At 46.2% G+C, this 288,358-nt stretch overlaps 1 protein-coding gene across 3 annotated transcripts; it reads right to left on the bottom strand.

Annotated features, from left to right (window-relative positions):
* Positions 1 to 86,617: 86,617 nt before the first annotated feature.
* Positions 86,618 to 96,355, bottom strand: LOC123144474 (serine/threonine protein phosphatase 2A 55 kDa regulatory subunit B beta isoform). Of its 3 annotated transcripts, none has more exons than XM_044563629.1 (14): positions 96,007 to 96,355; positions 93,991 to 94,094; positions 93,817 to 93,912; positions 93,208 to 93,327; positions 92,054 to 92,257; positions 91,788 to 91,879; positions 90,018 to 90,136; positions 89,146 to 89,269; positions 88,865 to 88,988; positions 88,270 to 88,338; positions 88,093 to 88,184; positions 87,920 to 87,997; positions 87,469 to 87,536; positions 86,618 to 87,379 (listed from the first exon to the last, which is right to left on the bottom strand). In XM_044563629.1, exons 1-14 carry the CDS (start codon positions 96,353 to 96,355, stop codon positions 87,243 to 87,245), a joined length of 1,776 nt encoding a protein of 591 aa, XP_044419564.1. In that variant the 3' UTR covers positions 86,618 to 87,242. The 3 variants fall into 3 exon arrangements, with proteins under 3 accessions (XP_044419564.1, XP_044419567.1, XP_044419566.1); XM_044563632.1 differs by having other exon boundaries at positions 86,618 to 87,364; XM_044563631.1 differs by having other exon boundaries at positions 92,057 to 92,257.
* Positions 96,356 to 288,358: the final 192,003 nt, after the last annotated feature.

Here is a 288,358-nt window from a genome sequence, read left to right as displayed (position 1 = left end):
TATGAATATGAATTTGCTTTGGTGTTATTTTAGTACGAGCTCTAGGATAGATCGAATGGAAAGAATAGCTTTGTGTTATTTTAGTACGTACTCTTGAATAGATCATATGGAAAGAATAGCTTTGAGGTGGTTTCGTACCCTACAAACAATTTATTCTTATGTTCTCTGCAAGATAGGAACTTTGGAGTGATTCTTCATCGCACTTTCAGGGGTGGTTATATGATCCAATTATATTAGCATTGTTGAGAGGTTGCACTAGTGAAAGTACGAACCCTAGGCCTCACTCTCAAGCATTGCAATACCGTTTTTGTGCCCGTTTACTATTTGCTACCTTGCTGTTTTCATTTATTCATATTATAAAAATATATTTCTACCATTAATATTACACTTTTGTCATTTTATCTTCGCCGAACTAGGGCACCTATACAATTTGCCATTGTATTGGGTGTTGGGGACACAAGAGATTTCTTGTATTTGGTTGCAGGGTTGTTTGAGAGAGACCATCTTCATCCTACACCTCCCACGGATTGATAAAACTTAGGTCATCCACTTGAGGGAAAATTGCTACTGTCCTACAAAACTCTGCGCTTGGAGGCCCAACACGAGTCTACAAGAATAAGTTGCGTAGTAGACATCAAGCTCTTTTCTGGCGCCGTTGCCGGGGAGGTGAGTGCATGAAGGTATATCTTTAGATCTTGCAGTTGAATCTTTTAGTTTTTTGTTTTATCACTAGTTTGGTTTATAAAAGAAAACTACATAAAATGGAATTGAGGTTGCATCATATTATTGATCGTCTTTATAATATCTTTCATGAAAATGATGGATCGGAAAATTATGCTCAATTGTTAGAAGAAGAAGTCAATAAATTTTTTGGCATAAAATATTTGAATTATGAGCATGATTACAATGTTGTTATTTTGAATTCTTTGAATATCCATGATGCTAATGATATGCAAAGCCATAAGCTTGGGGATGCTATATTTGATGAAGATGATATTTTTAGTCCCCCAAGTTTTGATGAGAAAATTTATTATGATGAAAGCATGCCTCCTATTTATGATGATTACATTTATGAAAGTGGATTTGGAGAGGTCATGACTTTATTTAATGATGATTCCACTATGTTGGAAGAAGTCACAATTGATTATGACAACAAAGTTCCTATCTATGATGATTATGGTGATGACATGTATGCTATAAATAATAATGATAACCATGAAACTTGTCATCATGATTTTAATTTTCAATCCAATGATAGTTATTTTGTTGAGTTTGCTCCCACTACTATTCGTGAGAATAAATTTGCTTATGTGGAGAGTAATAAAATTTCTATGCTTATGCATCATGAAAAGAGTGCCTTATGTGATGATTATATTGTTGAATTTCTTCATGATTCTAATGAAAATTATTATGAGGGAGGAACTTTTGATTGTAGGAATTGCAATAAGATCAAGTTTCCTCTCTATGTGTTGAAAATCTTGAAGTTATGTTTGTTTTGCCTCCCCATGATAGATTATTCTTGTTCCCATAAATTGTATGATCACAAAATCCCTATGCATAGGAAGTGGGTTAGGCTTAAATGTGCTAGTCATATGCTTCATGATGCTCCCGTTATGTTTCAATTCTTACCTTTTATGCGAGCATCATTGAAATCATCATGCCTAGCTAAATGGCATTAAAGAAAAGCGCTTGTTGGTAGACAACCCAACAATTTTACCTACTGTTTTTGTGTGTTCACATGATTATGCTACTTTATTGGTCATGTTTTATTGCTTTTGTTTCAATAAAGTGCCAAGTAAACCCTTTGGGATCATGTTGGCTGATAGTTGATCTGATCTTGCTGAAAAACAGAAACTTTTGCGCTCACGAAAATAATTCTCATTTTTAACATAAGAGTGATTTTGAGTTGATTATTCTTGCCGAAGTTTAATATACAAATTTCTCACGTGGTCCTAATTTTTTCATAATTTTTGGAGTTGCAGAAGTATGGTAGTTATCCAGATCATTACAGACTGTTCTGTTTTTGACAGATTCTGTTTTCAACACATAGTTTGCTTTTTTTCTAGTTTCTATGGCTTATATTGCTCAATATAAATTGTGGAAATGATATTCTACAGTAGGCATTGTGTGCGAAAAATTATGAATGTTGTCTTTGACAGTACCAAAGTGAAATGGTTTGCTCTTTATCATACTAACCTATCTCACGAAGTTCCGTTAAGTTTTGTGTGATTGAAATTTTCAAGTTTTGGGTGAGATGTCAATATGAGGAGAATAAGGAGTGAAAAGACCATAATCTTGGGGATTGCCAAGGCACCCCAAGGTGATATTCAAGGAAGATCCAGCAACTAAGCTTGGGGATGCCCCGGAAGGCATCCCCTCTTTCGTCTCCAACATTATCGGTAACCTCACTTGGATCTATGTTTTCATTCGTCACATGATATGCGTTTTGCTTGGAGCATCATTTTATTTTGTTAGGATTTTATTTCTGTTATTTAGAATAATTTTTTGCATCTTTTATTTCAATAAAAGTGGCATTGATAGCCTTTACTATGCTTATTTTACAAGTTTACATGTTGCTGTTTCAAAACAAAAAGTTTACCGCCGTTGCAAACATTCCCTAGAGAAGTCAGAATGTGATAAAATGTTGAAACGTTTTGAAAAATAATCTCTGATAAATTTTCTGCAGTGGGGTAAAATTTTCATAATTTTTGGAGTTAGGGAAGTATGATGAATATTGCATTCTTTACAGACTGTACTGTTTTGGCAGATTGGTGTTATGTTTGCATTGTTTGCATATGTTTGCTTGTTTAATGATCCTATTTGAGGATAGGAGTATTAAATATGCAGAGGCATTTAGTATGCAATGTTGAGTAATAATTTTAGTGGTTTTCTACAGTAGAGAATGATAAGGTTTTTGCATTGGTTTATACTAACTTATCTCACGAGTTCTTGTTGAGTTTTGTGTGGATGAAACTTTTGAGATTTAGGAAAACCGTGATATAAAAATAATTAAGGAGACACAAAAACTCAAGCTTGGGGATGCCCAAGGCATCCCAAGATAATATTTCAAGAAGTCTCAAGCATCTAAGCTTGGGGATGCCCCGGTAGGCATCCCACCTTTCTTCTTCAACAATTATCGGTTAGTATCAGTTGAGCCTAAGTTTTTGCTTCTTCACATGATGTGTGCTATTCTTGGAATGTTATTTTATTTTGTTTTGCTTTCTGTTTTAATAAAGTACTTAGATCTGAAAGTTTTTAATAAAATAGAGTCCTCGAATACTTGCCAGGGAGGCTAGGTAAGCGGCACTCACATCCCGTCAACGAAGCTCCTTTCTATGGAATTGCTCTAGTGCTTCACTTATATCTTTTTGAGCACAGTGTGCTTTAGTATTTTTGAAGAAATTCTCTCTTGCTTCACTTAAATTAATTTAAGAGAAATAAATATTATGCTCATGATCTTCACTTATATTTGTTTGAGCTTATCACATGAAAATTAGTCCCAAAGTGATGGATATTCAAGAAGGATATAATAAAAACTTTCATGAAGATCATTGGACAAAATAAACTTGATTCCTTGTAATAGTTTTGAGATATGATGATGTGATATGTGAGTCATGTTGATGAGTAATTATTCTTTAGTAAGAATATTGGTGTTAAGGTTTGTGATTCCCTATGCAAGCGCGAAAGTCAATAGTTGTGCAATGAAATTACATCCTACTTGTGGTGCATTATTCAGTGTTAATTATGCTCAATGCTCGCTTATGACATTATTCGTTTCTTGGTTGGTCGTTTCTCAATCTTTTGCTAGCCTTCATTTTGCACTAAGTATGATCACTACTTGTGCATCCAAAATCCTCTAAACCAGTTTTGCCACATGAGTCCACTATACCTACCTATATGCGGTATTCTTTTGCCGGTCTAAGCAAATTTGTATGTGCCATCTCTAATTTTCAAAATAAATTTCTCTTTTGTGTGCTCGTACCGCTCGCGAGGCGGTAAGGGGTGTCCAATATTTTCCATGCTAGATGTGTTATTCTCACAATGAGTGTTTATTCACTTGTCATTGCACAAGAGTAAGGCAAAGGTATTAAGGATGCCCGGTACCAAAATGAAAAATGAATTTACTTTATGTTGTCAAATAATAAATTCCTTGGAAAGTGTTGGTATGGAGGGCACCCGTGGATACGGTTAGCCGTGGAAAGTGAAAGTATGGTGGAAAAAGGAATAAACTTTATTTTCTATTTGGGAACCGCCTATGATATATCTAGCATGGAAAGTGTTGGGAGCTCAAAGTCGTTTTCCTTGGTGGGAAAAGTGTGCCTCTCAAAATGTTTTTATCTCTCAATTTTTGCTTTGAGCTCCGGCACCTCTACAAATCCCTACTTCCCTCTGCGAAGGGCCTTTCTTTAACTTTATGCAATTTTTATTTTAAATTTGAGTCTCCATCTTCTCTTATAAAGCACGAACTAGGAGGCACTATGATCGTACTTGAGCATTGGGTGTAGCTAATATGCGAGTGTGTTTCATGAATGGATCAATGATTGAGCATGATGGGCCAGGGATAACTTATTTTCGCATTGATATTTTGAAAGACATGGTTGCTTGTTGGTATGCTTGAGTATTAAAGTCCTCATGTCAAAACTAGACTATTGCTTTGAACCATATAAAAGTCCAAATGTCCATGCTACAAAATAAAAGAATTTATGATGAATATGATAGGTAGCGTTCCACAAAAAAATACATTTTCAATTGCTACTTTATCATGATACGGTTTATGAGAAAGAGTTGTTGTTATGATACTAGGAAAAGTGATTGAAATTATCATTGATCAAACTAATGCACTTTGCTAGCATTCACTCTTCATAAATTATTTCTTTTATCATTTACCTACTCGGAGAGGAGTAGGAATTAAGCTTCGGGATGCCGATACGTCTCCAACGTATTTATAATTTATGAAGTATTCATGTCATGTTTACAACAATTTTATATGGTTTTGGTATGATTTGCATGGAACTAACCCAGGTTGATGTTGTTTTCAGCAGAACTACCGTGGTGTTGTTTTTTGTGCTGAAATGAAAGTTCTCCAAATGAGCTCAAACTTTTTGATGATTTTTTTTGGAACAAAAGAGACCCCCGAAGCTTCGTGGGAGAGCCAGAAGAGCCACGAGGAGGGCACAACCCACCAGGGCGCGCCTGGTGGGCCTGGCTTGCCCCGGTGGGTTGTGCTCACCTCGAGGCCCATCTTAGCATAAAACCAACGCCAAAAAATCCTATAAATAGAGAAACCACCAGGGGTTAACCTAGATCAGAAGTTTCGCCACTGCAAGCCTCTGTAGCCATTGAAAACCAATCTAGACCCCGTTCCGGCACCCTGCCGGAGGGGGGAATCATCTCCGGTGGCCATCTTCATCATCCCGGCGGCCACCACGATGAGGAGGGAGTAGTCCACCCTCGGGGCTGAGGGTTTGTACCAGTAGCTATGTGTTTAATCTCTCGCTCTCGTGTTCTTGAGATGTCACGATCTTGATGTATCGCGGGCTTTGTTAATATAGTCGGATCATATGGTGTTTTCCCCTCTCTATCTTGTTGTGTGAATTGAGTTTTTCCCTTTGAGATTTCATTGTTATCGGATTGAATACTTTTATGGATTTGAGAACACTTGATATATGTCTTGCAATTGAATACTCGTGGTGACAATGGGGTATCGTATTGATTCACATGATATATGTTTTGGCACTCAACTCGCGGATTCCCGAGGTGTCATTGGGGTAATCTATGCATAGCGGTATATGCACGTTCTTGTCTTTGTTTGTCCGGGCACTCTTTGAAGTTCTTCGTGTTGGATTGAGTATTATGAATATGAATTTGCTTTGGTGTTATTTTAGTACGAACTCTAGGATAGATCGAACGAAAAGAATAGCTTTGTGTTATTTTAGTACGAACTCTTGAATAGATCAAACGGAAAGAATAGCTTTGAGGTGGTTTCGTACCCTACAAACAATTTATTCTTATGTTCTCCGCTAGGTAGGAACTTTGGAGTGATTCTTTATCGCACTTTCAGGGGTGGTTATATGATCCAATTATATTAGCATTGTTGAGAGGTTGCACTAGTGAAAGTACAGACCCTAGGCCTCATTCTCCAGCATTGCAATACCATTTTTGTGCCCGTTTACTATTTGCTACCTTGCTGTTTTCATTTATTCATATTATAAAAATATATTTCTACCATTAATATTACACTTTTATCATTTTATCTTCGCCGAACTAGGGCACCTATACAATTTGCCATTGTATTGGGTGTCTTGGGGACACAAGAGATTTCTTGTATTTGGTTGCAGGGTTGTTTGAGAGAGACCATCTTCATCCTACACCTCCCACGGATTGCTAAACCTTAGGTAATCCACTTAAGGGAAAATTGCTAATGTCCTACAAAACTCTGCGCTTGGAGGCCCAACATGAGTCTACAAGAATAAAGTTGCATAGTAGACATCACACACGGCTAAGAGATTGTCGTGGTACTGGGTGGCGCCCCTCCCTCATATACATAGGAGGGGGAGTGGAGAGGCAGCCAGGGGGCACCCCCAAGTAGGCTGAATCCTCCTTGGGCTCCTGCGCTAGCCGCCCCCCCCCCTTTCTTTATTTGTGCACGAGAGGAAGGCAGGGGGAGGTGTCCCCCCCCTTTCCTTTCTCTCATGAGGAGGGAAAGGCAGGAGGGGCCAACCCTCCCCCTTTCCTTCCCCTAGGGTCGGCGGCTAGGGAGAGGGGCGCACCAACCCCTTGTGGGCTAGTGTGTTCCTCCTTCAGCCCATTAAGCCCATATAGCCTCTCGGGGCTTCTCGGAACCCCTTCCGGTGATCCGATCACTACCCGGTACCTCCAGAAACTCTTCCAGTGTCCAAATAGCATCGTCCTATATATCATTCTTTACCTCCGGACCATTTTGGAGCTCCTAGTCATGTCTGTGATCTCATCCGGTACTCCGAACAACATTCGGTCAACAAATCACATAAATGATATAATATTATATCGTCAATGAACGTTAAGCGTGCAGACCCTACGGGTTCGAGGACTATGTAGACATGACCGAGACACCTCTCCGGTCAATAACCGATAACGGAACTTCGATGCCCATATTGGTTCCTACATTTCTATGAAGATCTGTATCGCTCGAACCTTACGACAACATACGTAATTCCCTTTTTCTATCGGTATGTTACTTGCCCGAGATTCGATCGTCGTATCTTCATACCTAGTTCAATCTCATTACTGGAAAGTCTCTTTACTTGTTCCGTAATACATCATCTCATAACTAACTCCTTAGTCAATTTGCTTGCAAGCTTCTTGTGATGTGTATTACTGAGATGGCCCAGAGATACCTCTGCGATACACGGAGTGACAAATCCTAATCTCGATCCATGCCAACTCAACAGACACGTTCGGAGATACCTGTAGAGCACTTTTATGATCACCCAGTTATGTTGTGACATTTGATAGCACACAAGGTATTCCTCCGGTATCCGGGAGTTGCATGATCTCATAGTCAAAGGAATACGTATTTGACATTAAGAAAGCAATAGCAATAAACTGAATGATCATATGCTAAGCTAATGGATGGGTCTTGTCCATCACATCATTCTCCTAATGATGTGATCCTGTTATCAAGTGAAAACACATGTCTATGGTTTGGAAACCTTAACCATCTCTTGATAAACGAGCTAGTCTAGTAGAGGCTTACTAGGGACACGGTATTTTTTATGTATCCACACATGTATTTAAGTTTTCGGTCAATACAATTCTAGCATGAATAATAAACCTTTATCATGATTAAGGAAATATAATTATAACCATTTTGTTATTGCCTCTAGGGCATATTTCCCTCAGTCTCCCACTTGCACTAGAATCAATAATCTAGTTCATATCGCCATGTGACTAACATCCAAAGAGTTTACTAGAGTCAATAATCTAGTTCACGTTGACATGTGATTAACACCCATAATTCACATCACCAGGTGATTGATATGTCTCCAACGTATCTATAATATAGGAAGTATTCATGCCATTATATTATCATTCTTGGATGTTTTACAATCATTTTATAGCAACTTTATATCATTTTTTGGGACTAACCTATTGACCCAGTGCCAGTTGTTGTTTTTGCTTGTTTTTTACATCGCAGGAAACCAATATCAAACAGAGTCCAAACACCTCGAAATTTTTTGGATATTATTTATGGACCAGAATAGTTCCAATGGGCCAGAGCTGCACCTGGGGGTGCCCCGAGGGGGGAACAACCCACCAGGGCGCGCCTGGGGGCCCAGTCACGCCGAGGTGGGTCGTGCCCACCTCGGTGGCCTCCCGCACCCCCTCTTTACCCTATAAATTCTCAAAAATTCCATAAACCCTCGGGGTTAATGTAGATCAGAAGTTCTGCCGCCGCAGGCCTCTATAGCCACCGAAAATCAATCTAGACCCTTTCCGGCACCCTGTCGGAGGGGGGAATCATCTCCGGTGGCCATCTTCATCATCCCGGCGGCGACCATGATGAGGAGGGAGTAGTCCACCCTCGGGGCTGAGGGTTTGTACCAGTAGCTATGTGTTTAATCTCTCTCTCTCTCGTGTTCTTGAGATGTCACGATCTTGATGTATCGCAGGCTTTGTTAATATAGTTGGATCATATGGTGTTTTCCCCTCTCTATCTTGTTGTGATGAATTGAGTTTTTCCCTTTGTTAATATAGTTGGATCATATGGTGTTTTCCCCTCTCTATCTTGTTGTGATGAATTGAGTTTTTCCCTTTGAGATTTCGTTGTTATCGGATTGAATACTTTTATGGATTTGAGAACACTTGATATATGGCTTGCAATTGAATATTCGTGGTGACAATGGGGTATCGTATTGATTCACTTGATATATGTTTTGGCACTCAACTCATGGATTCCCAAGGTGACATTGGGGTAATCTATGCATAGGGGTTGATGCACGTTCTTGTCTTTGTTTCTCCGGTAGAAATCTTGAGGCACTCTTTGAAGTTCTTTGTGTTGTATTGAGTATTATGAATATGAATTTTCTTTGGTGTTATTTTAGTATGAACTCTAGGATAGATCAAACGGAAAGAATAGCTTTGTGTTATTTTAGTACGGACTCTTGAATAGATCAAACGGAAAGAATAGCTTTGAGGTGGTTTTGTACCCTACAAACAATTTATTCTTATGTTCTCCGCTAGATTGGAACTTTGGAGTGATTCTTCATCGCACTTTGAGGGATGGTTATATGATCCAATTATATTAGCATTGTTGAGAGATTGCACTAGCGAAAGTACTGACCCTAGGCCTCATTTTCGAACATTGCAATACCGTTATTGTGCCCATTCACTATTTTCTACCTTGTTGTTTTTACTTATTCAGATTATAAAAATATATTTCCACCATCCATATTACACTTTTATCACCATCTCTTCGCCGAACAAGTGCACCTATACAATTTGCCATTGTATTGGGTTTGTTGGGGACACAAGAGACTTCTTGTTTTTGGTTGCAGGGTCGTTTGAGAGAGACCATCTTCATCCTACACCTCTCATGGATTGATAAACCTTAGGTCATCCACTTGAGGGAAAATTGCTACTGTCCTACAAAACTCTGCGCTTGGACGCCCAACACGTGTCTACAAGAATAAAAGTTGTGTAGTAGACATAAAGATCTTTTCTGGCGCCGTTGCCGGGGAGGTGAGTGCATGAAGGTATATCTTTAGATCTTGCAATTGAATCTTTTAGTTTCTTGGTTTATCACTAGTTTGGTTTATAAAAGAAAACTACATAAAAATGGAATTGAGGTTGCATCATATTATTGATCACCTTTATAATATCTTTCTTGAAAATGATGGTTCGGAAAATTGTGCTCAATTGTTAGAACAAGAAATCAAAAAAATGTTTGGCACAAAATATTTAAATGATGAGCATGATTGCAATGTTGTTAGTATGAATTCTTTGAATATCCATGATGCTAATGATATGCAAAGCTACAAGCTTGGGGATGCTATATTTGATGAAGATGATATTTTTCTCCCCCAAGTTTTGATGAGAAAATTTATTATGATGAAAGCATGCCTCCTATTTATGATGATTATATTTATCAAAGTGGATTTGGAGAGTTCGTGACTTTATTTAATGATGAATCCACTATTTCGGAGGAGGTTGCAATTGATTATGACGACAAAGTTCCTATATATGATGATTATGGTGATGACATGTATGCTATATTTGATAATGATAACCATGAAACTTGTCATCATGATTTTAATTTTCAATCTCATGATAGTTATTTTGTTGAGTTTGCTCCCACTACTATTGATGAGAATAAATTTGCTTATGTGGAGAGTGACAAAATTTTTATGATTATGCATCTTGAAAAGAGTGCCTCATGTGATGGTTCTATTGTGGAATTTCTTCATGATGCTACTGAAAATTATTATGAGGGAGGAACTTATGATTGTAGGAATTGCAATAATATCAACTTTCCTCTCTATGTGTTGAAAGTTTTGAAGTTATGCTTGTTTTGCCTTCCTATGCTAGTTGATTCTTGTTCCCATAAGTTGTTTGCTCACAAAATCCCTATGCATAGGAAGTGGGTTAGGCTTAAATGTGCTAGTCATATGCTTCATGATGCTCTCTTTGTGTTTCAATTCTTATCTTTTATGCGAGCATCATTGAAATCACCATGCCTAGCTAAAAGGCATTAAAGAAAAGCGCTTGTTGGGAGACAACCCAACATTTGTACCTTCTGTTTTTTTTGTTTGTTCACATGATTATGCTACTTTATTTATCATGTTTTATTGCGTTTGTTTCAATAAATTTCCAAGTAAGCCTTTGGGATCATGTTGGGTGATAGTTGATTTGATCTTGCTAAAAAACAAAAACTTTTGCTCTCACGAAAATAATTCTCATTTTTAACAGAAGAGTTATTTTGAGTTGATTCATTTTGCAGAAGTTCAATATACAAATTTATCAGGTGTTCCTAATTTTTTTAAGAATTGTTGGAGTAGCATAAGTATGGTTTGAGTACAGATTACTACAGACTGTTCTGTTTTCGACAGATTCTGTTTTCAATGCATAGTTTGCTTGCTTTCTAGTTTCTATGGCTTATATTGCTCAATATAAATTGTAGAAATGATATGCTACAGTAGGCATTGTGTGAGAACAATTATGAATCTTGTCTTTGGCAGTACCAATAGTGGAATGGTTTGCTCTTTATCATACTAACCTATCTCACAAAGTTCCGTTAAGTATTGTGTGATTGAAGTTTTCAAGTTTTGGGTGAGATATCGATATGAGGAGAATAAGGAGTGACAAGAACCTAAGCTTGGAAATTCCCAAGGAACCCCCAAGCAAATATTCAAGGAAGATCAAGCAACTAAGCTTGGGGATGCCCCGGAAGGCATCCCCTCTTTCGTCTCCAACAATATAGGTAACTTTACTTAGAGCTATATTTTCATTTGTCACATGATATGAGTTTTGCTTGGAGCGTCATTTTATTTTGTTAGGATTTTCTTGATGTTATTTAGAATAATGTTTTGCATCTTTTACTTCAATAAAAATGTCAAGTATAGCTTTTGCCATGCTTATTTTGCAAGTCTATATGTTGCTATTTCAAAACAGAAAGTTTACCGTTGTTGCAAAAAATTCCTAGAAAAGTCAGAATGTGATAAAATGTTGAAACTTTTTGCAAAATGAGCTCTGATAAATTTTCTACAGTGTGGTATATTTTCATAACTTTTGGAGTTAGGGAACTATTGATACTCTTGCATTCTTTAGAAACTGTACTGTTTTGGCAGATTGCTGTTATGTTTGCATTGTTTGCATATTTTTGCTTGTTTAATGATCCTATTTGAGGATAGGAGTATTAAATATGCAGGGGCATTTAGTATGCAATGTTGAATAATAATTTTAGTGATTTTCTACAGTACAGAATGATAAAGTTTTTGCATTGGTTTATACCGACTTATCTCACGAGTTCTTGTTGAGTTTTGTGTGGATGAAGTTTTTAAGATTTAGGGAAACAGTGATATGATAGGAATTAAGGAGACAAAAAAGCTCAAGCTTGGGGATTCCCAAGGCACCCCAAAATAATATTTCAAGAATTCTAAAGCATCTAAGCTTGGGGATGCCTCGGTAGGCATCAAACCTTTCTTCTTCAACAATTATCGGTTAGTATCGGTTGAGCCTAAGTTTTTGCTTCTTCACATGATGTGTGCTATCCTTGGAATGTCATTTTATTTTGTTTGCTTACTATTTTAATAAATTACTTAGATCTGAAAGTTTTTAAATAAAATAGAGTCCTCAAATAGTTTCCAGGGAGGCTAAGTAAGCGGCACTCACATCCCGTCAACGAAGCTCTTTTCTATGAAATTGCTCTAGTGCTTCACTTATATCTTTTTGAGCACGGTGTGCTTTAATATTTTTGAAGAAATTATCTTTTGCTTCACTTAAATTAATTTTAGAGAAAGAAATATTATGCTCATGGTCTCACTTATATCTTTTTGGAGTAGCTTGTCATTTAATCTTGTGCTTCACTTATATCCTATGAGTAAATTGTTGAATAAATTGAATGTCATGAAGTTGAAATTATATCATTCCTAGTGGTAGCTTCACATTGGGTTTAGAAAGTGAAATCTTTTGAAGCTTGACAATCACAATATTGGTCATACAAGCAATTCATGAATGATTAGTAGAAGGAAGAGAACTTTTACATGCAAATACACTATCTTGGAAATCTTTTGTGATTGTGAGCCCCCGTCAAAATATATTGATGTTGGACAAGGAAGACAATGTAATGGTTTATGTTTGTTCATATTCACATAGAAGTTATATTGTCATAGATCCTTCAACACGTGGTGCTTGCCCCCCATCTTTGCTTGCCAAAAATTCCGCACCAAGTAGAGATACTACTTGTGCATCCAAAAACCCTTAAACCCAAATCTTATTTTCAAGAGTCCACCATACCTACCTAGGGACTGAATAAGATCCTTCAATTAAGTTGTCATCGGTGCAATAAGGCAATAAAAATTGCTTCTAAAAGTGTTAGATCATTTAGTGTAAGAGAAAATTGAGCGTTGTACGAACTTGTGATGGCAAAGAATAAAAGCGACTGACTGCATAATAAAGGTTGCTATCATAAGGGGCAATATAACATGACATTCTTTTGCACTAAGGGGTTGAGCATACAAAAAAATAAGCGCATGGCAACCTCTGCTTCCCTCAGCGAAGGGCCTATCTTTTACTTTTATGCATTTACTTTCATGCAAGAGCCAAAGTTTTTCCCTCTATTCCTTTTTATTTTCTCTTTTGGAAAGCATCATGTGGTGAGGAAAGATCTAGGCACTTATATCCAGTTGGATATGGGAAGCATGAGTTATTATTGTTGACATCACCCTTGGGGTGAATACGTTGGGAAGCAAAATTATAAGCCCCTATCTTTCTATGTGTCCGGTTGAAACGTTTTGCTCATTTGCATGCGGTGAGTGTTAGCAATCATAGAAGACTATATGATGGTTGAGTATGTGGAGCTCTTACTTAAACTATGTTGAATAAGTTGAATTACAATTGCTTGGTGACTGAGAACATAGGTTGTTGAGTTTCAAGGGAATTCATTGTTTGAACCTTAACATGTGAATTGGTTGCTACTATAACATGAGAAGTTTTATAAGAAATAATTGTTGTTATGATGCTAGGAAAAGTGATTGAAATTATCATTGATCAAACTTATGCACTTTGCTAGCATTCACACTTCATAAATTATTTCTTTTATCATTTACCTACTCGAGGACGAGTAGGAATTAAGCTTGGGGATGCTGAAACATCTCCAACGTATCTATAATTTATGAAGTACTCATGCGATTATATTATCATTCTTGGATGTTTTACAATCATTTTATAGCAACTTTATATCATTTTTTGGGACTAACCTATTGACCCAGTTCCCAGTGCTAGTTGCTGTTTTTGCTTGTTTTTTACATCGCAGGAAATCAATAACAAACGGAGTCCCAACACCGCGAAACTTTTTGGAGATTTTTTATGGACCAGAACACTTCCAATGGGCCAGAGCTGCACCTGGGGGTGCCCGAAGGGGGGCACAACCCACCGGGGCGCACCTGGGGGCCCAGGCGCACCCAGGTGGGTTGTGCCCACCTCGGTGGCCTCCCGCACCCCCTCTTCACCCTATAAATTCCCAAAAATTCCAGAAACTCTCGGGGTTAACAAAGATTAGAAGTTCCACCGCCGCATGCCTCTGTAGCCATCGAAAACCAATCTAGATCCTTTCTGGCACCCTGCCGGAGGGGGAATCATCTTCGGCGGCCACCATGATGAGGGACTAGTCCACCCTCGGGGCTGAGGGTTTGTACCAGTAGCTATGTGTTTAATCTCTCTCTCTCTTGTGTTCTTGAGATGTCACGATCTTGATATATCGTGGGCTTTGTTAATATAGTCGGATCATATGGTGTTTTCCCCTCTCTATCTTGTTGTGATGAATTGAGTTTTTCCCTTTGAGATTTCGTTGTTATCGGATTGAATACTTTTATGGATTTGAGAACACTTGATATATGTCTTGCAATTGAATACTCGTGGTGACAATGGGTATCGTATTGATTCACTTGATATATGTTTTGGCACTCAACTCACGGATTCCCAAGGTAACATTGGGGTAATCTATGCATAGAGGTTGATGCACATTCTTGTCTTTGTTTCTCCGGTAGAAATCTTGAGGAACTCTTTGAAGTTCTTTTTGTTGTATTGAGTATTATGAATATGAATTTGCTTTGGTGTTATTTTAGTACGAACTCTAGGATAGATCAAACGGAAAGAATAGCTTTGTGTTATTTTAGTACGGACTCTTGAATAGATCGAACGGGAAGAATAGCTTTGAGGTGGTTTCGTACCCTACAAGCAATTTATTCTTATGTTCTCTGCTAGATAGGAACATTGGAGTGATTCTTCATCGCACTTTGAGGGATGGTTATATGATCCAATTATATTAGCATTACTGAGAGATTGCACTAGAGAAAGTACTGACCCTAGGCCTCATTTTCAAGCATTGCAATACCGTTATTGTGCCCATTCACTATTTTCTACCTTGTTGTTTTTACTTATTCAGATTATAAAAATATATTTCCACCATCCATATTACACTTTTATTACCATCTCTTCGCCGAACAAGTGCACCTATACAATTTGCCATTGTATTGGGTTTGTTGGGGACACAAGAGACTTCTTGTTTTTGGTTGCAGGGTCATTTGAGAGAGACCATCTTCGTCCTACACCTCTCACGGATTGATAAACATTAGGTCATCCACTTGAGGGAAATTTGCTACTGTCCTACAAAACTCTGCGCTTGGAGGCCCAACACGTGTCTACAAGAACAAAATTTTGTAGTAGACATCAAGCTCTTTTCTGGCGCCATTGCCAGGGAGGTGAGTGCATGAAGGTATATCTTTAGATCTTGCAATTGAATCTTTTAGTTTCTTGGTTTATCACTAGTTTGGTTTATAAAAGAAAACTACATAAAAACGGAATTAAGGTTGCATCATATTATTGATCATCTTTATAATATCGTTCTTGAAAATGATGGTTCGGAAAATTGTGCTCGATTGTTAGAAGAAGAAGTCAACAAAATGTTTGGCACAAAATTGCTCTCAATTGTGCACAATGCTCTACATGGATCTACTCTAGCTAATTGCTCTCATGTTCAATATGTATCCAGATTGAGACTCAAAGTCATCTGGATCGGTGTCAAAGCTTGCATCAACGTAACCCTTTTACGACAAACTCTTTATCACCTTCATAACCGAGAAACATTTCCTTGGTCCTTTTAAAGGCACCTAAGGATATTTTTGACCTCTGTCCAGAGATCACTGTTGTATCCCCTTGCCAAACACATGGCAAGGCACACAACAGGTCCGCTACACAACATAGCATACTTTATAGAACCTATGGCTAAGGCATAGGGAATGACTTTCATTCTCTTTCTATCTTCTGTCGTGGTCGGGCTTTGAGTCTTACTCAACTTCACACCTTGCAACACAGGCAAGAACCCTTTCTTTGACTGGTCCATTTTGAACGTCTTAAAAACTTTGTCAAGGTATGTGCTTTGTGAAAGTACTATTAAGCGTCTCGATCTATCCCTATAGATCTTGATGCCCAATATGTAAGTAGCTTCACCGAGGTATTTCATTAAAAATTCTTATTTAAGTATCCTTTTATGCTAACTAGAAATTCTATATCATTTCCAATCAACAATATGTCATCCGCATATAATATCAGAAATGCTAGAGAGCTCCCATTAACTTTCTTGTAAATACAGGCTTCACCATAAGTGTGTATAAAACCATAGGCTTTGATCACCTCATCAAAGCATATATTCCAACTCCGAGATGCTTGCACCAGTCCATAGATGGATCACTGGAGCTTGCACACTTTGTTAACACCTTTAGGATCGACAAAACCTTCTGGTTGCATCATATACAACATTTCTTTAAGAAATACATTAAGGAATGCAGTTTTGACGTCCATTTGCCAGATTTCATAATTATAAAATGCGGCAATTGCTAACATGATTCGGACAGACTTAAGCATCACTACGGGTGAGAAAGTCTCATCATAGTCAACCCTTGAACTTGTCGAAAACCTTTCGCGACAAGTCGAGCTTTGTAGATAGTGATATTACCATCAGCGTCTGTCTTCCTCTTGAAGATCTGTTTATTTTCAATGGCTTGCCGATCATCGGGCAATTCCATCGAAGTCCATACTATGTTCTCATACATGGATCATAACTCAGATTTCATGGCCTTAAGCCATTTATCGGAATCTAGGCTCATCATAGTTTTCATAGTTCAAAGGTTTTCCATGGTCTAATAACATGACATCCAGGACAGGATTACCGTACCACTCTGGTGCGGAACATGCTCTGGTCGACCTACGAGGTCACGTAGTAACATGATCCGAAGTTTCATGATCATCATCATTAGCTTCCTCTCTAGTTGGTGTATGCATCAGGGAATGATTTTCTCTGATGTGCTACTTTCCAATTCAAGAGAGGGTACAATTACCTCATCAAGTTCCACTTTCCTCCCACTCACTTCTTTCTAGAGAAACTCTAGAAAGGACCCGTTCTTGGCAACAAAGATCTTGCCTTCGGATCTATGGTAGAAGGTGTACCCAATAGTTTCTTTAGGGTATCCTATGAAGACGCACTTCTGTGATTTCGGTTCGAGCTTATCAGGCTGAAGGCTTTTGACGTAAGTGTCACATCCCCAAACTTTAAGAGTCGACAGCTTAGGTTTCTTGCCAAACCATAGTTCATACGGTGTCGTCTCAACGGATTTAGATGGTGCCCTATTTAACGTGAATACAGTTGTCTCTAATGCATAACCCCGAAACGATAGTGGTAAATCAGTAAGAGACATCATAGAATGCACCATATCTAATAAAGTGCGGTTACGACGTTCGGACACACCATTTCGATGTGGTGTTTCAGGTGGCGTGAGTTGTGAAACAATTCCACATTGTTATAAATGAAGGCCAAACTCGTAACTCAAATATTCACCTCCACGATCAGATCATAGAAACTTTATTTTCTTGTTACGATGATTCTCTACTTCACTCTGATATTCTTTGAACTTTTCAAAGGTTTCAGACTTGTGTTTCATTAAGTAGATATACCCATACCTACACAAATCATCTGTAAAGGTTAGAAAATAACGATACCTGCCACGTGGCTCAACACTCATCGGGCCGCATACATCGGTATGTATTATTTCCAATAGGTCATTAGCTCGCTCCATTGTTCCGGAGAATGGAGTTTTTAGTCATCTTGCCCATGAGGCATGGTTCGCAAGTATCAAATGATTCATAATCAAGTGATTCCAAAACTCCATCTGCATGGACTTTCTTCATGCACTTTATACCAATATGACCTAAATGGCAGTGCCACAATTATGTTGCACTATCATTATCAACTTTGCATCTTTTGGCTTCAATATTATGAATATGTGTATCACTACGATCAAGATTCAATAAACCATTCTCATTGGGTGTATGACCACAGTACGTTTTATTCATGTAAACAGAGCAACAATTATTCTCTAACTTAAATGAATAATCGTATTGCAATAAACATGATCTAATCATATTCATGCTCAACGCAAACACCAAATAACATTGATTTAGGTTCAACACTAATCCCAAAGGTAGAGGGAGTGTTCGATGGTGATCGTATCAACCTTGGAATTACTTCCAACACACATCGTCACCTCGCCCTTAATAAGTCTCTGTTCATTCAGCAACTCCTGTTTTGAGTTACTAATCTTAGCAACTGAACCTGTATCAAATACCCAGGGGCTACTACGAACACTAGTAAGGTACACATCAATAACATGTATATTAAATATACCTTTGTTCACTTTGCCATCCTTCTTATCCGGCAAGTATTTGGGGCAGTTCCGCTTCCAGTGACCATTTCCTTTGTAGTAGAAGCACTCTGTTTTAGGCTTGGGTCCAACTTTGGGCTTCTTCATGGGAGTGGCAACTTGCTTGCCATTCTTCTTGAATTTCCCTTTCTTTCCCTTGCCCATTTTCTTGAAACTAGTGGTCTTATTAACCATCAGCACTTGATGCTCTTTCTTGATTTCTACCTCCTCCAATTTTAGCATCTCAAAGAGATCAAAAATCGTTTTAGTCATTCCTGGCATATTATAGTTCATCATGAAGCTCTAGTAGCTTGGTGATAGTGACTGGAGAAATCTGTCAATCACTATCTTATCTGCAAGATTAACTCCCACTTGATTCAAGCGATTGTAGTACCCAGACATTCTGAGCACATGCTCACTGGCTGAGCTATTCTCCTCCATCTTGTAGGCAAAGTACTTGTCAGAGGTTTCATACCTCTCAACATGGGCATGAGCCTGAAATACCAATTTCATCTGTTGGAACATCTCATATGTTCCATGGCATTCAAAACGTCATTGGAGCCACGATTCTAAGCCGTAAAGCATGGAGCACTAAACTATCTAGTAGTCATCAGGTCGAGCTTGTCAAATGTTCATAGCATCTGCATCAGCTCCTACAACATGTCTGTCACGTAGCAGTGCATCAAGGACATAATTCTTCTATGCAGCAATAAGGATAATCCTCAGATCACGGACTCAGTCCACATTATTGCTACCATCATCTTTCAACTTAGTTTTCTCTAGGAACGTATAAAATTAGGGAAGCTACATCGCAAGCTATCGATCTACAACATAGATATGCAAAACTATCACGACTAAGTTCATGATAAATTAAGTTCAATTAATCAAATTACTAATGAAATCCCACTTAAATAAACATCCCTTAAGTTATCTAAGTGATACGTGATCCAAATCAACTAACCCATGTCTGATAATCACGTGAGATGGGGTAGTCATCAATGGTGAACATCTCTATGTTGATCATATCTACTATATGACTCGTGTTCGACCTTTCGGTCTTTAGTGTTCTGAGACCATGTCTGTACATGCTAGGCTCATCAAGTTTAACCCAAGTATTCTACATGTGCAAAACTTTCTTACGCCCGTTGTATGTGAACGTAGAGTCTATCACACCCGATCATCACGAGGTGCTTCAAAACGACGAACTTTGGTAACGGTGCATACTCGGGGAGAACACTTTTACCTTGAAATTTAGTGAAGGGATCATCTTACAATGCTACCGCCGTTCTAAACAAAATAAGATGCATAAAGGATAAACATCACATGCAATCAAAATATGTGACATGATATGGCCATCATCATCTTCTACTTTTGATCTCCATCTTCAAAGCATCGTCATGATCTCCATCGTCACCGTCTTGACACCTTGATCTCCATCGTTGCATCGGGTCGTCTCACCAACTATTGCTTCTACAACTATTGGTAACGCATAGCGATAAAGTAAACCAATTAAATGGCGTTTGCATTTCATACAATAATTAAGAGACAACCCTAAGGCTCCTGACGGTTGTCAATATTACAAAACATGATCATCTCATACAACAATGTATAGCACATCACGTTTTGACCATATCACATCACAACATGCCCTGCAAAAACAAGTTAGACGTCCTCTACTTTGTTGTTGCAAGTTTTACGTGGCTGCTACGGGCTTCTAGCAAGGACCATTCTTAACTACGCAAAAACCACAATGGTGATTATCAAGTTTGTTGTTTTAACCTTCTTCAAGGACTGGCCGTAGTCAAATTCAATTCAACTAAAGTAGGAGAAACAAACACCCACCAGCCACCTTTATGCAAAACAAGTTACATGTCAGTCAGTGGAACCGGTCTCATGTGCGTGGACATGTAAGGTTGGTCCGGGCCGAATCAAAAAGACATTGGTGGTAAGCAGTATGACTATCACTACCCACAACTCCTTTGTGTTCTACTCGTGCATATCATCTACGCATAGACCTGGCTCAGATGCCACTGTTGGAGAACGTTGCATGGAAAACCAAAAAAATCTACGCACACACAAGATCTACCCATGGAGATGTATAGCAACGAGAGGCCAGCGTATGTCTATGTACCCTCGTAGACCGTAAGCCGAAGCATTTATTAACCCGGTTGATGTAGTAGAACTTCTTCGCGATCCAACCGATCAAGTACTGAACGTACGGCACCTCCACGTTCGGCACATGTTCAGCTCAGTGACGTCCTCGCCTTCTTGATCTAGTAAGACAGGCGAAGTAGTAGATGAGTTCTGGTAGCACGACTACGTGGTGATGGTGGTGGTGATGCTATCTCCGCAGGGCTTCGCCTAAGCACTTCGAAAATATGACTGAGGGACGAAACTGTGCAGAGGGGCGCCGCACACAGCTAACACTACAAAAAAAAGACACATCCGTGACATTTTGGGCCGGACGAATTTTTTCTCCGTCATGCTTATGACACTTCTATGATGATAATTCTGAAAAAACGTGGTATCATCATAGATGTGGTGGGATCCTACTTCTATGACAAAAAATCATGACAGAAAATGTGCTTTTCATCCTGGGCGGGCCGGAGACGCACCTGCATGACATTCTTTGGGCCGTCCATGACGGAAAAAATCGTGGTAGAAGCGAGGGCAAGGAAAATATCGGGGAGTTCCCAGTTACGGTGGGTGGTCGGGGCCGAGCGATGCATGGAGTTTTGCGCATTTCTCTCGTACACGTACGCGCATGTGAACCCCGATCGATCCCTTGCTATTAACTGAACCTAAGTGATTCCTTCGCTACTGTTGCTAACTGAAGCATATCGAAGCTGCCTCTTGATGAACAGTTCTCGGTGGGGTTTCGATGAACAGGACCTCGATCGAGGAGGCGTGGGGGTGGATGAACAGTAGCCAGTGGAGGGACCCCGTACGTGGAGGGCTGGTTGAATAGGACCCCGTGGAGGGGCTGGTCGAACAGGACCCCATGGAGGGCTGGTTGGACAGTAGCCGGTGGAGGCTGGATGAACAGGACCCTGTAGATGAACAGTAGCTGGTGGAGGCTGGAGGAAGTCGACAATGGACGAACAGTAGCAGGTGGAGGCTGGAGGAAGTCGACGGTAGATGAACAATAGCCCGTGGAGTCCCGTTTTGTACTATGCCACACCCCTCCCGACCAACAGGACCCTATTTCAACCGTAGTCGCTCCAACACTAGTCCGTTTCCTGCGTTTTGCGGTACGCCACACCGCTCCCGATCAACAGGACCCCGTTTCGACCGTACGCCATCGAACACAAGTCCGTTTCCTCCGTTTTGCGGTACGCCAGACCCTTCCCGATGAACAGGACCCCCGTTTTGACCGTACGCGGTCGAACAGAAGGCCCATTTCCTCCGTTCTGTGGTACGCCAGACCTCGTTTCGGCTGTTCCGTCCAAGCCGGTTGGCTCCCGATGAACACGACGTATTTCGTTGCCTCCCGATGAACATGACGCATTCCGTTGCCTCCCCATGAACACGACGCAGTTTCTCCGTTCCGACCCAACCGGTTGGCTTCCGATGAACAGGATTAGTCGTTGTACGCGTTAGAGACTTCGCCTATATGTACGTACGTAGCCGTATTTACTATCTTCCAGCATGGCCGTACGTACATGTACACGATATAGACGGGACTGCGTGACATGCTACGTCGGCGCCTCTACTTCAACACGTGCCGCTCCTTACTCGGCCACGGTACATCGCTACGGAGACACCGATCGACCGCTATGTACGTACACGTTCGCGGTCGGACAGATAACGCTACCTTCGCTTCAACCTGGTGGGTCCCAGCTGTCAGGGGGTAAGAAGGCAGCTCCTTCCGTGCGAAGATAAAGCCGGTGGGTCCGAGCTGTCACGGGGGGACGTTTTTTTCGTGAAATACAGAGGCCCTTCCGGTAGGTCCGAGGTGTTAGGTGGAGGAATCATTATTTTGCGCGTAATAAGGAGGCACTTCCTTGCGTGCGTCCATGGACCCATCTCCACTTACAGTCCTCTTCAGATGGCTATCGTTCGTTGACCGCGTTGACGATGCCGTACCGCCCGAGGGCACCAAGGTGGTGGACGACGGCGCGACCTAGGAAGGGAATGACCCAGAGCTGGGGAATACGTAGCATTGGATGCCCACGTGGACAGGAGTACGAGGGTTGACTGCTTCGGCTGCGGTTTGAGGTTGCCGTCTCCGGAGAATAACAGGGGGTGTGGGTGAGTAGAGGGAAGGCCTGGCCAGTAGTAGTATGGTCGGGCGGTGAGGCCTGTGCGGCAGCACAACCGGCCACGGGAGGCTGGAGCAGGCGGTACGGCGGGCATAGGTTTGGGTGGCTGGAGCAACAAGACCAGAGGTTGATGACGCAGCTTAGCCGTTGGATTAACATCGAACGGTCAGTGCAGCTAGAATCATTTATTGACTAAGTTGACAAAGCCCTGCGTACGCGTTAACTTAGTAGGCCCACAAGTTAGCCTCCCAATCTGGTGGGTCCCAGCTAGTAGTGGGAATCAAAAAAAAATCGCGTAATAAGGTGGCACTTCCTTGCGTGCGAAGATATTTTCTGGTTTTTTATTTCTTCTTTTTCGAGTTAGAATAAAAAGAAAACAATTTAGCATCTTCGGTACAATCTATATTCTCACGAAAAGGATCATAATAAAGTTGGTGGGTCCCAGCTGTCAGGGAGAGGAAACTTTTTATTTCCGCGTAATAATGGAAGCATTTCCTTGCATGCGAAGATGTAGCTGGTAGGTCAAACCTGTCAAGGGGAGAAATTATTTGTTTTCGCATAATACGGGGGCACTTGCTACGTGCAGCCATGGGCCATGTGGGTCCCTACTGTCAGCCAATCCACGTACCTGCCTCATCCGATGGATGTCGTTTGTTGACAAAATTGACCATGCTGCGCCGAGAGAACTAACCCAGTGAACGATGGCGAGTATTACGAAGGGAACGACCCGGAGCCGGCGAAGACACAGTGGATGCCCACACGGAGGGGAGTACGAGGGTTCACTGGTTCGGCTGCGGTGTGGCGCTGCTGTCGCCGGTGAAGAATAGGAGGTGTTGGTGAGTAGAGGAATGGTCTGGACAACGTTTGGGAGTAGAGTGGGCTGGTGAAGCCTGCGCGGTAGCAGAACCGGCCATGGGAGGCGGTAGCCGGCGGTACCGCCGGCGGTGGTTTGGGCGGCTGAAGGAAGAATATCCGAGATTGAAGAGGCACTACAGCCGTTGGATGGACATCCAACGGCCATAGCTGCTAGAATCGTGTCTTGACTATAAGTTTACAAAGCCTTCCGTACGCCTTAGTAGGCCCACAAGCCTTCCGTACGCGTCACTGACTATAATTCTCAAAAAAATAGTAGGCCCACAAGTGAGCATCACATCTGTGGCAGAGAACATATAGCCCATTTGTGATTTGTAATAGTGTATAGCCCATTTTTGAATTCTAATGGAATTTACTACAACCCATTTACAGTCTGTTAAAATTATAGCCCATTTTCTAGCCAGGACAACGATTAATAATTTCAACCAACCTCTCAAAACAGAATTCAACCAAAAATCCCACATTTTGATGGGATCCGGAAAAAAATTATCCCAAAATTTCGAGTGAGATTAAATATAATTTCAAAATGAATTTGTATTAGGTAAAAATCTAAAGAAATAATGCGCGCGCAATAAGTAATGAACTTAAAATTTCCAAATTCAAACAATAATAATTTTGAAACTAATTACCTGTTTGGTGCGTTTTTGTATATTTACCAGCCCAATTTTTTATAATTACATCCCATTTATTACTTCTTAAAGCCCATTTTCTTGTTAGGCCTAATGCATCCCTCATAGGAAAGATTTACAGCCCAACAGGCCGGAGAATAACAAGTTGACCTGGGTAGGGTATTTCGCAAAAAAAAGTATAGCTGGGCTAGCCATTTTCACCTTGAAAAATAATATCTGGGCTGGATATTTGGTCGACATAAAATAATAGCCTGGGCTAGATGGGCCACAGCCCGCCCAGTTGATACCCTGCTCCTCTGAACAGCAACAAAAACATCGCTCAAGAAAAACTCCGCTTACACCTAAAAAACAAATACTGCTCGAGTTGCTGGGTCCCAACTGTCGGCCGCTTCTTGTGCAATTCTCTCGTCCCAACTGCTGGGTCCCAACGATGGTGTGGGACCGTGGTGTCAGGAAACCAGGAGGAAGCAAAAAAAATATAGTTGTATATAATAAGGAGGAACTTGCGTATGTACGACCACTGTCATCCTGTCCAAATAAAGTCATCTCCTGATTCCTCATGTTTGTTGACCATGTTGACAATGCTCGGCGCCACGGCGAGCGCAACAACTTGAAGGACGACGGAGAGGGCCTCGCGGGCCCTACGAAAGGTCTGATACAGCGCCCGCTGCTCATTCATGAAGCCAGGATCATCGTACACCTATGAGCACCTTCGAGAGACTGAGACGACATGAAACGGTAAGGCTGCGCTTGGGAGCTCTGGATTGTTTCACACCTACATTAAGATACAAGTGTAATTTACTCATCATCGGAAACAATGCGTAAAATATAGACGTAATGAAACCGAGGGCCCGAGGTCTGTAACGAAAACTGGCGAGTTACACGTGTAATTTGAGAGACCAGTGTATATTTTACTAGTCGAAATCGACCAACCAAGCGCTTCGCCCAAGACCATCTGCTTTTATTTACAAGCGTCAGTTTTACAAGCGGTTTTGGTTGGAAAAGTATGATCCAATCACAACCTAAGATGATGAGTTGGTCGGAAAATCATATGGTTTCACCTCTAACCTACCCGAGTTGTCGTATAGGCTATGAATGAAACATAAGACAATGAACTTCTTAAGCACAGAAACAACAGAAGAGGATGATCTTCTTAACATGCAAATCACAGGCATTACATCAACATGCAAAACAATATGAAGCATTATTCTCAGGAGGCACGGTGAACAGCTCGGGATGCCGCATGCCACAGCATTCCAAGCTCAACTTTGCAATCAAACTCGCAAGGCCTGGCATTACATAGACAACATTCAGAACAAACTCTAAAAATACCTTACATAAGTCAACATTCATGTGACTATGCCTCTCAGCAGAGTAAATATTTACTTCTGAAATGAAGACAGGAATAGGAAAAAAAGGATCGACGTTGCTCACAGCAAAGGGCGTCCCACTCAAAAATATCAAATGCATGTCTTCACATCAATGAGCAAAATTTTACTACGTTTTCCAATTCCAATATATTAAACTAATGTCTTCTTGCTAACATCAATGATTAAACTTTGACAAGCTTTTCCCATTCAAAATATGTAATGCCTATGATTATGGAACGGGCAGGGTTTGTCATCTGATAATCCGGTGGCTCAAGGTGACGACAAATGATTAGACAACCATTCAATGTATTGTGCATGATGAAGTATTATGGAGGACACGAACCATCTGAACATTTTGTGCAGTTCCACTAAAATCAAGCTGATCATCCCTATGGATTTTGTATTTATATGCTGCAAGAAAACAAAGACACATCAGCACACACATGAATATTGGCCCAAGTGTCAACCCACCAATCGGTGGACTGACAAACTAAAAGTACGGTAAACAGATTACCATACCCAGATGCCCCATCATTGTTACTTAGAGTGACATTGACAGACTTGGAGTCCTGTCCTGGCTTCTTGTACTTGTTTGGGCACTTGTTTGCCCAGAGTTCCTCCGAACCACAAGTAAAGCAGCCATCTCTCTTTTTGTCTTTCTTCTTACCCTTCTTAAAGGTAGTATTCTGCCTTGAAGACGTTGGTAGCTCCATTCAGACGGGCATGGTTTGTCACTAGTTTGCACATTGAAATGGCACATGGAGCCGGATTAACCAGTGTATATTTTTGTGCAGATTCCACTGAAATCAAACAATGTCTTGAGTAGCATGGTGGATTTTGTATTTATATGTTGCAAGGCATTGAACACGTTGGCAGCTCCATTCAAACAGATAGTCCGGTGGCTCAAGGTGACGACGAATGATTAGAGAACCATTCGATGTATTGTGCATGATGAAGTATTATGGAGGACATGAACCATCTGAACATTTTGTGCAGTTCCACTAAAATCAAGCTGAGCATCCCTGTATGCATAAATACAGAAAAAGCGTGATGAATATAATAGTGGTACTAGTTGATTAAACATACGCTTACAACTATAATCATCTTCATTATCTTAACACGAAAAGATAGCAATACAATAGCTTTAATTAAACATTTATTCAAAACAATATAAGTAGCACAACATAACAAAGCACAATCATGTGGATGAAGGCCGATACTGACCTTGTTTGTTACAGATGCGTCGGCAACTGACTTGGTCATACCTTCCCTTGTGGAGTGAATTTTGCACTCCATGTGTTGTTGAGTTTCCCATGCTCTCTGCAGACTAGTCATGTCACCAGCGTCTACTAATACTCTGTAAAGCTTCTCGATTGTTCCTTGTGTAATGTAGCGCAAACAGTGACTGCTTCTTTCTGCAATGTGGTAAGACCAACTGGACCCACTAATGCAGCAGTTTGCCTTAGACACATTGGCTCCTTTTGTGCCGCTCAACTAAAATTAAAGTTGAAATAAAACCGAGCAGAAATTTTGATATCCCTGTATGCAACAATAGGTATAAGGGAAACTCTGTTAGCTTAGCATTATGATCGTTTAGTTTTATTGCTATTGCTTTCTTCATGACTTATACATGTTCCTCTGACTATGAGATTGTGCAACTCCCGAATATCGGAGGAACACCTTGTGTGCTATCAAACATCACAACGTAACTGGGTGATTATAAAGATGCTCTACAGGTGTCTCCGATGGTATTTGTTGAGTTGGCATAGATCGAGATTAGGATTTGTCACTCCATGTATCGGAGAGGTATCTCTAGGCCCTCTCGGTAATGCACATCACTATGAGCCTTGCAAGCAATGTGACTAATGAGTTAGTCACGGGATGATGCATTACGGAACGAGTAAAGAGACTTGCCGGTAACGAGATTGAACTAGGTATGATGATACCGACGATCGAATCTCGGGCAAGTAACATACCGATGACAAAGGGAACAACGTATGATGTTATGCGGTTTGACTGATAAAGATCTTCGTAGAATATGCAGGAGCCAATATGAGCATCTAGGTTCCGCTATTGGTTATTGACCGGAGATGTGTCTCGGTCATGTCTACATAGTTCTCGAACCCGTAGGGTCCGCACGCTTAACGTTCGATGATGATTTATATTATGAGTTATGTGATTTGATGACCGAAGTTTGTTCGGAGTCCCGGATGAGATCACGGACATGACGAGGAGTCTTGAAATGGTCGACAGGTAAAGATTCATATATTGGAAGGTTACATTCGGACACCGGAATGGTTCGGGTTGTTTCGGATGAGTTTTGAAGTGCCGGGGGTTACCGGAACTTAAAGAACTAGGATTGGGAATCCTAGTTGGACTCCCCTATGGCGCGCGCCCCCCTATGGCCGGCCTCTTCTCCTCCCCCCCCCCCTTATATACGTGGGAGGGGGGCACCCCAAAGACACACCAAGTCTTCTCTTAGCCGTGTGCGGTGCCCCCTCCACAGTTACACACCTCGGTCATATCATTGTACTGCTTAGGCGAAGCCCTCCGCCGGTAACATCATCATCATGGTCGCCACACTGTCATGCTGACGGAACTCTCCCTCGTCCTCAACTGGATCAAGAGCTCGAGGGACGTCATCATGCTGAACGTGTGCTGAACACGGAGGTGCCGTATGTTCGGTACTTGGATCGGTTGGATTGCGAAGACGTTCGACAACATCAACCGCGTTACTAAACGCTTCCACTTTCGGTCTACGAGGGTACGTGGACACACTCTCCCCGCTTGTTGCTATGCATCTTCTAGATAGATCTTGCGTGATCGTAGGTAAATTTTTTCAAATACTACGTTCCTCAACATAGACATGCATATCCGTGTTTACGTAAAATTCCATCTCCATCTCCAATCATCTTTGTCCAACTGGCACATTATTTACATTGTTAATTATATACGCAGCAATATTAACGTACAACATCTCTTGTTTGCGGGCGTCAGGACCGCTGCCACTCCCGCTCCTGACCAACCCGAACCCTCTTCATCACCCGCGCGTGCTTCCCGGCCGAAACGGCCAGTGCCGCATTCATGCCCGGCTAGAGCAGGCGCAACCTCTCACTGGCGCTGGCATTGAAGTGGCGCACCGGCCGAGAGAGCGTCGCCTGTGCCACTTCCCGGTGCACGTGACTGCTCCAGGTTCAAAGGTCGCAATAGCCGGCCACAACATGCATGTAAAAAGTTCTTGGGAGTCTGTTCTACAGCTAGTTGTCCTCCCCCTCCTCGTCAATCTCTTCCAGTAGTGCTAGTACTCCATGGCGCGGTCCATCGACAAGCAGGCGAGAAAGTTATTGTATACTCGGTTTGCGGTGTGTGGCATGCCGAGCGACCGTGTGGGGTGGAGCCTTGGAGGAGGGTGAGACACGAACGCGACAGATGTGATTTAAACGTTGGTTTTGCTCAATGGCTCGATCCAACGAAACGAAACGTTGGTTTCTCTCTGTTTCCATTTTTTCTCCGGAAAAACAGAAACTTTCCACTCCTTTTTCATTCCTACAAAGGAAAACTTTCCACTCAATGATTCAGAGGTCATACCAATATTTACTTCACAAGTAAAGACAAAAGTTGTGAGAGTGTGTATAAAAGAAAAACTACCGATGGGGTCACTACGACTTAAACCCTAAACCCTAAACAGGATTTAATTTCCTGGCTAGGTAGAACCTGTCGAAGGAAAGACGGAGTGTCGTGGAAGTGTCACGGCAGATGTCCTCATGGAAGGACTTAGTTGTGGAGCCATTGCGACGAGGTTAGCTTAAAGGGGTTAAACGGGAAAAAGGACATGAGGAGTTTATAATGCTTTGGCCCCTTGTGGTGAAGGTAAAGGCCTAGTCCAGTTTGAGGTGGTATTTCTAGGGTTTCGATTACAAGGCAGCAAATACGCTTTGCCTGGCTCTCGATCTGTTGTTTTCTTACCCTAAGCCGCTGCCGGGTCGTCCCCTTATATACATGGGTTGACGCCCTGCGGCCTACAGAGTCCCGGCCGGCTCATAAAATGTGTCTAGCTCGGTGACTTATCTTAGATGCCTTATAATACAAGTTACATATACATGGCGGTTTATACTCATGGGCCTTAAGCTGTCTCTCGGTTTGGGCCCTTTAACAGGCCTCCTTCACGAACCGCCATCTTCAACATACTCATGGGCTTTGTCTTAAATGAACCGCCATCTGGATAACCCGGCCCCTCCTGGGCGGGTCATATCCAATAGTCATATCACCAACATTAGGCCCCAGGTTGATTTGAACTTGTTCATGTCAAACTTCAACACTTAGAAAGATCCTTCTTCATCTTCTGGTGAAATATTGTAACCTGCCATGACGTCATCTCCGGAAATTGCAGTAACCCGTCGTGTCGTCACCTGTGATTAATGCCACACATGGCCAAATCTTTAATAAATCTTTTCTTTTACTGACCCTCCAAAAATCGAGGCACCCGCGCCGTCACATATCCATTTTCCTGTCTCCTCGATTCCCGCGCATGCCACTTATCCTTCCAGCCTTATAAATAGGGCCACGGGTTCACTTCTCATTCTCCCCCTTTGCCTTCTCTCCTTCTTCTTCTTCCTCGCGATGCTCCAGTGCGCCCGAGCTCCGCCGCTGTCGACCTTCATCCTCTTCATCAACTCCGGTCGCTGCATCACCCTGAACTGACCAGAAACGCCGCAGCGCTCCTCCGCTGTCAATCAGCATCGGTAAGTCTTCCCCTTTCCCCTTCCCAGATCTGCGTTAGGGTTTCTCTGTTCGTCGGTGTTCATCACCATTCTTCCCTCTCTCCGTCCCAGATCGCATAGTTTTGATTTGAAAGTAGTATAAATCTCGCGCGGTAACAGTTTTAGCACTTATTTTTTATATCACACCATATATTTCTTGCAATAGATCTCATCTGAACACCCCCGCTCTTCTGCTGCCGCCACCTTAGGTTTAGATTTTATTCCATTTTTCTGAATAGCTGTAGATCCAATCTTATAGCTTCAATCTGGGAAACATGTTTGTCCCAACACTTAGTAAAATTTTGCTCTTGTCAGATATTGAATACCAGTACGTGTCATGGCGGCTTACATGTCCAGCTTACAATTAATCATATACCATTAGTCCTCACTTAAGCCGCCATTCTGAATGTATACTGCAACTGTTAACTTGTGATTTCACCAACCGACTTGAACCGGCAAATTATTCCTTTCCTTTAGGTTTTCTCTCTTTCACAATGCCGCCAAAGACAGTCTATACATGCAATTGGGTCCCCTCCGTCGTCACTGAGGGCTCTTTCAGAGACTTCGTCAAAGTCGGGTACTTGCCCACAAAGAGTGTTATGCATTACCGTGCTCCTGAACCGGGCAAAGAAAAACCTCAGTCAAAGGATGGCAAAGTCATTGTATTCACTGATCACAGAACTGGGGCTTCCCACCACCCGGCTCTAAGTTTTTCCGGGATGTTCTGCACTTCTTCCAGCTCCATCCTAAAGACATTGGACCCAACTCCGTGTCAAATATCTGCAATTTTCAAGTCTTCTATGAAGTATACCTTCAGGAGGAGCCCAGCGTCGATCTCCTCAGAGAATATTTTTATTTGAACCGCTAGACTGAGTTCACGAACGGGCCCAGCCTGGAACTTGGCGGAATATTCATTCAACGCAGAAGAGACGCCATCTTCCCTTATGCCTGCCTACCGAGTCACCCCAAAGATTGGAACCAGGCGTGGTTTTACTGCAAAGATATTTCTCCGGCTGACGAGGATCCACTGCCGGGTTACCTTGTTGAGCGCCTAGATCCAAAGCACAACCTTCCTGAAAAACTTACCACTGCCAAACGAGCAAAAATTGCTCCTACCATTGCAAAGGTTAAAGCTCTGCTGGGAAACGGGTTAACCGGCGTTGATTTAGTTAGGTGTTGGGTTTCTTGGCGGATCATACCCTTGAGCCGCCACACCGGCTTAATGTGCACTTACACTGGTGGTGTAAAAGATCCACTGTGCCACAGCTCTGCACCATTAATTGACAAAGCAGTGAACGAAATGGTTAAGTCCCTTCTGAATGAAGATCTGGAAGATTGCGTTAAAGTGGGCCTGGCCCCTTTCTGCAAGCTTAACCCGCCACCGGATGTGAGTCTCTGAACTTATTTACCTTTCTTTCATTACTCAAATACCTTATTAACTCAACCTTCAATGACCTTTATAGGCTAAGTCTAACTTTTGGAAAAAGAAGTATGATCATGAAGCTGCTAAGAAGGCCAGGGCCGCCAAGAAAGACGCCAAGAAGACCACCAAGAGAAAGAAGAAACCAAGCGCCTCTAACATGCTTAATCTGGATGACACCTCTGAGTCGGAGGTAGCCCTTGACTCTCTTGGCTCATTTTTCAATCATCTTATTGACACTGACTATTATCAGGCTGACACGGGAGCCAGCCAAGCAGCTGAAGAAGAGGTAACTATTATTTCCTCCGGCTCAGAACCTTTGCCAACACAGAAACTTTGACAAGTAACCCGGAAAGTAAGGTTTTCACACCCCTTGGCTCATTTAGATCCTCACTTTATTTTGAAGCAACAGCAACACGAGAATCGACGTCAGGCCTGGACCAGTGGAGGTGAAGAGTTGTCCTCTAGCTTACCGAACACTCCCGCTCCTCGAAAACGTCAAAACGAGGTTCTTTTTAACTTAAACTCTTTTAACCTACTGGCGGGTCTCACTTGCCTACCACTTTAACTCTATTGATTCAATTGACCAGGAGGTTGCCCGTTCTTCCTCTGGCGACTCATCGCAAACCGAGTTGCCGGCTTTTAAAACTGCCCCTAGGTAATGGCAATTACTTTTTACTCTGTACCTCTTTATATTCTTACTCTTATGCTGACTTATCATAATCCATGCAGTGGACAAGCAAAGCCTAATAAGAAGGCAAAGGTGACCAAGCCAACCGAGGCACCTAAAGTTGGTGAGCCGGAGCAGCAAGTCTCTGTACCTGAAGCTTCTGACAAACAGCCAGAAGAACCTGCCTCTGACACTCCACCTGAAATTCCTGACCTCTCCCGTGATCACACGGATGTCAATCCTGTGCTCACCGAGTCATCCAACCCACTTAAACCGCTAGAAGAACATGGTGAAGATGTTATGATTACTGGCACCAGCTTCAGAGAACCGGGACGTCCAACCGTCTTGGCCAAACACTCCGCGAAAGACGAGTTCATCGAGAGGCGGAAAATGAAATTTGATATTACTCTCAACTGAACGTCAATGAAGTATTCTCTGGTTATCTCAACCAAATTCATTCCAGTCGCGACCTTGAGATTGATATGGTGAAACAGATGCACTAGAAATATGAGGTATGACTTCCGGCTTTGAGTAAGTTATGTATATCCTGTCAGCCCCCAAGTCTACTGGTTATGATAAGATTGAATAGGTTGTAGACTTCAAATAATCCATAAGCTTCTCTAGTAGAATCCCTCCAAGGCCGGTTGTCATAGCTAAACTTAAACCGGATGTTTAAACAATTTAGCCTTGCATCTGTATTCCCCAAGGGCCGGTTTAATCAGCATGAATGAGCCCGTCCTATTTACCATTGTTTAAGAAAGGAGAGCTTATCTGTGTAGCCCCCATGAGTCGACTGGGACTGTTTATAGCATAACCGGCACATCAGTAAGAAGATACAAGCGATATACATTAGCCCACAAGTGCCAAGTAGTCTTGCTTGCAAAGTGCTTGGGACTTTATTAAGAAGAGCCGTTTTACTTAAAGAACTTCTTTGACAGACATTAGCCCCCAAGTGTTGAGTGTTGTTGCTTGCAAAAGACTTGGGACTTATACTCTTGTAACCCGGATATAAATGTATTTGTGATTCTGCTTCATACAGGCTGCTACTGCTGAACTTGAGTCACAGTTAAATGATGCAAAGACCCAGCTGGCGACTCAGGAATCCGAGACCAAGAAACTGAGTCAAAATTCTAGTTTAGCATAGCTGAATCGAAAAAATTGAAGACCAGTTTTGAGGCTGAGAGAAACACTTGGGCTGAGGAAAAGACTGCTTTAACACAACGAGCTGAAAAAACAGAGGCAGCTCTTCAAGAGGACACCACTGAGCTCACCGGTTTAAAACACCGTGTATCTCAGATGGTTCCTGCTATCTTTGGTGAGTCGCTGTGCTTATTCATCAAAAGTGAATACTTGTCGTGATAATATGAACCGCCATTAACCAATCTGTGAGTTATTCAGGTCCTAGGAGCAGCAACGTGAACCAAGACATGCTTGTAAAGCTGAAGGCGGTCTATACCCTTGTCGAGCAGCTGTATACTGGAGCTCAGCGTACATTGGCTACCATCTCTCCGACTAATCAAACACCAACATTGTCGTGGTTTTGTCACGGCAGATGTCCTAGAGAAAGGACTTAGTCATGGAGCCATCGCGACGGGTTAGCTTAAAGGGGTTAAAGCGGACAAGGGACGCAGAGAGTTTATACTGGTTCGGCCCCTTGCGGTGAAGGTAAAAGCCTACGATCCAGTTGTTGTGGGATTGCTAGGGTTTCGGTGACCAGGGAGCGAATACGCTTTGCCTGGGTCTCAAGTTGTTGTCTGTTATCCTTAAACCGCCGCCGGGTCGTCCCCTTATATACATGGGTTGATGCCCGTCGGTTTACAGGGTCCCGAGGCCGGCTCATAAACGTGTCCGGCTCGGTCTCTGCTCTTTCTATCTTACAACACGAGTTATATATCAATGTCGGTTTACCACTACAGGCCTTAATCCGCCTTTGGGCCCTGGGCCTTCACAAAGCACCATCATCTTTGTCTTCATGGGCTTCAAGTATAATAATTCATTATGGGGATAACCCGGCCTCTCCGGCGCCGATTTACGCCCAGTAGTAATATCCCAACATTAGGCCCTAGATTTATTTGAACTGGTTCATGTCAATCCTCAATACTTAAGAGAATTTCTTCCTCAGCACCTTCGAATAACTTTGTAAACTGCCATGACGTCACCTTCCAGGACCATGATAAATCGCCATGACGCCATCTGTTATTAAAAATTGCACATAACCCACCTTCATTAATGGGCTCCGACAATCGAAACGACAAAGCTGTCACTGAAGGAAATATGCCCTAGAGGCAATAATAAAATTATTATTTATTTCCTTATTTCATGATAAATTTTTATTATTCATGCTAGAATTGTATTAACCGGAAACTTGATACATGTGTGAATACATAGACAAACAGAGTGTCACTAGTATGCCTCTACTAGACTAGCTCGTTGATCAAAGATGGTTATGTTTCCTAGCCATAGACATGAGTTGTCATTTGATTAACGAGATCACATCATTAGGAGAATGATGTGATTGACTTGACCCATTCCGTTAGCTTAGCACTTGATCGTTTAGTATTCTGCTATTGCTTTCTTCATGACTTATACATGTTCCTATGACTATGAGATTATGCAACTCCCGTTTACCGGAGGAACACTTTGTGTGCTACCAAACATCACAATGTAACTGGGTGATTATAAAGGTGCTCTACAGGTGTCTCTGAAGGTACTTGTTGAGTTGGCGTATTTCGAGATTAGGATTTGTCACTCCGATTGTCGGAGAGGTATCTCTGGGCCCACTTGGTAATACACATCACTATAAGCCTTGCAAGCATTGTAACTAATGAGTTAGTTGTGGGATGATGTATTACAGAACGAGTAAAGAGACTTGACGGTAACGATATTCAACTAGGTATTGAGATACCGACGATCGAATCTCGGGCAAGTAACATACCGATGACAAAGGGAACAACGTATGTTGTTATGCAGTCTGATCGATAAAGATCTTCATAGAATATGTAGGAGCCAATATGGGCATCCAGGTTCCGCTATTGTTTATTGACCAGAGAGGTGTCTCGGTCATGTCTACATAGTTCTCGAACCCGTAGGGTCCGCACGCTTAACGTTCGTTGATGATATTGTACTATGAGTTATGTATGTTGGTGACCGAATGTTGTTCGGAGTTTCGGATGAGATCACGGATATGACGAGGAACTCCGGAATGGTCCGGAAGTAAAGATTGATATGTGGATAGTAGTGTTTGATCTCTGGAAGGGTTCCGGAATCCATCGTAAGGGGTTCCAGATGTTTCCCGAAATGTTTGGGCACGAGAACACTTTATCTGGGCCAAAGGGGAAAGCCCACGAGTTTTTCGGAAAGCGCAAAAGGAAGTTTTGCGGAGTCCACGGGCCAGACGCCAGGGTCCCTGGCGTCTGGGTCCAGACGCCGGGAACCCTGGCGTCTGGCCCTGGAGTCCGAGGACTCTTGCCTTTCGGGTGAAACCTACTTTGTGGAGGCTTTTACTCCAAGTTTCGACCCCAAGGCTCAACATATAAATAGAGGGGTAGGGCTAGCACCCAAGACACATCAAGAAACACCAAGCCGTGTGCCGGTAACCCCGTCCCCTCTAGTTTATCCTCCGTCATAGTTTTCGTAGTGCTTAGGCGAAGCCCTGCGGAGATTGTTCTTCACCAACACCATCACCACACCGTCGTGCTGCCGGAACTCATCTACTACTTCGCTCGTCTTGCTGGATCAAGAAGGCGAGGACGTCATCGAGCTGAACATGTGCAGAACTCAGAGGTGTTGTGCGTTCGGTACTTGGATTGGTCGGATCGTGAAGACGTATGACTACATCAACCGCGTTGATAAATGCTTCCGCTTACGGTCTACGAGGTACGTAGACTACACTCTCCCCTCTCGTTGCTATGCATCACCATGATCCTGTGTGTGCGTAGGAAATTTTTTGAAATTACTACGTTCCCCAACAGTGGCATCAGAGCCTGGTTTTATGCGTAGATGTTATATGCACGAGTAGAACACAAGTGAGTTGTGGGCGATACAAGTCATACTGCTTACCAGCATGTCACACTTTGGTTCAGCGATATTGTTGGATGAAGCGGCCTGGACCGACATTACGCGTACGCTTACGCGAGACTGGTTTTACCGCCGTGCTATGCACACAGGTGACTAGCAGGTGTCAGTTTCTCCAACTTTAGTTGAACCGAGTGTGGCTACGCCCGGTCCTTGAGAAGGTTAAAACAGCACTAACTTGACGAAATATCGTTGTGGTTTTGATGCGTAGGTAAGAACGGTTCTTGCTCAGCCCGTAGCAGCCACGTAAAACTTGCAACAACAAAGTAGAGGACGTATAACTTGTTTTTGCAGGGCATGTTGTGATGTGATATGGTCAAGACGTGATGAGATATAAGTTGTTGTATGAGATGATCATGTTTTGTTGAAGTTATTGGCAACTGGCAAAAGCCTTATGGTTGTCTCTCTATTGCATAAGATGCAAGCACCAAATAATTGCTTTACTTTATCGCTATGCGATAGCAATAGTTGCAAGAGCAATAGTTGGCGAGACGACCATGTGACGACACATTGATATAGATCAAGATGATGGAGATCATGGTGTCATGCCGGTGACGATGGAGATCATGACGATGCTTTGGAGATGGAGATCAAAGGCACAAGATGATGATGGCCATATCATGTCACATATTATGATTGCATGTGATGTTTATCTTTTATACATCTTATTTTGCTTAGTTCGGCGGTAGCTTTATAAGATGATCTCTCACTAAATTATCAAGGTATAAGTGTTCTCCCTGAGTATGCACCATTGCGAAAGTTCTTCGTGCTGAGACACCACGTGATGATCGGGTGTGATAGGCTCTATGTTCAAATACAATGGGTGCAAAACAGTTGCACACGCGGAATACTCAGGTTAAACTTGATGAGCCTAGCATATGACAGATATGGCCTCGGAACACTGAGACCGAAAGGTCGAGCGGGAATCATATAGTAGATATGATCAACATAGTGATGTTCACCATTGAAACTACTCCATCTCACGTGATGATCGGACATGGTTTAGTTGATATGGATCACGTGATCACTTAGAGGATTAGAGGGATGTCTATCTAAGTGGGAGTTCTTAAGTAATTTGATTAATTGAACTTTAATTTATCATGAACTTAGTCCTGGTAGTATTAGCATATCTATGTTGTAGATCAATAGCTCGCGTTTTGCTCCCCTGTTTTATTTTTGATATGTTCCTAGAGAAAACTAAGTTGAAAGATGATAGTAGCAATGATGTGGACTGGGTCCGTGAACTGAGGTTTATCCTCATTGCTGCACAGAAGAATTATGTCCTTGATGCATCGCTAGGTGACAGACCTATTGCAGGAGCAGATGCAGACGTTATGAACGTTTGGCTAGCTCAATATGATGACTACTTGATAGTTTAGTGCACCATGCTTAACGGCTTAGAATCGGGACTTCAAAGACGTTTTGAACGTCATGGACCATATGAGATGTTCCAGGAGTTGAAGTTAATATTTCAAGATAATACCCGAGTTGAGAGATATGAAGTCTCGAACAAGTTCTAAAGCTAAAAGATGGAGGAGAATAGCTCAAGCAGTGAGCATGTGCTCAGATTGTCTGGGTATTACAATCGCTTGAATCAAGTGGGAGTTAATCTTCCAGATAAGATAGTGATTGACAGAATTCTCTAGTCACCATCACCAAGTTAGTAGAACTTCATGATGAACTATAATATGCAAGGGATGACGAAAACAATTTCCAAGCTCTTCGCGATGCTAAAATTGGCGAAGGTAGAAATCAAGGAAAACATCAAGTGTTGATGGTTGACAAGACCACTAGTTTCAAGAAAAAAGCTAAAGGGAAGAAGGGGAACTTCAAGAAGAACGGCAAGCAAGTTGCTGCTCAAGTGAAGAAGCCCAAGTCTGGACCTAAGCCTGAGACTAAGTGCTTCTACTGCAAAGGGACTGGTCACTAGAAGCGGAACTACCCCAAGTATTTGGCGGATAAGAAGGATGGCAAAGTGAACAAGCTATATTTGATATACATGTTATTTATGTGTACTTTACTAGTGTTTATAGCAACCCCTCGGTATTTGATACTGGTTCAGTTGCTAAGAAAAGTAACTCGAAATGGGAGTTGCAGAATGAACAGAGACTAGTTAAGGGTGAAGTGGCGATGTCTGTTGGAAGTGGTTCCAAGATTGATATGATCATCATCGCACACTACCTATACTTTCGGGATTAGTGTTGAACCTAAATAAATGTTATTTGGTGTTTGCGTTAAGCATGAATATGATTTGATCATGTTCATTGCAATACGTTTATTTATTTAAAATCAGAGAATAATTGTTATTCTGTTTACATGAATAAAACCTTCGATGGTCATACACCCAATGAAAATAGTTTGTTGGATCTCGATTGTAGTGATACACATATTCATAATATTGAAACCAAAAGATGCAAAGTTAATAATGATAGTGCAACTTATTTGTGGCACTGCCGTTTAGGTCATATTGGTGTAAAGTGCATGAAGAAACTCCATGCTGATGGTCTTTTGGAATCACTTGATTATGAATCACTTGATGCTTCCGAACCATGCCTCATGGGCAAGATGACTAAGACTCCATTCTCCGGAACAATGGAGCAAGCAACAAACTTGTTGGAAATAATACATACTGATGTATACGGTCCGATGAGTGTTGAGGCTCACGGCGGGTATCGTTATTTTCTGACCTTCACAGATGATTGGAGCAGATATGGGTATATCTGCTTGATGAAACATAAGTCTGAAAAATTTGAAAAGTTCAAAGAATTTCAGAGTGAAGTGGAAAATTATCGTGACAAGAAAATAAAGTTTCTACGATCTGATCGCGGAGACGAATATTTGAGTTACGAGTTTGGTCTTCAATTAAAACAATATGGAATAGTTTCACAAATTCGTGCCACCTGGAACACCACAGCATAATGGTGTGTCCGAATGTCATAACCGTACTTTATTGGATATAGTGCAATCTATGATGTTTCTTATCGATTTACCACTATCGTTTTGGGGTTATGCATTAGAGACAACTGCATTCACGTTAAAAAGGGCACCATCTAAATCCGTTGAGACGACACCATATGAAGTGTGGTTTAGCAAGAAACCTAAGCTGTCGTTTCTTAAAGTTTGGGGTTGCGATGCTTATGTGAAAAAGTTTTCATCCTGATAAGCTCAAACCCAAATCGGAGAATTGTGTCTTCATAGGATACCCAAAGGAGATAGTTGGGTACACCTTCTATCACAGATCCGAAGGCAAGACATTTGTTGCCAAGAATGGATCCTTTCTAGAGAAGGAGTTTCTCTTGAAAGAAGTGAGTGGGAGGAAAGTAGAACTTGATGAGGTAACTGTACCTACTCCCTTATTGGAAAGTAGATCATCACAAAAATCTGTTCCTGTGACTCCTACACCAATTAGTGAGGAAGCTAATGATGATGATCATGTATCTTTAGATCAAGATACTACCAAACCTCGTAGGTCAACCAGAGTAAGATCCGCACCAGAGTGGTACGGTAATCCTGTTCTGGAGGTCATGTTACTTGACCATGATGAACCTACGAACTATGAGGAAGCGATGATGAGCCCAGATTCCGCAAAATGGTTTAAGGCCATGAAATCTGAGATGGGATCCATGTATGAGAACAAAGTATGGACTTTGGTTGACTTGCCCGATGATCGGCAAGCCATAGAAAATAAATGGATCTTCAACAGGAAGACGGACGCTGATAGTAGTGTTACTATCTACAAAGCTAGACTTGTCGAAAAAGGTTTTGACAAAGTTCAAGGTGTTGACTATGATGAGATTTTCTCACTCGTAGCGATGCTTAAGTCTGTCCGAATAATGTTAGCAATTGCCGCATTTTATGAAATTTGGCAAATGGATGCCAAAACTGCATTCCTTAATGGATTTCTTAAAGAAGAGTTGTATATGATGCAACCAGAAGGTTTTGTCAATCCAAAAGATGCTAACAAAGTGTGTAAGAACCAGTGATCCATTTATGGACTGGTGCAAGCATCTCGGAGTTGGAATGTACATTTTGATAGTGTGATCAAAGCATATAGTTTTATACAGACTTGCGGTGAAGCCTGTATTTACAAGAAAGTGAGTGGGAGCACTACAGCCTTTTTGATAAGTATATGTGAATGACATGTTGTTGATCGGAAATGATGTAGAATTTTCTGGCAAGCATAAAGGAGTATTTGAAAGGAGTTTTTTCAAAGAAAGACCTCGGTGAAGTTGCTTACATATTGAGCATCAAGATCTATAGAGATAGATCAAGACGCTTGATAAGATTTTTCAGCAAGTAAAAACCTTGACAAGATTTTGAAGTAGTTCAAAATGGAACAATCAAAGAAGGAGTTCTTGCCTGTGTTACAAGGTGTGAAGTTGAGTGAAGACTCAAAACCTGACCACGGCAGAAAATAGAAAGAGAATGAAAAGTCATTCCCTATGCCTCAGTCATAGGTTCTATAAAGTATGCTATGCTGTGTACCAGACCTATTGTGTACCTCACCATAAATTTGGCAAGAGGGTACAATAGTGATCTAGGAGTAGATCACTGGACAGCGGTCAAAATTATCCTTAGTGGAATAAGGATATATTTCTTGGTTATGGAGGTGATAAAGAGTTCGTCGTAAAGAGTTACGTCGATGCAAGCTTTTTACACCGATCCAGATGACTCCATGTCTCAATCTGGATACATATTGAAAGTGGGAGCAATTAGCTAGAGTAGCTCCGTGCAGAGTATTGTAGACATAGAAATTTGCGAAATACTTACGGATCTAAATGTGGCAGACCCGTAGACTAAACTTCTCTCACAAGCAAAACATGATCACACCTTAGTACTCTTTGGGTGTTAATCACGTAGCGATGTGAACTTGATTATTGACTCTAGTAAACCCTTTGGGTGTTGATCACATATCGATGTGAACTATGGTGGTTAACCACATACATATGTGAACAATTGATGTTAAATCACATGGCGATGTGAACTAGATTATTGACTCTAGTGCAAGTGGGAGACTGAAGGAAATATGCCCTAGAGGCAATAATAAAGTTATTATTTATTTCCTTATTTCATGATAAATGTTTATTATTCATGCTAGAATTGTATTAACCGGAAACTTGATACATGTGTGAATACATAGACAAACAAAGTGTCACTAGTATGCCTCTACTAGACTAGCTCGTTGATCAAAGATGGTTATGTTTCCTAGCCATAGACATGAGTTTTCATTTGATTAACGAGATCACATCATTAGGAGAATGATGTGATTGACTTGACCCATTTCGTTATCTTAGCACTTGATCGTTTAGTATTCTTCTATTGCTTTCTTCATGACTTATACATGTTCCTACGACTATGAGATTATGCAACTCCCGTTTACCGGAGGAACACTTTTTGTGCTACCAAACGTCACAACGTAACTGGGTGATTATAAAGGTGCTCTATAGGTGTCTCTGAAGGTACTTGTTGAGTTGGCGTATTTCGAGATTAGGATTTGTAACTCCGATTGTCGGAGAGGTATCTCTGGGCCCACTCGGTAATACACATCACTATAAGCCTTGCAAGCATTGTAACTAATGAGTTAGTTGTGGGATGATGTATTACGGAACGAGTAAAGAGACTTGACGGTAACGAGATTGAACTAGGTATTGAGATACCGACGATCGAATCTCGGGCAAGTAACATACCGATGACAATAGGGAACAACGTATGTTGTTATGCGGTCTGACCGATAAAGATCTTCGTAGAATATGTAGGAGCCAATATGGGCATCCAGGTTCCGCTATTGGTTATTGACCAGAGAGGTGTCTCGGTCATGTCTACATAGTTCTCGAACCCATAGGGTCCGCACGCTTAACGTTCGTTGACGATATAGTACTATGAGTTATGTATGTTGGTGACCGAATGTTGTTCGGAGTTTCGGATGAGATCACGGATATGACGAGGAACTCCGGAATTGTCCGGAAGTAAAGATTGATATGTGGATAGTAGTGTTTGATCTCCAGAAGGGTTCCGGAATCCATCGGAAGGGGTTCCAGATGTTTCCCGAAATGTTTGGGCACGAGAACACTTTATCTGGGCCAAAGGGGAAAGCCCACGAGGTTTTTGGAAAGCGCAAAAGGAAGTTTTGCGGAGTCCAGGGGCCAGACGCCAGGGTCCCTGGCGTCTGGCCCTAGAGTCCGAGAAGGACTCTTGCCTTTTGGGGGAAACCGACTTTGTGGAGGCTTTTACTCCAAGTTTCGACCCCAAGGCTCAACATATAAATGGAGGGGTAGGGCTAGCACCCAAGACACATCAAGAAACACCAAGGCGTGTGCCGACAACCCCGTCCCCTCTAGTTTATCCTCCGTCATAGTTTTCATAGTGCTTAGGCGAAGCCCTGCGGAGATTGTTCTTCACCAACACCATCACCACGCTGTCGTGCTGCCGAAACACATCTACTACTTTGCCCGTCTTGCTGGATCAAGAAGGCGAGGACGTCATCGAGCTGAACATGTGCAGAACTCGGAGGTGCCGTGCGTTCGGTACTTGGATCGGTCGGATCGTGAAGACATACGACTACATCAACCGCGTTGATAAACGCTTCCGCTTACGGTCTACGAGGGTACGTAGACTACACTCTCCCCTCTCGTTGCTATGCATCACCATGATCCTGTGTGTGCGTAGGAAAGTTTTTAAAATTACTACGTTCCCCAACTGTCACATATCCCATTTTTCGAGCTCCTCGATTCTCGCGCCTGCCACTTATCCATTCTCCTTATAAATAAGGCTGAGGGGTCTTTTTCACTTCCCCCCTCCCCCCCTGTGCCTCCTCGCATCGTCTTCTTCCTCGCGCCGACCAAGCCTTCGAGCCCTGCCGCCGCCGTCGATCTTCGCATCTGCCTCCACAACGGCCGCTGCATCAACCTGATCGCACCAGAGAAAGGCGGCGCTCCTCCACTGCTTCCTCAGCATCGGTAAGTTCCTCTTCTCCTTGCTGTAGATCCACCATTTGGGTTCAGTGTTCATCAGAGTTTACTGAAGCTCTGACGCCGTTCTTTCCTGTTCTTAATAACACAAATGGCTGAATCTGATACATCTTGTGCGGCCGTAGCCATAATCCCCTTTTTCCTTATTGGAGCATCTCCCTTATATACAAACTCATCTGAACTTGATAATCTGTTTAAGCACTTGAAATTAGGTCTGGATATTTTCTAGTTTTCTGTCATACCGCAGATCTAAAATTTATCACCTCAATCTGTGAAACTTGTTTTTCCTTCACTTAAGTACTTTAGATCTGTACCTTTCATACCAATTTAGGCGGTTTAACTTTGAAAAAATGATAATCCGGTAGGTACCATTAGTCCCCTCGTGAACCGCCGATTCATTTATCTTTGCACCTTCTCCATCGTAAGATTCTGGCTTAGAAATATCAGACTCCGGTTTAGTAATGTCATATTCCGGTTTAACAATATGCGCACACCTCTGTATAAATCTTAAACCGGCAATAACTATGTTTCAGTTTACCTTGAGATGGCCAAACAAGTCTATGAATGCAACTGGGTTCCTTCTCGGGTCACTGAAGATCAGTTAAACAGATGTGTCGCAACTGGTGCTTTAGCCAAGAAGGAGGTCATCCACTGGAGGGCCCCTGGTCCGGAAAATCCTCCTAAACCCAAGGACGGAGAGGTAGTTGTTTTTGTTGACCATCTGGGTCGAGGCTTTAGCCCTCCCGGTTCAAAATTCTTCCGAGACATGCTTGCCAGTTTTCAACTTCACCCTCAGGACATTGGTCCAAACTCTATGTCCAACATCTGCCATTTCCAAGTCTTTTGTGAGGCTTATCTTCAAGAGGAACCCACAGTTGAACTATTTAGGGATTTCTTCCACTTAAACCGTCATACAGAGTTCACAGATGGACCCAATACTGAACTTGGCGGAATGGCGGTTCAGAAAAGGAAGGAAGTCAGCTTCCCTCACGCCAAGCTTCACAGTCACCCCAAAGAGTGGAACCAGACTTGGTTTTATTGCAAAGACACATCTCCAACTGATGAAAACACTTTGCCGGGTTACCGCCCTCACCGTCTTAGCAATACACATCCCTTTCCTCAGAGGTTAACTACAAAGGAAAGGGCCAACTATGCCCCACAATTGTCAAAGCTTAGAGCCTTTATGGCGAACGGTTTAATAGGTGCCGACTTTGCTCGCTGTTGGATAAGCTGGAGCATTCTGCCCTTAAGCCGGCGCCCCGGTTTGATGTGTGAATACACCGGGAGCTTGAAAGACCCTCAACGACACATTGATATTCAGCTTACAGATGCTGAAGTTACCGAGGCTATGAAAAAGATGCTGAATGAACCGGAGGCTGCCTGTAGCCAGACCGGATTAAGTCCTTTCTACACCTCCAACAAACCGCCAGCTGTAAGAATCATATGACTTCTTTCTTTTCAGCTTAATCCCTTAAAATATTCTCTCAAAATTTTGTTCATCTTTGCCAGGGTGATGATCCGTTCTGGAAGAAAAAACCACAGGATAAACCGGCAAAACCACAAGACAAACCGGCAAAGCCACTTCGCCCAAAGACCAAGGTTGTTAAAAAACCTGCCAAGAAAAGGACCACTGCGTCTTCCGAGCCAAATGCTGATGCCGATGTAGCTAATCCGGACTCAGAGGTAGAACTTGACTCTCTTGGTTCATTTTTCATACACCTCATTGACAATGACTATTATCAGGATGACGCTGAAGGCAGTCAAGCTGATGACATAGAGGTAATCATTTTTTTCCTCCGATTTAGATCCTCTGCCAACATCAAAAATCCGTCGAGCAAACCGGAAAGTAAATTTTTCTCACCCCCTTGCTTACTTGGACCCAAACTTTCTTTTGAAGACGCAGCAACACCAAGCTCGCCGCACAACCCGACACAGCGGCCAGGTAGTTACCTCCGCCGGTTTACCGAACACTCCGGTTCGGAAACGCCGATCAGAGGTCTCTTATACCCTTTACACTTCTTGCCCCAAGGCAGGTTGTTACCGACAGCCTCTTAATCCGTCTGATTCGAATTATCAGGGAACACCTCACTCGTCTTCTGGCGAGTCAACAGCTACACAACTTCCTGCCCTCAAGACAGTTCCTGGGTGAGTTATGCCTTAAACTGACTCTTAATACCTTATATTCACCTGATGTATTGACCTTTTATATTTGTTCTTTTCAGTGCCAAGCCTTGACCCAGCAAGAAGGCTCGGCTAAATAAACCGGTTGATGATAATATGGATATTGAACCGGAGAAAACTCCAGATCTGGAGGAAATCAATGCTGATGTTATTCATGATGATCCGCCACCTCAAGATTACGATTTCATTGTTGAACAAGTAGAAGTAGACACCAGAGGCCACACTGAGAAACCAACTAGCCCGGGCCGAACTGATGATAAACCGGCAAGTCCAGTGAGAATTGCTGATAAACCGTCGTCTCTAGTGAAGGCTGTTGGTGATAAAGAAGATGACATCATGATTACTGGCGTTGGCCACACCACTCCTGGCAATCCGGTTGCTTTATCTAAACATAGCGCCAAGGACGAGCTTTCTGCTATCGGCAAAGGCAAATGGAACGCCGACTTGTCAAGCTATGCCCATCTCAATGCTCAAGACATTCACTCTGGCTTCTTGAACCGTCTGTACACCAGCCGCGACTATGAAGCCGGTTTGGTAAACTTGATTAAAGAGCGATACGAGGTAACTAATGCTCAACTCTGCATAAATGTTTCTCTTTTAAACTCCAAATATCCACTCCAGTAGCCCCCAAGTGACGGTTTATGATATCAATCCAAATCGGGACTTAGTAATAACTTTATATTTGCAATACTATATCTTTCACTGGTGTAGCCCCCAAGGGCCGGTTTAACTTGATAAAGATGAACCGGGGCTTTTAAAAGAATTTCCATGTCAGTATTTTGAGCAAACATACATTAGCCCCCAAGTGCCAAGAGTAATACTTGTATTGTACTTGGGACTTGTAGAAATTTTTGAGAACAAGCAAATATGCATTAGCCCCCAAGTATCAGGTGCATAACTTGTTATGTGCTTGGTACTTCAAATATATACCGTCAACTCATAATATGTCTGTTTCTTATAGGCTGAGCTGAGCAAAAAGGAATCTCAAACCGCCGATCTGCAAGAAAATATCAAGTCCCAGCAAGCCGAAACTTCCAAGGCAAAAGATGAGCTGACTAGCGCTTTAGCCGCTATGGAAAAGCTAAAGGAGAGTTTCAACAAGGAGCGGGCGGATTGGAACACAGAAAAATCCGCTTTGCAGAAAAGAGCCGAGGACGCAGAAGTAGCTCTTAAACCGGTGGTAGACGAGCTGACTAGTGTAAAGCGGCAAGTACATGCTATGACTACTGCTGTGTTCGGTAAGCCTCCCATCTTTAACTCCTCATCATATCATTCATTGCCGATTTACTGATGTTTGGAACGATACAGGAACTCGCATAACCATCTGAGCTCTGATGTATAGAAGAAGCTGAAGGCTGCCTATACTCTTATAGAGCAGTTATATACCGGCGCGCAACAGATTATCTGCACCGCTTCTCACAACAAACCGCCCCCAACTTTAATCAATAAGACCTTAGAAAGGCTGTCAATGCTGCCTGCCCGAGTAGAAGAATTAAAGAGATCTGCTGCAAGAGCTGGTGCTCTGACCGCGCTAACCCGGGCAAAAGCATGGGTGCCCGATCTTGATCCGGAAGATGTCAGCAAAGGCTATCCGAGCTTGAAAGAAGACGGATCAGAATTTGGCAATGAGGACCTCCGAGCCATAAACCGGGAAGTACGTCCGCTGGCTTGCCAATTAGCTGAAGAAGCTGATCTTTCACATTATCAGGCAAGTTATGACATTAACAACAAACGGGTTGCCGTACCAACTCCTGAGGTTCAAAATCTCATCCCACCAATTCGTAAGCACACTTATGCCCCTGACATTGAACCGTCCACCCTTATAAGCGACGAAGCTATGTTCCAAGCCCTAACTGGGATCGATTGGACAACTATTGACTTCCAGCCGCTAGGTAGAGACGAAGAGGATGAACCGGTGCAAGATGATCCGCGGCCGTCAGGTCAAGCTGGAGACGAATCATGATCCGAAGGCCGGTTTAGTCTTCCACATGCTGCAATGCTTATTGAGAAACAATTATCCTTTTGGGCACTGAAACGTCGTGTAATAGGCTAGTTAAAACACTTGGTCTGTTATGCCTTCGTGCATATTTATTCGTGCCTGACACTTGTTAATCCGCCATGCTTAAGACATATTATGTTCATAATCCGTAGCGATCTATTCCTGTGACCTTGAATCACAACGTTGGCTGACCAACGTTGGTAGTGAGGGTGATAACCCCAATCTTGAGTAATGATAACTCCTTTCATACCATGCCAGTTTATGATAAAACCGTGCTAGGTTATGATAAACACCAGTTTATTCACTGCTGGCAACTTAGAGTTGAAACCAGACCGGGTTAAGAAACTCCGGGTTATAAGTGATTACATACTGACAACTTGTAGTTGACAGCCTAGCCGGGTTGATGAACACCGGTTTATCAAAAAACATCATAAGTCTTATCAAAAGAGAGAAAAACTTGGCAAAAAGCAAATGAAAACTTGTAGTCGAGGCTTTTCACGGTCTGCCAGGCTCCAAATTCGAGGCTTTTCACGGGCTGCCAGGCCACTGAGTTAAACCATTTCACAAAGCCTTTTAAGATGGTCCTCAATCCTTAACCAATCGTCATTTTAACTTTGACAAGTTCAGGGTCTCATATAGATTGACTTGTCATAGTTCGACGGGTCATACCAGGTTTACCTGGACGGAGTGACTTACTTAAAAAAGGCAGGCTAACCCGGGGTTTTAGGTGTATACACCAGGCTTCCAAGCCGTGGCTTAATAGCCTATTACAAGTGTAGATTCTTTGTTCATTTTCGATAGCAAAGAATCCCCAAGCAATATTTTGAGTTGTGCTCAGTGGGTGCCTATGTTTGAGTTGTTCTTTTGCAACACTCTCTTTGGCCCCGGAGTAATTTGGCTTTGAGCTGATCAAGAGGTGTGACTATGGTTCGAATACGACCAAGCCCCCAAGTGATTTTTCTAGTGGCATTACGCCGATCAAGAGGTGTAGCTATGGTTTAAGTACAACCAAGCCCCCAAGTGATTTGTCTATAAAGCTTTATAAGCTGAATCAAGGTGTAAACCGGACGCCGCTTTATGAACAGAAGCCCCCATGTAACCACACATGATATAAGAAAACAACAGATACCCCGCTTTAGCTGAGGCTCCGGTTTATTATATTGATCATAATGTATACATGGTCATAACTATGTACATAAGAAGAGCCTATAGCTCAGGTATAGTAGGGCCGAAGATGAGCGATATTCCACGGCCGGTGAGTCTCCTCCTCCGATTTACGTGAGTCTTTGTGCTCTCGAACATCAATAAGGTAGTATGACCCGTTATGCAGATTCTTGCTGACCACAAAAGGTCCTTCCCAAGGTGGGGATAACTTGTGCATATCTGTCTGATCCTGGATGAGTCGGAGCACCAGATCGCCTTCTTGAAAAGTTCTGGTTCTAACCCGGCGGCTGTGATAACGCCGCAGATCTTGCTGAGAAATCGCCGAACGGGCTGCTGCAATGTCTCTTTCCTCATCTAACAGGTCAAGTGCTTCTTATCGTGCCTTCTCATTGTCAGCTTCGACGTACGCCGCCTCACGGGGCGAATCATGACGGATGTCACTAGGGAGAACCGCCTCCGCTCCGTAAACCATGAAAAAGGGCGTGTAACCCGTGGATCTATTAGGCGTGGTATTGATACTCCACAACATAGAAGGTAAATCCTCCACCCAACAACCCGGCGTCCGCTTCAAAGGAACCATAAGCCGGGGCTTGATGCCTATCAAGATCTCTTGATTGGCCCTCTCCGCTTGAGCATTAGACTGGGATGAGCCACTAATGATACGTCAAGCCGGATGTGCTCATGTTGACAGAACTCCTTCATAGCACCTTTGGACAGATTGGTGCCATTATCTGTTATAATGCTGTGTGGAAAGCCAAACCAGAAAATCACCTTCTTGATGAATTGAACCGCCGTAGCTGCATCACACTTACTGACTGGCTCTGCCTCCACCCATTTAGTGAACTTGTCAACTGCCACCAATAGGTGGGTCTTCTTATCCTTCGATCTTTTAAAGGGCCCGACCATATCTAGCCCCAAGTTGCAAACGGCCAAGTGATTGGAATCATCCTCAACTCTTGAGCCGGCACATGAGCGCGTCGTGAGAATTTTTGACATCCATCACATCTTTTGACCAAGTCCTCAGCATCAGCATGAGCCGTCAGCCAATAGAAACCGTGACGAAACGCCTTGGCTACCAGTGATTTTGAACCGGCTTGATGACCACAATATCCTTCGTGGATCTCTTGCAAAATTTTGCGGCCTTCTTCAGGAGATACACAACGCTGAAACGCCCCTGTCACACTGCAATGATGTAACTCTCCATTGATAATAGTCATGGACTTCGACCGCCGGATTATCTGCCTGGCCGAAGTTTCATCCTCTGGTAACTCGCCCCGGTTCATATACGCCAAATATGGAACCGTCCAATCCGGGATAACATGAAGAGCCGCCACCAACTGAGCCTCCGGATCAGGAACAGCCAAATCCTCTTCACCAGGGAGCTTGACAGACGGATTATGCAGCACATCCAGGAACACATTGGGTGGAACCGGTTTACGTTGGGAACCCAAACGGCTCAAAGCGTCCGCCGCTTCGTTCTTCCGCCAGTCCACATGATCGACCTGATAACCTTTGAAGTGACCTGCAACAATATCCACCTCTCGACGATATGCTGCCATGAGTGGGTCCTTGGAATGCCAAGTACCAGACACTTGTTGAGCCACCAGGTCCGGATCACCGAAGTACTTAACCCGGCTTAAATTCATCTCATTAGCCATCCGAAGACCGTGGAGTAAGGCCTCATATTCTGCTGCATTGTTAGTACAAGGGAACATTAAACAGAGAACATAACAGAACTTATCACCTCGTGGGGAAGTTAATACGACTCCAGCCCCCGAGCCCTCTGATTGCCTGGACCCATCAAAATGAATAGTCCAATAAGTATGATCCGGCTTCTCTTCTGGTGCCTGTAACTCTGTCCAGTCATTGATGAAGTCCACAAATGCCTGAGATTTGATCGTCATCCGAGGCACATATTTTAGCCCATGAGGCCCAAGCTCAATAGCCCACTTGGCAATCTGGCCAGTTGCCTCCCTGTTCTGGATTATATCCCCCAAAGGAGCAGACTGACCACAGTGATGGGATGACCCTGAAAATATTGCTTAAGCTTCCGGCTTGCCATGAAAACCCCGTACACCAGCTTCTGCCAATGCGGGTACCGCTGCTTGGACTCAATAAGTACTTCACTGATGTAATAAACCGGCCGTTGGACCGGATATTCCTTCCCAGCCTCCTTGCGTTCCACCACAATAGCCACGCTGACAGCCCGGGCATTAGCAGCCACATATAACAACAAAGGCTGCTTATCAACAGGAGCAGCAAGGATAGGCGGTTCAGCTAGCTGCCGCTTTAAGTCCTCAAACGCTTCATTGGCGGCGTCACTCCAAATGAAGTTATCTGTCTTTTTCAGCATCTGGTATAAAGGGATGGCCTTCTCACCGAGGCGACTGATAAACCGGCTCAAGGCGGCAATCCGGCCTGCCAGTCGTTGGACGTCATTGATGCACTTCGGTTTAGCCAAAGAAGTTATAGCCTTGATCTTCTCCGGATTAGCTTCAATGCCCCTGTTAGACACCAGAAAGCCCAAGAGCTTGCCTGCCGGTACACCAAAGACACACTTGGCCGGATTAAGCATCATTTTATAAACCCGGAGGTTGTCAAAGGTCTCCTTCAAGTCCTCAATCAATGTCTCCTCTTTTCTGGATTTTACCACAATATCATCCACATAGGCATGAACATTGCGGCCGATCTGATCATGAAGACAATTTTGCACATAGCGCTGATAAGTCGCCTGGGCACTTTTGAGCCCAAAAGGCATAGGTACATAGCAGAAGGCTCCAAGGGGAGTTATGAAAGATGTCTTCTCCTGGTCCTTAACTGCCATTTTGATCTGATGGTAACCAGAATAAGCATCCAGAAAACTCAAACACTCGCAACCCGCCGTAGCATCAATGATTTGATCGATACGAGGGAGGGCAAAAGGATCTGCTGGACAAGCCTTGTTCAAATATGTGTAATCCACACACATATGCCAAGTGTCGTTCTTCTTAAGTACCAGCACCGGATTAGCCAACCACTCAGGATGAAATACTTCAACAATAAACCCAGCCGCCAAAAGCCTGGCCACCTATTCACCAATTGCCTTGCACCTTTCTTCATTGAACAGGCGAAGAAACTGTTTGACCGGTTTATACTTGGGATCAACATTAAGAGCGTGCTCAGCGAGTTCCCTCGGTACACCTGGCATGTCAGAAGGCTTCCACGCGAAGATGTCCCGGTTCTCACGGATGAACTCGATAAGCGTGCTTTCCTATTTCAGATCCAAGTTAACGTTGATGTTCAACTGCTTGGATGAATCGCCTGGAACAAAATCAACCAGCTTAGTCTCATCAGCCGATTTAAACTTCAATGCCGGATCATGCTCTGTAGTTGGCTTTTTCAAAGAATTCATATCCGCCGGATCAACATTGTCCTTATAGAACTTCAACTCCTCTGTTGCACAAACCGACTCAGCATATGCCGCATCACCTTCTTCACATTCCAAGGCGATCTTACGGCTTCCATGAACCGTGATGGTACCCTTATGACCTGGCATTTTGAGCTGCAAATAGACATAGCAGGGCCTTGCCATGAACTTAGCATAAGCCGGCCGTCCAAACAAGGCATGATACGGGCTCTTAATTTTCACCACTTCAAAGGTCAGTGTCTCTGATCTCGAGTCATGCTCATCTCCAAAAGCCACCTCCAGAGCTATCTTACCAACAGGATATGCCGATTTACCAGGCACTACACCATGGAAGACCGTATTGGACGGCTTAAGATTTTTATCTGTTAACCCCATGCGACGGAAGGTTTCATAATAAAGGATATTGATACTACTCCCCCCATCCATGAGTACCTTAGTGAACTTATAACCTCCAACCTGAGGCGCCACCACCAATGCCAGATGACCCGGATTATCAACCCGGGGTGGATGATCCTCTCTACTCCACACGATCGGCTGCTCAGACCAGCGCAAGTAACGGGGCACCGCCGGTTCAACGGAATTCACTGCCCTTTTATGAAGCTTCTGATCGCGCTTGCATAGACTAGTGGTGAAGATATGGTATTGCCCACTATTCAATTGCTTCGGGTTGCTTTGGTAACCCGACTGCTGCTGTTGCTGCTGATTGCCCTGATGATTATAACTACCTTGGTTGCCCTTATTGCCTTGATTACCATGCCCGCTTTGATTGTCGTGAAAACCTGAACCGGAACTGCCTCCACCGTAACCCGGCCCATGAGATCCAGGGCCTGAACCGCCGCCCGGTCCGTGATCATACCGAAAAAAGTCAGAATTTTTGAACTCCTGCATGATATAACAATCTTTCCAGAGGTGCGTGGACGGTTGGTCCTTCGTCCCATGCTTTGGGCAAGGTTGGTTTAACAGATAAGACAGGCGCTCCGGATTAGTACTTGGCCCTCCACCACGCTGGGGCGGTTTACCCTTACGCCGCTGGCCTTTGTCCTGCGTGTTGGTGTTAGCCACAAAATCTAGGCTGTTATCCGCTTTACGCTTACCGCCGTTTCCATGACCCGCCGGGTTATGCTGCTGCCCCTTGGTGTTGCCGCTCTTCTTTCCCTTCCCTGTCTTGTCATCATCAGACTCGGGGTCCTTGGTACTATCAGAGTCGGCGTACTTTACCAGAGCTGCCATGAGTGTTCCCATGTCATTACAATGACGTTTGAGCCGTCCCAACTTCAACTTCAGAGGTGCAAACCGGAAATTGCCTTCCAATATCAAGACTGATGTATCAGTGTTGATGCGGTCCGATGAATGCAAAATCTCTGAGACCCGGCGCACCCAACGGGTTGTTGATTCTCCTTCCTCTTGGACACAGGTAGCTAAGTCTACGATCGACATGGGCTGCTTGCATGTTTCCTTGAAATTCTGGATAAATCGGGCCCTTAATTCGGCCCATGATCCAATAGAGTTAGCCGGTAAGTTCTTCAACCAAGTGCGGGTTGTCCCCTCCAGCATCATGGTGAAGTATTTAGCACACGCCGCATCGTCCACATCCAGCATCTCCATTGCCATCTCATAGCTTTCAACCCATGACTCGGGGGATAAATCGGCGGTGTGATTTGGCACCTTACGTGGGCCCTTGAAATCCTTGGGCAGACGCACGTTGCGCAGCGCTGGGACGAGACACGGTACTCCCAAAGAGCTGGAAGTAACCCCTGGTTCCACCGATGTGGTTGGACGAACCGGAGTAAGTTGGCGAGCTTCATGCTGCGCCGCTAACTCGGCCTCTCAACGTGCCCTAGCACGATCCACCACATCCTGAGCATCACCACCGCCACCCGCGGGGTTATGGCCACGAGGCGGATTACGGTTTCGCGCGCTGCTCGATACGGCCGGTTCATCGATATGCCTGCTGTAACTCCGGCTTGGGCGAGGAGTAGAATGGATCCTTTCGCGACTATATGAATAAGCCTGCTGCTGAGTCAAAGCTGTCTGAAGGAGCTCCCTATCCCGCCGCGTCTCAACCGCTACTGGGGACTCGCCTTCGATCGGGAGGGCTGCCAGTCGCGAAGCAGCAGCGACAATGTTATCCATCGGGTTAGAGTAATGACCCGGTGGTGTTGGGACGTGCTGTGACAAAACGTTGTTCTGACGAGGCGGATCAGTCGGACGTGGCTGAACCGGAGCACCCGTTCCAGGTGCCTCCGCCCGGTTTACCGCTGGCGGGTTACTGGTCCCCGCTCCTGGGGTATTAAAGAGGTTCTTGGCCTCATAAACCGGCGGTAGGTGAGATCGGTACCTTCTCCTCATGACATCGTTTGACGCGCTCTGATCCAGCATAAGCCGGTAAGCCTGTGCATCCAATGCGGCCCGTTCCGCAGCCATCCTGGTATCCTCAGCTGCCAGGTCGGCCTTGGCCTGGGTTATCTGATCTTTCACCTTCGCAATTTCCGCATTATGCTCATCTTGATTCGACGGATTAACCTCCGCCATCAGTGCTGCCAAGGCATCAAATAAATCAGATAAAACCTGAGCCGGCGGTCGCACAGGGCCTCCTGCCCCGGCCGCTGTCGCTCCTACTGATCCGGAAATCATCGCCACCGCGGTCGAAGAGTGGAGCGCTGGCTGTGTCCCGGCCATGAAGATCGCAACCCGGTTTGGCAGATCAAAGGGGTCCGGAATACTGTCACCGTCGGAACAACCCCCAATCCGGCCATCTTGCAGTTGGTACAATGACTCGGTCTCTCCGGTCGATGACTCGTCGCCGGAATAAACGACGGTTTCACCACCCGATTCCGATCTATCATCAGATTACACTCCGTGGATGACTCCCACGAAGGCACGCTTCATGACAGGCTTAACCCGGGCAGATCTCGCACGCTGAGCCGTCTCGATGATGTCGGTGCAGATGTCCGGCTCAGGGCCCGGTTCGCCGATCTTGCCAATGAAAACATGGATGCCGCCGAAGGGGACCCGGTACCCGTACTCGATTGAGCCGACCTCGGGGCCCCAGCCTGCGTCGTCGATGTATAGTTTGCCGCGACGACTCTTGGTCATCCGGCCCACAACGTAACCCTTGAGACCTTCAAAGATGCCCTCTAAGAACTCAAAACCATCGTGCGATAGCCCCACGGTGGGCGCCAACTGTCGTGGTTTTGTCACGGCAGATGTCCTAGAGAAAGGACTTAGTCGTGGAGCCATCGCGATGGGTTAGCTTAAAGGGGTTAAAGTGGACAAGGGACGCAGAGAGTTTATACTGGTTCGGCCCCTTGTGGTGAAGGTAAAAGCCTATGATCCAGTTGTTGTGGGATTGCTAGGGTTTCGATGACCAGGGAGCGAATACGCTTTGCCTGGGTCTCGAGTTGTTGTCTGTTATCCTTAAACCGCCACCGGGTCGTCCCCTTATATACATGGGTTGACGCTCGTCGGTTTACAGGGTCCTGAGGCCGGCTCATAAACGTGTCCGGCTCGGTCTCTACTCTTTCTATCTTACAACACAAGTTATATATCAATGTCGGTTTACCACTACAGGCCTTAATCCGCCTTTGGGCCCTGGGCCTTCACAAAGCGCCATCATCTTCATCTTCATGGGCTTCAAGTATAATAATTCATTATGGGGATAACCTGGCCTCTCCGGCGCCGGTTTACACCCAGTAGTAATATCCCCAACAAACATTGTTGATAGATGTCTTGAAAAGGCTCTCCGTGCTACCAGCCAGGATTGATGAAATGAAGCATTCTTCTGCAAGAGCCGGTGTTGTGACAGCTTTGAGCCGGGCCAAGGCATGGGTACCAGAGCTTGACCCGTCTGAGGTAGCCACTGGTTATCCAAGCTTGAAAGAAGATGGCATGCCATTTGATCAGAAGGACTTCTCTGCTTGCGCGTAAGAGATACGTCCCATGGAGACTATGATTGCCAATGACTCAGACCTTTCAAAGTACCATCCGGCTTATAACAAGGAGAACCAGAACATGCCGACCCCAGCGTATAGAGTGATGGACTTAATCCCCCCAATCCGTAAGCACACTTTTGCCCCTGAAGTTGAGCCGTCTGATCTTACAGATGACGAGGCTGAATTTCAAGCTTTGTCTGGCATCGATTGGTCATCACCAAATTTTCAGACGGCGGAGGAGGACGAAGAACTGGAAAGGGATGACCCAGAGGCCTCCAGCCAGCAAGGCCAAGAAGATTGAACCGCCGGGTGGTTTATATACTTGATCCTTGAAGAAATACTTGATCTCATTCGGCTCATGGAGCCATGTAATAGGGTAGTAAAAACTTGAATCTGTTGTGCCATCGTGCACGTTTCTGCTTTTTGCGCAAAACTGCTGATCTCCATTGTGAGAAAATATCACCTTATGCTTATGACAACAGTTAACTTATGCCAATCCGATTGATGATTGTCCTGCAAACAAAGAAAATACAAATGCCTTGGCGGCTGTAGTATATGCTTAAATTGTCGGCTTACCAGCTTCGTGCAATCAGAGGTGTTAGAGCTATAACTCTTAACATAAGATTCATTATACTCTGGCGACTTAGAGTTCTGCCCTCCTAACGGGTTGTAGAAACCCAAAATATGCTTCAAATATGAGCCGTAAATAGGATAGCTGGGCCCGACTTGTAAAAACCAGAAGGCAAAGAAAAAACCATATAAAGAATATCAAGAAGAAATCAAAAGAAATGTGAGGCTTTGTAGGCTGCCAAGCCAAAGTGTCTTCTTCGATGAAACTAGCCTGAGCCACTGGAAGGTCCATGCTTTCCGTGAGCCTGACCCACAGTACCCAATCGACATTTGAACCCAGATAAAGTCAGGTCTTGCTCAAAGACTTATCAGGAGTACGCGGGGTCAGAGTAACAGCATACATCACGGGCCGACTTATCCAAGTTTCAAGGAAGGCGGCTTATGAAGCCTGGATCTATCCTGACTATCTGTAAACGATGCTCTCGCATGACAAGCCACCGTTTGAACCTTAACAAGCTCAGATCTTGGTCGAATATGCCGTAAAGATTGATCGTTAAGAGTTCGACGAGTCAATCGGGATTACCCGATGGAGTTGAAGCAGCTGGTATACAGGTAGGATGACCCGGAAAGGTTATGTCCTCTTTGGTCGAATACGCCTATGTTTGGACATATAACCTGGTCAAGAGGGTAGTAACGCTATGTTCTCTTTGGTCGAATACGCCTATGTTTGAATAGGAAGCCCCCAAGTGACATACTGACAAGTCGTGCTCATCAGGGACCTATGTTTGAGCCGTGTTGTGCATCCAACTCTCTTTGATCCCTGAAGTTTGGGCGTCGAGCCTCTTAAATGAATATGATGATAAAGACTCGGCTTCGAGGAAGTGAAATGACAGAGGCCCTGAATTATCAGGGATGCCGGCTTTATTATACTGCTTATAATATATACATCGAGTAACTATGTACATCATGAGAGCCGGTGGCTCAAGTATAGTAGGGCCGAAGATGAGCTATATTCCACGGCCAACGGGTCTCCTCCTCCGACTTGCATGAGTCCTTGTGGTCTCGAACGTCAATAAGATAGTATGACCCATTATGTAGATTCTTGCTGACCACAAAAGGTCCTTCCCAAGGCGGCGATAATTTATGCATATCCTTTTGGTCCTGGATGAGCCGGAGCACTAAGTCGCCTTCTTGAAAGGTTCTGGTTTTGACTCGGCGGCTGTGATAACGACGTAGGTCTTGCTGATAAATCATCGAACGAGCTGCCACGAGATCATGCTCCTCATCCAATAGGTCAAGTGCATCTTGACGTGCCTTTTCATTGTCAGCCTCAACGTAAGCCGCCACCCGGGTTGAATCGTGACGGATGTCACTAGGGAGAACCGCCTCTGCTCCATAAACCATGAAGAAAGGTGTGTAACCCATTGATCTATTGGGGTTTGTATTGATACTCCATAACACTGAGGGTAACTCCTCTACCCAACAACCCAGCGTTCTCTGCAAAGGAACCATAAGTCGGGGCTTGATACCTCGTAGAATTTCTTGATTTGCTCATTCTGCTTGACCATTGGACTAAGGATGAGCCACAGAGGAAACATCAAGCCGGATATGCTCCCGTTGACAAAATGCTTTCATGACGCCTTTAGAGAGATTAGTACCATTATCTATTATAATGTTGTGTGGAAAGCCAAAACGGAAGATCACCTTCTTCATGAATTGAACCATTGTTGCTGCATCACACTTACTAACCGGCTCTGCTTCAACCCACTTAGTAAACTTATCGACCGCCACCAAAAGGTGGGTCTTCTTATCCTTGGACCTCTTAAAAGCCCAACCATATCAAGCCCCCAAGTTGCAAACGGCCAAGTAATTGGAATCATCCTCAATTCTTGAGCCGGCACATGAGCTCGTCGTGAAAATTTCTGACAACCATCACACTTGCTTACCAAATCCTCAGCATCAGCATGAGCCGTCAACCAATACAACCCATGATGAAAAGCTTTGGCTACAAGAGATTTAGAAGCGGCATGATGACCACAATCTCCTTCGTGAATCTCCCGTAGAATCTCACAACCTTCTTCAGGAGAGAAGCAACGCTGAAACGCACATGTGACACTGCGATGGTGCAACTCCTCATTGACAACTGACATTGACTTAGAACACCGGGTTATCTGTCTGGCCAAGATCTCATCCTCTAGCAACTCACCCCGGGTCATGTAAGCCAAATACGGAACCGTCCAATCAGGAATAGCATGAAGAGCCGCCGCCAATTGTGCTTTCGGGTCAGGGACAGCAAGATCCTCCTCTGTAGGCAATTTGACAGAAGGGTTAAGCAAAATATCCAGGAACGTGTTAGGTGGCACCGGCTTACGCTGAGACCCTAACCGGCTTAAAGTATCAGCCGCCTCATTCTTCCTGTGATCAATATGCTCAACTTGATAACCCTTGAAATGACCCGCAATAGCATCAACCTCTCGGCGATAAGCCTCCATGAGTGGATCCTTAGAGTCCCAGGTGCCAGAGACTTGTTGGGCTACCCGATCTGAATCGCCAAAACACCTCACCCGGCTTAAATTCATCTCTTTAGCCATACGAAGACCATGGAGCAGGGCCTCATATTCAGCTGCATTGTTAGTACAAGGGAACATTAGCCGGAGAACATAAGAAAATTTATCACCTCGTGGGGAAGTCAAGACAACTCCAGCCCCCGAGCCCTCCAACTGCCTGGATCCATCAAAGTGAATAGTCCAATATGTGTTATCTGGCTTTTCCTCAGGTGTCTGCAACTCTGTCCAATCATTGATGAAATCCACAAGTGCTTGGGACTTGATGGTCGTACGAGGCACATACTTTAAACCATGAGGTCCAAGCTTAATGGCCCATTTAGCAACCCGGCCTGTGGCTTCCCTGTTTTGGATGATGTCTCCTAAAGGAGCATAGCTAACCACAGTAATGGGATGACCCTGAAAATATTGCTTGAGCTTCCGGCTTGCCATGAAAACCCCATACGCAAGCTTCTGCCAGTGTGGATATCTCTGCTTGGACTCAATAAGCACCTCACTGATAATAGTAAACCGGCCGTTGAACCGGGTATTCCTTGCTTGCCTCTTTCCTTTCCACCACAATAGCTACACTGACAGCCCGGCTATTAGCAGCCACATATAACAACAGAGGCTCCTTATCAATAGGGGCAGCAAGAACGGGCGGCTCAGCCAACTGTTTCTTCAGATCCTCAAACGCTTGATTAGCAGCATCACTCCAAACAAAATGATCTGTTTTCTTCATCATCTGATAAAGAGGAATAGCCTTCTCACCTAATCGGCTTATAAACCGGCTTAGAGCATCAATACGACCCGCCAGACGCTCAACATCATTAACACACGCCAGCTTAGCCAACGAAGTAATGGCTTTGATCTTCTCCGAGTTAGCTTCAATGCCTCTGTTAGAAACCAGAAAGCCCAAGAGCTTGCCTGCTGGTACATCAAAAACACACTTGGCCGGGTTAAGCATCATCTTGTAGACCCGGAGATTGTCAAATGTTTCCTTCAAATCATCAATCAGGGTTTCCTTCTTCCTGGATTTCACCACAATGTCATCTACATAAGCATGAACATTTCGCCCAATCTGATTATGAAGGCAATTCTGCACACACCGCTGATAAGTTGCCTGGGCACTCTTGAGCCCAAAAGGCATAGACACATAGAAGAAGGCTCCAAATGGAGTAATGAAAGCTGTCTTCTCCTGGTCCTTAACTGCCATCTTGATCTGATGATAACCAGAATAAGCATCCAAAAAACTCAAACGCTCACAACCCGCCATAGCATCAATGATTTGATCAGTACAAGGGAGAGCAAACGGATCAGCCGGACAAGCCTTGTTTAAGTCCGTGTAATCCACACACATTCGCCAAGTGCCATTCTTCTTAAGCACCAACACCGGGTTAGCCAACCACTCAGGATGAAAAACTTAAACGATAAACCCGACCGCTAAGAGCTAGGCCACCTCTTCACCAATGGCCTTCCGCCTCCCCTCATTAAATCGATGAAGAAATTGCTTGACCAGCTTAAACTTTGGATCAATATTAAGAGTGTGCTCAGCGAGTTCCCTTGGTACACCCGGCATGTCTGAAGGCTTCCATGCAAAGATGTCCCGGTTCTCACGGATGAACTCGATGAGCACGCTTTCCTATTTCGGATCCAGATTGGCACTGATGCTGAACTGTTTAGATGAGTCGCCAGGAACGAAGTCAACCAATTTAGTGTCGTCTGCCGACTTAAACTTTAACGAAGGATCGTGCTCTGTGGTTGGTTTTTTCAAGGACGTCATGTCTGCTGGGTCAACATTATCCTTGTAAAATTTCAGCTCCTCCGTTGCACAAACTGATTTAGCATAAGCGGAATCACCTTCTTCACACTCCAAAGCCACCTTTCGACTCCCGTGCACGGTGATGGTGCCCTTGTAACCCGGCATCTTAAGCTGTAAATAAACATAACAAGACTTCGCCATGAACTTAGCATAAGCCGGCCGCCCAAACAGAGCATGATAAGGGCTCTTGATCTTGACCACTTCGAAGGTTAAAGTCTCAGACCTGGAATCATGCTCATCTCCAAAGGCAACTTCCAAAGATATCTTACCCACTGGGTAGGCTGACTTACCTGGCACCACACCATGAAAAACAGTGTTTGACGGCTTAAGATTCTTGTCCGTCAGTCCCATGCGGCGAAAGGTCTCATAATAAAGTATGTTAATGCTGCTACCGCCATCCATGAGTACCTTAGTAAATTTATAGCCCCCAACCTGAGGCGGCACCACCAGAGCCAGGTGACCCGGATTATCAACCCGGGGCGGATGATCCTCACGACTCCACACAATAGGTTGTTCTGACCACCGTAAATAACATGGCACCGCCGGCTCAACAGCATTCACTGCCCTCTTGTGAAGCTTCTGATCGCGCTTACACAGAGTGGTGGTGAAGACGTGATACTACCCACTATTCAATTGCTTCGGGTTGCTCTGATAACCAGACTGTTGTTGTTGCTGATTCCCCTGATTATTCTGCTGGTTGTAATTACCTTGGTTGTTGTGGCCTTGAAATCCGGAATTTGAACCACCGCCTCCACGACCCGGACCATGAGAGCTGGACCCTGAACCGCCGTTCGGGCCATGGTTGTGTTGGATGGACTCCCTAAAGCTTCTCATTATGCTGCAATCTTTCCACAAATGAGTAGCCGGCTTCTCATCCGTTCCGTGTTTTGGACATGGCTGATTTAATACTGCATCAAGGTCAAACCTTGTCCCTTGAGCCGGCGGTCCCTTACGATGCTGGTTATAACTACGCGCACCGGTGTTAGCCACAAAATCATCAGCCTTGCGCTTACCATTGCCGCCCTGATTGGTAGAGTTGTACTGCTGCCCCTTCATGCCGCTACTCTTCTTTCCCTTTACCAATCTTTCATCCTCAGAGTCGAGGTCCTTGGTACCATCAGAGTTGGCATACTTAACAAGAGCCACCATAATCTCCCCCATATCATTGCAATGACCCTTAAGCCGCCCAAGCTTCTGCTTGAGTGGAATAAAACGACAATTTTTCTCCAACATTAGAACCGCTGAGCCGACATTGATGTTATCTGAAGAATGTATGATAGTCGAGACCCGGCGCATCCAGCTGGTCGTTGACTCGCCCTCAGCCTGAACACAAGAAACCAAATCCACGATCGACATGGGCTGCTTGCAGGTATCTTTGAAATTCTGGATAAACCGGGCTTTCAGCTCTGCCCATGACCCGATGGAGTTAGCCGGCAACCCCTTCAACCAGGTACGAGCCGTCCCTTCCAGCATCATGGTGAAATACTTAGCGTATGCAGCCTCGCTAACATCCAGCATCTCCATGGCCATCTCATAACTCTCCACCCAAGCCTCAGGGGGCTGATCTGCTGTGTAATTGGGCACCTTGCGAGGGCCTTTGAAGTCCTTGGGCAAACGCTCGTTCCGTAGAGCCGCCGTTAGACGCGGCACACCGAAAGCTCTAGAAGTTAGACCCGCCTCAACTGAAGCCGTCGGGTAAACCGGCGCGTGCTGATGAGCCGCCAGCTAAGCCGCCAGCTCGGCCTCCCAGTGCGCTCTGCCCTGATCCACCAAATCCTGTGCATTAGCACCATTGCACGCCAGGTCAAGTCCATGAGGTTGGTTACGACGCTGCTTAGTACTCGAGATTGCTGGCGAGTCAATATGCCTGATGTAGCTCCGGCTTGGACAAGGGGTCGAATGAATCCGGTCACAACTATAGGAATAAGCCTGCTGTTGTACCAAAGCCGTTTGAAGAAGCTCCCTGGCCCTTCTGGTTTCAACCACCGCTGGAGTCTCGCCCTCGACTGGCAGAGCCGCCAATCGCGTAGCTGCAGCAATCATGTTATCTAGAGGGGTGGAGTAATGACCCGGCGGTGTCACCACATGCTGAGGTGAGGTGTTATTCATATGCGGAGAGCCTGCCACGCGCGTCTGACCCGGCGTTCCACCCCCTCGTGCTTCAGCCGTCTGATTCACCATCGGCGGGTTACTGGACCCCGCCCCGGGTGTGTTAAAGAGGTCCCTCGACTCATAAACCGAGGGCAGGCGACTCCGGTGCTTTCTCCTCAAGACTTCGTTTGAAGCGTTCTGATCCACCATAAGTCGGTACGAATCTGCTTGAATCCGCTGCGCTTGGGCGTTCAAAACGGCACGTTCTACAGCCATCCTGGCGTTTTCCGCTGCCAAGTCCGCCTTAGCTTGCGCAATCTCATCATGCAATTTAGCCACTTCTGCCTTATGCTATTCCTGGTTGTCTAGGGTTACATCAACCTCCATCAGAGTCGCCAGAGCGTCTAATAGTTCTGTTAAAACTTGAGCTGGCGGGCGTGCTGAACCGCCAGCACCCACCACTGTCACCGCCGCTGCACTGGAAGTCATGGCCGCAGTGGCTGTCGAACGAACAACCGGCTGAGTGCCAGCCATGAAGATCGCCACCCTGTTCGGCGGCTCATCGGGGTCCGGAATACTATCACCATCGGAACAGCCCCCAAGCCGTCCGTCTTGTAGTTGATACATCGAGTTGGTCTCGCACGTGGAAGACTCATCACCAGAGTAGATGGCCGTCTCACCGCCAGACACAGAGCCTTCCAATTTAGCCCCATGGATACATCCAACAAAGGCACGCTTTATGGCGGGATTAACTCGGGCGGGTCGTGCACACTGAGCCGCCTCGACAATGTCGGTGTAGATGTCCGGCTCAGGGCCCGGTTCGCCGATCTTGCCGATAAAGACGTGGATTCCGCCGAAGGGGACCCGGTAGCCGTACTCAATTGAGCCGGCCCCGGGACCCCAGCCTGCGTCGTTGATGTAGAGCTTGCCGCGATGACTCTTGGTCATCCGGCCCGCAGCGTATCCCTTGATCCCTTCGAAGCTGCCCTTGAAAAACTCAAAACCACCGTGCGCTGGCCCCATGGTGGGCGCCAACTGTCGTGAAAGTGTCACGGCAGACGTCCTCATGGAAGGACTTAGTTGTGGAGCCATTACGACGAGGTTAGCTTAAAGGGGTTAAACGGGACAAAGGACACGAGGAGTTTATACTGGTTCGGCCCCTTGCGGTGAAGGTAAAGGCCTAGTCCCGTTTGAGGTGGTATTGCTAGGGTTTCGATTACCAGGGAGCAAATACGCTTTGCCTGGCTCTCGATCTGTTGTTTTCTTACCCTAAGCCGCTGCCGGGTCGTCCCCTTATATACATGGGTTGACGCCCTGCGGCCTACAGAGTCCCGGTCGGCTCATAAAACATGTCCGGCTCGGTGACTTATCTTACATGCCTTATAATACAAGTTACATATACATGGCGGTTTATACTCATGGGCCTTAAGCCGTCTCTCAGTTTGGGCCCTTTAACAGGCCTCCTTCACGAACCGCCATATTCAACATACTCATGGGCTTTGTCTTAAATGGACCGCCATCTGGATAACCCGTCCCCTCCTGGGCGGGTCATATCCAATAGTCATATCCCCAACAGCTGGCACCCTCGGATCATACGATGCTTTTGTGCAGTTCCACTAAAATCGAGCTGAGCATCCCTGTTGGCAAAGATATTGAAGAAGTGTGATTAGAATAATAGTACTGGCACTAGTTCATGAGACATAAACTCATCACAACTAGAAGCCGGTAGAAGTAGAGAAAGATCCACATGGAGATGGAGTTACATGGGGAGCTGCGGCAGTGGAGCAAGCCGGCTCCAAAAGGAAGTTGTACCTGGGACGTCGGGCTGTAGCTAGAAGGGCGGTTGGGAGGCGGCATCAGCCCATACCGCGGGGACCCCCGATTGGGACTCACCGACAGTGGGTTTTCTCCCTCGCCAATGTCGACCGCGTCTACGCAGAACATCGTCCCCTTCCCCCAGCGGCGGGATTAGGCCGGATCTGTGACCAGCGGTGTGGCCACCGTCGTTCTATGCTTGTGAAGAGAGCAACCCAAGCAAGCAGGCTTGTAGCTTAGGCTCCTGCTAGTGTATATATAGTGGAGCGGTTTTCTTTTCTCTCCATATCAACCATTTTATATTGTGTACGTGTCATTCAAGAGTGAAATGATGGTTGCTTCTTCCGACTAGCTTCCTGTATGTTTGACTGCTCCCGAGTGGCCCCTACACGTACTCCCCCTACATGTATGACCGTTCCTGAGTCTCACTTGTACTTATCTCTATTGTCTTGCATGACACGTAGACAGGATGCGCATAGAGGAATTTTGTTACTGCACTTTGTTACGTAGTACTACTAGTACCTACTCCCTCCTTCCGGTTCACTACTAGTACCCCCTCCGTCCTGGCTTATTAGTCCCCTTTGTACTCAATTCATGGGATCGTTTTTCTCAAGAAATTGTCTTTACCAATGTATTAATATCGGGAATGCATGCATGAACAATGAATGATTAAACCTTGCATGCAACATTTTGACAAAGCATTGACTTATGAAAATGTGAATGTGAGGGACTACAACCTCGTCCATGCATGCAACAGTCACACGTACACATGGACGCAAAAACGCGCACGACGCCCTAATGCATGCATGTCCAAGCACACGACGGAACACACACGGTCACGCTCAAGTGCTCAACCTACACGTGCATGCACACACATACTCAACCAGGGTGACCTAGTGACCGTATAAACACCGGAAAATGTATATATTGACCGCAATGAGCGTATTATGAAGTCCACTGACCGTATTTTTACAAATATATAGTGACAGACGGTGTATTTATCTCGTTTGAAATTAAGCCATATTAAGCGGAAAGGAGGCAGTATGGACTAGCATTACTTTGTTGTGTCCCGTCAACTTGCCGAATGAGGAGAAGCTTGCAGGACGGGAGAAGCTTGTGCGCGGTGGCTCGCGGGACAAGGAGAAACTTTTGACTAATGCAAGCTCTCCCTCGCTCAGGCGGTGGACGCGCAACAATTAATTCGGTGACAGATTGCCAGAAGCATACACTGTACTGGTACCATTATTGTTCGACTTCCCGAAGAGGCGAACAGCCAAGCGTAAAGTTTACTAGTACTAGTACGACTACTATAGAGGTATGTACTACTACTAGGAACTGGATGGAGGAGCGTCTGCACTCTTATTTTATTTTAAAATGTGATAAAGCAATCTTCAACACATTTGGTTCTCTTCGAGGGTTCTCGCATGTGATAATGGAAGTTGATTGCATGGAACACTCGCCACAATTCTCGCTTAATTCTGGCTCATATCCTGTTACAAATAGGAGCGCTCGGTAATATTTTCTCTTTTTTGTTATTCAGCATGTAAACAGGTCAGCACACCTTGCGGCGCATCTTTGTGCGAACCGTGCTTGCTGCACTTTGAATGTGACCGAGAGCTGGCTTGATGAAACACCTCGCTTCCTTCTTCTTTTTTGCGGGGTACCTCGCTTCCTAGTGACCAGTCTCTTGGCTGATTGTCCTAAGAATGCTTATACATGAATAAAGCTCTCTCATTTACCCGCAAAAAAGATTAAGCGATATTAACCGGAAAGGAGGGAGTATGGACTAGCACTACTTTTTGGTGTGTCCCGTCAACTCGCAGAACAAGGAGAAGCTTGCAGGACAAGGTGAAGCTCGCTTATGCCCATTCCATCTACCTCAAGCCTGGTGGCTCGTAGGACGTGGAGAAGCTTTTGACTAATGCAACCTACCCTCGCCCAGGCGGTGGACATGCAGCAGTTCATTCGGTGTCAGATTGCTAGAGGCATACACTGTAGTACCATCATTGTTCGACTTCACGAAGAGGCGAAGAGCCAAGCGCAAGGTTTAGTAGTACGAGTAGTACTACTACTAGAACCGCATGGTGGAGTGTCTGTACTCTTATTTTATTTTAATCTATGATAAAGTACACATTAATTCAGGAGAAGTGCGAAAAACGGCAGCCCAATAGTAGTATTAAAAAACATCGAACATGTAATGATGATATCGATCAACCATGCTCGAATATATCTTGGCCTCCGTGCGAGCACGTCTGTGTGTTCTTGCTCCTCGTCTCTCTCAAGGAACGGCGGGTTGGCCATTTTGCCGTCAATTGAGATTGGTTTGCTCACACTCCGGCCCCACATGTCAGTGATATGCCAAGAGGAAGTGCGCTGACCGACTGGCCATACGCGTACTTGGTTTTGCACCTTCATACTACTCCTCCCTCCATCACAATTTATAGGGCGCGCTTCATTCTCATGCATTTCCATCACCAGAGAGACTTTAGACGCGTTTGGTTTAATGCTCAACTAATTAGGGCGTGGTAACTACAATGAAGTCCACAGTTTTCTCTCGACAGCACAGGTATGACTATCTTGATTCTATCATAAAATCATCATGGATGTACATGCATGACAGAAAACGTGACCTACTGTGACAAACACGTATCAACACGGAAGTGTATTGTAGTGTAAGAGATTGCCGTAGTATTGTGTGGCGCCCATATATATAGGTCGGGGAGAGGGGAGGCAGCCAGGAGGCACCCCCAAGGAGGCCGAATCCTCCTTGGGCTCCTGCCCTAGCCGCCCCCCCCCCCCTCCCTTTCCTTATTTGTGCGCAGGAGGAAGGCAGGGGGAGGTGCCCCCCCCCCTTTCCTTTCTCTCATGAGGAGGGAAAGGCAGGAGGGGCCAACCCTCCCCCTTTCCTTACCCTAGGGCTGGCGGCCAGGGAGAGGGGCGCACCAACCCCTTGTGGGCTGGTGTCTTCCTCCTTTGGCCCATTAAGCCCACATAGCCTCCCAGGGCTTCCCGGAACCCGTTCTGGTGATCCGATGACTACCCGATATATTACGAAATCTTTCTGGTAACCAAATAGCATCGTCCTATATATCAATCTTTACCTCCGGACCATTCCGGAGCTCCTCATCATGTCTGTGATCTCATCCGGGACTCCGAACAACATTCGGTCATCAACTCACATAACTCATATAATACTATATCGTCAATGAACTTTAAGCGTTCGGACCCTACTGGTTTGAGAACTATGTAGACATGACCGAGAGACCTCTCCGGTCAATAACCAATAGCGGAACCTGGATGCCCATATTGGTTCCTACATATTCTATGAAGATCTTTATCGGTCGAACCTTATGACGACATATGTAATTCCCTTTGTCTGTCGATATGTTACTTGCCTGAGATTCGATTGTCGGTATCTTCTTACGTAGTTCAATCTCGTTACTAACAAGTCTCTTTACTCGTTCCATAATACATCATCTCGTAACTAACTCCTTGGTCAATTTGTTGCAAGCTTCTTGTGATGTGTATTACCAAGAGGGCCTAGAGATACCTCTTTGATACACGGAGTGACAAATCCTAATCTCGATCCATGCCAGCTCAACAGACACCTTCAGAGATACCTGTGGAGCATCTTTGTGATCACCCAGTTACGTTGTGATGTTTGATAGCACACAAGGTATTCCTCCGGTATCTAGGAGTTGCATGATCTCATGGTCAAAGGAATATGTATCTGACATTAAGGAAGCAATAGCAATAAACTGAACGATCATATGCTAAGCTAATGGATGGGTCTTGTCCATCACATCATTCTCCTAATGATGTGATCCTGTTATCAAGTGAAAACACATGTCTATGGTTAGGAAACCTTAACCATCTCTTGATCAACGAGCTAGTCTAGTACAGGCTTACTAGGGACACGGTATTTGTTTATGTATCCACACATGTATTTAAGTTTTCGGTCAATACAATTCTAGCATGAATAATAAACCTTTATCATGACTAAGGAAATATAATAATAACCATTTTATTATTGCCTCTAGGGCATATTTCCATCACAAGATACCTGTAGAGCATCTTTATGATCACCCAGTTATGTTGTGACGTTTTATAGCACACAAGGCATTCCTCCGGTATCCGGGAGTTGCATGATCTCATGGTCGAAGGAATATGTATTTGACATTAAGAAAGCAGTAGCAATAAACTGAACAATCATATGTTAAGCTAATGGATGGGTCTTGTCCATCACATCATTCTCCTAATGATGTGATCTCGTTATCAAGTGACAACACATGTCCATGGTTAGGAAACCTTAACCATCTTTAATCAATGATCTAGTCTAGTAGAGGCTCACTAGGGACACGGTATTTGTTTATGTATCCACACATGTATTTAAGTTTCCGATCAATACAATTCTAGCATGAATAATAAAACTTTATCATGAATAAGGAAATATAATAATAACAACTTTATTATTGCCTCTAGGGCATATTTCCATCAAGGACATCGTTGAGCTACTTCGTTTGGCTTGCGTTTTTAGAGCGGAGATGAATTTTAGCGAGCGGAGATAGCAGCTCCTTAGAGGATTAGAATTCTTTGGATTTTTTTCCTATATCAGTCGTTTGATTCTTACGATTGAACCTTGTGAGATTTTATTTTATTTTTCTTCTAAGAATCCATATATACTACATTCTATAGAGATTATAACATCCACTCAAACCATTCTTTATTTTTCATGTGATACAATCAAACAAATCAAAACTATGTAAGATGTTGATGGGCTATTCCTAGGTTCTCAAATCGTGTGATTTGAATGACTTCCTTCATGCGCTTTCATCCTCGCTCTCTGCCCATTACCCACTCCTTCTCGCTAGTGACAAGGGGCCGACGAGACCCAAAACATTCAGATTTGAAAAAATTTGGACCAAAATGCCGAACTTCAAGAAGACAATGTAATATGCTTGGGATGAAAGAGTGAACCATTCCGAGCCCTATCATGGGTTGTTCCACAAACTTAAAAAACAAGTCAGCGCCTTTTGACATGGAGCTGAAGTATCTTCTCTAATCACAAAGTTCAACTCCATATGGACCTTGAGATCATCCTTCGGCTGGACATGGCACAAGAGGAGAGGCCCCTTAGCTCTGGTGAGCGTGACCTCACAAGAGAGCTTAAAAGAAAGGTCGTGGCCTTGGCTGTTCTGGAAAGGGCCCAAAAGAGACAGTCCTCGCGAATCACCTTGCTCAAAGAGGGAGATGCTAACACTTGCTTCTTCCACCTCCAGATCAACCATCGAAGAAGAAAGAATTTTATCCACTGCCTCAAGCATAACAGTGGATGGGTCACAAATCACGATGACAAGAAAGATATTGTGCATCTCACTTTGCTAGAGCCATTGGTAAAGGCCCCCCACGCTTCAAGGACTTCAATTGGTCTTGCATCCCCCCTTCAACTTGTGACCTCTCGGATTTAGATGCCCCGTTCATGGAGGAGGAAGTTTTGGTGCAATCTATGATCTCCCTAGCGACAAGGCCCCGGGTCCGGATGGCTTCACTGCTACTTTCTTCAAGGAATGTTGTGATATTGTAAAACCTAAATTTATGCAAGTGATCAACAACTTTTTGCCCTCCGCGTCTCCAACCTTCATTGGCTCAAACTCTGCCAACATTTCTCTCATTCCCAAAGAAGATGGGGAGAAGGACATCTCTGACTTTAGGCCCATAAGTCTTATTCATATTGTTGCAAAGGTCATGGCTAAGATGATGGCCACTTGCCTTGCTCTTCACATGCCCAACCTCGTTTCCAATACTCAAAGTGTTTTCATCAAGAAAAGTAGTATCCATGGTAACTTTATGTACGTCCGCAACTTGGCTCGTTGGCTGCACCGCAATAAAGCTCCATCCTTGCTACTCAAGCTTGACATCAAAAAAGCCTTTGACTATGTTAGATGGTATTATTTGATGAATTTACTTCGTCACCACCAGTTTCGAGACTGGGTCTCCACCCTCCTATCTACGGCCTCATCTAGAGTTTTGCTAAACGGTGTTACTGGTGATCCAATTAAGCATCGGTGTGGTCTTCGGCAGGGGGATCCCCTCTCCCCTCTGCTTTTTGTCCTTGCTATTGACCCCCTCCATCACATCCTCGCCAAGGCTACCGATCAAGGCCTGCAGCATCCTCTTCGTGGTTGGCCCATCCGTGCATCCTTGTATGTAGATGATGCTGCTATCTTTTTCGTGCCCATCAAGGAAAATATTCAGTTCTTGGCTTTGACTCTGAGCTCCTTTGGGGAGGTTACCGGCTTGGTCACCAACTGTGCCAAAAGCCTTGTGGCGCCCATTCGTTGCGGCAACATCGACCTTGATGACATTTTGCAGGCCTTCCTAGCGGTCCAGACTACCTTCCCCATGCGATATCTTGGTCTTCCGTTGTCGGTCACAAGACTAAAGCGTATCCACTTTCAGTATTTGGAGGACAAGGTGGCGGGAAAGCTTCCACCTTGGTCGACTATGCATGTGGCTACGCCGGGGCGCATTGTTTTGGTCAAGGCTATGCTCACTGCCATTGCCATTTACCACCTCACGCCTCTTGACCTTATGGTTGAACTGATGAAGAATATTGATAGCCTGCGGCGTGCCTACCTTTGGGCGAGTTGTGATAAGGTGACCGGCGAAAAGTGCAAGGTTAATTCCGACCCCATCTGCAAGCCCAAGATTGATGGTGGACTAGGAGTGCTCAACCTCCGGAAATTTGCGACCGCCCTACGCTTGCATTGGCTCTGCTACAAATGGGATGATCCACCTAAGATTTGGTCTGGCTCAAGAATGCGTTGTACTAGCAACAACAAATATCTCTTCGCCGTTGCCACACGGGTGTGCATCGGAGATGGAAACAAAGCTAAGTTCTGGGAATCTCCATGGTTGGACGGCCTCCGGCCTAAAGACATTGCGCCAAAGATTTTTGTGTTGTCAAAAAAGAAATCATGCCTGGTCAGGAAAGCTCTTGACAACAACCTTTGGATCCGCCAGATTGACACTCAGCAGGGGCTAACCTTGGCCCATATTCAGGAATTTGCAACCCTGTGGGAGATGCTTGCTGATGTAACCCTCAACTAGGGAAGCCAAGACACCATAACTTGGAAGTTCACAAACAGTGGCGAGTACTCCGCCTCCTCAACTTACATGGTGCAATTTGACAGTCTCTCCTTTTGTCCAATGAATGCTACAATCTGGAAGATGTGGGCTCCACCAAAATGAAAACTTTTTGCTTGGTTGATCTTCCAAAATTGTGTTTGCGCAGCCGATCGTTTACTGCAGCGAGGCTGACCAAGCTGCAATTTCTGCCCTCTCTGCAAGCAAGTGCAAGAATCTACTGCTCACCTCCTATTCCAATGTAGGCTCACTGTCTGGATTTGGACCGAGAGTTGCACTTGTCTTGGCATCCTTGACTCCTCGCCAATTATTTGGCGTCTTGAAGACTCAGCTAGAGATTGGTGGCTCAAGGCGGTTAATGGTAGAGGTGGCTGCAGGAAGGCCATCGCCTCCTTGATGATGCTTGTCTCGTGGGAAATTTGGAAGGAGCGCAATGCAAGAATTTTTTTAACATGTCTCCGCCCCGACCTCCATAGTTATCGCAAAAATCAAAGAGGAGGCCCATCTTTGGTCTTTGGCGGGAGCCAAGCAGCTTAGTACTGTTGTGTCACGAGAGTAGACCTTTTTCTTTTTGCCGCCTCGCGGCTTATGTCTAAACCTTCTTCTTAATCAATGAAAATGGCAAGTCTTTTGCCTTGTTTCAAAAAAAAGAATGAGGTAGTTTCCCCTTCCTAAACCATTTCTCCCATTTTAGTAATGCTGAACTATGAGCTTCTTAACTCTATGCCATTGTTGATTATCTGTTGCTGGCTGGCTCTTGGAGTGGCGTCTTCGACCTCTTCTTTTGATTTTGTATTCCAATTTGTTATGTTGCATACCTTGGATTCTCCACCTATCTGGGTGGTGCTGAAGGATTGCAAGCATGTGTTACGTGGGATGATCCCCTATTGATGTTTCTTTAGCGGTTACTAGATTGAATGATAAATTTTGGTCTTTGAAACCTGGTATGACAATGGTGTTTGCATGTGTCCCTTTCCCTTACAACCGGTTCAATACAACTTTCGATCTCGGGCGGACACCGTGCAATTAGAGGAAGAAAATGGTCAATATGCTTTTCGATGTAACTTTATTGTTTGCTTTGTGTCTTATTCTCTTCTAAATGTAGTGATTACTGATTTCCTCAATAATCATAGGATGTAAGATGCCCTTGTTTGGGTGTCTTTTCTCCAAAGAAACAAAAACTGGCCATGGTTTGTGGGTCTATGGCGAAATGGGGAGGGGAGGGGTGGACGGCATGGCAATGTCAATCGTAAAGTCACATGCAGAACCAAAGAGCATCTACAATTGGGCCTCTGATACGTCTCCAACATATCTATAATTTTTTATTGTTCCGTGCTATTATATTATCCATCTTGGATGTTTTATATGCATTTATATGCTATTTTATATGATTTTTGGGACTAACCTATTAACCTAGAGCCCAGTGCCAGTTTCTGTTTTTTCCTTGTTTTCGAGTTTTACAGAAAAGGAATACCAAACGGAGTCCAATTGACGTGCCAATTTTCGATGATTTTTTATGGACCAAAAGAAGCCCCCGGAGTAAAATAGTTGGGCCAGAAGAGTCCCGAGCCGTCCACGAGGGTGGAGGGTGCGCCCTACCCCCCGGGCTCGCCCCCTGCCTCGTGGATGACTCGGAGACCCCCCTGACATGAGACCAACGCCAAAAATTCCTATAAATACATAAACCTCCAGAAAATAACCTAGATCGGGAGTTCCGCCGCCGCAAGCCTCTGTAGCCACCAAAAACCAATCGGGACCCTGTTCCGGCACCCTGCCGGAGGGGGGATCCATCACCGGTGGCCGTCTTCATCATCCCGGCGCTCTCCATGACGAGGAGGGAGTAGTTCACCCTCGGGGCTGAGGGTATGTACCAGTAGCTATGTGTTTGATCTCTCTCTCTCGTGTTCTTGATGTGGCACGATCTTGATGTATCGTGAGCTTTGCTATTATAGTTGGATCTTATGATGTTTCTCCCCCTCTATCTCTTGTAATGGATTGAGTTTTCCCTTTGAAGTTATCTTATCGGATTGAGTCTTTAAGGATTTGAGAACACTAGATGTATGTCTTGCATGTGCTTATCTGTGGTGACAATGGGATATTCACGTGATCCACTTGATGTATGTTTTGGCGATCAACTTGCGAGTTTTGTGACCTTGTGAACTTATGCATAGGGGTTGGCACACGTTTTTGTCTTGACTCTCTGGTAGAAACTTCGGGGCACTCTTTGAAGTTCTGTGTGTTGGTTGAATAGATGAATCTGAGATTGTGTGATGCATATCGTATAATCATACCTGCGGATACTTGTGGTGACATTGGAGTATCTAGGTGACATTAGGGTTTTGGTTGATTTGTGTCTTAAGGTGTTATTCTAGTACGAACTCTAGGATAGATCGAACGGAAAGAATAGCTTCGTGTTATTTTACTAGTACTCTTGAATAGATCGATCAGAAAGGATAACTTTGAGGTGGTTTCGTACCCTACAATAATCTCTTCGTTTGTTCTCTGCTATTAGTGACTTTGGAGTGACTCTTTGTTGCATGTTGAGGGATAGTTATATGATCTAACTATGTTATTATTGTTGAGAGAACTTGCACTAGTGAAAGTATGAACCCTAGGCCTTGTTTCAAAGCATTGCAATACCATTTGTGCTCACTTTTATCATTAGTTACCTTGCTGTTTTTATATTTTCAGATTACAAAAACCTATATCTACCATCCATATTGCACTTGTATCACCATCTCTTCGCCGAACTAGTGCACCTATACAATTTATCGTTGTATTGGGTGTGTTGGGGACACAAGAGACTCTTTGTTATTTGGTTGCAGGGTTGTTTGAGAGAGACCATATTCATCCTACGCCGCCTACGGATTGATAAACCTTAGGTAATCCACTTGAGGGAAATTTGCTACTGTCCTACAAACCTCTGCACTTGGAGGCCCAACAACGTCTACAATAAGAAGGTTGTGTAGTAGACATCAAGCTCTTTTCTGGCACCGTTGCTGGGGAGTGAGTGCTTGAAGGTATATCTTTAGATCTTGCAATCGAATCTTTTTGTTTCTTGTTTTATCACTAGTTTAGTCTATAAAAGAAAACTACAAAAAAATGGAATTGAGGTTGCCTCATATGCTTCATCTTTTTAATATCTTTCATGAAAATGATGGAAAGGAAAATTGTGCTCAAGTGTTAGAAGAAGAATGCATTAAATGTTTGGCACTAAATATTTGAATGATGAGCATGATTGCAATGTTGTTAGTATGAATTCTTTGAATATCCATGATGCTAATGATATGCAAAGCCACAAGCTTGGGGATGCTATGTTTGATGAAGATGATTTTTTTGTCCCCCAAGTTTTGATGAGCAAATTTACTATGATGAAAGCATGCCTCCTATCTATGATGATTATTGTGATGACATGTATGATATAAATAATAATGATAACCATGATACTTGTCATCTTGATTTTAATTTTCAATCACATGATAGTTATTTTGTTGAGTTTGCTCCCACTTCTATTCATGAGAAGAAATTTTCTTATGTGGAGAGTAATAAAATTTCTATGCTTGTGCATCATGAGAATAATGCTTTATGTGATGGTATTATTGTTGAATTCATTCATGATGCTACTGAAAATTATTATGAGGGAGGAATATATGCTTGTAGGAATTGCAATAATATCAAGTTTCCTCTCTATGTGCTTAAAATTTTGAAGTTATGCTTGTTTTGCTTTCCTATGCTAGTTGATTCTTGTTCCCATAAATTGTTTGCTTACAAAATCGCTATGCATAGTAAGTGGGTTAGACTTAAATGTGCTATTCATATTCTTCATGATGCTCTCTTTATGTTTCAATTCTTATCTTTTATGTGAGCATCATTGGAATCATCATGCCTAGCTAGGGGCGTTAAACGTTAGCGCTTGTTGGGAGGCAACCCAATTTTTATTTTTGTTCTTTGCTTTTTGCTCCTGTTTAGTAATAAATAATCTATCTAGCCTCTGGTTAGATGTGGTTTTATATTTTAATTAGTGTTTGTGCCAAGTAGAACCAATAGGATCTTCTTGGATAATAGTTGTTTGATCTTGCTGAAAAAGACAGAAACTTTGTGCTCACGAAAATAATTGTTAAAATTCACCAGAATGCGATAAAATGCTAATTATTTTTGCAGAAGATCAATACACAAATAACCCAGGTTTTCCTAGTTTTTCCGAATTTTTGGAGTTCCAGAAGTATTCGAACAAATCAGATTGCTACAGACTGTTCTGTTTTTGACAGATTCTGTTTCCTATGTGTTGTTTGCTTATTTTGATGAATCTATGAGTAGTATCGGAGGGTATGAACCATAGAGAAGTTGGAATACAGTATATATTACACCAATATGAATTTAGAATGAGTTCACAACAGTACCTAAGTGGTGGTTTTATTTTATTATACTAACGGAGCTTACGAGTTTTCTGTTGAGTTTTGTGTTGTGAAGTTTTCAAGTTTTGGGTAAAGATTCGATGGACTATGGAATAAGGAGTGGAAAGAGCCTAAGATTGAGGATGCCCAAGGCTCCCCAAGGTAATATTCAAGGACAACCAAGAGCCTAAGCTTGGAGATGCCCCGGAAGGCATCCCCTCTTTCGTCTTCATTCATCGGTAACCTTACTTGGAGCTATATTTTTATTCACCACATGATATATGTTTTGCTTGGAGCATCATTTTATTTTATTTTGTTTTTATTGTTGTTTAAATAATATCCCAAGATCTGAAATTCTTAAATGTTAGAGAGTCTTCACATAGTTACATAATTATTCAACTACTCATTGATCTTCACTTATATCTTTTGGAGTAGTTTGTCATTTGCTCTAGTGCTTCACTTATATCTTTTTAGAGCACGACGGTAGTTTTATTTTGAAGAAATTGATGAACTCTCATGCTTCACTTATATTATTTTGAGAGTCTTTAGAATAGCATGGTAATTTGCTTTGGTTATGAATTTAGTCCTAATATGATGGGCATCCAAGAGGGATATAATAAAAACTTTCACATAAAGTGCATCGAATACTATGTGAGGTTTGATTCCTTATGATTGTTTTGAGATATGAAGATGGTGATATTAGAGTCATGCTAGTGAGTAGTTGTGAATTTGAGAAATACTTGTGTTAAGGTTTGTGAGTCCCGTAGCATGTACGTATGGTGAACCGTTATGTAACGAAGTTGGAGCATGATTTATTTATTGATTGTCTTCCTTATGAGTGGCGGTCAGGGACGAGCAATGGTCTTTTTCTACCAATCTATCCCGCTAGGAGCATGCGCGTAGTACTTCGTTTCGATAACAAATAGATTTTGCAATAAGTATGTGAGGTCTTTATGACTAATGTTGAGTCCATGGATTATGCGCACTCTCACACTTCCACCATTGCTAGCCTCTCTTGTGCCGCACAACTTTCGCCGGTACCATACACCCACCATATACCTTTCCTCAAAACAGCCACCATAACTACCTATTATGGCATTTCCATAGCCATTCCGAGATATATTGCCATACAACTTTCCACCGTTCCGTTTATTATGACACGCTTCATCATTGTCATATTGCTTTGCATGATCATGTAGTTGACATCATATTTGTGGAAAAGCCACCTTCATAATTCTTTCATACATGTCACTCTTAATTCATTGCACATCCCGGTACACCGCCGGAGGCACTCATATAGAGTCATATTTTGTTCTAAGTATCGAGTTGTAATCCTTGAGTAGTAAGTAAATAAAAGTGTGATAATCATCATTATTAGAGCATTGTCCCAGTGAGGAAAGGATGATGGAGACTATGATTCCACCACAAGTAGGGATGAGACTCCGGACTAAAAATAAAAAAAGGAGGAAAAAAGAGGCCATAAAAAAGAGAAAAGGCCCAAATAAAAATAAAAAATAAAAAAATTGAGAGAAAAAGAGAGAAGGGGCAATGTTACTATCCTTTTTCCACACTTATGCTTCAAAGTAGCACCATGATCTTCATGATAGAGAGTCTCCTCTTTTGTCACTTTCATATAGTAGTGGGAATTTTCATTATAGAACTTGGATTGTATATTGCAATGATGGGCTTCCTCAAAATGCCCTAGGTCTTCGTGAGCAAGCAAGTTGGATGCACACCCACTTAGTTTCTTTTGTTGAACTTTTATACACTTATAACTCTAGTGCATCCGTTGCATGGCAATCCCTACTCACTCACATTGATATCTATCGATGGGCATCTCCATAGCCCGTTGATACGCCAAGTTGATGTGAGACTATCTTCTCCTTTTTGTCTTCTCCACAACCATCATTCTATTCAACCTATAGTGCTATATCCATGGCTCACGCTCATGTATTGCGTGAAGATTGAAAAAGTTTGAGAACATCAAAAGTATGAAACAATTGCTTGGCTTGTCATCGGGGTTGTGCATGATTTAAATATTTTGTGTGATGAAGATGGAGCATAGCCAGACTATATGATTTTGTAGGGATGAACTTTCTTTGGCCATGTTATTTTGAGAAGACATGATTACTTTGTTAGTATGCTTGAAGTATTATTATTTTTATGTCAATATTAAACTTTTGTCTTGAATCTTTCGGATCTCAATATTCTTGCCACAATAAAGAAGATTACATTGATAAATATGTTAGGTAGCATTCCACATCAAAAATTCTCTTTTTATCATTTACCTACTTGAGGACGAGCAGGAATTAAGCTTGGGGATGCTTGATACGTCTCCAACGTATCTATAATTTTTTATTGTTCCATGTTATTATATTATCCATCTTGGATGTTTTATATGCATTTATATGCTATTTTATATGATTTTTGGGACTAGCCTATTAACCTAGAGCCCAGTGCCAGTTTCTGTTTTTTCCTTGTTTTTGAGTTTTACAGAAAAGGAATACCAAACGAAGTCCAATTGACGTGCCAATTTTTAATGATTTTTATGGACCAAAAGAAGCCCCCGGAGTAAAATAGTTGGGCCAGAAGAGTCCCGAGCCGTCCACGAGGGTGGAGGGCGCGCCCTACCCCCCTGGGCTCGCCCCCTGCCTCGTGGATGACTCGGAGACCCCCCCTAATGTGAGACCAACGCCAAAAATTCATATAAATACAGAAACCTCCAGAAAATAACCTAGATCGGGAGTTCCGCCGCCGCAAGCCTCTGTAGCCACCAAAAACCAATCGGGACCCTGTTCCGGCACCTTGCCGGAGGGGGGATCCATCACCAGTGGCCATCTTCATCATCCCAGTGCTCTCCATGACGAGGAGGGAGTAGTTCGCCCTCAGGGCTGAGGGTATGTACCAGTAGCTATGTGTTTGATCTCTCTCTCTCTCGTGTTCTTGATGTGGCACGATCTTGATGTATCGCGAGCTTTGCTATTATAGTTGGATCTTATGATGTTTCTCCCCCTCTATCTCTTGTAATGGATTGAGTTTTCTCTTTGAAGTTATCTTATCGAATTTAGTCTTTAAGGATTTGAGAACACTAGATGTATGTCTTGCATGTGCTTATCTGTGGTGACAATGGGATATTCACGTGATCCACTTGATGTATGTTTTGGTGATCAACTTTGCGAGTTCTGTGACCTTGTGAACTTATGCATAGGGGTTGGCACACGTTTTCATCTTGACTCTCCGGTAGAAACTTCGGGGCACTCTTTGAAGTTCTTTGTGTTGGTTGAATAGATGAATCTGAGATTGGGTGATGCATATCATATAATCATACCCGCGGATACTTGTGGTGACATTGGAGTATCTAGGTGACATTGGGGTTTTGCTTGATTTGTGTCTTAAGGTGTTATTCTAGTACGAATTCTAGGATAGATCGCGGAAAGAATAGCTTCGTGTTATTTTACTACGGACTCTTGAATAGATCGATCAGAAAGGATAACTTTGAGGTGGTTTCGTACCCGATAGTAATCTCTTCGTTTGTTCTCCGCTATTAGTGACTTTGGAGTGACTCTTTGTTGCATGTTGAGGGATAGTTATATGATCTAATTATGTTATTATTGTTGAGAGAACTTGCACTAGTGAAAGTAAGGCCTTATTTCGAAGCATTGCAATACCATTTGTGCTCACTTTTATCATTAGTTACCTTGTTGTTTTTATATTTTCAGATTACAAAAACCTATATCTAGCATCCATATTGCACTTGTATCACCATCTCTTCGCCGAACTAGTGCACCTATATAATTTACCATTGTATTTGGTATGTTGGGGACACAAGAGACTCTTTGTTATTTGGTCGCAGGGTTGTTTGAGAGAGACCATCTTCATCCTATGCCTCCTACGGATTGATAAACCTTAGGTCATCCACTTGAGGGAAATTTGCTACTGTCCTACAAACCTCTGCACTTGGAGGCCCAACAACGTCTACAAAAAGAAGGTTGTGTAGTAGACATCAGCCTCTCATACCCGTCTCAAATGCCTGGGCAAGCCGTCCAGTCAGTGATCGGTCACAAAAAAATCGACCCAATTCGACCTCTCAAACTGCGGACAAACGATCTGACCGGCACCCCTCATACCCAGCCCAAATATAGGGGGGTATGGGACGGCCCGGGAACTCCTGGGCGCGTCTGCCTAATAAGCACGGCCCACCACGGACCCCACAAAAAACCCCAATCTGGGCGGCGAGCTCAAATCCTAGCTCGCTTTGTCCCTTTCTCTCGCTTCGTCCACTCCTCTCCCTCACCCTTTCCGATCCCATCCACAACGATGAGCAGCTCCGGATGCGACTCCGGCTCGGAGGTCGACTACGAGGAGGAGATGGCCCTCTACATTGCGCTTGAGCGGTCCAAGGTGGACACCGGCGGCAGCTCCTGATCTGGAGCGTGACCACACCTCCCGCGCCGGCGCAGCGCGGACGCCGGAGCTGGACCCTCCCAGCCCGCCCGCAGCGGCACCCGGCCAGCACAGTCCGCATCAGTCCCGCGTCGACTCCTTCCCCCGCCGGCCACTGTTGCACGCGGCTAGCGCTGGGTGCTCCCGCAGGCGCACTCCGGAGTCTGAGGAAGGCAGCATGCACGGAAGAGGAAGGCGGCGGAGCAGTCCGCGCGCCGCCACTGCCGCGGGACGGAGCCGGACACCGACAAGAACGTGCGTCTCCTCGCCTGGGTGTACAGCTGCGCCCTCACGCTGCGAAGACGGACGCTCGCCGCCTCCGACGAAAGAACGCCAAGGCGCTCCGGCTAGCTATTGAGCAGTCGGAGCGCGAGGCGAAGGAGGCAGCAGCTGAGAAGGCTCGGGTGGCAAGGCTGAAGCGGGGAGCTGGACAGGACGGTCCGTCAGATGAAGGGGCTCATCGTCTTCTCTTACTCCGACTCCGACGGCGGCGACAACTGCACCTCGTCGTCCGACGACAAAGACCCTCCACCAGCCGCAGGCGCCTACAGTTGCGCTGTCGACCGGAAGGGCAAAGGCCCAGCGAGGAAGTGGTGGTTCCCCTCCCCCCCCCTCTCCCCTCAATGTTTATATCATTTTTAGTCGTAGAAGATTATGAACTTGTCCGTGGACGAACTATGATTTTTTGGATGTGGTGAAGTATGTTCTGTCCGTTTGCAGCCGATCTTGTATTCCTTTGCAGTTCAATTTGATTGTCCGTCGTTTGATCATGTAAGATAGATCAACTTGTACATGGGTAGTATGAATATAAAGCGCCGGATATGAGATACATGGTTGCAAAATGGCAAATATGCGGGGTACCCGGTTATGCCCGCGGGCGTTTATGGGCCGGATTTATCAAGTCTGGCCGTAGATGCTCAAGTTGTCGAGGATTCATGGTCAATATTACAGGCATCATGGATTCATGGTCAATATTGGTTACTGGGCCATCAGATTCTGAAGAAATTACCGAACGCCCAGCTCGCCTGCCGTACCGTGTGTAGACGTGCCTCGACTTGTACTCGTGCACTCTAGCACCGAACCCGTACGCAGATAGCTTTCTTTCTTTTTTTGCGGGTGTCCGTACGCAGATACTAGCTGAATACGAATGCTTCCGTCCAAGCCTCAAGAGTCATCAACTACACGCGTGGTAGACCTGCTAATAGCCACCTTCCTTGTCATTTTCCTAAGGTGAGCCACCTTCCTCGTTTGCTCGCCTAAAGTTTATGATGGACTCGGGATCCACAACCTCATGTTACTGAATCAGGCCCTGCTTCTCAAATGGCGCTGGTTCGAGAAGGTTGCTGACGAGAAGCCGTCGCAAGGTCTTGGCATTAAACTGCCTGCTGAGGTTGCCAGCGTTTTCAGTGCTGGATTACATTGCTTGTTTGGGAATGGCAACAACATCAGATTTTGGACAGACCCGTGGATTAACGGTGCTAGTCTTCAGCGGCTCGCCCCGTCCCTGCTGAAGTTTGTTCGGCCTGTCGCCCTGCAGAGATTTGTTGCAGACTGTCTGCCAAATGGGGCGTGGATCAATGACCTGCGCTGGAACCTCGACATTCATGCCATTGCGGACGTCCTAAAAATCTGGCCTCTTATCACCGGACAGAGCTTGTCGGAGCAGCCAGACTCATTCAGATGGAGGCAAACGACAGATGGATTATATTCAGCAAGTAGTGCTTATCACCTCTTCTTCTTAGGCCGTGAGTTTCTTCCTGGTGCTGCGGAGCTGTGGACATCATGGGCATCTTTAGAAACAAAGATCTTTGTCTGGCTGGCCCTCCATGATCGGCTTTGGACTACAGATCGCCTTGCAAGGCGGCAGCTTGAGCACCCGGACTACTGCATGCTTTGTTCACAAGAGGATGAGAACCTGAATCACATGCTGCTCGGTTGCTCCTTTGCCAGGGAAGTTTGGTATAACATTCTACTCCCATGGCGCTTGCATAGAAGAACACCAACCCCAACCGACACTATCAAGGAGTGGTGGCCAGCGCTAAGCAATGCGGTTTCCAGTAGAAGTTGTCGCAAAGTTAACATCATGGTCTGTCTTGTGCTCCGATTCATCTGGCTTGAGCGTAACAGGAGGTTTTTTGAGAAAAGTGCTCTCATGCCGCATGTGGTAGTTAGCAATATCCAAAGCGAGTTTCAAATGTGGATTAGAGCCAAACTAGGTGGGCTGGCGCGAGATGTAACATAGCTTGTAACAGCCTTGATGTGTGGACTGCATTCCCAGGCGCATGTAATTACTCTGTAAATGACCTCTCTTCTTCCTTAAATGAAAAAGCGCGCAATGCTCTTGCGTGTGCTTGAAAAAAAACTACTAAACTACTAGTAGTTATCTCAATGCTTTTATATTTCTTCACATAGAGAGTATTATAATACGGAGGGAGAGTAATAAAATTCTGAAGGCTTCTTGGATTCTTTGATTCATCGGATTCTAGGATTCCCAAAAAAGAAAAGAAAAATAAGAAAAATGCAAAATTAGAGTGTCATTCTATTGAATCATATTACCTCTATTCGTGTCAATTTAAGATAAGTAATTCGGGATGAAGAAAGTACATGATTGTAAACCTACAGGAAATTGCATCACATCGGGAGTATTTATACATAGAAAAACATAGGAATTATACCAGAGGTTCGGGTGTGACGGTGGGATCCCCGGGAGTAGGGCCATCTGTCGAATTTGAGCATCTCCAACAGCCGCGCTATATAAGCGCCACGCTGGAAATTTTAGGCTTTTTACGCGCGCACAACTGCTCCGGGAGCTCCAGCGGAGGCGCAAAAACCGCGCGCGTGGCATAAACAGTTCAGCGCGCGGTCCGAAACCCCATCACGCGTCGTTTATTTGCTGCGCCCTCTCCAGCGCGCTGCACACTGGAGCGCCCGCTCGCAACTTCCACGTACCCCGACCCAGCGCTGGCGCCGCCGCTCGCACCACCCCATTTCTTCCGGCGACCATTCCGGCTATGCCCGCGCCGCCGCTGCTTCCTTCGTCTCCCTCCAGTCGCCGCCGCCCCTCGCGCGCGCCATTCCTCCGACGAAGAGCGCCCGGCCGCCCACTGCCGCTCGGCGCCCACAAGGTGTTCGACAAAACACTTGCAAGGTATGTATTGCTTCAACTTCACATTTTTTACATGGATTTGGTGCATGTTGTTTGTAGTTTTTATAGCCTAGTTTAAATTGAACATTGTAGATGAGTTCGTCATATGATTCTTCCGAAGAAGAATTTGATATTGAAGAGGACGGGGATCTTGCAATGATCCTAGCTATGCACATCAACAAAAAACCGAAGCACGGTGGTTCAGTTATGGGTCGGCAGAAAATTTGGAGAGAGCCGACAAGAGATTGATGAGGCACTATTTTGTGGATAATTCCGTGTATCCCAAGTCGTACTTCCGGCGCCGGTTTAGGATGAGCACCGAGTTGTTCAGGCGCATTGCAGAGAAACTGGCGAGCCATGATCGGTTTTTTCAGCAAAGGAGGAATGCCGCCGGAGAGCTCGGGCATAGCACCTTTCAAAAGGTAGTGACAGCCGCTTTGCGTATGTTGGCATACGGTATTCCGGCTGATCTAGTTGGTGACCACTTGGCCATGGGTGAGAGTCAAGCCATCATGTGTGTCAAGCGCTTCGCAATCAAAATTGTGCAAGTGTTTGGCCAGGGGTATTTGAAATCTCCCAATGCTGAAGACGGCGCAAGGCTTTTGGAGATGAACAAAGCTCTCTGGTTCCCAGGTATGCTTGGCTCAATAGATTGCATGTATTGGAGTTGGAAGAACTGTCCTAAGGCATGGCATGGCCAATTCCACGGCCAAAAAAAGGGTTTCACTATAATCCTTGAAGCGGTGCCGATCAAGAGACTTGGATTTGGCATGCTTTTTTTGAAATGCCTGGATCTTTGAATGATATCAACGTTGTTAACCGGTCACCACTCATGAACAAGATTGCTAATGATGAACTGCCACCGGTGCAGTTTGTAGCAAATGGCCATACATACAACTATGGCTACTATCTTGCGGATGGCATCTACCCAAAGTGGCAAACATTGTGAAGCCGTTGAAAAAACCGAAAGGTAAGAAAAATCTTGATTTCCACAATGCTCAGGCGACGGCTAGGAAAGATGTGGAGAGAGCTTTTGGGATTTTGCAAGCCCAGTTTGCCATTGTGAGAGGACTGGCTAGATTTTAGGATCAAAAGATGTTTTGGTACAATATGCACGCTTGTGTGATCATGCACAACATGATCATCGAGAATGAGAGTGGCCAAGATTTATACTACTCTCAGTATGAGCTCTTGGGACATCCCATGCGTGTGCGGCGGAGGGTTGCGGGGGTGGCCCGATTTGCTGCCTCCTATCATGTCATTCAACGTGCCGAAACGCATGATGATCTTTAGAAGGATCTCATCGAGAAATGGTGGGCATAGAATGACCGACAAAGAGCATCATGATTTGTATGTTTGATGTTGTATTGTTGAACTATTTGTTGTATTGCTAGATAAACTATTTGTTTGAGTTGTAATAATAAAATTATTTATTGTTGATTTATTTTGTTTGTGTTGGTTGTGTTTGAAGTGCATATGTTGTTTGTGCTAGAGCGCGCTCGCAGTTTTTTTGCAGCGGCTGCTGGAGCTGCTCGCGTGCGCTATACTTTGTAATGGCTGCTGAAGCAAGTGCTCTTCGCCGTGCAAAAACTCACGACTACAATGTTGTAAACAATTTTTTAGCGCACGGCTGTTGAAGATGCTCTTAGACGCAACAAGTTGAAGCAACAAGTTGAAGGGCAACAAGGTCTGACGACCCGAGTCCTCTCTCCAAAGGATCACTCGGCTGGGCCAGCAGTGATACGCCCATTTGGCTGAACATCGCCAAGCCCATCCGGTTGAATACCGGAAACATGCCTCCACCAAAATCCCCAAATTATGCATATTGCCGAGACTTCCACTTGTGCCTCCCTCCACCAAAATCTCTAAATTATGCATATATATTGTGGAACAAATCTCAGTGGATGGCAATTTACTCCAAAACACAGTGTGTCACTATCCTCAGGAAAAACATCCTAAAGATTCCAATCCTATAAATAAACAAGGGTTTGCCCTAGTTATTGCACATCTAAACGACCAAATCACACTACAAAGAAAAAGAAAAAAGGCAAAAGAAAATGTCTACACGAATCTTCATGTAAAATTAATGGTATATGACTTAGATGTGCAACACTTAGGACACATCTAGATGTGTTTTAGCAAAACTGAATAAACAACATACATAAAGAGAAAAAACATGGTGAAAAAAAATTACTCCCTCTGTAAGCTTATATTTCCTCCGTTCCAAAATAGATGACTCAACTTTGTACTAACTTTAGTATGAAGTTAATACAAAGTTGGGTCCGGAGGGAGTATATAAGAACGTTTAGGTCAGTACTATATAAGAATTCCAATACTACGAATCAAGCGAAGTGTGTACCTAGAGAAAAAAATCAAATATTCTTCTGGCAAGGAGCTAATCAGAGTGTCCTGGCATTACACTGTAATAAAATTGATGCATAATCTAAAGAGGATTGCAAAAATGCATATATATTGCACAAGCCAGACATGAATACTCAAGAATTCATATCATTAGTTGTGAGTTTTGCATGGCAAAATGTAGCATATACAACTTAGGTCACAGCCGATCACATGCAGCAGGAGTTGAGTCACACCTGCAAACTTATTGTAAGTTTGGACCACCAACAAATAGAACAAGGGGGGAGAACTACAAGTCATAATTTATGTCCACAGATGTTTCACCGTTGGTGACAGCAGATGGTTAACCCTGGCTAGGCGACATTACATTACATTTGAAGAGAAGCAAATTTCTTACATCCACCGTAAGCAGATATTTCCTGTGACCAAGTGAAATTAGAATCAGCCTTGCTATCTTCTGCTCTGTCCTCCAACTGCTGGTGTTTTGGCTACACATGCAGCTACAATCATATCTTGGGACCCAAAAACTTTGGTGCGATTAGAATTTGTGTTTCACATTTACTAAAGAATCAGAAGGAAATAGTCTGCTATGCTTGGAGTTGAAGGATATCCATCCCGTGGGTGCCAACCGCCTCTTTCGACCCCAATCACGGAATTGACGACAATGTCCTGCACCATTTCCCTGGTTGCATGTGCAAGGCCCAAGCTTTCACATTGAACAAACCAAAAACAGTGAATCTTCTCTAGCACATTCCCTATGCATAATACATGTACAAGCTATTCCCAGCAGCACACGCAATGGAATTCTCAGTTGGGTGCCACGCAAGATGGAGTAACTTTGTTGAGAAGTCATTAGAATTCCCATTGCCATCGGCTCCTGCATTTTCACCCCCTGTGCAACATTTGCACAAGGAGAAGTAGGTCAATCTACTCTACCTATGTGACAGAAATAATCAAATCTATGATACAAGAGACACTTACCTCTCCTCACAGCACGGGTCAAAGAGGTCAGCGTTCTTGTAGGCCTTGTTGGATTAGCAACCTGACGCCTATACGGTTTTCAATCCCAACAAACGAAGAAATAATTAGCCAGGTTTAGAAAACATAATTTATGTTAGGAGTGTGGGTCGGTGAACATTGTTGTGTTTATACCTACTACTAATTGGTCACTGTTCACCTATGTCGAGTATTTGGTAATCCCACCAACTTGGCATGCGGATCATAAATGAAACATATAGAAGAAATCTAGGTAGCTCCAGAATAGCAGGAGAATAGGCAGTGGCATATTGAACTAAGTGAAGCATAGAATTATGTCGGATGCAAGGTGCTTATGAATTATGCACAAATTGGACTAGCCCATGTCCAAGTACAGTCTAACCGTTCATAACAATATAAACATAAATAAATAAATAAATCAGAAGATATGGCATACCTCATAGGGTTTCTGCTTGCTTCTAAAGTGGTTGCCTCGGTATTTCCAGAAGTACAACCAAAAACACGGAATAAATTACTACAGTATAGCACAACAAGAAGAGTACAAGTTAGCATACATGAGTTACAAATTCAACAATGGCTACCACCTTTTATAGCTCATAATGATAATACCTGTAAGAGCCAGTAGCAAGACGATGACCATCCCCACTCAAACAACATTCAAATTTGTCAAAGATTGAATCGTTTTCATATAGATCGCAAAGCTACAACAGATGAGATCAACACATCATTAGAACATAAAAGGTCTTGACGTTGCTACTTTGCTATCATTCGGATGAAAAAATTCACCTTAGGCCTTAAATGTTCATGAACTTGGAAAGTTGCTACTGGGCCTGAATCCATGTTGAGATCCCATAACTGAAGGGAAAAAAAGGATATTGAACTAAAGATACAAGCAGCAAATCACTTTTTATCTAAGAAAGCAAACTGAAAACAAAAGGATCCACAACCCAGAAATTCCAATATTCATTTACTTCAATATATCATGCAGAAATGTTGGAATCAACAGCATGACATACAAAATTTACCAAGAAGATTTCAGATTTCCATGTTACTAGCCAGTCAGAGTGAAAATCGGAACTTTACAATAAGCTATTGTTTACTTATACAAAGTCCAAAGAAAATGTTCTAACCCTGTATTTTAAAGTTACTTAGAAACGGAATAATAGTTGATGCAGACAACCATCAATTTAATGCAGCTTATCCATAACATAAAGAATGAAAGCAGTATGCCTCAAAGACCAGTGCAAGATGAACACGTCAACAAGATATTAATATCAAATCAATAGTTTGATTTCTTCAGACAACTTTTGCATTCAATTTACACGAGAGCAAAAGGCCAGAAAGACTCAATGAGTAGATCGTAGATAGATCAGTTACAAACCTTGAGAGTCATATAATCACGACTAAGAATATGCCGTCCATCCCTTGCAAACTTTATATCTGAAACGGATGCAATTATCTCCGTAAAAAAGGATTTTGATCCAGGTGCTTCATGCTCCTCAAATCTGTACAAGATGGTACCAATGAATTAGAAAATAGTTTGTGCAAAGTTTAATTGAATAATTCAACTCGAAATGTTTGTAATCCTTCAAACTCTATTGAGAATTGCCCTCTAAACAAGGATAACTGTTACATCAGGAAGTGCAAGGGGTGATTACTAACAGTTTAGAATGGTTGTCACACAGTGCTGATTGCCGCAGGTCAATAAGCCTGATAGCGCCCTTTGAGCTACTATAGGCTAGTGTATTACAGTGAGTTGGATGGAACTCCGCACATGTAATCACCTCTGAAATTTCACAGAAATATAACAAGTGATGCATATTACCACAGGGAAAAGGAAGAGGAATAAATAACTGACGTGACAGGAATCATATCAGACATTAAAAAATAATCACATACGGATATTTAAAATTAACAACAAAGACCAAAGGTATTGCACTATGAACCAAGAGAAAATATTGGGAAATCACAAATTCAAGATAAGATAGCTTTGTATCTGAGCAGCAACAGCTGATGCAGACCACTTTGTTTTTTATTTACTTGTGGTTTCCTATACAGCAAAAACTACTGTGATCTGTATTTCTAGAAATCACATGAAAGCTGCAGACTATTAATCACAAGGAATTGCTAGCTAGGATGCCAACATATAGCTACAGAGTGACAAATCATCAAGAATTTGGTAGGTGAAAGCATAGGAATTGCCTTTCATCCCATCTTCCTTATCCACAATGCATGCTTGTTGATCCAAGTTCCAACAATAGGCCATACAGATGATTTATTTTATTTTTTGGAAAGGAAAAGGGACTATGAAGAAAACTTGGAGGCCCTGCATAGAAGGTAACTCCTGCAGCGCGGCAACGCTTGCAAGGTAAAAAGGTCTGTGATTTAAACAAAAGGTAAAATTACCTGATCATGTTTATATTTACGCATCTTACCCCGCTAATAGAGAATTATATTTCGTCCACCAGTTAGATAACACTGCATGCTTAACATATAAATTAACCAAATAGTTCTTATTGGACTGGCAAGCTTACCAGTTAGATCCTCCATGTTTGCAGGCTTCACATCAACAATGTTAAAGCTCTGACTGTTGATTTCCAAATTCCACAGATTAATTCGCAGATCATCTGCTGATATGAATGTCTCGCCATCACTTGAAGCAAAACAACATGAGAACAAGATATCAGCATAATGCACGTGCATTGTGTCATTCATAAATCAACCAAGGCATATAAATATATTAGTTGCAGAAAGCCAATCATATCAAGTCATCCAAAGGGCAAACGGAATTTAAATATAGTGGCCCCCTGTTAACCATAACATATTTTACCATATGAACATCCTTTGATTGTGTCTGTAGACACCAATACATAGAGTACATGCACATGGCACATCTGAAGGAAACCCTTCACAATAAGGGGTAATACAAACAGGTATAAACAGCTTATATATCATGTATCTAGCAGTATCAACTTCTCAGACTTCTGGATTACATGCCAGATAGTACGCATTACCCAAAGTGATGGCCAGTGTTGCCACAGGACAAGTTTATATGCTATAAAAATGGCATGTTTCTTAGGGTTAAATCATGATAACCTTTTACTACCTCCGTCCTGGTTTATCGGTCCCCATTGAATTTCATGTCAAATTTTGACCATAGATTCAACTAACAAAATGTTCATGCATGTCACCAAAAATTATATCACTGAAAACTATGTTCAAATACGAATCCAAGGATATAATTTTTGTTGGCATGCATTAACATTTTGTCAGTTATATCTTTGGTCAAAATTTGACACAAATTACAAAGGGGGCCAATAAACCAGGATGGAGCTAGTAGGCCATATCACAATTTCTCAAGAAATGCACGAAACAGAAAGGTAGTGATCTCTTAGGCAAAACATAACTTATATCTTACTTCTGCTGCTCTGTTAAACTAATATTTGACAACAAGACAGAGTGTGCATTTGTTATGTACGTCGTACATGGCCTGCCGAGCACCAAGTTAGGGAAAGGGTCCCCATGATCTCTCAGTTCGGAAATTTATCTTTAAATTAGGGATATGTCTTTTAGCTTGAGCCATAAGCCAATTAGAGATAATGTCCATGATTTGTTACTTAGATTAGATTGTTAGGCCTCTACAAAAAGAGGAACCCCTACAAGGAATAAAGCGAGCAAGAATTAGAAGAATAGTTCTATCTTGCCTCACAGGGGCGACAGCCTCTCCCTAGGCCTAGTATGCGACAACATTACCTACATAATGTAAAAATAACAAGCGACCCAGGCATCAATAATCATGCCCTAATGGCCAAGTATGGATTACTCTGTAAGATGACAGAACAACTTGTAGAGGACATGGAGATGAAGGAAAAACATGACACAATATACTAGCCAGAACTTCAGAAGGAAAACTAAAGCACAACATGGTGAACATCTATGAAATGAAACTGTGCAACAATACTAAGAGGCCGGTGGTCAACTCATAAGAAAACAATGATAAATAAAGGTTAAAGCACCATGAAAGAGTATAATTTGTGTGTACACAATAGTCATGAGAACAATAAACTCTCGCTCGATAACATAGAGAAAGCTTAGGCAGCTTTCTAAATTGGGAAAGAATATGAGAAATACGGTGGGAGTAGTTTCCACATTAAACAGAGAAAAGAGACAGAAAATAGAAAGGGTAACAAAATAATAAGACCAAGTGAAGGGGATATGTAAGCAATGTAAAGTCAAGAGCAAGTAAAACAAGTTACAAAATCTTACAATTTGACCAGACATCTATAACTCAACAGGAAGCTAACCTATTATTTGAAATGGAATTGATATGGTAATCATGGGCGTGTGCATATACACGCCGGCATCTAGCAACAGGGTTTAACTCTTGGCCTGTAACCTGCAAACGAAGTAAATGAAACTTACAGATTTGTTAATTGCAACTTACATACAATTTGCCAGAAAGCTTACAGGTGTCTTATCATGAAAAAAGATACTGTACTTATTTTAAATGCATGCATTACTGCTGAATGTACATAACTACAGATGTTGGATAAAGTGGGTTAAGTACAACTACCACAGGCAAACGCAATGAAGCATATCCCCCAGGAGGGAATGGCAGATCGTTGTTTGCACAATTGTATGACTTTTCTGAGGATCCTCCATTAGGAAGACCTCTAGAGCTACTGGTACTCGAACTAGAAGTTGTCCCATTGTCTGCACTCTGGGAAGTATCCAAATTCATTACTGAAATTCGTTTCACTTTTTTGTCTTGCACCTGCAGATATATGACAAAGCAGTAAGGCACCAATATCACACCGACTGCCCTTGTATTTGGCAAGTGCGAATGAACTTTTTATATAAAAAGGCAAGCAATGGTATTGAGAATTATTAACAATGTAAAGAAGAAATTGAATACTTCATTTGTATTCAGTTTCTTGTCGTGCGGCTGCAGATATAACAAAGCAGTAATACATGTCGAATTGATTGCCCAGACATCTATACCAATATAAAGGGAGCGAGTTGCGGAGATCCAACATATCTCACACGGTCAACCACGTCTATCCAATGGTCTACGTTGACCCGGTGTTTAGCACTAAATGTGTTTAGCACCCTCCCCTGATTAATAGTATACCTAATATCAACATCAGCGTCAACTAATTGATTATATACTACCTAATATCAACGTACAATTAAGATCTTGCCAATATTAGTGTCTGAGGCAATTAATATATTGCCTAATATTCACTCAGAAAAAACATTGCCTAATATTAACATGCATTGCATGTACACGGTTACTGGTTTGACAAGTACCAATGAACTCTATACAAAAAGGCAAGCGATGGGATTGAGAATTATTAACAGTGTAAAGAAGAAATTGAATACCTCATTTGTATTTGTAAACAATCATAAGTATAAAACAATATTTATCTTGATCAAACAAGCCAGCATAAATGGAAAAAATAGGCTTACTGTAAATCCACCCTAAGGTGCCCAACAGTATTTGGTACTCCCTCCGTCCCATAATATAAGACATTATTACATCCAATATACTCACATATCCGATGTAATAACATCTTATATTATGGGACGGAGGGAGTACATTAAGCAATGGATACATCTTCCAAGCATGACATGGCTAGAGAAACACTAGTGAAGGAAAAATCTCATGACCAGAAGAAATAAATCGAGCAAGCTTCTGATGATCAGTACTTGATTTATACATACCTTCCAGTACTTGATTGTTTTGTCATTTGTAGACAAGATAAAGAGAGCATTGTTGGCTGTTTGGCCCCACTTGATCTTGTTGATTTTTTCCTCTATTTCCAAACTCTTTAGGTAATCGAACTACATAAATTACATATAAGATCAGGAAAAATCACATTTCAAGGATATTACTAAGCAATAGTTTCATTTAGAAGATAACATGCAATAGCAGTATAAATGATTTATGTTGCTTTTCTGCTGGCAAGCTTATTCTGCAACTAAAACTAAGAAATACTTTACAAAATGTGTACTACAAAATGTGTACTGGACATCAAAACATAAAAGGACTGCACACATTCTAAATGTGTATGATGACAATTTCCTATGTCTACCGTACAAAGTGGGGGAAACACATTATGCAGACATGGTATGATTTCATCCAAGTTCTGTCACAAACTTTTAACTCCAGTCTCTCTGGGGCACAAGATCTCCAGAGATATAACACAAAATGAAAACATGCAGTCAGATTGGATATTTCCTTGTAAAAAAAACTCCAAACTGCATGGGACCTAAGATGCTGGAGACATATAGAACATGGTAATTTACGGCCAAGGACCCAAAGTAGCATACCTCAGGTTCATGACTCTGAAATTCAGTTTTATAGCGGAACTCAGGATGCCTGGGCACCGAATAATCTTGTCTCTCAAGCTCTGTCCGACTGGCATTCTGCATATATAGCTTTAGTTTATGGGCACAATAGATTTAAGCAAGAAAGCAACAATACTTGGATGGTGCGGTACTTACACCCCTGGCATCAGTTCTTTCAAACAAAACTACGCGTCCACCCCTATCTCCAGTGGCAAGATGATCACCAGATTTGTCAAACTCAATTGCAGAAATGATGTCAACTGAAACAACAAATTTAGTAAAAATATAAATATGACTTGGCAGACTACAGTAAACCAAGAAAATCATATTAAAGTCAATTGACACAACCGTCTAGTAAAATGAACGGAACCACATGTATCAGACAATTCAGATTGAAGAGATGAATTACCATATGTTAACTCTATACACAGATGGTAAATCTAGGACTAAGCATCCAAACAAGTTTATGTGTTTTGAACATTCCTATAAAGGAACCAAACATCATGGATGCTGCTGGGAAAAAATTATGCTTGGTTATCTTTTGGCAAGTGATCAATTTCTCCATCACTGCAAAGAATTGGAGTGTATTCTACAAAAAGAGCTCCTTAATAGCAGGTATTGGAAACATGTTAAACATGTACCGGGTAACTGGGTTAGATCAACAGGGCTGGATTTTGTAGGACTTCTAGTTTTGTGGTAGCAATTCGTTGAAAAGTGGAGCGAGAGCTTGTTTTGGTAACAATTAACCAGAATATCAGAACTGCGTCATATTACGTACAAACGGGTTGTCTACAGATCCTTAGGCCACGCTTGGTTCATCGTTTCATGGATGATTACGGGTGTAAAACATCCAGGCGGAAAATGAATACGTGCTTCTCGGAAACACCCGCTTGGTTGGTTGTTTAGATCCAGAAAAAAGGGCCATTTTGTGCCTCCACCTGGAAAAATAATACACACACCTCCCACGCTCCGTTTTCTTTCCGTCCAGTTTTTATGGGTACCCAGTTTAATACGGATGGAAGTGGTTACAGGTGTAAAATGAATTCGGTGGAGAAACGACAAACCAAGCGCGGCCTTAGGTCGTGATAGTGATGTAAGGCTGCTCATGGAAAACTATGGCTAAAATTAGAGCAAGATGTACCAAACTGAACTGAACGACTGCAACATTGACCTCAAAGGAATGCATGTCAAAGACTGAAATTGTGTGTCGTGTCTATATCTTGAAAATATAGGTACAATTTGGGATACCAGTATGGTCAATTTTTAACAACCCTACAAATGGCAACATAGGGCCTATGTATGATCTGTTACAAAAGGCATAAAAAGATATACCTCGCTGTTCCGCAAAAGGCATAAAAAGGTAGAAGCTGTAACATTCTTTATGCTGTACAAACTAGACCTGCTTATGAACCCTGCGTACCCCGATGCCAAAGGCTGAAGATATTATGGTATGGCTTAGTCACAAAAGGACACCACACTCACTCACGGCTCAGAAGCATCCAGTACACATCGTTTGCGCCCAGTTCATCTGCCAAAGCTCGTAAATTTATTGTGCAGACATCCCAGGGCCTAGAAAACAATAGCGCACCCACGATCCCCACATGTCATCAGTTCATCACACAAAAAGTTTTGGACTTTGAACACGCCACCCACATGCCATGCTGTAAAGCGCCAATAAATACCCTAAGCAAATCCACCAAGCATTCCTAGTTTCCTACCGTCAACTCGACTCACCGGCATGGAGGCAACGATGCCTAACAACATTACCAGCTACCACGTCCAAAGCCTCCCTGCAACAAGAATCAATCCTACGAGAGGCACATCCAAGCAGCAAGGCCTACTGCATGATGTGACTGATTCCCGCACGCGACGAGGTTTAGCTAAACACCCGACCGCCCGTAATAAATTGTTGGACATTTAGCCACGAACCGTACTAGATCGCCGAGAAACACGATGCAAGAAGTACAACGCTTGGAACCCAAATCACGGCGAAGCCTCAGCCTCGATTGGCAAAGGGCGCCACCGCCCGAATCTAGGAGATCCCCGCATCCCTTGAGTGAAATGCGCGGCCTTCAGGGGTCGCGGCGGCGTCAAACCCCCACCAGCGAAACTGGGTAGATCTCGCGAGGCGCCACACGAGTAGGGAAAGCACGGGAGCTGCGGCCGCCTTACCTTCCTGCACGTCCTCGCCGGCACCGCGCTCGCCGAAGACCTGCGCGAACCGCCACTCTAGCGGCTGTGGCGCCGCCGCCTCCGGGCGGTCGTCGGGGGACTTGGGGTCCATGAGCGCCGCCGCCGTCACGACACCATGGAACGAGGATCTCGGCGGCGTCGGCGGGGTAGATCGGGAGGTGAGGATGGTCGGTCCTGGGAGAATGGGGGAAGACGGCGACGGAGATCGAGGGGTAGAGACGAGGTGAGGTGCTGCAGCCAAATGATGTGGAGAGCGAGTTCCAGGCGGCCCCTGCGCCCCTGTATTGCTCGCGCTTTTCTGCCTTTCCTGTCTGCGGGGAGGAGGCATTTCGCGTTTGGTCCCCCAAAAAGTACTAATTTGCCGTGCAGTTTTCCTTGTTACATGAAAACATTTACTACCTCCGTCTTGGTGAATAAGTCGTTCGCGTAGTTCTAGGTTGACGATTTAACTATCTAAATATGTATTATATGTAACAAAATATATATATTTAAAAACTACATCCGTGTACAAATCTAGTGATATACTTTTCATGATATATAACACATATTTAATTCATCAAATCGATGACCTAAAACTACGCGAATGACTTATTCACCTAGACGAAGGTAGTATCTCTCCTTATAATTCTAGCTTCACCACCTCCGTTCATTGAGCGAAGCGTGGCGCCTGAGGCCGCCGGTGGGCCCATGTATTGATCGTTCCAAATGGTTGCTAGATAGTCCCACACTGTAGGGACTGTCAGGCTGCCCCCGACGGTCGAGGCGTAGTGGTGGCTTCAAGCGCTCTCATGTGGCTTGGTGCGCAAGCATGGCGGCTGCGACAAAGGTGGTTTTTTTGACGGTGCTAGCGCAAGTTTATCCATTTTGCGCTAGTCGATGGGTCGCGCTTGTTTCATATGTAAGGCGTTAAGTGGTCGAATACAAGTCAAAGGGCGCTGTTAAATAGGTGTCACGACCCTGCCTGCTATTTATATTGGCATAAGTAAAACGTGCTTCTAGAGCCCCCTATCATTTTTGGTGGCTAGCACCAAAACAATTAAGGGCACTAAAATTTATGTGGAGTTTATTTTAAATCCAACGCTACTAGGTGAAAACAAAGGATGGTGACCCCTCAAAATGAGAAAAATCAAAGGTCACATTGAATTTTTGAACTATTAGCATGTTTCTCAAGTTGGCGGACATGATCTTGGATCGAGCGTGGATGAGGATCAAGGCGTAGTTGGAATCTGCGAGAAACTTTTCTTCATGGGTTGACGATAATGCCAACTCCCACGATGAACTTTCCCGTGTGCCTTGGGCTTCTCCTATTGTGAATCCTCCAACGGTTCATGGATAGTGCAGCGGCGAAAGCCACAACTTGCCATAATGGTTGGAGTGTTCTCGACAAAGTGGAGGTGATCACCGGTGCTAATAAGTTTTACCGGTTCGATGGGCATCGCTTTCAGTGTCTTGTTCGCCTCTTCTTCCTCCTCCTCTTCATCTTCGAAGGTCACCTCATCTGGTTCCTCCTCTGATGGAGAATCGTCGCCCTCAATATGACATGCCCTCTCCCTCTTCGAACCACGAGGTGAATCGTGGCCTTCAAGTCCACGGTCCTCCTCCTAGGAAGAGGCTTGCCTCTCATCCCACAAATGGGTCATGTCTTCTCTGCACACTAACTTAAAGAGGTCTAATGAGATTGGTTTTGTTGTTTGTAAGAAGGAGGGAGGCCATGGAGCAGTATATAAGAGGGTTAGTGAAAGTGCAATCATAGAGAGGCGTCGATAAAAACAAAATACGGACATAAAAGCATCATGTGAATTATTATAACAACAACAAGCTTTAACATAAAACTTTTATCATAGACTTCTCATGAATAAGTAACAATTCATCACACTATCAAAGTATAAAGCATAAACTCTATTAGAAACCAACAAACTATGTTCTCAGTCAACTTTGCAACTATAATTCATCATCTTTTTAGGAAGGGTCGCGTATCGGAGCCTTTAGGCAAGTCCACATACTCAACCATCATATAGTCTTCTATGATTGCTAACACTCACCACATACACATGAGCAGAACGTTTCAACCGGACACATAGAAAGATAGGGGCTTATAGTTTCGCCTCCCAACGTATTCACCTCAAGGGTGATGTCAACAATAATAACTCATGCTAGCCATATTCAACTGGACATATGTGCCTAGATCTTTCCTCACCACATGATGCTTGCCAAAGGACAAAAATAAAAAGGAATAAAGAGAAAAACTTTGACTCTTGCATAAAAGTAAAGACATAAAAGTAAAAGATAGGCTCTTCGCAAAGGGAATAAGAGGTTGTCATGCGCTTATTTGTTTGTATGCTCAGCCCCTTAATGCAAAAGAATGTCACGTTGTATTGCCTCTTGTGATGGCAACCTTTATTATGCAGTCTGTCGCTTTTATTCTTCACCATCACAAGTTCGTACAACGCTCAATTTTATCTTACACTAAATGATCTCACACTTTTAGAAGCAATTTTTATTGCCTTATTGCACCGATGACAACTTACTTAAGGGATCTTACTCAATCCTTAGGTAGGTATGGTGGACCCTTGAAAATAAGATTTGGGTTTAAGGGTTTTGGATGCACAAGTAGTATCTCTACTTAGTGCGGAGTTTTTGGCTAGCAAAGACAGGGGGCAAGCACCACATGTTGAAGGATCTATGACAATATAATTTCTATGTGAATACAAACAAACATAAATCATTACGGTGCCTTCCTTGTCCAACGTCAACATTTTTGGCATATAATATTTTGATGGAGGTACACAATCACAAAAGATTTCCAGGATAGTGTATTTATATGTGAATCTTCTCTTCCCTTATTAATTCTTTCATGATTTGCATCATTGACCAATGCTATGTTTGTCAATCTCCAATAAAATTTTCTACTTATACTTTTCCTCATGTGGTCATCACCTATCATAAGATTAGCATATGATCTTTTTATTTATTTCCTTTCTTTTTATTGGAACATGAAAGTAAATAAAGCAAAACTCAAACTAAATTTTATTATATAACTCGCACACAATTACAAGGATAGATCACTAAGCAAACTCTCGAAAAGAAATGATCGAACTAAACTTTTATTTATCTAAAGCAAAAGATAACTATGGATCGAACTAAGATAAGTAAAGGCAAAAGTTAGTGGTATGATACGATACTGAGGCACCTCCCCCAAGCTTGGCGAAAGCCAAGGGGAGTGCCCATACCCGATACTCAGTTTTCTTTTGGTGATGAAGAAGGCGGTGGTGATGGAGTAGAGGCAATCATGTCCTTCACGGTCAAGAGATTCTCCAATCTACGGATGACGCTCCGGAGGAAGATGATGTGCTCTTGATGCAGAATATTTTCACGAGTGAGATATTTATTTTGCACACGAACTGTTTCGATGATTCAAAAGGCTTCAATCTCAGTCGAGTTAAGATGAGCATAGTAAGGTTTAAGGACTTCTTCTTCTTCTTCTCAGCAGGCCAGGCTTGCTCAACCACCGGTGCTTGATCTCCGGTAGCCTCCTTGCTCTTGTTCCCTTTGACGGCTTCTATGGGCTCTTCTCTCTTCAGTTGGATCTTCATCAACCAAGCATCCTCTTCCACATTGTTGGAGGAAGAAGAAGACATGATGCCTGGCTCAACAGACCTGCCCGAAAACAGCGAGAAAAGAGAACAGAAGATTTCTCCGCGATACGGTGGTTAATAGGTTCGGGGGGTATATAAAGATTTTTTATCTTGGGAAACAAGCAAGCTATAGAAAAACGGAGTCCGGAAGGTACCCGAGGTGGGCACAACCCACTTGGGCGCGCCTGGCCAGGCGCACCCTGGTGTCTTGTGCCCACCAGGGTGTGCTTCCCGGTAGTTTCTTATTTCCTATTTTTTTCCAAAACTGACAAAAAATATTTTTGCGGATTTTTCGGATTCCGTTTACTTACCGTATCACGTACCTCCTCTTTTTCACGATTCTGGAGTGTTCCGGAAGGATTCTTTTATGTGTTCTTAAGGTGTCATAGTTTGGATAATATTACTTTCAACATTAATGGGCGTACCTGAGATATAATGTTTTATTCGTTGCCCATTAACAACCTTCGGGTTAGTACCGTCAGCACTATTTATTTTGATAGCTCCAGGCCGATAAACCTCCTCAATAACATAGGGTCCTTCCCATTTGGAGAGGAGTTTTCCTGCAAAGAATCTGAAACGAGAGTTGTACAAAATAACATATTCTCCAACTTTGAACTCACACTTTTGGATTCTTTTATCATGCCATCTTTTAACTTTTTTTTAAATAACTTGGCATTTTCATAAGCTTGGGTTCTCCATTCATCTAATGAGCTAATATCAAATAACCTCTTTTCACCGGCAAGTTTAAAATCATAGTTGAGTTCTTTGATTGCCCAATATGCTTTATGTTCTAACTCAAGAGGCAAATGACAGGCTTTTCCATAAACCATTTTATAAGGAGACATACCCATAGGATTTTTATATGTTGTTCTATAAGCCCAAAGTGCATCATCTAATTTTTTAGACCAATTCTTTCGGGACCTATTGACAGTCTTTTGCAAAATAAATTTTATTTCTCTATTGCTAAGTTCAACTTGACCACTAGACTGAGGATGATAGGGTGATGCAATTCTATGGTTAACATCATACTTGGCAAGCATTTTACGGAAAGCACCATGAATAAAGTGCGAACCACCATCAGTCATTAAATATCTAGGGACTCCAAACCTTGGGAAAATAACTTCCTTAAGCATTTTAATAGAGGTGTTGTGATCAGCACTACTAGTTGGAATAGCTTCTACCCACTTAGTAACATAATCAACAACAACCAAAATATGTGTATACCCATTAGAGGAAGGAAAAGGTCCAGTGTAATCAAAACCCCAAACATCAAATGGTTCAACAACAAATCAATAATTCATAGGCATTTCTTGATGCTTACTGATGTTACCTATTCTTTGACATTCATCACAACATAAGACGAACTTACGAGCATCCTTGAAAAGAGTAGGCGAATAAAATCCAGACTGTAATACCTTGTGAGCAGTTCTGTCTCCCGCATGATGCCCTCCATAAGACTCGGAGTGACATTTCCACTGGATTTGTCCCTGTTCATGCTCAGGTACACAACGCCTAATAATACCATCTACTCCTTCTTTATAAATATGTGGGTTATCCCAAAAGTAATGTCTTAAATCATAGAAGATTTTTTTTTCTTTTGTTGGTATGTACAACTAGGTGGTAAATATTTAGCAACAATGTAATTAGCATAGTCAGCATACCAATGAGTGTTATGAGAAACATTTATTGCAGCTAATTGCTCATCAGGAAAACTATCATCAATAGGTAGTGGGTCATCAAGCACATTTTCAAGCCTAGACAAATTATCAGCCACGGGGTTCTCTGCTCCTTTTCTATCAGTGATATGTAGGTCAAATTCTTGTAGCAAGAGAACCCATCAAATAAGTCTAGGTTTAGCATCTTTCTTTTCCATAAGATATTTAATAGCAGCATGGTCGGTGTGAACAATTACTTTTGAATCAACAATGTAAGATCTAAATTTATCACAAGCAAACACCACTACTAGAAATTCTTTTTCAGTAGTAGCATAATTTCTTTGAGCGCTGTCTAGAGTTTTACTAGCATAATGAATAACATTTAGTTTCTTATCAACTCTTTGTCCTAGAACAACACTAACAACATAATCACTAGCATCACACATAATTTCAAAAGGCAGGTTTGTCGTGGAATTGTCACGGCAGGTGTACTCGTGCAAGGACTTAGTCGTGGAGCCATCGCAGCTAGGAAGCTTAAAGGGGTTAAGCGGGACAAAGGACACGAGGATTATACTGGTTCGGCCCCTTACAGTGAAGGTAAAAGCCTACGTCCAGTTGAGGTTGTATTGATTAGGGTTTCGACGACCAGGAGCTAAACCGCCCTGCCTGGTTATCGATTTGATCTTACTTGTCCCTGAACCGTCGCCGGGTCGTCCCTTTATATAGAGAGGTTGACGCCCAGTGGCTCTCCGAGTCCCGGCCGGCTTATAACAGTGTCCGGCTCGGACTCTTAACTATTCTTGCCTTACACTACAAGTTTCACCATAACGGCGGTTTATCACTACGGGCCTTAAGCCATCTCCGGGTCTTAAGCCCATTACTGTCCCGCCGTCCTCAAGCTTGGTACTGGGCTTCACGGGATGATCATTATAACGTAACCCGGCCCCTCCTGGGCGGGTGACTCTAATGGTTATATCCTCAACATTAGGCCCCAGATTGATTTGAACCGGTTCATGTCAATCTTCAATCCCTTTGAGAGAAAATCGTCCGGCTTCTGCTTGTGCGAAGGTTATAACCCGCCATGACGTCATCTTCTGGATTCCTGGTAACCCGCCATGACGTCATCTTCCATTAAACTCATTTTTTATTCTGTCATATCCCAACGGATCTTATCTTAATAACCATTCCGAGAATCGAGGCGTTTCTGCGACAAGATAATCATGTCTCCAGCCTCCTCATTTCTCGCGCCCATTTATGAGCCGTCCCTTATAAATAGGCCCGGCCCATAGGCCTTCGTCACTTCTCGATCCCTCGTCTTCCTCCTCTGACGCCCCAGAGCTCGAGCTCCGCCGCCGCCGCCGCGCCCCTTGTCTTCCTCAACCTCGGCCGCTGCATCACCCTGAACTGGTCCAGAGAAACGGCAGCAACCTCCGCAGCTCATCAGCGCCAGTAAGTTCTTGCCACTCCATACAGTAGATTCGCATTAGGGTTCTGTCGTTCTCCCCTGTTCTTCGTAGTTCATCTCGAGTTCTTCACAGTTCTTCCACCGCGGCCTCTTTTGATCCGGAAAGTAGGATAGAACTCCTGCGGTAGTGGTTTCGCACCCATTTCCCATACTAGCAGATCCCTCTTGCTTGCAAAAAGACCTCATTAGAACTTATGAACTTCTCTGTGCCAGTTTTTAGGTCTAGAAATTTTCCTTTCTAAACGACCGTTTGATCCCAAATAATCCCTGCAATCTGTGAAACTTGTTTGTGCAACACTTAGACAAAAACTGCCCCTGTGAGCCATGGCGGTTCATATCGCCGGCTTAAAAGAGGCCATGCTCTGTGAAATTTCCAGCTTACTCATAATAGAGTTGAATAACTTAAATTGCTTATAATACCCATGGCGGCTTAAATAACCTGACACAATTAGTCATATATCATTAGGCCCCTTCATGAACCGCCGTCCTGAATACTGAACTGAAATTTTTCTCCGGCTTAAATTTGAACCGGAAATTTTTCTTTGTCATAGGCTTCCATTTTCCACAATGCCGCCCAAGGCTCCCAAGGCACCCATTACGTGCAACTGGGTGAGGTCCAACGTTACTGAAAGCACCTTAGATGACTTCGTAAAAACGGGTTACCTGCCCAAAAAGGAGGTCATGTCCTACGGTGCGCCTGACCCGTCCGAAGAGAGACCTCAACCAAAAGATGGAGAGGTTGTTGTATTTGCTGACCACATGAGCCGAGGCTTTGCTCCTCCTGGCTCAAAATTCTTCAGAGATGTTCTGAACTTTTTCGATCTGCGACCTCAAGACATTGGACCCAATTCCGTGTCGAACATTTGTAACTTTCAAGTGTTCTGTGAGGTATATCTTGGAGAGGAACCCAGCCTGCTACTCTTTAGGGAGTTATTTTACCTGAACCGCCAGAATGAATGCGCCAACGGGCCTAGCTTGGAACTTGGTGGAATATCAATTCAACGACGGAGGGATTGTCTCTTTCCTTATGCTGAGCCGCCAAGCCACCCAAAGGACTAGAATCAGACATGGTTCTACTGCCAGGATACTTCTCCGGCTGATGAGAACCCTCTGCCCGGCTTTCGCGCCCTGCATCTGGAGTCAAACCACCCCCTGCCAGACAAATTGTCTCAAGCTGAGCGTCAACCACTTATCCCCACCATCAACAAAATCAAAGCTCTTCTGGGAAACGGCCTTTGCTTGCAAAGTGCTTGGGACTTTAAATATTGCATGATTAATCACTCAAACTGTAACCCGGAACTTGTACAGGCTGCCTGCAAAAAACTTGAGTCGGAAATCTCTGATCTGAAGACCCGCCTGAAGACTCAGGAAAAGGAGACCCAGAAGGCCAATGCCAAGTTTGAGTTCAGTGTCTCTGCCCAAGAAAAACTGAAGAAAAAATTTGAAACAGAAAGAAAAGCCTGGGCCGATGAGAAGACTGCCCTGCTCAGCCGGGCTGAACAAGCGGAGGCTGCTCTTACTGAAAGAACCGCCGAACTCTCCGGCTTAAAACGCCATGTATCGCAGATGGTCGCCGCAATCTTCGGTAAGTTACTCTGTAAGCTTTTAACAAGTTTACATCATTTACGTCTAATAAGTCCCACCATTGCCATCAGCTCACCTGACTTTGTAATGCAGGTCCCAGGAGTTCCAACCTCAACCAGAACGTGCTGACCAAGCTGAAGGCGGTTTACACTTTGATGGAGCAACTTTACACCGGGTCACAACGTGCTTTAGCCGTTGTGGCTCTGTCCAATGAATTTCCCACTCACCTCGCAGATGTACTCAGGCGGCTTGCCGTACTTCCTCAACGCTTCCAAGAGCTGAGACGGGCTTCTGCAAGAGCCGGAGCCATAGCTGCTCTGAGCCGGGCCAAGGCGTTTCTACCGGAGCTAGACCCGGCCGACATCGCTCTTGGATATCCCAGCCTGAAGGAAGACGGCACCCCCTTTGACCAGAAAGACTTTGCCGCCTGTGTGAAGAGCGTTCGCCCGGTGGCCACCTTGATTGGGAATGACACAGACCTTACCAAGTATCAGCCGGGCTATGACACGGAGAATCAGAGGATCCCAACTCCACGCTATGAAGCAGTCAGCCCGATCCCTCCGACTCGTAAGCATACCTTCGCCCAGAAGTTGACCCGGCCGGGTTAATTGATGATGAGGCTCAATTTGAAGCTTTGAGCGGCATTGACTGGAAATCATCAACCTTCCAGGTCATGGAAACAGCCGGAGGAGCGGAGAGGGATGAGCCGGAAGCTTCAACCCAACAAGCACCTTGACTACTTAGGCAGCTCATGGTTACGCCTTATAAACAATGCCTCACCTTTTGGACTCGGGGAGTCCTGTAATAGAGTAGGAAAAATAGTTAATTTTGTCGTGCCATCGTGCACGTGTGCAGCGCTTAACTCCGTTGAAGCTGCTCTTTCATGTTCCTCCGGATTATGTTTGATCATTTACTTTCCTTAAGCTTGAAGAACTGTCTTTAATTATTCTGTATAGAAAAATAAATCACAAGTCTCTAGACGGCTTACCGCATGGAGAGTCATATATCTTACATATAACCCAGAATATAAACCAAGGTCATAAAAGACCGGCTCTCAATCATATCTTCGGGATAACCACAATAGCATACCTGCAAGCCTTGCAAGTACACCTTCGGCTTATGTAACCCAAATAATGAGGTTGAGAACGCAACTCCGGTTCATCAGCACCTATAATGCCTATTGTGTGCTATCAACATTATTAATCAAAGTTAAGCCGACAGAGTAAGAACCGCCCTTGCACACTGTTGATATGATCAAGAGAACTTGTTGCAAACCAAAAGATCAAAACTTAGGGGCTTCTGGTTCGAATACGACCAGAGAACCGTCCCAAAGGGGTTAAGCTTAAGATTCGAATGCGATCATATAGCCCCCAGTGGCTTTGGCGTTGCCTATCAAGAGGGTACCGACAGCTATGTTCTCTTGGTTTCGGATACGACCCATGTTTGAACAGGAAGCCCCCAAATGACCTTAAGAGTTGTTTAACGATGCTGATTCGAATACGATCCACGTCGGTTCCCAAAGGGGGTTGAGCCATGATTCAAATATGATCAAGAAAAACTCCCCAATGAGCTCGGCAATTTGCCAATCAAGTGGGTATCGACAGCTATGTTCTCTTTGGTTCGAATACGACCTATGTTTGAACAGGAAGCCCCCAGGTGATCATATTGTTAACGGCTAGATTCGAATACGATCGTAAGCCGGATCCACCTCCAAGTGACCATGTAATGTTGTAATGGAAATAACACATTTACCTTTGGAGGAGAAAAGGACAGAGGTCCTGCTTTATTATTTATCATAATATATACATGGCTATAGAAATATGTACATTATGAGAGCCGGTGGCTCAAGTGTAATAAGGCCGAAGCTGGGCTATGTTCCACGGCCGACGGGTCTCTTCCTCCGACTTACGTGAATCTTTGTGCTCCCGAACATCGATAAGGTAGTATGACCCGTTGTACAAGTTCTTGCTGACCAAAAAGGGCCCTTCCCAAGGCGGGGATAACTTGTGTGCATCTGTTTGATCTTGGATGAGCCGGAGCACCAGATCACCTTCCTGGAAGACCTTGGACTTAACCCGGCGGCTGTGATAGCGGCGCAGGTCTTGTTGGTAAATCGCCGAGCGAGCTGCTGCCACATCACGCTGTTCGTCCAACAAGTCAAGAGCATCTTGGCGCGCCCGCTCATTATCCGCCTCAACATAAGCCGCCACTCGAGGCGAGTCATGACGGATGTCGCTAGGGAGGACCGCCTCCGCTCCATAAACCATGAAGAAAGGCGTGTAACCCGTAGACCTGTTAGGAGTAGTATTGATGCTCCATAACACGAAGGGTAACTCCTCCACCCAACAACCCGGCGTCCGTTGCAAAGGGACCAAAAGCCGGGGCTTGATGCCCTTCAAGATTTCCTGATTGGCTCTCTCAGCTTGACCATTGGATTGAGGGTGAGCCACTGATGAAACATCAAGCCGAATATGCTCTTGTTGACAAAACTCCTCCATGGCGCCTTTAGACAGATTGGTACCATTGTCAGTTATAATGCTGTGTGGAAAACCAAAGCGAAATATCACCTTCTTCATGAACTGAACCGCTGTGGCTGCGTCACACTTACTAACTGGCTCTGCTTCAACCCACTTTGTGAACTTGTCGACCGCCACCAAGAGGTGGGTCTTCTTATCCTTGGATCTTTTAAAAGGCCCAACCATATCAAGCCCCCAGACCGCAAATGGCCAAGTAATTGGAATCATCCTCAATTCTTGAGCCGGCACATGAGCCCGTCGCGAGAACCTCTGGCAACCGTCACATTTACTGACCAAATCCTCTGCATCAGCATGTGCCGTCAGCCAATAAAAACCATGACGAAAAGCCTTGGCCACAAGGGATTTTGAGCCGGCATGATGGCCACAATCCCCCTCATGAATTTCACGTAAAATTTCTTGACCTTCCTCAGGGGAAACACAACGCTGGAAAGTTCCAGTGACACTGCGACGATGCAGCTCGCCATTGATAATTATCATTGACTTAGACCGCCGGGTTATTTGTCTGGCCAAAGTTTCATCCTCAGGCAATTCTCCCCGGGTCATGTAAGCCAAGTATGGTATTGTCCAGTCTGGGGTAATGTGGAGAGCCGCCACCAACTGTGCCTCCGGGTCAGGAACAGCCAAGTCTTCCTCTGTAGGCAACTTAACAGAAGGGTTATGCAAAATGTCCAAGAAAGTATTAGGCGGCACCGGCTTTCGCTGAGAGCCCAGCCGGCTTAACGCATCAGCCGCCTCGTTCTTCCTGCGATCGATGTGCTCTACTTGGTAACCCTGAAAATGTCCGGCAATGGCATCAACTTCGCGGCGATAAGCCGCCATGAGAGGGTCCTTGGAATCCCACTTGCCTGACACTTGTTGGGCCACTAAATCTGAGTCGCCAAAGCACCTTACCCGGCTCAAGCTCATCTCCTTAGCCATCCGAAGACCATGGAGCAAGGCCTCGTACTCAGCCGCATTGTTAGTACAGGGAAACATCAACCGTAGCACATAGCAAAACTTGTCACCTCGAGGGGAAGTTAATACAACTCCAGCCCCCGAGCCTTCCAATTGCCTAGACCCGTCGAAGTGAATAGTCCAGTATGTATTATCCGGCTTCTCTTCAGGCACCTGCAGCTCTGTCCAATCGTTGATGAAATCCACCAATGCTTGAGATTTGATAGCAGTGCGTGGCACGTATTTCAGACCATGAGGCCCAAGTTCTATAGCCCACTTAGCCACTCTTCCTGTGGCTTCTCTGTTTTGGATGATATCTCCCAGGGGAGCAGAACTAACCACAGTGATAGGGTGACCCTGGAAATAATGCTTAAGCTTCCAGCTTGCCATGAATACCCCATAAACAAGCTTCTGCCAATGTGGATACCGTTGCTTGGACTCAATGAGTACTTCGCTGACGTAGTAAACCGGCCGCTGAACCGGATACTCCTTACCTGCTTCCTTACGCTCCACCACCACAGCCACACTGACAGCTCGTGTGTTAGCGGCTACATACAGCAATAAGGGATCCTTGTCAACAAGAGCAGCAAGGACTGGGGGCTCAGCCAGCTGTCTCTTCAAATCCTCAAAAGCAGCATTAGCAGCATCATTCCAGATAAAGTCATCTGTTTTCTTCATCAACTGGTACAGTGGCATGGCCTTTTCACCCAAACGGCTTATAAACCGGCTCAAGGCAGCGATGCGGACCGCCAGACGCTGGACGTCGTTTATGCACGCCGGCTTAGCCAGAGAGGTGATTGCTTTGATCTTTTCCGGGTTAGCTTCAATGCCTCTGTGAGAAACCAGAAAACCCAAGAGCTTGCCTGCGGGAACACCAAAAACACACTTGGCCGGGTTAAGCATCATCTTGTAAACCCGGAGATTGTCAAAGGTTTCTTTAAGATCATCTACCAAGGTCTCCTTCTCCCTGGACTTAACCACAATATCATCCACATAGGCATGAACGTTGCGCCCAATCTGGTTATGAAGACAATTCTGCACACAACGCTGGTAAGTCGCCTGTGCACTCTTGAGTCCAAAAGGCATAGACACATAACAGAAGGCTCCAAAGGGAGTGATGAATGCCATCTTCTCCTGGTCCTTAACTGCCATTTTAATCTGATGGTATCCAGAATAAGCATCCAAAAAACTTAAGCGCTCACAACCCGCCGTAGCATCAATAATCTGATCAATACGGGGGAGAGCAAAAGGATCAGCCGGACAAGCCTTGTTTAAATCCGTGTAGTCCACACACATCCGCCAGGTGCCGTTCTTCTTGAGCACGAGCACCGGGTTAGCTAACCATTCTAGATGAAAATCTTCAACAATAAACCCGGCCGCCAAGAGCCGGGCTACTTCCTCACCGATGGCTTTCCGCCTCTCCTCATTAAACCGCCGGAGGAATTGCCTGACCGGCTTAAATCTCGGATCAATGTTGAGAGTGTGCTCAGTGAGTTCTCTAGGTACACCTGGCATGTCAGAAGGTTTCCACGCAAAGATGTCCCTGTTCTCACGGATGAACTCGATGAGCGCGCCTTCCTATTTCGGATCCAGATTGGCACTGATGCCGAACTGCTGAGATGAGTCACCTGGAACAAAGTCAACAAGTTTAGTCTCATCAGCTGATTTAAATTTCATTACCGGCTCATGCTCCGTGGTTGGCTTTTTCAAAGACGTCATATCTGCCGGGTCAACATTGTCCTTGTAAAACTTCAACTCCTCTGTGGCACAAACAGATTCCGCGTAAGCCGCGTCACCTTCCTCACACTCCAAGGCTATCTTTCGGCTGCCATGAACCGTAATGGTCCCATTGTGACCCGGCATCTTGAGCTGCAAATACACGTAACACGGCCGTGCCATGAACTTGGCGTAAGCCGGCCGCCCAAATAAAGCATGATACAGACTTCTTATCTTAACCACCTCAAAGGTTAATTTTTCCGCCCTGTAGTTGTACTCATCTCCAAAAGCCACTTCCAGCTCGATCTTACCAACTGGATATGCCGACTTACCAGGCACCACACCATGGAAAACAGTATTGGACTGGATGAGGTTCTTATCAATCAACCCCATACGACGGAAGGTCTCATAATAGAGGATGTTGATGCTGCTGCCTCCGTCCATGAGCACTTTAGTGAATTTATATCCCCCCACCTGAGGAGCCACCACCAGGGCCAGGTGACCCGGATTATCAACCTGGGGAGGGTGATCTTCCCTACTCCACACAATAGGCTGCTCAGACCATCTTAAATAGCGTGGAACCGCCGGCTCAACAGCATTCACAGCCCTTTTATGAAGCTTCTGATCTCGCTTGCACAGACTGGTGGTAAACACATGATACTGTCCACCATTGAGCTGCTTTGGATTGGTTTGGTATCCCCCCTGCTGCTGCTGATGACCCTGGCCGGGCTGTTGATTAAAGCCCCCTTGAACATTCTGAGAATTGGAATTTGAACCGCTGCCCGGGCCATGAAAGCCGCCACCACCTGAGCCGCCGCCCGGGCCACTGTTTCCATTGAAAGCATTGGAATTTTTAAAGGCCTTCATGATTGCGCAGTCCTTCCATAAATGAGTGGCCGGCTTTTCCCTAGAGCCATGCCTTGGGAAAGGCTCATTCAACAACTGTTCAAGCGTCGGGCCTGACCCGCCGGCTCGGGGAGGTGGTCTCCCCTTACGCCGGTGGTTGTTACCCTGTGAATTGGCGTTGGCCATAAACTCCATACTGCCATCAGCCTTACGCTTGTTACCTCCCTGGTTCGCCGGGTTATGCTGGGGGCCCTTGCCATTGCCATTCTGTTTTCCCTTCCCTGTCCTTTCATCATCCGACGCGGGATCCTTGGTACTATCAGAATCGGCGTACTTGACCAGAGCCGCCATCAGCGTACCCATATCATTGCAGTCGCGCTTGAGCCGCCCGAGCTTCATCTTCAGGGGCGCAAAACGACAATTCTGCTCCAACATTAAGACTGCAGAGCCGGCATCCATCTTATCAGATGAATGTATTATCTCCTTGACCCGGTGAACCCAATGGGTTGTAGACTCACCCTCTTGCTGCTTGCAGTTAGTCAAATCCACAATTGACATAGATTGCCTACATGTATCTTTAAAGTTTTGGATGAACCTGGATTTTAGCTCAGCCCAAGACCTGATAGAGTTAGGCGGCAGTCCTTTCAACCAAGTGCGGGCAGTCCCATCTAACATCATGGTGAAGTACTTGGCCATTGCCGCTTCACTGACCTCCAGCAACTCCATGGCCATCTCATAACTCTCGATCCATGCTCCGGGTTGTAAATCAGCCGTGTAATTAGGCACCTTCCAAGGCCCTTTGAAATCCTTGGGCAGACGTTCATTGCGGAGAGCCGCCACCAGACAAGGGACACCTCCAGTCCTCGTAGGTATACCCGCATCGACAGAAGCCGTCGGATAAGCCGGGGGTGGCTGGTAAGCCGTCAACTGAGGCGCCTGCTCCACCTCTTGCCGTGCTCTATCTTGGTCTACCGCGTGAAAGGCTCCGTTATGAGCCGGGCCGTGGCCAGGAGGCAAGTCATGGCGTCGGACATTGCTTGAGCCGGTCGCTGAGACCATGTGTATGCTATAACTCGGGCTCCGGCCTGGACGAGGGGTTGAATGAATCCTGTCCCGGCTATAAGAAAATGCCTCCTGCTGCGCCAGAGCCGTCTGAAGGAGTTCTCTGACCCGGCGGGTTTCAACCGCCGTTGGAGAGTCGCCAGTCGCGCCGCCGCGGCGACCATGTTTTCCAACGGGTTGGCATAATGACCCGGTGGTATTGGTACGTACTGAGGCGGGGCAGCGTTCACCCGGGGAGGCCCCATCACTTGGGGCTGAATTGACGTTCCAGCCCCGAGCGTCGTGATCTCTGGCGGGTTACTGGGCCCTGCACCAGGCGTGTTGAAGAGGTTTTGAGGATCGTAAACCGGAGGGAGTCGAGATTGGGCCTTTTGATGCCTCCTTCTCATGACCTCATTGGACGCGTTCTGATCCATCGTGAGCCAGAAAGACTGTGCCTGAATCAGCTGAGTCTGGGCGTCGAGAGCCGCCCTCTCCGCAGCCATCCTGATCCCTTCCGCCGCCAGATCCTCCTTGGCTTTTGCTAGATCCAACTTTAACTGTGCCACCTCCGCGTCATGCTGAGCTTGATCCGTTGGGGCGACCATAGCGGTTAACAGGGCCGTCATCTTGTCTGTGAGATCCATCAGCACCTGAGCCGGCGAGGGCACAGGGCTTCCTGCCCCGGCGGCGGGGCTTTGAACAGGTTGTGCGCCAGCCATGAAGATTCCAACCCGGCTCGGCGGCTCGAAGGGGTCCGGAATACTGTCGCCATCGGAACAACCCCTGAGCCTGCCATCTTGAAGTTGGTATAACGAGTCGGTCTCCTCTGTGGATGACTCGCCGTCAGAGCGAGCGGCCGTCTCCTCGCCAGATCCAGATCTTTCAGAGAGTCCTCCATGGACGCATCCCACGAAAGCATGCTTCAAGGCAGGCAGAGTTCGGGCGGGTCGTGCACGCTGAGCCGTCTCAATGAGATCGGCGCAGAGGTCCGGCTCAAGGCCCGGCTCACCAATCATGCCAATAAAGACATGGATTCCGCCGAAGGGGACCCGGTACCCGTACTCGATTGAGCCGGCGTCGGGGCCCCATTTTGCATCGTCAATGTAGAGCTTGCCGCGACGACTCTTGGTCATCCGGCCCACAGCGTATCCCTTGAGCCCTTCGAAGCTGCCCTTCAAGAACTCAAATCCACTGTGCACCAGCCCCACGGTGGGCGCCAACTGTCGTGGAATTGTCACGGCAGATGTCCTCGTGTAAGGACTTAGTCGTGGAGCCATCGCAGCTAGGAAGCTTAAAGGGGTTAAGCGGGACAAAGGACACGAGGATTATACTGGTTCGGCCCCTTACAGTGAAGGTAAAAGCCTACGTCCAGTTGAGGTTGTATTGATTAGGGTTTCGACGACCAGGAGCTAAACCGCCCTGCCTGGTTATCGATTTGATCTTACTTGTCCCTGAACCGCCGCCGGGTCGTCCCTTTATATAGAGAGGTTGACGCCCAGCGGCTCTTAGAGTCCCGGCCGGCTTATAACAGTGTCCGGCTCGGACTCTTAACTATTCTTGCCTTACACTACAAGTTTCACCATAACGGCGGTTTATCACTACGGGCCTTAAGCCATCTCCGGGTCTTAAGCCCATTACTGTCCCGCCGTCCTCAAGCTTGGTACTGGGCTTCACGGGATGATCATTATAACGTAACCCGGCCCCTCCTGGGCAGTTGACTCTAATGGTTATATCCTCAACAAGGTTCCAATCAGGTGGTTGAACAATAGGTGTAGAAACTAAGGCTTTCTTGAGTGTTTCGAAGGCTTCTAAACAATCATCATCAAAAACAAAAGCAACATCCTTTTGCAAAAGATTTGTAAGAGGCCTAGAAATTTTAGAGAAGTCTTTGATAAATCTCCTATAGAAACCAGCATGACCTAAGAAACTACGAATCCCTTTGATATCTTTAGGACATGGCATTTTCTCAATTGCATCAACCTTAGCTTTGTCCACTTCAATACCTCTTTCAGAAATTTTATAACCCAAGACAATACCTTCATTAACCATGAAGTGGCACTTCTCCCAATTCAAGACAAGATTTGTTTGTTCACATCTCTGCAAAACTCGATCAAGATTGCTTAAACAATCATCAAAAGACTTCCCATAAACAGAGAAGTCATCCATGAAAACCTCAGCAATCTTTTCACAAAAGTCAGAGAATATAGCAGTCATACATCTTTGAAAGGTAGCAGGTGCATTGCATAAACCAAAAGGCATGCGTCTGTAAGCATAAGTTCCAAAGGGACAAGTGAAAGTGGTCTTTTCTTGATCAGGTTGAGAAACAGGTATTTGTGAAAAACCAGAGTATCCATCAAGGAAGCAAAAATGTGTGTGCTTAGATAATCTTTCTAGCATTTGATCGATAAAAGGCAAAGGTTAATGATCTTTTCTAGTTGCTTTGTTTAATTAACTAAAATCAATTACCATTCTATAGCATGTAACAATTCTTTGTGGAATAAGTTCATTCTTATCATTAGGAACAACAGTAATACCTCCTTTCTTAGGGGCACAATGAACAGGACTTACCCATCTACTATCAGCTATAGGATAGATTATACCTCTTCCAGAAGTTTTAATATTTCCGTTCTTACCACTTCTTTCATCTTCGGATTTAACCGACGTCGGTGGTCAACGACGAGTTTAGCATCAGGTTCCATATTGATCTTGTGCTGACATAGAGTGGGACTAATTCCCTTTAAATCATCAAGAGTATATCCAATAGTAGCTCGGTGCTTCCTTAGAACTTTCAATAATCTTTCTTCTTCATGTTCTGAAAGGTTAGCACTAATAATAACGGGATATATCTTCTTCTCACCAAGATAAGCATATTTCAAAGTATTCGGCAATTGTTTAATTCAAACACAGGATCACCTTTAGGTGGAGGAGGACCTCCTAGAGTTTCAATAGGCAAATTGTGTTTAAGCAGAGGACGTTGTTCAAAGAAAATCTTATCTATTTCATTTCTTTCATGCATATGTAAATCATTTCCATGGTCTAGCAAATATTATTCTAAAGGATCAGTAGGAGGCACAACAATAGAAGCAAGACCAATTATTTCATCCTTATTAGGCAATTCTTTTTCATGAAGCTTTCTACTAAACTTGGAAAAATTAAACTCATGAGACTCATCACCAAAGCTAACGCCGACAGTTTGTTTCTCACAATCTATTTTAGCATTAACGTTGTTCAAGAAAGGTCCACCAAAGATAATGGGACAAAAATCATCTTGTGGGGAACCAAGAACAAGAAAATCAGTGGGGTATTTTATTTTCCCACACAAGACTTCAACATCTCTAACAATCCCAAGTGGTGTGATGGTGTCTCTATTAGCAAGTTTAATATTAGCATCTATTTCTTCTATTTCGGCGGGTGCTATGTCATTCATAATTTCTTGATATAAGGTAAAGGGGATAGCACTCACGCTAGAACCTATGTCACATAAACCATGATAACAATGTTCTCCTATTTTAACTGAGACAACGGGCATGCCAACAATGGGTCTATGTTTTTCCTCTTTACCAGGTTTGGCAATTCTAGTGGCTTCATTACAGAAGTAAATAACATGCCCATCTATATCTTCTTCCAGGAGATCCTTAACCATAGCAACACTAGGTTCTACTTTGATTTGTTCATCAGGTTTAGGTGTTCTAATATAACTTTTGTTAACCACAATTGGAACTTTAGCATGTTTCTTTATCCTAACAGGGAAAGGTGGTTTCTCAATATAAGCAGTAGGAACAACTGGGTCAACATTATAAATTATGGTTTCCTCTTTAGCTAGTACCGGTTCTTTAATTTCTTCTTTAATAGGTGGGTATATTTAAACCACTTCTCCTTAGGGAGATCAACATGAGTAGCAAATGATTCACAAAAGGAGGCTACTATCTCAAAATCAAATCCATATTTAGTGCTAAACTTTAGAAGAGCACCGGTATTCATAAAAGATTTGACACAATCAAACTTAAGCTTAATACCTGACTCTTTACCTTCGTCGAGTTCCCAATCTTCGGAGTTGCGTTTAATTCTTTCCAAAAGATCCCACCAGAATTCAATAGTCTTCTTCATAAAAGAACAAGTACAAGAAGTATCGAGCATGGATTGATCATCATGAGAAAGCCGAGCATAAAAATTATGAATAATAATTTCTCTTGAGAGCTCATGATTGGGGCATGAATATAACATTGACTTAAGCCTCCCCCAAGCTAGAGCGATACTTTCTCCTTCACGAGGCCAAAAATTATATATATAATTCCGATCACGATGAACTAGATGCACAGGATAACTTTTTTTGGTGAAACTCCAATTTCAATCGATTCCAATTCCAAGATCCAATATCATCGCATAGCCCATACCATGCCAATGCTTTTCCCTTCAAAGATAAAGGGAAAACCTTCTTCTTAACTTCATCTCCGGGTAAACCTGCAAGCTTAAACAATCCACAAATTTCTTCCACATATATCAAGTGCATACCAGGATGTTTGGTTCCATCTCCTGCATAAGGATTAGCCAGCAGTTGTTCTATCATACCCGAAGGAATTTCATATTCAATATTTTCAGTAGGTGTAGTAGGTTGAGGGGTAGCTAATTGTGGTTCCAGTCGAGGTGAAGATACCCCGAACAAACTCCTCAAAGGATTGTTCTCCATAGTAACGAGTGACAATAAATTTCAGCACGTAGTAATAATTTTTCCTTACCAATTTCCACTTACCAAGAGCGCTTCACTCCCCGGAAACGGCGCCAGAAAATGGCCTTGATGACCCACAAGTATAGGGGATCAATTTTAGCCTTTTCGATAAGTAAGAGTGTCGAACCCAACGAGGAGCAGAAGGAAATGACAAGTGGTTTTCAGCAAGGTAATGTCTGCAAGTGCTGAAATTATAAGTAACAGAGTAGTTTGATAGCAAGATAATTTGTGACGAGCAATTAACGATAATAGTAGCAAAAGTGCAGCAAGGTAGCCCAATCCTTTTGAGGCAAAGGACAGGCCAAAACGGTCTCTTATAATAAGCAAAGCGTTCTTGAGGGTACACGGGAATTTCATCTAGTCACTTTCATCATGTTGGTTCAATTCGTGTTCGCTACTTTGATAATTTGATATGTGGGTGGACCGGTGCTTAGGTGTTGTTCTTACTTGAAAAAGCCTCCTACTTATGATTAACCCCCTGATGCGGCTTGAAGCTACGCCGGTATTTCCCCAAAGAGGAAGGGATGATGCAGCACAGCGATGGTAGGTATTTCCCTCAGTGATGAGACCAAGGTTATCGAACCAGTAGGATAACCAAGCAACAATACGTAAACGTCACCTGCACACAAATAACAAATACTCACGACCCGACGTATTAAAGGGGTTGTCAATCCCTTTCGGGTAACGGCGCCGGGAATTGGCAAACGGACATGAATAAATTGCAGTAGATTGATAGATCGAACGCCAAATAAAATAAATAAGAATAAATTGCAGCAAGGTATTTTTGTATTTTTGGTTTAATAGATCTGAAAATAAAAGCAAAGGAAAATAGACCGCAAAGGCAAATAATATGAGAAAGAGACCCGGGGGCCATAGGTTTCACTAGTGGCTTCTCTCGAGAAAAATAGCAAACGGTGGGTAAACAAATTACTGTTGGGCAATTGATAGAACTTCAAATAATCATGACGATATCTAGGCAATGATCATTATATAGGCATCACGTCCAATATTAGTAGACCGACTCCTGCCTACATCTACTACTATTACTCCACACATCGACCACTATCCAGCATGCATCTAGTGTATTAAGTTCGTGGAGAAACGGAGTAATGCAATAAGAACGATGACATGATGTAGACAAGATCTATTTATGTAGAAGTAGACCCCATCGTTTTATCCTTAGTAGCAACGATACATACGTGTCGGTTCCCCTTCTGTCACTGGGATCAAGCACCGTAAGATCGAACCCACTACAAAGCACCTCTTCCCATTGCACGATAAATAGATCAAGTTGGCCAAATTAACCCAAATATCGGAGAAGAAATATGAGGCTATAAGCAATCATGCATATAAGAGATCAAAGAAGATTCAAATAACTTTCATGGATAAAAAGATAGATCTGATCATAAACTCAAAGTTCATCCGATCCCAACAAACACACCGCAAAAAGAGTTACATCATATGGATCTCCAAGAGACCATTGTATTGAGAATCAAATGAGAGAGAGGAAGCCAGCTAGCTACTAACTACGGACCCGAAGGTCTACAAAGAACTACTCACGCATCATCGGAGAGGCACCAATGGAAGTGGTGAACCCCTCCGTGATGGTGTTTAGATTGGATCTGGTGGTTCTAGACTTTGGCTGGAATTGATTTTCGTAGACTCCCCTAGGGTTTCTGGAATATTGGGGAATTTATAGAGTAAAGAGGCGGTCCAGGGGGCACCCGAGGTGGGCACAACCCACCAGGGCACGCCTGGGCCTCCTGGCGCGCCCTGGTAGGTTGTGCTCCCCTCAGAGCACCCCCAGGTGCTTCTTCGGCCCATTGGTTATCTTCTGGTCCAAAAAAATCCACAAAAAGTTTCACTGCATTTGGACTCCGTTTGGTATTGATTTCCTGCGATGTAAAAACAGCAACTGGCACTATGTAACACCCCGGATGTAACTTTCCATATTTGTAACTCCAACTCTTGCCATTTTCGGCTATGTGTTATGATATTCCCTTCATGGTCGGGTTTTGTCTTTCGTTTTACATTTTGTTCATGTCATGCATCTCATATCATGTCATCATGTGCATTGCATTTGCATACGTGTTCGTCTCATGTATCCGAGCATTTTCCCCATTGTCCGTTTTGCAATCCGGCACTCCCACCTCCTCCGGCGCACCCCTCTTGTTTCTTTTCATGAGCGGGTGTTGAACATTCTCGGAATGGACCGAGGCTTGTCAAGTGGCCTTGGTATACCACCGGGAGACCACTGGTCAAGTTTCGTTCCATTTGGAGGTCGTTTGGTACTCCAACGGTTAACCGGGTAACCGCAAAGTCCATTTGTGTGTGCAGCAAAACCCCCCCTCTTAGCGGCCCAAAACCCATCTAAGTCACTTCCATGCTCTAGGTCGTTCGTTCACGATCGTGTGGGCGAAAACCGCACTCCGTTTGGAGTCTCCTAGCTCCCTCTACCTATATATACACCTCCCCTCCCGAAATACATTCGCAGTCCAAAACCCTAACCCGCTCCTCCGCGCCGCCGGACACGTCCGCCGCCGGCCGGACGTTTCTCCACCGACGCCCGCAGCCAACGGGACGCCGCCACGTGGCGCCCCGCGCCCACATCGCCGCCAGCCCGCAGGAGCCCGTGCGAGGCCCCCCGAGCCCGCTCCTCCAGCCCCGTCGCCCGCGCCCGAGCCCTCCGCGGCCGCCGCTCCCGCCGCCGCCGCCTCGCCGTCGCCGGACCCCGCCGCCTCCAGCGCCGCGCCGCCGCCGCCTCCTGCTCCGGTCGCCGCCCGGCCGTCCTCCTCTTCTTCCCTACCGGTCGCCGTCGCCCTCCCTCCGGCGAGCACTCCGACGGCCCGAGCTCGAGCAACCACCGCCCGATCTGGATCCAGAGAGCCTCGGGTTCACTTTTTCTCCTCTCCCCGAAAATCCTGTCCTTATATTTTTACAGTATATTGCTATGTTCATCGCATCATAACTCTCTGCATATAGCTCCGTTTCGTGCGTGTAATATATCGAAATGTTCGTCTCGTTATGCTCTTCATTTTGTTCCATTGCACCATGTTCATTTGAGTCCATATTGATGCCCAAATCTCTGGTGCAAGAGTGCTAGTTGCTGTTATCTGCTGTTACTTATCAGAACTTATGGATTTGTTATTTTTGTCGCATTTAATCTGTGCATCTTATTGGCATGAGCTCTACATGTGTTTTGTTGTATGCCATGCCATCTTTACAGAGGTGTATGCCATGTATTTTTGTGATCTTGGTGGTGACTAGCACAAGCATGCAAACTAGGCTCCGTAATGTTTCTGATTTCAGAGACTTGGTAGTTTTTCTGTCTGTGACTGCTGTTATTTTGTTGCTATGTATCCATGTGGCTACAGAGAGATCCATGCTTATTTTGGAGATGTTCAGTAAGGATGTTTTGTAGCTATTGTTGTAATTGATCCATTAATGCCCTTGTTTGCAATTGTGGAGTGCCGTAGCATGACTCAATCTTGCTCTACTTTTGCTATAAAATATTTCTGGCAGATTGTTTACGTGTTATTTAATTTTGCCAAGGTTGTTGTAGTTGTTTCATACATGCTATGTAATTGCTCTTGCCATGGATAGCTTTATAAACATGCCATCTTGCTGTAGGTATGCTTGTTTTGTCATGCATTGCTTTGTGGTGAGTGCTTCAAGCTCACCAAGATGCCTTCATATTACTGTTTCTGCCATGCTCTATTTTATGCTAAGTCTGAAACCTGTTAACGAAACTTGCTATGTTTACATGGTTGCCATCATATCTTCTGTTCCTTTTTGGCTTATGGACAGTAAGAGACTTTTGTCTTATGCATTTAGTAGAATACTGCCACGCCTTGTTTTCCTATGTTAAGTTTCTGTAGCATGTTGTTTTCTTGATCTGAACATTGCTAGCTGATGCTGTTTCAGGCATGTCCAGTAATTTCACTAAGTCTGTGAACCTGTTATCTTTTGCACTTTTGCCATGCCTGTTTGGACCTGCTGTGGTGTGAACTAGCCGTAGCTCAGTGTTCATCTTTTGTCAAGCATCTCCTGTAGATTACTGCCATATGCTTTGTTGCTACGTTGTTGTGCTGTAGCATTGTTACTTGTTGCATTCTAAGTGCTATCATGCTGTTAATCGCAGATTCGTGTCATTCTTCTTTTGCTTGCCATTTGCAAACCGTGCATCCGTTTCCGGTGATCTTTATATCGATTTCGACCGAAATCATCTCATCTTTCCAGTGGCATGCTTGGTTTGCCAAGTTAATGCCTTGTTCATCATTTTCCTTCCGGAGCACGCATATGCATCGCATATCATATCTTGCATATCATTCATGTATTGCATCATGTTGCTTGTGCATTTCCCGTGATTGATTGTGGTTCCGTTGCTTGTGTTCTTGTTGTGGGTAGAGCCGGGAGACGAGTTCGTGAACGAGGAACCTGTTGAGTACGCTTACGAGGATCAAGTTTTCGACAACTCTGAGAACCTTGCAGGCAAGATGACCATACCCTCGAAATCACTTCTATCTTTGCTTTGCTAGTTGTTCGTTCTATTGCCATGCTGCGCTACCTACCACTTGCTATATCATGCCTCCCATATTGCCATGTCAGCCTCTAACCATCCTTTCCTAGCAAACCGTTGTTTGGCTAAGTTACCGCTTTTGCTCAGCCCTTCTTATAGCGTTGCTAGTTGCAGGTGAAGTTGAAGTTTGTTCCATGTTGGAACATGGATATGTTGGGATATCACAATATCTCTTATTTAATTAATGCATCTATATATTGGGTAAAGGGTGGAAGGCTCGGCCTTATGCCTGGTGTTTTGTTCCACTCTTGCCGCCCTAGTTTCTGTCATACCGGTATTATATTCCTTGAGTTTGCGTTCCTTACGCGGTTGGGTGATTTATGGGACCCCCTTGACAGTTCGCCTTGAATAAAACTCCTGCAGCAAGGCCCAACCTTGGTTTTACCATTTGCCACCTAAGCCTTTTTCCCCCGGGTTTTCGCGAGCCCGAGGGTCATCTTTATTTAAACCCCCGGACCAGTGCTCCTTCGAGTGCTGGCCCAAACCGAGCGATGTCCGGCGCCCCCTGGGCAACCAGGGTCTATGCCAACCCAACGTCTGGCTCATCCGTTGTGCCCTGAGAACGAGATATGTGCAGCTCCTATCGGGATTTGTCGGCACATCGGGCGGCTTTGCTGGTCTTGTTTTACCATTGTCGAAATGTCTTGTAAACCGGGATTCCGAGATTGATCGGGTCTTTCCGGGAGAAGGTTTATCCTTCGTTGACCGTGAGAGCTTATGATGGGCTAAGTTGGGACACCCCTGCAGGGTATTATCTTTTGAAAGCCGTGCCCGCGGTTATGAGGCAGATGGGAATTTGTTAATGACCGGTTGTAGAGAACTTGTCACTTGACTTAATTAAAATACATCACCCGTGTGTGTAGCCGTGATGGTCTCTTCTCGGCGGAGTCCGGGAAGTGAACACGGTTTGAGTTATGCATGAACGTAAGTAGGAGTTCAGGATCACTTCTTGGTCATTACTAGATGACGACCATTCCGTTGTTCCTCTTCTCGCTCTCATTTGCGTATGTTAGCCACCATATGTGCTTAGTGCCTGCTGCAGCTCCACCTCATTTCACCTTCATTTCCTACAACCTTAAATAGTCTTGATCTCGCGGGTGTGAGATTGCTGAGTCCTCGTGACTCACAGATTCTACCAAAACAGTTGCAGGTGCAGTTGATGAGATCGACATCAAGTGGGAGTTCGATGAGGAACGTGGTCGTTACTATGTGTCTTTTCCTGATGATCAGTAGTGGAGCCCAGTTGGGACGATCGGGGATCTGGCATTTGGGGTTATCTTATTTTCATATGGATCTTGACCGTAGTCGGTCTATGTGTGTATTTTGGATGATGTATGAATTATAATTATGTATTGTGTGAAGTGGCGATTGTAATCCAACTCTCGTTATCCCATTCTTGTTCATTACATGGGATTGTGTGAAGATGACCCTTCTTGCGACCAAACCACAATGCAGTTATGCCTCTAAGTCGTGCCTCGACACATGGGAGATATAGCCGCATCGTGGGCGTTACACACTATGTCAATAGGTTAGTACCAAAATATGATATAAAATTACTACAAAATGATTATAAATCATCCAAGAATGATAATATAACAGCATGGAACAATAAAAAATTATAGATACGTTGGAGACGTATCAGCATCCCCAAGCTTAATTCCTACTCGTCCTTGAGTAGGTAAATGATAAAATGGAATTTTTGATGTGGAATGCTGCCTAACATGTCATCTCATATTCTTTTCTTTATGGCATGGACATTTGGACTTTTATATAGTTCAAAGCAATAGTCTAGTTTTGACATGATAACTTAAATACTCAAGCATATCGACAAGCAACCATGTCTTTCAAAATATCCACGCTAAAATAAGCTATCCCTAGCCCATCATGCTCAATCATTGATCCATTCATGAAACACACTCACATATTAACTACACCCAATGCTCAAGTACGATCATAGTGCCCCCTAGTTTGTGCTTTATAAGAGAACATGGAGACTCAAATTCAAAAATAAAAATTGCATGAAGTAAAAGAAAGGCCCTTCGTGGAGGAAAGTAGGGATTTGAAGAGGTGCCAGAGCTCAAAGCGAAAACTGAGAGATAACAACATTTTGAGAGGCATACTTTTCCCACCAACAAAAACGACTTAGAGTTCCCAACACTTTCCATGCTAGATATATCATAGGCGGTTCCCAAACAGAAATTAAAGTTTATTCCTTTTTCCACCATACTTTCACTTTCCATGGTTAACCGTATCCACGGGTGCCTTCCGTACCAACACTTTCCAAGGAATTCATTATTTGACAACATAAAGTAAATTCATTTTTCATTTTGGGACTGGGCATCCGTAATACCTTTGCCTTACTCTCGTGCAGTGACAAGTGAATAAACACTCATCATGAGAATAACACATCTAGCATGGAAAATATTAGCCACCCCTCACCGCCTCGCGAGCGGTTCGAGCATACAAAAGAGAAATTTATTTTGAATATTAGAGATGGCACATACAAATTTTCTTAGAGCGGCAAAAGAATACCGCATATTGGTAGGTATAGCGGACTCATGTGGCAAAACTGGTTTAAAGGATTTTGGATGCACAAGTAGTGATCATACTTGGTGCAAAATGAAGGCTAGCAAAAGATTGAGAAGCGACCAACCAAGAAATGAATAATCTCATAAGCGAGCATTATGCATAATTAACACCGAATAATGCACCACAAGTAGGATATAATTTCATTGCATAATTATTGACTTTCATGCTTGCATAGGGAATCACAAACCTTAACACCAATATTCTTACTAAAGCATAATTACTCATCAAGATGACTCACATATTACATCATCATATCTCAGAACTATTACTAAGAATCAAGTTTATTTTGTCCAATGATCTTCATGAAAGTTTTTATTATATCCTTCTTGGATATCTATCACTTTGGAACTAATTTTCATATGTTGCTTTTGGAAAGCTCAAACAAATATAAATGAAGATCATGAGCATAATATTTCTTTCTCTCAAATTAATTTAAGTGAAGCAAGAGAGAATCTCTTGAAAATTTTACTAAGTCTCAAATAAATCTAAGTGAAGCAAGAGAGCATTTCTTCAAAAATACTAAAGCATACCGTGCTCAAAAGGATATAAGTGAAGCACTAGAGCAAGTCCATAGCTCATAAAAATTAAAGTGAAGCATAGAGAGCAATTCTAACAAGTCATGAAATAATTTTGGCTCTCTCAAATAGGTGTGTCTAGCAAGGAATCAAGACTTAAGACACAAAATAAAACAAGCAAAGACTCATATCATACAAGACACTCCAAGCAAAACACATAGTATGTGACGAATAAAAATATAGCTTCGAGTAAAATACCGATGGTCGTTAGAAGAAAGAAGGGATGCCACTCGGGGCATCCCCAAGCTTAGTTGCTTGCTCTCTTTGGGTAATAGCTTGGGATGCTAGGGCATCCCCAAGTAGGATCTTCTTACTCCTCATTCCTTCATCCATCGTAAGATAACCCAAAACTTGAAAACTTCAATCACACAAAACTCAACAAAACCTTCGTGAGATCCGTTAGTATAAGAAATCAAATCACTACTATAAGTACTGTAGCAAGCCAATTCATATTTTATTCTTGCATTATATCTACTGTATTCCAACTTTTCTATGGCAAACATTCATCAAAGAAAACCATAGAATCATCAAAACAAGCACACAACGCAAAGAAAACAGAATCTGCCAAAAACAGAACAGTCTGTAGTAATCTGGAAATTTCGCGTACTTCTGAAACTCCAAAAATTCTGAAAAAATTAGGACCACGTGATCAATTTGTATATTAATCTTCTGCAAAAAATAATTGGCGTTTTATCACGCTGTAGTTAAAAATGAGAATTGTTTTTGTGAGCGCGAACGTTTCTGTTTTTCAGCAAGATCAAACAACTATCACCCAAGATGATCCTAATGGCTCTACTTGGCACAAACACTAACTAAAACACAAAAAACACAATCATAATAGTAGCATAATTGTGCTAACACTCAAGAACAGAAAGCAAAAAGAAAAATAAATTTTATTTCATTGGGTTGCCTCCCAACAAGCGCTATTGTTTCACACCCTTAGCTAGGCATAAGATTTCAATGATGCTCACACGAAAAATAAGAATTGAAACACAAAGAGAGCATCATGAAATATATGACAAACATATTTAAGTCTAACATACTTCTTATGCATCGGAATTTTATAAGCAAACAAATCATCAAGGCAAGAAATATCTAGCATATGCAAGGAAGAAGAAAGAAACAATAGCAATCTCAACATAACGAGAGGTAGTAACATGAAAATTTCTACAACCATATTTCCCTCTGTGAAAATAATTACATGTAGGATCATAATCAAATTCAACAATATAGCTATCATATAAAATATTCTCTTCATGATCCACATGCATAAAAGTTTTATAATCTTCCAAGATAGTGGGATTAACATCAACTAAAGTCATGACCTCTCCGAACCCACTTTTATCAAAAATTTCATAAGATTGAACACTCTCCAAATATGTGGGATTATTTTAACCTAGAGTTGACACTCTTCCGAACCCACTTTCAATATTATTGCAAACATATTCACCATAAGGCTTAAATAAACTATCAAGATCATAAGAATCATCATCACCCCAATCATGATCATTGCAATAAGTAGTGGACATGACAAAACAAGCATCCCCAAGCTTGGGGTTTTGCACATCATTGACATTAACAGAGCTTATAATAATATTATTGCAATCATGCTTTTGATTCAAGGAGCTATCATGAACCACTTTATAAATTTCTTCTTTTAACACTTCGTCACAATTTTCAGATTCACAAATCTCAAGCAAAACTTCATAAAGATAATCTAGCGAACTCAATTCACTAGCAATTGGTTCATGATAATTGGATCTTTTAAAAAGATTAGCAAGTGGATGAGGATCCATATCAATAGTTTTTTAGCAAGCGAAGATGCAAGCAAATAGAAGGCACATGGCAACACAAGCAAACAAGAGATCTGACGAGAAAAAGGCGAACAAAAAAGAAGGCAAATAAAACGGCAAATTTTGTGAAGTGGGGGAGAGGAAAAGAAGAGGCAAATGACAAATAATGTAAATTGCGAGGAGATGAGATTGTGATTAGGAACCTGGTATATGTTGAAGATCCTCCCCGGCAACGGCGCCAGAAATTCCTTTTGATGCGGCTTGAAGCTACGTCGGTATTTCCCCAAATAGGAAGGGATGATGCAGCACAACGACGGTAGGTATTTCCCTCAGTGATGAGACCAAGGTTATCGAACCAGTAGGAGAACCAAGGAACAATACGTAAATGGCACCTGCACACAAATAACAAATACTCGCAACCCAACGTATTAAAGGGGTTGTCAATCCCTTTCGGGTAACGGTGCCAGAAATTGGCAAACGGGCGTGAATAAATTGTAGTAAATTGATAGATCGGATGCCAAATAAAATAAATAAGAATAAATTGCAGCAAGGTATTTTTGTATTTTTGTTTTAATAGATCTGAAAATAAAAGCAAAGGAAAATAGACCGCAAAGGCAAATAATATGAGAAAGAGACCCCGGGGCCGTAGGTTTTACTAGTGGCTTCTCTCGAGAAAAATAGCAAATGGTGGGTAAACAAATCACTATTGGGCAATTGATAGAACTTCAAATAATCATGACGATATCTAGGCAATGTGTTGGGGAACGTAGCATGCAATTTCAAAAAAATTCCTACGATCACGCAAGATCTATCTAGGAGATGCATAGCAACGAGACGGGGAGAGTGTGTCCAGTACCCTCGTAGACGAAAGAGGAAGCGTTAGATTAACGTGGTTGATGTAGTCGAACGTCTTCACGATTCAACCGATCCAAGTACTGAATGTACGACACCTCCGTGTTCAGTACACGTTCAGCTCAATGACGTCCCTCGAACTCTTGATCCAGTAGAGGGTCGAGGGAGTGTTCCGTCAGCATGACATCGTAGCGACGGTGATGGTGAGGGATCATCTTATAATGCTACTGCCGTACTAAGCAAAATAAGATGCATAAAGGATAAACATCACATGCAATCAAAATATGTGACATGATATGGCCATCATCATCTCGTGCCTTTGATCTCCATCTCCAAAGCACCGTCATGATATCCATTGTCACCGGCTTGACACCTTGATCTCCATCGTAGCGTCGTTGTCGTCTCGCCAACTATTTCTTCTACGACTATCGCTACCGCTTAGTGATAAAGTAAAGCAATTACATGGCAATTGCATTTCATACAATAAAGTGACAACCATAAGGCTCCTGCCAGTTGCCGATAACTTCTACAAAACATGACCATCTCATAAAACAATTTATATCTGATCATGTCTTGACCATATCACATCACAACATGCCCTGCAAAAACAAGTTAGACGTCCTCTACTTTGTTGTTGCAAGTTTTACGTGGCTGCTACGGGCTTCTAGCAAGAACCGTTCTTACCTACGCATCAAAACCACAACAATTTTTCGTCAAGTGTGCTGTTTTAACCTTCAACAAGGACCGGCCGTAGTCAAACTCGATTCAACTAAAGTTGGAGAAACAGACACCCGCAAGCCACCTGTGTGCGAAGCACGTCGGTAGAACCAGTCTCATGAACACGGTCATGTAATGTCGGTCCGGGACGCTTCATCCAACAATACTGCCGAATCAAAGTAAGACGTTGGTGGTAAGCAGTATGAATATTATTGCCCACAACTCTTTGTGTTCTACTCGTGCATATCATCTACGCATTGACCTGGCTCTGATGCCACTGTTGGGGAACGTAACATGCAATTTAAAAAAAATTCCTACGATCACGCAAGATCTATCTAGGAGATGCATAGCAACGAGACAGGGAGAGTGTGTCCACGTACCCTCGTAGACCGAAAGCGGAAGCATTAGATTAATGCGGTTGATGTAGTCGAATGTCTTCATGATTCAACCGATCCAAGTACCGAACGTACGGCACCTCCGTGTTCAGCACACGTTCAGCTCGATGACGTCCCTCGAACTCTTGATCTAGTAGAGGGTCGAGGGAGAGTTCCGTTAGCACGACGGTGTTGCGATGGTGATGGTGATGTGATCCGCGCAGGGCTTCGCCTAAGCACTACGACGCTATGACCGGAGGAGTAAACTGTGGAGGGGGGCATCGCACACGGCTAAGAGAACTCTTGGTGTGCTTTTGGGGTGCCCCCCGCCCCCGTATATAAAGGGGGGGAGGAGGATGCTGGCGGCCTAGGAAGGGCGCGCCAAGGGGGGGTCCTACTTGGACTCCTAGCCCAAGTAGGATTCGGCACCCCCCATCTTCTCCTTCAAACGGAGGGGGAAAGAGGGAAGGAGAGGAGAGGAAGACGGAAAGGGGGGCCGCGCTCCTCCCCTTCCTATTCGGACTCCCCTTGGGGGGGGGGGCTCCCCCTTGTGGGCCGTCACCTCTTCTCTGCCATGGCCCATAAGGCAAATGATTCCCCCCCCGGGGGGGGGGGTCTGGTAACCCCTCGGGACTCCGATAAAATACCGAATCACTCGGAACCATTCCGATGTCCGAATATAACCTTCCAATATTTGAATCTTTACCTCTCGACCATTTCGAGACTCCTCCTCATGTCCGTGATCTCATCCGGGACTCCGAACAAACTTCGGTCATCAAAACACACAACTCATAATACAAATCGTCATTGAACGTTAAGCGTGCGGACCCTACGGGTTCGAGAACTATGTAGACATGACCGAGACACATCTCCGGTCAATAACCAATAGCGGAACCTGAATGCTCATATTGGCTCCTACATATTCTACAAAGATCTTTATCGGTCAAACCGCATAACAACATACGTCATTCCCTTTGTCATCAGTATGTTACTTGCCCAATATTCGATCATCGGTATCATCATACCTAGTTCAATCTCGTTACCGACAAGTCTCTTTACTCGTTCCGTAATGCATCATACCGCAAATAACTCATTAATCACATTGCTTGCAAGGCTTATAGTGATGTGCATTACTGAGAGGGCCCAGAGATACCTCTCCGATATACGGAGTGACAAATCCTAATCTTGATCTATGCCAACTCAAAAAACATCTTTATAATCACCCAGTTATGTTGTGACGTTTGATAGCACACAAAGTGTTCCTCCGGTATTCGGGAGTTGCATAATCGCATAATCAGAGGAATATGTATAAGTCATGAAGAAAGCAATAGCAATACAACTAAACGATCATAATGCTAAGCTAACGGATGGGTCTTGTCCATCACATCATTCTCTAATGATGTGACCCCGTTTATCAAATGACAACACATGTCTATGGTTAGGAAACTTAACCATCTTTGATTAATGAGCTAGTCAAGTAGAGGCATATTAGGGACAATCTGTTTTGTCTATGTGTTCACACATGTACTAAGTTTCTGGTTAATACAATTCTAGCATGAATAATAAACATTTATCATGATATAAGGAAATATAAATAACAACTTTATTATTGCCTCTAGGGCATATTTCCTTCAGTCTCCCACTTGCACTAGAGTCAATAATCTAGATTACATAGCAATGATTCTAACACCCATGGAGTCTTAGTGCTGATCATGTTTTGCTCGTGGAAGAGGCTTAGTCAACGGGTCTGCAACATTCAGATCCGTATGTATTTTGCAAATCTCTATGTCTCCCTCCTTGACTTGATCGCGGATGGAATTGAAGCGTCTCTTGATGTGTTTGGTTCTCTTGTGAAATCTGGATTCCTTCGCCAAGGCAATTGCTCCAGTATTGTGAAAAAAGATTTTCATTGGACTCGATGCACTAGGTATAACACCTAGATCGGATATGAACTCCTTCATCCAGTCTCCTTCATTTGCTGCTTCCGAAGCAGCTATGTACTCCGCTTCACACGTAGATCCCGCCACGACGCTCTGCTTGGAACTGCACCAACTTATAGCTCCACCATTCAATATAAATACGTATCCGGTTTGTGACTTAGAGTCATTCGGATCAGTGTAAAAACTTGCATCGACGTAACCATTTACGACAAGCTCTTTGCCACCTCCATAAACGAGAAACATATCCTTAGTCCTTTTCAGGTATTTCAGGATGTTCTTGACCGCTGTCCAGTGATCCACTCCTGGATTACTTTGGTACCTCCCTGCTAAACTTATAGCAAGGCACACATCAGGTCTGGTACACAGTAGTGCATACATGATAGAACCTATGGCTGAGGCATAGGGAATGACCTTCATTTTCTCTCTATCTTCTGTAGTGGTCGGGCATTGAGTCTGACTCAACTTCCCACCTTGTAACACAGGCAAGAACCCTTTCTTTGACTGATCCATTTTGAACTTCTTCAAAACTTTATCAAGGTATGTGCTTTGTGAAAGTGCAATTAAGCATCTTGATCTATCTCTATAGATCTTGATGCCCAATATATAAGCAGCTTCACCGAGGTCTTTCATTGAAAAATTCTTATTCAAGTATCCTTTTATGCTATCCAGAAATTCTGTATTATTTCCAATCAATAATATTTCATCCACATATAATATTAGAGATGCTATAGAGCTCCCACTCACTTTCTTGTAAATACAGGCTTCTTCAAAAGTCCGTATAAAACCATATGCTTTGATCGCACTATCAAAGTGTATATTCCAACTCCAAGAGGCTTGCACAATTCCATAAATGGATTGTTGGAGCTTGCACACTTTGTTAGCACCTTTAGGATCGATAAAACCCTCTGGTTGCATCATATACAACTCTTCTTTAAGATATCCATTAAGGAATGCAGTTTTGACATCTATTTGCTAAATTTCATAATCATAAAATGCAACAATTGCTAACATGATTCGGACAGACTTAAGCATCGCTACGGGTGAGAAAGTCTCATCGTAGTCAACTCCTTGAACTTGTCAAAAACCTTTCGCAACAAGTCGAGCTTTGTAAACAGTAACATTACCGTAAGCGTCAGTCTTCTTCTTGAAGATCCATTTATTCTCTATGGCTTGCCAATTATCGGGCAAGTCAACCAAAGTCCACACTTTATTCTCGTACATGGATCCCATCTCAGATTTCATGGCCTCAAGCCATTTCGCAGAATCTGGGCTCATCATCGCTTCCTCATAGTTCGTAGGTTCGTCATGCTCAAGTAACATGACCTCCAGAACAGGATTACCATACCACTCTGGTGCGGACCGTACTCTAGTTGACCTACGAGGTTCGGTAGTAACTTGATCTGAAGTTTCATGATCATCTTCATTAGCTTCCTCACTAATTGGTGTAGGAATCACTTGAACTGATTTCTGTGATGAACTACTTTCCAATTCGGGAGAAGGTACAATTACCTCATCATGTTCTACTTTCCTCCCACTCACTTCTTTCGAGAGAAACTCCCTTCTCTAGAAAGGATCCATTCTTAGCAACGAATATCTTGCCTTCGGATCTGTGATAGAAGTGTTGGAGATCGTTGCAGAAATTAAAAAATTTCTACGCATCACCAAGAACAATCTATGGAGTCTTCTAGCAACGAGAGGGAAAAGAGTGCATCTACATACCCTTGTAGATCGCGAGCGGAAGCGTTCAAGTGAACGGGGTTGATGGAGTCGTACTCGTCGTGATCCAAATCACCGATGACCGAGCGTCGAACGGACGGCACCTCCGCGTTCAACACACGTACGGTTGGGGAAGACGTCTCCTCCTTCTTGATCCAGCAAGGGGAAGGGAGAGGTTGATGGAGATCCAGCAGCACGACGGCGTGGTGGTGGAAGCAGCGGGGATCTCGGCAGGGCTTCGCCAAGCTCAGCGAGAGGGAGAGGTGTCACGGGAGGGAGAGGGAGGCGCCAGGGGCTTGGGTGCGGCTGCCCTCCCTCCCCCCTCTTTATATAGGGCCCCTGGGGGGGGCGCCGGCCCTAGGAGATCCAATCTCCAAGGGGGGGCGGCGGCCAAGGGGGTGGCTTGCCCCCCAAGCCAAGTGGGGCGCCCCCACCCCTAGGGTTTCCAACCCTAGGCGCAGGGGGAGGCCCAAGGGGGGCGCACCAGCCCAACAAGGGGCTGGTTCCCCTCCCACTTCAGCCCATGGGGCCCTCCGGGATAGGTGGCCCCACCCGGTGGACCCCCGGGACCCTTCCGGTGGTCCCGGTACAATACCGGTGACCCCCGAAACTTTCCCGGTGGCCGAAACTGGACTTCCTATATACAATTCTTCACCTCCGGACCATTCCGGAACTCCTCGTGACGTCCGGGATCTCATCCGGGACTCCGAACAACTTTCGGATTTCCGCATACTAATATCTCTACAACCCTAGCGTCACCGAACCTTAAGTGTGTAGACCCTACGGGTTCGGGAGACATGCAGACATGACCGAGACGACTCTCCGGTCAATAACCAACAGCGGGATCTGGATACCCATGTTGGCTCCCACATGTTCCACGATGATCTCATCGGATGAACCACGATGTCGAGGATTCAATCAATCCCGTATACAATTCCCTTTGTCAATCGGTACGTTACTTGCCCGAGATTCGATCGTCGGTATCCCAATACCTTGTTCAATCTCGTTACCGGCAAGTCACTTTACTCGTACCGTAATGCATGATCCCGTGACCAAACACTTGGTCACATTGAGCTCATTATGATGATGCATTACCGAGTGGGCCCAGAGATACCTCTCCGTCATACGGAGTGACAAATCCCAGTCTCGATTCGTGCCAACCCAACAGACACTTTCGGAGATACCCGTAGTGCACCTTTATAGCCACCCAGTTACGTTGTGACGTTTGGCACACCCAAAGCACTCCTATGGTATCCGGGAGTTGCACAATCTCATGGTCTAAGGAAATGATACTTGACATTTGGAAAAGCTCTAGCAAACGAACTACACGATCTTGTGCTATGCTTAGGATTGGGTCTTGTCCATCACATCATTCTCCTAATGATGTGATCCCGTTATCAATGACATCCAATGTCCATAGTCAGGAAACCATGACTATCTGTTGATCAACGAGCTAGTCAACTAGAGGCTCACTAGGGACATGTTGTGGTCTATGTATTCACACATGTATTACGATTTCCGGATAACACAATTATAGCATGAACAATAGACAATTATCATGAACAAGGAAATATAATAATAACCATTTTATTATTGCCTCTAGGGCATATTTCCAACAGTCTCCCACTTGCACTAGAGTCAATAATCTAGTTACATTGTGATGAATCGAACACCCATAGAGTTCTGGTGTTGATCATGTTTTGCTCTAGGGAGAGGTTTAGTCAACGGATCTGCTACATTCAGGTCCGTATGTACTTTACAAATATCTATGTCTCCATTTTGAACATTTTCACGAATGGAGTTGAAGCGACGCTTGATATGCCTGGTCTTCCTGTGAAACCTGGGCTCCTTGGCAAGGGCAATAGCTCCAGTGTTGTCACAGAAGAGAGTCATCGGGCCCGACGCATTGGGAATAACTCCTAGGTCGGTAATGAACTCCTTCACCCAGATTGCTTCTTGTGCTGCCTCTGAGGCCGCCATGTATTCCGCTTCACATGTAGATCCCGCCACAACGCTTTGCTTGCAACTGCACCAGCTTACTGCCCCACCATTCAAAATATACACGTATCCGGTTTGTGACTTAGAGTCATCCAGATCTGTGTCGAAGCTAGCATCGACGTAACCCTTTACGACGAGCTCTTCGTCACCTCCATAAACGAGAAACATATCCTTAGTCCTCTTCAGGTACTTCAGGATATTCTTGACCGCTGTCCAGTGTTCCATGCCGGGATTACTTTGGTACCTTCCTACCAAACTTACGGCAAGGTTTACATCAGGTCTGGTACACAGCATGGCATACATAATAGACCCTATGGCCGAGGCATAGGGGACGACACTCATCTTTTCTCTATCTTCTGCCGTGGTCGGGCATTGAGCCGTGCTCAATTGCACACCTTGCAATACAGGCAAGAACCCCTTCTTGGACTGATCCATATTGAACTTCTTCAATATCTTGTCAAGGTACGTACTTTGTGAAAGACCAATGAGGCGTCTTGATCTATCTCTATAGATCTTGATGCCTAATATATAAGCAGCTTCTCCAAGGTCCTTCATTGAAAAACACTTGTTCAAGTAGGCCTTTATGCTTCCCAAGAATTCTATATCATTTCCCATCAACAGTATGTCATCCACATATAATATGAGAAATGCTACAGAGCTCCCACTCACTTTCTTGTAAACACAGGCTTCTCCATAAGTCTGTGTAAACCCAAACGCTTTGATCATCTCATCAAATCGAATGTTCCAACTCCGAGATGCTTGCACCAGCCCATAGATGGAGCGCTGGAGCTTGCATACCTTGTTAGCATTCTTAGGATCGACAAAACCTTCCGGCTGCATCATATACAATTCTTCCTTAAGAAAGCCGTTAAGGAATGCCGTTTTGACGTCCATTTGCCATATCTCATAATCATAGAATGCGGCAATTGCTAACATGATTCGGACGGACTTCAGCTTCGCTACGGGTGAGAAAGTCTCATCGTAGTCAACCCCTTGAACTTGTCGATAACCCTTAGCGACAAGTCGAGCCTTATAGATGGTCACATTACCATCCGCGTCTGTCTTCTTCTTAAAGATCCATTTATTTTCTATGGCTCGCCGATCATCGGGCAAGTCAGTCAAAGTCCATACTTCGTTTTCATACATGGATCCTATCTCGGATTTCATGGCTTCTAGCCATTTGTCGGAATCTGGGCCCGCCATTGCTTCTTCATAGTTCGAAGGTTCACCGTTGTCTAACAACATGATTTCCAAGACAGGGTTGCCGTACCACTCTGGCGCGGAACGTGTCCTTGTGGACCTACGAAGTTCAGTAGGAGCTTGATCCGAAGTACCTTGATCATCATCATCATTAACTTCCTCTCTAGTCGGTGCATGCACCACAGGAACATTTTCCTGAGCTGCGCTACTTTCCGCTTCAAGAGGCAGTACTTCATCAAGCTCTACCTTCCTCCCACTTACTTCTTTCGAGAGAAACTCTTTCTCCAGAAAGGATCCGTTCTTAGCAACAAAGATCTTGCCTTCGGATCTGAGGTAGAAGGTATACCCAATGGTTTCCTTAGGGTATCCTATGAAGACGCATTTCTCCGACTTGGGTTCGAGCTTTTCAGGTTGAAGTTTCTTGACATAAGCATCGCATCCCCAAACTTTTAGAAACGACAGCTTAGGTTTCTTCCCAAACCATAATTCATACGGTGTCGTCTCAACGGATTTCGACGGAGCCCTATTTAAAGTGAATGCGGCAGTCTCTAAAGCATAGCCCCAAAATGAGAGCGGTAGATCGGTAAGAGACATCATAGATCGCACCATATCCAATAGAGTGCGATTACGACGTTCGGACACACCATTTCGCTGAGGTGTTCCAGGCGGCGTGAGTTGTGAAACTATTCCACATTTCCTTAAGTGTGTGCCAAATTCGTGACTCAAATATTCCCCTCCACGATCTGATCGTAAGAACTTTATTTTCCTGTCACGTTGATTCTCAACCTCACTCTGAAATTCCTTGAACTTTTCAAAGGTCTCAGACTTGTGTTTCATTAGGTAGACATACCCATATCTACTCAAGTCATCAGTGAGAGTGAGAACATAACGATAGCCACCGCGAGCCTCAACACTCATTGGACCGCACACATCAGTATGTATGATTTCCAATAAGTTGGTTGCTCGCTCCATTGTTCCGAAGAACGGAGTCTTGGTCATCTTACCCATGAGGCATGGTTCGCACGTGTCAAATGATTCGTAATCAAGAGACTCCAAAAGTCCATCTGCATGGAGCTTCTTCATGCGTTTGACACCAATGTGACCAAGACGGCAGTGCCACAAGTATGTGGGACTATCATTATCAACCTTACATCTTTTGGTATTCACACTATGAATATGTGTAACACTACGTTCGAGATTCATTAAGAATAAACCATTAACCAGCGGGGCATGACCATAAAACATATCTCTCATATAAATAGAACAACCATTATTCTCGGATTTAAATGAGTAGCCATCTCGAATTAAACGAGATCCTGATACAATGTTCATGCTCAAAGCTGGCACTAAATAACAATTATTGAGGTTTAAAACTAATCCCGTAGGTAAATGTAGAGGTAGCGTGCCGACGGCGATCACATCGACCTTGGAACCATTCCCGACGCGCATCGTCACCTCGTCCTTTGCCAGTCTCCGTTTATTCCGCAGCTCCTGCTTTGAGTTACAAATATGAGCAACCGCACCGGTATCAAATACCCAGGAGCTACTACGAGTGCTGGTAAGGTACACATCAATAACATGTATATCACATATACCTTTGGTGTTGCCGGCCTTCTTGTCCGCCAAGTACTTGGGGCAGTTCCGCTTCCAGTGACCACTTCCCTTGCAATAAAAGCACTCAGTCTCAGGCTTGGGTCCATTCTTTGGCTTCTTCCCGGCAACTGGCTTACCGGGCGCGGCAACTCCCTTGCCGTCCTTCTTGAAGTTCTTCTTACCCTTGCCTTTCTTGAACTTAGTGGTTTTATTCACCATCAACACTTGATGTTCCTTTTTGATCTCCACCTCCGCTGATTTCAGCATTGAATATACCTCAGGAATGGTCTTTTCCATCCCCTGCATATTGAAGTTCATCACAAAGCTCTTGTAGCTCGGTGGAAGCGACTGAAGGATTCTGTCAATGACCGCGTCATCCGGGAGATTAACTCCCAGCTGAGTCAAGCGGTTGTGTAACCCAGACATTTTGAGTATGTGCTCACTGACAGAACTATTTTCCTCCATCTTACAACTGAAGAACTTGTCGGAGACTTCATATCTCTCGACCCGGGCATGAGCTTGGAAAACCATTTTCAGCTCTTCGAACATCTCATATGCTCCGTGTTGCTCAAAACGCTTTTGGAGCCCCGGTTCTAAGCTGTAAAGCATGCCGCACTGAACGAGGGAGTAATCATCAGCACGCTGCTGCCAAGCGTTCATAACGTCTTGGTTCTCTGGGATGGGTGCGTCACCTAGCGGTGCTTCTAGGACATAATCTTTCTTGGCAGCTATGAGGATGATCCTCAGGTTCCGGACCCAGTCCGTATAGTTGCTGCCATCATCTTTCAGTTTGGTTTTCTCTAGGAACGCGTTGAAGTTGAGGGCAACATTAGCGTGGGCCATTTGATCTACAAGACATATTGTAAAGATTTTAGACTAAGTTCATGATAATTAAGTTCATCTAATCAAATTATTCAATGAACTCCCACTCAGATAGACATCCCTCTAGTCATCTAAGTGAAACATGATCCGAGTCAACTAGGCCGTGTCCGATCATCACATGAGACGGACTAGTCAACATCGGTGAACATCTTCATGTTGATCGTATCTTCTATACGACTCATGCTCGACCTTTCGGTCTTCCGTGTTCCGAGGCCATGTCTGTACATGCTAGGCTCGTCAAGTCAACCTAAGTGTATTGCGTGTGTAAATCTGGCTTACACCCGTTGTATTCGAACGTTAGAATCTATCACACCCGATCATCACGTGGTGCTTCGAAACAACGAACCTTCGCAACGGTGCACAGTTAGGGGGAACACTTTCTTGAAATTATTGCGAGGGATCATCTTATTTAAGCTACCGTCGTTCTAAGCAAATAAGATGTAAAACATGATAAACATCACATGCAATCAAATAGTGACATGATATGGCCAATATCATTTTGCTCCTTTTGATCTCCATCTTCGGGGCGCCATGATCATCGTCGTCACCGGCATGACACCACGATCTCCATCATCATGATCTCCATCATCGTGTCTTCATGAAGTTGTCTCGTCATTTATTACTTCTACTACTATGGCTAACGGTTTAGCAATAAAGTAAAGTAATTACATGACGTTATATGTTGACACGCAGGTCATAAATAAATTAAGACAACTCCTATGGCTCCTGCCGGTTGTCATACTCATCGACATGCAAGTCGTGATTCCTATTACAAGAACATGATCAATCTCATACATCACATATATCATTCATCACATCCTTTTGGCCATATCACATCACACGGCATATGCTGCAAAAACAAGTTAGACGTCCTCTAATTGTTGTTGCAAATTTTTTACGTGGCTGCTATAGGTTTCTTAGCAAGAACGTTTCTTACCTACGCCAAAACCACAACGTGATATGCCAATTTCTATTTACCCTTCATAAGGACCCTTTTCATCGAATCCGATCCGACTAAAGTGGGAGAGACAGACACCCGCTAGCCACCTTATGCAACTAGTGCATGTCAGTCGGTGGAACCTGTCTCACGTAAGCGTACGTGTAAGGTCGGTCCGGGCCGCTTCATCCCATGATGCCGCCGAATCAAGATAAGACTAGTAACGGCAAGTAAATTGACAATATCGACGCCCACAACTGCTTTGTGTTCTACTCGCGCATAGAAACTACGCATAGACCTGGCTCATGATGCCACTGTTGGAGATCGTTGCAGAAATTAAAAAAATTCTACGCATCACCAAGAACAATCTATGGAGTCTTCTAGCAACGAGAGGGAAAAGAGTGCATCTACATACCCTTGAAGATCGCGAGCGGAAGCGTTCAAGTGAACGGGGTTGATGGAGTCATACTCGTCGTGATCCAAATCACCGATGACCGAGCACCGAACGGACGGCACCTCCGCGTTCAACACACGTACGGTTGGGGAAGACGTCTCCTCCCTCTTGATCTAGCAAGGGGAAGGGAGAGGTTGATGGAGATCCAGCAGCACGACGGCGTGGTGGTGGAAGCAGCGGGGATCTCGGCAGGGCTTCGCCAAGCTCAGCGAGAGGGAGAGGTGTCACGGGAGGGAGAGGGAGGCGCCAGGGGCTTGGGTGCGGCTGCCCTCCCTCCCCCCTCTTTATATAGGGCCCATGGGGGGGCGCCGGCCCTAGGAGATCCAATCTCCAAGGGGGGCGGCGGCCAAGGGGGTGGCTTGCCCCCCAAGCCAAGTGGGGCGCCCCCACCCCTAGGGTTTCCAACCCTAGGCGCAGGGGGAGGCCCAAGGGAGGGCGCACCAGCCCACCACGGGCTAGTTCCCCTCCCACTTCAGCCCATGGGGCCCTCCGGGATAGGTGGCCCCACCCGGTGGACCCCCGGGACCCTTCCGGTGGTCCCAGTACAATACCGGTGACTCCCGAAACTTTCACCTCCGGACCATTCCGGAACTCCTCGTGACGTCCGGGATCTCATCCGGGACTCCGAACAACTTTCGGATTTCCGCATACTAATATCTCTACAACCCTAGCGTCACCGAACCTTAAGTGTGTAGACCCTACGGGTTCAGGAGACATGCAGACATGACCGAGACGACTCTCCGGTCAATAACCAACAGCGGGATCTGGATACCCATGTTGGCTCCCACATGTTCCACGATGATCTCATCGGATGAACCACGATGTCGAGGATTCAATCAATCCCGTATACAATTCCCTTTGTCAATCGGTATGTTACTTGCCCGAGATTCGATCGTCGGTATCCCAATACCTTGTTCAATCTCGTTACCGGCAAGTCACTTTACTCGTACCGTAATGCATGATCCCGTGACCAAACACTTGGTCACATTGAGCTCATTATGATGATGCATTACCGAGTGGGCCCAGAGATACCTCTCCGTCATACGGAGTGACAAATCCCAGTCTCGATTCGTGCCAACCCAACAGACACTTTCGGAGATACCCGTAGTGCACCTTTATAGCCACCCAGTTACGTTGTGACGTTTGGCACACCCAAAGCACTCCTATGGTATCCGGGAGTTGCACAATCTCATGGTCTAAGGAAATGATACTTGACATTTGGAAAAGCTCTAGCAAACGAACTACACGATCTTGTGCTATGCTTAGGATTGGGTCTTGTCCATCACATTATTCTCCTAATGATGTGATCCCGTTATCAATGACATCCAATGTCCATAGTCAGGAAACCATGACTATCTGTTGATCAACGAACTAGTCAACTAGAGGCTCACTAGGGACATGTTGTGGTCTATGTATTCACACATGTATTATGATTTCCGGATAACACAATTATAGCATGAACAATAGACAATTATCATGAATAAGGAAATATACTAATAACCATTTTATTATTGCCTCTAGGGCATATTTCCAACAAGAAGGTGTACCAACAGTCTCATTTGGGTATCCTATGAAGACACATTTCTCCGATTTGGGTTCGAGCTTATCAGGTTGAAGCTTTTTCACATAAGCATCGCAACCCCAAACTTTAAGAAATGACAGCTTAGGTTTCTTGCTAAACCATAGTTCATATGGTGTCGTCTCAACGGATTTAGATGGTGCCCTATTTAACGTGAATGCAGCCGTCTCTAAAGCATAACCCCAAAACGATAGTGGTAAATCGGTAAGAGACATCATATATCACACCATATCTAATAAAGTACAGTTACGACGTTCGGACACACCATTACGCTGTGGTGTTCCAGGTGGCGTGAGTTGCGAAACTATTCCACATTGTTTAGAATGAAGACCAAACTCATAACTCAAATATTCACCTCCACGATCAGATCGTAGAAACTTTATTTTCTTGTTAAGATGATTTTCCACTTCACTCTGAAATTCCTTGAACTTTTCAAATGTTTCAGACTTATGTTTCATTAAGTAGATATACCCATATCTGCTCAAATCATTTGTGAAGGTCAGAAAATAACGATACCCGCCGCAAGCCTCAACACTCATCGGACCGCATACATCAGTATGTATTATTTCCAATAAGTCAGTTGCTCGCTCCATTGTTCCGGAGAACGGAGTCTTAGTCATCTTGCCCATGAGGCATGGTTCGCAAGCATTAAGTGATTCATAATCAAGTGATTCCAAAAGCCCATCAGCATGGAGTTTTTTCATGCGTTTTACACCAATATGACCTAAACAACGGTGTCACAAATAAGTTGCACTATCATTATTAACTTTGCACCTTTTGGCTTTAATATTATGAATATGTGTATCACTACAATCGAGATTCAACAAAAATAGACCACTCATCAAGGGTGCATGACCATAAAAGATATTATTCATATAAATAGAACAACCATTATTCTCTGATTTAAATGAATAACCGTCTCGCATCAAACAAGATCCAGATATAATGTTCATGCTCAACGCTGGCACCAAATAACAATTATTCAGGTCTAAAACTAATCCTGAAGGTAGATGTAGAGGTAGCGTGCCGACGGCGATCACATCGACTTTAGAACCATTTCCCACGCGCATCGTCACCTCGTCCTTAGCCAATCTTCGTTTAATCCGTAGCCCTTGTTTCAAGTTGCAAATATGAGCAACAGAACCAATATCAAATACCCATGCGCTACTACGAGCATTAGTAAGATACACATCAATAACATGTATATCAAATATACCTTTCACTTTGCCATCCTTCTTATCCGCCAAATACTTGGGGTAGTTCCGCTTCCAGTGACCAGTCCCTTTGCAGTAGAAGCACTCAGTCTCAGGCTTAGGTCCAGACTTGGGCTTCTTCATTTGAGCAGCAACTTTCTTGCCATTCTTCTTGAAGTTCCCCTTCTTCCCTTTGCTCTTCTTCTTGAAACTAGTGGTCTTGTTAACCATCAACACTTGATGCTCCTTCTTGATTTCTACCTCCGCGGCCTTTAGCATTGTGAAGAGCTCGAGAATTGTCTTATCCATCCCTTGCATATTATAGTTCATCATGAAGCTTTTGTAGCTTGGTGGCAGTGATTGAAGAACTCTGTCAATGACACTATCATCAGGAAGATTAACTCCTAGTTGAGTCAAGTGGTTGTGGTACCCAGACATTCTGAGTAGATGTTCACTGACAGAACTATTCTCCTCCATTTTGGAGCTATAGAACTTATTGGAGACTTCATATCTCTCAATTCGGGCATTTGATTGAAATATTAACTTCAACTCCTGGAACATCTCATATGCTCCATGACATTCAAAACGTCGTTGAAGTCCCGATTCTAAGCCGTAAAGCATGGAAAACTGAACTATCGAGTAGTCATCAGCTTTGCTCTGCCAAACGTTCATAACGTCCGGAGTTGCTCCTGCAGCGGGTCTTGCACCTAGCTGTGCTTCCGGGACATAATTCTTCTATGCAGCAATGAGGATAATCCTCAAGTTACGGACCCAGTCCGTATAGTTACTACCATCATCTTTCAACTTAGCTTTCTCTAGGAATGCATTAAAATTCGAGGGAACGGTAGCACGGGCCATTGATCTACAACAACATAGATATGCAAAAACTATCAGGTACTAGGTTCATGATAAATGAAAGTTCAATTAATCATATTACTTAAGAACTCCCACTTAGATAGACATCCCTCTAGTCATCTAAATGATCACGTGATCCATATCAACTAAACCATGTCCGATCATCACGTTAGATGGAGTAGTTTTCAATGGTGAACATCTCTATGTTGATCATATCTACTATATGATTCACGTTCAACCTTTCGGTCTTAGTGTTCCGAGGCCATATCTGCATATGCTAGGCTCGTCAAGTTTAACCCAAGTATTCTGCATGTGCAAAACTGACTTGCACCCGTTATATGTGAACGTAGAGCTTATCACACCCGATCATCACGTGGTGTATCGGCACGAGGAACTGTTGCAACAGTGCATACTCAGGGAGAACACTCGTTCCTTGAAATTTAGTGAGGGATCATCTTATAATGCTACTGCCGTACTAAGCAAAATAAGATACATAAAGGATAAACATCACATGCAATCAAAATATGTGACATGATATGGCCATCATCATCTTGTGCCTTTGATCTCCATCTCCAAAGCACCGTCATGATCTCCATTTTCACCGGCTTGACACCTTGATCTACATCATAGCGTCGTCGTCGTCTCGCCAACTATTTCTTCTACGACTATCGCTACCGCTTAGTGATAAAGTAAAGCAATTACATGGCGATTGCATTTCATACAATAAAGCGACAACCATAAGGCTCCTGCCAGTTGCCGATAACTTTTACAAAACATGATCATCTCATACAACAATTTATATCTCATCACGTCTTGACCATATCACATCACAACATGCCCTGCAAAAACAAGTTAGACGTCCTCTACTTTGTTGTTGCAAGTTTTACGTGGCTGCTACGGGCTTCTAGCAAGAACCGTTCTTACTTACGCATCAAAACCACAACGATTTTTCATCAAGTGTGCTGTTTTAACCTTAAACAAGGACCAGCCATAGTCAAACTCGATTCAACTAAAGTTGGAGAAACAGACACCCGCAAGCCACCTGTGTGCGAAGCACATCGGTAGAACTAGTCTCATGAACGCGGTCATGTAATGTCGGTCCAGGCTGCTTCATCCAACAATACCGCCGAATCAAAGCAAGACGTTGGTGGTAAGCAGTATGACTATTATCGCCCACAACTCTTTGTGTTCTACTCATGCATATCATCTACGCATAGACCTGGCTCTGATGCCACTGTTAGGGAACGTAACATACAATTTCAAAAATTTCCTACGATCATGCAAGATCTATCTTGGAGATGCATAGCAACGAGACGGGGAGAGTGTGTCCACGTACCCTCGTAGACCGAAAGCGTAAACGTTAGATTAACGCGGTTGATGTAGTCGAATGTCTTCATGATTCAACCGATCCAAGTACCGAACGTACGGCACCTCCGTGTTCAGCACACGTTCAGCTCGATGACGTCCCTCGAACTCTTGATCCAGTAGAGGGTTGAGGGAGAGTTCTGTCAGCACGACAGCGTGGCGACGATGATGGTGATGTGATCCGTGCAGGGCTTCGCCTAAGCACTACGACGCTATGACCGGAGGAGTAAACTGTGGAGGGGGCACCGCACATGGCTAACAGAACTCTTGGTGTGCCTTTGGGGTGCCCCCCGCCCCCGTATACAAGGGGGGGGGAGGAGGAAGCCGGCGGCCTAGGAGGGGCGCGCCAAGGGGGGAGTCCTACTTGGACTCCTAGTCCAAGTAGGATTCGCCCCCACCTTTTCCTTCCAATGGAGGGGGAAAGAGGGAAGGAGAGGAGAGGAAGAGGGAAAGGGGGGCCGCGCCCCTCCCCTTCCTATTCTGACTCCCCTTGGGGGGGGGCGCCTCCCCCTTGTGGGATGTCACCTCTTCTCTCCCATGTCCCATAAGGCCCATGATTTCCCGGGGGGGGGGGGGAGGGGTCCGGTAACCCCTCGGTACTCCGATAAAATACCCGAATCACTCAGAACCATTCCGATGTCCGAATATAACCTTCCAATATATGAATCTTTACCTCTCGACCATTTCGAGACTCCTCGTCATGTCCGTGATTTCATCCGAGACTCCGAACAAACTTCGGTCACCAAAACACACAACTGATAATACAAATCGTCATCGAACGTTAAGCGTGCAGACCCTACGGGTTCGAGAACTATGTGACATGACCGAGACACATCTCCGGACAATAACTTATAGCAGAACCTGGATGCTCATATTGGCTCCTACATATTCTACGAAGATCTTATCGGTCAAACCGCATAACAACCTATGTTATTCCCTTTGTCATCGGTATGTTACTTGCCCGAGATTCGATCGTCGCTATCATCATACCTAGTTCAATCTCGTTACCGGCAAGTCTCTTTACTCGTTCCGTAATGCATCATCCTGCAACTAACTCATTAGTCACGTTGCTTGCAAGGCTTATAGTGATGTGCATTACCGAGAGGGCCCAGAGATACCTCTCCGATATACGGAGTGACAAATCCTAATCTTGATCTATGCCAACTCAAAAAACACCTTCGGAGACACCTGTAGAGCATCTTTATAATCACCCAGTTACGTTGTGAAGTTTGATAGCACACAAAGTGTTCCTCCGGTATTCGGGAGTTGCATAATCTCATAGTCAGAGGAACATGTATAAGTCATGAAGAAAGCAATAGAAATAAAACTAAACGATCATAATGCTAAGCTAACGGATGGGTCTTGTCCATCACATCATTCTCTAATGATGTGATCCCGTTTATCAAATGACAACACATGTCTATGGTTAGGAAACTTAACCATCTTTGATTAACGAGCTAGTCAAGTAGAGGCATACTAGGGACACTCTGTTTTGTCCATGTATTCACACATGTACTAAGTTTCCGGGTAATACAATTCTAGCATGAATAATAAACATTTATCATGATATAAGGAAATATAAATAACAACTTTATTATTGCCTCTAGGGCATATTTCCTTCACAATGATCATTATATAGGCATCACGTCCAAGATTAGTAGACCGACTCCTGCCTGCATCTACTGCTATTACTCCACACATCAACCACTATCCAGCATGCATCTAGTGTATTAAATTCGTGGAGAAACGGAGTAATGCAATAAGAGCGATAACATGATGTAGACAAGATCTATTTATGTAGAAATAGACCCCATCGTTTTATCCTTAGTAGCAATGATACATACGTGTCGGTTCCCCTTCTGTCACTGGGATCAAGCACCGTAAGATCGAACCCACTACAAAGCACCTCTTCCCATTGCAAGATAAATAGATCAAGTTGGCCAAACAAAACCCAAATATCGGAGAAGAAATACGAGTCTATAAGCAATCATGGATATAAGAGATCAAAGAAGATTCAAATAACTTCCATGGATAAAAAGATAGATTTGATCATAAACTCAAAGTTCATCCGATCCCAACAAACACACCTGAAAGGATCGAGAAGAGGTGTCTAGAGGGGAGGTGAATAGAATCTTAACAAGTAAAAGTAGCAATTTTTAATTTCTTCGAGTTAAGGTAGAGTTTAAGCACAATTTGAAACATTCACAATACATTTCAAGCAAGCATGGCAAGAGTATATGAGCAGCGGAAAGTAAAGCATGCAAGTTGCACGAATGTAAAGGGATGGGATTGGAGTGTGCAAACGCAATTGGAGACACGGAGATTTTTGGCGTGGTTCCCAAAGGTGGTGCTATCGTACATCCACCTTGATGGAGACTTAAACCCACGAAGGGTAACGGTTGCGCGAGTCCACGGAGGGATCCACCTACGAAGGGTCCACGAAGAAGCAACCTTGTCTATCCCACCATGGCCATCGCCCACGAAGGACTTGCCTCACTAGGGTAGATCTTCACGAAGTAGGCGATCTCCTTTCCCTTACAAACTCCTTGGTTCAACTCGACAATCTTGTCGGAGGCTCGCAAGTGACACCTAACCAACCTAGGAGACACCACTCTCCAAAAGGTAATAGAAGGTGTGTTGATGATGAACTCCTTGCTCTTGTGCTTCAAATGATAGTCTCCCCAACACTCAACTCTCTCTCACAGATTTGGATTTGGTGGAAAGATGATTTGAGTGGAAAGCAACTTGGAGAAGGCTGGAGATCAAGATTCATGTGGTTGGAATGGAATATCTTGACCTCAACACATGAGTACGTGGTTCTCTCTCAGAAAATGTATGCTGGAAGTGTAGGCATGTTCTGATGGCTCTCCTCACGAATGAAGGAAGGGTGGAGGGGTATATATAGCCTCCACACAAAATCTAACCGTTACACACAATTCACCAAACTTGGTGGGACCGAATCGAGAAACTCGGTCAGACCGATTTGGTTCAAAATGTGAACGTTAGGGTTTTTGGTGGGACCGATATGATCAACTCGGTGGGACCGATGTGCTAGGGTTAGGGTAAAACCTCATCTCGGTTTGACTGATTACACAATCTCTGTGGGACCGATTTTGGTAATGAGCTAACCAGAGAGTTGGTCAAGCAAACTCGGTGAGACCGATTACAAATCTCGGTAAGACCGAAATTATTGCAACAGGAACCAGAGAGTTTGCAAGCCCATCTTGGTGAGACCGAGATCCCATCGGTGAGACCAAACTGATTAGGGTTTCTGGCAGTGGCTATGTCAAGTGAGCTCGGTGGCTCCGGATAGATCAAATCGGTAGGGCTGAGTTTGACATTTGGTTTGGGACATATGTGGATATGAAAAAGTGGTTGAGGGCTTTGGAGCATATCACTAAGCACTTTGAGCAAGCAAGCCATTAAGCAACACCTCATCCCCTTTTAATAGTATTGGCTTTCCTAAGGACTCAATGTGATCTTGGGTCACTAAAATGAAAATGTAGAGTCTTGAGCTTTTGAGCTTTTGCCAATCCTTTGTTCTTAGCATCTTGTAGGGTTTCCACGCCCTCTTGTCCACGCCACTCCATTTGTTGAAATTATCTGAAATATACTAGATAAAAACATTAGTCCAACAATAGATATATTGACATTAATTACCAAAACCACCCAGGGAGCACTTGTGCTTTCAATCTCCCCCTTTTGGTAATTGATGACAACATACATCAAAGCTTTAGATAGAGATATAAAGAATAGCAGGTAAAGCTTTGGAAAGACATGTAACATGCATAGGCTCCCCCTACATGTATGCAATCATGTAAATATAGAGTATAAGAGCAGGTGAGTGCATAAGCATGACAAAGCAAGCAATGAGTTACATGTATCTTGGCTATATGCATCAGAGCAAATGATGTGAATATAGAAATTGTAACTTCATGTTCATGATTCCTTCTTGCAAACAATATGTACATCAGCAAGAGATCATCATGCACATGAATTTGATGCATATACTATGTTGTGGTCTTAAGCTGGCTTAGGAAGAGATGAACCTGAGTAAACAAGGTTAGATAACACAGATACATCTACTAAACAGAGCAAGAACTGCAAACCACAAGAGTACCAAGACTGGGATGACATGTAGAGAATGAGTACTAGGTACTCCTATTGGATATAGACATGTCCCCAAAGGTAAAGATATGCAATGAATTCAAAGATTTCCTTCCCTAGAAGTCTTTCTCCCCCTGAATCTTATATTGGATAATGGGAGAATATAGGGAAAAGAAAATCAGAGCAAAACAAATCAGATCACACAGAAACATAACACAAACTAACATGTCTTTCCCCTCTAAAGACATGTGACTTCTCTCCTCTTGAATACCAAGCATCTGGGGCTCTGATGTGATTTCTCCCCCTTTGAGGTACTCTCCCCCTTTTTGAAGTGATTAAGCTTTGATGTGATCTCTCTCTCCCCCTTTGACATCAATTTCCAAGAAGGGATCTTTTGGATTGTGAGCCAAAATAGGTTTGGTCCTTGAGTCACAGAGCAAAGTAGCATATAGAATGTGATGCTGGTAGAGGACAAGAATCATTGAGTGGAGCTGGAACAAATATGCAGGATGCAAATGACAAAGTGTCTGCTCATCACTGAAATCGGTAGCACCGAGTTGTTTACTTCGGTAGCATCGAAATGGTTCGGTTTGACCGAAAGTAGCAATCCGATGTGTCCGAGTTCAACACAGAGACAACATTTTGTCACTTCAGCTCACTAGGCAAATAGGATCTCACAAAATTTGTAAGGAATTAACTGAACGATTTGCTATGAATTAGATGCAGGGAATGCAGCACAAAACATAGAAAAGAAAAAAAATCTAGATGAAGAGGAACAAATATGCAAGAACACGGAGAAACACTAGAGAACTTCATCTAGAAATGGTCGGCGGCAAAGTCACCTATGTTAGAGTATATTGACTTAGGAGTCAAGTGAGAACACTTGATCATAGGTCATACTCATCGTTTAAGCTCAAAATGGGGTTACCATTTTTTGTTTAAGCATTTTGATGTATTCACATCTTGTTGAGCTGCTTTGACCGATGACTTGGGGTAAAGCTTCTCTAAGATGGAATAACATACCTTGGGTGGTGGTGTTGATCTTGATCAAGTACTTGAACTTATGTGGGATGCTCAAGGTTGATGTAGCTCATCAATGATTGGGAGCACTACTTGTAGTTTGAGTTCATCTACCTATATGGGTTAGTATTGCAAGGAAGAGCACTTGTGTATCCAAATTGACAACCATGAATTTGATACCAAATGAAATTTGATATAAAGATTTTGTCAAAGGATATGTTGAAAGGTTTCATGCTTCCTTGTCTTCAACCACCATGTTGTATAGACTTGGTGATGTAGAGATTGCTCAAGATGTGAATGATTTGCAATCTCATAGATTTAGATTCTCCCAAGTACCTACAAGGGTTAGATAGCATGCAAGGGTGCAAATATATCCAAGACATATGATCATCATCATAAGAAAAATATCAAGGATTAGTCAAAGGCTCATGCCTTGCATGTATCCAAATGGAGTTTCTACTCCAAGTTTGAGGCATCAATGATGTTAAATTCACCTCTCAAACGGCAAAATACTTTCTCATCAAGCGGTTTGGTGAATATATCTGCCAATTGCTTATCGGTACGAACATGCTTAAGATCAATGTCCCCTTTAGCAACGTGATCTCTAATGAAATGATGATGAACTTCAATATGCTTAGTTCGAGAATGTTGAACGGGATTATGAGCAATCTTAATAGCACTTTCATTGTCACAAAGCAATGGAACATGTTTCACATAGATCCCATAATCTTTAAGAGTTTGGGTCATCCAAAGTAATTGAGCACAACATGAACCGGCGGCAATGTATTCCGCTTCGGCGGTGGATAAGGATACCGAGTTTTGTTTCTTGGAGGACCAAGACACAAGAGATCTACCAAGAAATTGATAAGTACCCGAAGTGGACTTTCTATCAACCTTGTCACCGGCATAGTCCGAATCGGAGTAGCCAACAAGATCAAAAGAAGACCTCTTAGGATACCAAATGCCAAAATTTGGTGTATGGATTAAGTATCTCACTATCCTTTTCACAGCCTTAAGATGACATTCTTTGGGGGCCGCTTGATATCGTGCACACATGCACACACTTAGCATAATGTCGGGACGGGAGGCACATAGATATAACAATGAACCAATCATAGAGCGGTAAACCTTTTGGTCAACCGGCTTGCCATCCTTAGTCAAGTCAAGATGTCCACTAGTAGGCATGGGCGTTTTCATACCTTTGCTTTCTTGCATGTTGAACTTCTTGAATAAGTCCTTGGTATACTTTGTTTGGGAAACAAAGGTACCCTCCTTAGTTTGCTTGATTTGCAACCCAAGAAAGAACTTGAGTTCACTCATCATAGACATCTCAAACTTCTCCGACATTAGCTTTCCAAACTTTTCACTAAAATGAGGGTTAGTCGAACCAAATATAATATCATCAACATAAATTTGGCACACAAATAATTCACCATTAACCCTTTTAGTAAAAAGAGTAGAATCAATCTTTCCAATCTCAAAGCCTTTCTCAATAAGGAACTTGGTCAAGCATTTATACCATGCTCTAGGAGCTTGTTTAAGATCATAAAGAGCTTTGTGAAGTTTGTAAACATGATCGGGTTTCTTAGGATTAACAAAGCCGGGAGGTTGTTTAACATAAACTTCCTCCTCAATTTTTCACCATTTAGAAAAGTACTTTTAATGTCCATTTGGTACAAGGTGATATCATGGTGATTAGCATAGGCAAGTAAGATGCGAATGGACTCAAGTCTTGCAACGGGGGCATATGTCTCACCATAGTCCATACCTTCGACTTGATGTAGCCTTGGGCAATGAGACGTGCTTTGTTGCGAACGACTTGTCCATCTTCGTCTTGCTTGTTGCGAAACACCCATTTGGTACCGATGATGTTGTTGTTATTGTTGTCGGGCTTCTCGACCAATGTCCACACTTAGTTCCTCTTGAAGTTATGTAGCTCTTCATGCATGGCATTTATCCAATTCGGATCTTCCAATGCTTCTTCAACCTTCATAGGTTCAATGCTACAGATGAATGAATAATGTTCACAAAAATTAGCCAAACGAGTTTTAGAGTGAGTGATTCTCCCGGTTTGGATATCATTGAAGATTTGTTCGACGGGATAGTCTCTTGAGACTCTTGCTCGAACTCGTGAGAGCTTTTGCTTGGGTCGGGGTGGAACATCTTCTTCATCATCTTGTTCTTCTTCTTGGCCTTCTTAATTGTTGGCATTGTCACTCTCTTGTCGTGGTGGAGAAGGAGGTTGATGAGGTTCATCTTGCTGTACTTCCTCGTTTTCTTCATCTTGGTGTGTCCCACTTGTGGATGCTTCCATGTCAACTCTTGGTTCACTTGACGTGAGGTAGAAGCTTCCACTTGGATGGACGAGGTACTCTCCTTTACCTCTATTGGATGAATCTTGCCAATAGACAAGTCTTGGATTGCTTTCGAAGGGTCTTTGTCTCCTACATCAATTGGCAATTGCTCTACTTGCGAGCCGTTAGATTCATCAAACTTCACATCTACCGTTTCTTCAACCTTTTGGGTGAAATTGTTGTAGACACGGTAAGTGTGAGAGTTTGAGCCATAACCAAGTAGGAAACCCTCATGAGATTTAGGAGCAAATTTAGAACAACGATGCTTATCAAGAATGTAGAACTTTGAGACGAATACCCGAAGTATCCAACTTGGGGTTTGTTACCGGTGAGAAGCTCGTATGCCGTCTTGCCGAGTAGCTTGTGAAGATACAAGCGATTTGTTGCATGACAAGCCGTCTCAACCGCTTTCGCCCAAAAGTGTTTTGGCGTCTTGTACTCATCAAGCATCATTCTTGCCATCTCAATAAGAGTCCAGTTCTTCCTCTCAACAACTCCATTTTGTTGAGGCATGTACGTAGCCGAGAACTCGTGTGAAATCCCTTCTTCATCAAGAAAGGTATCCACATTTGCGTTCTTGAACTCCGTTCCGTTGTCGCTCCGAACCTTCTTGATCTTCACTTCAAATTGATTTTGGGCCTTCCTAGCGAAGTTCTTGAAGATCTTTTGGACCTGTGATTTATCATCAAGAAAGAACACCCACGTAAATCTTGAAAAATCATCGACTATGACTAGACCAAATGAGTTACCACCGAGACTTTTATAGGCATTGGGACCAAAGAGATCCATATGAAGTAGCTCGAGCGGTCTTCTCGTGGTCATGATGTTCTTCACAGGGTGACTTCCTCCAACTTGTTTTCCTGCTTGACAAGCACTGCACAATCTATCCTTGTCAAATATAACATCTTTTACTCCAAGGATATGATCACCTTTAATAAGCTTATCAAGATTTCGCATGCCCACATGACCTAACCTTCTATGCCACAACCAACCTTTGGAAGATTTAGCAATTAAGCAAGTTCTAGGTTGAGCCTTTTTAGTGAAATCAACAATATATAGATCACCTCTACGTATACCGGTAAAGACCATATTATGATTATCTCTACAAAACACTTGGCAATCTACTTCAGTAAATAGGACATTGAAGCCAAAGTCAGCAAGTCTAGATACAGAAAGTAAATTGTAGCCAAGAGATTCAACGAGCATAACATTTTGTATGGAGCTATCATGTGAGATGGCCACCTTACCAAGGCCAACCACCTTACCCTTTGAGTTATCACCAAAGGTGACATACTTTCGAGGGCCGTCGTTTTCAGCAAGCTCACGAAACATATCCTTATCTCCGGTCATGTGATCGGTACATCCACTATCAAGGACCCATTCCTTTCCTCCAGCCATGTAGCCGTGAAGATTAGCCATAAGACCAAAGTGTCTCATAGACTCATCGAGATCAAAGTCACTATCATCATCCTCATCATAGTATCCATGTTCAACATCGTCTTGTGATGAATCAATTCCTAGAGAGAATGATTCATTAGATAAATGATCATCACAATAACCATCTTTATGAATTCTAATGGCTTCGGAGATGATATTGCTAATGATTCCAACATCTCCTTTGGCACGCATGAGGTTAGTAAGCTCAAATAGACAATCACCAAACTTAGGATCATTGGAACTCATCTTACTTAAGGCAATAGACTTATGAAGAATTTCATTTAAGTTTTGCAAGAAATAGTTTGGAAATCGTTCCTCAAGAAATCTCCATATGGTGTAGGCACAATCAAGAGTAGGCAAGCAACCAAGCAAATTTCTAGGCAAACCTTTAGTGATAAGATTAACAGTTCTAAGGTTGCGGATCATGTCAATAGATTCATCAAGGGTAGGATGCAAAGGATCAACATGAGGTGCACAAGGGCTAGTAATGTACTTTTTCAAATGATATTCATTGAAAATCACAAGCATCTCATTCTTCCACTCATGAAAGAACTCTCCATCAAGTATAGGCACTCTATGTCTAAGACTCCCCAACGTAGACTCATCCATCTTCCTCCAATGGTGATTAAACCAAAGCAATGGAGACCAATGCTCTGATACCAATTGAAAGGATCGAGAAGAGGTGTCTAGAGGGGGGGGGGGTGAATAGACTCTTAACAAGTAAAAGTAGCAATTTTTATTTTCTTCAAGTTAAGGTAGAGTTTTAGCACAAGTTTAAACATTCACAATACATTTCAAGCAAGCATGGCAAGAGTATATGAGCAGTAGAAAGTAAAGCATGCAAGTTGCAAGAATGTAAAGGGATGGGATTGGATTGTGCAAACGCTATTGGAGACACGGAGATTTTTGGCATGGTTATGATAGGTGGTGCTATCGTACATCCACGTTGATGGAGACTTCAACCCACGAAGGGTAACGGTTGCGCGAGTCCACGGAGGGCTCCACCCACGAAGGGTCCATGAAGAAGCAACCTTGTCTATCCCACCATGGCAATCGCCCACGAAGGACTTTCCTCACTAGGGTAGATCTTCACGAAGTAGGCGATTTCCTTGCCCTTACAAACTCATTGGTTCAACTCCACAATATTGTCGGAGGCTCCCAAGTGATACCTAACCAATCTAGGAGACACCACTCTCCAAAAGGTAATGGATGGTGTGTTGATGATGAACTCCTTGCTCTTGTGCTTCAAATGATAGTCTCCCCAACACTCAACTCTCTCCCACGGATTTGGATTTGATGGAAAGATGATTTGAGTGAAAAGCAACTTGGGGAAGGCTAGAGATCAATATTCTTGTGGTTGGAATGGAATATCTTGGTCTCAACACATGAGTAGGTGGTTCTCTCTCAGAAAATGAATGCTGGAAGTGTAGGCACGTTCTGATGGCTCTCCTTTCGAATGAAGAGTGGGTGGAGGGGGTATATATAGCCTCCACACAAAATCTAACCGTTACACACAAATCACGAAACTCGGTGGGACCGAATCGAGAAACTCGGTCAGACCGATTTGGTTCAAAATGTGAATGTTAGGATTTTTGGTGGGACCGATATGATCAACTCGGTGGGACCGATGTGCTAGGGTTAGGGTAAAACCTCATCTCGGTTTGACCGATTACACAAACTCGGTGGGACCGATTTTGGTAATGAGCTAACCAGAGAGTTGGTCAAGCAAACTCGGTGAGACCGATTACAAATCTCGGTAAGACCAAAATTATTGCAACAGGAACCAGAGAGTTTGCAAGCCCATCTCCGTGAGACTGAGATCCCATTGGTGAGATCAAACTGATTAGGGTTTCTGGTAGTGGCTATGTCAAGTGAACTCGGTGGCTCCGGATAGATCAAATTGGTAGGGCTGAGTTTGACATTTGGTTTGGGACATATGTGGATATGAGAAAGTGGTTTAGGGCTTTGGAGCATATCACTAAGCACTTTGAGCAAGCAAGCCATTAAGAAACACCTCATCCCTTTTTAATAGTATTGACTTTCCTAAGGACTCAATGTGATCTTGGATCACTAAAATGAAAACGTAGAGTCTTGAGCTTTTGAGCTTTTGCCAATCCTTTGTTCTTAGCATCTTGTAGGGGTTCCACATCCTCTTGTCCATGCCACTCCATTTGTTGAACTTATCTAAAATATACTAGATAAAAACATTAGTCCAACAAGAGATATGTTGACATTAATTACCAAAACCACCCAGGGAGCACATGTGCTTTCAACACCGCAAAAAGAATTACATCATATGGATCTCCAAGAGACCATTGTATTGAGAATCAAATGAGAGAGAGGAAGCTATCTAGCTACTAACTACGGACCCGAAGGTCACGCATCATCGAGGAGGCACCAATGGAAGTGGTGAACCCCTCCATGATGGTGTCTAGATTGTATCTGGTGGTTCTGGACTCAGCGGCCGCTGGAATTGAATTTCGTCGACTCCCCTAGGGTTTCTGGAATATTGGGGTATTTATAGAGTAAAGAGGCGGTCCAGGAGGCCTAGGCGCGCCCTGGTGGGTTGTGCTCCCCTGGTAGCACCCCCTAGGTGCTTCTTCGGCCCACTGGTTGTCTTCTGGTCCAAAAAAATCCACAAAAAGTTTTGCTGCGTTTGGACTCCGTTTGGTATTGATTTCCTGCGATGTAAAAAACATGCAAAAAACAACAACTAGCACTTGGCACTATGTCAATAGGTTAGTACCAAAAAATGATATAAAATGACTATAAAACATCCAAGAATGATAATATAATAGCATGGAACAATAAAAAATTATAGATACGTTGGAGACGTATCACCCCCTCACAAGCATCCGCAACTACGAGAAAAGTATTAAGAATAAATTCTGACCATAGCATTAAACTTTTGGATCCAATCGGTCCCTTACGAAATAACGCATAAACTAGGGTTTAAGCTTCTGTCACTCTCGCAACCCATCATCTAATAACTACTCCACAATGCATTCCCTTAGGCCCAAATATGGTGAAGTGTCATGTAGTCGACGTTCACATGACACCACTAAGGGAATAACAATATACATACTATCAAAATATCAAACACATATCAAGTTCACATGATTACTTGCAACATGATTTCTCCCGTGACCTCAAGAACAAAAGTAACTACTCACATATGATAATCATGCTCAAGATCAGAGGGGTATTAAATAGCATATTGGATCTGAACATATAATCTTCCACCAAATAAACCATATAGTAATCAACTACAAGATGTAATCAACACTACTAGTCACCCACAAGCACCAATCTATAGTTCCGGTACAAAGATTGAACACAAGAGATGAACTAGGGTTTGAGATGAGATGGTGCTGTTGAAGATGTTGATGGATATTACCCTCTTCAAGATGGGAGAGTTGTTGGTGATGATGATGACGATGATTTCCCCCTCGGGGGGGGGGGGGAGTTCCCCCGCCAGAATCGCTCCACCGGAGGGCAAAAGTGCTCCTGCCCAAGTTCTGCCTCGAGATGGCGACGCTCCGTCTCGAAAGTCCTCTCCTTATTTTTTCTAGGCAAATTGACTTATATACCAGAAGATGGGCACCGAAGGTGGGCCTGGATGAGCACAACCTACCAGGGCATGCCTGGAGGCCTAGGCACGCCCTGGTGTCTTGTGCTCACCAGGGTGGCCCTCTCCGGTACTTAGCTGCTCCAGTATTTCTTATTTATTCCATAAAAATCCTCGTGAAGTTTCAGCTTGTTTGGAGTTGTGCAGAATAAGTGGCCTGACATACCTTTTCCAGGTCCAGATTTCCAGCTGCTAGAATTCTCCCTCTTTGTGTGAACCTTGCATATTATGAGAGAAAAGGTATTAGAATTACTCGAAAAAGCATTATTATGCATAAAAACATCATAAATAACAGTAGGAAAACATGATGCAAAATGGACGTATCACTTATTATTAGAGACCGTTCCGGCTTGTCCTTTGCTACAAAAAGGATTGGGCTACCTTGCTGCACTATTGTTACCATTAATATTACTTGCTTGTTACAAATTACCTTGCTATCAAAATATCTGTTACCGATAATTTTAGTACATGCAGAAAATACCTTGTTGAAAACCGCTTGTCGTTTCCTTCTGCTCCTCGTTGGGTTCGACACTCTTACTTATCGAAAGGACTACGGTAGATCCCCTATACTTGTGGGTCATCGAGGATCTTTTCTGGCACCATTGCCGAGGAGTGTAGTGCTTCTGGTGAGTGGAATTTGGTAAGGAAAAATTTACATTATGTGCTGAAATTTACTGTCACTTGTTACTATGGAAAATCATCCTTTGAGGGGTTTGTTCGGGGTATCTTCACCTCGACCGGAAGCACAAAGAGTTGCTCCTCAACCTACTACACCTACTGAAAATATTTATTATGAGATTCCTCGGGTATGATAGAGAAAACTGCTAGCTAATCCTTATGCAGGAGATGGAACGTTACATCATGATATGCACCTAATTTATGTGGATGAAGAAGAAACTATCATCTACAATGTTGATTCAGTTGTGCCTACTACTTATATAGAGAAACCACCATTCCCTGTTAGGATAAAGGAACATGCTAGGATTTCAACCGTGGTTAACAAAAGTAATATTAAAGTACCTAGACCCTCTGAACAAATTAAAGTTGAACCTAATGTTGCTATGGTTAAAGATCTCTTGGTTGATAATATTGATGGGCATGTTATTTATTTATGGGGTGAATAAGCTGCTAGAATTGTTAAACCTGATGATAAAGATAAGCATAAACCCGTTGTTGGCATGCTTGTTGTCTCTGTTAAAATAGGAGATCATTGTTATCATGGCTTATGTGATTTGGGCGATCGTGTGAGTGGTATCTCGTTTACCTTAATCAAGAAATTATGAATGATATTGCTCCTGCTGAAATATAAGACATTGATGTTACTATCAAGCCTGCTAATAGAGTCACTATTACACCACTTTGGATTGTTAGAGATGTTAAAGTCTTGTGTGGGAAAATAAAACATCCTACTGATTTTCTAGTTCTTGGTTCTCCACAAGATGATTTTTATCCCATAATATTTGGTAGACCTTTCTTGAACACTATTAATGCTTAGATTGAATGCGTTAAAGAGACTTTCAGTGTTAACTTTGGTGATATATTTCATGAGTTTAATTTCTCTAAGTTTCGTAGACAACCTCATAATAAAGAATTGCCTAGTAAAGATGAAATTATTGGTCTTGCTTCTATTGTCGTACCTCCTACTGATCCGTTAGAATAATATTTGCTACGCCATGAAAATGATATGAACTTGAATGAAAGAAATGAAATAGATAAGATGTTCTTTGATCAACAACCTATTCTTAAACACAATTTTGAAAGTGCAACTAATCCCCTGGTGGTTTTGGTAATTCATAACAACATATAGCTCATTGGACTAATATCCATTCAAGTTGAATATTCCAGAAAGTTCAATGATTGGCATGACATGGACTAGAGATGTGGACCCCTCCAAATGCTAAGGACAAATATTGGCAAAAGCTCAAGACTCTTCATCTCTATTTTAGTGATCCAAGATCACATTGAGTCCATAGGAAAAGCTAATACTATTAAAAGGGGACGAGGTGTTGCTTAATGGTCTACTTGCTCAAAATGCTTAGTGATATGCTCCAAAGCTCTCAACCACTTTCTGGAATCCCAATATGTCCTAAACGTAAAGTCAATCTCACCTCACCGATTTGATCTATCCGGCGCCACCGAATTCCTTTGACATAGCCATAGCCAGAAACCCTAATCAGTTCGGTCTCACCGATAAGGATTTCGGTCTCACCGAGATGGGATTGCAAACTTTCTGTTTCCCTTCGTAACATTTAGGTCCCACCGAAATGAACAATTGGTCCCACCGAGTTCGCAATGCAAACTCTCTGTTTCCCTTTTCACAACATTTCGGTCTTACCGAAAGGAGCGGTCGGTCCCACCGAGTTTGCCTGACCAACTCTCTTGTTTGCTCATTGATGAAATCGGTCTCACTGAGTTCATGCAATCGGTCACACCGAGATGAGGTTTTGCCCTAACCCTAGCACACCGGTCCCACCGAGTTGATCATGTCGGTCCCACCGAGAATCCTAACGTTCACATTTTGAATTGAATCGGTCTCACCGAGTTCACCTATTCGGTCTGACCGAGTTGGGTCAAATGTGTGTAACGGTTAGATTTTATTTTGTGTGGAGGCTATATATACCCCTCCACCCCTTCTCTATTCAATAGAGAGCCATCAGAACGTGCCTACACTTCCACTACTCATTTTCTGAGAGAGAACCACCTACTCATGTGTTGACACCAAGACATTCCAATCCAACCACAAGAATCTTGATCTCTAGCCTTCCCCAAGTTGCTTTCCACTCAAATCATCTTTCCACCATAGCCAAATCTATGAGAGAAAGTTGAGTGTTGGGGAGACTATCATTTGAGGCACAAGAGCAAGGAGTTCATCATCAACACACCATCTATTACCTTTTGGAGAGTGCTGTCTCCTAGATTGGTTAGGTGTCACTTGGGAGACTCCGTCAAGATTGTGGAGTTGAACCAAGGAGTTTGTAATGGCAAGGAGATCACCTACTTCGTGAAGATCTACCCAAGTGAGGCAAGTCCTTTGTGGGAGATGGCCATGGTGGGATAGACAAGGTTGCTTCTTCGTGGACCCTTCGTGGGTGGAGCCCTCCATCGACTCGCGCAACCGTTACCCTTCGTGGGTTGAAGTCTCCATCAACGTGGATGTACGATAGCACCACCTATCTGAACCACGCCAAAAATCTCCGTGTCTACATTGCGTTTGCCTTCTCCGAACCCTTCCCTTTACCTTCATATGCAATGTTTTACTTTTCGCTGCTACACTCTTAGAATTGCAGGTGTAAGTTGATTACTTGACTTGTGCTAAGTTGCTAAAATCTGCCAAGACTTAAAATTGGGAAAAGGCTAGATTTTTATTTGGTCAAGTAGTCTAATCACCCCCCTCTACACCTACTTTCGATCCTACAAGTTGTATCAGAGCGTTGGTCTCCATTTTCCTTGATTTCCATAGCTTTTGTGATCATAGCCTTGGTTTCACAAACCTAGGAGAGTATGGCATCTAGTACTAATTTTGCTAGTTGGAAGCATAAGATGAAAATGCATATTCTTAGACATAACCCCGCCGTTTGGGCCATTGTGTGTATTGGTTTGCAAGGTGAATTCTTCGAAGATGGAAGAGAACCGAACCGTGAAGCAACTGCGGGAGAATTGAAGATGTTGCAATACAACGCTCAAGCTTGCGATATCCTCTTCAATGGATTGTGCCCCGAAGAATTCAACAAAATCAGCCGCCTTGAGAATGCATAGGAAATTTGGGATACTTCGGTTGATATGCATGAAGGTACCGAGTCCGTCAAGGAATCCAAATTGGATGTGCTTCAAAGTCAACGTGACAAGTTCAAAATGAAGGATGGTGAAGGTGTCGCTGAAATGTACTCTAGGCTTGCTCTCATCACAAATGAGATTGATTCTAGTAGTAACAATAATCATTTTAAATCCAATATTGTTGCTTCTAGTAGTTCACTTGATTCCACTAATGATTCTCTTAGCCAAGTTACACTTGAGCAAGAAAATAGCTTATTGAAGGGAATTATAGAGAAAGGTGTCTACAAGAGCCTTGCCGAAAGTAAGCAATTTGAGGAAATTGTGCGCAAGCAAGGAAGGCAACGGAAGAATCAAGGGGTTGGTTTTGAACTCAAGTTCAATACCAATGGACTTGAGTGGGAAGAAGATCAATACCCCAAGACGAAGTCTGTTCCTCAATAAGAGAAGTATGATCCCACTTCTTTCAAGGGAACACAGGCTAAAGATGATCATCCACCACAAGAGCACAAGCTAAAAGGCAAGGACAAGCTTCAAGAGGAGATTGATGCATTTGAAGAAGCTCCTAAGGCCTTGGTCAAGTGGGTTCCCAAGACTTCATCAAGTTCTACTTTATCAAGTACGACTACAACTCCAAGGATCCCCATCAAGTGTAGCGACCCGACCCGAATGGATCAAGTCTCTGTGCTTAAGTGTCATCCTTGGACCGGTATGCTGACACACACAGTGCTCGAGGATTTATAACAGAGGTAAATCACATGTATAAAATAACGTAAATACTATTACCTCAATCCATATAGCGGAAGTAACAACAAGGTTGTGGAGTTCCCAACAACGCCAATGACAAAGTTGAGTGCAGACATCGTAACCCTAACGTATCACTTACTCGTCGTAAGATTCCTGGAACATGAGAAGTTGCAGCCATGTAGGTCAGTACATTGAATGTAATGGCAATTTCACACCATAGAGTAATAATGAGAATGTCTATCTCTATATGCATATTTGGCTGGTGGAGGCTCTAAGTTTAATTTTTGCATAAATCTAATTTTTTCCTACAACAAAGGAATAAATTTTATTTAACTACAAAGTTTGTTAAAAAAATATTGAGAAGGTAACCCCAACTCAATCCCAAAATAATATTAACAACCCAACAAATTCATTAGGTAAAGTGATGAGATCAACATGATAATTCAAGAACCATATACTCAAGATGTCCATAACCGGGGACATGGCTAATCATGATTAGTTTGTACACTCTGCAGAGGTTTGCGCACTTTTCCCCACAAGACTCGATCTCCTCCTTTAAATATCTCGCACTGCAGGATGTTTGAGAAACGGATGACCGAGACATAGTCTTTCAGAAACGTTAGCTCGTTACGACGGGTAGACAGTACCACCTACATCCCCTACATCTGCTAGTCTACCACTGTAAGAGGTCACACAACATACTCAACTATGCCAGAGCCCATAATGGCTTGTGGGTGCACGCGGAAGTTTCCAGCATGAATAATCTTATGAACCCTTTGAGCTTGGGTGGCAAACCATAGGATGATCACACGGGTTCCCCGTGATCTCCTTGGACAACACTGGATTCCCCAGGTGCCCACAAACAATCCACCGAGATGTGTATTAAAGTAGCCACCTTAAGTTTAAACCTTAGTTTGGCAATAACTCTCACATCTGTCATGAATTCTCTCAAACCAAACCACGTCTACGAGCATAGCATAGCAGTATAAGCATATCGCAGTAAATACCCAGGGTTTGATATAAGACAATAGGTTCTACCTCATCAACTACTTCCCAATACCCACATGTTATCAAAATCCTACTCATGCAATGTTTGAGGGTTGAAACTAATGCATAAAAACTGGGTACGAAGAGTATGATCAAAGTGTGAACTTACCTTGTACTGTTGATGAAGATGATTCACACTCATAACTCCTGATAGTTCTACTCGTCACACTCTGTTCAATCTATCGTGAGCAAGCAATTGCATACATAAGCCCTCATGCAAAGGAATCGAAGAAAAGATCTTGGAAAACTTTGAAAACAAGCAATTAACTCTTGCAACAGAAAACAATTTCTAACAATACCAAAATTAAGTGAATTTGACCTTATCAGAAAGTTTAGGTCAAGAGCTTCAAATAGCAAAAGAATCAATTAAATCGGGGATATAAAACTCGAGTTATGAACAAAAGAAGTTTGAATTCAAATATGTTTGAAACCAAATTTTAAACTTTCAAAAATATCCTTAAGTTGTTTTACTGGATAGAGGGGATCATAGCAAAGAAATTGGCGTTGGTTCCGTTGGATTTGGATAAACGGTGTAAAGTTGTGATCGCTTAAAGTTCAGGGGCTAATCTATAAATAAAAATATTCATGGATGGGTCCCTGGACAAAAATAAAAATAAAAGAATAAATCTAACGAACGAACGTTCGCTACAGAACCTAATCCGACGAAAACTGTTCGCTACCGAATACTAACGGACTAACGCCCTCTAATTAAACTAACCTAACTAAATAAACCGATTAAAAAGAAAAAACCGAAAAAAACCGGGTCAGGCGGTCGGTTTATACCGGTCGGGGTAGGCAGTTCGACCGCAGCGGCGGTTCCCGGCGGTTTCCCATGGCGGCGGCGTCGGCGAGGAGCGGCGGGTCGGGCGGAGGCGAAGTGAGGCGGCTCCGGCGTGGCGGCGCGAAGGCGGTGGCGAGCGCGGCTATGCGGTGGCGGATCTCAACGCCGGTGGCGGCGGTGGTAGTGGGATGCGGCGACGCTGCGAGTTGTGGAAGAGAGACGGGGCCCGGGGCGGAGTATTTATAAGAGGGGGGGCAAGGTGGCGTGGGGAAGGGGCTAGGCGGTGGGGAGAGTCCGGCGGCGACACGGGTCGCCGGCGGCGGCGGCTTCGCTCGGGACTCTGTCCTCAGCCGGAGATGGGGACGGTGGCACGGCGCTGGGCCGGCTGGGCTGGGCGCAACCCAGTTTGGTCGGCCCGAAGAGTTTTTTTTAAAATAATTTTGCAGACAAGAAAAAACATAAGATGATATAAAATAAAAATATACTATAGGCATATAATATATCAAAATTTTCAGAAAAAGATTTTCTACAACATGAACATTTTTTTAACGTCAAATAAAATCCACAACAATTTAAATAAAGCAAAGAGTGCTACAATTGCAATAAAACCTCATAAAAATCATTTTTAAAATACCAAATAATTTCAAATTTATTTCTCTCCAATTTTCTAATGTAGGGAATCATTTTACCCTAATTTCCATATGTTTTATTTTTTGGAGAAAAATAATATGTATAAAACCCAAATAACTCCAAATTGAAAATAATTTCAAAAGGAATTTAAATGTGATTCTTTTAAACTTCCAACTCATATTTCATATGTTTTGAAGAAGTCATTTTATCTTCTCTCATGAAAATCATTGAGTTGCTTAAAGTTTCTGAATTTAAAAATATTTCCAAATGGAATTCAAATCTTTTCAAAACCCTTTTCATTTATTTAAATGGAAGAAGTCATATCATCTTCACTCCAGGGTTTTGTGATGAAATGAATTTGAATTCATGGAGATCATAAATGCAATGTGAAAGTTTGGGAAAGTCCTTTTATTCCCTCTCATTTAACTTTCAAAAAGTTTCAAATTTCACTCAAGTTCACACAAGCAACCACACCACAATCAAACAATCAATCAAAAGTATTTATTTAATATAACATTCCAAAATTTAGAATTTTGGGATGTTACAAACCTACCACCCTTAAAATGAATCTTGCCCTCGAGATTCGGAGAGGCTAGCAAGAAATAGGTTAGTTCGGGGTCTCCTCAAAATCCATCGATTGTCATAGGGGGGTCTGGGGTGCTACCACCCTTAGAAGCATGGTTACGGTTCCATCAAGACGCAGGTCGCACATCCTTATTGTTGGCAGTGTCGATCTTCTCAGATCTTCAGGATAATTCCTTCTTTGGGCTCTTTCGGTGGGGCATAAACTTTCTTTTCCTCAAAATCTCGTGTCCTTTCATCTTGGTAAGGTTCTTCCGAGACTGGGTCTTCTTATCTGATAGGTCTGGCGCCAATACTAAACAACTATCGATATCTCATGGTGGTCATCAAACAATTTGACTGGGTCCTTGCAGAAAATGGGTCTGGGCTTCATTCTCACCGTATGACCTATGGTTGGCAACAGCTGCCTTGTACAAGGGAAAATTGTCATACCTTTCTAAGGTTCAAACAAGGTTTTGATCATCGTCGCTCTACTATGGGTATGTCACTCAGATTTACCATCCCATATAGCAAGGAGAATAATAAGAGTAAGTCGGTATGGTGATCAATCCATCCCGCACCCAAATCATTATCTTGTATATGGTTTAGCAAATCTCGCATTCTAACACTCGGTCATCCTCACAAGCATTGCAGAATTTCTCTTGTCGATGAACCAAGTTCGAATAAATCCATTGATTCTGCAAGCTAAACAAACATCTATCGTTTCTTCACAACTCTTAGGTTTTGCGTAACTTCTATAAGATCGTCTGTTGATAAAGGCATATCCTCTTCAAGGGTTTTTCCTTCAGCAAGAGTGTGCTTGCTTCTTGGCAGGTCCTGGAGCCTGTGGGTTATGGGCTCACCTCATCACATTTATAGCTTCAACTCATCCTGGGGTTACAATTGCTCCATATTACCAACATTATACCTCCTTTATATCCAATAGTACTTCATCCCTTCATATTCTTGGGGTATTCCACATATCGAGATAAAACTCATACTTATTTTGTCCAAAGTCCACTTAGTGGAATATCATTAACTTTTCCAGGGGTCAAGTGTCCTCACAGGGTACTACCACCCTTGAAATGCACAAATTCTTCCATAGACCATATTTCTCATATCCTCGAAAATGGTCAAAATCTTTCTTCATATATAGAATAACAACTCTTAAAATACAAATTGGTACCAACGATGCTAACTTTATTGATTCTCAAATTATTACAATCTCCTGCATTTCCATTACATGCCTCAACTCAACACCACAATATAAAAGAATTGTTTCCACTACTATTACTGTATTTCTTTCTCCAACTTAACTATTTATCACAAGTCTCCTTCTCCTTGGGGCAATCTCTGGCAAAGTGCTCCGCTTCATCACAACGGGAACATATTACTTCTGACAAGTGTCGAGGTTTCCTTGTGATTATATAGCCTCCTAGGGTCCTCATCTTCCCTTTTGGGCAATCATTGAAGTAGTGCCCTGAATCTTTGCACCTGAAACATGTGATATGACTTAGGTCCTTCTTTGTAGAAATTCGGTTGTTCCTAGGATCCAATCTATTTCTCTTCCTGGACTTTTCCGTGCCAATCAGGGCTTCTATTTCCTGTGGGTCATACTCTACTTCGTCTTTCGGGAATTCTACTAGGTCCCCATTCAGACAATTTTGGGAGATGTGTCCTTCTCCACCACATGAATAGCATGACTTGGTGCAAGGTTTAATTGGTTCTTCTTTGGGTGTGTCCTCCACCTCTTCCTCCATCACCGATTCTTCCAAAATTTCCATGAGGGCTCCTTTCATAGCTTCTTTCTTTTGCTGGATGGTTCTTTGTACCATGGGGTAAATGTGACACTGAGCAGGGTAGTGGGTAGTTCCTTCACACAAGAAACAAGTACTCTGCCTAGTTGGGCATTCTTCAGCCGGGTGACTTCCTTCACAATTAGGGCATTCATCCTTGTGTTCTTTATGGTTGTGTCCTATTTCTCCACAAAGCTTGCATGCATAGGGTTTCTTCATATCATTTCCATAAGGCTTCAAATTCGGGGACACAAGACGAGACTTAAGCAAAGTCAACTTAAATTCCTTCCAAGTGGTTACTCCTTGCCATCCATTGATGGTTTGGTACATCATCCACCAAGTAGCAGCACCTCTTTCCAAGCACTGAAGAGCATGCTGGGCCATATCCTTTCCGGCCATAGAGTTATTCTTCATGTGATCTTCCATGTTCTGAATCCATCGGTCCGTCTCCAATTGACTTATCGGTCCCGGAAAGGTGACTTCATCTCCATTCATCCTCTATTGGTTCCAAGGGTTTTGGGGTGAGATAAGAGAGATAGGGAGGGATACACACAATACAAACAAAAGTTTTGAAAAGACAAATTTTATTTGTGGCTGTCGGAAAACATCAAACAAATGACAACTCACAAACGTCGCATCTAACATAAGTATATAACAGGGGTTTGGTCTTCTAAAGGTCAATAAATCTTCAAAAATTCACCAAACACTTCAAGTCTTGTTCCTGTCTCCGATGGCTACTTCCGATCGTGCTTATCCTTCTCAAGTTCTTCTGCCAGGTCATTTTCGTTGACGCGAAATCTCTCGTGATGTCCGTTAAGAGTTGCGTTCCAAACTTCTGGGTTTCAACATCCTTGGCATGAACCATGGTCCTACTGTCCTTCAGTTCCTAACGAATCTCTGGTAGCTCGAGGTTTTGCTCCTCTAGCTTGGCTACTTTCATCTTCTGGGTCCTGAGTTCTTCACGAAATGCTTCCTTGTCAAATATGGCTTCCTGCAGGTCCATCTTAAAATTCTTGATGTAATACTCGAGATCCTGGCGATACACCGGCTAAGGTTAAGACTTCATCTTTTGCTGATAGGTGCTCCATTAGCCCTTTTGTAATCCAATCCTTCAAAGAAATGCATGCTTAGCTTAGCACGGTGACAATAGCATAAGCGGGCGATATCATCATGGATAGCTGTGTTTCTGCACTTGTTGTTGTCATGAGTTATCATTCCATAGTTGTTATCTCCTACCTTAGGGTTTTCTTGACAAAACTTTGAGTTTTAACTCTCCATGTTCCGGTCTTTCTCCGACACACCTTGATTTCGGGTATTGACAGCTTCAATAGTCTGGCAAGTTCCATAAGGGTAGCCTTCCTAGGTCATACCAATCTAGAAATTCTTCAGAGCCTTCAAATTCTCCTAGTCTTCGGAGTCTTCAACCGTTGTAGTTTCCATTATTATAATGCACGGTAAAATCCTCTTCATTTCGAAGTGGTCTTAGTTGTCCGATATCTTGTCCTTCTCAGAGTAGTCACATGAGTCGAATCTTCGTGTGGTCAAAAGGAGAAAGGGTATAGTCTAACTAAAAGGGAATATTTGATAAAGCTCCGAAAAGAAGAGATGTAAAAGATCTTTTTGAAAAATAAGGTTTTAGAGAAAGTCTTTCCTATGGGTTTGCTAGTTTCTAGGGGTCACGTCCTACAGTCAACATGTGCTCTGATACCATCTTGTAGCGACCAGACCCGAATGGATCAAGTCTCTATGCTTAAGTGTCATCCCTGGATTAGTATGCTGACACACACAGTACTCGAGTATTTATAACAGAGGTAAATCACATGTATAAATAACATAAATACTATTACCTCAATCCATATAGCGGAAGTAACAACAAGGTTGTGGAGTCCCCAACAACGCCAACGGCAAAGTTGAGTGCAGGCATCGTAACCCTAACGTATCACTTACTCATCATAAGATTCCTGCAACATGAGACGTTGCAACCATGTAGGTCAGTACATTGAATGAACTGGAAATTTCACACCATAGAGTAATAATGAGAATGTCTATCTCTATATGCATATTTGGCTGGTGGAGGCTCTAAGTTTAATTTTTGCATAAAGCTATTTTTTCCCTACAACAAAGGAATAAATTTTATTTAACTACAAAGTTTTTTAAAAATATATTGAGAAGGTAACCCCAGCTCAATCCCAAAATAATATTAACAACCCAACAAATTCATTAGGTAAAGTGATGAGATCAACATGATAATTCAAGAACCAGATACTCAAGATGTCCATAACCGGGGACACGGCTAATCATGATTAGTTTGTACACTCTGCAGAGGTTTCCGCACTTTTCCCCACAAGACTCGATCTCCTCCGTTAAATATCTCGCACTACATGATGTTTGAGAAATGGATGACCGAGACACAGTCTTTCAAAAGCGTTAGCTCGTTACGACGGGTAGACAGTACCACCTACATCCCGTACATCTGCTAGTCTACCACTGTAAGAGGTCACACAACATACTCAACTATGCCAGAGCCCATAATGGCTTGTGGCTGCACACGGAAGTTTCCAGCATGAATAATCTTATGATCCCTTTGAGCCTGGGTGGCAAACCATAGGATGATCACACGGGTTCCCCGTGATCTCCTTGGACAACACTGGATTCCCCAGGTGCCCACAAACAATCCACCCAGATGTGTATTAAAGTAGCCACCTTAAGTTTAAACCTTAGTTTGGCAATAACTCTCACATCTGTCATGAATTCTCTCAAACCAAACCACGTCTACGAGCATAGCATAGCAGTATAAGCATATCGCAGTAAATACCCAAGGTTTGATATAAGACAATAGGTTCTACCTCATCAACTACTTCCCAATACCCACATGTTATCAAAATCCTACTCATGCAATGTTTGAGGGTTGAAACTAATGCATAAAAACTGGGTATGAAGAGTATGATCAAAGTGTGAACTTACCTTGTACTGTTGATGAAGATGATTCACACTCATAACTCCTGATAGTTCTACTCGTCACACTCCGTTCAATCTATCGTGAGCAAGCAATTGCATACATAAGCCCTCATGCAAAGGAATCGAAGAAAAGATCTTGGAAAACTTTGAAAACAAGCAATTAACTCTTGCAACAGAAAACAATTTCTAACAGTACCAACATTAAGTGAATTTGACCTTATCAGAAAGTTTAGGTCAAGAGCTTCAAATAGCAAAAGAATCAATTAAATCGGAGATATAAAACTCGAGTTATGAACAAAAGAAGTTTGAATTCAAATCTGTTCGAAACCAAATTTTAAACTTTCAAAAATATGTTTAAGTTATTTTAATGGATAAAGGGGATCATAACAAAGAAATTGGCGTTGGTTTCGTTCGATTTGGATAAACGGTGTGAAAGTTGTGATCGCTAAAAGATCAGGGGCTAATCTGTAAATAAAAATATTCACGGATGGGTCCCTGGCCGAAAATTAAAATAAAAGAATAAATCTAATGAATGAACGTTTGCTACAGAACCTAATCCGACGAAAACTGTTTGCTAATGAATACTAATGGACGAACGTCCTCTAATTAAACTAACCTAACTAAATAAACCGATTAAAAAGAAAAAATTGAAAAAAAACCGGGTCGGGCGGTCGGTTTATACCGGTCGGGGTAGGCGGTTCGACGGCGGCGGCGGTTCCCGGCGGTTTTCTGCGGCGGCGGCGTCGACGAGGAGCGGCGGGTCGGGCGGAGGCGAGGCGAGGCGGCTCCGGCGACTGCACGGGGCGGCGCGAAGGCGGTGGCGGGGCGCGGTTGTGAGGTGGCGGATCTCGACGCTGGTGGCGGCCGCGGTTGTGGGATGCGGCGGCGCTGCGAGTTGTGGAGGAGAGACGGGGCCCGGGGCGGAGTATTTATAGGAGTGGGCGAGGTGGCGTGGGGAAGGGGCTAGGTGGCGGGGAGAGTCCGGCGGCGGCTTCGCTCAGGACTCTGTCCCGAGCCGGAGATTGGGACGGTGGCGCGGCGCTGGGCTGGGCGCGGCCCAGTTCGGTCGGCCCGAAGAGTTTTTTTTAAAATAATTTTACAGACAAGAAAAAAATAAAACAAAATAAAATAAAAATATACTATAGGCATATAATATATCAAAATTTTCAGAAAAAGATTTTCTACAACATGAACATTTTCTTAACGTTAAATAAAATCCACAACAATTTAAATAAAGCAAAGAGTGCTACAATTGCAATAAAACCTCATAAAAAGCATTTTTAAAAATACCAAATAATTTCAATTTTATTTCTCTCCAATTTTCTAATGTAGGGAATCATTTTACCCTAATTTCCATATATTTATTTTTGGAGAAAAATAATTTGAATAAAACCCAAATAACTCCAAATTGAAAATAATTTCAAAAGGAATTTAAATTTGATTCTTTTAAACTTCCAACTCATATTTCATATGTTTTGAAGAAGTCATTTTATCTTCTCTCATGAAAATCATTGAGTTGCTTAAAGTTTCTGAATTTAAAAATATTTCCAAATGGAATTCAAATCTTTTCAAAACCCTTTTCATTTATTTAAATGAAAGAAGTCATATCATCTTCACTCCAGGGTTTTGTGATGAAATGAATTTGAATTCATGGAGATCAGAAATGCAATGTGAAAGTTTGGGAAAGTTCTTTTATTCCCTCTCATTTAACTTTCAAAAAGTTTCAAATTTCACTCAAGTTCACACAAGCAACCACACCACAATCAAACAATCAATCAAAACTATTTATTTAATATAACGTTCCAAAATTTAGAATTTTGGGATGTTACACAAGTTGATGTGGGTCCCAAAGAAGAACTAGAGAGTTCTTGAGGGTGACTCCGCCAACATACTTCACTCATATTCATTTTGGCAATGACAAGTGCAATCAACTTTCACATCTTGCACTAGTTCAAGGAGTCACAAGCCCTCTTGTTGGTAAGACAAGGGGCAACGTAACCTAATGCTTTCATGGACAATATCATATGTGTATTTCACTCTATGTCTATGGATATCCTTGCATGTTCCTTGTGGCACTAACCCATGTAGGTATTGAAAGTGCAACTCACTCCAATGGATTGCTCCAAATGATATACATCAACATTGAGCATCTACATCTTTTTTTTGACCAGAAGAGCATATACATCTTCAACACCTACATGAAGTCATCATCGACAAAACCCAAGGTTAGTTCATCCCTCTTAGGGGGGATATCACATCTAGGGGGAGCTTTGCTCTAAGAATTGAGCTAAAGCAACTCTAATGGTGTGAAAACAACAATGCTTTATGTAAAAGTGGTAACCCCACTTGTGCTTAAACGATGAGTATGACCTACGATCAAATGTTCTCATTTGACTCCTCAGTCAATATACTCATATATAGATGACCTAGTCATCGCCAATTGCTTGATAGACGCTAGAGTGTTTGTGCATGCTTTGTCACATATTTCATTTGCTATCTTATTGTGTGAGCATGTTGGTTGCATATTTTTCCCCATTCGAGGACATCCATTTGTTGTTTTGATTGTTTGGCTTTTCTTTTTGCCAAATGGATGGACAAGAATGCCTAAGAACTCCTTCTAGCTATCTATGCTTTTCTTGTCTCAAACTCTATTCATGCTACATCACAAAGTTTGATGAAGTCGAATTCGGACCCTCCGGGTGAGGAGCACTCGGAGCAACCGATCCGTCAAGGGCTTAACTTCCAAAATCTCTCAATGACATCTCGGTCTGACTGATTCATTCCCTTCGGTCTCACCGAACTCGTTGAGTTGATCTAGGTTTTCATCTCGGTGCAATCGATTAGAACTGTTCGGTCTCACCGAGTTGCGGTAACCGCTTGCTATTCGGCATCTCGGTGCCACCGAGTGGTTCCACTCGGTCACAGAGATTACAACATCCAGAATGAAGCCTGTCAAGCCAACCTTCCTTCGAAAGCCGTGCCCACGGTTATGAGGCAGATGGGAATTTGTTAATGTCCAGTTGTAGAGAACTTGTCACTTGACTTAATCCGACAGTGACCGGGTATATATATACGCGGGTTGAATTTTGGAAATCACTTCAAACCTCCAACCGCGCCTGCCCAGCTCTGCCGCCCCTCCAGATCTCCGGATCATTGCCGTTGTTGCCAACGAACTCCTGTCGCTGGTCTCCGCTGCCGTCAACAGGAATCTTCACCGCCGTTGTCGCTCTAGCGAGTTCATTGCCAAGTTAGATTATGAACTCGATCCCTTTGTGTATTCCTTAACTCCGATTCTTGCACAAAGGACAATGCCATGTATCTAGCCACGATTGAGATCCTTCTATCAAACCAAAACTTCCTCTAGATTAGTTTTGATGCAAAAACTTAGGGTTAGGTTTCCGCCGAAGTCATCTCGGACCGACCGATTTGGAGTATCCGGTCTCACTGATTTGGCCCAGGCCATTGCACATGTACTACTCGGTCTGACCGAAGTGTACGAATCAGTGTGACCGAGTTCACTTTCTATGTGAAACCCTAGCATCTCGGAGTCACCGAACTGTGTCTCGGTCTAATCGATTTCACATTTTTAGACTCTAAAGTTGCTTCAGTGTCACCGAGTTTGTCATATCGGTAGCTCCGAAATGCTTTCTGTAGAAATCTAAAATTAAGTTTTTGTCTCAACTTTTTGCCAAAATAGCCGTGCTTTGTGATGCTCATCTACTCTATCTCAACCTATCTATTCACAGGGTCAGTGTCAGCCATGTCAGACAACAGTGACAACCAGAACAGGTCAGAAGAGCATGCGAATCTCAGTGAGGGCACTAGTCCCTCAAATAGCAGCTATGATGAGGGTAGTAGAAGCACCCCAAGCAATCTGCCTAAGGCTACAACTAGGCAGAGGAAGAAGAGAAACTTTGAATCTGAATCTGAAGATTTTTTGGTTGATGAGGAGGTCACTTCCAAGAAGAAAGTGATCAAGAAGGAGCAAGTTGCTGCTGCTGGCATCAAGCCTGGAATGAAGAAGAAGGCTCTTGCTCAGAGGAAGCCCATGTCCAAAGCCAGGGCCTCCACTCTTGGTACCATGAAATCAACAGAAGAAGAGGCTGCTGGGGGCAAGAAAAGGAAGGAAAGGGTCAAGATGGCCAGAGTAATTGGAAAGCCTTCCATGATGAAGGAATTGGTTGAGGATGATGAAGAGGAGGAGGAAGAAGCTGCTGCACCTCCACCAAAGTCTCAGAAACTCTTGGGGGATGCTATCAAGTCTGGGGCTGCACCATCTAAGCCCAAGACAGCTCCCAAGCATATTCACAAACTCAAGCTCCAAAGCCAAAAACACCTAAGAGATCCATAAGAAATATTTCAGCCGCAGAGAAGAACAAGTCCCCAGTGCCTGAAGTTCAAGAGGATGAGGAGCAGCAAGTGCTCAGGAAGCTCAAACAAAAAATTCCAGATCATGATGACAATCATCCAATTGCTGAAAACATGAAAGTGAGAAAGGATGCAGGTCCCAGACTATGGAGACAGGCAGACCCATATGCTGTGAGGAGAAGGACTGCTGTGGATTACAGGTTTCACACCAAGGAGCAGCAAGACTTTTATGAAACAGTTCTTCTAGACAAGAAGCCCATAGTCAGTGACATGAGATGGGTTGACTGGAAGTTCATTGATGACAATGAAGATTACTTCCCTCGAGTTCATGAGAGCTTCAGAATGAATGAAGTGGACACTTTTGTTGGTCAGAAATTGACTAAATGGAATGATCTGATGGTGATGCAATTTTATTCCAGTGCACATTTTTACCCAAATGGCAAGATAGTCTGGATGACAAAAGGTACTAGGTACCAATCCTCCATTGCTGAGTGTGCCAAATTGATCAATGCCCTTGAAGAGGTTGAGGATGATACATATGTCTATGCCAAGCCCAGGAAAGACCATAACTCCATGGCTAATATGTACAAGGAAATACCTATGATGCCTTGGAGACTCGCAAGTTTGGCTCCATCTACTATCTGCTGTCAGGATTGACCACCATTAACACTATACTGAGGCACACCCTGCTGCCCAAGTCTGGGGATCATAGGATGATCCATGGTCATTCAATCAACTTGCTGCATATGTTTTATGTGCCTGAAAAGTTCAAGGTGATGACATTGATTGTTGAAACGATCAAGAGGACTGCTGCAGATCAGAAGAGGTCATGTGGATATGCCCCCCACATTCAGATGCTCATCAACTCCAAGATGGGAACATGCACATATCTACTAGACAGAGAGCACCTTCCCTTGAGGACAGACTTTGAGGACAGTGTTGTTGTCATGGATGCATGACATCCTACATTTGTAGAGGCTCAGGAGAAGCGAGAGAAAGCAAAGGCAGCAAAGACTTCCAAGATACCAGATGTCTCAGCTGTAAATCTCAAGACCAAGCAGGACAAGCTCAGCTATCTTCTTGAGGCCATAGTGAGAATAGAGAAAGGACTAGCCACCCTGACTCGAAATCAAGAGAGCCTTGAGAGGATCTTTGAGACAAAGCGGCATGACTTAGATGTGAAGGTCACTGAGATTCAGACCTTGGTTGAGAAGATTCAGGAAGATCTTGAGGACAGGAGTGACATGCCAACCACAGAGGCATTTCAGAGAGTGCCTAGAGCACATAGGTCTGTAGGTGTGCCAGCCAGTGATACGAGAGCTACCACTGCCTCGGTTGCCCATCCAGTTGCAAATCCTCCAGTTCCTCAGACATCATCAGAAGCTTTTGCAGATGTTGTCCTCTTCACGCCATCTTCGCACATCGGAGCTCCTGGAGATCATGCTTAGAGTCCCGCGTAGCACTATGCATTTTCGAGCTTTTTGGTAACTTGTTGCCAAAGGGGGAGATAGTGTATAGATCATAGGCTTCGAGAGAGAGAGAGAGTGTGTGTATTTTGCTTTTGTTTGGCTCTCTTGCTACTTGTCGTTTGATCATTTGCTTGCTACCATATTTGTGCTTGTGTGAGAGATACTCTTATGATCATGTGTTTGATCATTATGCTTTAATGTGTGCTTGAATGATGTTATCTTAATACTTATGTATGATCAATCATGTTTGCCTTGGTGATGAGTGCATGTCATTTATATCCTATCATTTTGAGCGCTCCACCAAGATGTATGTGACATGGAAGAGTAACCCATGATCCTAATCAATTGTATGCATTTGCATTCAAAAGCAAATTTTAAATAATGCACAAATTTAGGGGGAGCTCTTGATTATCACATACTTCTCAAAGCGACGATATATTTCATTCTTATTATCATTTGTCTAAGCTTTGATCTATATGTTGTCATCAATTATGAAAAAGGGGGGATTTAAAGTGCAACTAATCCCCGGGTGGTTTTGGTAATTCATAACAACATATAGCTCACTGAAGTAATATCCATTCAAGTTGAATATTTCAGAAAGTTCAATGATTGGCATGGCATGGACTAGAGATGTGGACCCCTCAAAATGCTAAGGACAAATATTGGCAAAAGCTGAAGACTCTTCATTTCTATTTTAGTGATCCAAGATCATATTGAGTCCATAGGAAAAGTCAATACTATTAAAAGGGGATGAGGTGTTGCTTAATGGTTTACTTGCTCAAAATGCTTAGTGATATGCTCCAAAGCCCTCAACCACTTTCTCAAATCCCAATATGTCATAAACCTAAAGTCAATCTCGGCCTCACCGATTTGATCTATCCGGCACCACCGAGTTCCTTTGACATAGCCATAGCCAGAAACCCCAATCAGTTCGGCCTCATCGATAGGGATTTCGGTATCACCGAGATGGGATTGCAAACTCTCTATTTCCCTTCGTAACATTTCGGTCTCACCGAAATGAGCGATCGGTCCCACCGAATGCAAACTCTCTGTTTCCCTTTTCGTAACGTTTTGGTCTTACCGAAAGGAGCGATCGGTCCCACCAAGTTTGCCTGACAAACTCTCTATTTGCTCATTGCCGAAATTGGTCTCACCGAGTTCATGCAATCAGTCACACCGAGATGAGGTTTTGCCCTAACCCTAGTAAATCGATCCCACCGAGTTGATCATGTCGGTCCCACTGAGAATCCCAACGTTCACATTTTGAACTGAATCGATCTCACCGAGTTCACCTATTCGGTCTGACCGAGTTGGGTCAAATGTGTGTAATAGTTAGATTTTGTGTGGAGGCTATATATACCCCTCCACCCCCCTTCTCTATTCAAGAGAGAGCCATCAGAACGTGCCTACACTTCCACTACTCATTTTCCGAGAGAGAACCACCTACTCATGTGTTGAGACCAAGACATTCCAATCCAACCACAAGAATCTTGATCTCTAGCCTTCCCCAAGTTGCTTTCCACTCAAATCATCTTTCCACCATAGCCAAATCTATTAGAGAAAGTTGAGTGTTGGGGAGACTATCATTTGAAGCACAAGAGCAAGGGGTTCATCATCAACACACCATCTATTACCTTTTGGAGAGTGGTGTCTCCTAGATTGGTTAGGTGTCACTTGGGAGCCTCCGTCAAGATTGTGGATTTGAACCAAGGAGTTTGTAAGGGCAAGGAGATCGCCTACTTCGTGAAGATTACCCAAGTGAGGCAAGTCCTTCGTGGGCGATGGCCATGGTGGGATAGACAAGGTTGCTTCTTTGTGTACCCTTCGTGGGTGGAGCCCTCCGTGGGCTCAGGCAACCGTTACTCTTCATGGGTTGAAGTCTCAATCAACGTGGATGTACGATAGCACTACCTATCGGAACCACGCCAAAAATATCCGTGTCTACATTGCGTTTGCCTTCTCCAAACCCTTCACTTTACCTTCATATGCAATGTTTTTTACTTTCCGCTGCTACACTCTTAGAATTGCATGTGTAGGTTGATTACCTGACTTGTGCTAAGTTGCTAAAATCCGCCAAGACTTAAAATTGGAAAAGGCTAGATTTTTATTTGGTCAAGTAGTCTAATCACCCCCCTCTAGACCTACTTTTGATCCGACAAATTTGCCTATTGAAACTCTTGGAGGTCCTCCTCCACCTAAAGGTGATCGTGTGTTTGAATTAAAACAATTGCCTAATTAACTGTAATATGCTTATCTTGATGAAAAGAAGATATATCATCTTAATATTTGTGTTAACCTTTCAGAGCATGAAGAAAAGAGATTGTTAAAAACTCCAAGGAAGTACCGTGCTGCTATTGGATATACTCTTGATGATCTTAAGGGCATTAGTCCCACTCTATGTCAGCATAAAATTAATATGGAGCCTGATGCTAAACCAGTTGTTGATCATCAACGACGATTAAATCCTAAGATGAGGGAAGTGGTAAGAACTGAAATATTAAATCTTCTGGAAGCAGGTATAATTTATCCTATAGATAATAGTAGATGGATAAGTCTTGTTCATTGTGTCCCTAAGAAAGGAGGCATTACAGTTGTTCCTAATGACAAAAATGAACTTATTCCACAAAGAATTGTGACTAGTTATAGGATGGTAAATGATGTTAGAAAACTAAATAAAGCTACTAGAAAAGATCGTTACCCATTACCTTTTATTGATCAAATGTTAGAAAGATTGTCTAAGCATACACACTTTGGCTTTCTTGATGGATATCCCGGTTTCTCTCAAATACCTGTATCACAACCCGACCAAGAGAAAACCACTTTTACTTGTCCTTTGGGAACTTATGCTTATAGACATATGCCTTTTAGTTTATGCAATGCACTCGCTATCTTTCAGAGATGTATGACTGCTATATTCTCTTGCTTTTGTGAAAAGATTGTTGAGGTTTTCATGGATGATTTTTCCGTTTAAGGAACTTCTTTTGGTAATTGCTTAAGCAACCATGATCGAGCTCTGCAGAGATGTGAACAAACTAATCTTGTCTTGAATTGGGAGAAGTGCCACTTTATGGTGAATGAATGTATTGTCTTGGGACATAAAATTTCTGAGCGTGGCATTGAAGTGGATAAGGCCAAAGTTGATGCAATTGAGAAAATGCCATGTCCTAAATATATTAAAGGTATCCTAAGTTTCCTTGGTCACACAGGTTTCTATAGGAGGTTTATTAAAGACTTCTCTAAAATTTCTAGGCCTCTTACTAATCTCTTGCAAAAATATGTTCCATTTTGTTTTTTGATGATGGTTGTGTAGAAGCCTTTGAAACACTTAAGAAAGCCTTAACTATTGCGCCTATTGTTAAACCACCTGATTGGAACTTGCCTTTTGAAGTTATGTGTGATGCTAGTGATTATGTTGTTGGTGCTGTTCTAGGACAAAGAGTTGATAAGAAACTAAATGCTATACACTATGCCAGCAAAACTCTAGACAGTGCCCAAAGAAATTATGCCACTACTGAAAAAGAATTCTTAGCAGTGGTGTTTGCTTGTGATAAATTCAGATCTTACATTGTTGATTCTAAAGTAATTGTTCACACCAATCATGCTACGATCAAATACCTTATGGAAAGGAAAGATGCTAAACCTAGACTTATTAGGCGGGTTCTTTTGCCACAAGAATTTGACTTGCATATTACTGATAGGAAGGGAGCTGAGAATCCCGTAGATGATAACTTGTCTAGGTTACAAAATATTCTTGATGACCCACTACTGTAGGATCGAAAGTATGTCTAGAGGGGGGGGGGGGTGATTAGACTACTTGACCAAATAAAAATCTAGCCTTTTCCCAATTTTAAGTCTTGGCAGATTTTAGCAACTTAGCACAATTCGAGTAATCAACCTATACATGCAATTCTAAGAGTATAGCAGCGGAATGTAAAACAATTGCATATGAAGGTAAAGGGAGGAGTTTGGAGGGAGCAAACGCAATGTAGACACGGAGATTTTTTATCCGTGGTTCCGATAGGTGGTGCTATCGTACATCCACGTTGATGGAGACTTCAACCCACGAAGGGTAACGGTTGAGCGAGTCCACGGAGGGCTCCACCCATGAAGGGTCCACGAAGAAGCAACCTTGTCTATCCCACCATGGCCATCGCCCACGAAGGACTTGCCTCACTAGGGTAGATCTTCACGAAGTAGGCGATCTCCTTGCCCGTACAAACTCCTTGGTTCAACTCCACAATCTTGACGGAGGCTCCCAAGTGACACCTAACCAATCTAGGAGACACCACTCTCCAAAAGGTAATAGATGGTGTGTTGATGATGAACTCCTTGCTCTTGTGCTTCAAATGATAGTCTCCCCAACACTCAGCTCTCTCTCATAGGATTGGATTTGGTGGAAAGAGGGTTTGAGTGGAAAGCAACTTGGGGAAGGCTAGAGATCAAGATTTATGTGGTTGGAATGGAATATCTTGACCTCAACACAAGTGTAGGTGGTTCTCTCTCAGAAAATGTATGCTGAAAGTGTAGGCATGTTTTGATGGCTCTCCTCACGAATGAAGAGTGGGTGGAGGGGTATATATAGCCTCCACACAAAATCTAACCATTACACACAAATCACCAAACTCGGTGGGACCGAATTAGAAAACTCGGTCAGACCGATTTAGTTCAAAATGTGAACGTTAGGATTTTTGGTGGGACCGACATGTCAACTCGGTGGGACCGATTCCATTAGGGTTAGGACATAACGTAATCTCGGTGAGACCGATTACACAAACTCGGTGGGATCGATTTTGGTAATAAGCAAATAGAGAGTTGGTCAGGCAAACTCGGTGGGACCGATTTGCTCATCTCGGTTAGACCGAAACGTTACGAAGGGGAAACAGAGAGTGTGCATCGCAATCTTGGTGGGACCGATCGCTCATCTAGGTTAGACCAAAACGTTATGAAGGGAAACAGAGAGGCTGCAATCCCATCTTGGTGAGACCGAGATCCCTATCGGTGAGACCGAAGTGACTAGGGTTTGTGGCAGTGGCTATGTTAAGTGAACTCGGTGGTGCCGGATAGGAAATTTTGGTGGGGCCGAGTTTGACTTTTGGTTTGGGACATATGTGGATATGAGAAAGTAGTTGAGGGTTTTGGAGCATATCACTAAGCATTTTGAGCAAGTAACTCATTAAGCAACACCTCAACCCCTTTTAATAGTATTGGCTTTTCCTATGGACTCAATGTGATCTTGGATCACTAAAAGTAAAATGTAGAGTCTTGAGCTTGAGCCAACATGTGTCCTTAGCATTTTGAGGGGTCCACTTTCTAATCCATGCCATGCCAATCATTGAGCTTTCTTGAAATATTTATCTTGAGATAGCATTAGCTCAATGAGCTATATGTTGTTAGTAATTACCAAAACCACCCAGGGATAGTTGCACTTTCAGTTTCCCCTTTTTGGTAATTGATGACAACATATAGATCAAAGCTCCAACAAATGATAATAAGATTGAAAAACATCGTCGCTTTGAGAAGTATGTGGTAAGCAAGAGCTCCCCCCTAAATTTGTGGATTATTTAAATTTGCTTTTGAATGCAAATGCACAATCGATTAGGATCATGGGTTACTCTTCCATGTCACATACATCTTTGTGGAGCGCTCAAAATGATAGAAACTAAAAGCATGCACTCATCACCAAGCAAGTGAATGATCATATATGAGATATAACAGATAATATCATCCAAACAAGCATTAAGGTAGCAAATGATCAAACACATGATCAAATAAGTATCTCACACAAGAAAAAAGTTCAACCAAAGGAAAAGAATCAAAACACTCTCTCGAGGCCTATGATCTATACATATTTCTCCCCCTTTGGCAATAAGTTACCAAAAAGTTCAAATATGCATAGTGCTATGCGTCTCTCAGGCTTGGTCTTCGGGAGGTGGTGTAGAGAGAACTCCAAGGACGAAGGCATCAATTGATGTAGTTGGAGCTGGTGGAGTGGCTGCTGGAGGTGGCACTGGAGCTGTAGCTGCTGGTGCTGATGCTGTTGCTCTTGTATCAGGTACATGCACTGCAGCAGACCTCTGTCCTCTAGGTACTCGCTCAAATGCATCAGTAGTTGCCTTGCCTCTCTTCTCTTCTTCTTCCTCCTGAAGCTGCTCAACTGCTGTTTGAATCTCAGTTACCTTCAGATCAAGATCATAACATTTTGTCTCTATGATCCTCTCCAGACTCTCCTGGTTTTGAGTCATGGTGGCCAAGCCCTTCTCAATCCTTAGTGTAGATTGGATCAGATATCGAAGTTGATCTTGCTTGCTCTTCAGGAAAACTTGAGATGCCTCTTCAACATTGGGCATCTTGGCAGCTTTCTCAGCCTTTGCTTTGGCTCTCTTCTCCTGTGCTTGAACTGATGATGGTTCCTCCTCATTCATCACTACAGTGTTGTCTTCAAAATTAGGATGTAAGGGTAGATGCTCCTTATCCAACAGATATGTTCCTGTGCCCATCTTGGAGTTGATGAGCTCCTGAATTGTGTGGAGCATACCCACAGTTTCTCTTCTGGTCAGCAGCAATCCTCTTGATTGTTTCTACAATCAGACTCATAACCTTGAACTTCTGAGGGACATCAAAAAGCTGTAGCAGGTTGATAGAGTGCCCTCTGATCATCTTTTGATCTCCTGACTTGGGTAGCAGAGTGTGCCTAAGGATTGTGTTGATGGTAGGCAGACCAGACAACAAGTAATGTACTGATCCAAGCTTGTGAGTCTCCAAAGCCTTATCTGGGATCTCCTTGTACATGTTTGCCATAGTGTTGTGGTCCTTCTTCTTGGTGGCATACACATCCAAGTCATCTTCATGTTCTTCAGGGGCATTTATCAGCTTGGCCCACTCCTCAACTATGGATTGGTACCTAGTACCTTCTGATATCCAAACTATCCTCCCATCTGGATAGAAGTGGGCAGTGGAGTAAAACTGCATGATCAGCTCATCATTCCATTTGGTGAGCTTATGCCCAACAAATTTGTCAACTCCACATGCCTTGAAGCTGTCATAAACTCCTGGAAAGTGATCTTCTTCTTCCTTGATGTATTCCCAATCCACCCATCTCATGTCACATACAATGGGCTTCTTGTCAAGCAAAAAAGTTTCATAAAAGTCTTGCTGTTCCTTTGTGTGAAACCTGTAATCAACTGCTGTCCTCCTCCTCACAGCATAAGGATCAGACTGTCTCCACAATCTCAGTCCAGCATCCTTTCTGATATGCATGTCTTCAGCTACTGGATTAGCATCATTATGATCAGGAATCTTGGGCTTCAACTTCCTCAAAACAAGTGAATCATCATCCTCTTCTTCAGCTTGAGGCACTGGGGCCTTGTTCTTTTCTTTAGTAGGTATACTTCTGGTGTTCCTCTTGGGTTTTGGGGGCTTCTGAGCTTGAGCTTTGGGAGCAGACTTGGGCTTTGATGGAGCATCCCCTGCCTTTATAGCATCTCCCATAATCTTCTGAGCTTTGGGTGCTGGTGCAGCATCCTCTTCCTCTTCCTCTTCTTCAGAGGGATCTCTCATCATTGAGGGCTTGCCAAGAACTTTAGCAGTAGTGGTTCTTGCCCTCTTCTTTTTCTTGTCATCACCTGCTGCTTCACCATCATCTGACTCTATGGTTAATTTCATTGTTTCTCCTGTTGCCACCTTCCTTGGCTTTGACATTGGGATCCTCCTTGCGGGTGCCTTCTTATTTAAGCCTGGATTTGTTGCAGCAGCTGTGCCGTACTCCTTCTTCAGCACCTTCTTCTTGGAGCTTACTTCCTCCTCAGTGGAAACATAATCCTCATCCTCAGATTCCGAGGTTCTCTTCTTCCTAGATCTGGTGGCTGCCTTTGGCAAGTTGCTCGGAGTGCTCCTGCTGCCATCATCAGAAGTGCTTGAGGGATCTGAACCCTCACTCAGCTGCACATGTTCCTCAGACCTGTTCTGACTGTCACTCTGATCAGACATTTCTGCAAACTTACTGACAACAGACCTTGTGAATATATGTAGATGAGGTAGAGTGGATGAGTATCACAAAGTGCAGAGATTTTGCAAAACAGATGACTTAAAAACTTAGTTTTAGTTCTCCACAGAAAGCATCATGGAGCTACCGATTTGTAAACTCGGTGATACCGAAGCAGCTTTTGGAACCTAAACTAGTGAACTCGGTCAGACCGAGTCACAGTTCGGTGGCACCAAGACTGCTAGGGTTTCACAGAGAATCAAACTCGGTCACACCAATTTGTAGTTTTCGGTCAGACCGAAAATCGCAAGTGCTATGGCCTAAGCCAAATCGTTGAGACCGATTTCTACAACTTGGTCGGTCCGAGATGAGTTCGGCGGAGACCTAACCCTAAAATTTCAAATCCAATCTAGTCTAAAGGATGTTTTCAATGGATAGAGTGTTTGCATACGTGGTCATGATCATGGCAAAGCAATGTGCTACGAATCAGAGTTAAAGGAATAGCACAAAGAGACGAACTCGTACCCTAGTTCGGCGGAGTTAGCTACGGCGACAATGGAGAGGCAGAATTCCGTTGACAACGATGGAGACCAGCGGCGGGAGGTCGCTGGCGGCGAAAAAGGAGACGATCCGGAGACCCGAGGCGGCAGAGTAGGATACGCGCGGGCTGAGAGGTTTCGAAGAAATTTCCAAAATCTCACCCGTGGGTTTATATATCCCGACCCCGTCGGTGTGATCGAGTGGAACAACTCGGTGGCACCGAGATGCAGATCGCAAGCGGTTACTGCAACTCGGTGTGACCGAAAGTTCAAATCGGTTGCACCGAGATTGAAAACCTAGATCAACTTAGTGATCTCGGTGTGACCGAAATGGATGACTCGGTCATACCGAAATGCACAAAGAGGTTTTGGAAGTTTAAGTCTATGACGAATCGGGGACTCCGAGTGCTCCTCACACAGAGTGGTTCGAATCTGACTTGATCAAACTTTGTGATGTAGCATGAATAGAGTTTGAGACGGGAAAAGCATAGATAGCTAGAGGGAGTCCTTAGGCATTCTTGTCCATCCATTTGGCAAAAGAGAAAGAGCCAAACAATCAAAGCAACAAATGGATGTCCTCGAATGAGTAAAATATGCATCCAACATGCTCACACAATAAGATGGCAAATGAAATATGTGACAAAGCATGCGCAATCACTTTAGCATCTATCAAGCAATTTGGCGATGACTAGGTCATCTATATATGAGTATATTGACTTAGGAGTCAAATGAGAACATTTGATCATAGGTCATACTCATCGTTTAGGCACAAGTGGGGTTACCGCTTTTACATAAAGCATTGTTGTGTTCACATCATTAGATTTGCTTTAACTCAATTGATTAGAGTAAAGCACCCCCTAGATGTGATATCCCCCCTAAGAGGGATGAACTAACCTTGGGTTTTGTCAATGATGACTTCATGTAGGTGTTGAAGATGTAGATGCTCAATGTTGATGTAGATCATTCGGAGCAATCCTTTGGAGTCAGTTGCACTTTCAATACCTACACGGGTTAGTCCCACAAGGAACAAACAAGGATATCCATAGACATAGAGTGACATTCACATGAGATGATGTCTATGAATGAATTAGGTTACCTTGTCCCTTGCCTTACCAACAAGAGGGTTTGTGACTCCTTGAACTGGTGCAAGATATGGAAATTGTTTGCACTTGTCCTTGCCAAAATGATAAGAGTGAAGAATGTTGGCGGAGTCACCCTCAAGAACTCTCTAGTTCTTCTTCTTCGGGATCCACACCATCTTGATGGGAATCCTTGGAGTTGTAGTCGTACTTGATGAAGTGGAACTTGATGTAGTCTTGGGAACCCACTTGACCAAGGCCTTAGGAGCTTCTTCAAATGCATCAATCTCCTCTTGAAGTTTGTCCTTGCCTTTTAGCTTGTGGTCTTGTGGTGGAAGATCATCTTGAGCTTGTGTTCCTTGGAAAGAAGTAGGATCATACTTCTGTTGTTGAGGAACAAACTTCGTCTTGGGGTATTGATCTTCTTTCCACTCAACTCCATTGGCGTTGAACTTTCGTTCAAAACCAACACCTTGATTCTTCCGGTGTCTTCCTTGCTTGCGTACAATTTCCTCAAATTGCTTACATCCGGCAAGGCTCTTGTAAACACCTTTCTCTATAATTCCCTTCAATAAGCTATTTTCTTGCTCAAGTGTAACTTGGCTAAGAGAATCATTAGTGGAATCAAGAGAACTACTAGAAGCAACATCATTGGATTTAGCATGATTGTTGTTACTACTAGAGGAAGAATCTTTCTTGTTCTTGTTGCTAGATTTAACTTGTGGCATGTAAGTAGACAAGAGTAAACGCTTGGCAATGTAAGAAGAACTTTTTTGCGAAGATCATCATTGATTTCTTTTAAGAACTCATGCTCTTGCTCAAGGTTGAGCTTTTCAAAGCGTAGCTTCTCATGAGTCTTTAAAAGTTCTCGATGATCTTCCAAGGTAGTTTCATGATCTAACTTAAGAGTGTTTAGTTCTTTAGTTAGACGCTCAATCTCCTTCTTATCATCGTCATTCGTTTTATCTTGATTAACATGATTAATAGCAAGTTCATCATGGTTTTCATAACTAGAGTTGTCAACAAGTAAATCATCATCTCCTGGCAAATCATCTTCATCACTATTGAAATCGACATACTCGAGGTGTGTTACCTTTGGACCTTTGGCCATGAAGCATCTTCCAATTCCTTCATTTGGTGAGTCAAATATGTCATAGGAGTTGGTTGACACAAGAGCTAGACCGGCAACACCTTCATCTTGAGTATATTCGGAGTCAGAGTGATAACTTCTTTCAGAGTGATGGTCGGAGTCGGAGCCGGATACCCATTCACCAACATGAGCTTGATGTCTTCTTTTTGTGTAGCTCTTTGATGACTTGTCCTTCCTTTCCGAACCCTTGCTTCTCCAAGAGGGTCTTCACTCATAACGATCATCTCTACTCCTTCTCTCTCTAGGTGGTGATTCTTCTCTTCTACTTCTTCTTTTGGGAGAATCTTTTCTTCTTTTGTAGGGAGCCGTACACTCATTGGAGTAGTGTCTGGGTCTTCCACAATTGTAGCAATTTCGTTCACGACTTGAAGATCTCTTGTCATTGTAGGACCTTGACTTGGAGCTTCTTTCCTTGCTTCTACTCTTGTAGAACTTGTTAAAGTTCTTCACCATTAAGCTCAATTCTTCATTGAAGGTTTTTTTCTCACTTGATGATGTGGGAGCTTCACATGAGGCTTTGTAAGCACCACTTGACTTGTTGTGGGGCTCTTCCTTATCCTTAAGTGACATATCATGAGCAACAATTCTTCCAATGACTTCCGTTGGCTTGAGATCTTTGTAATTGGGCATCATTTGGATCAATGTGCACACGGTATCATATTTTCCATCCAAGGCTCTTAGGATCTTCTTGATGATGAATCTATCGGTCATCTCTTCACTTCCTAATCCGGCAATCTCATTTGTGATGAGAGCAAGCCTAGAGTACATTTCAGCGACACCTTCACCATCCTTCATTTTGAACTTGTCAAGTTGACTTTGAAGCACATCCAATTTGGATTCCTTGACGGAGTCAGTACCTTCGTGCATATCAATCAAAGTATCCCAAATTTCCTTTGCATTCTCAAGGCGGCTGATTTTGTTGAATTCTTTGGGGCACAATCCGTTGAAGAGAATATCACAAGCTTGAGCATTGTATTGCAGCATCTTCAACTCTTCCGCGGTAGCTTCACGGTTCGGTTCTCTCCCATCAAAGAATTCACCTTGCAAGCCAATACACACAATAGCCCAAACGGCGGGGTTATGTCCAAGAATATGCATTTTCATCTTATGCTTCCAACTAGCAAAATTAGTGCCATCAAAGTAAGGACCTCTACGGTGGTAATTTCCCTCGCTAGACGCCATACTCTCCTAGGTTGTGAAACCAAGGCTATGATCACCAAAAGCTATGGAAATCAGAGCAAATGGAGACCAAGGCTCTAATACCACTTGTAGGATCGAAAGTATGTCTAGAGGGGGGGTGATTAGACTACTTGACCAAATAAAAATCTAGCCTTTTCCCAATTTTAAGTCTTGGGAGATTTTAGCAACTTAGCACAATTCAAGTAATCAACCTATACATGCAATTCTAAGAGTATAGCAGCGGAATGTAAAACAATTGCATATAAAGGTAAAGGGAAGAGTTTGGAGGGAGCAAACGCAATGTAGACACGGAGATTTTTTATCCATGGTTCCGATAGGTGGTGCTATCGTACATCCACGTTGATGGAGACTTCAAGCCACGAAGGGTAACGGTTGCGCGAGTCCATGGAGGGCTCCACCCACGAAGGGTCCATGAAGAAGCAACCTTGTCTATCCCACCATGGCCATCGCCCACGAAGGACTTGCCTCACTAGGGTAGATCTTCACGAAGTAGGCGATCTCCTTGCCCGTACAAACTCCGTGGTTCAACTGCACAATCTTGATGGAGGCTCCCAAGTGACACCTAACCAATCTAGGAGACACCACTCTCCAAAAGGTAATAGATGGTGTGTTGATGATGAACTCCTTGCTCTTGTGCTTCAAATGATAGTCTCCCCAACACTCAGCTCTCTCTCATAGGATTGGATTTGGTGGAAAGAGGGTTTGAGTGGAAAGCAACTTGGGGAAGGCTAGAGATCAAGATTTATGTGGTTGGAATGGAATATCTTGACCTCAACACAAGTGTTGGTGGTTCTCTCTCAGAAAATGTATGCTGAAAGTGTAGGCATGTTCTGATGGCTCTCCTCACGAATGAAGAGTGGGTGGAGGGGTATATATAGCCTCCACACAAAATCTAACCGTTACACGCAAATCACCAAACTCGGTAGGACCGAATTAGAAAACTCGGTCAGACCGATTTGTTTCAAAATGTGAACGTTAGGATTTTCGGTGGGACCGACATGTAAAATCGGTGGGACCGATTCCATTAGGGTTAGGGCATAACGTAATCTCGGTGAGACCGATAAAACAAACTCGGTGGACCGATTTTGGTAATAAGCAAATAGAGAGTTGGTCAGGCAAACTCGGTGGGACCGATTCGCTCATCTCGGTTAGACCGAAACATTACGAAGGGGAAACTGAGAGTTTGCATTGCAATCTCGGTGGGACCGATCGCTCATCTAGGTTAGACCAAAACGTTAGGAAGGGAAACAGAGAGGCTGCAATCCCATCTCGGTGAGACCGAGATCCCTATCGGTGAGACCGAAGTGACTAGGGTTTGTGGCAGTGGCTATGTTAAGTGAACTCGGTGGTGCCGGATAGGAAATTTCGGTGGGGCCGGGTTTGACTTTTGGTTTGGGACATATGTGGATATGAGAAAGTAGTTGAGGGTTTTGGAGCATATCACTATGCATTTTGAGCAAGTAACTCATTAAGCAACACCTCATCCCCTTTTAATAGTATTGGCTTTTCCTATGGACTCAATGTGATCTTGGATCACTAAAAGTAAAATGTAGAGTCTTGAGCTTGAGCCAACATGTGTCCTTAGCATTTTGAGGGGTCCACTTTCTAATCCATGCCATGCCAATCATTGAGCTTTCCTGAAATATTTATCTTGAGATAGCATTAGCTCAATGAGCTATATGTTGTTAGTAATTACGAAAACCACCCAGGGATAGTTGCACTTTCAACTACCCACTGATGATAGCTTTCCCGATGAACAACTAGCAGTTATACATGCTTCTCGTAATACTCCTTGGTATGCAAACTATGCTAATTATATTATTGCCAAATTTATACCACCTAGTTTTACATACCAACAAAAGAAAAGAAATCTTCTTTGATTTAAGCCATTACTTTTGAGATGACCCACATCTTTATAAATAAGGAGTAGATGGTATTATTGATGTTGTATACCTGAGCATGAACAAGAACAGATCCTACAGAAGTGTCACTCCAAAGTTTACGGAGGACACCGTGCGGGAGACAGAACTGTACACAAGGTATTACAATTTGGTTTTTATTGGCCTACACTTTTCAAGGATGCTCGTAAGTTTGTTTTTATCTTGTGATGAATGTCAAAGTATTGGAAATATTGGTAGATGTCAGGAAATGCATATGAATTATTCACTTGTTATTAAACCATTTGATGTTTGGGGATTTGATTATATGAGACCTTTTCCTTCCTCTAATGGGTATACACATATTTTGGTTGCTGTTGATTATGTCACTAAGTGGGTAGAAGATATTTCAACTAGTAGTGATGATCGTAACACTTCCATTAAGAGGCTTAAAGAAGTTATTTTCCCAAGGTTTGGAGTCCCTAGATATTTAATGAATAATGGTGGTTCACATTTTATTAATGGTGCTTTTTTCGTAAATTGTTTGCTAAATATGATGTCAACTGATATGTCTCCAACGTATCTATAATTTTTTACTGTTCCATGATGTTATATTATCATTCTTGGATGTTTTATAATAATTTTATAGTCATTTTATATCATTTTTTGGGACTAACCTATTGACATAGTGCTAAGTGACAATTGCTGTTTTTTGCATGTTTTTTACAAGTTCACATGATTACTTGCAACATGATTTCTCCCATGACCTCAAGAACAAAAGTAACTACTCACAAATGATAAACATGCTCATGATCAGAGGAGTATTAAATAGCATATTGGATCTGAACATATAATCGTCCACCAAATAAACCATATAGTAATCAACTACAAGATGTAATCAACACTACTAGTCACCCACAAGCACCAATCTATAGTTCCGGTAACAAGATTGCACACAAGAGATGAACTAGGGTTTGAGATGAGATGGTGCTGTTGAAGATGTTGATGGAGATTGCCCTCCCCAAGATGGGAGAGTTGTTGGTGATGATGATGACGATGATTTCCCCCTTCGGGAGGGAAGTTCCCCCGGCAGAATCGCTCCGCCGGAGGGCAAAAGTGCTCCTGCCCAAGTTCCGCCTCGAGGCGGCGGCGCTTCGTCCCGAAAGTCCTCCTCTTATATTTTCTAGGTCAAAATGACCTATATACCAGAAGATGGGCATCGGAGGTGGGCCGAGGAGGTCACAACCCCCAGGGCGCGCCCAGGTGGGTTGTGCCCCCTGGTGGCCCCCCTTGTCGGTGTCAAAACCGGCGGATCTCGGGTAGGGGGGCCCGAACTGTGCTTCTGAGGTTGATGGTAACAGGAGACGGGGGAAACAATGTTTACCCAGGTTCAGGCCCTCTCTACGGAGGTAATACCCTACTTCCTGCTTGATTGATCTTGATGAATATGAGTATTAAAAGAGTTGATCTACCTCGAGATCGTAATGGCTAAAACCCTAAAAGTCTAGCCTGTATGACTATAATTATGATTCTTGCCTCTACGGACTAAGCCCTCCGGTTTATATAGACACGGGAGGGGACTAGGGTTGTACAATGTCGGTTACAGAGAAAGGAATCTTCATATCAGGACGCCAAGCTTGCCTTTCACGCCAAGGAGAGTCCCATCCGGACACGGGAGAGAGTCTTCGGTCTTGTATCTTCACAGCCCATCAGTCCGGCCCACGTAGCATAGTCCGGATGCCCGAGGACCCCTTAATCCAGGACTCCCTCAGTAGCCCCTGAACCAGGCTTCAATGACGAGGTGTCCGGCGCGCAGATTGTCTTCGGCATTGCAAGGCGGGTTCCTTCTCCGAATACTCCAACACAGTCTTCGAACACAATGAACTTGTCCGGCTCTGCAAAACAAGTACCACGCACAACCGCAGAGAGTATAATATTTCACGAGTCCAATCCGCTGACAACTTTTTGTAGCGTGACATCACATCCCTGCCCAGTTATTATTTCGAACCGTTTTTCGGCCTGCCACTTCACATTTCAAAATGCGGTTTCTATTGGCACGTCTTGTCGCAGCAGAGATCGTGTCCCCTTATTACGGGATTCTCATCAATACGGGTGTGGGTAATCCAACCGTGCCGTCAACACAGCCCTTGGGAACAGGTGAGTTTTAAGGCGAGTGGGGAGGCGCTTGATATTCACTGCCTTTATAAGGAGATAAGGATTCCTTTCTTTCACCCACACCTTCTCTCTTTCTCTGCCCATCCATTCTCAAGCTCCAGCGCCCAAGTCCTCGTCTTTTCCGCCCCAAGAAAGCACTCAATCATGTCCAGATCTAGAGCGCAAGGCAAGTGGATGGCCTCCTCCGTCAGGGAGAAGGACATCATCCAGCTTCAGGAGGCCAGTTATCTGGCCAAGGAAATCACCCACCGACTTCTGGCCAAGGGGCAGCTCGTCCCCACTCCGAAGCCCAATGAGAGGGTGGTGTTCATCCCCCACTTCGTCCGCGGGTTAGGGTTTCCTCTCCACCCTTTCTTCCGCGGACTCATGTTCTACTACGGGCTAGATTTCCACGATCTGGCCCCAAATTCTTTCCTCAACATCTCGGCATTCATTGTCGTGTGCAAGGCCTTCCTCCGCATTCCACCCCACTTCGGACTTTGGCTCAAGATCTTCAACGTGAAGCCGAAGGTGGTGGATGGCCAACACGCAGAGTGCGGAGGTGCCATGGTGAGCAAGATGCCCAACGTCACATGGCCCAAAGGTACCTTTGTGGTGACCTTCAAAGGGTGGCAGCAACTGTGGTTCTATGTCACAGAGCCCCGCGACGCTACCTGGGCCGCAGCTCCCGAATTCAAGTCCTGAGCCCCAATTTGGCTCACCTCTTGGCTAGAGAAGGGCCTGAAGTGGTCTTCGTCAGATGAGCTAACAGCGCTGCAAACGCGCATCCAGAGCATGGTGGACAAGAACATCAAGCTCGTCAACGTGATCCAGGTGATGCTAGTTCGCCGAATCCTTCCATGCCAGAGCCGGACTTGCCATTTATGGGAATTCAATCCGGACGAGCACCAGACCTTGCAATGGTTCTTCGGAACTACGCATGAAGATATCTCGAAGGTGCTCTTCAAGGGTATCGACGTTCGAGGAACGGGGGTCCCCAGACTTGCCTGGCTGCGGCCCACGGCGTGGCTCCGGTCACGGCCCAGTACGGCCTGTCTTCACCAGCAAACGCCCAAGACCCTCACGGGGGGCCAAGCCTCGCGAGGCTAACGACACAAGACCTCCTCGGGAGTGGCCTCATCAGGCTGGCTCGCGAGGGGCGGAGAGATCAAGGCAAGACAAACCTCGCGAGGTTCGAATGACGTAAGCCATGACGATCAAGGCCAGGCGGGCGCCAGGCGGGCGCCAGCGCGCACAGTGTCCTCATTTTCTCTTTGGTGCTAAGGAGGCAAGCGCAGGCGAGCAGTACCGAGGCATCAGGCAAATGTCTCCATATCGGTGCAATGAGACTGTCGGTGTACAAAAAGAGGGGCACGCCTTTGTACCCCTTTACCTGTGCACGGGCAGTCGGAGCCGCGCCCACGGTCACACCAAGCAGAACAGGGGAGGTGAGCCAAGGTAAGACCGAAGCCCAAGATAACCAGAGCAACGCCAAGGCCGAGACCACAAGGAGCAAAGGGACGAAGCAGGCTCCCCCGGCAAGTCCCTTGCCGGGGCAGCCTCAGCAGCCCCGGCAAGACCCTTGCCGGGGCAGCTCGCCCCACACCAACAGAGTGAGCCAACTTTGAGCCCACGGTCCCCAACGCCATCATCCACGTGGGGCCAGGTCTCGGGAAGGCACCTCTGTGGTGGCATGCAGATCTTTGTGAAGACATATTCAATATCAGATGAGGATTAGAAGACGACGATCCTCGGCAAGATCCTTGCCGAGGAAGGCCACCAGACCCCCGGCAAGGCCCTTGCCGGGGACGACAGGGCGCCATGGCAAGACCCTTGTCGGGCCACACGGCAAGACCCTTGCCGGGCCACCCGGCAAGGCCCTCACCAAGGACGCCAGCAGGGCCACCGCCAGGCCACGCCAACCAAGCTTCCACCACCATTCACATGCAGCTGCCAGCCCAACCAGCTGGGCGGGCACCTGCGTGGCAACATACAGCTCCCAGGCCAACTCATCGAGCGCCTGCATGGTGGCATGCATATCTTCGTGAAGGCTCCACCACCGCGCCACCTCAGCTGCCTGCCTACCTACATGGCGCCGCACGCATCGCTGGCCAGGGCGCGTGTCGAAGCGAGGAGGAGCGGCGACGGACGGGACGGGCCTCGCCCCTCGTCCCTGATAAAGGAGGGGGACACCTAAGCTACGCATTAAATGCGTCTTGTCCTGTAATACGAGCGATAAGCTCAGGGCACTGTGCGCCTTTCCACCTCCTGTGTGCCACTGTGGCAGCCCCTTTCGACTATAAAAGGAGGCCCATGGCATACTGGAGAAGGATTCGGCTCTTTCGAACCACGCACTCACCACAGCTAGTTCGAGAGCTCAAGAACTCTCTGAAATACACCCACCAAAGTAGGACTAGAGTTTTACGCATCCTCGCGGCCCGAACCTGGGTAAAAGCTCCTTGTGCTGGCTACTGATCCTGCTCTTCTTGCAACCCTGCGCCTCGGCAATCGTAGTAGGGATTCTTGTGATCCCATAGGTGTTGTTTTCCCCCGACATCTTTGGCGCGCCAGGTAGGGGGCGCAATTGTGAGAATCTGGTCTAGTAGTTAGCCTAGAAGTTCTTCGTCGCCATGGCTCCTAATAAGAAGACGGCCACGACAATCGGTTCGTTGGGAGCCGGACGGCCTGTGCCGGTGCGGACGAGCAGTGGACCGGTCGCGAACAGGACCCGGGCCGCGGTCTACGAGCGCCAGCATCACCCAGGCAGTCGGAGCCTGGCGAGCGGCGTCGTTCGCGCACCAGACGACCGGCCGCACGTGCCAGATCCAAAGACGGAGCTGGCCCCCCCGCACGCGGCGCGGGGCCCTCCAGGGGTGTCGTTGTGCCACCACCGGGCGGCGCAGCGACCTCCAAGACGCCCACACCGGCGACCACCGTGCGCTCTTCCCATGGTGTGCGCGCCGAGCAGCGTCGCCACGTTGGTGACCCTGGGCACCGCCGTGGGAAGAGCCCTGTGCATCATTCGCAAGATGAAGGGGTTCAGCACGCTCGCCGAAGCGCTGGCGAAAATGGCACGCAGCCGCTAGGTCGTAACGGAGCTCCTTCTAACGTAGTTAGAAGTCGAAGCGCGCCGCAATCCACGCAGCTATCGCCGTCGCCCACGCCAGCGGAAGCTTTGGCGTGCGCGCAGCTGCTCCTCGACTTCCCTCCTGCTGCGGAGAAGCTCGACGAGTGGAGGGCCACCATCCGGAGCCTCGTCGCCGTTGCCAACAAAGACGATCCGTGACCGGCGGGGCCCTCGGGTCGGCGCTCCACTGAGCCACCACATGCTGGCGCTGGGAGGACCGGGGGAGCTGCGGCCACGGTGCACTCTCCTCCTCCTCGCCAGCCGCCGCGGGCGTCGGCCTGTCATGACGACGCTTGTGATAACATCTCCATAGCATCGTCCGACTCGTGGACCCTCCGCGACTAGCGCCAGGTCCTTCGGGAACGAGCTCACGAAGACGCTCGAACCACCGTCGAGCGCCGGCGCGAAATGCGCCGCCAGTCGGACAAGCGGGCGGGACCCGCTATGGACCACCCGGCATCGGGGGTCCCCGGTGGCCTACCTTACGAGGTGGGTTGCCCGGCCTTTACCCGTGAGCTGCGGCAGTTCCAGTGGCCGTCCCACCGCACGTTCAAGCCCGACGTCGGCGAGAAGTACGCTGGCAAGAGCCATCCGTTTGAGTTCCTCAGCATCTACACCATTGCGACGCAGGCTCCTGGAGCTCGCGACGACATGGTGCTTGCCAACTATTTCCCGCTAGCGCTGAAGCCCAATGTGATGTCTTGGTTGATGCACCTGCCGGTGGATTCCATTTCTTCTTGGTCGGATCTGTGCCATGAGTTCGTTGGCGCCTTCACAGGAGGCCACCAAGCTCATGGCTAGGCCAGTGATTTGCATATCATTCCCCAGAAGGAAGGGTAAACCCTGCGCAAGTACATCCAGAGATTCAGCCGGGTGCAGTACAACATCCCCGACGTTCATCCCGCCGCTGTGATCAGCGCGTTCCACCAGAACGTGCGCAACCACAAGATGCGTGAAGAGCTGGCGATGACCAAAGTTAAGGATGTGGCCGAGCTCTACATTCTGGCCGATAGGTGCGCACGGGCTGAAGAGGGAAGGAAGTACCCCGGCGAAGACGCCGACGCGGAACCCGACTCTACCGATGAAGACGCCGCTACCCCGACAAAGAAGGGCCGACGTCGCAACAGGAAACGCAAAGGCAAGGCTGTGCTCGCCGTTGAGGGATCTGACGACACCGGTGCCGGCAAGAAGGTCAAGGCAGATGCCCCCGGCAAGGAGATTGCTGGGTGCACCGCCTGCCGGGCCTTGGTGGCTACCGACGAGCCAGGAAGCTCCGGCAAGCAATACTGCAAGATCCACCGCACCAAGGGCCACGACCTCCAGAACTGCCGACAAGTCGAGCTGCTCGCTGAGAAGCAAAAAGCTGAGTACGAGAGGCGGGACAAGGAGAAGGACCAGGACGGTGCTGAGGGATCCTGCAAGAAGCGTGGCGGCCAAGGAAGCCGCCCCGGCAAGGGCAACTAGCAAGAGAGGCCCGCCCGGGGCCGTGACAAGAAACAAGAAGACAATGACCACGACGAGGACGACGAGTCTGGTGAGAAAGGGTTCCAGAAGGCTACGGAGGCCATGTGCATCGATGGCGGCGCCTCGCTGCATACCTCTCACCGCCAGCTCAAGCAGTGGGCACGTGAGATTACAGCAGCGGAGCCGTCGTTCGACACTCAGAAGCCGCTGAAATGGTCCAGCACGCCCCTCATCTTTGACGCCGAGGACCACCCTGACCGCACTACCGCGGTCGGGTGTTTGCCATTGTTGGTCTCACCAACGATACGCAACCTCAGGGTGAATAAGATGTTGGTTGACGGCGGGGCCGGCCTGAACCTGATCTCGCCTGTCGTGATCAAAAGATTGCAAATCCCTGATGGAGACCTCGAGGAAACGGGCACGTTTCAAGGGGTCAATCCAGGGAGGAGCCAGCCAAAGGGGAAGGTCACACTGCCCGTGACGTTTGGAGGAGAATTGAACTACAGGACGGAGAGGATCATCTTCGATGTGTTCGAGATCCCCTTGCCCTACAACGGGATCCTCGGCCGTCCGGCACTTGCCAAGTTCATGGCGGCATCACACTACGCCTACAACATGCTAAAGATGCCCGGGCCGTTGACCATCATCTCCGTCCCCTCCGACAAGAAGGACGCACTGATCTGCACCGACCAACTCTACCGGGAAGCAATTGCAGCAGCTGTCGTCAAGGCACCTGCTCCTGCCGCTGAAGGCCCGAGAGGGAAGGAGAAGCAGTTGCAGGACCTCTCGCACCCACTCCGGCAAGCGCACCTCCTCGGAGTATTGTGCTACCGTCGAGGACGTGCTAGAGAGCTCTACCGACAAGAGCAAGATATCCAGAGCCAAGCCGCCGCGGACCAAGAAGGTGCCCGTCAGGGAGGATGGCACGAGAGGGGTCTTCACCATAGGCTCCACCCTCGACAGCAAATAGGAAGGCGCGCTCGTCACCTTCCTGCGGGCAAATGTCGACGTGTTTGAGTGGCAAGCATCCGACATCCCCGGTGTTCCCAGGGAGGTGATTGAGCACCACCTAGCTGTCTGCCCCCATGCGCGGCCCGTCAAGCAGAAGGTCAGGAAGCAGGCTCTGGAGAGGTAGGAGTTCATCACAGAGGAGATCAGGAAGTTGGAAGTGGCGGGTTTGGTGAGAGGAGTGCTCCACCTGATGTGGTTGGCCAATCCGGTAGTGGTGCGCAAGGCGAATGGGAAGTGGAGGCTGTGTATTGATTACACAGATATCAATAAGGCTTGTCCTAAGGACCCCTTCCCGTTGCCGCGCATCGACCAGATTGTTGACTCCACAGCCGGGTGTGATCTGTTATCATTCCTCGACGCCTACTCGGGCTACCACCAGATCTTCATGACAAAAGAGGATGAAGAAAAGACAGCATTCATCACCCCATGTGGTACATATTGCTTTTTACGGATGCCTTTCGGGTTGAAGAGTGCTGGCTCAACGTTCGCAAGAGCAGTCCAAATTGGTTTTGAACCTCAGCTCCATAGAAATATGGAGGCATACATGGATGACATAGTGGTCAAAACCAAGGACGGGCCAACTCTTGTGCAAGATCTGGAAGAAACATTTGCCAACCTGCGCAAGATCAACCTCAAGCTGAACCCTGAGAATTGTGTCTTCGGTGTTCCGTCTGGCAAGCTTCTCGGGTTCTTTGTGTCGTAGCGCAGGATCGAGGCAAACCCAGACAAGATCGAGGCTATTGAGCAGATTGAGGCGCCCAAGCGGATCAAGGATGTGCGTCAGCTCACCGGCTGCGTTGCCGCCATGAGGCGATTCATCTCCAAGTCCGCCGAGCGCGCCCTCCCTTCTTCAAAATCTTGAAGAAGGTAGGCCCAATGGAGTGGACCCCAGAAGCCGAGGCAGCATTGCAGGATCTGAAGAAATACCTTTCCTCCAAGCCAATACTGGTTGCGCCTAAACCACCAGAGCCGTTGCTGCAGTATCTGGCGGCGACGAATCAAGTGGTCAGCGCCGCGCTGGTGGCACAGAGGGAGGTCAACGAGGAGGCAGTGACGGTGGCGGAACCAGCGGATGGCAAGCCCAAAATTCCCCCGGCAGGGCCTGGTGCCGACAAGGCGTGGCCCCCGGCAGAGTGATGCCGCCGAGGCAGTGCCCGCGCAGTCAAGTGAGGTGGTGCAGAAGAAGAAGATGATGCAGCACCCGGTTTACTTTGTCAGCTCCCTCTTGCAGGGAGCTAGATCGAGGTACTCCGGTGTGCAGAAATTGCTCTTCGGCCTCCTTATGGCCTCGAGGAAGCTGCGTCATTACTTCCAAGCCCACGAGATCACTATCGTCACTCGCCTCCCACTGCAACGGATACTGCATAACCCAGATGCGACTGGAAGGATTGTGGAATGGGCCTTGGAGTTGTCAAGCTTTGGTTTAAAGTTTGAAAGTACCTCGACAATTCAGAGCAGAGTCTTGGCGGAGTTCATTGCAGAATGGACCTCGACGCCTGACGAAGAAATCTAGGAGACCACTCTCCCCGGCAAGGAAGCAGACCACGACTGGATCATGTACTTTGATGGGGCTTTCTTGCTGCAAGGCGCCGGTGCCGGTGTGCTACTCGTCGCACCCACCGGAGAGCACCTCAAGTACGTGATCCAGATGCACTTCCCCAGGGAGATGTCCACCAACAACACTGCTGAGTACGAGGGATTGCTTGCCGGTCTCAGGATCGCGGCAGACCTTGGGGTTAAGAAGCTCATCGTCAGGGGTGACTCGCAGCTCGTTGTCAGACAGGTCAACAAGGATTATCAGAGCCCATTGATGGAAGCTTACATAGATGAGGCGAGGAAGCTGGAGGAACGCTTTGACGGTATCCAAGCGGAGCACGTCCCCCGAGCGGAGAACGACATCGCCGATTACCTGTCAAAGCGTGCCGCATTCAAGCTACCTGTGGAACCAGGTACCTTTTTGCTCCGGTTAACTCAACCATCCGTCGAACCATCAGCGGGGCAGAACAAGCGGAGGAAGTCAGGTCCCGGCAAGTACTTTCCTACCGAGCCCCCTGGGGCTGCCGGCAAGGGTGCTGCCGCGGACGCTGAGCCTGCCCAAGAGCAACTGGCTCCGGGAGGGCGTCAAGCCCTGGCCATAGAGACAGCCGCTCCCATGGCGGAAGAAATGCCTTTGGTCCTTGCCGTCGAGCCCCAGGCTCCGGCATGGGCGCAACATACTGTCCAATTCCTCCAAACAGGGGAGCTTCTTGAGGAGCAGGAAGAAGTGGAAAAAGTAGCCCGTCGGTCCGCCCTGTACTAGTTCGTCGATGACGTCCTGTACAGGAGAAGGCCAAACGGTGTGAAATTGAAGTGCATCCCCCAGGAGGAAGGACTGGAGTTGTTGGCGGAGATACATGGAGGCATATGTGGCTCCCACATAGGGTCGAGGGCCCTTGCCGGGAAGGCGTTCCGGCAGGGTTTCTTCTGGCCCACCGCCCTCCAGGATGCGACGGCACTAGTAACCAAGTGTGAAGCGTGTCAGTTCCATTCAAAGAAGCTTCATCAACTAGCTCAAGCCCTTCAAACAATCCCTCTCTCCTGGCCATTATCGGTCTGGGGGCTCGATATACTGGGCCCTTTTCCCCGCACTGTTGGGGGCTTTGAGTACTTGTACATTGCGATCGACAAGTTCACAAAGTGGCCGGAGGTGGAAGCAGTGAGAAAGGTGACTGCTCAATCAGCTGTCAAGTTTTTCAAGGGACTGGTATGCCGTTTTGGTGTGCCAAATAGAGTCATCACTGACAACGACACACAGTTCACGAGCCACACCTTCATGCAATACATTCAAGACCTCGACCGCAAGGTCTGTTTTGCTTCCGTGGCACACCCACGGAGCAACGGCCAAGCGGAGAGGGCAAATGCTGAAGTGTTGCGAGGCCTAAGGACAAAGACTTTTGACAAACTGCGCAAGAGCGGAAGGCGCTGGATTGATGAATTGCCGGCGGTTCTTTGGTCGATCAGGACGACGCCAACTCGAGCCACCAGCCAGACACCTTTTGCCCTGGTATACGGGGCAGAAGCAGTTCTCCCCACGGAACTCATATACGGGTCACCTCGAGTGCTCGCTTATGATGAGCTTGAGCAAGAGCAGTTGCGCCAAGATGACGCAACGCTCCTTGAGGAAGATCGTCTTTGGGCGGCTGTGAGAGCAGCACGCTACCAGCAAGCCTTGGGCCGCTACCATAGCCGCAAGGTTCATGCCCGAAGCTTTGAGGAAGGCGACCTTGTTCTTCGGCGCATTCAGTCGGCCAAGAATTCCAACAAGTTGATGCCAAAGTGGGAAGGCCCTTATCGGGTAATACGAGTCACCAGGCCCGGCGCAGTCCGCCTGGAGACCGAAGATGCTGTCCCAGTGATCAACTCCTGGAACATCGAGCATCTTCACAAGTTTTACCCGTAAGGCGCGGCTTGCTGGGCCTCCCGGTAAGCCACCTTTTGTACAAGCTTTGCCGACAAGGCTTGTAACCCTTTGTACAAAGCCAGGCGCAGACCCTGAGCATAAATAAATGAAGCGCTGGCGCCCTAAGTTATAGCATGCATGCTAGGTCGAGTCTCTTCCTTGGTTAGGGTTGATGGTGCTTAGCGGCGACTAACCCCTAGCCTAGAGGTCAAGTGCGCGTCTATCTGTTTCTTTTCTTTCATCCTTCGGTTCGCAGGGCACATGAGCACTTCTGCTGAGCTACTTGGAAGAAGGGAAACGGACCGGCATCCCGACCCCGGCAAACCAGAGTTGCCGGGGGCTGCAAGCACAAGGATCCAACCGCGGCAAGACAAGCTTGCCGGGGGCTGCAGATCCAGATAAGTCTTTCATCCTCTATCATGCATTTCGGAACGGGACTGGGATATGTGAAACCTCGTTTTATTTCTAGGCCACCGTGCTCCCCTTTTCTATACCCAAGGATTATCTCCTAGGCCCGGATTTGGTTGTAGCCGCGGTGGCAAGGAAGTGGAACAAGGAGCCTAAGCCCGCTTCATCCCTGCCTCCGCCAAGGGCGCGAGAATGGTCGAGCGAAGTAGGGGGACGGCAAGGCCTGTTGCCGGGTGAAACATTTATCTTAAATTATAACAAGGATTCGTTCCTTGTCGTGGGGTCTGCCCACGAACGAAAACCCCGGCAAACATCCCTTTTTCATTAAAAGCATCCCACACAGGTACAGTCCGTACGGAATGAAAAACATGAACAAAGGGGATTACAAGCTTTAAATTTAACAAGGCCCGAAGGCTTACAGATTAAAAAAGAGATAAGGTGCCCGTGATCCCTTTCTTGTCCCTCTCCTCAAGAGGCAGGTCAAGGAGGCGAAAGGACAAAAGGGGCGCCTAGGCAAGCTACGAGTAGCAGAAAGCACCAAGAGAACACCTCGGTGGCCGCCCACGGGTAGGCCGGTGATGACCGTGCCAGGAAAGGAGCTGGAAGACGAGGCGGCAGGACCGGCAGTACGCGACGAAGGCGTCGGTGCCCGCGTACTCCGAGTTGGCGGCCTTGCCGTCCGCCCTCTTCCTCTTCCGGAGCCTCCCGACGCCAGCCGCCCAAGGAGACGGCCCCGAGAAGTTCAAGGAGCTAGCCCCACCCCCGGCCAAACCCTGCCGGAGGAGCGGCCAAGTGCAGATGCTGCTGCTGCCGCACCCGCTCAGGCGCGGGGCGTCCGACGCCTAGTCAGACTCATCCGCGTCATCTGCCCCGCTGTCCTCCTCATCACTTTTGCTTGAGGAAGAGCTTCCATCGTCGGAATCTCCATCGGAGGAGCTCTCCACGCAGCACTTCAGGCGAGTCCCGAAGTCTCCGAAGACCTTGACGGAGAGCAGGCCGTCCTCCATCAATTTGAAGTAGAGGACGAGCCCCGCCGTCAGGCTGTGGATGTGAGCGAACGTCTTCCACCCACGACGGAGGTACATGACCCGAGGAGCCGGGAAGTCCACGTCGACCCGCGTGCCCCCATTCCCACAACCCCTCATGTGCAATCTGAGGGATTGGGGCCGGTCACGCTCCATCTCCCGAGCGAACGGGGCGGGAAGACGGAGACGGCGTTGGAGGCCGGCACAGCCTAATGAAGAACTCGCGGGGCTGGTCTCCAACATGGCCTTCCATCGGGAAAGGCACCATTGGCGGGGGCGAAGCCGGCGCACCGCCCCGTCCTCCTCTTCCCCGAGCACTACGACCTCTGCCCCGGCCTCGCCCACGGCCTCGGCCCCTCCCCCTCCCCCTTCCCCTCGCGGCCGGTTCCACCACCACGGGCTCAGGAGGAGGAGGGACGCGCTGTCGAGCGGTGACCCTCGCCGCCACCGTCGAGGGACCCGGATTCCCTTTCTCCATGGCGAGTGAAAGGAAGAAGCAGAAGCAAGGGGAGATAGATGACAGAAGAGTGTGGGACACCATTCCCCCCTCCCCCTCTTTATAAAGGGGCGGGGTCGGGGCTCGGCCGCCCCGCTCGGCCAATCCAGCCACCGGAGGCGCAGGGAATCAGGACCGACCCGCTGCCCCAACCAGCGACAGCCCGGTTTCCCGCCTCCACCGCTTGCCACCCCAGGCGCATGAAGGACGCGTGGCGGACGTGCAGAACTGAGGGGACGGGTGAAGCGACCTCTCCCCACCCCGTGATCGTGGGGAGTGGACACCTTGAAGACCGCGACCCGGCCCCGTTCAGTAAATGAGCCGTGCCTCCACGCCTCCCTCTTTTTACGGGGAAGGCGCGAGCCGCCTCTTTACTGCGATATGACGCATGCGTGTGGAAACCGCCCCACGCATGCTGCCCATGTCACGCACACCCCTCCACGCCGCGCCACGCGCGGGTCGTGGGAAGCGCAGCGCGTGAAAAGTCTTACCGCGGTAAAAACCGCCCCGCCTGCCCGCGCACCCTTTTGGGCCTGGCCCAACAACGTGTCGCGCTTATGTGTGGCCCAGGCCCGGGGGCTCCTGTCGGTGTACAAAAAGAGGGGCACGCCTTTGTACCCCTTTACCTATGCACGGGCAGTCGGAGCCGCGCCCATGGTCACACCAAGCAGAACAGGGGAGGTGAGCCAAGGTAAGACCGAAGCCCAAGATAATCAGAGCAATGCCAAGGCCGAGACCACAAGGAGCAGAGGGACGAAGCAGGCTCCCCCGGCAAGACCCTTGCCGGGGCAGCCTCAGCAACCCCGGCAAGACCCTTGCCGGGGCAACTCGCCCCACACCAACAGAGTGAGCCACCCTTGAGCCCACGGTCCCCAACGCCATCATCCACGTGGGGCCAGGGCTCGGGAAGGCACCTCTGTGGTGGCATGCAGATCTTTGTGAAGACATATTCAAGATTAGATGAGGATTAGAAGACGATGATCCTCGGCAAGATCCTTGCCGAGGAAGGCCACCAGACCCCCGGCAAGGCCCTTGCCGGGGACGACAGCGTGCCACGGCAAGACCCTTGCCAGGCCACACGGCAAGACCCTTGCCGGGCCACCTGGCAAGGCCCTCACCAAGGACGCCAGTAGGGCCACCTCCAGGCCCACGCTAACCAAGCTTCCACCGCCGTTCACATGCAGCTGCCAGCCCAACCAGCTGGGCGGGCACCTGCGTGGCAACATGCAGCTCCCAGGCCAACTCATCGAGCGCCTGCGTGGCGGCATGCAGATCTTCGTGAAGGCTCCACCACCGCGCCACCTCAGCTGCCTGCCTGCCTACATGGCGCCACACGCATCACTGGCCAAGGCACGTGTTGAAGCGAGGAGTAGCGGCGACGGACGGGATGGGCCTCGCCCCCGTCCCCGATAAAGCAGTGGGACACCTAAGCTACACATTAAATGCGTCTTGTCTTGTAATACGAGCGATAAGCTCAGGGCACTGTGCGCCTTTCCACCTCCTGTGTGCCACTGTGGTAGCCCCTTTCGACTATAAAAGGAGGCCCATGGCATACTGGAGAAGGATTCGGCTCTTTCGAACCACGCACTCACCACAGCTAATTCAAGAGCTCAAGAACTCTCTAAAATACACCCACCAAAGCAGGACTAGGGTTTTACGCATCCTCGCGGCCCGAACCTGGGTAAACGCTCATTGTGCTGGCTATTGATCTTGCTCTTCTTGCAACCCTGCGCGCCGGCAACCGTAGTAGGGATTCTTGTGATCGCATAGGTGTCGTTTCCCCCCGACAGAGACCAAGACCAGCAGGACGGCAGGACGGAGGTCACCGTGGAGCCCAAGACGGCGTCACCACTAGAGCCTTTGGCAGGCGAAGACCATCTTTAGTCAGGATAGCTTGTACTAGCTGCCCTCCTTCGAATTTGGCCGTTGTTGGATCATTTCCCGCTCAATATTTGGGGACAGGACCAGGGCCTCTATAAATAGGACTAGCCACCACAGTAGGAGGCAACTCAACGGGTCTCGATCTCACGCTGGACTAGATCCATCCTCACCCACACAAGTCCACCGACCACAAGAACACCTCTCCTCAGGAGGCTGTTCTTCCCCTTGTACTATTCATCCTCAGCCCAAGAGGCAATACACCACACCACACTGGAGTAGGGTATTACACCACAACGGTGGCCCGAACCAGTATAAATCTCGTGTCTCTTGTGTTGCTAGTTCATCGAGCTAAGCTTTGATATCGCGGTGAGGCTGAGGGCGTGATTAGGTAGGAGGAAATCTTCGTGCGCACCCCAGTGTTCGAACCTCAAGGGTTTTTCCGGAACCCGAAATCCGACATTTGGCGCGCCAGGTAGGGGTGCGCCGAAGCATTTCTTCTGTTGATCTGTGTCCCATCGCTTCGTCGCATCCATGGCAGACGCTCGCCGAGCTCGCGCTGAGCGCCGGGCCGCCCTGCCGCCCTCGTTGCTCAGACTGCTCCCGTCGACGGGCCTCCCCGTCATTCTCCGTCACCTGCTGCCAACGCCGCCACCGGCCCGGCGGGGAACGAGCAGCAAGCATCCTTGCTGCACCCCTCAGTGCGGCGGGACGGCCGCACCGCCACTCCATCGCTGATCCCGACCGGCTTGTCGTCTCACGCCCGTCGCGCTTCCACGGACGCGCAGGCCGCGCTGTGCATGGCACGCGAGCTCCTGCGCTACCGCCCCATCAACGACCTCTACAAGGACTGGCTGGACCGCATTGTCGAGCTCATCAGCGCCGCGGGGGGCTCCCTCGCGCAGCCCCTCTCGCTCATGGAGCGCCACCGCCACCACCTCCGTGCCAAGACGGCGTCCTGACGCCAAGGCGTGCGGCCCCTCGGCGCGATCCCCCGCGTCGGGATCCCGTGCGCGAAGAAGGAATCTGCCAAGAAGTTCCTCGTCCACGAGAAAACGCTCCCGCGCTCCCAGCACCACTACAACAAGACCGTGCGCCACCTGCGGTGGCAGTGCGCGGACATCAAGGGTAGGCTCCACATCAGCAAAGGGTCCCGGTGGCCACCGCGGGCTGCCGCGCCTTCACCCCTGAGCTGTGTAGCGTCGCATGGCCGGGCAAGTTCAAGCCAGACCTGCCTCCACGCTACAACGGCACCCCCGACCCCGCGGAGTTCCTACAGCTCTACGAGCTGAGCATCGAGGCGGCCAACGGCGACGAAAAAGTCATGGCGAACTGGTTCCCCATGGCTCTCAAGGATGGCGCCCACTCATGGCTCCCGAACCTGCCTCCGGGCTCCATCTCCTCCTGGAATGAGATGCGCGACCGCTTCGTCGCCAACTTCCAAGGCACTCGCGACCGCTTCGTCGCCAACTTCCAAGGCACTCGCGACCGCCCTCCGGCCGCGGGTGACCTGCACCGTGTCAAGCAGCAGCCAGGGGAGACCCTCCAGAAGTACATCCAGCGCTTCAACAACGTTCGCCTCAAGATCCCCAAGGTGACGGACGAGGCCATCATCTCTGCATTTTCCGATGGCGTCCGCGACGTCAAGATGAAGGAGGAGCTCGCCATCCATGAGGAGCTGTGCACGTCCTTGGAGTTGTTCAACCTGGCGACCAAGTGCGCAAGGGCTAAGGAAGGGCGCCTTTCCGTTCTCGAGCTCCCGGCTGCCCACCTAGAGGAGAAGAAAGCCAAGGCCAAGGACCTGAAGCGCAAGTGGGTGGCCGTCCCGTGGCGGAGCCGGACACGAAGCGCGGCCGGGACCAGCCCGAGTCATCCAAGAGCAGCCGGCCATTCTGCGCCTTCCAAAACGTTCACAGCCACAACACCAATGACTGTCAAGAGCTCAGGGCCATTCGAGATGGATGCCTCGGTCGACGCCCCGAGCGCAACGACCAGGGCTACGACCGAGGAGGAGGACGTGGCGGAGGACGCTGGGATGACCGTGGCCCTTGCCAGGAGTGGCATGAACGGCCTCGTGAGGACCGCTGGCAGGACCAGCCTCGCGAGGGCGCTTGGAGGGATCAGCCTCGCAAGGACTGTCCTCAAGGCAATGTTGGGCTTCCTCCGCTGCCGCCACCACCAAGAAGGAATGACGACCACCATCAGAACGACGGCTTCCAGGAGTCGCGAGCTATCGCCTGCATCTTGGGTGGAGCTCAAGCCCCAGCCTCTCAGCGAATCTTCAAGCAGTTTGCTCGCGAGGTGAACGCAATCCTCTCCAGGCTCGAGGCCACACGCCCGCTTAGGTGGTCCAAGTGCGCCATCACCTTCAGTTCTGCAGATCAGCTCAAGTGCGCGGCCACCGCTGGCGCACTCCCGATGCTTTGCACACCCGTCATCAGCAACGTACAAGTCACCAAGACCCTCATCGATGGCGGCACAGGGCTCAACGTCCTGTCCGTCGAGACATTCGACAGCCTTCAAGTGCCCTACGTTCAGCTCCAGCCTACCAAGCCCTTCTCAGGAGTGACCGACGGTTCCACCACGCCGATAGGGCAGGTCTGCCTCCCTGTCACCTTCGGACAGCGCAACAACTACCGCACCAAGCTCATTGACTTCGACGTCGCCCACATCCGTCTGCCATACAATGCCACCCTCGGGTATCAGGCCCTGACCAAGTTCATGGCGGTGACACACCACGGCTACAACGTCCTCAATATGCCAGGAAGAGGCGGGATCATCACAGTCCCCTGTGAAGAGAAAGATGCGGTGTGCTCCCTCGAGCGCGCCTTCGAAGCAGCATCAATCGAAGACCCCGACAGCAATGCAACACAGTACCCTCCTGAGGTCGCCAGCAAGAAGAAGAAGCAGCTACTCCGCTCAGGGCCTCAGGAGGACGGCGCCGCAAGTGGAGCCACATCAGGATCAGCGCCCGCGCCTAGGGCTCCTCCCTCCCTTGCATAGGAAGGCGCGCCCGGCGCCCTCCTCGGGCAAGGCTCGGGGGCTCTCTTCTGGAGGGCCTCAGACCTCGCCAACATCACGAGGGAGGCGCTCGGGCACCACGTGGAGGCGTGCTTCGCAGCACGGACACCGGGCGAGGAGTGCCCGGCGCTCAGGAGTTCATTACCAAGACCACTCAGGAACCGCAAGATGCAAGAGCCATGCGCGGCGACCACCGCTCACCTGGCGCAGCTCCCCACCCAGGCGAGGATGGCGGGCTGCGCGTCTGCATCGATGTCCCAGGGCTCAACATGGCCGCATCTCTGGAGCTTTTCTGGCCTTCGCGCGTGGGACGCTGCGAGGGCCCACCTCACAGCTACGTTCGCATGCCTTTTGGCCTGCCGAACGTGGCGTCCGCCTTCCAGCGCAACCTGCGGAGCATCCTGGTGGTTCAGGAGGCCAGGCACCACGCAGTCCTGGCGGAGGCGGAGACGGTCCTCAAGGAACCGCCTGGACCACCAGAGCCTCCCGAGGCTCAGGGCCCTGGTGCCTCGTGAGGAGCCACCCCTTCATCATGCGTCTTCAACTGCCTCAACATTCCTTCAACAACAGAACCAGGTGACATTTTCCAAGTTTATTTAGCTGGGAGCGCCCCTCGGGCTGCATCATTCCTAGGCCGCATGGGTCTGTCCCTGTGGCATGTATCCCTTTACATCTTTAGCTTACGTTGCTGGGGGCGCCTCTTGGGCTGCAACATCCGCAAGCTGCTCAGGCCTGACCTAGTGGCGTGTATCGTTCTTGCATTCACCTAAGCTAGTCTGCTTTTCATCCTTAATCTGCCTATGGTTATCAACTGCTTGACTGTCACCCACCGCGGGAGCCATGCGCCGATCGTCTTTCTTCAGGACCCTTCGCGTGAGAGGGTTAGGCACGGCGTCTGTGCTCGGGCCCGTCCCTACAGCATCGATAAATCCAACGGCCGAGCTCTGTCTAGCGGGCCGGCCCCGTTAACGTCACCTCCTGGGGTCGTTGGTGCTTGGCCTTCTCACACGATAACCTCAGGAGATTCGTTCGGCGCAGATTGTCTAACCATCTCGCAGGACCACCACAGCTAACAAGAATCAAGACCAGGCGCAACCCACCTTGAGGTGGGGCCTCGTGAGTCCCACGCTGGCTCACGAGTGCCCAGACACACCTCGTCTAGCCCTGCCGTGCAAGCCACGTGTCAGGGCGGGGTTGTACACGCCCCGGGGGCTCTTGCAGTAGGGAGTCTCCTCCCACGTACCAGTGGAAGCACCATGCTCCGTGCTGGCCATCGACAGTGCCGAGGAGCGGCTATGCCCGTGCAAGTGCGGAAGGGCTATGCTCCGCACTGGTGATAAACAACTGAGGGAGGCCCCACGGCCGTATCAACCTTAGGGAGCCCTTGAGCTCAGTCTCCGGCCTCATTGCAACACCTCCCCTCGGGAGAGTCGCGCGAGGGGGCTGGGCACGGGGGCTGCGCTTGGGCCATGCCCAAGCGTACGCCACCCAGCCAGGTCTCCTGGACCTGGTCGTCACGCGCCCCTACCGAGCCGAGCCTCGGCGAGGACAAAGGTATGGAGGTTGTTTGAGCGTCAAGGGGGACTCCTGAGCATCGCGACTCAGGAGCCTAACTGGTCACGTAGCCCCTCACTCCTTGGTCTCGTCCTGGTCTTCAGACGACCCAACAGCGGCTGAGGTATGCGCGCGGCCGAGCCCTGCCGACGTAGAACACTAGACCTATTCCTGCGTCTCCTTCTTATAAGCTGTTTGCGCGTCAAGGGGGACTCCTGAGCATCGCGACTCAGGATCCTAACTGGTCACGTAGCCCCTCACTCCTTGGCCTCGTCCTGGTCTCCGGACGACCCAACGCCGGCTGAGGTATGCGCGGGGCCGGGCCCTGCCGACGTAGAACAAAAAGCAAATAGGAAGAAAACCGCAAAATCTCAAGCAAATATTACAAGACATATTGTTCTCACAATACCAAACGCAAGTTTAAACGCCTCCACGAGGCATGATGCATGTCACAGGAGTAAAACAGGAAAGCAGCCGCGAGCAAGTCATTCCTGGACGTCGTCGTCGCCTACGAGGGGTGCTCCCTCCTTGGTGGCTTTGCCTTCACCTGTACCACCGGCCGGAGCTGCAGGATCGGTAGCACTGCCGGTCGAAGGCGTGAAACTTCTTCACCAGGGCCTCCACCTGATCCTTCACGGCCGCGGCAGCGGCTGCGCAGTGCTCATCGTCCACAGGCTCCAGCAGCTCGTCAAGGTGGGTGGTAGGATCGCGAAGATGGAGGTGGCTGAAGACGCGCGTCAGCGCAGCTGAAGAAATGACGCGAGCCTCTTCCTCCGCCCTGGGGCCGAGGCCGCTCATGACTTCCTCAAGTGCCTCAACCAAGTAGGGAAGCAGCTGGGCGGGGCAATCCTCGTCGGTGGTCAGCGGCTTCACCAAGCCCTTCTCATAGAGTGTCTTCAGTGCCACGGGAGACCTCTCCTCAAGGAGCGCGAAGGCCGCGCGGTCCTCGGCCAGATCCTTCGCCTTGGCGTCAAGTTCGGCTTCCTCTGCATTCACCTTCTGCTCCAGCTCCTCCAGCCAGCCGCGCTCAGTGGCCCGCGCCTTCGCCGACTGCTCTAGCTCGGCGTCGCGACCCTTGATGGCATCTTCCCAAGCCTTCATCTTCTCCTCCTCCGCCTTGCGGCTACGGGCTTCTTCTCGACGCTCGTTGCGCTGGGTCTTCAGCTCGGCCTCCAGCGCCCGGCAGCGATCGTGGGAGGCCTCGACGTCCTTCAGCGCCACCTCGCGAGTAGCCGCTGCTTGGGCGGCGGCCTGCTTCTCCTTCTCGGAGGTGTCCGTGGCCTGGCTTATCGCCGCCCGAACAGACACGTCGGAATGGAGCCAGCCAGAGACCAGCTCCAGGCGCCCAACCAACAGGAGGGGGTCGGCGCCCTGAAGATCTTCTCGCAGCCCGGTCATCTCAAGAAGAGCGCGCTCCAAGACGTCAGGAGAGGCAGAAGGGCCCGGAATCAGTGGTGCAGCGGGAGGAGGAGGAGGAGAAGGTATCGTCACCATAGCCTGGGAGACTAGGGGCTCCTGAGCCTTGGAGACCTCAGCAGCCGAGCCGGACACCGGTGCCTCCGGAGCCAGCGGGGCCACGGGGGCTGACTCCTCCCGAGGATTCTCCCCCAGGCCTCGCGAGGATGACTCGGCCGGAGAGACATGAGCACCAACGCTGCCCTTCTCCATGGAGGGAGACGCAGCCGGAGCAGGCGGGTTGGTCCCGAGCGGCACCACCGCCTCCTCCTTCCTCTTCTTCGCCGTAGGCGTCGGCCCAATCGCACAGCGGAGGAGTGTCAAGGCCAGGCAGTAGAAGCAAGAATGAAACAAGGTAAGAGCACTTACTGGTCCACCGCGGTGTAGTCCACCCTCCTCTTGCTAAGCTTGAAGCCCAAGAGCCTCCCAGCCCGGGGCACGGGCGCACGGGCCCCAGGAGCAGAAGAAGGAGCAGCAGGTGGGCCGGAAGCAGCTCCAGGCGGTGTTGGAACAGAAGCAGCATCTCGGGAGATCAGCGCCGACCGGCCCCTCGTCGGAATCACGGGCGACTCTCCCTTCTCCTGGCGGGCGTCGGCCTCGTCGTCGTCGGGAAGGGTGCGGAGGATGTCAAGCTTGCTCAAGGGGGAGGTCTCCCCCATCCCCTCGAGGGTCCTCTCCGAGTCGCGCTCCTCGTCTTCCTCCTCTTCCTCCTCCTGGCGAGAGTCGTCAGAGGACACATCCACCAGCGCCGTCATGGCCCGGACAGCAGGAGGCGCTGGCGGCACCAGCCCGCGCCCATCAAAAGTTGGCATGGCAGCCACAACCTGCGCCCCGTCCGTACGGCGGAACAAGGGAACGAAGGCACTTGGTGGGTATTCTTGGTCGTCTCCGACCAGGAGGCGGAGAGCCGCGGCCAACTCTTCATCAGGCAAGGCTTCCTGGCTCAGGCGAACCTTGTCTTCTTCGCCCCCAAGCCTCCACAAGGGGCGCATACGCGCCTGAAGCGGGGCCACGCGCAACATCAAGAATTCCCTCAGGAGCATGGCCCCTGTCACCTTTGCCGCCTTCGCGTTGCCCGGCTTTAGGTCGGCATTCATCTTCTCCAGCACCAACGTCGCCCGATCGTCAGTAAGCTTCGCACGACACCACCCCGCGTCAGACTGGGGCATCTCCGTCGGCAACGCCAAGCGTGGGTGGACGCACTTGCCGTCCATCATGACCCACTTGCTCCTGAAGCCGTCGGCCTTCTTCCCAGCCTTCGAGATCGAGTTGGCCTTGCTGGCCGCGATTAAGTTGGTGCACCCAGAGGTACAACCCTCGTTGATGCGGAGGAATAAAAAGTGGCGTAGCAGAGCCACGGACGGCATCACGCCGAGATACGCCTCACAGTAGAAGGTGAAGATCGACAGAAGGAGAACAGAGTTGGGATGGAGATGCAGCGCCTGCAGCCCGTAATGGCCAAGGACCTCATAGAAGAAGTCGGAGAAGGGGGGAACCAGCCCCGCGATGATGCTGCTCATGAAGAAGTGGAAAAAGGTGCTTCCCTCGAGCTCCGGCACGGAAGAGCCAGACCAAAGCTCGGTCTTCCCCCTCTTGTTGCTCTCTCCTGCCGTCAGTAGGCGCGTGACGGCGAGGTTCTTCTCTGAGACGTTGGGCGCATCCAGAGCCGGCTCGTACCAGCGGGCGCCGAAGAAAACTTGACCTTCCGGGGCGCCATTGGTCGCTGATGCAGAAAGGGAAGGGAGCAGATTTGGAGATTTCGGAAGCAAGGGGCGAGAAAGGGGATCTGGAGCAAGGCGGAAGGAAGCAATGAAGGCAAGCGTAGCCCGTGCCAGCCTTTTGTCAGGCGGGCAGTTGCCGAGGCAGCGTGGGGAAGCGGAGACACCCATGTCCAATCAATCGCCACGTGTCGACCAAGGCCGCAGGCTGTTGGGGCCCGTGGCGCTCCGCACTTGCCCTTTGGCTTCGCCTCGAAGCCAAGTCCGAGCGTGCCTTGGGCCCGGGGGCTACTTTTGGCGTTCTGGGAACGGGGGTCCCCAGACTTGCCTGCCTGCAGCCCACGGCGTGGCTCCAGTCACGGCCCAGTACATCCCGTCTTCACCAGCAAATGCCCAAGAACCTCCCGAGGGGCCAAGCCTCGCGAGGCGGACGACACAAGACCTCCTCGGGATTGGCCTCATTAGGCTGGCTCGCGAGGTGCGGAGAGATCAAGGCAAGACAAACCTCGCGAGGTTCGAATGATGTAAGCCATGACAATCAAGGCCAGGCGGGCGCCAGGCGGGCGCCAGCGCACACAGTGTCCTTGTTTCCTCTTTGGTGCTAAGGAGGCAAGCGCAGACGAGGAGTACTGAGGCATCAGGCAAAGGTTTCCATATCGGTGCAATGTGACCAAGACCAGCAGGACGAGAGGACGGAGGTCACCGTGGAGCCCAAGACAGCGTCACCACTAGAGCCATTGGCAGGCGAAGACCACCTTTAGTCAGGATAGCTTGTACTAGCTGTCCCCCTTTGAATTTGGCCGTTATTGGATCCCTTCCTGCTCAATATTTGGGGAGAGGACAAGGGCCTTTATAAATAGGACTAGCCACCACAGTAGGAGGCAACCCAACGGGTCTCGATCTCACCCTGGACTAGATCCATCCTCACCCACACAAGTCCACCGAGCACAAGAACACCTCTCCTCAGGAGGCTATTCTTCCCCTTGTACTGTTCATCCTCAGCCCAAGAGGGAATCCACCACACCACACTGGAGTAGGGTATTGCACCACAACGATGGCCAAAACCAGTATAAATCTCGTGTCTCTTGTGTTGCGAGTTCGTCGAGCTAAGCTTTGAGATCGTGGTGAGGCTGAGGGCGTGATTAGGTGGGAGGAAATCTTCATGAACACCCCAGTGTTCGAACCTCAAGGGTTTTGCCGGAACCCGAAATCCGACAAAGGGCAACGAGATGCCGCCGGAGACAATCGAGGACTGTGGGCACGCCCTGGCCCATCCCGCCAGTGCGGTAAGTCTTTCACGTTTCAAGGTGTATCCTTTACTTGCTTGTTCAGGGAAGATATCTAAACCTCACCATTCATTTTTTCAGGGCTGGACAAAGAGGGCGGAGTGGATTCAGTGTCCTGCTCCGCTGCCCGAGGAACCAACCATCCTGCTCCTGACGAAGATGCTGGTCCCGGCGCCTTACCAGGCGCCGGAGAAGAAGGCCAAGGGGGCTAGAAGTGGCCTCCGCCGCATGGGTGCTTTGGACGTGACGTCCGAAGGCACCGAGACTCATTCCTCCGCTGCAAAAGATGACGAGGAGGAGGAAGAAAGCAACTCCCCCCTGAGGGGGGGGGGGGGGAGGAAGAAGAGGGCGGTCTCCACAAATCTGGGGGCAGAGGCGTCCAAGAAAGGGAAGCTCTCCCGCACGGATAACTCAGTGTGGGACATCGACAATAGCCCAGAGCGGTGCCCCCTAGACAAGCCCCTGGCCGAATCGTGAGTACTCAAAAGACCCTAACACATTCGTGTATTTAGCCTCTTCGGTTCATAGTTTTTAACATGTTGAATCATGCACTTGCAGTCCGGCCCACGACAGCTCCCTGCGATCCTCATCAGGGGGTTCGCTAGATTCAAAGGCGATGGCCAGCGAGTCACCGCCGGTGGCTTACTCTCCCAAGGCCAAGGGCAACACCGAGGTGCTGTCCCAAAGGACCTTCCCAGGCTAGGGAGAGGTTTAGGAGGCTGTTAGGGTGGCGCCAGAGGGTGACCCCTCGGCCGCCGGACACCTGGGGGGGGGGGGGAATCCCCATGGAGACTGGCGATGGGGGCCATCAATTCGGCCCCCAGCCGAGTACCATTCCGGATACCTACATGGCTCCAGAATCAAGCAAGCAGCCTCCTTCGAAGGAAGGAGGTGCGGCTATTCCGCCGGTGACCTCTGTCCATCCAGAGGCACCAGATAATCTGCTGGAAGCGCTGCGAGGCGCTTCCATTGTGGAGGAACACCGTATCCTTATGGGTACGGTGGTTGAGAGGGTTCAGTCCGTTAAGAGCGGACTGACCGAAGCCTGCACCAGCCTGCTGACAGGCTTTGAGGTAAGTGACGCAAAAAAGAAAGTCACAGTATAGACAGTAGCCCCTGAGACACTGTCCGGTGTTCGAAAAGAAAAGCCGGACAGAGGATCAAGTAATTTTTGCAGGAAACTAACTAAATATGTCTTTTGTGAATAAGCAGGCGTCGTTGCTGGCCGCAACCTCTCACGCTACTGAGGTCTCCGGACTAAAGTAGAGTCTGGAGCGGGCCGAGGAAGAGCTCGGCCGTGTAAAAAAGCAGCTAGAGGACAAGCAAGGTATGTGATGACCTTGTGTATATCCGGAAAAGGATGAATGACTTGTGCTGACCATAGTGCCATGATATTTGTAGGAGTGGATACTGTCGGATGTGGGGTTCCGGCAAACCCTTAAGGTTCAAACACTAGGTGCGCGCGAAGTCTTTCCCTCCTACCGATCTACGCCCTAGCTCGCTAAGATCTCGCGGACGAACTCGACGAACTCGGGACACAAAGAGACACGAGGTTTATACTGGTTCGGGCCACCGTTGTGGTGTAATACCCTACTCCAGTGTGGTGGTGGATTGCCTCTTGGGCTGATGAAGAACAGTACAAGGGAAGAACATCCTCCTTAGGTTGAGGTGTTCTTGTGCTTGGTGTCTTAGCGGGTGAGAGCTGGGTGAATTGCTCGATGCCCCTACTGTGTGCTAGCTCTACTTATATAGGCCCTGGTCCTCTTCCCAAATATTGAGCAGGAAGGGAGACAACAGCGGCGGGCAAATTTGAAGGGGGACAGCTAGTACAAGCTATCCTGACAAAAGTGGTCTTCACCTACGAAAGGCTCTAGTGGTGACGCCGTCTTGGGCTCCACGATGACCTCCGCCTTGCCGTCCTCCTGGTCTTGGTCTCATTGCACCAATATAGCAACCTTTGCCTGATGCCTCGGTATTCCTCGCCTGCGCTGGCCTCCTTAGCACCAAAGAGGAAACAAGGACGCTGCACTCGCTGGCGCTCGCCTGGCGCCCGCCTGGTGTCGTTCGTCATGGCTCACGTCACGAGAGCCTCGTGAGGTTTGCCCCGCCTTGATATCTCCGCTCCTCGTGAGCCTACCTGACTAGGCCACTCCACAGGAGGTCTTGCATCGTCCGCCTCACGAGGCTTGGACCCTCACGAGGGTCTTGGATGCCTTGTTGATGAAGATGGGCCGTACGGCCTGCTGGCTTAGCCACGCCATGGGACACAGGCACGCGGGTCTGGGGACCCCCGTTCCCAGAACATCGACAGTAGCCCCCGGGCCCAAGGTTCGCTCGGGCTTGGCTTCGCGGCGAAGCCAAGGGTCAAGTTCAGAGCACCGCGGGCCCCAAAAGCCTGCGGCCTCGGTTGACGCGTGGCGGTTGATTGGACGTGGGCGTCTCCGCATCCCCACGCTGCCTCGACAACTGCTTGACCTGACAAAAGGCTGGCGCGGGCAGTTCTTGCCTTCATTGCTTCTTCATCGCCTCGCTCCAGATCCCCTTTCTTGCTCCTCGCCACCGCCACCTTCAGATCCGCTCCAATCTCATCCTGCATCCGCAATCCATGGCGCCACGCAAGGTAAAGACTTCCTCAGCACCGGCCTGGTATGAGAAGAGCCTCGCCTCCGTGCACCTACTGACGGCGGGTGAGAGCAATGAGTGGGGGGAGACGAGCTCCGGCTCGCCTCCAACGTGCCGGAGCCTAAGGGAAGCACCTTCTTCCCCTTCTTCTCGAGTAGCATTGCCGTCGGGTTGGTTCCTCCCTTCTCCGATTTCTTTTATGAAGTCCTCAACCACTACGGGCTGCAAACGTTGCATCTCCATCCCAACTCTGTCCTCCTCCTGTCCATCTTCGCCTATTACTGTGAGGCGTACCTGGGCGTGATGCCATCTGTGGCGCTCCTGCGCCATTTCTTCTTCCTCCGTGTCAGCGAGGTGCATGTTTCCGGATGCGCTAATTTTGTCGCATGCGGCAAGGCCAACTCGATCTCGAGCACCGGGAAGAGGGCCGACAACATCCGATCCAAATGGGTCATGATGGACGCCAAGTGTGCCGATCCGCATCTGGTGTTGCCAACGACGGCGCCCTCTTCCAATGGGGGGTGGCCCAAGGCGAAGCTTACCGACAAGCGAGCATCGCTAGTGTTGGGGCAGATGGTGACTGACTTGAAGCCGGGCAACGCGAGGGCGGCCAAGGTGACGGGGGTCATGCTCCTGAGGGAGTTCTTGACGCTGCGAATTGCTCCACTCCAGGCACGCGCGCGCCCCCTGTGGGAGCTTGAAGAAGAGAGAAATAAGACCCGCCTGAGGCCGGGGGACCTGCCTGGCGATGAATTGGCCGCTGTCCTGCGCCTCATAGTTGGGGACAACTAGGAGTACTCGCCAAGCGCCTTTGCTCCCTTGTTCCAACGCAGGGACCGGGAGGAATGCGTCGCCTCCAGGCCGACTTTCGATGCGCGTGGGTTGGTGCCGCCGGCGCTTCCGGGAGCCCCTACAGCACAGTAACCGGTGGGGGTGTCCTCCGACGAGTCCCGCGGGGAGGAGGAAGAGGAGGTTGACTCGGAGAAGACCCTCGAAGAAGTGGGGGAGACTTCCCCTCTAAGCAAGGCCGAGATCCTCCGCGCCCTTCCTGATGATGCCGAGGCCGACGCCCGCCAGGAGGAGAGGGGGCAGCCCCTCATCCCGACGAGGGGTAGGTCGTCGCTAGTGGTTCGCGATGCCGCCTCCGTCCTGACACCTCCTGGGGCTGGCTCCGGCTCTGCCTCCGCACCGCCTGGTGTCGCCGGAGCCCGAACGCCTGCACCTCAGGTCCCGATGCTGTCAGGCTTCAAGCTCCCCAAGCGGAAGTATGTTGCGGTGGATCAGTAAGTGTCTTAAGCTTCACCTTGCCCTTGTTTGTGCTCGCCATTTCCTGATGCTCTCCCTTGGTTGATCAGGCCGACGTCTTCGGCGAAGAAGAGGAAGGAGGATACGGCGGCCGTGCCTCCCTCCACAGAGAAAGGAGGCAGCAGCGCCCGCATCTCCCCAGCCCGGCCGTCTTCGCGGGGCCAAGAGGATCATCGCCGCGTGGAATCAGCCCCCATGGCCCCGCCGGCTCCGGAGGTGCCGGCGCTTGGCGCGGCTGATGAGGTCCCAGCTGCTCCGAAACCCGTGATCTCCCAGGCCCCAGTGACGATGTCGCCTCCTCCCACTGCCGCGCCTCCACTCCCAGGTTCTTCTGCTCCTGCTGTTGTTCTGGAACGCGCTCTTTCGGAGATGACCCAGCTGCAGGCGGATCTCCTGAGCTCGAACCCATGCCTTGTGGCCGGGCGCCTGGAGCTGGCCTCGGGCTGGCTCCACTCCGACTTGGCGGTTCACGTGACGCTGGGCCAGGCCGCTGCGGCTTCTGAGAAGGAGAAGCAGAGTGCCGCCAATGCCGCAGCCAATCGCGAGATGAAGCTAAAAGACGCCAAGGCCGCCCGTGACCGCTGCCGGGTGCTGGAGGACGAGCTGCAGAGCCTACACGACAAGCACGCCGAAGAAGCACGCTGCCACCAAGCGAAGGAGGAGGAAATGAAGGCCCGGGAGGACGCCATCAAGAACCGTGATGCTGAGCTGGCGGAGTTGGGGAGGACGCAGGCCGCCAAGCGCAACCGGTTGGAAGAGCTGGAGTGGAAGGCGACGGCGAGGGAGGCCGATCTTGATACCAAGGCGCGAGTCCTGGCCGAAGACCGCGTGGCCTTCGCCGATCTCGAGAAGAGATCTCGCCAGGCGCTGAAGACGCTCTACGAGCACGGCCTGGAGAAGTCGCTGGCCACTAATGAGGACGGCCCCGCCCGGCTGCTTCCTCTCTTGGTGAAAGCGCTCGAGGAAGTCGTTGATGGCATTGGTCCCATGGCGGAGGCGGAAGCTCGCGTCCTGTCTTCAGCTGCATTGACCCGCGTCTTCAGCCACCTGCACCTTCGCGACCCCAACGCTTGTCTTGACGAGCTGCTGGAGCCTGTGGCTGAAGATCAATGTGAGGCCGCCGCCCCAGCCGTGCAGGGTTAAGTGGAGGCCTTTCTGAAGAAGTTCCGCGGCTTTGTCTCCGCTCCTGTGTCCGGCGATGTCGCCGATCCTGCAACTGGTGGTGAAGGTGGAGAAAACGTTGCTCACAAGTAGCACCTTCCGCAAGTGATGGCGGTGCCCGAGAGTGACCCGCGGCTGTTCTCCCGTTTCATTCCTGCAACATGCATTAGGCCTCGTGGAGGCGTTTAGACTTTTCATTTGATATCGTGAGGACAATGTGTTTGTAATATTTGCTTCGAGATTTTGCTATTTCCTTCCTATTTGCTTTGCGTTCTGCGTCGGCAGAGCCCGGCCCCGCGCATACCTCAATCGCCATTGGGCCGACCGGAGACCAGGACGGACCAAGGAGTGAGGGGCTACGTGACCAGTTAGGCTCCTGAGTCGCGATGCTCAGGAGTCCCCCTTGACGCGGAAACAGCTTATAGGGAGAGTTCGCGAGGATAGATTAATGTTCTACGTTGGCAGAGCCCGGCCCCGCGCATACCTCAACCGCCATTGGGCCGACCGAAGACCAGGACGAACCAAGGAGTGAGGGGCTACGTGACCAGTTAGGCTCCTGAGTCGCGATGCTCAGGAGTCCCCCTTGACGTGCAAACAATTTCCATACCTGCCCTCGCCGAGGCCTCGGGAGGGGCGCGCGACGCCCAGGTCCGGGAGACCTGGTTGGGTGGCGTGCGCTTGGGCGTGACCCGAGCGCAGCCCCCGTGCCCAGCCCCCTCCCGTGGCTCTCCCGAGGGGAGGCGTTGCAGTGAGGCTGGACGCTGAGCTCTGGGCTCCCTGAGGTTGGTACGGCCGTGGGGCCGCCCTCAGTTGTTTATGACCAGCGCGGAGCATAGTGCTTCCGGTTGTGCACGGGCATAGCCGCTCCTCGGCAGTGTCGATGGCCAGCGCGGAGCATGGTGCTTCACTTGTGCGTGGGATGGGGGCCTCCCTCCGGGAGGAGCCCCCGGGGCGTGTACAGCCCCGCCCCAACACGTGGCTTGCACGGCAGGGCTCCGAGGTGTATCTAGGCACTCGTGAGCCAGCGTGGGACTCACGAGGCCCTACCTCAAGGCGGGTTGCGCCTGGTCTTGAGTCTTGGTGACTGTATGTTCCTACAAGGCGGTTAGGTGCAAGCACTCTACGTCCTCAGGTCCCGGCCCTCGAGCGAGCTCAGCCGCCGCTGGTATGCCAGGTCGCGATGCCGTTGTCAAGGCCAGGGGGTGAGGGCTGGAGAGCCAGTAAGAGCTCCTGAGTCGCGATGCTCAGGAGCCCCCCTTTTAACGTGCAAGCGAATTGCACGGGGTGAACAGACCTGCGGCGGGTGGCGATCGAGCAGGCGATATCCGTAGGCAGGTTAAGCATTGAAAGCAGATTAACTTGGATAAATGCAGGAGGATACATGCCACCGGCTCCGGCCCGAGCGGCTTGGGGATGATGCAGCCCGAGGGGCACCCCCAGCAAGGTAAGCTAAAGACATAAGCAGAAGGGATACATGCCACAGGGATGGACCCACGCGACCTGGGAATAATGCAGCCCGAGGGGCGCTCCCAATTAAACGAGCTTGGAAGATGTCATCTGGTTCTGTAGACGAAGTAGGGTTGGTGCTGCTGAAGGCGTGCGTCGAAGAAATGACTCTTCATGAGCCACCGGAGCCCTGAGCCTCGGGAGGCTCTGGGGGATCGGGAGGTTCCCTGAAGACTGTGTCCATCTCTTCAAGGACGGCATGGTACCTGGCCTCCTGAGCCGCCAGGACACGCCGCATGTTGCGCTGATAGGCTGACGCCACGCTCGGCAAGCCGAAGGGCATGCGAACGTAGCTGTGTGGCGGGCCCTCGCAGCGGCCCACACGTGAAGGCCAGAAGCGCTCCTGAGATGCGGCCCTGTTGAGCCCTGGGACGTCGATGCGGACATGCAGCCCAGCATCCTCGCCACGATGGGGAGCTGCGCCTCGTGAGCGGCTGTCGCCACGCATGGCCCTTGCGTCTTGCAGTTCCTGAGTGGTCTTGGTGATGAACTCCTAAGTGGCGGGTACTCCTTGCCCTGTGCTCTCCTGAGGGACATGTGCCGTGAAGCACGCTTCCAAGTGGTGCCCAAGCGCCTCCCTCGTGAGGCTGGCAAGGTCTGAGGCCCTCTAGAAGAGAGCCCTCGAGCCCTGCCCGAGGAGGGCGCCGGGCACGCCTTCCTATGCGATGGAGGGAGGCGCCCCTGGGACGGACTCTGATCCTGATGAGGCTCCTGCCGTGACGCCATCGTCCTGAGGTCCTGCGCGGCGCAGCTGCTTCTTGTTGGGGATGGCCTCCGGAGGGCCCTCACTTCTGCTGTCGGGGTCGTCGATTGCTGCAGCTTGGAAGGCACGCTCGAGGGAGCACACTGCATCCCTCTCTTCACATGGGACCGTGATGATTCCTCCGCTTCCTGGCATCTTGAGGACGTTGTAGCCGTGATGGGTGACTGCCATGAACTTGGCCAGGGCTGGATACCCGAGGATGGCATTGTACGGCAAGCGGATGTGCGCGACGTCGAAGTCGATGAGCTCGGTGCGGTAGTTCTTGCGCTCTCCGAAGGTGACAGGCAGGCGGACCTGCCCTATCGGTGTGGTGGAACCGTCGGTCACTCCTGAGAAGGGCTTGGTAGGCTGCAGCTGCTCATATGGCACTTGGAGGTTGTCGAACGTGTCGACGGACAGGACATTGAGCCCTGCCCCGCCGTCGATGAGGGTCTTGGTGACCTGCACGTTGCTGATGACTGGGGAACACAACATAGGGAGGGCGCCGGCGGTGGCCGCGCATTTGAGCTGATCTGCCGAGTTGAAAGTGATGGCGCATTGGGACCACTTGAGCGGGTGCTTGGCCTCGAGCTTGGGGAGCACCGCGTTCACCTCACGAGCGAACTGTTTGAAGATGCGCTGAGAGGCTGGGGCCTGGACGCCGCCCAAGATGCATGCGATTGCACGCGGCTCCTGGAAGCCCCCAGCCCCCTCGTCCTGGTGGTGGTCGTCGTTCCTTCTTGTTGCAGTGGATCGATCTGCATCGAGGGTGCGCGGATCGCCTTCGCGTGCGTCAAGGTGCAGTGGGCGAGGATGAACGCCGTCAAGCTTGCGATCGAGGGACCGCCCGAGGGCAAGGAGCACCGCACGCCCGAGCAATATTTTAGCGATGTCCCGGAGGGATCCCGCATTGTAGCGGAGCAATGTGCGAAAGATGTAACTTTGAATGAATACATTTAAGTTATCTCGCCCTGTATTATGAAACAAAGTCGATTAATTATATAATGCTTGTTAAAATTTTCCCTCCTATGCGGCCGTGTTTATGAAATCTGAGAGTTGGCCAGTCGTCCGCTTCAGCCCCCATGTAGGTAGTACGGGGGTGTTCGGGATGGAATCTAAACACTCTTGATCCAATTGTTTGGTCCTTGAAGGAGGTGTTTAGCGCAATGAACCAGGCAATCGGACTATGTGGCTTTATCACCCTCACTTAGCCATAGGAGTTTGACAATAAAAATTTAGGCGCAGCCCCTAGTATCCCGACTAGGGTGCTGTAAACATCTGATCGGGTAAGAACCAATTCGTCACGTAATGCGGAAAAAATCGCTAAAGATTTGAAACCTCCGAAGAGCTGACCGGCTCACACCGCATCATGATAGTCAGTTTTCGGCTTTCTCTACTGAGGTGTTTGAGGGAGTCCTGGATTAGGGGGTCCTCTGACGGCCGGACTATATACTTTAGCCGGACTGTTGGACTATGAAGATACAAGATTGAAGACTTCATCCCGTGTCCGGATGGGACTCTCCTTGGCGTGGAAGGCAAGCTTGGCAATACGGATATGTAGATCTCCTCCCTTGTAACCGACTCTGTGTAACCCTAGCCCCCTCCGGTGTCTATATAAACCGTCCTTAGGACAACAACAATCATACCATAGGCTAGCTTCTAGGGTTTAGCCTCTACGATCTCGTGGTAGATCAACTCTTGTAATACTCATATCATCAAGATCAATCAAGCAGGAAGTAGGGTATTACCTCCATCGAGAGGGCCCGAACCTAGGTAAACATCGTGTCCCCCACCTCCTGTTACCATCCGCCTTAGACGCACAGTTCGGGACCCCCTACCCGAGATCCGCCGGTTTTGACACCGACATTGGTGCTTTCATTGAGAGTTCCACGGTGTTGTCACAGTAAGGCTTGATGGCTCCTTCGATCATCGGCAACGATGCGATCCAGGGTGAGGTCTTCCTCCCCGGACAAATCTTCGTATTCGGCGGCTTCGTACTGCGGCCAACTCGCTTGGCCATCTGGAGCAGATTGAGAGCTACGCCCCTGGCCATCAGGTCAGGTTCGGAAACTTGAACTATACTGCCGACATCCGCGGAGACTTGATCTTCGACGGATTCGAGCCCATGTCAGGTGTGCCGCACAATCACGACGAGCATGACTTAACTCTGTCGTCGGACAGTGTTCGGGAGATTACACCTGCAACTACTCCGGCCCTCAATCCGGAACAAATTGCGCCATCTGAGGACCGGTGGACAGACCCCGCCACGGAGGCCGCACTCTCAGTGGCGATAGAGCCGAATACTGACTTCACCTCCTATGAGAGCCGTGTTGCCGAACCATTGGATTCGTCCCCGGCCACGGGCTCCGAGCCGCCTGCGTCCGTGCCTATCGAATCCGATTGGGCACCGACCATGGAGTTTACCTCCGCGGATATCTTTCAGCACTCGCCTTTTGGCAATGTGCTAAATTCATTAAGGTCTCTCTCCTTGTCAGGAGAACCTTGGCTGAACTATGTCCGGCTAGAATGGGATGCGGACAACGAAGAAATTCTCTCCCCACCCACGACCCACTTAATAGCCACTGTCGACGATTTAACCGACATGCTCGACTTCGACTCCGAAGACATCGACGGTAAGGACGACGATGCAGGAGACGAACAGGAACCACCGCCCACAGGGCGCTGGACCGCCACCTCAACATATGATATATACATGGTGGATACCCCCAAAGAAGGCGATGGCGATAAGACAGCGGAGGATGACCCCTCCAAGAAGCAACCCAAGCACCGACGTCAGCGGCGCCACTCTAAGTCCCGCCATAGCAAAAGTAGCGATACCAGCATAAGAGACAATAACACTCCGGATAGTGCCGAAGAACGACAATCCCCTCCAGCCAGATTTAGAGCGGGAGGATGAACAAGCTAGCCCTCCAAAACAGGCAGGAGACGGAGAAACAGAGGATGACAATTACATGCCTATCTCTGAAGATGAGGTGAGCCTCGGCGATGAATAATTTATCGTGCCCGAGGATCCCGTCGAGCAGGAGCGCTTCAAGCGCCAGCTTATAGCCACAGCAAATAGCCTGAAGAAAAAGCAACAACAGCTTCGAGCTGATCAAGATCTGCTAGCGGATAGATGGACCGAAGTCCTTGCGGCCGAGGAATACGAACTCGAACGCCCCTCCAAGAGTTACCCAAAGCGCAGGTTGCTACCCCAACTCGAGGAGGAAGCATTAAAACCCACATCACCAGCATATGATGCGGCTGATCGGCCACCTCGTGGCCGAGACAGAGGGGCATATCATCCCGAAGTCCAGTCCGCACCCCGTCGCCAGACAACCAAAAACACCAAGGCCCGGGGCAACACGCGGGACCTATGAGACGTATTGGAAAACAAAGCAGGGCATACAAGATCAATCTACGGATCATGGGGTCGCGCCCCAACGCGTGACGATGATCGTCACGCCGGATACACTAAAAGCAAATCCGGCCGGGCCGAATACAGCAGACAAGACTCGTATGAACTGCATCGTGATATAGCCCGGCACAGAGGCGCCGCACACCCCCTATGCTTCACTGATGAAGTAATGGATCACGAATTCCCAGAGGGTTTTAAACCTGTAAATATTGAATCATATGATGGTACAACAGACCCCGTGGTATGGATCGAGGATTTCCTCCTCCACATCCACATGGCTCGCGGTGATGATCTACATGCCATCAAGTACCTCCCACTAAAACTCAAAGGACCAGCTCGGCATTGGCTGAATAGCTTGCCAGCAGACTCCATTGGCAGTTGGGAGGACTTGGAAGATGCATTCCTTGACAACTTCCAGGGCACTTATGTGCGGCCACCAGATGCTGATGACTTGAGCCATATAATTCAGCAGCCAGGGGAATCGGCCAGGAAATTCTGGACCAGGTTCCTAATTAAGAAAAACCAAATTGTCGACTGTCCGGATGCAGAGGCCTTAGCGGCATTCAAGCATAACATCCGTGACGAGTGGCTCACCCGGCACCTCGGCCAGGAGAAGCCGAAGTCTATGGCAGCCCTCACGACACTCATGACCCGCTTTTGCATGTGTGAGGATAGCTGGCTAGCTCGCAGCAACAACACATCAAGGAATCCTGGCACTTCAGATACCAATGATACTAACGGTAGACCACGTCGCAACAGACACAAGTGCCGCAACAACGGCGATAACGCCAAAGATACGCCAGTCAATGCCGGATTCAGTGGCTCTAAATCTGGTCAGCGGAAAAAGCCATTCAAAAGAAGTACTCCGGGCCCGTCCAGTTTGGACCGCATACTCAATCGCTCGTGTCAAATTCACGGCACCCCCGATAAGCCAGCCAATCACACCAACAGAGAATGCTGGGTGTTCAAGCAGGCCGGCAAGTTGAATGCCGAAAACAAGGACAAGGGGCTGCATAGCGACGACGAGGAGGAGCCCCGGCCGCCGAACACGGGAGGACAGAAGAGGTTCCCCCCACAAGTGAAAACGGTGAACATGATATACGCAACCCACATTCCCAAGAGGGAACGGAAGCGTGCACTAAGGGACGTCTATGCGATGGAGCCAGTCGCCCCAAAGTTCAACCCGTGGTCCTCTTGTCCGATCACCTTCGATCGCAGGGACCACCCCACTAGTATCCTTCATGGCGGATCTTCCGCATTGGTCCTCGACCCCATCATTGACGGATTTCACCTCACTCAAGTCCTTATGGACGGCGGCAGTAGCCTGAACCTGCTCTATAAGGATACAGTGTGCAAAATGGGTATAGACCCCTCGAGGATCAAACCCACTAAAACCACCTTTAAAGGCGTCATCCCAGGTGTAGAGGCCCATTGCACGGGCTCAATCACACTGGAAGTGGTCTTCGGATCTCCGGACAACTTCCGAAGCAAGGAGTTAATCTTCGATATCATCCCGTTCCGAAGTGGCTACCACGCACTGCTCGGGCTAACCGCATTTACAAGATTCAATGCGGTACCGCATTATGCATACCTCAAGCTCAAAATGCGAGGACCTCGTGGGGTAATAACAGTCAATGGAAACACAGAGCGCTCGCTCCGCACGGAGGAGCACACTGCGGCCCTCGCAGCAGAAGCGCAAAGCTGCCTTATTAGGCAAACCGCCAATTCGGCGAAAAAGACCCCAGACACCTTCAAGCGAGTCCGGAGTACCCCGCAGGCGGATCGACAGGCACGTTTTGATCTCGACTAGCAATTCGGCCTCCGTCCTAGTCCCCGTCAAGTGGCGAAACTCATGCCACGCGTACATAACTATGCACTCAAGATACCATGGGCACAGGCGAAGGCACCACTACGGCATGTCCCACAATGCGGCTCAACCACCCCAGGAGCCATATACCTTTATCATTTTCTCTTTCAGGACCTTACTCTCTGGAAGCCGTTTTCGGTAGTCTGATTGCTAGACGCACTACGGGAAGAAAATACCAAGGAAGCCAGAAGCTCTGACGTACAAGGGAATCCCCAGGTGGTCTCTGATAACGATCGAAATACCTGTTTTAAATACCCATACGCAGCTTGCCCTTGGATAGGACATGTCAAATAGTCCTATTTTTTGCTTATTGCACTACTTGTATCCGTACGCTTTGACGTACTATTTAATAACAATGCGTAGAGTTAGCCTATTATTGCATTACCCTTTCTTTTTTTTCTTTCTCTTGTCTGCTTAATTACGACAGATTGCACCCGTACATTCTAGTACAACTAGTACGCCAGGGGCTTCAGCATACCCCACAATACGGCGTGAGAAGTCCGAACACTTTCGACAGTGCGGCACCCCGAACTTATAGCATTATATGCATCAGCTCCGAATCATGTCTTGGGTCGATAGTTGGGTTTGCCCGGCTCCCATGTTTTGGTACCTTACGTTCCGCAAAATCGGCTAAGGTAGCGCTGGGAGAACTACTGCGATTGTGTCCCGGTTCTTCCGGACGAGCACCTCAGTAGAGAAAGCCGAAAACTGACTGTCATGATGAGGCGAGAGCTGGTCGCTATTCGAGAGGTCTCAAGTCCTTAAAGACTTTTTCCGCTTCGGGCGAGGAGTCGGCCTTGCCCGACTTAGGCGTATATAGCGCCCCAAATTCGGCCTTCCGAATACTAGGGGCTTCGCTAAAATTTAAAATTGTAGACTTCTATGGCTAAGTGAGGGTGATAAAGCTTTATAGTCTGATTGCCTGGTTCGCTGTGCTGAACACCTCCTTTGAAGGACCCAAAATTGGGATAAAGAGTGTTTAGGTTTATCCCAAACACCCCAGTACTAGTTACATGGGGGCAGAAGCCGACGACTGGCCAACCCTCAGATTTCATAAACGGCCGCACAGAAGGTAATATTTTGTATTAACAAGCGTTGCATAGCGCAAATGAACTCGTTTCACATTACAGGATCACATGAGTACATTCATTCGAATATTACATCCTTAGCACATTCCTCCGCCACAAGGCGGGAACCCTTTAGGACACTTTCATAATACATTTCGGGGTGGCGATGCTCCTTGCCTCCCGGCGGCCCCTCCTTCACCAGCTTTACGGCGTCCAGCTTCGCCCAGTGCACCTTCGCCCGGGCAAAAGCCCTGCGCGCACCCTCAATGCAGACGGACCGCTTTATGACTTCAAGCCGTGGGCAGGCGTTCCCAAGCCGCCTCACGAGACCGAAGTAGCTATCAGGCAGGGGCTCGCCAGGCCACATCCGGACTATAAGACCCTTCATGGCCTGTTCGGCCGCCTTGTGGAGCTCGATCAGTTGCTTCAGCTGGTCGCTCAAGGGCATTGGGTGTTCGGTCCCAGTATACTGAGACCAGAACAACTTCTCTATCGAGCTCCCCTCCTCAGCCTGGTAGAACTCCACAGCATCCAACACACTGCGGGGAAGATCTGCGAACGCTCCTGGAGAGCTTCGAACTCGGGTAAGTAAAAGGAAAGTTTCCTTCACATGCTTGCTTTGCATAATGAATGCCTTACCCGCTGCTATCTTCTTAACCGCATCCATTTCCTGGAGGGCCTTCTGGGCTTCGGCCTTGGTGTTTTGTGCGCTTTCGAGGGCCTTCGCAAGCTCGGACTCTCGCGTCTTAGAGTCAAGATCCAAGGACTCATGTTTTTTGGCGAGAGCCTGGAGCTCTTGCTGCACCTCGCCCACCCGGGCTTCTTGCTTTTCTCGCTCGATGCGCTCCTTGGCCGCTTTGTCTTCGGCCTCGGATAGCGCTTTCTGTAGGGTCGCCACTTCGGTCGTGGCCCCTAGCAAAATTAATGGCGATCCTATTATTCTAAAACCAAATCTTAATAATGTACAGATAGGGTATGACTTACCTTTGTTCTCTTCGAGCTGCCTCTTGGTAAGGCCAAGCTCTTCCTTGGACCGCTCAAGATCCTGCTTCAGCGCAGCAACCTCCGCAGTACGTGCGGCAGCGGCTAGCAGTGAAGCCTGCATATGCACATAGACATATTCTGATTAGACTCATGCGGTCATTATTTGATCCTCTATTCGGCCTTTCTTCGCGAAACGCCAAACAAAGCATCAGGGGCTACTGTCTATGCGGTAATATTTTCTTATAATTTGATTACTTACCTAAAAGCCTGTTAGGAGGCTGGCACAGGCTTCAGTTAGTCCGCTTTTGGCGGACTGAACCTTCTTGATCACCGCACTCATGATAGTGCGGTGCTCTTCATCAATGGAAGCGCCGCGAAGCGCTTCCAGCAAGTTGTCTGGTGCCTCTCGATGGACAGAGGCCACCGGCACAGGCGGCTTGCCCCTCTTAATGAGGGGTCGCCTGACAGAGTCCAGAACCACTGGAGGTTCCGGCGCAGTGTTCGGCTGGGGGCCGAATTCGGAGCCCATGGGAGTCTTGCTCCCCTTGCGCCCAGGGTCCGGAATGTCGCCTTGAGACGCCTCCAGGACTACCTCCCCTCGGCCGGTGTGCGATATCCGTGGCTAGATATCCGGCTCCCCGTAGCTTTATGATGTTCTCCTCCGTGACGGAGGAGACCATCCACTTGCCTCCTGCTCCGGACATGCTTGGAGTGGTTTGAGGAGAAAAACGCGAACTTGGGCCCTGGAGCTCGAGTGCGCAAGAATGGATGAGCAAGGAGGGAGAAGGCGTGGGTGAAAAGGATGAATGCTTGTCCCTTTATAAGGGCGGAAGAAGCTATGCGCCTCTCCACCTGCCTGGTAAACTCGCTTATTCCCCAAGCGCCGTAATTGATGGCGCGGTTGGGTTACCCACACCCGTATTGATGAGAATCCTGTGATAAGGGGACATGATCTCTGCTTCGACAAGATGTGCCAAGAAAACCGCCTCGCAATATGTGCAGTAGCTGGTTGAGAAAAATGGTTCGAAAAATGACCGGGTCGTGGTATGATGTCATGCTACCGAACGTGTCAGCAGATTAGATTTGTGGAAATATTATTCTCTCTAAGAAGGTATGTGGAATTTGTTTTGCAGAGCCGGACACTGTCCTTGTGTTCAAGATCTTATATGGAGTATTCGGAGGAAGAACCCGCCTTGCAATGTCGAAGACAAATCTGCGCGCCGGACTCATCGTCATTGAAGCCTGGTTCAGGGGCTACTGAGGGAGTCCTGGATTAGGGGGTCCTCGGACGGCCGAACTATATACTTTAGCCAGACTGTTGGACTATGAAGATACAAGATTGAAGACTTCGTCCCGTGTCCGGATGGGACTCTCCTTGGCGTGGAAGGCAAGCTTGGCAATACAGATATGTAGATCTCCTCCCTTGTAACCGACTCTGTGTAACCCTAGCCCCCTCCGGTGTCTATATAAACCGGAGGGTTTAGTCCTTAGGACAACAACAATCATACCATAGGCTAGCTTCTAGGGTTTAGCCTCTACGATCTCGTGGTAGATCAACTCTTGTAATACTCATATCATCAAGATCAATCAAGCAGGAAGTAGGGTATTACCTCCATCGAGAGGGCCCGAACCTGGGTAAACATCATGTCCCCCGCCTCCTGTTACCATCCGCCTTAGACGCACAGTTCGGGACCCCCTACCCGAGATCCGCCGGTTTTGACACCGACAGTGTTCATCCGGATAAACCAGGACACAATCGCAGTAGTTCTCCCTTTACTACCCTAGCCGATATAGCGGAACGTAAGGTAGTAAGCACAGGAGCAGGGCAACCCAACTATTGACCAAAGACATGATTCGGAGCCAATGCATATAATGCTAAATTTGGGGTGCCGAGCTATACTGTAAAAAAGTGTTCGGGCTTTGCTGCCATATTATGGGGCGCAATGAAGCCCCTGGCCGATTAAAGCAGACCAAAATGTATGGGTGCAATTTGATAAGAATATCAAAAAAAAGAGAAAAGGGGGTAGTAAGCTAGTGCCGTAGAAGTTGGGCCACAAACTGTGTCCATTATAGTTTGATTAATACATCAAAGCGTATTTGTACAAGTAGTGCCATAAGAAACAGGCTATTTAATATGCCACACCCAAGGGAGAGCCGTGTGCGGGTCCTGAAAACAGGTAGAGTGATCGTTAAAGAGACCACCTAGAAATTCCCTTATACGTCAGTGCTTCTTGCCGTCTTGGTGTATCTATCCTTTCGAAAGGACGGGTGATCAGGCCGTCAGAAAAGGCCTATGTAAAAGAAACCCGAAAAGGAAAAGAAAAAAGAAAAAGTGAAAGTATGTGTGTCCAGGGGCGGTCGAGCCATATTATGGATCACAATCTAGTTATGCCTCTGTCTATGCCCATGGTATTTTGAGTGCGTAATTATGTATGCGCGGTACGAACACCGCCACTTGGTCGGGACTGGGACGGAGGCCAAATTGCTAGTTGAGCTCTTGACGAGCTGGGCTGTCCTGCTGCAGAGTAGTCCGGACTCGTTTGGCAGTGTCCGAGAGCTCGGCCGCTGAATTAAGGTTCTGCTTGAAAAGGCCGCTCTGTACTTCTGCTGCTAAGGCAATGGTGTGCTCCTCAGTACGAAGGGAGCATTCTGTGTTTCAATTGACTGTTATGATGCCGCGTGGTCTAGGCATCTTGAGCCTGAGATAATCATAGTGTGGCACTACGTTGAATCGAGAAAATGCGGTTCGTCCTAGCAGTGCGTGATAGCCGTTGCGGAAGGGGACGATATCGAAGATCAATTCTTCGCTTCGGAAGTTGTCCGGGGATCAGAAGACCACCTCTAGTGTGATTGAGCCTGTACAATGGGCCTCTACACCTGCTATGACTCCTTTAAAGGTAGTATTTGTGGGCTTGATCCTTGAGTGATTAATGCCCATTTTGCGCACTGTATCCTGATAGAGCAGGTTCAGGCTGCTGCCACCGTCCATGAGGACTCGCGTGAGATGGAATCCATCAATGATTGGGTTGAGGACCAGTGCGGCTGAACCACCATGACTGATACTGGTCGGATGGTCCTTGCGATCGAAAGTGATCGGACAGGAAGACCATGGGTTGAACTTTGGGCGACTGGCTCCATCGCGTAGACGTCCCTGAGCGCACGTTTGCGCTCCCTCTTGGGGATATGGGTAGCATATATCATGTTTATTGTTTTAACTTGGGGGGAACTTCTTCTGTCCCCCTGTGTTCGGTGGACGGGACTCCTCGTCATCGTCCTCGCTTTGCGACCCCTTCTCCTTGTTTTCGGCATTTAATTTGTCGGCCTGTTTAAAAACCCAACAGTCTCTGTTGGTATGATTGGCTGGTTTGTCTGGGGTGCTATGGATCTGGCATGGACGATCGAGTATGCGGTCCAAGCTGGATGGGCCCGGATTGTTTCTTTTATATGGCTTCTTCCGCTGGCCGGAGTTGGAGCCACTCAATCCAGCGTTGACTACCGTGTCATCGGTATTGTCACCGTTGCTTCGACGCTTGTGCCTATTGCGTCGGGGCTTGCCATTGCTGTTTTTGGTCTCAGAGGTGCCAGCTTCGCTTGTAGTGTTATTGCTACGGGCTAGCAAACTATCCTCACTCGCACAAAAACGGGTCATGAGTGCCGAGAGGGCTGCCATGGACTTTGGCTTTTCTTGGCCGAGGTGACGGGCGAGCCATTCATCGCGGATGCTATGCTTAAAGGCCACTAGGGCTTCGGCATCCGGACAGTCGATGATCTGGTTCTTTTTAGTTAGGAACCTGGTCCAGAATTTCCTGGCTGACTCTCCGGGCTGTTGAACTATGTGAGTTAAGTCATCGGCATCTGGAGGTCGTACGTATGTACCTTGGAAGTTGTCGCGGAAGGCGTCTTCCAAGTCCGCCCAGCTGCCAATAGAGTTTTCAGGCAGACTGTTTAACCAGTGCCGAGCTGGCCCTTTGAGTTTTAGCGGGAGGTATTTGATGGCGTGAAGGTCATCACCGCGGGCCATATGAATATGGAGAAGAAAAATCCTCAATCCATACCGCGGGATCTGTTGTTCCATCATATGATTCGATATTCACGGGTTTAAACCCTTCTGGGAATTCATGCTCCATTACTTCGACAGTGAAGCAAAGGGGGTGTGCGGCACCTCTATATCGGGCCAAGTCGCGACGTAGTTCGGATGTAGTCTATCTGCGATTTTCGGCCCGGGCGTGGTTATGTTTGTCATGTCCGGCAAAATGGCCGTCGTTGCGCATGAGGGCATGCCCCCGCGATCCGTAGATCGATCTGGTCTGACCTGTTCTGTTCTTTAGGTCCTGCCGTAGGTCATATGTATAACCCCGAGCTGTTTTATCTCTTCCTTTACAGTGAGGTAGGACAGGCTGGTGTTCGGCTTGAGGTGCCGCTTTATCACGGCCACATGGTGTTCGGTCAGCCGCATTACGTGCTGATGGTACGGGCTCCAACGCCTCGTCATCGAATTGGGGTAACAATTTGCACTTCGGGTAACTTTTAGTTGGGCGATCGAGGCCGTATTCCTTGGCTGCCAGGGCATTAGTCCATCTGTCGTTGAGCAGGTCTTGATCAGCTTGAAGCTGCTTCTGCTTCTTTTTCAGGCTCCTCGCAGTGGCTATTAGCCAGCGCTTAAAGCGCTCCTGCTCGAGAGGTCCTCTGGCACGATGAAATCCTCGTTGCCGAGGCTCACCTCATCCTCGGAGAGTGGAAGATAATTACTGTTGGGGATATTACTACTGGGCGTAAACCGGCCAGGAGAGGCCGGGTTATCCCCATAATGGATTACTGTACCTGAAGCCCATGAGGACAGACGGTGGTGCTTTATGAAGGCCCAGGGCCCAAAGACGGTTTAAGGTCTATAGACGTAAACCGACATTGATATGTAAACTTGTGTTGTAAGATAGAAAGAACAGAGACCGAGCCGGACACGTTTATGAGCCGGCCTCGAGACCCTGTAAAGCGACGGGCGTCAACCCATGTATATAAGGGGACGACCCGGCGGCGGTTTAGGGACAACAAACAACAACTCGAGAACCAGGCATAGCGAATTCGCTCCCTGGTCATCGAAACCCTAGCAATTCCACAACAACTGGATCGTAGGCTTTTACCTTCACCGCAAGGGGCCAAACCAGTATAAACTCTCTGCGTCCCTTGTCCGCTTTAACCCCTTTAAGCTAACCCATCGCGATGGCTCCACGACTAAGTCCTTTCTCTAGGACATCTGCCATGACAAAACCATGACAGTTGGCGCCCACCGTGGGGCTATCGCACGATGGTTTCGAGTTCTTAGAGGGCAGCTTCGAAGGACTCAAGGGATACGCTATGGGCCGGATGACCAAGAGTCGTCGCGGCAAGCTCTACATCGACGATGCAGGCTGGGGCCCCGAGGCCGGCTCAATCGAGTACGGGTACCGGGTCCCCTTCGGCGGCATCCACGTTTTCATTGGCAAGATCGACGAACCAGGCCCTGAGCCGGACATCTGCACCGACATCGTTGAGACGGTTTAGCGTGCGAGATCTGCCCGGGTTAAGCCTGTCATGAAGCGTGCTTTCGTGGGAGTCATCCACGGAGTGGAATCTGAGGATAGATCGGAATCTCGTGGTGAAACCATCGTTTATTCCGGCGATGAGTCATTGACCGGAGAGACCGAGTCATTGTACCAGTTGCAAGATGGCCGGATTGGGGGCTGTTCCGATGGCGACAGTATTCCAGACCCCTTTGATCCGCCAAACCGGGTTGCGATCTTCATGGCCGGTACATAGCCAGCGCTCCACTCTTTGACCGCAGCGGCGATGGTTTCTGGGTCAGTAGCAGCGACAGTGGCCGGGGCAGGAGGCCCCATGCGACCGCTGGCTCAGGTTTTATCTGATTTATTTGATGCTTTGGCAGCACTGATGGCGGAGGTTAATCCGGCGAATCAAGAGGAGCATAATGCGGAAATCGCGAAGGTGAAAGATCAGATAACCCAGGCCAAGGCCGACCTGGCGGCTGAGGATACCAGGATGGCTGCGGAACGGCCCGCATTGGATGCACAGGCTTACCGGCTTATGTTGGATCAGAGCGCGTCAAACGATGTCATGAGGAGAAGGTACCAGTCTCACCTGCCGCCAGTTTATGAGGCCAGGAACCTCTTTAATACCCCAGGAGCAGGGACCAGTAATCCGCCAGTGGTAAACCGGACGGAGGCACCTGGAACGGGAGCGTCGGTTCAGCCGCGTCCAACAGATCTGCCTCGTCAGAACAACGTCCCGTCACAGCATGTCCCAACACCGCCGGGTCACTACTCTAACCCGATGGATAACATTGTCGCTGCCGCTTCATGACTGGCGGCTCTCCCGATCGAAGGCGAGTCCCCAGTAGCGGTCGAGACGCGACGGGCTAGGGAGCTCCTTCAGACAGCTTTGACTCAGCAGCAGGCTTATTCATATAGTCGCGAAAGGATCCATTCTACTCCCCGCCCAAGCCGGAGTTACAGCAGGCATATCGATGAACCGGCCGTGTCAAGGAGTGCGTGAAACCGCAATCCGCCCTGTGGCCATGACCCGACGGGCGGTGGTGATGCTCAGGATGTGGTGAATCGGTATAGGGCACGTCGAGAGGCCGAGTTAGCGGCGCAGCATGAAGCCCGCCAACTTACTCTGGTTCGTCCAACCAGGTCGGTGGAACCAGGGGTTACTTCCAGCCCTTTGGGAGTACCATGTCTCGTCCCAGCGCTGCGCAACGTGTGCCTGCCCAAGGATTTCAAGGGCCCACGTAAAGTGCCGAATTACACTACCGATTTATCCAGTCATGGGTTGAAAGCTATGAGATGGCAATGGAGATGCTGGATGTGGACGATGCGGCGTGTGCTAAATACTTCACCATGATGCTGGAGGGGACAGCCCGCACTTGGCTGAAGAACTTGCCGGCTAACTCTATTGGGTCATGGGCTGAATTAAGGGCCCGATTTATCTAGAACTTCAAGGATACATGCAAGCAGCCCATGTCAATTGTGGACTTAGCTGCCTGTGTCCATGAGGAAGGAGAATCAACAACCCGTTGGGTGCGCCGGGTTTCGGAGATTTTGCATTCATCGGACCGCATCAACGCTGATACAGCAGTTTTAACATTGGAAGGCAATTGCCGGTTTGCACCTCTGAAGTTGAAGTTGGGACGACTCAAACGTCATTGTAATGACATGGAAACACTTATGGTAGCTCTGGTAAAGTATGCCGACTTTGACAGTACCAAGGACCCCGAGTCTGACGATGACAAGACAGGGAAGGGAAAGAAGAGCGGCAACACCAAGGGGCAGCAGCATAACCCGGCGGGTCATGGAAACAGTGGTAAGCGTAAAGCGGATAACAGTTTAGATTTTGTGGCTAATACCAACACGCAGGACAAAGGCCAGCGGCGTAAGGGTAAACCGCCCCAGCGTGGTGGAGGGCCAAGTCCTAATCCGGAGCGCCTGTCTTATCTGTTAAACCAGCCTTGCCCAAAGCACGGGACGCAGGACAAACCGTCCACGCACCTCTGGAAAGATTGTTATATCATGCAGGAGTTCAAAAATTCCGACTTTTTTCGGTATGATCACGGACCGGGCGGCAGGCCCTCGATCTCATGGTCTGGGTTATGGTGGAGGCCGTTCCGATTCAGGTTTTCATGGTAATCAGAGCGGACATAGCAATCAAGGCAATCAGGGCAGTCAAGGTGGTTATAATCATCAGGGCAATCAGCAGCAATAGCAGTAGTCGGGTTACCAGAGCAACCCGAAGTAGTTGAATAGTAGACAGTATCATGTCTTCACCACTAGCCTGTGCAAGCGCGATCAGAAGCTTCATAAAAGGGCAGTGAATTCCGTTGATCCGGCGGTGCCCCTTTACTTACGCTGGTCTGAACAGCCGATCATGTGGAGTAGAGAGGATCATCCACCCGGGTTGATAATTCGGGTCATCTGGCATTGGTGGTGGCGCCTCAGGTAGGCGGATATAAGTTCATCAAGGTACTCATGGATGGAGGGAGTAGTATCAACATCCTTTATTATGAAACTTTCCGTCGCGTGGGGTTAACAGATAAAAATCTTAAACCGTCTAACACGGTCTTCCATGGTGTGGTGCCTGGTAAATCGGCGTATCCTGTTGGTAAGATAGCTTTGGAGGTTGCTTTTGGTGATGAGCATGATTCAAGGTCGGAGACATTGACCTTTGAGGTGGTGAAAATTAAGAGCCCGTATCATGCCTTGTTTGGACGGCCGGCTTATGCCAAGTTCATGGCAAGGCCCTGTTATGTCTATCTGCAGCTCAAGATGCCGGGTCATAAGGGTACCATCACGGTTCATGGAAGCCGTAAGATCGCCTTGGAATGTGAAGAAGGTGATGCAGCATATGCTGAGTCGGTTTGTGCAACAAAGGAGTTGAAGTTCTACAAGGACAATGTTGATCCGGCGGATATGACTTCTTTGAAAAAGCCAACTACAGAGCATGATCCGGCCTTGAAGTTTAAATCGGCTGATGAGACTAAACTGGTTGATTTTGTTCCAGGCGATTCATCCAAGCAGTTCAGCATCAGCACTAACTTGGATCCGAAATAGGAAAGCGCGCTCATCGAGTTCATCCGTGAGAATCGGGACATCTTTGCGTGGAAGCCTTCTGACATACTAGGTGTACCGAGAGAACTCGCTGAGCACACTCTTAATGTTGATCCCAAGTATAAACCGGTCAAACAGTTTCTTCGCCGGTTCAATGAGGAAAGATGCAAGGCAATTGGTGAGGAGGTAGCCAGGCTCTTGGTGGTTGGGTTCATTGTTGAGGTATTTCATCCTGAGTGGCTGGCTAATCCGGTGCTGGTGCTTAAGAAGAACGACACTTGGCGTATGTGTGTGGACTACACAGATTTGAACAAGGCTTGTCCAGCAGATCCTTTTGCCCTCCCGCGTATTGATCAAATCATTGATGCTATGGCGGGTTGCGAGCGTTTGAGTTTTCTGCATGCTTACTCTGGATACCATCAGATCAAAATGGCAGTTAAGGACCAGGAGAAGACAGCTTTCATAACTCCGTTTGGAGCCTTCTGCTATGTATCTATGCCTTTTGGGCTCAAAAGTGCCCAGGCGACTTATCAGCGTTGTGTGCAGAATTGTCTTCATGATCAGATCGGCCGCAATGTTCATGCCTATGTGGATGATATTGTGGTGAAATCCAGAAAGGAGGAGACATTGATTGATGACTTGAAGGAGACCTTTGAGAACCTCTGGGTTTATAAAATGATGCTTAATCCGGCCAAGTGTGTCTTTGGCGTGCCGGCAGGCAAGCTCTTGGGCTTTCTGGTGTCTAATAGGGGCATTGAAGCTAATCCGGAGAAAATCAAGGATATAACTTCTTTGGCTAAACCGAAGTGCATCAATGATGTCCAACGACTGGCAGGTCGGATTGCAGCCTTAAGCCGGTTTATCAGTCGCCTTGGGGAGAAGGCCATCCCTTTATATCAAATGTTGAAGAAGACCGATAACTTCGTCTGGAGTGACGCCGCCAATGAAGCGTTTGAGGATTTAAAGCGACAGCTAGCTAAACCGCCTATCCTTGCTGCTCCTGTTGATAAGGAGCCCTTGTTGTTATATGTGGCTGCTAATGCCCGGGCTGTCAGCGTGGCTATCGTGGTGGAACGCAAGGAGGATGGAAAGCAGTATCCGGTTCAACGGCCGGTTTATTAATTAGTGGAGTACTTATTGAGTCCAAGCAGCGGTACCCGCATTGGCAGAAGCTGGTGTATGGAGTTTTCATGGCAAGCCGGAAGCTTAAGAAGTATTTCCAGGGTCATCCCATCACTGCGGCCAGTTCTGCTCCTTTGGGGGATATAATCTAGAACAGGGAAGCAACCGGCCAGATTACCAAGTGGGCTATTGAGCTTGGGCCTCACGGGCTAAAATATGTACCCCGGACGGCTATCAAATCTCAGGCACTTGTGGATTTCATCAATGACGGGACAGAGTTACAGGCGCCAGAAGAGAAGCCGAATCATACTTATTGGACCATTCATTTTGATGGGTCCAGGCAATTGGAGGGCTCGGGGGCTGGAGTCGTGTTAACTTCCCCACGAGGTGATAAGTTTTGTTATGTTGTCCGTTTAATGTTCCCCTGTACTAACAATGCAGCAGAATATGAGGCCTTACTCCACGGTCTTTGGATGGCTAAGGAGATGAATTTAAGCCGGGTTAAGTGCTTCGGTGATTCGGACCTGGTAGCTCAACAAGTATCTGGTACTTGGGATTCCAAGGACCCACTCATGGCAGCGTATCGTCGAGAGGTGGATCTTGTTGCGGGTCACTTCAAAGGTTATCAAGTCGATCATGTGGACCGGCGGAAGAATGAAGCGGCGGATGCCTTAAGCCGTTTGGGTTCCCAACGTAAACCGGTCCCACCCAATGTCTTCCTGGATATGCTGCATAATCCGTCCGTTAAGCTCCCTATAGAGGAAGATTTGGCTGTTCCTGACCCGGAGGCTCAGTTGGTGGCGGCTCTTCATGTTATCCCGGATTGGACGGTTCCGTATTTGGCGTATATGAACCTGGGCGAGTTACCAGAGGATGAAACTTCGGCCAGGCAGATAATCCGGCGGTCCAAATCCATGATTATTATCAATGGAGAGTTACATCATTGCAGTGTGACAGGGGCATTTCAGCGTTGTGTATCTCCTGAAGAAGGCCGTGAAATTTTGCATGAGGTCCACGAAGGAGATTGTGGTCACCACGCCGGTTCGAAATCTCTGGTGGCCAAGGCGTTTCGTCACGGTTTCTATTGGCTGACGGCTCATGCTGATGCTGAGGACTTGGTCAAAAGGTGTGATAGATGTAAAAAATTCTCACGACGCGCTCATATACCGGCTCAAGAATTGAGGATGATTCCAATCACTTGGCCGTTTGCAACTTGGGGGCTAGATGTGGTTGGGCCCTTTAAGAGATCCAAGGATAAGAAGACCCACCTTTTGGTGGCGGTTGATAAGTTCACTAAGTGGGTGGAGGCAGAAACAGTTAGTAAGTGTGATGCAGCTACAGCGGTTCAATTCATCAAGAAGGTGATTTTCTGGTTTGGCTATCCACACAGTATTATAACCTATAATGGTACCAATCTGTCCAAAGGTGCTATGAAGGAGTTCTGTCAACGTGAGCACATCCGGCTTGACGTATCATCAGTGGCTCACCCCCAGTCTAATGGTCACGCGGAGAGAGCCAATCAAGAGATCTTGAGAGGCATCAAGCCCCGGCTTATGGTTCCTTTGCAACGGACGCCAGGTTGTTGGGTGGAGGAGTTACCTTCTGTGTTATGGAGCACCAATACCACGCCCAACAGATCCACGGGTTACACACCCTTTTTATGGTTTATGGACCGGAGGCAGTTCTCCCTAGTGACATCCGTCATGACTCGCCTCGTGTGGCGGCGTATGTTGAAGCTGACAATGAGAAGGCACGATAGGAAACACTTGACTTGTTGGACGAGGAGCGTGACATTGCAGCAACCCGTTCGGCGATTTATCAGCAAGATCTGCGTCGTTATCACAGCCGCCGGGTTAGAACCAGAACTTTTCAAGAAGGCGATCTGGTGCTCCGACTCATCCAGGATCAGACAGATATGCACAAGTTATCCCCGCCTTGGGAAGGACCCTTTGTGGTCAGCAAGAATCTGCATAACAGGTCATACTACCTTATAGATGTTCGAGAGCACAAAGACTCACGTAATAGGAGGAGGAGACCCACCGGCCGTGGAATATCGCTCATCTTCGGCCTTACTATACTTGAGCCATTGGCTCTGCTTATGTACATAGTTATGACAATGTATATATTATGATCAATATAATAAACCGGAGCCTCAGCTAAAGCGGGGTATCTATTGTTTTTCTTATATCATGTGTGGTTACATGGAGGCTTCTATTCATAAAGTGGCGTCCGGTTTACACCTTGATTCAGCTTATAAAGCTTTATATACAAATCACTTGGGGGCTTGGTTGTACTTTAACCATAGCTACACCTCTTGATCGGCGCAAAGCCACTAGAAAAATCACCTGGGGGCTTGGTCGTATTCAAACTATAGTCACACCTCTTGATCGGCTCAAAGCCAAATTACTTAGGGGCCAAAGAGAGTGTTGCAAAATAACAACTCAAACATAGGCACCCACTGAGCACAGCTCAAAATATTGCTTGGGGATTCTTTGCTATCGCAATGAACAAAGAATCTACACTTGTAATAGGCTATCAAGCCACGGCTTGGAAGCCTGGTGTATACACCTAAAACCCCGGGTTAGCCTGCCTTTTTAAGTAAGTCACTCCGTCTAGGTAAACCTGGTATGACCCGCCGAACTTCGACAAGTCAATCTCATAAGACCCTGAACTTGTCACGATGATTGGTTAAGGATTGAGGACCATCTTAAAAGGCTTTGTGAAATGGTTTAACTCAGTGGCCTGGCAGCCCATGAAAAGCTTCGAATTTGGGGCCTGGCAGCCCGTGAAAAGCCTTGACTACAAGTTTTTCATATGCTTTTGTTTGCCAAGTTTTTCTCTTTTGGTGACATTTATAATGTTTTGATAAAACGGCGTTCATTAACCCGGCTTGACTTTCAACTACAAGTTGTCAGTATATGATCAGGGGATTATTAACCCGGTCTGGTTTTCGGCAATAAGTCGCCAGAATTGAATATGGATAAACCGGTGTTTATCACAACCCAGAACGGTTTTATCATAAACCGGTTTAATATGACAGGAGTTATTATTGCTCCAGATTACGGTTATCACCCTCAATATAACAGTTGGCCAGCCAACATTATGACTCAAGGTCACAGGTATCAATTATTTTCATATTTGATTATCTTTTCACAGCCTTGGTTATAAACCCTGGCTATATATATGGGCATCATAACCCGTCCGGCGGCAAACCTCCAGGACATTATCAACTTCTTGTGTGCAGGAATAGCTTGAATAAATCGCTACGGATTATGAACATCATATGTCTTAAGCATGGCGGATTAACAAGTGTCAGGCACAAATAAATATGCACGATGGCATAGCCGACCAAGTGTTTTAACTAGCCTATTACAAGGCGTTTCAGTGCCCAAAAGGATAATTGTTTCTCGACAAGCATTGCAGCACGTGGAAGGCTAAACTAGCCTCCGGATCATGCTTCCTCACCAGCTTGACTTGACGGTTGTGGATCACCTTGCACCAGTTCATCATTCTCCTCTCTACCCAGTGGCTGGAAGTCCATGGTTGCCCAGTCGATCCCAGTTAGGGCTTGGAATACAGCTTCATCGCTTATAAGGGTGGACGGTTCAATGTCAGGGGCATAGGTGTGCTTACGGATTGGCGGGATACGATTTTGCGCTTCAGGGGTTGGTGCAACAACCCGTTTGTTTTTGTCGTCATAACTCGCCTGGTAATATGAGAGATCAGCCTCTTCAGCCAGTTGACAAGCCAGTGGACGTACTTCCCGATTTATGGCTCGGAGGTCATCATTGCCAAATTCTGATCGATCTTCTTTTAAGCTGGGATAGCCTTTAGCCACTTCCACCGGATCAAGGTCAGGCACCCATGCTTTTACCCGGGTTAGTGCGGTCAGAGCGCCCGCCCTTGCAGCAGACCTCTTTAGCTCTTCTACCCGGGCAGGCAGCATAGACAACCTTTCTAAGGTTTCCTTGATTAAAGTGGGGGGAGGCTTGTTGTGTGAAGCGGTACAGATGATCTGTTGCGCGCCGGTATATAACTGCTCTATAAGAGTATAGGCAGCCTTCAGTTTCTTCCGTACGTCAGAGCCCAGATGACTAATGCGAGTCCCTGCATATTTACAAGCATCAGTAAACCGGCAACATATGGGAAGATATGTTGAAAATGTGAAGCAAGGATGTTTACCAAACACAGTAGCCGTCATGGCATGTATCTGCCGCTTTACGCCAGTCAGCTCATCTACTACCAGTTTAAGAGCTGCTTCTGCATCCTTGGCTCTTTTTTGCAAAGCGGATTTTTTTGTGTCCCAATCCGCCCGCTCCTTGTTGAAACTCTCCTTCAGTTTTTTCATAGCGGCTAAAGCACTGGTCAGCTCATCCTTGGCCTTGGAGGTTTCGGCTTGCTGGGACTTGATGTTTTCTTGCAAATCGGTGGTTTGAGTTTCCTTTTTGCTCTGTTCAACCTATAAGAGACAGATATATCATGAGTTGACGGTACATATTTGAAGTACCAAGCACATAACAAGTTATGCGCCTGATACTTGGGGGCTAATGCATATTTTCTTATTCTCGGAAATTTCTACAAGTCCCAAGCACAATACAAGTATTACTCTTGGCACTTGGGGGGCTAATGTGTGTTTTCTCAAAGTAACATTATGGGTATCCTTCTAAAAATTCCGGTTCATCTTTATAAGTTAAACCGGACCTTGGGGACTACACTGGCGAAAGTAACAGTATTATAAAAGTACCGGTTCATCTTAAAAAGACAACCCGGCCCTTGGAGGCTAAAAATGCAAAGTCAAGATATTACAAAGTACCAGTTCAGACGAGTATCATAAACCGGCACTTAGGGGCTACTGGAGTTTGATATTTGAATTGGACATAAGAGAGAAGCAGTTATGCGGTTACCTCATATCGCTCCTTCATCAGATTTACCAAACCAGCTTCATAGTCACGACTTGTATACAGACGGTTCAAGAAGCTAGAATGAATGTCTTGAGCGCTGAGGTGGGCATAGCTTGATAAATCGGCATTCCACTTGCCTTTGCCGATAGCAGAAAGCTCGTCCTTGGCAGTATGCTTTGATAAAGTGACAGGATTGCTAGGAGTGGTGTGGCCAATGCCAGTAATCATAATATCATCTTCTTCACCATCAGCGGCCTTCACGGGAGTCGATGGTTTGTCAGCGGTTTCAGCTGGACTTGCCGGTTTATCAGTGTCGCGGACTGGACTAGTCGGTTTATCGGACTGGCTCATTGGATCCATTTCCACTTGATCAACAAAGTCATGATCCTGCGGCGACGGGTCATTAAGTATGGCGTCAGTGTTGGTATCTTCCAGATCTAGAGTCTTCTCTGGTTCAACAGTTGTATTGTCGTCAGCCGGTTTATTTAATCGGGCCCTCTTACTGGGTCTGGGTTTACACTAAGAAGAACATATATGAAAGATCAGTACAGTATGCAAAAATAACACATCAAGGATAAAATCAAGTGCATAGCTCACCCAGGAACTGTCTTGAGGGTTGGAAGTTGTGTGGCTGCTGACCCGCCAGAAGATGAGTGAGGTGTTCCCTGATAATTCGAATCATATGGATTAAGAGGCGGTCGGAAACAACCCGCCTTGGGGCAAGAAGTGTCAAGAGTATAAGAGACCTCTGATCAGCGTTTCCGAATCGGAGTGTTCGGTAAACCGGCGGAGGTAACTACCTGGTTGCTGTGCCGGGTTGTGCGGCGAGCTTCGTGTTGCTGCGTCTTCAAAAGAAAGTTTGGGTCCAAGTGAGCAAGGGGGTGAGAAAATTTTACTTTCCGCTTTGCTCGATGGATTTTCGATGATGGCAGAGGATCTGAATCGGAGGAAAGAATAATTACCTCTACGTCATCAGCTTGACTGCCTTCAGCGTCGTCCTAATAATAGTCATTGTCAATGAGGTGTATGAAAAATGAGCCAAGAGAGTCAAGTTCTACCTCTGAGTCCGGATTAGCCAAATCGGCATCAGCATTTGGCTCGGAAGATGTAGTGTTCCTTTTCTTGGCTGGTTTTTTAACAACCTTGGTGTTCTGGCGAAGTGGCTTTGCTGGTTTATCTTGTGGTTTTGCCAGTTTGTCTTGTGGTTTTTTCTTCCAGAACGGATCATCGCCCTGTCAAAGATGGACAAGATTTTAAGAGAATATTCGAAAGAAGTAAGTTAAAACAAAAAAAGTTGTATCAGTCTTACAGTTGGTGGCTTGTTGGAAACGCAGAAAGGATTTAATCCGGTCTGGCCACAGATAGCTTCCGGCTCATTCAATATTTTCTTGACAGCCTCAATAACTTCAACCTCTATTAGCTGAATATTAACGTGTCGTTGAGGGTTGGTCACACTCCCTGTGTATTCACACATCAAACCGGGGCGCCGGCTTAAGGGCAGAATGCTCCAATTTATCCAACAACGAGCAAAGTCAACACCTGTTAAACCGTTCGCTATAAAGGCTCTAAGCTTTGACAGTTGTGGGGCATAGTTGGCCCTTTCCTTTGCAGTTAATCTCTGAGGAAAGGGGTGTGTATTGCTAAGATGTTGAGGGCGGTAACCCGGCAAAGGGTTTTCATCAGTTTGAGATGTGTCTTTGCAATAAAACCAAGTCTGGTTCCACTCCTTGGGGTGACTGTGAAGCTTGGCGTGGGGGAAGCTGACATCTTTCCTCTTTTGAACCGCCATTCCACCGAGCTCAGTATTGGGTCCATCTGTGAACTCTGTACGACGGTTTAAATAGAAGAAATCCCTAAACAGTTCAACTGTGGGCTCCTCTTGAAGATAAGCCTCACAAAAGACTTGGAAATGGCAGATGTTGGACACGGAGTTTGGATCGATGTCCTGAGGGTGGAGCTGAAAACTGGCAAGCACATCCCGGAAGAATTTTGAACCGGGAGGGCTAAAGCCTCGACCCAGATGGTCAACAAAAATGACTACTTCTCCGTCCTTGGGTTCAGGAGGATTTTCCGGACCAGGGGCCCTCCAGTGGACGACCTCTTTCTTGGCTAAAGCGCCAGTTACGACACATCTGTCTAATTGATCTTCAGTGACCCGGCAAGGAACCCAGTTGCATTCATAGACTTGTTTGGCCATTTCAATGGAAGCGGAAACATAGTTAGTGCTGGTTTAAGATTTATAATGGACAAGTATAAGCGATGAAAGTTAAAGTAGAGGTGTACGCATATTGTTAAACCGGAATATGACATTACTAAACCGGAGTCTGATATTGCTCAGCCGGAATCTTACGATGGAGAAGGTGCAAAGATAAATGAATCGGCGGTTCAACAGGGGACTAATGGTACCTACCGGATCATCATTTTTCTATGAGATTAAACCGCCTTACTCTGGTATTGAAGATACAGATCTAAGATGTATAAGTGAAGGAAAAACAAGTTTCACAGCTTGGCATGGTAATTTCAGATCTGCAGTGCGTTGGAAAATCAAAATATATTCTGACCTAAAGTGCATGTGCTTAAGCAGTTTAATAGTTCCAGATGAGTTTTTCTACCCAAAGCAGATGTTTTAATGAGGAAAAAAGGAGTTTTAATTACAAAGGCACTTGAAAATATCAGATCCGACTCGCCATTTGTACTACTGAAGAGGAACAGGGAAGAACAGCTCCAAGAACTACGAAGAACTCCGATAAGTACAAACCCTAAATGATAAGATCTAGGGTAGAACACTTACCAATGTCAAAAGAACAGCGGAGAGGCGCCGCGGCTTTCTGGTACGATCAGGTTGATGCAGCGGCTGTTGTTGAGGCAGATGCAAACATCGACGGCGGCGGCAGATCTCGAAGGTTCGGTCGCGTGAGGAAGAAGATGATGCAAAGAGGCACGGGTGGGGGTGGGGAATGGAAAGACCCCCTGGTCCTATTTATAAAGGCAAAGGGATAAGTGACAGGCGCGCGAATCGAGAAGCCCAAAAGTTAGATATATGGCAGAGTTGTCACCTCGATTGTCGGAGGCTCATTAAGGAAGGTGAGCTATATGCAATTTCTAATAGCAGGTGACATCATGGCGGTTTATCACAATTCTGCAAGATGACATCATGGCGGTTTACAAGATTTCTATGAAGATGATGATGCGTTGAAGATTGACATGAACCAGTTCAAATCAATCTGGGGCCTAATGTTGGGGATATTACTACTGGGCGTAAACCGGCCAGGAGAGGCCGAGTTATCCCCATAATGGATTACTGTACCTGAAGCCCATGAAGACAGACGGTGGTGCTTTATTAAGGCCCAGGGCCCAAAGACGGTTTAAGGTATGTAGACGTAAACCGACATTGATATGTAAACTTGTGTTGTAAGATAGAAAGAACAGAGACCGAGTCGGACACGTTTATGAGCCGGCCTCAAGACCCTGTAAACGACGGGCGTCAACCCATGTATATAAGGGGACGACCCGGCGGCAGTTTAGGGACAACAAACAACAACTCGAGAACCAGGCATAGCGAATTCGCTCCCTGGTCATCGGAAACCCTAGCAATTCCACAACAACTGGATCGTAGGCTTTTACCTTCACCGCAAGGGCCGAACCAGTATAAACTCTCTGCGTCCGTTGTCCGCTTTAACCCCTTTAAGCTAACCCGTCGCGATGCCTCCACGACTAAGTCCTTTCTCTAGGACATCTGCCGTGACAAAACCACGACAATTACTGTACTCCGAGTCTTCGTTTACGACCTGTTCATCAGGGCAGACTCGCCCGTCCTCCCGTTCGTCCTGTTCAGAGGTTGGCTCAGCGGGGTATTCCTTGTCTTCGGCATCGACCAGAGTATTGTTTTCTCTTGTGCCGGTATCACTATCTTTTCCACGACGTGACTTAGAGCGGCGCCGCTGACGTCGGTGTTTTGGTTGTGTCTCAGGAGGTTTATCCTCGACTGGATCCTTCTCGTCATCGCCATTGTTTTATTTAGGTGAATCCACCATGTACACGTCGTACGAAGAAGTGGCCATCCAGTGCCCGGTAAACGTCGGATTTTGGCCCTGCTCCTCTTCGGCATCGTCGTCCATACATTCGATGTCTTCGGAGCCGTAGTCGAGCGTGTCGGTTAAGTCTTCGACAGTGGCTATGTAGTGGGCGGTGGGTGGGAAGCGAAATTCTCCGTCATCAGTCTCCAGTTTGAACCGGATATAATTCGGCTGTGAGTCCCCCGCTAAGGAGAGTGTTTTTAATGAGTTTAGCACATCGCCCAAAGGTGAGTGCCGGAAGATGTCCGCGGAGCCGAATTCGATGATCGATGACCGATCAAGCTCGACGTGCGCGGACGCACGTGGTTCAAAACCTGTAGCCGAAAACGAGTCTGAGGTTCCGGTGGCGCAGATTTCACCCGAGGTTGGGTCTGTGTGCGGCTCCAACGCCGCTGAGTCTGCGGCTTCCGTGGCGGGGTTGAGCTTCCCATCCTCGGATGGCGCGATCTGCTCCGGATCTAGGGCCAGAGCGGTTACAGGCGCTATCTCCTGGGTGTGGTCCGATGACAGATTTAAGTCATGTTCATCGCGGTGGCAGGGAGCGGCTGCCGTAGGCGCGAATCCATCGAAGATCAAGTCCCCGCGGGTATCAGCGATGTAGTTCAAGCTTCCAAATCTGACCTGATGGCTAGGGGCGTAACTGTCGATCTGCTCTAGATGGCCAAGCGAGTTGGCCCACAGTGCGAAGCCGCCGAATACGAAGATCTGTCCGGGGAGGAAGACTTCCCCCTGGACAGCATTGTTGTAGATAATTGACGGGGCCATCGAACCTTTTGAAGACGACGCAGCGGAACTCTCAATGAAAGCACCAATGTCGGTGTCAAAACCGGCGGATCTCGGGTAGGGGGTCCCGAACTGTGCGTCTGAGGTTGATGGTAACAGGAGACGTGGGACACAATGTTTACCCAGGTTCGGGCCCTCTCTATGGAGGTAATACCCTACTTCCTGCTTGATTGATCTTGATGAATATGAGTATTACAAGAGTTGATCTACCTCGAGATCGTAATGGCTAAAACCCTAAAAGTCTAGCCTGTATGACTATAATTATGATTCTTGCCTCTATGGACTAAGCCCTCCGGTTTATATAGACACCAGAGGGGACTAGGGTTGTACAATGTCGGTTACAGAGAAAGGAATCTTCATACCAGGACGCCAAGCTTGCCTTCCACGCCAAGGAGAGTCCCATCCGGACACGGGAGAGAGTCTCCGGTCTTGTATCTTCACAGCCCATCAGTCCGGCCACGTACCATAGTCCGGATGTCCGAGGACCCCTTAATCCAGGACTCCCTCACCCCTCTGGTGGTTATTTGTTCCAATAATTCTTATTTTATTCCATAAAAAATCCCCATGAAGTTTCAGCTTGTTTGGAGTTGTGCAGAATAGGTAGCCTGACGTAGCTTTTTCAGGTCCAGAGTTCCAGCTACCGGAATTCTCCCTCTTGGTCTGTACCTTGCAAATTATGAGAGAAAAGGCATTAGAATTACTCCAAAAAGCATTATTATGGATAAAAACATTATAAATAACAGTAAGAAAACATGATGCAAAATGGACGTATCATTAACCTAGATCAGAAGTTCCGCCGCCGCAAGGCTCTGTAGCCACCGAAAACCAATCTAGACCCTTTCTGGCACCCTACCAGACGGGGGAATCATCTCCGGTGGCCATCTTCATCATCCCGGCGGCCACCATGATGAGGAGGGAGTAGTCCACCCTCGGGGCTGAGGGTTTGTACCAGTAGCTATGTGTTTAATCTCTCTCTCTCTCTCTCTCTCTCTCTCTCGTGTTCTTGAGATGTCACGATCTTGATGTATCACGGGCTTTGTTAATATAGTCGAATCATATGGTGTTTCCCCCTCTCTATCTTGTTGTGATGAATTGAGTTTTTCCCTTTGAGATTTTGTTGTTATCGGATTGAATACTTTTATGGATTTGAGAACACTTGATATATGTCTTGCAATTGAATACTTGTGGTGACGATGGGGTATCGTATTGATTCACTTGATATATGTTTTGGCACTCAACTCGCGAATTCCCGAGGTGAAATTGGGGTAATCTATGCATAGGGGTTGATGCACGTTCTTATCTTTGTTTCTCCGGTAGAAATCTTGGGGCACTCTTTGAAGTTCTTTGTGTTGGATTGAGTATTATGAATATGAATTTGCTTTGGTGTTATTTTAGTACGAACTCTAGGATAGATCGAAGGAAAAGAATAGCTTTGTGTTATTTTAGTACGAACTCTTGAATAGATCGAATGGAAAGAATAGCTTTGAGGTGGTTTCGTACCCTACAAACAATTTATTCGTATGTTCTCCGCTAGATAGGAACTTTGGAGTGATTCTTCGTTGCACGTTGCGGGATGGTTATATGATCCAATTAGATTAGCATTGTTGAGAGATTGCACTAGCGAAAGTACAAACCCTAGGCCTCATTTTCAAGCATTGCAATACCGTTTTTGTGCCCGTTTACTATTTGTTACCTTGCTGTTTTTATTTGTTTAGATTATAAAAATATATTTCTACCATCCATATTACACTTGTATCACTATCTCTTCGCCGAAATAGTGCATCTATACAAATTTCCATTGTATTGGGTGTGTTGGGAACACAAGAGATTTCTTGTATTTGATTGCTGGGTTGTTTGAGAGAGACCATCTTCATCCTACACCTCTCACGGATTGATAAACCTTAGGTCATCCACTTGAGGGAAAATTGCTACTGTCCTACAAAACTCTGCGCTTGGAGGCCCAACACGTGTCTACAAGAACAAAGTTGCATAGTAGACATCATCAACCATAGAATTGCATCCCCTTATCACCCTCAATCTAGTGTTCAAGTTGAGTTGAGTAATAGAGAAATAAAGTTAATTTTGCAAAAGACCGTCAATAGGTCTCGAAAGAATTGTTCCAAGAAACTTGATGATGCATTATGGGCTTATAGAACTGCTTAACAAAATCCTCTGGCTATGTCTCCATATAAAATGGTTTATGGAAGCATGTCATTTGCCTCTTGAATTAGAACATAAAGCATATTGGGTAATTAAAGAACTCAATTATGATTTCAAACTTGTTGGTGAAAAGAGGTTATTTGATATTAGCTCATTAGATGAATGGAGAACCCAAGCCTATGAAAATGCCAAATTATTTAAAGAAAAAACTAAAAGATGGCATGACAAAAGAATCCAAAAAAAGGAATTTAAAGTGGGTGAATATGTTCTATTGTACAATTATTGTTTTAGATTTTTTGCAGGAAAACTTCTCTCTAAATGGGAAGGACCATATATCATTGAAGAAGTTTATCGTTCTAGAGCTATCAAGATTAATAATGCCGAAGGCACTAATACAAAGGTGGTTAATGGACAAAGAATTAAGCACTATATCTCAGGTACGCCTATTAATGTTGAAACTAACATATTCAAACCGTGACACCAGAGGAATACATAAAAGAGACCTTCCAGAACACTCCAGAACCCTAAAAAGGAGGAGGAGGTACGTGATGCAATAAGTAAACCGACTCCAAAAATCCATAAAAATATTTTCTGTCAGTTTTGGAATATTAGAAAAAATAGAAAAATAAGAAACACCCGAGAAGGCCACCATGGCACGCCCTGGTGGGTAGTGGTCCCCTCGGGAGCCTTCCCAACTATGTTTCTTATGTTATACTTGTTTCGCAAGAGAAATATTCTTCATATATACTCTCGGACGTTTTGACCGCCGCATCGCGGAAATAGCCTTTGTTCTTGTTTCGTGCTATTTTTGCTGGCAGATCTAAAAATATGTCTGATGTCTACTACACAACTTTATTCTTGTAGACACATGTTGGGCCTCCAAGCACAGAGTTTTGTAGGACAATAGCAATTTTCCCTCAAGTGGATGACCTAAGGTTTATCAATCCGTGGGAGGCGTAGGATGAAGATAGTCTCTCTCAAACAACCCTACAACCAAATAATAAAAAGTCTCTTGTGTCCCCAACACACCAAATACAATGGTAATTTGTATAGGTGCACTAGTTCGGCGAAGAGATGGTGATACAAGTGTAATATGGATAGTAGATATTGATTTTTGTAATAAGAACAATAAATAACAACACGGTAATGATTGATAAAACAGAGCACAAACGGTATTGCAATGCTTGAAAATGAGGCCTAGGGTCCGTACTTTCGCTAGTGCAATCTCTCAACAATGCTAATCTAATTGGATCATATAACCTTCCCTCAATGTGCGATGAAGAATCACTCCAAAGTTCCTATCTAGCGGAGAACATAAGAAGATATTGTTCGTAGCTATTCTTTCCGATCGATCTATCCAAGAGTTCATACTAAAATAGCACCAAGTTATTCTTTCCGATCGATCTATCAAGAGTTTGTACTAAAATAACACCAAAGCAAATTCAGATTCATAATACTCAATCCAACACAAAGAACCTCAAAGAGTGCCCCAAGATTTCTACCAGAGAAACAAAAGACGAGAACATGCATCAACCACTATGCATTGATTACTCCAATGTCACCTCGGGAATCCGCGAGTTGAGTGCCAAAACACATATCAAGTGAATCAATATGATACCCCATTGTCACCACAGGTATTCATAGCAAGACATACATCAAGTGTTCTCAAATCCATAAAAGTATTCAATTCGATAAAACGAAATCTCAAAGGGAAAACTCAATTCATCACAAGATAGAGAGGGGAAAACACCATATGATCCGACTATATTAACAAATCCCGTGATACATCAAGATCGTGACATCTCAAGAACAAGGGAGAGAGAGAGAGAGATTAAACACATAGCTACTGGTACAAACCCTCGGCCCCGAGGGTGGGCTACTCCCTCCTCATCATGGTGGCCGCCAAGATGATGAAGATGGCCACCGGTGATGATTTCCCCCTTCGGCGGAGTGCCAGAATGGGGTCTAGATTGATTTTTCATGGCTACAGAGGCTTGCAGCAGCAGAACTTCTGATCGAGGGTTACCCCCGGGGGTTTTGGAATATTTGGGAATTTATAGGGCGGAGCGGCGGTGCGGGAGGCCACCGAGGTGCGTGCAACCCACAGGGTGCATTGGGCCCCCAGGTGGGTTGTGCCCCCCTCGGGGCACCCCTCTGGTACTTCTTTCGCCAACTGGATGTCTTCTGGTCCAAAAAAAATCTCCAAAAAGTTTCGCTGCATTTGGACTCCATTTGGTATTGATTTTCTGCGATGTAAAAAACAAGCAAAAAAACAGCGACTGGCACTGTGCACTGTGTCAATAAGTTAGTCCCAAAAAATATATAAAGTTGCTATAAAATGATTGTAAAACATCCAAGAATGATAATATAACAGCATGAATACTTCATAAATTCTAGATACATTGGAGACGTATCAGCATCCCCAAGCTTAATTCCTACTCGTCCTCGAGTAGGTAAATGATAAAAGAAATAATTTATGAAGTGCGAATACTAGCAAAGTGCATAAGTTTGATCAATGATAATTTCAATCACTTTTACTAGCATCATAACAAAAATTCTTTCTCATAGAAAATTTCATGTTAAAGTAGCAACCAATTCACATGTTAAAGTTCAAACAATCAATTCTCTTGAAACTCAACAACCTATATTCTTAGTCACCAAACAATTGCAATTCAACTTATTCAACAGAGTCTAAGCAAGAGCTCACATACTCAATCATCATATAGTATTCCATGATTGCTACTACTCAAATCATATTCTTAGAACAAATAGCATCCATCGAACAAAGAGAAAGATAGGGCTTAATATTTTGCCTCCCAACTCATTTATCATACAGATAATTGTCAAAAATAATAAATCATGATCAAATATATTTGACTGGTCATATGTGCCTAGATATTTCCCCACCACATGATGCTTGCCAACTAGAGAGTAATTGAGGTTGAAATGAGAATGCATACTATTGACTCTTTGCATAAAAGTAAATACTTGAAATTAGAAGATAAGCCCTTCGCAGAGGGAAGCAGAGGTTGTCATGCGCTTTTTATTTGGATGCCCAAGCTCTTAATGCAAAGGAACGTCACATTATATTGCCCCTGATGATAGCAACCTTTATTATGCAGTCTGTCGCTTTTATTACTTTGCCCTCACAAGTTCGTACAATGCTCAATTTTCCCTTACAATAAAAGATCAAACATATTTAGGAGCAATTTTTATTGCTTTATGCATCGATGAGAACTTACTTGACATATCTTATTCAATCCATAGGTAGGTATGGTGGACACTCATGGCAAGAAACTGGGTTTAAGGGTTTTCGCATGCACAAGTAATATCTCTACTTTGTACGAATTTTTGGCTAGCAAAAGATCCTAGGCAAACACCACATGTTGGAGGATCTATGACAATATAACTTCTATGCAAATATACACAACCATAACTCATTATGTTGTCTTACTTGTCCAACTTCAACTAATTTGCTCAAGTTTGGAAATAATTAATGGGTATTCACAATCATAGAAGATGTCGAAGATAATATATTTGCATGTGAAAGTTCTCTTCCTTATACTAATCATTCATGAATTGCTTGCATGACCAATGTTGTGATTGTCAAGCTTCAAAAGATTTCACTTTCTAAACCCAATGTGAAGATACTACTAGGCATGATATGAACATATAATTTCAAATTACATGATATTCAATTTATTCAACAATTTACTCATAGGATATAAGTGAAGTACAAGAGTAAATGACAAGCTACTCTGAAAAGATGTAAGTGAAGATCAAGCGAGTAGTTAAGTGAAGGGGTAGCTATGTGAGGACTCTCTTCTATTTAAAAACTTTCAGATCTAAGTATTTTATTAAAACAACAAGCAAAAAAAAATGACATTCCAAGAATATCGCACATCATGTGAAGAAGCAAAACTTAGGATCAACCGAAACTAACCAATAATTGTTGATGAAGAAAGCTGGGATGCTTACCGGGGCATCCCCAAGCTTAAATGCTTGAGAATTCTTAAAATGTTATCTTGGGATGCCTTGGGCATCCCCAAGCTTGAGTTTTTGTGTCTCCTTAATTCCTTTTATATCACGGTTTCCCTAAATCTTAAAAACATCATCCACACAAAACTCAACAAGAACTCATGAGATACATTACTATAAATCAATGCAAAACCATATCATTCTCTACTGTAGCAAATCACTAAAACTACTATTTAACATTGCGAACTAAATGCCTCTGAATATTTAATACTCCTATCCACAAATAGAATCAGTAAACAAGCAAACATATGCAAACAATGCAACCATAACAGCAATCTGCAAAAACAGTACAGTCTGTAAAGAATGCAAGAACAATCATACTTCTGTAACTCCAAAAATTCTAAAAATTTACCACACTATAGAAAATTTATCATAGCTTATTTTTCAAAAAGTTTCAAGATTTATCACATTCTGACTTTTCTCGGGAATTTTTTGCAACAGCGATAAACTTTCTGTTTTGAAACAACAACATGTAGACTTGCAAAATAAGCATGGTAAAGGCTATCCTTGACTCTTTTATTGAAAATAAAGATGAAAAATATAATTCTAAATAACAGAAAGCAAAGCCTAGCAAAATAAAATGATACTACAAGCAAAACTCATATCATGCAAAGAATAAAAATATTGCTCCATGTGAGGTTACCGATAAGGTTGGAGACGAAAGAGGGGATGCCTTCCGGGGCATCCCCAAGCTTAGTTGCTTGGATCTTCCTTGAATATTACCTTGAGGGTGCCTTGGGCATCACCAAGCTTAGGGTCTTGTCACTCCTTATTCTCCTCATATCAACATCTCACCCAAAACTTGAAAACTTCAATCACACAAAACTTAACGCAACTTCGTGAGATAGGTTAGTATGATAAATAGTAAACCATTTCACTTTGGTACTGTCAAAAACAAGATTCATAATTGTTTCCACACAATGCCTACTGTAGCATATCATTTCCACAATTTATATTGAGCAATGTAAGCCATAGAAACTAGGAAACAAGCAAATATGCATTGAAAACAGAATCTATCAAAAACAGAATAGTGTGAAGTAATCTGTACTCCAACCATACTTCTGCTACTCCAAAAATTCTGAAAAATTAGGACAACATCGGGACTTTGTATATCTATCACCTGTAGGAAATTCAGATCAAAATCATGTTCCAGTGAATTTTGCAAATTCTTGGACTGAGCGCAAAAGTTTCTGTTTTTGCACAGATTCAAGTCAACTATCATCCACACTATCCCAAAGGCTTTACTTGGCACTTTATTGAAACAAAGGCAATAAAACATGATTAATACAGTTGCCTAATCATGTGAACGCACGAAAACAGTAGGTAAAAGTGTTGGGTTGTCTCCCAATAAGCGCATTTCTTTAATGCCTTTGAGCTAGGCATGATGAGTTCAATGATGCTCGCATAAAAGATAAGGATTGAAACATAACAAGAGCATCATAAATCATAAGTTCCCCTCTCATATTAATTTCAGTAGAATCATGAATAGATTCATCAATATAACCATCACATAAAGCATTTTTTCATGATCCAAAAGCATAGAAAATTTATTACTCTCCATATGAGCAATTTTATTCTCATTCACAACAATGGGAGTATCATATGGAACTCGAATACTAAAAATTGTTTCCACATTAAAAGAGTATTGTTAAGTAAAATGATATTCAAAATTATGACAATAATTATCACTACTTTTTATAACGTAAGTATCATCACAATAATCATCATAAGTAGTAACTTTCTTCTCATCATAGATAGGGGGCATGCAATCATCATAGCAAATTTGATCATTCGAAGTAGGGGGCTAAAAAGATCATCTTCATTAAGCATATCATCCCCCAGCTTGGGACAAACATTAATTGCAGCAAATAAATTCTCAAACATTTCATTCTCGTCAAACATAGCATCCCCAAGCTTGTGGCTTGGCATATCATAAGCATAATCACTCTGATCATTAATAGTATGAATAGCACCAACGGTATAACAATTGCTATTATCATAATTTCCCAAGTTGGTGCCAAAAAGATTTCCAAGATTATAAGAAGTATCATTATCTTCCCAATCATAATCATCACAACAAGCATTAGGCATAGCAAAATCATCATCAATAGTGCAAAGAAGAATCATTGCAAAGTTCCTATCTAGCGGAGAACATAAGAAGAAATTGTTTGTAGCTATTCTTTCCGATCAATCTATCCAAGAGTTCGTACTAAAATAACTCCAAGTTATTCTTCCCGATCGATCTATCAAGAGTTCGTACTAAAATAACACTAAGTAATTCTTTTCGATTGATCTATCAAGAGTTCATACTAAAATAACACCAAAGCAAATTCAGATTCATAATACTCAATCCAACACAAAGAACCACAAAGAGTGCCCCAAGATTTCTACCGGAGAAGTAAAAGACGAGAACGTGCATCAACCCCTATGCATATATTACCCCAATGTCACCTCGGAAATCTGTGAGCTGAGTGCCAAAACACATATCAAGTGAATCAATATGATACCCCATTATCACAACGGGTATTCATAGCAAGAAATACATCAAGTGTTCTCAAATCCATAAAAGTATCCAATCCGATAAAACGAAATCTCAAAGGGAAAACTCAATTCATCGCAAGATAGAGAGGGGAAAACACCATATGATCTGACTATATTAACAAAGCCCGCGATACATCAAGATCGTGACATCTCAAGAACACGGGAGAGAGAGAGAGATTAAACACATAGCTACTGGTACAAACCCTCGGCCCCGAGGGTGGACTACTCCCTCCTCATCATGGTGGCCGCCGGGATGATGAAGATGGCCACCGGTGATGATTTCCCCCTCCGACAGAGTGCCAGAACAGGGTCTAGATTGGTTTTTCGTGGCTACAGAGGCTTGCAGTGACGGAACTTCTGATCTAGGGTTACACTACAAAAAGAATACACTTCCGTGATGATACGTGTTTGTCACAGTAGGTCCTGTTTTCTGTCATGCATGTACATCCATGACGACTTTATGACAGAATCAAGATAGTCATACATGTGCTGTCGTAGAAGTGTTCCATGACATTACCAAAATTATCATCACGGAAGTGTCCACTTCCATGACGATAAATGGCGCGTCATGGATGTGTTTTCGTCAAGGGTAACGGACACGTGGCATCCATCGTAATGGGTCGCTGTTAAGCTATCGGGTTCGGTTTTGGATCTGATAACCCGTTAAGAGCCCGGACCAATGAGGATTTTCCATGTGTAAAATTCTCATTGACCGGAGGAAACACGTGTTGGCTCACAGTTGGGACAAATGTCATCCATTCATTGGACAGGAGGCACCTATGATACATCGACACATGGCACGGCCCAACTGAGGCCCATTCCGGTGAAAAGGCCGGCCCGTTTGACTTGGTCAAAAGGTAATGGGCTGGCCCACGGAAAACCTGTTAACGGCCTGTTCGTATATAGCCCATTTATGGCCCGCTAACTCACGACCCGTTACGGCCTATCGGAATTAAGCCCAGTATCTTCGTCTGGGCCGTCCAATATGATTCTAGCCCATTGTAACTTCCGGCCCATGTATGTCCCATGATGTCTTTCGGCCCATACGAGGCCATTTGTAACTCTTGGCCCATTAATGGCTCATGGTGAATCTGGCCCGCAATGAACAGTGTACCGCTTTATAGCCATTAACGGCCCATTATTGCATTGGGCTGTTTCCAACCCGTGTTATCTTTCGGCCTTCTCAGGGCCCATTTATTCTTGGGATCATTTCCAGCATTCGATTACTTACGGCCCGTTACTGGCCTTTTCTGCTTGTGGGCCAAATTCTGCCCGTGGTTACAATCGGCCCGTTTGCGACCCGTTAATCCGTTGGGCCGTTTTCATAGCGCCATCAAATATGGCCGATTAACGATGGACCATTATGGTTGGCCCATGAACGGACGATTCCAAATCTAGCCCGTTTACGGCCCATAATGCGGTCTGTTATTGGCCCATGTTTGGCCGATCGATCATACGGCCCGTAGAAGGCCCATTAATGCTACGACCCACCGAAGACCCATTGTTTCTACGGCACTTAGAAGGACCATTCTTTCTACGGCCTGTAGGAGGCCCATGGTAATTATAGTATATATGTAGCCCATGGTTATTGTGGCCTAGTTTTAAAAAATAGGTTATTGCAGCCACTAGCAACCGCGGAAAAAGAACTGCACTGACTAAAAGCAAACAAATAAACAAGACAACAAGGAAATAAATAAGCAATCAAGTTACGCTAGGCTATCACGGCTATTACACATATTACATCCACTGGGCATCAAAGTTCGCCACCAGTGCAAATATAGGGAACGAAGCAGCATATCATATACACTGGTTGTCAAAGTTGGCGACCAGTGCAAATAAACGCCGCAGAAAAACAAGTCCAGAACTGAAACCACTTTAGAAGAGCTCAAGAAACAATATCCTAGGTACCCATAATGCTGGCAAGATGCTTAGCAAGCTTATTAACTTTCTCTTGTTTGGCGCTTAAATCCTCCAGCGCTTGCTGTTGCACCAGAAAGTATGCATCCGAATTCTGCAGGTGTCGGATTCGGGGTTCTGCAGACCCTTGAGAGGTTCGAACTATGGGGTGCATGCAAAGAACTCTCTCTTCCCTATCTGCCTGCCCAACGATTCCACAGCCTAGCTCGACGAACCCAAGGAAAAGGGGACACAACAGTTTATCCTGGTTTGGGCCACCTTGCGGTGTAATACCCTACTCCAACTTTGTGGTGGATTGCCTTGAGGGGCTGAGGATGAACTAGTACAGTGGGTGAACAACCTCAGGAGGTGAGGTGTTCTTGAGCTCGATGAGCTGGTGAGGTGGTTCGGGTGGAATTGATCCGCCCGTCTCTATGGTGGTGGCTCAGTCCTATTTATAGTGGCCTTGGTCCTCTTTGAGGGAGTCCTGGATTAGGGGGTCCCCGGGCGTCCGGGCTATGTGACGTGGGCCGGACTGGTGGGCCATGAAGATACGAGATAGAAGGCCTTCTCCCGTGTCCGGATGGGACTCTCCTTGGCGTGGAAGGCAAGCTTGGCGTTCGGATATGAAGATTCCTTTGTCTGTAAACCGACCCTATAGAACCCTAGGCCCCTCCGGTGTCTATATAAGCTGGAGGGTTTAGTCCATAGGGCCGATCATAATCATACAGGCTAGACATCGAGGGTTTAGCCATTACGATCTCGAGGTAGATCAACTCTTGTAATCTATATACTCATGAAAGTCAATCAAGCAGGAAGTAGGGTATTACCTCCATTAAGAGGGCCCGAACCTGGGTAAACATCGTGTCCCCCGCCTCCTGTTACCTTCGACCCTTAGATGCATAGTTCGGGACCCACTTACCCGAGATCGGCCGGTTTTGACACCGACATTGGTGCTTTCATTGAGAGTTCCTCTGTGTCGTCGACAGAAGGTTTGATGGCTCGTTCGACCATCTACAATGATGCTATTTCGGAGGAGACTTTCCTCCCCAGCTAAATCTTCGTATTCGGCGGCTTCGCACTGCGTGCCAACTCGATTGGCCACCTCGAGCAGATCGATAGCTACGCCCCTAGTCATCGGATCAGTTTCGGGAACCTAAACTATGTCGCTGATATCCGAGGAGACTTGATCTTCGAAGGGTTCACGGCCACGACCGCTGCTCCGGCCTTAGATCCGATGCGGACCACCGGGTCCGAAGACGAGAACTCAGAGCCCGCGGACTCTCTGCTGTTATGGAACTCTCTGCCGGAGATCTGGAGGGGATGACGTCATCAGCAAACCCAAAGACGAACCGAACTCCCCTTGTCACTAAAGCACCGGACTCTCCCTCAAACTCTGAATCCGAGCTCTCGAGGTCCGCCATAAGCGGGCCCGACCAGGAGGCCCTCACCCTAGGCGGCCCGGCATACCCTCGCCTCTCTGTCCAAACCTCGCTCCTAAATGAGACCCACGCCTCCGAATTACGCCCAGCCCGGATTAGGGGATAAAAGGGCCTTGAGAAGGCCGAAAGATAACACGGGTTGGAAACAACCCAATGGAGTAATGGGCCATTAATGGCTATAAAGCGGTACACTGTTCATTGCGGGCCAGATTCACCACGGGCCATTAATGGGCCAAGAGTTACAAATGGCCTCGTATGGGCCGAAAGACATCATGGGACATACATGGGCCGGAAGTTACAATGGGCTAAAATCATATTGGACGGCCCAGACGAAGATACTGGGCTTAATTCTGATAGGCCATAACGGGTCGTGAGTTAGCGGGCCATAAATGGGCTATATACGAATAGGCCGTTAACAGGTTTTCCGTGGGCCAGCCCGTTACCTTTTGACCAAGTCAAATGGGCCGGCCTTTTCACCGGAATGGGCCTCGGTTGGGCCGTGCCATGTGTCGACGTATCATAGGTGCCTCCTGTCCAATGAATGGATGACATTTGTCCCAACTGTGAGCCAACACGTGTTTCCTCCGGTCAATGAGAATTTTACACATGGAAAATCCTCATTGGTCCGGGCTCTTAACGGGTTATCAGATCCAAAACCGAACCCGATAGCTTAACAACGACCCATTACGATGGATGCCACGTGTCCGTTACCCTTGAAGAAAACACTTCCATGACGCGCCATTTATCGTCATGGAAGTGGACACTTCCGTGATGATAATTTTGGTAATGTCATGGAACACTTCTACGACAGCACATGTATGACTATCTTGATTCTGTCATAAAGTCGTCATGGATGTACATGCATGACAGAAAACATGACCTACTGTGACAAACACGTATCATCACGGAAGTGTATTCTTTTTGTAGTGTAACCCTAGATCAGAAGTTCCGTCACTTCAAGCCTCTGTAGCCACGAAAAACCAATCTAGACCCCATTCTGGCACTCTGTCGGAGGGGGAAATCATCACCGGTGGCCATCTTCATTATGCCGGCGGCCACCATGATGAGGAGGGAGTAGTCCACCCTCGGGGCCGAGGGTTTGTACCAGTAGCTACGTGTTTAATCTCTCTCTCCCGTGTTCTTGAGATGTCACGATCTTGATGTATCGCGGGCTTTGTTAATATAGTCAGATCATATGGTGTTTTCCCCTCTCTATCTTGCGATGAATTGAGTTTTCCCTTTGAGATTTCGTTTTATCGGATTGGATACTTTTATGGATTTGAGAACACTTGATGTATGTCTTGCTATGAATACCCGTTGTGATAATGGGGTATCATATTAATTCACTTGATATGTGTTTTGGCACTCAACTCGCAGATTCCCGAGGTGACATTGGGGTAATATATGCATAGGGGTTGATGCACGTTCTCGTCTTTTGCTTCTCCGGTAGAAATCTTGGGGCACTCTTTGTGGTTCTTTGTGTTGGATTGAGTATTATGAATCTGAATTTGCTTCGGTGTTATTTTAGTACGAACTCTTGATAGATCAATCGAAAAGAATAACTTAGTGTTATTTTAGTACGAACTCTTGATAGATCGATCGGGAAGAATAACTTGGTGTTATTTTAGTACGAACTCTTGGTTAGATTGATCAGAAAGAATAGCTACAAACAATTTCTTCTTATGTTCTCCGCTAGATAGGAACTTTGCAGGGGAAGGCTTCGAAGCTTTAGGTTTCTTCAGCTTCTTTGGCTTCGGTGGTGCAGGCGCTTCGTCAGAATCAGCGTCGTCTGCAGGCTCATCCACGGCTGTCCCTTGAACCATAATATGAGTGATGAGTCCCTCTAGGTTGTAGAAGGGCCCAACAAGATTGGGTTCAGCTTCGCGTGTGCCATCGGCATGAGGATCAGAGGGGCCTGGATTGAAGTCTAATCCCCGCGACTTCTTGTTTTCTTTGGCACAGTTCTTGGCAAACTGGAAGTTGCGCTTGAACAGATTGTCGTCACAACACCATAGCAGTGAAGATGGGTCGGCATCTTCAGGCTGTGGTCCACGGACCATGCAAGGGTAGAAGCCTTGTTCAATGGCTTCACCTCTGGACCTGGGTGGAAGATTTTTGTACAAAATGTCTCCCCATGGTCGCTTGATGGCATTCTTCTCACCATATTCCTGGGTCACGAACCTGTACTTGTACCATTGTTCTGCCCAATATCTTCGAATCCATTGGGTTCGGGTTTTTCGCTGATTGTAGTCCTCCTCTGGATCTATCTTGTACATCTCATAGAGGTCACGAGGCAAATCTCTTGAGGTGTTCCCACGGCGCTGTCTGCCACCCTTCCTTGCAGACTTCTCTGTTGCCATGAAGTTCAGACTGAATGGCTTCAACACTGTCAAGGGCTTCTGTCTGCTGGTCAGACAGGAACTAGCTTCGGGAGAGTTGATGTGATGTTGTAAGAATTCTGCAAATGAATGCAGACTATGAGAACCAAGGGATTCTCCCACGGACATGTCCCTGTGACAGCATTAGAGATGCGAGGGAAGGGGAAGAGGTCATATGCATTCTCAGAAGATTTTGAAGATAAATCAGTTTAGAAGACATTGACCTCATAGCGCGAAGACATTCACTTATATGTTGAGAGTTGGTTCCAGATTTGTACGAATCCAAGAATAAGTACAAGTGAGAAATCTAACTATGTGTGAAGCATAAGTGAATATACTAGGCATTATATGAGATGCAGACAGGATAGATCCAAATTTGTGGAGGCAGAAACCACTTTTGGTAGAAAGGATGAATCTATAGGATCAAAAAGACGGTAAAAAGAGGGTTTTAATTTACCACACGATGAACTGCTAGACGGAGTAGAAGATGAGGCCGAGCAGTTCGATCTTCCGTGCCCTAACTTGGCGACGGAGGACACATACGGCGGCGGCGGAGAAGATGATGTCCGCGACCGGCGTGAAGACGGCGTCTAAGAGGTCGCGGCAGCTAAGCGCTTCGTCGCCGGCATCGTCGAGAGCTAGCGGTGGCGCTAGGGTTTGTCGAGGTGGAAGAAGGATTTTGACCGTGATTGGACAAGTATTTATAGGGAAAGGGGACAGCACAGCGCAATTACGCAGGTGCCCCTGGCGGTTCACATCTGAGGGACACGTGGCGAAGATGCAACACATTTAGAGTTGTCCCACGTTCCCACGCCCTCCTGGACGGTCGGATGGTCGTTCCGGCTTCTCTGGGTTTCAGGCAATAAGAGTTGAACATTTAAAACAGATTTAATGTTTGTCTCTATATCTTCTGCTGACAAGGACGCAGAGAAGACATTTGACAGTTTCAACAGAATGCATATGATTTGGATAGATAGAGTTTGAGGTAGGAAGCATAGAGAGGTTAGGGTTCGATCACATTCACTTAGTTCAAAAGATTCAAACAAGAAGACATAGCTATAAGTGAATGCTGTAGAGGACAGAACACTAATATATGTATATATCAGAATGCAACCAAATCAACATAGTGAAGATAATCATGAAGACAAGTTGAAATTGAAGACAAACCAAATGCGAAGACATAGCAAATGTAACGCCATGAGAAAAACACTTCAAACAGAAGAATTTGGTGGTGGCGTTACCCACCGTATAGGAAGTATTAGACCCAGACACGGCGCACAATTATCGTGGCGCTCCGAAGTCAAATTCCGTGTTAATGTATTCACACTTAGAATGTAAGTCTTCATTGATTGAAGATATACTTTACTTTGTGTGTTGCACATCTAAGTCATCAACATGCATAAGTGTTAGGATGTGTGCCAGATCACAGGACATTTGAGGATTCCAAGATATTTAGCTCACACCGTAACTTGCAAAACCTTTTCTCATCCAAGGGCTTTGTGAAGATATCTGCCAGTTGCTCTTCAGTGTTGACGTGTATGATATCAATATCTTCCTTCATGACATGATCTCTGAGAAAGTGATGACGAATTTCAATGTGCTTTGTCTTCGAGTGCTGAAGTGGGTTGTTGGCAATCTTGATGGTGCTTTCGTTGTCGCAGTAGAGTGGTACTTGTTTCAGATGGATCCCATAGTCCTTGAGTGTTTGCTTCATCCATAGAAGCTGAGCGCAGCAAGATCCAGCAGCAATGTATTCAGATTCAATAGTGGAGAGTGATACACAGTTCTGCTTCTTTGAAGACCAACAGACAAGTGATCGTCCGAGAAAGTGACATGTGCCTGATGTAGACTTGCGATCCACGTTGTCACCAGCATAATTAGCATCCGAGAATCCAACTAGATCAAACTCCGAGCCCTTTGGATACCATAATCCTAATGTTGGGGTGTAAGCCAAATATCGAAGAATTCGCTTCACAGCTAAGTGATGCGATTCCTTTGGTGCCCCTTGGAATCGAGCACACATGCAAACACTAAGCATAATATCTGTCCTAGATGCACATAAATAAAGTAAAGAACCAATCATGGAGCGGTATACCTTTTGATCAAACTCTTTACCATTGACGTCAGGACCCAGATGACTCTTGGTTGGCATTGGCGTCGTGTAACCTTTGCAGTCTTGCAATCCAAACTTCTTCAGACAATCTTTGAGGTATTTCTCTTGAGATATGAAGATGCCATTTCTTTGTTGACGGATTTGAAGACCAAGGAAAAACTTCAGCTCACCCATCATTGGCATTTGATATTGCTCTTGCATGATGTGTCCAAATTCATCACTGTATTTCTGGTTGGTGCAGCCGAAGATAATGTCATCCACGTATATTTGGCACACAAACAGTTCACCATCATATGTCTTCATGAAGAGTGTGGGATCCAGGGAACCAGGTTTGAAGCCTTTGCTCTTCAGGAAGTCTTTGAGCGTGTCATACCAAGCGCGAGGGGCTTGTTTGAGGCCATACAGTGCCTTGTTTAGCTTGTACACCATATCAGGATGTTTTGGATCTTCAAAGCCAGGAGGTTGTGCGACATACACTTCTTCAATCTTGCCGTTGAGAAATGCACTCTTCACATCCATTTGATACAGCAAGATGTTGTGATGGTTAGCATAGGCTAGCAGTATGCGAATAGCTTCAAGCCTAGCCACAGGAGCAAATGTTTCATCGAAGTCAATCCCTTCAATTTGAGTGTATCCTTGAGCAATGAGACGAGCCTTGTTTCTGACAACTTGACCATGCTCATCTTGTTTGTTGCGATATATCCATTTTGTGCCTATTATGTTGTGCTTGCGGGGGTCAGTACGCTTGACAAGTTCCCAGACATTGTCCAACTTGAACTGTTGAAGCTCTTCTTGCATAGCTTGAATCCATTCAGGTTCCATGAAGGCTTCAGCAACTTTCTTGGGTTCAGATATTGAGACAAATGCAAAGTGCCCACAGAAATTTGCTAGCTGTGTTGCTCTTGAACGAATGAGTGGACCAGGCGCATTGATGCTGTCAATTATCTTCTCAATCTGTACTTCATTTGCAACTCGAGGATGAACCGGACGAAGATTTTGCTCTTGCTGATCATTGTCATCGTTAGGAGGATTGTCTTCAGGCTGAGAATTGTCTTCAGGTTGATTAGGTGCGGAAATGATGAGTTCCTCTTTAGGCTGTGCATCAGTTGGTATGATTTCTCCAGTTCCCATTAGCTTGATGGATTCACTAGGTGGAACTTCATCTAGCACATTTGGCAGGCGCTCTCTTTGTGAGCCATTAGTCTCATCGAACCGCACATCCACAGTTTCAACCACTTTATAGTGAAAGAGGTTGAAGACTCTGTAGGAGTGCGAATCCTTTCCGTAACCAAGCATAAAACCTTCATGTGCTTTCGGTGCAAATTTTGAAGTGTGATGTGGATCCTTGATCCAGCACCTAGCACCAAATACTCTGAAGTAACTGACGTTTGGCTTCTTCCCAGTGAGGAGTTCATAGGATGTTTTCTTTAGAAGCTTGTGAAGATAAACACGGTTGATGACATGGCATGCAGTATCAATAGCTTCAGGCCAGAACTTTCTTGGTGTCTTGTATTCATTGAGCATCGTCCGAGCCATCTCAATGAGTGTTCTTTTCTTGCGCTCCACGATGCCATTCTGCTGAGGTGTGTACGGAGTGGAGAACTCATGAGTGATTCCCAATGTATCCAAGTAAAGGTCAAGGCCGGTGTTCTTGAACTCTGTGCCGTTGTCACTCCTGATATGCTTGATCTTGACGCCATAGTTGTTCATGGCACGGTTGGCGAAGCGTCTGAAGACATCCTGCACTTCAGTCTTGTAGAGAATTATGTGCACCCATGTATATCTTGAATAATCATCAACAATGACGAAGCCATAGAGACAAGCAGTAGTAGTGAGAGTGGAGTAGTGAGTAGGGCCAAATAAGTCCATGTGTAGCAGCTCGAAGGGTTGAGATGTCGTCATGATTGTCTTCGAGGGATGCTTGGCCCTAGTCATCTTTCCAGCTTCGCAGGCACCGCACAAGTGATCCTTCTTGAACTTGACGCCCTCGATGCCTATGACATGCTTCTTCTTTGCGAGAGTGTGTAAGTTCGTCATGCCAGCATGCCCTAGCCTCCGATGCCAGAGCCAGCACTCTGAAGCTTTTGGAAGAAGGCATATGGCAAGCTGTGGCCCTGCTGAGAAATCTACCATGTACAGATCATCTTTCCGGTACCCTTCGAAGACTAGAGACTTGTCAGATTCCATTAGTACAAGGCAACGATATTTTCCAAATATCACAATCATGTTCAAGTCACAAAGCATTGAGACAGACATTAAGTTGAAACCAAGGGATTCAACAAGCATCACTTTATCCATGTGTTCATCCTTTGAGATTGCAACTCTACCTAGATCCAATACCTTGCTTTTACCAGTGTCAGCAAATGTGATGTGACTCTTGTCAGATGGACGTAAGGTTGAGTCCATGAGAAGACTTCGATCACCAGTCATATGATTAGTGCATCTGCTGTCCATAATCCATTCTGAAGCATGAGGTGTCATACCCTACAGTACAGTTAGGGGGATAGGCTTCACCAAGAGTATTGTGAAGCATAACCATTTGACGGGCAAGAGGATTATCAAAGCTCAGATCAAGATTAGGACTGATAGGATGATTGGCAAATGATTCAGGAACAAAATACATAGTGAGACCATTTGGGCATTTGATCTTGCGCCCTACAAGATGTTTTAGGTCCCCAACTATAGCATCAGACGCCTTTGATTTCCGGCTGGAGACCTTTCCCTACAAAAGAAAGTTAATTCTTCTTAACCACCCACATCTTCAGGGGTGGCTTAGAAGCAATGAGTCTAAGTGTAGCATCTGAGAACTTTGGCTTTGGAGCCCTAGCAAATAGCCTTGCAGGAGAAGAATGATACTCATGAATAAGCAGAAAAGTTCTTAGTTTTATGAACATAACGGTTTGAAGACACACGCTCATATTCATAAGTCTGAGTATGGTTTCCCTGCAAAACATTGGCGTTAGGGTGACTCAATTGAGTCCTGTATCTGTATGAAGCCTTTGGACCATATGAAGCCTTTGGTCTGGGATTTGTCTTCTTCCCAGGTGGTGTCATGATGACATTCACGGGAAGATTCTCAAGACAACTTTTGGGAACCCAGATCTTCTTCATAGGTGGCCCATTCATGCAGTTAGTACCAATATATCTAGCAAACACTTCACCATTCTGATTCTTAAACAGTTTATAGTTTGCATCAAAGGATTCATCAATGATAATAGGGTTAGCACAGGTGAAGCCAGATAAGGTGGATGGATCCACTGAAGGTACCTTTGCAGCAACCCATGTGGTTTTGGGGTACTGCTCAGGCTTCCAGTAGGAGCCATCAACATTCATTTTCCTCTCGAACCCAACACCCTCTTTCCTAGGGTTTCGGTTCAGAATCTGCTTTTTGAGGACATCGCACAGTGTCTGATGCCCTTTGAGACTTTTGTACATCCCTGTTTCAAGCAATGTCTTCAACCTAGCATTTTCATCAGCAATAGTAGTGGTATCCTCAGCAGAGGGGTTAGTTACCACATCAGCAGTTGAAGATATTGCAACAGTAGCAGCAGTAGAACATTCAGCAACAGAAGTAGCGTTATCACGCTCAAGGCATTTTAGACATGGTGGTTCAAATCCTTCCTGAGCGGAACTAGTCCGTTGAGCGCGAAGTGACCCATTCTCTTTTTGAAGATCTTCATGAGTCGCTCTCAATTTCTTAAGCTCTTGCTTCATATGAAGATAATCATAGGAGAGCTTTTCATGAGTTGTTGAGAGCGTTTCATGACGACTTTCAAGTTCCTGGTACTTAACATGAAGACTTTTTATGTCTTCAATTAAGGACTGAGAACGGGTCATTTCAGCGTCCAACAGGTCATCGCTTTTATCTAACAGTTTTTGAGTATGTTCCATAGCTTTCTGTTGTTCAGTTGCAATTTTAGCAAGTGTTTTGTAGCTGGTTTTGGATTCACAATCAGAGTCATCTTCACTAGATGTTTGAAAGTAAGCATCGCGTGATTTTACCTTGGCACCACGTGCCATGAAGCAGTAGGTGGGAGCAGACTCGTCCTTGTCATTAGCTTCAGCGTTGGTGACGGAGCCATTGTCTTCAGTGTTGAAGATGGACTTGGCTACGTAGGCTGTAGCTAGAACCAGACTTCCAACGCCAGGGTCGGACTCCTCCTCAGACTCCACCTCCGCCTCCTCAGAAGCAGACTCCTCTGAATCCATCTCCTTGCCGACAAAAGCACGAGCCTTGCCAGATGAGCTCTTCTTATGAGATGAAGACTTGGATGAGGACTTGGAAGAAGACTTTGAGGATTTCTTCTTCTTGTCATCTGAATCATATTTCTTGCTCTTCTTCTTCTTCTTGTTCTCATTTTCCCACTGTGGACGCTCAGAGATGTAGTGTCCAGGTTTCTTGGACTTGTGACATGTTCTCTTCTTGTAGTCATGAGTGGAAGCTTCATCATTTCTTGAGCTGGATCGTGAAGACTTTCTGAAGCCCTTCTTCTTAGTGAACTTCTGGAACTTCTTCACAAGCATAGCAAGTTCCTTTCCAATGTCTTCAGGATCATCAGAACTGCAGTCAAATTCTTCTTCAGATGAGCAAACAGCTTTTGCCTTCAAAGCACGAGTTCATCCGTAGTTGGGACCATAGATATCTCTTTTCTCAGATAGCTGGAACTCATGTGTGTTGAGCCTCTCAAGTATATCAGATGGATCGAGTGTCTTGAAGTCAGGGCGTTCTTGTATCATGAGGGCAAGGGTATCGAACGAGCTGTCAAGTGATCTCAGTAGTGTCTTGACGATTTCATGCTTGGTGATCTCAGTGGCGCCGAGAGCACGAAGCTCATCTGTGATGTCAGTGAGCCGATCAAACATGAGCTGGACATTCTCATTGTCGTTTCTCTTGAAGCGGTTGAAGAGGTTGCGAAGAACACTGATCCTTTGATCTCTCTGGGTTGAGACGCCTTCATTGACCTTGGAGAGCCAGTCCCAGACTAGCTTCAACGTTTCCAGAGCACTCACACGGCCATACTGTCCTTTGGTCAGATGACCACAGATGATGTTCTTGGCAGTAGAATCCAGTTGAATAAACTTCTTGACATCAGCAGGGGTGACACCTTGACCAGTCTTGGGAACGCCATTCTTGACGACATACCAGAGGTCGACATCAATGGCTTCAAGATGCATGCGCATCTTATTCTTCGAGTAGGGATATTCAGTTCCATCGAAGACGGGGCAAGCAGCGGAGACTTTGATTATCCCTGCAGTCGACATAGCTAAAACTCCAGGTGGTTAAACCGAATCACACAGAACAAGGGAGTACCTTGCTCTGATACCAATTGAAAGTGCTAGTTATCGACTAGAGGGGGGATGAATAGGCGATTTTTATGAAAGTCTTCAAAACATGAGAGTTTCGAAGACAAACAATAGAAATGAACCTATTGATATGCAGCGGAAGGTAAACTACACTAAGCAACCCATAGTCAAGCATGCAATGAAGTGAAAGCACGAAGACTAATAGCAGCTAGGTAGAAGGATCAGGATGGAAGATGGTATGAAGCCAAACAACGATAGTAGTCACACAGTGAAGACAAATAGGCAATGACTTCACGAAGACGAACTGTAAGTAAGGAGAGGGAGAGGATAGAACCAATCACTTGTTGAGGACACATGATTTGTTGGACCAGTTCTAGTTGCTGTGACAACTGTACGTCTGGTTAGGGAGGCTGAGATTCAACTCAGAAGACCGCGTCTTCACCTTATTCCCCTTGAGCTAAGGACACCCAGTCCTCGCCCAATCACTCTAGTAAGTCTTCAAGGTAGACTTCCAAACCTTCACAGACTTCGTTCACCGGTGATCCACAATGAATCTTGGATGCTCAAAACGCGACGCCTAACCGGCTGGTGGATTCACAGTCCTCAAGTGTAACAAGTCTTCATGTCACGCGGACAGAAAGACTTCAGTGATGCCTAACACTCTTTGGCTCTGGGTGTTTGGGCTTTGTCCTCGCAAGGATTTCTCTCTCTCAAAAGCTTCGGAGGTGGGTTGCTCTCAAACGACAAAAGTCGTGCACTAACTCTGAGCAGCCACCAATTTATGGTGTAGGGGGTGGGCTATTTATAGCCTCTAGGCAACCCGACCTGATTTGTCCGAAATGACCTGGGTCACTAAGGAACTGAGGCGTGTTCCAACGGTCAGATTTCAAACACACACGGCAACTTTACTTGGGCTACAAGTAAAGCTGACTCATCCAGCTCTGGATAAGATTTGCTCTCATTGTCTTCGCTCGAAGACATAGGATTTTGGTTGAGCATCACTTCAGTCACTCTGACTTTGTTCACTGGGACCCCACTTAACAGTACGGTGGTTCCTATGACTCAACAAAGAAGAAAAGGAAACAACGAAACAACTAGGTCTTCGCGCTCCATAGTCTTCACGCAATGCCTTCTCTTGTCATAGTCTTCAATGTGAATATCTTCACATACCACCATTGTCTTCAATGTCTTCATACATTTTTAGGGGTCATCTCCGGTAGGTAAACCGACTCAATGAGGGACTACTACCTGTGTTATCCTGCAATTCTCACAATCACATTAGTCCCTCAACCAGGTTTGTCGTCAATACTCCAAAACCAACTAGGGGTGGCACTAGATGCACTTACACTCAGGGGCTACTACTTATACACAGGCATCTTTTCATATGAAGAGCGGTCAAGAATATTACATTGCATACCTTGAAGCCTGTTAACAGGCCGGCAAAGGCCTCGTTCAGTCCGTTCTTGGCAGACTGAACCTTTTCAAATACCGCGCCCATTAGGGTGCGGTGCTCCTCCACGATGGAAGGTCGTTGTAGTGCCTCCATCAATGTATTCGGCGCCTCCGGACTAGCGGAGGTTCCCGCGGGAGTTGGCACTCTCCCCTCCCTCAAGGGGGATTGCTTGTTCTGCTCTGGAACCATTTGGGTTTCCGGAGTAGTGTCTGGCTGATGGTCGGACTAGTCTAGACCCCCGCCGTCAGCCCTCGAGGGGATTGTTACCCCCGTGTCTTCAGCGACCGAAGTGTTACCTTCCGGCGTCGTTTTGGCAACTTCCCTACCGCCTCGTGCCCCGGAGAGGCCCTTCGGGACAACATCTCGGTGTCGTCCTTGGCTAGAGGCGGGGAGGCTTGCGAATGTGACTCGCTCTCCATCATCCTTGGATCCAAGGAGTTCCCCTCCGATGATTGTTGGGGAATATTGCGGGCCGGCCCGCACCACTCAAAACGTCAATAGCATACTCATCATAACCTGACTTATGTAATGGCATCTTCAGATACTCACGATTCGGCAAGGGGCAACGGCCTGGGGCGCCACTTTGGGATGGCCTCGGTATCTGAATCCGAGCCGTTTGGAAGGGATATTTTCCCCTTTTGGGCGCATCCGCTTCCGGTTCTTTGGAGGCCGCCCTCTTCTTTTTCTTCTTCCCCTTCGGGGAAAGGGTGCTGTCAGCCTCCTCCTCCTTTCCCTCTTCCTCCTCCTCGTCTTCATCCTCCTCGGAGGAATGGGTTTCGTTCTCTCCGGACACCCCATCCGAAGTACCTTTGCAATGGAGGCCATCTTTGGCTTCCTTGCCCTTCTTCCGGACCTTTTTCTCCGGCGCTTGATAGGGTGTCGGGACCAGCATCTTCATTAAGAGAGGATTTGCTGGGTTTTCACGCAATGGAGCTGGTCATCTGATCCGCTCCGCCTTCTTCGTCCAGCCCTGTGTCATAGGATGGAATTCTCAGTCCGTCCCCTCTTTTGGTTAATTGACTGTGTTATGTTAGGAAAAATAGCACTTACCGGGGAGGCTGGATGATTGCAGTCGAGGCCGATGTCTTCGGACGTCTCCAACCATGACTTCTAAGTCTTGAAAAGTAGCTTCTAGATCGCTTTATGCATCGTGCCGAATAATCGCGTCAGGATCCGTGGCCCTTCTGGATTGAACTCCCACATGCGGAGAGGCCGGCGTTGGTAGGGAAGAGACTGGTGGATGAGCATCACCTGAATCACATCTGTGAGGCTGGTGTTTTTATCTATGATATTTTTGATGCGCTTCTTCAGCATAAGCACCTCATCGGATGATCCCCAATCCAGACCCTTGTTGGTCCAGGACGCGAGTCGCAGCGGGGTTCCGGATCTGAATGTGGGGGCGGCAGCCCATTTGGTGTCGCGGGGTTCAGTAATGTAAAACCACTCCTGCTGCCATATCTTGATGGTATCCAGAAAGGCCCCTTTTGGCCAGATAACTTTGGGAAGTTTGCTTATCATGGCATCGCCGCAGTCCGCATGTTGCCAGTCGACCACCTTCGGCTTCACATTGAAAATTTTGAGCCATAGGCCAAAGTGTGGAGGGACGCGGAGGAATGCCTCGCGCATGACGATAAACGCCAAGATGTGGAGAAAGGAATTCGGGGCCAGATCGTGAAAATCTAGCTCGTAATAGAACATGAGACCTCGAACAAAGGGGTCTAGGGGAAATCCTAGTCCGCGAAGAAAGTGTGGGAGGAATACGACCCTCTCACCATGTTCTGGAGTGGGGATAACTTGCTCTTTGGCAGGAACTCTATGCCTCATCTCCGTTGTCAAATACCTTGCTTCCCAAAGCTCTTTGATGTCCTTCTCCGTCACGGAGGAGGCCGTCCACTTGCCTTGTGAGCCGGATCCGGACATGATTGGAGTACTTGGCGGTGAAGGGAAAGCTTGGGGCTTGGGCGCTGGAGTTTGAGGACGGATGGGCTGAGGAGGAAGAAGGCGTGGGGTAAAAAGATGGATCCTTATCTTCTTATAGAGGCAGAGAATGTCGAGCGTCCCCCCCCCACGAGCCTTAAAACTCGCTTATTCCCAAGGCGTCGTGTAAATGGCACGGTTGGGTTACCCAAAACCGTATTGATGAGAATCCCGCAATAAGAGGACATGATCTCTGCTTTGACAAGACGTGTCAATGAAAACCGCGCCTCGAAACGCGAAGCGGGAGGCTAAAAAACGGTTCGAAATAATAATAAGGCCGGAGCACAACGCCTCGCTGAAAAAGTTGTCAGAAGATATGACCTGTTTTTGTTTAAAGTATTCTGCCCTTATGGTTCAGGATTGTAACTATGGTACAGATCCGGATATAGTTCTTTTTGATCAACTACTTTGGTGTATTAGGAGTAGGAACCCGCCTTGCAATGCCAAAGACAATCTGCGCGCCGGACACATTGTCATTGAAGCCTGATTCAGGGGCTACTGAGGGAGTCCTGGATTAGGGGGTCTATGTAACGTGGGCCAGACTGGTGGGCCATGTAGATACGAGATAGAAGGCCTTCTCCCGTGTCCGGATGGGATTCTCCTTGGCGTGGAAGGCAAGCTTGGCGTTCGGATATGAAGATTCCTTTCTCTGGAAACCAACTCTGTACAACCCTAGGCCCCTCCGGTGTCTATATAAGCCGGAGGGTTTAGTCCATAGGGCCGATCATAATCATACAGGCCAGACATCTAGGGTTTAGCCATTACGATCTCGAGGTAGATCAACTCTTGTAATCTATATACTCATCCAATTAATCAAGCAGGAAGTAGGGTATTACCTCCATTAAGAGGGCCCGAACTTGGGTAAACATCGTGTCCCCCGCCTCCTGTTACCTTCGACCCTCAGACGCACAGTTCGGGACCCTCTTACCCGAGATCGGCCGGTTTTGACACTGACACTCTTCCCAAATGTAGGTGGGAAGGGATCCCACAACGGCCAAATTTGAAGGGAGAGAACTAGTACGATTTATCCTGACAAAAGTAGTCTTTGCCTGCAAAAGACTTTGGTGGTGACGCTGCAGTGGGCTCCGTGATGACCTCCGTCTTGCCGTCCTGGTGGTCTTGGTCTCGTTGCACCAATATGGAAACCTTTAGTTGAATCCTCGGGACCCTGCGCCTACGCTTGCCTCCTTGGCACCAAAGAGGAAACTGGTACACTGCGCCCGCTGGCGCCCGCCTGGCCTTGGTCGTCATGGCTCACGTCATGTGAACCTCGCGAGGTGCACCTTGCATTGATATCTCCGCTCCTCGGGAGCCAGGCTAGTGAGGCCGCCCCCCGGGGAGGTCTTGGTGTTGTCCGCCTCGCGAGGCTTGGCCCCACGCGATGGTCTTGAGTTGATGTTGCAGAAGTTGGGCCGTACCGGGCCTGCTGACTGAGCCACACCGCGGGCCACAGGCAGGCAAGTCTGGGCACCCCCGTTCCCAGGACGCCGACAGTAGCCCTCGGGCCCAAGGCGTGCTCGGACTTGGCTTTGAGGCGAAACCAAAGGGCAAGGGCGGAGCGCCGCAGTCCCGAACCGCCTGCAGCCTCGGTCGACGCATGGCGATTGATTGGATGTGGGCGCCTCCGCTTCCCCACGCTGCCTCGACAACCGTCCTTGCCTGACAAAAAGGCTGGCACCTGCCACAGGGCTTTCATTGCTCTTCCTTCGTGTTGCTCCAGATCCCCTTCTCCTTCTCGTCCAGAGAGACTCCAGATCCACCGAAACTCTTCCCCGAGCCCGTAGCCGATGGCCACCAACAAGGCGAAGGCTGTGCGCTCGCCCTCCTAGTTTGAGCCTGCCCTGAGCGCGTCCACGGTCTCGGATAAGAACCTCGCCGCCGCGCTCCCAGTGACGGCGGGCGGCAGCAACGAGGGGGGAGAGACTGTGCTTTGGGCCGGCTCCGCCAAGACAGAGACCTCGGGCAGTACCTTCTATCCTTCTTCTTGCACAACGTCTTCGCGGGGCTGGTCCCCCCTTCTCCGGCTTCTTCTATGTCGTCCTTCGCCATTACAATCTCCACACCCGCCATCTTCATCCCAACTCCGTCCTCCTCGTATCGATCTTTGCCTTTTACTGCAAGGCGTTCGTGGGGGTGATGCTGTCTGTGCCACCGCTCCGCCATTTCTTCTACCTCCGGCTCAAGGAGGGCCGTGCTCGGGGTGCGCCAACTTCATCGCGGCACATGGCAGCAACACGATCTCGCAAGCTAGGAAGAAGGTGGAGGACTTCAGGAACAAGTGGATCCTCATGGACGCCAAGCGCCCCAACCCTCGGCTGGCGCAGTCGACTGGGATGCCAGCGCCTCATGAGGGATGGAATAGCGCAAAGCTCACTGATCCCTGGGTGGAGCAGATGATGGAGAGGATGGTGGCCGACCTGAAGCCAGAAGACCCGAAGGCAGAGAAGCTGACGGGGGCCATGATTGTCAAGGAGTTCCTAATGCAGCGCCTGGCTCCGCTCCAGGCGCGCTCGCGCCCCTTGCGGAAGCTTATGGACGAGGGAGGAGACCTCCGTCTGTGCCCTGACGCCTTGTCCGGTGAGGAGCTGGACAAGGCCCTGCGCCTCCTGGCCGGGAAGGACCAGGGTTGCCCTTGAGATACTCATCTCCCGCTGTACTATCGCCCGGACGGGGCGAAGATTGCCGCCGCTCTGCGTGCCTTCAACGAGCGCGGACTCGTACCGTTGGTGCCACCGCCCCCCCGGCTCCCCGGTGGCGGCGGCTTCTGGTGAGTCCGACGAGGAGGAGGGATCGGACTCAGAGGAGACTGTGGAAGGCGCGGGGGAAACCTCCCCCCCCCCCCCGCGTGCCAACCGGACCTCCTCCTCCTCTCTGATGATGATGACGACGCCGGTGAGCGCCCGGCCCTGGAGCCCCTGCACTCCGCCGGGGTTACCACGAGATCCAGGGGCACACCCCCGAAGAAGCCGAAGCCGGGGGTCCCGAAGAAGAGCCGGTCGACGCTGATCTCCCGAGGCTACGCCTCTGATTCGTCACCGGTCGGCACTGCCGCGGACCAGGGCGTCGCACCCTTATCTGCCCCCGGGGCTCGCGCGCCAGTGCCCCAGCCCGCGAAGCCTACGGGCATGGTGCTTCAGAAGAGGGTGACGATTACGCTGCCGTGGACCAGTAAGTGCTCCGTCTTGATCTTCCTTCTTTGATCTGGTTGCAGTATCTTGATGTCTCCCTTGGTATGGCTAGGCCGACGCCGGTGGTGAAGAAGAAGGAAGAGACAGCTGTGGTCCCAGTAGTTCAGCAACCTGTCGCGGTTGCACCACCCCCGACGCAGAAGGACGGTGATGGCCCTCGCGCTTCTGCGGTAGGGCTGCCCTCGCGAGACCCGGAGGTCCAGCCTCAGGGGAAAGCATTCCCGTTGGTTAAGCTAGCTCCGGAGGCGCCCGCCCTCAGCTCGCCTGACGAGGCACCGAAGGCTCCGGAGCCCTCGGCCCCCTCTGCTGCTGCTAACTTGCTGACCCTGGCATCGGTGCTGCCTCCTCCCCCTTCCATCACGCCGCTGGGCCGTGATTCTCCTGCTTCGCTGATGCTCTAGAGGAGGCTCTTTCCGCACTGACCCAGCTTCGCGATGACCTTCAAGGCGCCGATCGTCGCCTGGCGTCGAGGTGCCTGGAGTTGATCTCGAGGTGGCTGCGGTCCAACGCGTTCGTTAGGGCGGTGTGGAGCCAGGCCGTAGCAGCTTCTGAGGAGGGTGAACGGGCTGCTGGCCTGGCCGTGGCTGCCCGTGATGCAGCATTGAAGGACGCCGATGCTGCCGAGGAGCGCTGCCGGGTGGCGAAGGCCGAGCTGGAGACGCTGTGCACCGAGCGTGCCGCCGAGGCCCGTCAGCGCAAGGCGTAGGAGGAGGAGCTGAAGGCTCGAGAGGACGCGGTCGCAGGTCGTGACACCGAGCTGGAGCAATCGGCGCGGAAGCTGGCCGCGGAGCGCGACCGCCTAGAGAAGTTGAAGAAGGAGGTGGGGGAGGAGAAGATCCGGCTGGAGGCCAAGGCGAAAATACTTGCCAACGATCGTGACGCTTTCGATTCTCTTGAGGAGAGGTCCCGCAATGCATTGCGGGAACTCTACGGGAGGGGGTTGAAGGAGCCGTTGGTGACTACTAAGGAAGGCCCCGCCGAGCTGCTCCCCCAGCTTGTCGAGGCGCTCGAAGGCGTTGCTGATGGAGTCGGCCCCATGGTGGAGGGGGAAGCCCGCGCGCTCTCCGCTTCAGCTATGACGCGCGTCTTCAGCCACCTCCATCTTCGTGACCCCAGCATCGACTTCGGAGCCCTGCTTGAGCCTGTGGACGAGGAGCACTGCACCGCCGCCGCCGAAGCCGTGAAGGACCAAGTGGAGGCCCTGCTGCGGAAGTTCCTCGCCATCGACCCTGCACCCCCGACTGACAACGCCGATGAACCTACAGCCACAGCCAATGGTACAGGTGGCAGCGATGTTGCCGATGACGGGGCGCTCCTCGCGGGCGGTGGCAGCGCCCAAGGCTGAAGAAGGGGCTTGCTAGCAGCGCTTCCCTCCATTTTTATCTCCCGCAACATGCACCGTGCCTCGTGGAGGCGTTAAAACTTTATGTGTCTGTGCTTTTTAAGAGACAATGTTTTTTGTAATAATTTGCTAGGATTTTGCGATTTTCTTCCCGCTTGCTTGATGTTCTGCGTCGGCAGTGCCTGACCCCGCGCATACCTCAGCCGCCGTTGGGTCGTCCAGATCACCAGGACGAGACCAAGGGGTGAGGGGCTACACGGCCAGTTAGGCTCCTGAGTCGCGATGCTCAGGAGTCCTCCTTGACGTACAAACAGCCCGCGGGAAGGAGATGTGAGAGTAGGCCTTAGCGTTCTGCGTCGGCAGGGCCCGGCCACGCGCGTACCTCATCCGCCGTTGGGTCGTCCGAATCACCAGGACGAGACCAAGGGGTGTGGGGCTACGCGGCCAGTTAGGCTCCTGAGTCGCGATACTCAGGAGTCCCCCTTGACGTACAAACAGATCTTCATACCTTTCCTCACCGAGGTCCCGCTCGGGAGGGGTGCGTGACGACCAGGTCTGAGGGACCTGGCAGTGTGGCGTGCATCAGGTGTGACCTGAGCGCAACCCCCTGGCCCAGCCCCCTCGTGCGGCTCTCCCGAGGGGAAAGTGTTGCAATGAGGCTGGACACTGTGCCTGGCGGCTCCCTGAGGTTGATGCGGGCAAGGGGCCGCCCTCAGTTGTTTACCACCAGCGTGGAGCATAGCGCTTCTGGACTTGCACGGGCATAGCCGCTCCTCGACCATGTCAAGTGCCAGCACGGAGCATGGTGCTTCCACTGGTGCGTGGGTGGGGGCTCCCTCTGAGTGGAACCCCCGGGGCGTGTACAGCCCCGCCCTGACACGTGGCTTGCACGACAGCTCTAGACGAGGTGTGTCTGGGCAACCATGAGCCAGCGCGGGACTCATGAGGCCCTACCTCAAGGCGGGTTGCGCCTGGATTTGATTTTTGACAGCTGTGGTGACCCTGCGAGGTGGTTAGACAACCTGCACCAAATGAATCTCCTGAGGCGATCACATGAGAAGGCCAAACACCAATGACCCCAGGAGGTAACATGAATGGGACCGGCCCGCCAGACAGAGCTCAGTCGTTGGGTTTTGCTACCTCTTGAGCACTGCGTTGGTTTTCCCTTGAAGAGGAAAGGGTGATGCAGTAAAGTAGCGTAAGTATTTCCCTCAGTTTTTGAGAACCAAGGTATCAATCCAGTAGGAGGTCACGCTCAAGTCCCTTGCACCTACACAAACAAATAAGAAACTCGCAACCAACGCGATAAAGGGGCTGTCAATCCCTTCACGGTCACTTACGAGAGTGAGATCTGATAGAGATGATAAGATAATATTTCTGGTATTTTTATGATAAAGAGTAAAAGTAAAAAAATCAAGTAAATAGTAATGGAAATAACGGGAGATTAATATGATGGAAGATAAACCCGGGGGCCATAGGTTTCACTAGTGGCTTCTCTCAAGATAGCATAAGTATTACGGTGGGTGAACAAATTACTGTCGAGCAATTGATAGAATTGACCATAGTTATGAGAATATCTAGGTATGATCATGTATATAGGCATCACGTCCGTGACAAGTAGACCAAAAAGATTCTGCATCTACTACTATTACTCCACACATCGACCGCTATCCAGCATGCATCTAGGGTATTAAGTTCATAAGAACAGAGTAACGCTTTAAGCAAGATGATATGATGTAGAGGGATAAACTCATGCAATATGATATAAACCCCATCTTTTTATCCTCGATGGAAACAATACAATACATGCGTTGCTGCCCCTATTGTCACTGGGAAAGAACACCGCAAGATTGAACCCAAAGCTAAGCAGTTCTCCCATTGCAAGAAAGATCAATCTAGTAGGCCAAACCAAACTGATAATTCGAAGAGACTTGCAAAGATAACCAATCATACATAAAAGAATTCAGAAAAGATTCAAATATTGTTCATAGATAATCTTGATCATAAACCCACAATTCACCGGATCTCGACAAACACACCGCAAAAGAAGATTACATCGAATAGATCTCCAAGAGAATCGGGGAGAACTTTGTATTGAGATCCAAAGAGAGAGAAGAAGCCATCTAGCTAATAACTATGGACCCGAAGGTCTGAGGTAAACTACTCACACATCATCGGAGAGGCTATGGTGTTGATGTAGAAGCCCTCCGTGATCAATGCCCCCTCCGGCAGGACGCCGGAAAAGGCCCCAAGATGGGATCTCACGGGTACAGAAGGTTGCGGCGGTGGAATTAGGTTTTAGTGGTCGCTTCTGATGGTTTGGGGGTACGTAGGTATATATAGGAGGAAGAAGTAGGTCGGTGGAGCCACGAGGGGCCCATGAGGGTGGAGGGCGCGCCTGGGGGGGGGGGGTAGGCGCGCCCCCCTACCTCGTGGCCTCCTCGTCTGTTGCTTGACGTCCACTCCAAGTCCTCTGGATCACGTTTGTTCCAAAAATCACGTTCCCGAAGGTTTCATTCCGTTTAAACTCTGTTTGATATTCTTTTTCTGTGAAACACTGAAATAGGCAAAAAACAACAATTTGGGCTGGGCCTCCGGTTAATAGGTTAGTCCCCAAAATAATATAAAAGTGTATAAATAAGCCCATTAAACATCCAAAACAGAATATATAATAGCATGGAACAATAAAAAATTATAGATACTTTGGAGACGTATCAAGCATCCCCAAGCTTAATTCCTGCTCGTCCTCGAGTAGGTAAATGATAAAAACAGAATTTTTGATGTGGAATGCTTCTTAGCATAATTCTCAATGTAAATCTTTTTATTGTGGCATGAATATTTAGATCCGAAAGACTCAAGATAAAAGTTTAATGTTGACATAAAAACAATAATACTTCAAACATGCTAACCAAGCAATTATGTCTTATCAAAATAACATAGCCAAAGAAAGCTTATCCCTACAAAATCATATAGTTAGGCTATGTTTCAATATTGTCACACAAACGTTCTCATCATGCATAACCCCGATGACAAGCCGAGCAATTGGTTCATACTTTTAACGCGCTTCAGCAATACATGAACGCAAGCCATGGATATAGCACTATGGGTGGAGTAAAGTATAATGATGGTGGTTATGAGAGAAGACAAAAAAGGTATAAAGTCTCACATTGACGCGGCTAATCAATAGGCTATGGAGATGCCCATAAATTGATGTCAATGAGAGGAGTAGGGATTGCCATGCAACGGATGCACTAGAGCTATAAATATATGAAAGCTCAACAAAAGAAACTAAGTGGGTGTGCATCCAACTTGCTTGCTCATGAAGACCTAGGGCATTTTGAGGAAGCCCATCATTGGAATATACAAGCCAAGTTCTATAATGAAAAATTCCCACTAGTATATGAAAGTGACAACATAGGAGACTCTCTATCATGAAGATCACGGTGCTATTTTGAAGCACAAGTGTGGAAAAAAGATAGTAACATTGTCCCTTCTCTCTTTTTCTCTCATTCATTTTTTTGGGCCTTCTTTTTTTATGGCCTCTTTTTTTTATGGCCTCTTTTTTTTATTTTTTGTCTGGAGTCTTATCGCGACTTGTGGGGGAATCATAGTCTCCATCATCCTTTCCTCACATGGGATAATGCTCTAATAATGATGATCATCACACTTTTATTATTTACAACTCAACAATTACAACTCAATACTTAGAACAAAATATGACTCTATGTGAATGCCTCCGGCGGTGTATCGGGATATGCGATGAATCAAGAGTGACATGTATGAAAAAATTATGAATAGTGGCTTTGCCACAATATACGATGTCAACTACATGATCATGCAAAGCAATATGACAATGATGAAGCGTGTCATAATAAATGGAACGGTGGAAAGTTGCATGGCAATATATCTCGGAATGGCTATGGAAATGCCATGATAGGTAGGTATGGTGGCTGTTTTGACGAAGATATAAGGAGGCTTATGTGTGATAGAGCGTATCATATCACGGGGTTTGGATGCACCGGCGAAGTTTGCACCAACAAACAAGGTGAGAAAGGGCAATGTGCGGTAACGTAGAGGCTAGAAAATTGTGGAAGGTTGAGAGTGCGTATAATCCATGGACTCACATTAGTCATAAAGAACTCATATACTTATTGCAAAAGTTTATTAGCCCTCGAAGCAAAGTACTACTACGCATGCCCCTAGAGGGATAGATTGGTAGGAAAAGACCATCGCTCGTCCCCGACCGTCACTCATAAGGAAAGCAATAAAAGAACACCTATGTGTCAAAATTGTCACACAACTTTTACCATACGTGCATGCTACGGGACTTGCCAACTTTAACACAAGTATTTTTCAATTTCACAATTACTCAACTAGCACACTCTAATATTACCACCTTTATATCTCAAAACACTTATCAAGTATCTAACTTCTCATAACATTCAATGAATTCAATTTACAAGATTAATTTCACAATTAAAGCAAATTACCATGCTGTTTAAGACTCTCAAAATAATATAAGTGAGGCATGAGAGATCAATAGTTTCTATAAAATACAACCACCGCCGTGCTCTAAAAGGTATAAGTGAAGCACTAGAGCAAAAACTATATAGCTCAAAATATATAAGTGAAGCACATAGAGTATTCTAATAGATTCCGAATCATGTGTGTCTCTCTCAAAAGGTGTGTACAGCAAGGATGATTGTGGCAAAATAACAAACAAAGACTCAAATCATACAAGACGCTCCAAGCAAAACACATATCATGTGGTGTATAAAAATATAGCTCCAAGTAAATTTACCGATGGATGAGGACTAAAGAGGGGATGCCTTCCGGGGCATCCCCAAGCTTTGGCTTTTTGGTGTCCTTGGATTTACCTTGGGTGCCTTGGGCATCCCCAAGCTTAGGCTCTTGCCACTCCTTGTTCCATACTCCATCAAATCTTTACCCAAAACTTGAAAACTTCACAACACAAAACTTAGCAGAAATCTCGTGAGCTACGTTAGCGGAAGAAAACAAAATACCACTTCAAGGTACTGTATTGAACTCATTCTTTATTTATATTGGTGTTAAACCTACTGTATTCCAACTTCTCTATGGTTTATAAACTATTTTACTAGCCACAGATTCATCAAAATAAGCAAACAACACACGAATAACGGAATCTGTCAAAAACAGAACAGTCTGTAGTAATCTGTAACTAACGCAAACTTATGGCACTCCAAAAATTCTACCAAAATAGGAAGACCTAGACAATTTGTTTAATGATCTTGGAATCAGTATTTTATCACGTTCTGGTGATTTTTAACAATTGTTTTCGTGAACAGAAAGTTTCTGGAATTTTCAGCAAGATCAAATAACAATTATCCAAAAAGATCCTATAGGTTTAACTTGGAACAAACACTAATCTATTTATATATAAAAAGTACTTTACGGGCTAAGCAGAAAAAAGAAAATTAGTCTAGAAATTACCACAAAAATTAGAAACGTCTAACCGTTAATTTAATCGTCAAAAAATATATGGCCATCAGATTATATTTAACTTTAAAATTACCCACCATTGCCATTATATTGTAATTGTAATGGGAAAAAATTTCCCTCACGTCTTCCTTTTTTTCCTTTAACATATCTTTACCCTATCAATCCTCACCCACGCCGCCACCGTACGTATGCCACCGATGCAGTCGGTCAGTCGACCTCCTCCGATTGAGTACATCCTCGTCCAGTCAAGCTCCTCCGATCCGGTGCATGCACGTCGACGGCTTCGGTCTCAATTTTGCTGCCACAAGCACGCATGAGTCCACAGGCCTTTCAGTCCATCATGCGGCTCTCCAAGATCGATTGAAGCCATTCAACTCTCCAAGATCGATTGTAGTATTCACGTACAGATAGCTCTCCAAGGTTACTGCGTCATGGGGTGTCTACGTGCTGGGTAAGGGCCACAATTTATTTTCTTGTCCATCGTGCATGCAACTTAGCCTTGATTTATGAGATGCACCCTAGAGGATTTGCATGCTTGGGTTGACCGCGGAGACCGGAAGATAGGGTCCAGGTGGCCACGGGAGATGGCATACAACCAAGGTAGAAACACGTTCTAGGTTTGAACCTATGCCGAGGAACCCCAGCTTGCCTTGGCGCAATACCACACAACGATTCAGGCATACATCCTTCCGCCTCTTAGATCCAGGCTTCCGCTCAGGTCAGCAATCCAGACTTCCAGCCCTACGTCCTTCCTCCTCTTTGAGGTCTTTTTTTGACTCAGGAAAATAGGGCCGGAAGGCACATGCGCCCCTCCAACGTGGATCGCACAACAATATGCAACATGAGCAGCAGCCCAAGCCAAGATAGGTATGTTGATCACTTCTCCCAAACAACCCTACACTAATCATTTGCATGTAATTCTCTTTTGTTTTTGTTCCTAATACCATATATACTAATCTCACAATCAGTCTTACAGTCCATCACATATTCTTTACACCAACCTCACATTCAATCTCATGATCCCATAAAAAAACTCATGATAGGTTAGACTTGTACCCATCATAGGCAACCCTTCAGGTTTTTCACTTGTAGTTTTTGCAGATGATGTAGCTATCACTCCAAATTAATATACACCACCATGATGGCTTTCCCTCAAAGAAGAAAAAGAACTCACAAAAGCAAGTGCCCCAATATCCTCGATTGTGCCATCGGTCCATCAAGTGAGCCTCCAGTAAGTACCATCTGCATAAATCGTATAGAAATGACATAATTTATTTTTTTCTCAAAAGAAGAACATAAACAACAGTACAACTTACGACTGCAATTCAAGGTATGACAACACAATCAAATAAGCTTTGTATTCATGTCCTAAGTTCCCCTTGTGATTTTTCAGCGGTCATTGTACATCAACTTTGCATCCTTGATTGCAATCTAATCTTATTCTTAGAGTTCAATCTTTTCTCAACAGCAAGAACAAAAACAATAGTACAATCCACGTCTTCAATTCAAGGCGCAACAAAACAATCAAATAGCTTTAAGTTCAGATCAAGCTCTAAGTTCCTCGTGCAATTTTTCAGTCGTTATTTTACATGAACTTGCCATCCTCAATTGCAATCTTATTCTTCACTAAATATATGCTTTTATGGACTTGCATGTAACTACAACAATATGATAAAATATACTCATAGTATGTGTTTTTTCACATGAAGACTGGAATTTAATACCCACTGGTATTGGAAGTTGATCTCTTTTATTTCTACAACAAAGAAGAAAATTTGTAAGCTGAAAAAATAATAAAATCATAAATTTTCAAAACCTTAAGGAGTACTCCGTGATGATTTTATAATATATCTATTCCTCTTTAATAATATATGCATTCTATTTATGTAGGAAGAAACAAAGAATGTTAAAGGTCGGGCACATAGCAAAAATGTGAGAAACCTGCCAAGGTGGTTAAAAGCATCAAATGTACAATCCAACAAGCTTATCCGTTACTAACCATGAATCTTCAAAAGGTGGTATAATAACAATCTCACAACTAAAATATATAATGCAACAATTCAAGTTAAGAACATGTGGATTTGTGATTAAGATTGGACGGGAAAAATATTTGAAATTATTATCTTACTGATGTGAATCCAGTCAATAAACAATGGAAAGAGGTGGAAAAACTACATGCAATATATTGTACAAGTCCATGTTCGCTTTCACATCAACAGGAGGAAAGGTATACACAGAAATAAACAATTTTTGTGGACCTTATGTATTTGTGAATGAACGGCCAAAAAGACCATAGAATAGGAACTCTACTACCTGAAGGTAAAGACAAACCACGCACAACGCAGTTATGCACCTATGACCCTACAAATGAGGTAAAAACTGGATTAACACGTCAGCATCAGAAGATACAAGGGAGTCAACAGAACGTCACATTGTCGAGGGCCTTAAAAATATGTTGGATAGAGATAATAGACTAGCAAAACAATCAGAATGGCAACCAAAGTTGCAGGCTTCATAGTGAATGATATGATAGGGAATAGAAAAGGATCGGATATCATTGTACAGTACAAAGACATTACACCGAGAAGAATATCAAAGAACCATTCATAATTCATGGCTATGCAGTATCCATTATTATTCCCCTACAGAGAATAACATATGAAATACGCATTACATATTAAAAGAAGGTGCAAAATGCAAGAGAAAGCATGTAACAATGTTGGAATGCTGTGAGAGTCATATACAACACCATACTAACCAATCGAAACACTTCATGGTGTGTGAAAAGCTTAAACTGCATTTCAATGTGGATGCCCTTGCATGCATTTTGCAGTACAAACTGGACTGGATCGAAAGACACCAAGGAAACCTAAGAACGGAATTATATGCTGGCTTGCAAGAGGCAATAGAAAGAGGAGATACAAGGGATGAGCAAGTAGAAAAGAGAATACTACTTCCATGTGCCATACAGCTTCATAGATAGCCCAAGATACAAAGCAAAAAACTACCAAGATGCTATACTAATATGTTAGTGGGCTGGATACGTAGACCTATTTGTGACATTCATGTTCAATGCAGCTTGGCTGGAGATACACTCTATGCTACAGGAAGTAGGCCAAACTGCATCAGAAAAACCTGATATTGTTGACCGAGTGTTCCACATAAAGCTCAAGGAGTTCATGAGAGACATAAGAGAAAGGAGGTACTCAAAACACGTGCAAGTAATACCATGCTGACTTGATCACACCTATTATTTTCTTTTCTATAGCAAATGAACTAACAAGGAGGATGATGTGGTCAAGAACATAGTCAACACAAAAATATTCTAAAGTTGGGAACTAAAAAGACACTTACATATGCTACTAGCCTTTTCTAGATAATCATAAGTAGATGGAAAATTAGTACACTGCAAACTATCCTCAAAATAAAATTGAATTTTCTATGCTAACATGATATGGCAGAATGGATATGATCAGTACTCCCAAAAGTATTGCAAACATGCATGAACATTCGATGGAAATAGCTCAAAAATACTAATTGTCGACACTATATATTATCTAATAGTTCAAGCTTATTCTATTGTACAAGAGAATAGTGACAACATCCATGGATCATTGCAGTTCATATGTAAAATGCAATAGCACCTATTTTCATGTTCACTTATTAAAATTAATTCTATCTTTGGAAAATAGAAAAACTATAGATACTTACAAATGAACAAATTAATTTCTTAATTTGTTTGAATATGAATGGCGGCAGGGGGCCTAACAATTCAGATGCCAGTCCCAAGTCCGGAAAAAGTGTATGGAGGCATAAATAGATTTACATATTTCACTAACAAGTCGTACCTTAACGTACATTATATTGCTTTAGCCATACACACGCAGGGAAAGGATAAGGCACAATAAAAAAATAACAGTATGAGATAGGCAGGAAAGGAAGAAGGGGGGACCTGCAGGTGAAGAATGAGCCGACGACGTGAGGCTTCCATTGCTGAGGATGAAGATGACCTGCCGGGGCGCCTCGCTCCGGGACGCCGCCACGATGTGATGGAGAACAACGCCGCCAACATCCTCACAATCGAGGTGGATTCAAGCTGGATGTGGGAGATGAGATCCACGCCCACGTCGCCTCCAAGGACGCCGACAGCAGCGGCACTGTCAAGATCGACAAGCTCGCCTCCTCCCTTGCGCAGCTTCTCATCGAGCCCTGCTAACCCTCCACCGCCATTGACCGGCCTGGCAGAACGAGGAGCCAAATCAGGTGCACGAGATGGCCACCTCGTGGCCGCGACAGTCAGCCGAGCTACAGAGGTGCGTGCAGGTGTGTACCACCAAGGTCACGGCACGGAATCAAGAAGGGAAACTGAGTTGGTGTTCATGGGTGGAACGAATTTTGTATAGATGGAATAGAAGGAGATGAAAAGGGGATCAGGCAAGAGAGCCGTGTGCGATGATGAGGCTTCCACCATAAAAAATGTGTACATGCTGTCTACAGTCTACAGTTGCAAGATCCTCTTGGGCTTCAACCATAAAGAAAAATGTTTTTTCTACAAAAAACACAAAATTCCTATTAATCAGTGATTGCGTACAATATTTTATACATCCCTAAAAATAGGTGGAGTTCACATACGTGCTGAAACTACTAAATTATAGTCTAATTTTCTATGGTGCAAAATGTTCTGAACAAATCGAAATATACAGTACATGATCATAAAGAAAACATATTGAACCGATAACAATCATTGATATTTGAAGGATGCACATGGAAATACAATTTCATGTCAACTCGGTACAAACTATCAACACGATCCAACGGCCACATCCGGCAAACCCACGGGTTGGGGAGGTGTTCACAAAGAATTCGATGACAAAGTCTTCGCCCAATATTTCCCACAATGAAAGAGAAATTATTCTCATTTAATCATGAAAAATACCAAACATATGCCTCCGGGTAAAATCATGTTTACAACCACCAATTGACGAACAAACGATAAAAATGACAAATGTTTATAAATGTCATCACACTTGGTTCCAAATCTCCTTTACACAAATAAAATAATATGATCTAATTAATAAACTTAATAAAATTCTAGCCCGCGCATCGAGAGGGCCACTTTGCTAGTTAAAACACAAAAACAAATCTAACCAGAGGCTAGATCAAAGATTTATTCCTAAACAGAACCAAAAAGGAAAAAACTAAAATCAAATTGGGTTGCCTCCCAACAAGCGCTATCGTTTAACGCCCCTAGCTAGGCATTCAGATTTCAATGATGCTCACAAGAAAGACAAGAGTTGAAGCACAAACAGGGCATCATAAAATATGTGAGAATCACATCTAAGTCTAAAATACTTCCTATGCATAGGAATTTTATAGGAAAACAAATTAGCAAGACAAGCAAGATCTAGCATATGCACGGAAGAAGAAAGAAACAATAGCAATCTCAACCTAACGAGAGGAAATTTAGTGACATGAAAATTTCTACGACCATATTTTCCTCTCTCATAATAATTACATGTGGGATCATAAGAAAATTAAACAAAATGGCTATCACAAAACATATTCTTAACACGATCCACATGTATGCAAAGTTGACACTCTTCAAAAATAGTGGGATTAACATTAACTAAAGTCATGACCTCTCCAAACCCACTTTTATCAAAAAATTCATAAGATTGAACATACTCCAAATATGTGGGATCTAAAGTTGACACTCTTCCAAACCCACTTTCAATATTATTGCAAACACTATTATCAATCTCATATTCATCATGGGGCTTAAATAAGTTTTCAAGATCATAAGAAAAATCACCCCAATCATGATCATTGCAACAAGTAGTAGTCATAGCAAAACTAGCATCCCCAAGCTTAGGGTTTTGCATATTATTAGCACAATTGACATCAAAAGAATTTATAGTAAAATCATTGCAATCATGCTTTTTATTCAAGGAGCTATTGTGAATCTTTTCATAAATTTCTTCATCACAATTTTCAGATTCACGAATTTCAAGCAAAACCTCATAAAGATAATCTTGTTGGCGCCTTCGCTATCTGGGTCTTCAATCGCCGCAGCCTGGTAGGCGCGCTCGAGGGAGCACACCGCGTCCTTCTCCTCGCAAGCGATCGTGATGATGTCGCGGTTCCCCGGCATCTTGAGGACATTGTAGCCATGGTGGGTCACCGCCATGAACTTGGCCAGGGCCAGATACCCCAGGATGGCGTTGTACGGAAGGTGGATGTGGGCGACATCAAAGTTGATGAGCTCGGTGCGGTAGTTGTCGCGCTGGCCGAAGGTGACGGGGAGGCGGATCTGCCCTATTGGGGTGGTGGAGCTGTCTGTCACTCCTGAGAGGGGCTTGGTGGGCTGCAGCTGATCATATGGCACTTGGAGGCGGTCGAACATCTCGATGGAAAGAACATTGAGCCCCGCACCGCCATCGATGAGGGTCTTGTTGACAAGGAAATTGCTGATGACAGGCGAGCAAATCATCGAGAGGGCGCCGACAGTTGCCGCGCACTTGAGCTAGTCGGACGAGTTGAGGGTGATGGTGCCCTTGGACCACCTGAGTGGACGCGTGGCCTCGAGCCTGGGAAGGGCTGCGTTCACCTCACGAGTGAACTGCTTGATGATGCGCTGGGAGGCTGGGGCCCGAGCGCCACCCAAGATGCAGGCGATGGCACGAGGCTCCTGGAAGGCGCCAGCCCCCTCATCCTGGTGGTGATTGTCGTTCCTCCTTGGTGGTGGTGGCAGCGGAGGGAGGCCGGCATTGCCCTGAGGACGTTCCTCACGAGGCTGGCCTCTCCAGGCGCCCTCACGAGGCTGGCCTTGCCAGCGATCCTCACGAGGCTGGTCGCCACTCCTGGCGGGGGCCGCGGTCGTCCCACGTCCTCCACTTTGATCTCCTCCATGGCCGCAGCCTCGATCGTTGCGCTCGGGCGTCGACCAAGGCGCCCATTGCGAATGGCCCTAAGCTCCTGACAGTCATTGGTGTTGTGGCT

The sequence above is a fragment of the Triticum aestivum genome, chromosome 6D, assembly GCF_018294505.1.
Source record: "Triticum aestivum cultivar Chinese Spring chromosome 6D, IWGSC CS RefSeq v2.1, whole genome shotgun sequence".
Lineage (NCBI taxonomy): Eukaryota > Viridiplantae > Streptophyta > Magnoliopsida > Poales > Poaceae > Triticum > Triticum aestivum.
The sequence above is the reverse complement of the archived record's forward strand: the minus strand, read 5'-3'. Positions and strand labels throughout refer to the sequence as shown.

Bases quoted from the DNA above. Each gene is read 5' to 3' on its own strand.
- LOC123144474 (XM_044563629.1), bottom strand. From the start codon at position 96,355: ATGCCTCCTCCCCGCAGACAGGAAAGGCAGAAAAGCGCGAGCAATACA. The intron at 94,095-96,006 runs GTAAGGCGGCCG...TTGTTGTTTCAG, and splicing joins CGGCGAGGACGTGCAGGAAG to TTGACATCATTTCTGCAATT. The intron at 87,380-87,468 runs GTAAGTGTCTCT...AATGTTGCACAG, and splicing joins GACCCGTGCTGTGAGGAGAG to GGGGTGAAAATGCAGGAGCC.